Source organism: Peromyscus eremicus, chromosome 16_21 (genome assembly GCF_949786415.1).
Source record: "Peromyscus eremicus chromosome 16_21, PerEre_H2_v1, whole genome shotgun sequence".
Taxonomy (NCBI): Eukaryota; Metazoa; Chordata; class Mammalia; order Rodentia; family Cricetidae; genus Peromyscus; species Peromyscus eremicus.
Window position 1 is genome coordinate 35,170,404 of NC_081432.1, and position 288,358 is coordinate 35,458,761.

General features: G+C 41.9%; 6 protein-coding genes and 2 long non-coding RNA genes across 9 annotated transcripts in view; 5 read left to right on the forward strand and 3 right to left on the reverse strand.

Moving 5' to 3' along the window:
• Aff3 (ALF transcription elongation factor 3) overlaps positions 1-10,917 on the forward strand; it is a 478,688-nt gene extending 467,771 nt beyond the window's left edge. The window contains exons 18-22 of the mRNA XM_059281654.1: positions 1,689-1,760; positions 3,366-3,459; positions 7,271-7,320; positions 7,443-7,666; positions 10,599-10,917. Coding sequence (XP_059137637.1) covers positions 1,689-1,760; positions 3,366-3,459; positions 7,271-7,320; positions 7,443-7,666; positions 10,599-10,720 — 562 coding nt within the window. The 3' untranslated portion in view covers positions 10,721-10,917. The remainder of the gene's footprint in view (positions 1-1,688; positions 1,761-3,365; positions 3,460-7,270; positions 7,321-7,442; positions 7,667-10,598) is intronic.
• A 54,617-nt stretch (positions 10,918-65,534) lies between these two features.
• Rev1 (REV1 DNA directed polymerase) lies at positions 65,535-147,150 on the forward strand. Its single transcript, XM_059281293.1, has 24 exons — positions 65,535-65,679; positions 66,975-67,037; positions 84,964-85,027; positions 85,799-85,928; positions 100,197-100,365; positions 108,133-108,285; positions 110,973-111,679; positions 114,030-114,137; positions 115,880-115,996; positions 120,355-120,460; positions 125,382-125,510; positions 127,782-127,936; positions 131,549-131,668; positions 138,607-138,827; positions 139,833-140,005; positions 142,284-142,386; positions 143,062-143,227; positions 143,445-143,632; positions 144,290-144,523; positions 145,048-145,168; positions 145,587-145,804; positions 145,894-146,050; positions 146,274-146,376; positions 146,741-147,150. The coding sequence occupies exons 3-24, from the start codon at positions 84,974-84,976 to the stop codon at positions 146,850-146,852; spliced, it is 3,744 nt and encodes a 1,247-aa protein (XP_059137276.1). The 5' UTR covers positions 65,535-65,679; positions 66,975-67,037; positions 84,964-84,973; the 3' UTR covers positions 146,853-147,150.
• LOC131926051 (uncharacterized) lies at positions 139,649-144,625 on the reverse strand. Its single transcript, XR_009383427.1, has 2 exons — positions 144,144-144,625; positions 139,649-140,016 (listed from the first exon to the last, which is right to left on the reverse strand). It is a non-coding gene; the product is annotated as an uncharacterized LOC131926051 (long non-coding RNA).
• An 895-nt stretch (positions 147,151-148,045) lies between the features above and the next one.
• On the reverse strand, positions 148,046-198,280 carry Eif5b (eukaryotic translation initiation factor 5B). Of its 2 annotated transcripts, none has more exons than XM_059281291.1 (24): positions 197,924-198,280; positions 184,571-184,696; positions 184,390-184,474; positions 182,779-183,442; positions 180,058-180,281; positions 179,521-179,671; positions 169,216-169,314; positions 168,403-168,492; positions 167,486-167,560; positions 164,059-164,342; positions 163,516-163,623; positions 162,839-162,949; positions 161,465-161,532; positions 160,254-160,395; positions 157,189-157,320; positions 156,478-156,660; positions 156,189-156,350; positions 155,003-155,134; positions 151,689-151,820; positions 151,514-151,590; positions 151,256-151,420; positions 149,926-150,064; positions 148,729-148,890; positions 148,046-148,459 (listed from the first exon to the last, which is right to left on the reverse strand). In XM_059281291.1, exons 1-24 carry the CDS (start codon positions 197,956-197,958, stop codon positions 148,352-148,354), a joined length of 3,654 nt encoding a protein of 1,217 aa, XP_059137274.1. In that variant the 5' UTR covers positions 197,959-198,280; the 3' UTR covers positions 148,046-148,351. The 2 variants fall into 2 exon arrangements, with proteins under 2 accessions (XP_059137274.1, XP_059137273.1); XM_059281290.1 differs by having other exon boundaries at positions 164,059-164,345.
• A 76-nt stretch (positions 198,281-198,356) lies between these two features.
• Txndc9 (thioredoxin domain containing 9) lies at positions 198,357-210,709 on the forward strand. The gene is made up of 5 exons (XM_059281292.1): positions 198,357-199,137; positions 200,676-200,884; positions 202,777-202,895; positions 207,290-207,544; positions 210,388-210,709. The coding sequence occupies exons 2-5, from the start codon at positions 200,696-200,698 to the stop codon at positions 210,503-210,505; spliced, it is 681 nt and encodes a 226-aa protein (XP_059137275.1). The 5' UTR covers positions 198,357-199,137; positions 200,676-200,695; the 3' UTR covers positions 210,506-210,709.
• An 8,612-nt stretch (positions 210,710-219,321) lies between these two features.
• On the reverse strand, positions 219,322-222,966 carry LOC131926497 (uncharacterized). The gene is made up of 2 exons (XR_009383500.1): positions 222,867-222,966; positions 219,322-219,561 (listed from the first exon to the last, which is right to left on the reverse strand). It is a non-coding gene; the product is annotated as an uncharacterized LOC131926497 (long non-coding RNA).
• A 20,839-nt stretch (positions 222,967-243,805) lies between these two features.
• Positions 243,806-250,035, forward strand: Lyg1 (lysozyme g1). The gene is made up of 5 exons (XM_059281295.1): positions 243,806-243,848; positions 246,373-246,477; positions 247,187-247,380; positions 249,606-249,738; positions 249,917-250,035. The coding sequence occupies exons 1-5, from the start codon at positions 243,806-243,808 to the stop codon at positions 250,033-250,035; spliced, it is 594 nt and encodes a 197-aa protein (XP_059137278.1).
• A 32,972-nt stretch (positions 250,036-283,007) lies between these two features.
• The window catches only part of Lyg2 (lysozyme g2), an 11,130-nt gene continuing 5,779 nt past the window's right edge, over positions 283,008-288,358 (forward strand). The window contains exon 1 of the mRNA XM_059281588.1: positions 283,008-283,050. Within this exon, the coding sequence (XP_059137571.1) occupies positions 283,008-283,050 (43 nt within the window). The remainder of the gene's footprint in view (positions 283,051-288,358) is intronic.

Sequence of the window (288,358 nt, forward strand, 5' to 3'; positions counted from 1 at the left end):
TGTTCCTTCCAGTGAGTCTTGTATATTGTATTTGGTGGTTGAAACAATTTATACTACCATCTGGTACTCAAGATAGTATTCCATAAAGGAAGGGACAGTGAAGACTTCCATGCTTCAGTCAGGGTAAAATATTGATCCATCAGCCTGTAGATCACACAAGCAGGGTTTTCTCCAGGGCAAGCTCCGGGGAAACTGCACAGAGCCACACTTGGAACTTACAGACCTTCAGCAAGAGGACAGTAGTACTGTTTCAGCCGTTTTCAGAAAGGCACTTGCTGTGCCGAGAGCATCCAAACCAGCTGGGCTGACCCCTGCGTGCTGTGTGGCTGATGGGTTAGTCTCGCTTTACAGATGAGGAAACAGACACTTAGAGATGTTCATACATCTGTCTGAACTCTGAGTAGCTGAGATGGGCCTTTAACCCGGGCCCCTCTCACCACTGCACAGAGTACCTCATCGCTCAAGATTCTGAGTGGGTGAGCACCTACTTCATTGAGAGAAAGAGAGCTTGGGTGAGTGGGAGATCCCAGCTGGATCAACAACAGAGAGGGAGAACAAGGAATAGGAGACCATGGTAAATGAAGACCACATGAGAATAGGAAGAAACAAAGTACTAGAGAGGCCCACAGAAATCCACAAAGATACCCCCACAACAGACTGCTGGCAATGGTCGAGAGACAGTCCGAACCGACCTACTCTGGTGATGGGATGGCCAAACACCCTAATTGTCGTGCTAGAAACCTCATCCAACTACTGAGGGATCTGGATGCAGAGATCCATGACTAGGCCCCAGGTGGATCTCTGGGAGTCCAATTAGCGAGAAGGAGGAGGGTTTATATGAGAGAGAATTGTTGAGACCAAGGTCGGATAAAGCACAGAGACAAATAGCCAAACAAACGGAAACACATGAAATATGAACCAATGGCTGAGGGGTCACCAACTGGATCAGGCCCTCTGAGTGGGTGAGACAGTTGATTGGCCTGATCTGTTTGGGAGGCATCCAGGCAGTGGGACCGGGTCCTGTGCTCATTGCATGAGTCGGCTGTTTGAAACCTGGGGCCTATGCAGGGACACTTGGCTCGGCCTGGGAGGAGGGGACTGGACCTACCTAGACTGAGTCCACCAGGTTGATCTCAGTCTGTGGGGAAGGCTTTGCCCTGGAGGAGATTGGAATGGGGGGCAGGCTGGGGGGAAAGTGAGGGGGGCGGGAGGGGGGAGAACAAGGGAATCTGTGGCTGATATGTAGAACTTAATTGTATTGCAAAATAAAAATTAAAAAAAAAAAAAAGTCCCCTCCTTCTGGTCACCACAGTACTGCCGTCAACCAGCTTTTAACGCACCACAAACACCGATGTCTTGGGGCTGGAGAGCTGGCTCAGGGGCTAAGAACACCTGCTGCTTTTGCAGAGGACCCAAGTTCCAGGTCCAGAACTCACATTAAATGGCTCACAACCTCTTGTGACTTGAGGGGATCCAACACTCAGTTCTGGCCTCCGTGGGCATCCACACTCACACATACCCGCATGCGGACACACGCATGTGCGTAAATTCAAAAAAAGAAAAAACATGTAAGCGTGGAGTGGAGAGAGAGAGAGACCATCGTACAAGAGGTTCTGTTGATAGCCAGAAAGGGCTTCTTAATTTCTTGGCTTTTTTATTCTTTTTTTTTTTTTTTTTTTTTTTTTAAGGTACGCTATGAGACTAAAAACCCACTCAGGCCCCAACGCCACACCCGAGGACAAACAACTGGCCGCGCTTTGGTAAGTGTAACCCCAGCTCTGCAAACGGGGTGCCGAGCTGTCCTGTGCATCCTGATACCCTGATCCCAAGCCGCTCCAACAGCCGACAGGTCCAGTCCACTTTTCACTATGCCACCCTGAATTCAGAGTGACCAGAGGATCACAGGGGGCGAGTAGTATCACTAGCCAGTCAGGGCAGCCAAAAGCGGCAAGCTCAGAAATAAGGTGGAGAACAATAGACACCCAATATTGACCTCTGGCCTCCACACATGCATGGACAGGCACATGCACACACATATACACATGTGCATACACACACACACACACACACACACACACACACACACACAAGTGAAACCACATAGGTCCCGCCTCATTCATGTGAATGTGAATTGTGCTAAGTGGAATTTTTCCTGTGTTTAACATTTTAGATGCAGTCAAAATCATTGACGAGTTACTTTGCATGCCAGATCAGTATGCATGGATACTCACAATCCATTAGAGTTATCAGTACACTGAACTGAGGGGCAGCTCGCTATACTTAGATAATAAAATCATTTCTTTCGTACTGGCTAATGGGTAATCGATCTTCCTGTGCTTAGGATTACAGTAATAAGGACTATGCAGAGGTAACTCCCACAGCCTCTGCTCTAAATGCCCCATCCCAGGCCTCACGCTGCAAGGGCTCCTCTCTAGCTCTCCCCTGCCCTTACATCCATACATCCGGAGTGTTTTGCTCTCGGCAGGTTCGCTGGGCTCAAGATCTAATCTGAGAGATAGAAAATCAAATGGAGGTTCAGACAGCCTAACAGCCACAAAGACACAAGAGAGGCTCGAGCTATTTGACAGAATTTCATCTGGAGTTTGAAGTGCTAGCGAGCAGGATCGAGTTGTGCTGGGCATGTTAGGTTTCTAGCACATCAATACCTGCTCTCAGCTGGGGAAGAATTACGAGTGCAAAGCACCAGGGAAGAGAGAATTAGCCTCTGAAAGTGCTAAATATGCCCTTTTCTTTATTGGACTACCATGATGGGATTAATAAATTGATGGTGATTAATAATTAATGTTGAAATATAGGTTTGACATAAATAATTATACAAAACACTGTAGAAAATAAGCAGACGTAACTGCCCTCAGATTAGTACTTCTGTTGTTTGTAGTGCACTTTATTTGAACTCATTACAACCTAGTAAAGCGTTAACAAGCAGCGGTAATAAAAATCTGTGAAATTGGCTGTCCTGTCTGCAAAGCCCATAGCTCACCCAATAAAGCAGCGCGGCCTGTGTGCTGCTAGCACTCCCTCAGCCTCTCGTGGAGAGAGACTGCCCCCTGGTGGTGGGAGGAGAAAGCAGCCTGACCCTGTTCCCAACAAAGAGCTGTTCAGGCTGTGCTCACACATCATCCGGTGGTACATGCACGTATGGAGTGCCTCCTTGGAATTTTGAATTATGGGTGGCTGTTGTTGTTGTTGTTATTTTAATAAAAGGAATGTCAAATACTCAGGCATATACTTAATATGGGAACGTTTTAGATGTATAAGTGTGATCGAAATACTGAGTAGGAAATGACAGGGTTCGTTCTGAAGCTTCCCTGTAAAAGACACGCATTTCCCCTCTTCTACCGCAGTTACCGATGCCTGGCTCTTCTATACTGGCGGATGTTTCGACTCAAAAGGGACCACGCTGTGAAGTACTCGAAAGCACTTATCGACTATTTCAAGGTACCGGCTAGCAAATGAGCGCCATGGCTCCGTGTGCTGAGCCGTCTCCCTGACAGCCCGCTCTGAGAGGCCCCGTCCAGCCCATTGCATTGAGGCTGAACCTGTCACCTCCGTCCTCCAGAATCACCCCATCTATGACACACTGGGGCTTGGAAAGCTCGCAGAATGGGCCTTGAGAGCCCAGCTAATTCGTCCCCCTGCCTTCCTGTCCTTATTTTTACGGCCTGTAAACAAAGAGTGTCCAGTTATTCGCCCCCCAGTGACCCAGGGATTGGTCTTTGGAACAGATATAATTCCTTCTGTCCATGTAGAATTCTGGGAAGTAACTACTTAGACCCACTCCCCTTAGCTGACTTAATCTTTGATGCAAATGGTATTTTTAAAGATGGGAAATGGCTTCTTATAGCTCAGGGACCCCTGATAGCAATGTGTAATGACAGGGATTGAACTGTAACCACGGCAACTTTTTATCTCAGAGAATTAAATTGTTTTCACTGGAAGAATACAAAACAAACAAACAAAAAGTACCTTTTTTTTTTTTTTTTAATGGAGTGTTGCAGAGTGATCCTGAAGTTAATCGTTCATTCATAATTTCTGGGCCGCTTCTCTGTTCTGAAATGCCACCATCACTAACCCCACCACTCCTTATCACACACAAGCACACAGCCATCATTTTCAAGCCTTTATCGCCAGCCTGCACAGCTTAGAGACCGGCCGGCCGGATGGACGGGCTGTGTTGGAGCTCCCCTGGGCTGTGTCTAGCACACTACCAACCTTCTGGTTGTGCACACAGAATGACTGCTGAGCCCCCCGGTCATCGGGGACATGAGACCTGGCATGGAGATTTTCCTTCACAAAATCGGTCCACCCCAGAGGCAGAGGCAGGAGGATCACTGCAAGTTCCAGGCTACTTGCTCTCCATGGCAAGTTCCAAGCCAGACACACACACCACACATGTGGTGAGGCCTGTCTCAAACACACATGCACATGTTGGGGCATGATTTTCAGGAGCCAGGAGTCTAAGAGATGAGTTATTATAGCAAAGTAAAAGTGAAAATGCTTGAGTAAAGAAGTACACTGTATTTTGTGATCCCAGGGAGTTCTGACAAAATTTTAAGGGATTAAAAATAGTTTTTAATATTTGTATCCAGTCAAATCATATTCTCTTCCAGGAGTGATTGGCATTTGCTTTCTATCAATTCTCTGTTTTGAAGTGTATTTTATTTTATTTTTTATTTTTTTATTTTTTATTTTTTTGGTTTTTCGAGACAGGGTTTCTCTGTGTAGCTTTGCGCCTTTCCTGGAACTCGCTTTGGAGACCAGGCTGGCCTCGAACTCACAGAGATCCGCCTGGCTCTGCCTCCCGAGTGCTGGGATTAAAGGCGTGCGCCACCACCGCCCGGCCTGAAGTGTATTTTATTATTTGAAGTAGATTGTGTTATTAATGGTGTACAGTGTGATACTTGGATGTATTGCGCACTGTGGACCTGTTATCTGCCGCCAGCTAGAGAACACATTCATCACCCCGCCTCCTACCATCTCAGATCTGTCTCACAGTCTGGCCACGCCCTTTCAGTGGTTCTCCAGAACGGGTCCTTCATGTCGAAGCTTTGGACCTAGTAGGGACCAGACTTCAGGCACCATTTACATAGAGTTTGGGGCCTGAGGCCTTTGGGTTACAATGATGATTCAGCTGTGGAGACCATGCTTCAGCACTGCGTAGATGTCTCTGAAAGGGAGACCTTCTTCCTACCAGTGTGTTTTGGTCATGATGCTTACAGATAGGGGGAGGGCCAGCAGACTTCCATCCCATTCAGAACCCTTTCTTAAACTGTTCCTGCAACCCCAGACCTCTCTCCTCCTCTGCCTTGTGTCCTCCTATCCAGAATGTTGAGTAGAAGGAACATACGTGAGGAGTCTCACATCAGCGAGGCATGTCAGCACCGTTCTGTCAGGCAAGGGGAGGGGATCCCCTAGGATGGCATTCTTGTCCTAGCTCTCTCCGTGAGACAGGTGAAGGTGGCCGTTTGTCATTCTGTCCTGTGTCTGCCCTTCCAGAGAGCCTGAAAGGCCACTTCTTGCCGTCTTGGCAGCTCCTGCACAGAAACTAGACAGCCAGGCACTTCATGAAGCTCCTTCCGCCCGAAGCACGTTGTCTTAGGAATCGCTGAGAGGGGTCGCTTCCCCTGATAGCTGTGGAGACTGTAGGAGAAAGTAGACCAGGCTCTCAGACAGGAAACCCAACGGTACTTGGTGATGTCCCCTGCTTAAGAGAGGACTTCCCGAATGTTTTTTCTGGGCTGCGGGGCTGCCTCAGTGACAGAGGCACTTGGCATCAAGCCTGCCTGATGATTTGAGTTCAGTCCCCAGGACCCACATGGAGAAGGAGAGAACTGACTCCCACAAGTTGTCCTCTGGCCTCTACATACATGGCATGTTCATACACACACACACACACATTCAGACACACATACACATACAAAATATTAAAAATCGTTTGTATTTTCTCTTACTTGTTTTCATTCACTCATTTATTGCTAGTTTGTTTCTGTTTTGTTGTGGTGCCTGGGATTAAACCCAGGAGCTTCCCATACCAGTCAAGTACTTTGTGATTGAGCCACACACCCCAATCTGGAAAACTTTTAAATGCCTGGTGCAAATACCTAGCACATGAAATATAATAACCTAAATTGGGCTATCTAAGAACATCAAGGCTAGTGATGGAGCTGAGTGACAGAGTGCCCTCCTATAACACTTGGGTTCAGTACCCAATACCACTAAAAAAATCAGTAAAAATTGTATGTCATAATGAAACCTCTCAGAACTATTAATTGTGCTAATGTTTATGCTAATAATAAGGTATTAATAAGTGTCAGAATTTTCAAATTTTCTGTTAGGAAGTATACTTAATGCTATCGCTTTAAGAATATCCTCTTATTCCTTTTTTTTTTTTTTTTTTTTTTTTTTGGTTTTTCGAGACAGGGTTTCTCTGTGTAGCTTTGAGCCTCTCCTGGAACTCACTTGGTAGCCCAGGCTGGCCTAGAACTCACAGAAATCCGCCTGGCTCTGCCTCCCGAGTGCTGGGATTAAAGGCGTGCGCCACTACCGCCCGGCCTCTTATTCCTTTAAGAGGAATAAGTTTTGTTGTTGTTGTTGTTGTTGTTGTTGTTGTTGTTGTTGTTTGAGATAGGGTCTCTCAGTATAGCCTTGGCTGTCCTAGAACTTGTTCTGTAGACCAGGCTAGCCTCAAACTGAGAGCTCTGCCTGCCTCCACCTCCTGAGTACAGGGATTAAAGGGGTGTGCCACCGCACCCAGCATTAAGAGGGATAATCTTAAACTTCATAATTTAAAACAATAGGATTTGATGACATACTTCCTTCGAATGTCCCTGTAAATAATCCCTAAATTTAGATACAAGGTATCCTCCTCATGGAATGTGAAAGAGTTCCCACTCTTTTCAGAAGATTTAAACTAATTTTCAATGAAAAACTGTGGATTGGTTCAGCATTCAACAGACCTTTGCAGTTACGGATAATTTGGTGTCTAAAATTTGTTTGTAAAAACCTCTACTGGGTAAGGCACATGTGTACACATGTGCTCACACACAAAATGCACACTCATTCATACATACTGGCTTCCACGGAGGGAAAAATAGCTCTGTGATTGTAACTCCCCAGATCTGTTTTCTGTGAGTCCACACTGACCTACAGTATGGTAGTGGTTATTGTCACCGTCACATTAAAATACGCTGCTGTCCACTGTTAGCCTTAGCCAGTGGCACTCACTGGTCCATGTTTTTATTCCCTGCAGAATTCATCGAAAGCTGCCCAAGCCCCGTCCCCGTGGGGGTCCAGTGGCAAGTAAGTTCACTTTTCCCCAATGCAGTAAGCCATGCATTGCATGACGCACTTCCCTGAGGGGGCCGCCCGCCTCGCCTGCTCCCAACCTCTGCACTCTGGCTTTTCTACCTCTCTTCTTCCAGGAGCACTGGAAGCCCATCCCCCATGTCTCCCACCCCTTCTCCCACCAGCTCCGTGGGGTCTCAGGGCAGCCTCTCCAGCTCCAACGCCCTGTCCCCGTCAGCCATCGTCAGCATCCCTCAGCGTATTCACCAGATGGCGGCCAATCACGTCAGCATCACCAACAGCATCCTCCACAGCTATGACTACTGGGAGATGGCTGACAACCTGGCCAAGGAAAACAGAGGTGTGTGCACGACCTCTGGGGGATGGGGACCCACCTAGGTATGGGGAAATCTGCCCCGGGGGCATCAGTGATCAAATGTCATGGTTTATGAAAGAAGAAAAGAAAGAAACAAAAAACGGGCACCTGCTGCCTGAACCCGCTTTTCCCCCTCACTGTGGAAGAGCATATGGAATCAATTAGATGGCAGATGCACACAGATGCAGGTACAAATTCAGACGCAGGTGTAAATGGGCACACAGTGAGCTTCTTGCACATAGACTGCACTTCCTTTTCATTTGTTCCCCCCAAGACCTAGCCTAGCTCCTAGAACACACATGGGGCTCCAGAAATGTCGGATATGTAAAGCGAATGGCTATGAATGAGTATTACCAGCTTTTTATTGTCTAAGCTGCGGGCCAGGCTGGGTGGTACAAGCCTATCACCGTGGTACTCCGGAAACGGAGGCAGGAAGGTTTCCCAGTTCCAGTCCAGCTTGAGCTACGAAGGGAAATCCAAACTAGCCTGGGCTACATAAATAAGACCGGTCTCAGATAGATAGATAGATAGATAGATAGATAGATAGATAGATAGATAGATAGATAGATAGATAGAGACAGACATACATACATACATACACACATACATACATGAAGAGTGTTGTTTGCTTACAACAATCTCTTCTTACCGAAGAGATAATCTTAGCTGCAGTAGCAAATTACTACTTTTAAAACAATGCTTGCTTTGCTGATAGTAGAAGTAATAGGGGCCAGTGATAGCTCACAGATACAGGCCTCACAGCCTGGGTTCAGTCCCTAGAACCCACAGTGGAAGGACAAAACCAACTCCCAAAAGTTATCCTCTGACCTCCACATGTATGCATAAGCACCTCTCTCCCCCTCCTTTCTCATACATTCTCTCTGCCTCCCTCTCTTTCTCTCTTCCTCCCTCCATCCCTCTCTGTCTGTCTCTCTGTCTGTCTCTCTCTCTCTCTCTGTCTCTCTCTCTCTCTCTCTCTCACACACACACACACACACACACACACACACACACACGCACACGTACACTAATAAAACTTCAGTGTAGCAATGGGTGCTTTCTGTGGATAAATTTGTGGCATGTGGGAAAATATAGAGGGAAAAGTTTCTAGGTAGTCCGTAGGTGGCCACTCACAATTATATGCGATATTATTGTGATACAGTGCTTATAGAATCGTGAAGGAGCATGATTTCTCACTCCATCCCCCTATGGTCAGACATTTAAGTTACTTCTAGCTCTTTTTCTACTGGGACAAATAACGTTGCAGTAAATCATGGTTTTTCTGATTACATGGCGGGCCAGTGGAAGGGAACGGGTTCAAGACAGGATTTCTCTGTGTAATAGCCTTGGCTGTCTGCAACTCACTTTGTAAAACCAGGCTGGCTTCTGCCTCTCAGGTGCTGGGATTAAAGGCATGTGCCCCTACTGCCCAACTCTTACTGCATACTTAAGAGAGAGTTATAGCAGTTAAATTCAGGGGAGTGGTTAGTTAATGAAGATTCTTTTCTTGTTGTTTGGTTTGGTTTTTGAGACAGGGTCTCACTCTGTAGCCTAAACTGGCCTGGCTCTCACTAGGTAGCCAAAGCTGACTTCAGACTTACCATGTAGCCTAGGTTAGCCACAAACTCATGGCGATCCTCTTGCCTCAGCCTTTGGAGTGCTGGAATCACAGGCATGAGCCACCATACCCCCATTGTGTCTTGATCTATGAAAAACTGAATAATTCAGTCCTCTCCCTCCAGCAACAGGTGAGAACGCCCATAGAGCTCATTTTCTGACCAGGAGATTATAGTTATAATCGTGTGATAGTATAAACCCACCGGACAAGAGCAGAGTGTCCACAGAGAGATGAGGGACAGATGGCACAGAAGAACCCTGAGTACAGGAAATGGTTGATATGAGTTCCAAGGCGGTACACTTTGAAAGCCCAGTGAGAATAATAGGAAGCCTCAGGCCACCAGAAGAAGCACACTAAAGGAACTTGAATGGCAGAGGGTTTTGAAAAAGATATTAGTTCAGTGGCTGGAGTGGACCGAGGTGGGTATCTCAGGTGGGTTAAGCAAAGTAGACAAATGTATAGAGATAGTCCTCCCCGGTCCAAGAGACCATGGGCAAGCCAGACTCCAGATGGCCCTGCCCACCAGCTGCTAGGCACCTCCTACCAGAGGTCTCAGTGACATGTATAGGGTACAGACTCAGTTCTGTTCACCCACCCTAACCTGTTCTTCCTGTGTCCTGTACCTGGATTGCTTCACCTAGCTACCTTCAGTGTTCAGTCTCTCCTGAACCTCCCCTTTCCTTCTTAGGAGGACTCCACTTAGTGTGTGTGTGTGTGTGTGTGTGTGTGTGTGTGTGTGTGTATTATACATATGTATAAGCCCCTTTGAAAACATTGTCTCGGACACTTCCTTCCAGGGAGCATTATTCAGTGATTCACCTATGACAGCAGAGCAGCCATGATGATTGTCTCTGCTCACCACACACATGATTCATCTGGCCCGTCCTTCCTTCCCTCCCTCTACATGCCTTTCCCAGAAAGTACCTAGGGACAGAATAAAGGAGACAGCAAACACAGAGAATGTCCCAGTTAGAATGTGACTTCGGCAGAGGTGACTGTTTGGTCCCGACCCCTGGCTGACCCACTGCCCTGGAGCCCCACTCACTGGACCCCCTTCAGGGGCTCAGCCCATGACAGTTGAGGGTGGAAAAATGGGGGGCTGAGTGACAGTGACATCAAGTGAACGGCAGCTGGAACATACAGACCCTTTGCTCTTTGGGTACAGTCATTTATTTGGAGGTAGGGTTTTATTTTGTGCCACGCCACATAAACAATGGAGAATGCTTGAAATCATGAGTGAATTCTTCCTGAAGGCAGCCGGGCCCTGACTTTCCGCTCACATGTTGCTCTGTCTCCTAGAGTTCTTCAATGACCTGGATCTGCTCATGGGACCTGTCACCTTGCACAGCAGCATGGAACACCTGGTGCAGTACTCCCAGCAAGGCCTGCACTGGCTGCGGAGCAGCGCACACCTGTCCTAGGGACCGAGCCCTTGAGCCGGACTGCGCCTCTCCTCAGTGGCTCAATGTTTCTGGACACTGTGCTACTGACCTCCCTAGTCCACAGCATTTCCCAAACCTCGGTGAACATTTCCTCAGAATCCAACAATGATCGTTTTCTGGGGCGTGTGTGTTTAGGTGTGGGTTCGTACGAAGCTTTCTCTGTGTCTCTCTGTGTGTGTGTGTGTGTGTGTGTGTGTGAGAGAGAGAGAGATCAACAGCTCTTTGAAACACATTGTCTTTGTCTGGTTCCTATGATCCCAAGCTAGACAAGTGATTAGAGGTTCCTCGCCGGAGGAACTCCACGCAGCGCACACATGCTCACACGCTTACAGACACATCCTACCCCCAGTGCTAAGCCATTGCCTTCTTAGAACATTCCACCAAAATTTCATGTGTTGCTGAACCTGGTGCGATCCAGCACACCAAAAGCGTAACTGCAGGATGAGGTGAACCTCGCTCTTATATTATTGATTACTTTCAGTATTATGTACAATTCCCCAGTTGCTTTTGGTTGTTGTATATTAATAAGTAATTGAATACTGGAAACAAGTCAGTTATTTTTGTGCCAGAAGTTCACTAGATTGCATGTTACCAAATGCCTTGCCTCTCCTCTGATACCCTCCCCCAGTCCTCATTACCTACTGAACACATTAGAAGCCAATGGAGTCCCACAGACTCCCCTTGCCTTGTCCCCACATGGTATAAAAATGGCACCAGGATTCGCCGGAATCGATAACAACCACAAAAGCAACCGTGACCGTTTTGGTTCAGAATGACGTCCGCACCTGTGGCAATAAGCCCTCCAGGCACACACATTTCTTCTTCCTGCCACTGTGACTCTGTGGCCCTAGAGCCTCCTGGCTGTTGTCGGCCAGCACACTTCCAGTCTTTTCTCTCTACAGTAGCTTTCCTGCAGCTTTTCTCAGCCAAATGAAGACATGGTCTGGAATGTGCCATCCCTAGACGTGGCCGCTGCTTACAAGGCAGAGCAGTTTGCTCCTGTGACAGACACTCTTCAAACACAGTGCGCGGCTACAGGCCTTGAGTGCGTTTGGATTTGGGGGGGTGTTTTCAAGCTTTCGTTAACAAGCTGCTTACAGTGCAGGGCAAGTTATCCCTGGATGATCACAGCTCTGTTTGGAGTAGCGACAACCAGAGTGTCTTCCATATATCTTGAGCTCTGATGTGTTTATGTCCTGACCAGAGTTCTTTTCTGGTTTGGTTGGGGTTTTTTGTTTTGGGTTTTTGTTTTGTTTTGTTTTGAGTTTATGTTGTAGTTTTTCAGCGTCTTGTTTACAGTTTTTGTCTGAAGTTTGTTTGCTCATGTTTTGTTATACCCTAGACGTAGTCTTCTTGTTAAATATCTGTGGACCTGTAATATTAGTATAAAGAAACAAGTCCTGCAAACAAGGTGTATCTTGCCACACTTTAAAAACAAACTAACGTCCTTGGGTTACTTGACACAACTGTGCCAAGTCAGCCAGAGGGAAATGGGTAAGGCCACCTCTGCAGTCCATCGTTGAAGGTGGCAGGGCCACACGGTGTGTGTCCTGTTTTCACTGTCTCCCTGTGAGCTTGGTTATGTTCACATTACCATTTTGTCAGCCTTTTCTGTAGATGGCAAATAAGACTGCTCTCATTCCCCAGCTCCTAGGATGGACTCAGAACTGTACAAACAGCTGAACACAGTGTGGTGATTCGCACCAAACTGAACTGTGAGATTTGCGTTTGGTTTGGACCCTCAAACACTTGAAATTTTTAGCAGTACATTGACTTCAGATGTTTCGGACCAGGAATGTTTTTTTTTAAGATGTTGGAATATTTGTGACTACATGATTAGGTATCTTGGGGGAGAGGACTCAAGTCTAAACATGAAATCCATTTACGTTTCATATATACTTTGTATACATGAAGGTAATGTCTGCAGTATGGGTAGTAAGCCATCCCATGAGGTCAGGGGTGGGACTTAGCACTGACATCACATCACTGCTCAAGAAGTTGACGATTTGGGAGCAGTTTAAGTTTCAGGTTCTTGAAATGAGAGCGCTCCGCCTCCATCCCCAGGTTCTCTTTATCTGCAGTGTGTTCCTGGCGTCCTTCCCACTGTTGGCAGGTTTGTGATCCTACCCTGTGTTCAAAGTCTGAATATAAGAAATTTGGAATCACCTTTTGTGCAGGAGTGAGACTTTGTTCTAGGTGCTCTCGGTGAACTCTGGTGAAAAGTTCAAACTCGTATAGAGGGCCTCTGTGCAGCCTTGGGGTGCTTTTCTGGTCCCGCCTTTCTTTAAAGACTTAGTTGTGACACCCATGCAATCCACATCCCTGGAAAGCCCCGTGAGAGTGCAAAGGTGGCCTCTGGCTAGTTGTACCAGCACGGGTTTGATGAACACACTGGGACCTGTTTCCCAACAAAACTTGTAGAAACTGGTCTTCTGGGGACATAGTCAGAGTCCTGTCCATGTCTCGCTTCATCCATGGAGCATGTGACAAGCCGAGTATAGGTAATTTTATGAAGAAACCATCTTCCACTTGATGGGGCTCAATGTTGATAATTCTGATAAGGCGCCATCTTCTACTTGATACAATGAAAGTCCCCATAACATGTTCCTTTTCTTAAGTTGGGTTGCAAATTGAAACATCTTTATGTTTTAAAGTCCTACACGTCCATTATAGGAATTCAAATAATGCTGAAATGTAGAAGATCTAAGTCTGTGGTTGCCTCCCCTCCCCAAATGACCTCAGCTTCAGTGATCTGTATCCTTCCAGAGGGTTTTTACATTTAAACATAACATTTATTACCACTTGTTTCTATTTGAAGACATACTCTTTCCTCAGATGTTCCACCAAAGTCCAGCTGGTCTTATCTCCCATGACCTGAGTAGATGCCACCCCTTGTCACAATGTTGGACTTACCTTTGAAAGGAAGTAGCCTAAAGGTATTCTTGAACAAACTTCAGCATTAGTTAACACTCTGCACATATGGGTGTCCTGTGCAGATGTGCCTGGAGAGAGAGGTTTGCTTATAACAGGCGCTTCCGGGAACATTCAAATTGCAAATAAAAACTGGGACCCACTCTCTAAGAGGAATCTACTGGAAATATGCACTAACCAGTTGGCAAACTGTGTGCTAGACTGAACACATGGATTGCAATGCAATGAGACTTTCTGCACTAAAGCATATCCCATATATACAATGGTATATATGCTGTTTAACAGTGATGTGTCCATCTCTGACACCCAAAGTAGACACAGTCTGTATAAATGCATTCATTTAAAAACATATATGTACAGTACAGCTAACATAAGACTGTAGTACGCCTGACATGTTACTAGTGCCTAATATTGGGTATAAGTCACTGTGTGTTCACGACACCTCGGAAGTTCAGTCATTGTTATAAAGTTCATCAATGCAGTGACATTATTTATGAATCACATCTTCGAAACTGTGCAGTAGCATATGCATATATATTTTTAAATAACATTTTTCACAGTTTTCCAGAGTTACTGTTGAAATCTGTATTGCCAAAAAAAGAGAAAAAATGCAAGGTTGTTTTTTTTTTTAATGATGTAGACACTCTTCAGACCCAGTGATCTGTGTGTGATTTCCTATTTGTAGATACTCAAGAGACTTTAGCAGTCACCAGCCTTAATGCATGTACAGGATATTATTGTGACTTAATTTATCTGCAGTTTTAAATCCATTCACAATTGGAATTTATAAACATACTTGGATTAAATATGTCTGCCTTTCTAAGGTTGCAAACAGTACATTAAATGATTTATGTTGTACGTGGGAGAAATTGAGTTGTACATTTAAAAAAAAAGTTCACCAGTTTCTCTTAATATTTTACAAGGAAACTTTAGAATTGAAATATTTTCAAAGCAATATTGTGGCTCCCAGCTTGGAATTGATTTAGAGGCAACCTTGTTTCATGAATCTTCTCTCTCTCTCTCTCTCTCTCTCTCTCTCTCTCTCTCTCTCTCTCTCCTCTCTCTTTCCTTTCATTCATTCATTCATTCATTTATTTCTTGGTTCCTTTCTTTACTTTTTCTTATTGTAGGCATTGAACTCAGGACCTTGCACATGCTGTGCAGGCTCTCTACCACTGAGCTACGTCCCCAGCCCTCACTGATGCTTTCAATGTCGTTTCCATGGGTTATTGTTAAGTCTGATAGTTCTCAAGAGAACTGTAGCTTCCTGCTTCTGTTCTTCATACCCAGATATGTACATCCTCCCTCTCTCCCTCCCTCCCGCCCCCTCCACACACACATATTTTGTGTGCCAAAGACTGCTGATGAGGAAACTGGAGAGGAGAGGTTCCTGTCGCTGATGATGTGGACGGTTGCCTGCTCAAGTAGCAGTCCCAAGACAGTTCTAATCAGTACTCTTTAATGGTCAACTCCCAGACTTCTTGGGCCAGGCTTTTCCAACTTAAACAACATGATAGAATCATGTTTGCCATACTTGCTTGAGAAAATAAGAATTCTGAATCGAAGAGCCGAAATGTTAGAGCACTGGTGGCTAGGATGTGACCTAGTACCCATGTAGGTGAGGATCTGCCAACCTTGTTTTCACACTGTCTCACTCCCTCTTCCCTCTCCTCCTCCCCAAGCTGAAGAAGCAGAAATAACAGAAACACAGTGACTTCTTGACCTGATCCAGTCATGTCCTCAGGTTCAGAGGTCTTCCCCCAGTGCACCGTCTGACACAATCCACACAGCCTAGAGAGAGACCCCAGAAAAGGGTGGGCAGCTCAGGTCAGCCCTCATCAGCCAAGCAGAGGTGTCCAACCAAGGAGCATACCTGGTCCCCGAAGGGGGCCCAGGACAGGGACTTGTCTTCACTGGGGACCACTGAGAAGAATACTCCTTCTTTCGAGGTGGGCTAAGAAATACCCAGCAACCTTCCAAACAACTGCCTTTCTTTCTTTCTTTTTTTTTTTTTTTTTTTTTGGTTTTTCGAGACAGGGTTTCTCTGTGTAGCTTTGCGCCTTTCCTGGAACTCACTTGGTAGCCCAGGCTGGCCTCGAACTCACAGAGATCCGCCTGGCTCTGCCTCCCTAGTGCTGGGATTAAAGGCATGCTCCACCACCGCCCGGCTAACAACTGCCTTTCTGAAGGCTAACTTGTTGGTAACACCATCAGAGTCTATTCCTATCAGAATCCTGTTTTAAAATATACCTCATTTTCAATCAAGCCTAGGCCAACTGGAGTCCTGAAGGACAGTTTCAATGTAAGAGGGAGGAGGGGAACCTGACTACATAAACTGCGTTTTCAACTGGAGCCAACATTAGTTCCCTCGGTTTCCCAACCCCAAAGGGCACACATCCCAACAAACAACACAGAGGAGTTCCAATCTGAGAACTCTCTTCTCTTTGTCCAAATCATCTGTATCTGTCATCGGAACGGTTAACTTGTTTACTTGGCGTGAGGCACATTCTAAATCTCTATTCTCAAACTAATTACATCTGACCATGGTTTCGGTTTTTATTATTTAATTGGCACTTCCAACACCAAAGGGTCAATTTGGGGTCAGCTGCAGAGGGATTTATAGTCACAGCTCTTGGTGGTAATAGGAATTGAGGGATTAAACCTCTGTGTGTTATTTAGAAGGTTCATCTTTTAGAGCCAAAAGTTCATTTTAAAGACAGTGATCTGGAGGATGAGTTTAAGGCATTAATCCCAAATAAAAACAGAATTAAGCATCCAGGATATTGATGGGGTCCACAGAGCCTCAGAGGTATTGATGGGGGCCTGAAAAGCTGAATCATGCTCTTGTTTCCTACTTACTTTGAAAATAGGAAAGCTTGTGGAGAAATGGTTGGTACCGGACAAGATGGAAAGTATCATTCATGCTTGGGATTTCCAAACCGTAATGTTGATGAAAGTCACTATGACATTCCACTTCCTGGTCATACCTCAGTGCTTTTTCAGTTTTCCATAAAATAAATTTCTCATCAGTATTTATGAACTCTTTATTTCAAGATGAGCAAAGAGAAAATCCTCCACACAGGAGTATTTGCGACTCAATGGAACGCCTTCCGTCCACGGTAGCCAAAGGTACTCAATGTATGAAGTAATAGTCTTTGAGCGTCCTCTGTTAGCTTCGCCTGAGAGCATGGGTACCACAAAGATGGCCGTGGAGTTGGGAGGTCAGTGACTAAACAACCTGATGCTGTTTTTCAGCACACACATGCCCTTCTGACTCATTAGTGAGTCCCTTTCTAGTAGTAATGGGAATATTGATGCTGTGCGTGGTTTCAAATTGATTCCCTGGAGTTCCGGGGTTTCCAAGTCAATTCCAAAATCCCCCCGCCTTGAGAACTGGATTGATTTTGTTGTTATTCTTGGGGTGCAAATTCTGTAAGTCAGATTTAGTGTCTTGTCCCTCCAGTAGAACAGTTCCAAGAGACAATAAGGTTTAAAGAAACAAAACTGTACAGCAGAAAGTCACTGATGCTGGGGGCCACCAAAGAGCAGCACCTGGGTGCCTGGGCACTTCCCTCTACCCAGTGACACCTAGCTCTTGGAGGAAGCTGCCCTTCCTGCTTCACTGCCCTCTGTTAAGTGTGCCTCAACACATCAACTACCCCACTTAACGAGTATGAAGATCGGTGGATTGGCACACACATGTTCAGGATCTCTCGTCATTCAACAGGGTTCAAGCATTACCATATACCAGAAATGGTGACATATCCCTGTAATCCCAGCACTTGAAAAGCTAGAGCAAGAGAATTGTGAGTTCAAGGTCAGCTTGGGCGACATGGTGAATTCAGTGTCAACCTCGGATATGTAGCAAAGGCATTTTTGTAGAAGAGGAAAAGTAAATACGCTGTGTAGGTATCAGGTGTCTAATGTGGAAGATAGAACTTTCTTGTGGGATCTGGAGCTGACAGCAGGGTAGCCACAACCCCACGCTCCAGCCCGTGAGAGAATAACCAGGACACCCAGGGAAGATGGTTGCTAGGGAACCATCTAGATGTTGTCAGGATTAGGAGTTTTTCCTGATTGCAGGCAGTGCTCCATCAGAACAGTCAGGGGTGTCATAACCGCATTCCCACCCTCTTCACCACCCAGCTCTGGCCTTAGAAGTCAGTGGTACCCAGATGGAAAGGGAAAGAAATAACTTTGGGTTCACGATCTGACACGGTCCGTGAAAAGCCACCATAGCCGCTCAGCGCTACAGTTCAGGAATCGTGATGGAGCTGGAGAGCCACAGCCTCTCATTCCCTGTGCTCTCGGGCTTTTCCCCTCGAGATGGAGAGACTGAGTTCTCTTTGGGGGGTGTGGGGGGGTGGACAGCTGTTCTGGGAGGCTGGTGCCCCAGATAGAAGATCTGTCGTGGGGGACTTGGAAAAAGGAAACCTCTCACGGGAAAGGGGGCGCTTTTCTCTAGTGGGTTAAGTGGCAGCGCCACATAATCACTTAATTGCAGGTGAAACTTCAGTCAGAGCCAGGAAAGAGGAATGTCAATGCCAACATACATGAGAAGAACGCACTGCTCTTTGTGACACCCAACTAGACCCCAGACATTCCGACCCCAGCATCTGGACAAACGGTACAGATCCAACCGATACTTCACACCGCTGGGGTCAGAGCCCTGTGCATACAGGTTTTTGTCTAATATTTCTGATCTAATATTAATTAGACCCAGGGCCAGTGTGGCTTCCATGCTTCTCTAAACCAATGCTTTGAGCTTAATCAAAATAAGCATGAAATGGAAAAAAAAAAAAAAAAAAAAAAAAAAGCCCCTTCTCATACTCTCTAGAAATCCCCTGCCTGTTCTCTCCCCAGTGAGAACAATGGCCGGAGCTGCTGGGAGACCTAGTCTGATTTAAGTTCAAATAAATACTGCATTCTTTCCACAAGAGCCCAAGATGTCATCCTATGTGAATTTCAGATATTGGCTGAGGCACGGGGCATCCTGGTTATCAGCACATTCTTGGTAGGAGGATCGTACCAGCTGGACATTCGGTTGGCTGTTGCCTTTGCTGAGGCAGGATATGAGGAATATTCCTGTGAAAGAGGAGCAATTGCTTGTTTTCACAGTTCTGTAAAAAGTTTAAAGTTGCACCCTTGAAGTTGGCCTTAGTAAAGAAATTTAAAACTCAGCTCTTTCCCTTATTATGGAGGTATTCGTACTTATCTTGGAGAAACATTTATTTGTGCTATTCCTGGAACTGACAACTCAGATTCAATATTCCAAAGTCAAAGGACTACACCATCAGGCAAAAAAAACGATCTCCAATTCTGCGTCTCAGTCCTGGGGAAGCTGTCAGCTGTTGACTGTGCTTACGTCCCACCAGACTTGGCCAGTGATCAGCTTTAACAGTCACAAAAGCAAGTTACAGGGCCCTCATCTGTGCCTCCCTTGGGGACCAGCCTGAAGATGGCCTAAGGGACTGAAGAGGATTTTAATCAGGTCAGTTTCACGGCGATGAGACTTGGGAAAATGTACATGGAGCAGTGAAATGCTGTGTTTATATAGTCTAATATCTCTGTATTCTGTCCAGTTGCTCAAATTCGTCTGTGCTATGTGACATTCATCTGGCTGCTTATTAGTGTGTTTAGATATTGTTATAAAATCCAGAATCTGTGTTGATAGTCACTAATTTATCCAAGTAGTGGTTCTATTAAGCATCAACCTTTCAGCCACTACTGATGAAGTTGTGTGCAGTTTCCTGTGTGTGACAGGAATCTTAACACAAGTAATTAATAAAGACTAGTGGCTTTAATAAAGAGCACTTCCTGCACCTGACTATTTTTCCAAGGACATTCCAACAGATCCTTAGTAAGCAGTGCAAGCCTGGAAGGGGCCTCATTTTCGAAGGCTGCTTCAAAGATACCTACATGCCTAGGGCCTAATGTCTTCATTTGCTCATAGCTGCATACAACAGTGAAACATTAGACCCCCTTCGATTTCTCCTTCTCAAAGACTAAAAGCTGCTCCCAGACAGAGGAAGCAACCCCCTTCCAAATCATGAGTGACGCCATAGAGAATGGAGGAGTCGCAAGCACATCCATATAGTACCAAGACTCTTTCTAGTGGGAACTTGTATTTTGTCTGAGTCCACAATTCCCAGGTATGAAGATGATGGAGCATGGAACACATTTGTTACTGTTTTGAACTAGATATATTACTGTTCCTATAATTCACAAGAAACCCAAACAGCATGGTTTCTAGAATGGACACACCTTTTACTGTAACAGAATGGGCCTTAAGGATTTGTTTTTTAAAAGTTTTTATATTTAGAGACAAATATTAACTCATCATCAAAATGACTTTTTTAATGTCTTAATAAACCTTGAAGTTGGCATTCTGTATCAAATACATCCTGTTGTCCTGAACTTCTTTCAAGATGTTTGTTCTTATGTGGCACAGCAAGGTTTTTTGAGGTTTTGTTTGTTTTGTTTTTTGTTTTTTGGGTTTGGTTTTTGTTTTTGTTTTTGTTTTTTTGTTTTTGGAAATATAATCAACCAGCCAAATAAATTACCTTCTCACCAAAAAGAAGTATGAGTCCACATAAGCTTCTACAGCAGATTCCAGACTTTGAAAGAAACACGGACCAGCCTGAGAATGTTCTCAGTTAGGAACAGTGTCACTTCAGAGTGAAAATGAAAGGAAGCAACATTTGGAGAGCCTGGGACATTCATGCTAAGAGATGTTTTGTTTCTTTGTATGTCAAAGCTTTGCTCACACAATGCAGTACTGAAATGTAAACCATTACTATTCCATGGTGCAAACACTAGACAGACATTTAAAATATTCAATGCAGGGCTTGAGAGATGGCTCAGCTGATTAAGGGCACTGACTGCTCTTCCAGAGGACCAGGGTTCAATTCCCAGCACCTACATGGCAGCTCACAACTGTATAATATCAATTCCAGGGGATCTGATGCTCTCTTCTGTCCTCCATGAATATGAGGTATGCACATGATACACAGACATACATGAAGTCAAAACACCCAGACACATAAAAATAAATTTTAAAAAAAATGATAAAAAATATTCAGTGCAAAAGGCTCACAGGCCACTGTTAGTTTCTTTTCCTGTTGCTATGACGAAATGCCTTGACAAAAACCAACCTCAGTAAGCAAAGGTTTCCTTTGGCTCCCAGTTCCGGGGTCCAGTCCATCATGGTGGGGAAGTCACATCAGTGAGAGCTTAGACAGCCTGGTCACACTGCATCCACAGTCGGGAAGCAGCGAGAGATGAATGCTGGTGTGAGCCCCCTTCCTCCTTTCTATGCAGTCTGGAACGTCAGCCCATGGAATGGTAACACCCACAGTCAAGGTGGGTCAGCTGCCTCAACCCAAATAATCCCTGAGAGACATGCCAGAGGCTAACCTACTCTACATCATCCTCACAGGCTAGCCCAGCAGCTAACCTACACTACATCATCCTCACAGGCTAGCCCAGCAGCTAACCTACACTACATCATCCTCACAGGCTAGCCCAGCAGCTAACCTACTCTAGATCACCCTCACAGGCTAGCCCAGCAGCTAGCCTACTTAGATATCCTCACAGGCTAGCCCAGCAGCTAACCTATACTAGATCATCCCTCCCAGATGTTCTAGAGGTTTGTCTCCTGCATGGTCCTCAGCACTGTCAGGTTAATGATCAGCGTCAACCATCATTGCATTTTTCCTTTTTTGAATTATTTTAAATGAAATTGTTTTCATTTATAGGTACATAGTATAGATAGATAAGACTTCTCCCTTAATTCCCACTCAGTTTTACTGCCTTGTCAACTGGGTGGGCCTGTCCTTGTTCACTTTGTGTGTGTGTGTGTGTGTGTGTGTGTGTGTGTGTGTGTGTGTTACAAGTATTTTTAACTTTCATGAAGTCTATTTGAAGTTTTATCTGCTGTGGTTTTGTGCCATCTCTAAGAAGGATTTTTTTTAACTCAGGTAATGAGATTGCTCTTATATTTTGGATGGACTTGGAAAGTTTTGTCCCTGGGTTTTAGTCTTATCATCCATTTTAGGTTGATTGTGTGTGTGGCTATCCACCCTTTGGCATGGATGTCCACTTGTCTCAACATTATTTACTAGACATTCCTTTGCTCTATGAATTGTCCCAGTGCCCTTGTCCAAATCAGTTTCGACTTGATTTTTTTTATTTTTCATGTTTTGTTCTGAACTTCTGGGATTAAAACCCAAGACCTCACAAGCACTATGCCACTGAGATTTACCCCAAGACCTATTTTCCTTTTTCTGTTTCTGTTTTGAGGACAGGGTCTCATTAAGCTGCATAGGCTAACCTTGAACTCACTGTGGAGCCCAGGCAGGCCTCAAACTTACTATATAGCTAAGAATAACCTTGAACTTCTGAGTCCTTTTCTGGGCACTTCATACAATAAAAAGAAGTCTTCGACTCCTCTATACACAAGTGCCATCTTGTGATATTCATTAAAAGGCTGAGCCAGGATGAATGCAGACTCTCGAAGAGCTGACTCCTGGGAAATCAGCTTACGTGCAAAGTGGACAGTTCACTAAGACAGGCGTTCGACCTTTGTGGTGTTACCCTGGCTGGTGTCCTTGGGGGATTCTCAAGTCTTCCAGCCTGAGGCCGGGGCGGTAGGAGAGGCAAATGTCCTTCCTTCCCTGCCTGAATGTGCCTGAGACTGCTTCCTTCCCTTGGCTGGTCTTGTCCCTGAGGGATCTTCAGAAGAAAACTACTTTTCTTATTCTGTCTCCTCCACTCCCGCCATGAGATCTCTGACCCCTGGTTCCCCCTACTGAAAAAGGGGGTAAGCGTGATAATGTATATGAGTTGAAGTGTGCCCCTATAGTCGGACTTTCTCACTGTTGGCTCCCCAATAATGACATGGAGACTTATTAATTAATTATTAATTATGGAAACTCAGCCGATAGCTTAGACTCGTTTCTAACTAGCTCTTATAACTTGAATTAGCCCATTTCTAGTCATTTACTTTCTGCCTCTGGCTTTATTACCTCATCTCTGTATTGCCCATCCTGCTTATTCTGTGTCCCTGGTGTCTCTGCCTGGAAACCTGCCTAGCTATTGACTGCTCAGCTTTTTATTAAACCAATCAGAGTGACACATTTCATAGTGTACAAAAAGATTATTTCACAACATGCCCCCACCAAATTCAATATGGAAATCCTAATACCTAGAACCTCGGGATATGACTATATTTGGGGATAGAGCCTTTACAGGGCAAACAAAAATGAGACAGTTGAAATGGGCTCTAACCAAACTGACTGGTATTGTGGGAGTGACGATGTGTGTAAAGCAGGTGCACACACCTATGCATATGCTTGTATAGTCCGGAGGAGATCACCTGGTGCCCTTATCACTCTCCACCATATTCCCTTGAGGCAGGGTCTCTCACTGAATATTAATTTGATGTTTTAGGTTGTGCTGACTGGCTGATGAGCTCCTGAGAGCTGCCCATCTCTGCTCACCCAATACTAGAGTTACAAGCATGTTTGGCCATGTCTAGCTTTTACATGGGTTCTGGGTGTTTGAACTCCTGTCCTCAGGATTGTGAAAGCAAGCAAGTTAGCCAGTAAGTCATCTCCCCAGCATAGCATCTTTTTATATACATAAAGAAAATTCTTTCTCACAGTTCTAGAGTCTGAGAAGTCCCAGGGGAAGGGACCGACATCTGGTGAGGACCTTCTCCCTGCATGTTAACATAGGAAAGGCCCCACATGCCCGGTGTCCTTTTAAGAAAAGAAAATGGAGAGAGAGAGAGAGAGAGAGAGAGAGAGAGAGAGAGAGAGAGAGAGAGAGAGAGAGACCTGAGTAGAAATGTACAGAGGGACCAGCACGTGAAGAGCAGCAAACCAGCAAGCTGAGGAGAAGCCAGGAGCAGGCCCTTCCTTCCCTCACAGCCCTCTACAGGGAGCGATGCTGCTACCACTTTCATCTTGGTCTTACAACCTCCAGACCTGTGAGGCAACAAATTTGAGGTATTTGAGCCCCCAGTCTGTGGTCTTATGGCAGCCCTAGGAAATGGATAGGCAGTTCTTCTCAGCATCTGGGCTTCTAGGGACTCCCAGCTCCCCTCTATGGAGGCTCCTCATCCCTCCAGGTGATATCTCAGGACTAGAGATGCACGGGAGGACAAGCTCAGATCAAGTGTCTCTGGCACAGAATCCCATCTGATCCATGGGAGGACATGATGGCCTCCAAAGCGTGGCCCACACCCCTGCTGCCGTTAGCAGCTTTGACACACACTTCCTGACAAACTGGAAGTCTGAGAAACCATTGTGCTCCCCAATACAGAAACACAAGTCAAGCTTGGTTTTTGCCCCCAGCCCACACCCCCACCTTGAGCTTCAAGCTGCTACAGAAATTCCTGCGGTGGGGGCTAGAGTAACTAACTCTTCCTTGCCTAACTCCAACCTCCTCTCCAGCCTCCTCTCCAAGTCTCAGAAGATAAGCATCGCAGAATCAGAAAAAGGAGAAACCGCCCTATCTTAAACTATAATTAAGACCTTGGTGACTTTGAGCATGATGTAATTTGAACAGCGGCCAACAAGGTGGGTACCCTTCAAACAGAGAACAGGCCAAAATGGTGTAACTTCTGGGAAAATAGTTTCTCGGGGCCTCAAAAAGTTACAGTTTCCATGTAACTTTTTCCCCCAGAAATTCCACACCTATGCATATGTTCAAAAGAATTGAAAAATGATCCATATAAAGACAGCTACATGAATTTTTTCATAGCAGAATCATTCATAATAGACAAGAAGTGGAGAGTCCAGATGCCCAGCAACTGACGAATAGATAAACAAACATATATGTCTCTACTCACGGACAGAAAAAAAATGAATCCTAACTCATGCCACAGTGTAGGTGGATCTTGACAACATTGTATCCAATGCAGGAAGCCAGACACAAGGCCACACATATATTGTATAATTTCATTACATTAAATGCCCACAATGAGTAACCCCATAGAAAGAGAATACAGGTCTGGCTGCTCAGAGCTAAGATGAGGGAATGGGGAATGGCTGTTAACAGTACACATGGTTCTTTGCAGGGATGATGAAAATGTTCTGGAATTAGGAAGTTGGGCTGGAGGTGTGGTCTTGTGCTTTTCCTAAAAACCATTGATGTCTCTACTTTAGAACATGACTCTCATGAATGCAATGTTAAGTCTCAGCTCACTCTAAAAGGTAGTCAACATGTATTTAGACTCAACACAACTTCCCAGTTCTTCTGTTCTTGATGTGTGTGGTGGCTCGAAAGAAAAGGGCCCCCAAAGTGACTGGCACTGTTAGGAGGTGTGGCTTGTTGGAGGAAGTGTGTCATTGTGGAGGCAGGCTTTGAGGTCTCATTTATGCTCAAGCCATGCCCAGTGTCTCAGACCACTTCCTGTTACCTGCCAATCAAGATGTAGGATTCAGCTCCAGCACCATGTCTGCCTGCAAGCTGCCATGTCCCACCATGATTATAATGGACTAAACCTCTGAGAAGCCACCCCATAATGTTTTCCTTTATAAGAGTTGCCATGGTCATGGTGTCTCTTCACAGCAATTGAACCCCTAAGACAATGTGTAATGCTTCTTGTTAGTTTTTCTTTCAGACAAGATCTGAGGATGTAAAAACTTTGAACCCTCATGTGTGTGAAAATACATCATTTGTATATACACAAGTAGCAAGTGCTCTTGTATTATAATTGCAGTTGCTATGGATTTTTTTACATTCAAACAATAGTCTCACTAAGTTGTCCAGGCTAATCTCAAGCTCCTGAGATCAAGTGATCCTCCTGCCTTACCCTTCCAAGCACTTGGGACTATGCACACCCACTACTACACCTGGCTTGGAATTCTAATTTAGGAATGTTTTCCCCAGAGGTTGGGAGGTGCTGGGCAGTGCTGGTGCATACCTTTAATCCCAGCACTTGGGAGGCAGAGGCAGGGGGATCTCTGTGAATTCGAGGCTAGTCTGGTCACTACAGAGTGAGTTCCAAGACAGCCAGGGCTATACAGAGAAACTCTGTCTTGAAAAAAAAAAAGAGGAAGGAGGAGGAGGAGGAGGAGGAGGAGGAGGAGGAGGAGGAGGAGGAGAAGGAGAAGGAGAAGGAGGAGAAGGAGAAGAAGAAGAAGAAGGAGGAGGAGGAAGAGGAGGAGGAGGAGGAGGAGGAGGAGGAGGAGGAGGAGGAGGAGGAGAAGAAGAAGAAGAAGAAGAAGAAGAAGAAGAAGAAGAAGAAGAAGAAGAAGAAGATGTTGTTGGGAGCCACTACTTTCTCCTTGCCGTCCATGTTGTCTCTGGAGCAATGCAGTCCCTCCTCCCATCTGCCCTTTCACTTGGGGTTTTCTTCTTTTCCTTTATGGGATCTTAACTTTGACTGTCAACTTGATTAGATTAAGAAATACCTAAGAGATGAGTAAAATGTAACTGAAGTTTTCTTTGGTCCTGCCCAGCCCCACAGACCCCACAGCCGCTTATAAAATAACCATTCAGAAGCTTATATTAATGAAAACTGCTCGGCCATTAGCTCAGGCCTACCACTGACTAGTTCTTACACTTAAACTCAGCCCATTTCTGTTCATCTATACATTGCCACATGTTATGTGGCTTTATCTTGTGCCATTGCATGCTGCTCCCTGGACAGAGGGCTGGTGCCTTCTGACTCAGCCTTCCTGTTCTCAGAATTCTCCTTGTCCATTTACCCTGCCTATACTTCCTGCCTGGCTACTGGCCAATCAGCTTTTTATTTATCAACCAATCAGAGCAACACATTCACAGCATACAGAACATCCCACAGCAGTAAAGACCACTCTGAGTATGTCTGTAAGGGGGTCCCCAGTGGTGAGTAGATCCTGAAGGTTTTGCCTAACGGATGGATTCACAATATGATATTATTTCTAGTTGGTGGAAGTAGCCCTTGGGGCTCTGTCTTGTTCTTGTCCTTTCCTGTAGGTCCATTTAAGAAACTCCCCCACTATGTGCTCTGGCCACCATGATGTTCTGCCTCACCATGCACCTAGAAACAGTAGAGTTAGCTACAATGAACTAAAAACTCTGCAACCACAGGCCTAAATAAAATTCTCTTCCTTTAAGTCATCTTCTGTTTTGATCCCAGCAATGCAAAGAGTATGAAACGACATCTTTGAGGTCTGAAATATCACGTGATGTGACTGTTTAGTGCTTTGGTGAGTTGGGTTTCTCTGTGATTTTGCTCAGCTGTCTGTGGGCACTTCCTCTGTGGGGCTCAGATAGTTCCTCCCTCTGGGGCACTGTCCTCCGGAGGCTGGCAGCACACTCTCCTCTTCTTCCATTGCTGGCTGCCTATTTGTTGGACCAAGTTGGGAACCTGGGGGCTCAGTTTCAGGTTCTCTTGACTTCTGACTCTTTTGCTGACCGGGGGCTCCTTGGCTCAGCCCTTTGCCCTCACACACCTGTCTCGGCTTCAGTTCTTCTGCCCATTTATAGAGGTCTTTATTTCAATCATCAAATTTTTCATTTCTAAGCTCTCTCAAGACCTTCCTTTTTATGGGGGGTAATATCATTTTATATCTCTCCAAGGAGTCTAATTAATGTGTGCCAAATTCTTGTTGTCTGCCCTATTAACTCTGTCCCTTTGGTATAAGCTTTCCTATTAGTTGAGGTTGATGATTCTCTTATGGCTGTTGTCAAATGTTTGGGGTTATTGGCTGTGATGGCTCACCTTCATTGCCAATTTGACTGGATTTGAAATTACCCAGAGGACACATCCCTGGGCTTGTCCATGACGGTGTATTCAGAGAAGTTTCGCCAAGGAAGAATGACTCCCCTATGTGAATGGCACCATCCCATGGGCTGGGGCCCCAGAGTGGATAAAGATGAGAAAAGAAGGAAGCCAGCTGAGTGCCCATATTCTCTCTTCTCTGAGTCCTGGTCTGCCCAGACGTGAGGAGCCCCGGCCCACACTTCTGCTGCGGTGAGTTCCGCCACACCTCTCCCACCATGATGGGCTCTACTTTTCAAGCAGGAAGCCAGCATAAATCACCTCCCCCCCCCCCCCCCCCCCCCCGAGGAGTAGGCTGCTTTTTGTTCTGTATTTGGTCATGACAATGTGAAAAGTAACCAGTCCATTGCCTTTGGGTTCCCGCCGTGGCCACTGATACTCTTTGTGTTTCCTAACTCTACATCTAGCCCCCTGGATGCAGTGGGTGCACCAGCTCTTTGGATGATGCCCAGGCCTCACAGAGCCTCTCTATCCAGCCATCTGAGCTGGAGCACTCACCTCTGACATGCTTCCTGTCCCGAGGGTGAAGAGGTGGCTGTGTCTACTTGATCGCAAGAGATTCTCATTTCCCAGGTACCTCCACTGTAGCCTTGACCCTCAAACTTGTCACTTACTGGAACATCTGTCTTAGTCTCTTTTGTTTTGCTACAGCAGAGTACCACAGACTTGGTAATTATGAACATTTAGTTGGCTCATGGTTCTGGATAATGCAGAATTGAGCATCGAAGACCACCACCTCTGGCTAAGGCCTTCTCACTGCGTCATAGCATGAAGGGGAGGGTCACAAGATGAGGAGGCACTGTGAGCAGGGGCAGGGGAGAGAAAGCCAAACTCCTCGTTTTATGTGGAAAACACTCCATGATAAGAGCACTAATCTCTCCATGAGGGCAGAAGCTTCACGAAGTAATTACCTCTTAACATCCCACCTCTCAACACTGTTGCTTTGGGACTGATTCCAAAATGTGAGTTCTAGGAAGCACACTAAAATGGAAAACGTCTCCCATCTTTCTCTTTCTGCAGACCCTCTGGGCTGTGATTTCCTCCTTACAATGTTCCAGTCTTCTCCTATCTTTTAGATAGGCCTGTGCATTCCCAGATGCTTTAAGGCAAGACCCCCTTTCTTGTTGTTTATGGTAATCTTAGGTTTTATTACCGCTATTGTTATTATCTCCTTCTTGGACTTTTTTTTTTTTTTTTTTTTTTGAGACAGGTTTTCTCTGTGTAGCTTTGTGCCTTTCCTGGAACTCACTTTGTAGCCCAGGCTGGCCTCGAACTCACAGAGATCCGCCTGGCTCTGCCTCCCGAGTGCTGGGATTAAAGGCATGCGCCACCACCGCCCGGCTACTTCTTGGACTTCTTTGAAATAAGGTCTTGCCAGTATCAAACTCATAAGGTCAAGCAATCCTCCCTTCCCTGGTAGCTAAGACTATAGGTATCTTTCCTGCACGTGGCTTCCTATGACTTCCTTCATCCCTGCTCCCCTTTAAAACACAAAACAGCAACAACAAAAATACCACATCCTGATGTTTGCCTGTGGCAGAGACTTCCCATGGAAGGCTCAGTCTGGGTGTAGATGAGAGGCATTGCATCTCAAGGGCCTACACTTCCTCGAGTTCCATCAGACTCACTCTCTGAGATCTTCCACATTGCTGGAACCCTCACTGAGGCAGCTCACTGGCCGCCAGTTCTGGTTGGCCTGGCCTTCCCCCATGTACTCTGCCATCCATTCCTGCTGACTATTAGCACATCTCTCTACTGAGTATGTCCAGTGGGGACCCAGGGAGGTCCCCATTTCAGCTAGCACATTTTTTTCCCTCCCTTTGTTGGCTCAGCCATACCTGGGAGCCTAGTTATGAAGTGGTTTTGGTGCATCTATCTCTAATTTAGCTTTTAAAATACCTGCTTGGAGGGCTGGGGTGTGGCCCAGTGGGTAAAGTGCCTGTCAAACAAACATCAGAACCAGCGTTAGGATCCCCAGGATGAGCAAAAATGACAACCCCCTTGTAATCCCGGTGCTGGGGGGGGGAGTAAAGTCAGAGGACCCCTGGAGTAAACCCTAGATTAAGAGTAAGAGACTCATCAGGTGGTGGTGGCACACACCTTTAATTCCAGCACTCGGGAGGCAGAGCCAGGCGGATCTCTGTGAGTTCAAGTCCAGCCTGGTCTACAGAGTGAGATCCAGGACAGGCGCCAAAACTACACAGAGAAACCCTGTCTCGAAAAACAAAACAAAAAGAGTAAGAGACCCAGCCTCAATATATACAGTGTAGAATAAAGGCAACCACACACACACACACCCCAGGAGGCAGAAATGGCATGGATGGTAATGGCAGACCATGTCAAAGCAATTTCTATCATCGTTTTGAAAGAAAAAGTCAGCTTAGAGCAGGGGTTCTCACCCTTCCTAATGCTGCCACCCTTTAATACAGTTCCTCATGCTCTGGTGACCTCCCAACCATAAAATTATTTTCATTGCTCCTTCATCACTGCAATCTTGAATTTTATGAATTGTAACGTAAATATCTGTGTTTTCTGACAGTCTGTGAAAGGGTCACTTGACACCCCCAAGGAGTCATGATCCATAGGTTGAGAACCGCTGGTTTAGACTGTTCCAACCAGTGCTAGCAACACAGTATAACTCAGAAAACTGCCCTGGGATCCAGACAAGCAGAAGACAGCCGTCAATGCTGGGACACAGAACTGGGCCACCGCAGGGGAACGTGGACAAGGGCTGCCTGGTCCGAGCAGTGGCCTCTGACTCGGCCGAGGAGTACGGTGCAGGTGAAGGGCAATAGTCCCCTCTACCTACCTGTTGAACCCACCCAGTAGGAAGGCGATCACACTGAGTCATACTGTCCCTCCGGGAGCTGCTGTCTATCCCAAGGCATTTCAAATGTAGGACTTCGAGACACCTCAGCACTCTCCGCTGGTGACTGGAGTCACTTCAACGTAATAAGGGTTCTGTGTGGCAAATAGGGAAGACACATGGAGAGTATCCATAGTGCTGAGTGTCTGTGGGCACATGAGACTGGCTAGTGACAGGAAGTATGGTTTATGACTGCTTGGAAGACTGCTCTGTCTCCTCACACAGGAGTACCTTCCTGTCATATCCACCTCCTCCCAATGGACAGGAGGAGTGATGGAGAGGTGGGGCTGTAGGGAAGGCATAAGGGACCCATCATGGAGAGAAGGGCAAGGCCCAGTAGACAAGGAATCCTGCCATGGAATCTGACCGCCGCCTCAGCACTTGGTCCATACAGGTTGTTAATGCAAGGTTGTATGACTCTAAATTGGAACCCAGGTCCCTGGGATGGTGAACTTGATGTGCGTATTTCTTGTTCATTCTCCCTGTGCGGGTAAAGAGAGAACCAAGATGGGAACTCTCCGATGGGTAAGAATCACAGCCTCCCTGGGAGAGTTAGTTCGATATGTATACCTTGGGCTTGAGGTTGTAATTATGATTTAATGGAACGCCGCGTCGTGATGTCTTTTTCCTCATCTCATGTAAATTAAGTGGGAATGCATGTGTCTCTATTCCTAGAGGGAGTTGGTGAATTCATTAGTCATTGTCTGGAAAGAGGATTGCAATAAAAAAGATCTCCAGAAATGCAAGGTATGATTATTAGGTGGCTGCAGTTTGTAAATCATATTGAATGGGTTGTTTCGTTGTACTCTGCTTTGTCTGGGAGTGAAAATTCAACCTCAAACCCTGAATCCAGCAATGGCCAACACACACAGGACAGAAAATGGAGGCGCCACAAATGGAGCTGTTTCAAAGATTTTTATTTGTCCTCCCCTCCCCCCGCAGTTGGGAAGTGTTGAGATGTGGCACACAGGGAGACATGGTGCCGGGGAAGGAGCCGAGAGTTCCACATCTGGATCAGCAGGCAGCAGGAAGACTAGGCCTAGCTTGAGCATTTGAAACCTTATAGCCCACCCCTCGTGACACGCCTCCTCCAACAAGGCCACAGCTCCTAATAGTGCCACTCCCTGGTGGCCAAGCATTCAAATCTATGAGCCTTTGGGGGCCATTTCTATTCAATCCACCACAGAGCATCATTGGAAATGGTAAGATGAATGTCTGACATACAGAAGAAAAACTGTTTCCCACTGTGGAGAGGCCCCTCCCGTCCAGTCCTAGAGAGGACCGCGGGGAATAGTCAGGATCTTTGCTCCTCAGGCCTTTCCCACTAGACTATGAGAGACTCATTCTGAAAATGGATGAGTTTGATCTGAGAGTCTCCATGTAGCTGCTATGCCCTGAAACTGCTGCATTGAAGTTGACAGGAAGTAGAAGAGGCAAGAGTTCGAGATGTGGATGGAATATGCATAAGGCAAGAATTCAGGAGGGCTCTGGACAGGACGAGGACCAGACAGGATGCAGATTCATACTTACAGGCTTTTGCATGGAGAATATCAGTTCCCCGTTCTCCCAGACTTCGGTCTGCAAAGGTTTAAGTTTCTGTGTCATTGAGTCAACAGCCGAATGGACAAAGGAAGGAGTTGACCAGTTATTCCTGTTCTACATATTTTTAATATCTAGAAAGCTTCTTTCTTATTATAACGATCTGTTCCAGATTTATGGCTTTTAGGTCCAGCACCGAGAAAGAAGCCCTTTGCTGCTGTTTTATCTCTAGCACGGAGGCTTCACCTGAATCAACTGCTGTTTCAGGCAGCAATTGCAGCTCCACAGTTACTGGCCCGCTTCTCGGGTAGCAGCCTGGAGGGACACTGATGTCCCCCACCAGATCTGTCTCCAGCCCCTGCCACCACATGGAATTTTAACTAAATCTCTTTTGTTCTATTTTTCAATGAGACTCGGGATTCTGAGGCTGGGGTGAAAACCTGCTAGCTCAAAGAGGTTAAGGAGCAACTAGCTGACCTTCCCTCTTCCCCAGTGTCTCTGAAAAGAGAGCTTCCTTCCGCTCCACCAAGCCAAAAGTCCCTCCCTACTACTTCCTGTGTCTCTCTACCCATCTTCCAGACGCCCTCTGACTCTCAGATTAGTTTCTGTCCACTAGTTTGCTAGCTTCGACTCCTGAGCCAAGTATGATTTTATTTAATTAACGCAAACTCAGGGTTCACAGTGTTATCGTATGTCCTGCCACACTTTGTCATTTCAGAACTTAAAAGAGAGGAAATGCACACAAAGCAGATACAGAATCACTCAGCATCAGTGTACTCAGGAGCAACAGGAACCCTGGGCATGGAATGCTAAGTCAAAAGTTACCTTCAGTTCCTGGAGATCCTGATAGACATTTTTCTGTTCAAATCCTTTTCTCATGAAGATGTCATTTTTTTTTTTTTTTAAAGATTTATTTATTATGTATACAGTGTTCTGTCTGCATGCATGCATGCAGACCAGAAGAGGGCACCAGATCTCATTACAGATGGTTGTGAGCCACCATATGGTTGCTGGGAATTGAACTCAGGACCTCTGGAAGAGCAGCTAGTGCTCTTAACCACTGAGCCATCTCTCCAGCTCCCCTGAAGATGTCATTTTTAAGAGCAGTTTTAGGTTCACAGAACAGCCAAGAGGGATGTTAGGATATTTCCTATGGAGTTCTTGTCCAGTAGCTGCCAGAGCCTCCCTGTTAGCAGCAAGCTCCACCAGAGCCTGCATTGGTGTGATCCGGGAACCTATGGTGAAACATTTTCTCATACGGATCACTCTTGGTGTTGTGCAGTCTATATGCCTCTACTCTAGTGTGATATGGATGTGCCCACTGTACTGTGGTGTGGATGTCCTCACTGTACTGTGGTATGGATGTGCTCACTGTACTGTGATATGAACATGCTCACTGTACTGTGGTATGGATGTGCTCACTGTACTGTGGTATGGCTGTGCTCACTGTACTGTGATATGGATGTGCTCACTGTACTGTGGTATGGATGTCCTCACTGTACTGTGATATGAACATGCTCACTGTACTGTGGTATGGATGTGCTCACTGTACTGTGGTATGGCTGTGCTCACTGTACTGTGATATGGATGTGCTCACTGTACTGTGATATGGCTGTGCTCACTGTACTGTGATATGGATGTGCTCACTGTACTGTGATATGGCTGTGCTCATTGTACTGTGGTATGGAGCACCACGTCCATCTGTCCCAGTTCTGCTTCCTACAGTTACAGTTACCTGAGATCAACTGTACAGTTTTTACCCTGTGAACCTTCTTCTTCTACATCAGAAAGTTGATCATTGCCTAACACCACATCACAGTGCCCGTGTTACTCATCTCGCTTCCTCTGGTCAGCTAGCTATCACATGACTTCATATCCATGCAAGAAGAGAGCGGTGAGTACAGTACACTAAGGTATTTTGAGAACTGGGTGAGGGCTCCATTAGCAAAGTGCTTACTACTCAAGCATGGAGACCTGAATTCAGATTGCCAGCCCCCACATAAAAGCCAGGCGTGGCGGTGTGCATCTGTAATCCCTGTGCTGGAGAGGCAGAGACAGGAGGAGCCTTAAGTTTGCTAGCCAACTAGTCTAGCTGAATTGACAAGTCTCGGGCTCACTGAGAGCCCCTCATTCAAAAATTGAGTAGAAAGCAACTGAGAAAGACTCCCATGTTGACCTATGACCCGCTCGTGTGCAAACACACAAGCACTTGCACCCTCCCTTACACGTTTACACATAACTACACATAGCACACAGACACACACAAAGAGAGACACCATAAATTCACATAATTGTATTATAGTCTGTTGTTAAAGTAATTCTATTTTTATTAAATATTACTAAGTTCTTTCTATACTTAGATATAAAGTCGAGTATATCATAGATGTAAGGAGAAAATAATGGCATGCACAAATTTGAGATTTGTTACTATCTGCAGGTACACACACACACACACACACACACACACACACATCCCCAAGGATGAGGGAGGAACTACTATATATTCACTACCGTAAAAATGCTCTGTGCTCCGACATTTGTCTTGCATCCCAACTCCCCAGCCTAATGATACCAGCACACACCACTGGTGGTCAACTAGGAAAACAAGAAACCACACACATTTGCTTTCGGAACACTTGCTTTTCTTTGTCTTAGACAAATACTTAGCTTCAGCTGTCAACTTGACGCAAAACTGGAGTCACCTGGGAAGAGGGAGCTTCCACCAAACAAGGCTTCAGTCAGACGGCCTGTGAGCCCTTTCTTAATTGCTAATTGATGTGGGAGGGTTCACCCCACTGTGGGCGGTGCTACCCCTGGTTAGATAGTCCTGAGTTGTGTAAGAAAGCAGGCTGAGCAAGCCGTGAGGAGCAAGCCAGAAAGCAGCACCCCTCCCTGGTCTCTGCTTCAGTTCCCGCCTCCAGGCTCCTGCTCTGTTTGAGTTCCCGCCTCGACTTTCCTTTGTGATGAACTGTGACGGAGACATGTAAGCCACGGAAACCCGTTCCTCCCCAAGTTGCTTTTTTGTGCTTAGCGTAACAATAGGGAAGCTAACCACAACACCCGGCTTGTAACACTCATGACTGGCGTGGACTCTGAGGTAGAGTGGGCCGGAAGCCTTGCAGGCACACTCTGTGTGACATGACAGTCACCCTAGTGAATTTGTCTTTTTTCAGCCAGGTGAATCTAAAAAGCATAAATTGAAATATGCATTTCCGATTGAATTTACTCAGCTTCTAATGTAGTGTTTGGTCACTTAGAGGGTCACCGGGTAGCTCAGGATAATTTTTTTTCATTGACGTCTTTCTACAGGCCCCTCAGGGAGGCCCCTTTGCATATGAGGGTTATGTGTGCCTGGTAAGAAAACAGACTTCCGCAGCTTGTGGCTTTTCGCACCTGTTTCAGATTGCGCGCGGAGGAGTCCCAGAACTCGCAGAGTGAAACAAGAAGTGAAAGGTGAGGGTGATCTTCTCTTTCAAACGTGAGCAATTATCACAACCAGACAGAGTCGTAAAGACCCCTTGCTGCTTTTTTGTGTGTATAGGAGGCATCCCACCTCTCCTGAAACCATCCGTTTTAGTCTTATAAAGAAATGAGAAAGGGAATGCTAAACACGTCCTTCAACTCAAGTCATCTCCCTCTCCCACCGGGTACCACACACACACACACACACACACACACACACACACACACACACTCACTCACTCACTCACTCGTACGCATATTTGCATGTTAGGGTTCATCTACCTCCTGAGTTACTAATTAAAAACCACTTCAGGAGTTACTAGCTGACGCCTTAGTGGGCTGTATTAGTTTGCTCATCCTAGCTAATGAATTACTACAAACAGAAGAGTTTAAAATCGCACCCCTTTACCATCTCATGGTTCTGTGGGTCTGAAGTCCATATACATGACTGAGTTCTCTACTTGGGATCTGAAATCTGAGTGTCAAGCTGGCCGGGCTGGGAAAGAAGCCGCTTCTAAGTTGTTCCTGGTTGTTGGCAGGATTTCTTTCATGCAGCTATAGGGCAGAGGCCTCATCCTCGCTGGGTGTTGATCAGGTCCCCCTCAGCACGCAGAGGCTTCTCTCAGGCTCCGGTTTGAAGTTCACCATCTTCAAAGTCAGCAAGGGCACTTCCAATCCTTCTTATGCTCTGAGTCTCTCTGATGTCTCTCCATCTGCCGTCAGCCACAAAGAAATGCTCTGCTTTTAAAGGAATGTGATGCGGTCTCACCCACCTGCATAATCTCCCTTCTGATTATCTCAAAGCCAAGTCATTATTATCTTTAATTACATCTTCCAAATTTCCCTTGATAGTAACATAATATGATTATGGCTTGAAAAAGCTTATCAAAGTCCCAGACCCAAGGAAATATGACTCTCACTGGGTAGAGAATCTTGGAGCACTTGCTACCAGCTGGATGTACACAAAACGGAAACTGGAAGAAGATAACTCAAAGAGGAGAGAGGCATTCTGACTGCTCCAACTGGACCACACCCCGAGGATGCAGTGGTTCACTATGTGCAACCTTCCAGTTCAGATGCATCTTAAACACCAGAGTCCTTACTTCTCTGTGGACTAATGGGTCACTGACCCTCCAGAAGTCTTCCTCACCAGTGATGAAGTCACCTCCACATAACTTTAGTCCTTCATACATGAAGGTGGGTAAGCCATACAACCTCCCCACCCCTACACACAGTGGATGTGATTGTGACGTTATAGCTCCAGAGACGGCTGCATTGTGTATCAACTGAAAATGGCAAGCCACGCCCTTTCCTCATGTCTCATAGTGTGTTCTCTCTGTTCCTTAGCAAGACTGGCTTTCCAAACTCCTCGTGCAGTGAAGTCACTGTTTTTTAGTGAGATGACTAGAGTGGGTTGAGCATATCAGAGAGCTCAATTCAGGTGTCTGAAAACCTAGCAGAAACCATAAAGCAGCAAGAACCCCATTAGAGAGAGGGTTTAGACATAATTCTGCCTGTGGTGTGGCTCCTCCATTCAGCTGCAGTACTCCAGCTCTGCTCTGACTTCCTTCTCCTGTGTGTGTGTGTGTGTGTGTGTGTGTGTGTGTGTGTGTGTGTGTGTGTTAATGTGCAGAAATCCACTAGGCCAAAAGCGGGTGTTGGATCCCTGGAGCCAGAGTTGCAGGTGGTTACAAAGTGTCTGATGTGGGTGCTAGGAACCCAACTTGGGTCCTCTGCAAGAGCAGCAGCATTTTAACTGCTGAACCATCTCTCCAGTCCCAGGAAGGGTTTATTTTGCCTCTTGGTTTAATAAGGGGTGCAGTCCATGTTGTGGACAAAACATTTTTGGGAAGACGTGTCTACTCACCCCAGATAGGGAGTCCAGGACAGACCAAAGTATAGATACCATCCAAGTCCAACTTGGTGAACCGATGAGTTGTGTTGGGGTTACTTACAGGAACATGGGTGAAGGGTCACTTACAGGAGCAGAAATGACTCAAAGACAGCTGTATCACCAAGGTCCACCCCAGCATGGGTGACAACTCACAAAAGCTGGGAACCTGGAGCACACTGAGCAGCCTGAAGGCAGGTCAACAGGTTGGAGAGTGTCCCTTCCAAGTGACTCAGTTGGTCTAAACCTCTGCCAACCAGCTCAGCTGGTTTCTCCTTCTTCCAGGCAGCTGGTCCCAGTCTAGGAGTCCTCTTTGCAGCTTACCTTGTATGATGGTTTGAAAGAAAATGGCCCCCAAAGGGAGTGCTGCTATTAGGAGGTGTGACCTTGTTGGAGGAAGTGTGTCACTGTGGGGGCGGGCTTTGAGGTCTTTTGTTCAAGCTTCCCTCAGCATGCCTATCAGTTGACTTCCTGTTGTCTGCAAGATGTAGGATGCTCAGCTATTCCTTCAGCACCACATCTGCCTGCACGTTGATAATGGACTAATTTTTTTTTTTTTTTTTTGGTTTTTCGAGATAGGGTTTCCCTGTGTAGCTTTGTGCCTTTCCTGGGACTCACTTGGTAGCCCAGGCTGGCCTCGAACTCACAGAGATCCGCCTGGCTCTGCCTCCCGAGTGCTGGGATTAAAGGCGTGCGCCACCACCGCCCGGCTTAATGGACTAATTTTTAAATGTTTTCCTTATAAGAGTTGCCATGGTCACTGTTTTTTTTCATAGCAACAGAAAACCCTATGACAGCTTGTCTGAGAGTGACCCTAGGCCCTTCTTTATTACTTACTCTGGCAGGGAGGGGCCATGTGATTCTGGTCAGTTTCAGGGACTTCCTGAAGCTATCTTGAGTTGTTCACCTCACTGTTTAACGGGCTTCCCTGGAGCAAGGAATATTTCAATCTTGGAGGACACAGTTACACAGCAGTCCATCACAGAGGAAGTCACAGCAGCAGGACTGTGAGGTAGCCAGTCCGGTTACCTCCACAGCCATAAATCAGACAGCTACTTTGTTGCTTTTTATACAGTCTAGAACTCCAGATCATAGGGTGGTGCCACCCGCGTTCAGGGTGAGTCATTTCCCCTCAGTTAAACCCCTCACAGACATGCCCAGAGGCTGGGCGATTCCAAGTCCAGTTAGGTTGAAAAGGATTAACCATCACACTGGCAAGTGTGTTGCTCACAGCTCCGCCTGCCCTGCTCCTGCACTACCTGTGTGCAAAATCTGAATGCTACAAGGCTGAGCTAGACTTCAGGGGCGAGGACTTTCTCATCTGTTCATTTGCATTTCTACTCTAATATCTAGATGGTCAGTAAATGAATCTGAGGATAAGGAGAAGGAGGAAAGATGATGCAGAAGCAAAGGGAAGAGAGAAGAGCTGTGTAGGAGCCCAGAGGAAGCCACAGCTATTCCCTCCTCCCAAGCAACAAACCTAGAGCAGAGAGATGTAAGAGTACATGACAGCAATGACTTGGATACAGAAGGGGCCAGAGTGGATAATGACCAAAACAGCCTGAATAAAGAGGTGCTCTTAGGACCCCTAAAGTGTCTGGGCCCCAATGGTGGCCCCAAAACTAAAAAGTAAATTGGATGAGATGGAATTTCTGTTATCCCAGGGAAAAGGTGGCACAAGATAAAAAAAAATTAGCTGGGAAATTATTTTGATTGATGGGTCAGAGATGCAGAATTGCTACTGCCTACATCTAGAAAGAGATTGATTTCTCTCATGTAAATATTCAGAGGTAGCTTGGCCCAGGCCCCAGTTATCCTGCGAGCTTCTGTTTTCAGCATCTTGCCAGTCAACATAGCTGCAAAGGAAGCACATGCTCTGCCCCTTTCTCACTAAACAGGCTTAATCTGGAAGCCGTGACTACCTGCAAGGAAGGCTGGGAGATGTAGTCCTCTCAGATGTCCTGTAGATAGATCCAACACACTACTTATTTGTTTTACAGAAATCTCTAACTGTTCCTGTTGTTCGAATGTGAAACATGCCCCATAGGCTCATGGGTTTGAATACTTGGTCCCCAGCTAGTGGCACTGTTTGGGAAAGTCACCTTTAGGTGGAGCCATACTGGAGAAAGTGGGTCTTGAGGTTTCATACCTGTCTTAGTTAGGGTTATTATTGCTGTGATGAAACACCATGACCAAAAGCAACTTGGGGAGAAAAGGGTTTGTTTCTCTCATAGTTCCATATAAGAGTTCACTGTCAAAAGCAGTGAGAGCAGACACTCTAGCCTCAGGTCTAAAGCTGGAATTACAGGCCCTCTAGTCATGAAAGCCTTGGAGTCTGTTACAGTCCTGGGAGGGAGAAGGGTCACACTAATGATCAAAGAGGAATTTCCCATCAGCCCTCAAAATGGGCAGTTGGAGATAAAAGTAATTTCCTTTGGCAGACAGAACAATGGTGAGTTCTGCTCACTGGCTTGTGCACCCTCCCCAGTGCACTGCCTACTCAAATAACGTCTGACAAAGATGTAAACACTGTTCAATAGGGGAAACCTAGGTTTAACAACAAATGGCCCAGGCGTGATGGGTGGTCCACAGGAAAAGCAAAGCTGAACACCTTGAGCTCAACCTTGTTTTTGGTTTGAGACGTGACCCCAAAAAGATCAGGAGCTCAAAGGCAAAATACAAGATCTTCAGAAATAAATGCTGGAGGAAGTCTTTGGAACCTATGTATAAGGAGGTAAAGCATAGAGGGAACATGGATATGCTCTAAAAGACTGTGGGGAGAGGATTGGGGAGAGGGCTCTGTGGTTAAGAGAGCAGCTGCTCTCCTGGAGCTGATTGTGGTGCCCAGCACCCTCAGAGATGGGTCAGAATGAACCGTAACTCCAGCTCCAGGGAGATGCCAGGCCTCTGGCCTACTAAGGCCACTGCAATACTGTGCACACTAAGGCCACTGCAATCCTGTGCACACTGAGGCCACTGTATTCCTGTGCACACAGGCATGCAGACACATACATATAATTAAAAATAAACGTTAGAAAAAGACAAGTTATAGACTGGGAGAAAATATTTGTACACTCTGACAGAAGTCCACAACCTAGACACAGGCACATACCACACACACCACATATACATACACATACCACACATCACATATACACATACACACATCACATAATACAACGCACACTTCACACACACATCATACACCATACACCCCACAAGCATAAGCACATACACATGTACCACAATACACATCACATACACATAGACCACACACACACACACACACACACACACACACACACACACACACACCACTGATCCAATCAAAATATGAGCTGGCAAGCTGGCTCAGCAGTTGAAGGTGTTTGCTGCCAGCCTGAGCTGGATCCTTGGAGTGCCGATGGTGGAATGAGAGAGAATCGACTCCTGCAAGTTGTTCTCTGACCTCCAAACATACACTGTGGTGTACACATGCAGCCCCCTAAAAAATAAATGGTTTTTTTTTTTTTTTTTTTTTTTTTTTGGTTTTTCGAGACAGGGTTTCTCTGTGTAGCTTTGCGCCTTTCCTGGAACTCACTTGGTAGCCCAGGCTGGCCTCGAACTCACAGAGATCCGCCTGGCTCTGCCTCCCGAGAGTGCTGGGATTAAAGGCGTGCGCCACCACCGCCCGGCAAATGTTTTTTTTAAGTTAGCAAAAGATAGGAACAGACGTGTCATGAAGGACAATGTCAGCCTAGTAAAAACTTGAAGTTCAGCATCATTTGAAGGGCTGGGTGCTTAGCTTAGGGAAAAAGGAATGCTTAATATATGTACGACACTAGGAATCTCCAGCAGTTTCCCCGAAAACATCAAAATCACAGTGATATACAACTGCACACCTATCAGAAAACTAAAATAGACACCAAATGTGGACACAAATGTGACCCCAAATGTGAGGAAGCATTACACACGTATTGCTGATGGCAACAGAAAACACCCCAACAAATCTAGAAAATCGCTTGGTAGTTTCTTATAAAACTAGACATGTGGAGTGGAGAGAGACAGCTCCATCCCTGGAAGTCATGTCAAAGTAGGAGGCAAGAACCAGCTCCACAAGGTTGTCCTCTGACCTCCGCATGCACACTCCCAAGAGCATACACACACACACACACACACACACAAATTAGTTCACTTCAAAACTAGGCATGCAACTGACACATGATTCTACAATTGCACCCTTGGGCATTGTTCTAGTTAAGTGAAAACATGTTTACATGAGAATCTGAAGGAGATTCCCCCCTCCTCCCCCAGATTAGACACAAACCGCACCCAAACACCTGTTTTCACGGGGAAAGAGAAGTTTAAGTAGCTGCTTTCTGACTCAGGCAGAAAAACAAAAACATCATCAAATGACCTTGCAGGTGTCCTTTTTAAGAGGAGAAAAAGGGGAGGCCTGTGTTAGAATGGGCTAGGACGAGGTGGTAAAAGAGTTAGGGGACAAGGGGCAGCAGTATTTGTCCCAGGGGAACAAAGGACTGCCTTCGGATAGAGGGGAGACAGACGTGGCACATAGGCAAAAGGCAGTTTCTAAAGGTAAAAGGGGAAACCTTGTGTCAGGAGAAGGTGTTTGATTTTAATTGGGTGTGTTAATTAGGTGAACCAAAGGGGGCTTTTGATAGCTGGACCTTGGTGGTCAGCCTCAGGAGGAGGAAGTGGCCAAACAAGGGAATAGATCTTGGAGTCTAGCTTTGGGAATATAATCCAATGGTTTTTTGCAAGGCAGGGGGAATGGGGAGAAGGGCAAGGCCTGCCCGAGGCACACGCTCAAGTGGGCTAGTGTCCTTCAGAATCTGTGTATGATGATTCATATCCATTTTTCTCATGATAGCAAATAACTGGAAACAGCCTAGATACCCTTCAATAAATGAATGACTAATCAAGGAAAATCAGGTCTCAACCCTAGTCAGAACTGTAGGCAACTAAGGAAAGCTGAGAGCGGGAGAAATGGTCTTCCTCAGCATGAGCACACCAAGTGATTGTCCAACACCAAATGGTCAGCCCTAAAAACACACAAGTAACATTATACAGACGGAGCAGGTTCTATGTATGTATTTAGGAATGTATGTATGTATGTATGTATGTATGTATGTATATGATAGAGGGAGCTCATGACAGGCCAAAGTATGAACACCACCGAAGTCCAACTTGGTGAACCAATGAGTTTCATGGGGGTTACTTATGGGAATACGGGTGAAGAGTCACTTACAAGAGCGGAAATGATTCTAAGACAGCCACATCACCAAAGCCCACCAGAATGGGTGGCAGCTCACAAAGCTGGGAACCTGGAGCACCCTGTCTACAGACAGCTCGGGGCAGGTTGGAGAGTGTCCCTTCCAAGTGACTCAGTTGGTCTAAACTCTTCTGGGCCACTCTGCTTCTTCGAGGCAGCTGGTCTGGTCTCAGAGTTGTCTTTGCAGCCCTGCTCCTCTAGTCTCAGAGGGACTGTCAGCTTTTACTACTTACTCTAGCCGGGAGGTAATCTGGTCGGTTTCAGGAACTTCCTGAAGCTATTCTGAGTTGTTAATAGTTTAAACTCAGAGGAAGGAGTGGGAGGGAGTGGTGATACATGGTAAGGTTTGGAAGGAGAAAACAAAAGAAGGGAATAATGTAATTGCATTGTCATTTCAAAAAATAAAAAAATTAATTTTTAAAAACGTGGACTCATCAATAAGAAAGAACCAGTTACTGATACACGCTACAGCTGACAAGTCTCCAGAGCATTCGGCTGAATAAAGAGCCATTGATCTCATTTACACCTATATGACTCCATTTGTCATTTTTTAAAAGATTAAGTTTTAGAAATGGGGAAAAAATTGTTGCCAGAGGCTAGGAGACTGTGAACTTCCCCTTTAACACAGATATTTACTAGTACCTCCCCACTCCCTTTAATATTCAGGGAATGTGCTGGAAAAATAACTAGCTCATTCAAACTAAAATGAAAAAAGGCTGTGGTGGTATAAGACTATAATGCTGGCAACGTCAAGGGAGCTGAGGCAGGAGTGTAACACGAATCCTAAAAAGGTCTTATTAATTCAAAAAACAAAAAACTTGGAGCCAAATATTGGGGTGAAAACTGAAAGATCAGAGAAGCAGAACAAGCCACAGCCAACCTCACCTCGCCAACTCCTCAGCCGACCCTGTTTCCACGAATCCTCAGACTGAAAGCCTCTGAGTCCTCACCCCTGAGGGTCTCAATGGAACTGCTTAAAAGCCTCTAGTTCCTGTTCCTCACGCCTTATATACCTTTCTGCTTCCTGCCATCACTTCCTGGGATTAAAGGTGTGTGTGCTTCCCAAGCAAAGACATGAGATCTCAAATTCTGGGATTAAAGGTGTATGCCACCATGCCTTGCTCTGTTCCCAGTGTGGCCTTGAACTCACAGAGATCTGGATGGATCTCTGCCTCCCGAGTGATAGGATTAAGGGGGTGTGTGCCAGCACTGTCTGGCCCCTATTGTCTAATCCAGTGGCTGGCTCTGTCCTCTGATCCCCAGATGAGTTTTTTTTTTGTTTTTTTTGTTTTTTTTTTTTTTTGGTTTTTCGAGACAGGGTTTCTCTGTGTAGCTTTGCGCCTTTTCCTGGAACTCACTTGGTAGCCCAGGCTGGCCTCGAACTCACAGAGATCCGCCTGGCTCCAGATAAGTTTTATTTGTTAGAGCACAACTAAAATATCACCACACAGGAGTATCGTGAGTTTGAGGCTAGCCTAGACTATACAGTGAGACTCTATTAAAAGAAAGGGATGGAAAGAAGGACGTGGGGGAAAGGAGGAAGCCAAAGGGAAAAAAAAGAAAAGGAAAGAGAAAAGAAACCAGGCTGGTACTTCCTTCTCGGTATTCCAAAGTAAAGGAGACCCTGGGGTTAATTTCCAGTGATCCCATTAAGTCAACCAGGATAAATGGCTTCAATAACAAGGCGCCAACAGAGGCAAACCTTCTGGGAGGTGCCAGGGCTCCTGCTCTTAATCCTGCCATGATCTTCACCCACCTTCCTTGGAGCCATGAAACCGTTGAGGGATTTCAAAGAGTGCTCCGACTCTCCCTCTCCTCATCTACTGCTGTAACTCCTGACCCCTGCCGGTCCACACAAACTTCTCTATGCTACCACACCACTAAATTTCATTAGGTGGGATCCTTCTTGTAAACAGAACGGCTACATGAAATGTTCTGCAGATGAACCTTTTCTGAAAACAGCAGGGAACTCTCCCGTGCGTGGTCCTTTAGTAGTGCAAGGTATTTTCTGTCTTGCTCATTTATTTACGAATTTGTTTACGTATTTGGCAGGGCTGAGACCAAAGCCAGATGTTCACACATGCGAGGCAAGCCTTCCACACCAAGCTACACCCTCCTAGGCCCTCCAGTAACACTATTTATCACACTGAAGGGGGAATCCAGGACTTCGTGCATGCTAGTCAAGTGCTGTCCCTCTGGGCCACATCCTCACTCTCTCAATAGTGTGATTTAGATGGTTCTTTGCTAGTGAAGAAAAGTTTATCCAGTCTCAGTCTAAGGAGTTATATCAGGCCTTTGATTACCTCTCGACAAGAGTTCTACTAAATTCTAAGAACCAAACCCCTGAAGGTGTGAGCTGACTTTTCTAAATCCTTACCTGTCCCTGTTCAATACCCTTTAAAACAGTATTCAGAAAGGGCTGCAGCCCACTGTGGATTTTATAAACCAGGGACTCATTATTCCTTGCCCTTGTAATCTTCTGGTGTTGTCCAGGGGGGAAAAAAAAAAAAAGCCTCATGGGCATAGATAGTGAGTCATGCAAAACCACAGGCTACACGTAAGGTTGTGACTCCTTTTTTCCAATGGTCCTTAATCCAAATTCCATTTGGTCTTCAATACTACCGGAAGCCGCTCTCTTCACTGGGATGGGTTTATGTCTGTCCGTTAGTTCCCTATTAGATCCAGGTAGTCAATATTTATTTCCCTTCTCATAGGAAAATCAACAAGGCATCTGGCCTGTTTGGCTCAGGCATTTATTAAAGCCCCTCTCGTGTTGTGTTTTCTCAGGTTCTTAACTGGGAACTCGTGAGTCTATTCTAATATGTATAGATGATGTTTTGCTATTTTTTTTTTAAATTAGTAAAGGTTTAAGACTGTTCTGCATTTTATTAAAGATCTAAGTTCAGGAGAGACATAAAGCCTTCAAAGCGAAGTTAAAATCTGCCGCAATAACAACAAAGGCCTCCTTGTCTACGGCATGCCATACCCAAGAAGGCAAAGCTCATGACAAAAAAGGACAAGTGTTCAGAATTTTCCCAGACTGACCAAATGACTTTGAGCATTCCTAGGGTGGGGCTCTATGTCACAGAAACTTGGTACTAACCTTTTCTCACATCAATTCCCCTTTCCATGAGTTATGTCCTTAGTTCCCGGACCTCTACCCTAGGAAAATAAACATGAAGCCTTCTGGGACCTAGATACAGCTCTGCCTGGGCACCCAAACGGGGGTGCCTAATTAACATAAGCCCTTTTCCCTTGGCGTTCATGAACGATCTCAATTCAGGGAACATTGGTCAATTACATGAGACTCATCTGAGGCCCATTTGCTTTTCTTTTAGTTTATTTTAATTGGCACAATTACAAATATTAATGAGGTACCGAATGATATTTGCATGTGTGTACACATTGTGAAATATCAAGACTGAGTATTTAACAATGCAGCACCTCAGACATTTATCATTTCTTTTTTAGAAATTTTAAACAAAATTTTTAATTACATGTAGATGTGTGACAGGGAGTATATGCACCTGACTGCAGGTAGCTTGGGGAACCAGAAGAAAGTATCAGACCTCCTGCAGCTGAAGTTACAGGCAGTCAGGAGCTGCCCAGTGTGGGTGCTGGGAACCAAACTCAGGTCCTTGGTAAGAGCAGGGCTTTCAACTGTACACTCATCTCTCCAGCCCAGATTTATCATTCTCAATGATGGGAACATTTGAAATCTACTCTTCTAGTTATTTTGAAATTTGGATTACAGTACCATTATCCACTCTAGATGGCAACTGTGTTAAAACCCCAGAAGTCACTTCTCTGAACTATGACTTCGTATGCATTGGTCATTCTGTCCCCCATCCTTTTCCCCCGTGTCCTCCCCAACCCTGGATACCTCTAGTCTACAAAGTCAGCTTTTTCTCAAAGGACCATTGCAGTCTTGTTTTTTTTTTTTTTGGGGGGGGGTGTTTCGAGACAGGATTTCTCTGGGTAGCTTTGCGCCTTTCCTGGAACTCGCTTTGTAGACCAGGCTAGTCTCGAACTCACAGAGATCAGCCTGCCTCTGCCTCCCGAGTGCTGGGATTAAAGGCGTGCGCCACCACCGCCCAGCCCCATTGCAGCCTTTAGTCTTCCCTTTCAGTACCTGAGACACGGTCACCTCACTTAAGAAAGGCAACAGTGGCAGTGACAGTGGTTGGCTGAGTCCAGGGTCTCCACTCGGTTGAACGGGACCAGTGTACAGACTCTTGCTGATGGAGGCAATGAAGTATTTCTCAGCTAGCTGTCCAATGCTCCACGCAACAGTTTGGTTTTTCCATCAAATATCTCTGACCCTCTAATACATAAAACCCAGCTGTTTCTCTTCTTTACCCAAAGGGGCTGCACAGTTGCTATGTCTATGTTATAGTCACCTCTGCCCTACATCTTATGCAGATTTGTTGCCATGTCCCCAGACAAACTGACACAATTCTGTCTGTGAATGGCTTCTTTCTAAAAGTAGAAATTAGAAGTTATCAGGCAGGTTATGCAGATACAAACCTGAATTTACCTTTGTAATAAAAACTATTTCTAGAAACCAACTCAAAAAAGCTAAATTAATTTCCCATGCCTAGATGTACCAACTAGAAAAGAAGAAAAGAACAAAGAATTTAAATGACAGTAGACTTTTTGTTTGGTTGGTTTTTAAGACAGGATCTTTTATTGCAGCCCAGGCTGGCCAGGGAACTTAACAATTCTCCTGCCTTAGCCCACTGAGTGCTGGAATTATAGACATGAGCCACCACACCCAACCTTTGATATATTTCTCAGGAAGCTCATGACGTTGGAAACAAAGAGGTTTTCTTATATCCGCAGTATCCTTTATTCAGTAAACCTGAATAACAAATTAAGACTGTGTATGTGTATGTGTGTGCATATGCGTGTGCATGTATGTGTATATGTCGTTGTATGTGTATGTATGTAGGGTACAAGTATGTGTCCATGCCTGTGGAACCCAAAGACAACCTTGAATGTTACTCCTCAAATCCCATTGACATTTTTTCTGAGACAGGGTCTCTCACTGGCCTGGAATTCACCCAGTAGGTTAGGCTCAGTGGCCACTGGGCACCTCTCCGGTGCTGGGATTACAAAGCATGTACCACCATGTGGGTTCTGGAGACCAATCTCAGGTCCTTGTGTTTACAAGCCAAGCTCTTTACTGACTCCACAATCTCACCAGGCATCTTATTGCCTTGTTTTTACCAAAGGAACAACCTGCTGTAAGGGCCTGAAGATATGGCTCAGCAGTTAAGAGTACATACTGCTCTTGCAGAGGACCCAGCACCCATGCCAAGTGGCTCTCAATTGCCTATAACCCAGCTGCAGGGGTCCAACGTCTTCTTTTGAGCTCCTCAGTCACCTGCACTAGCATGTGACCCAAACACATACACATATCACTAAAAAAATAAGAAAAAGAAATCATTTTTTTTAAGTGGGGGGAACTACCACAAAAGTGGGAGATTAGGCCGAGGAGATGGCTCTGAAGGTAGAGGCAGCTTGCCACCAATCCACCGACGCGAGTTCAATCCCCAGGACCCACATGGTAGAAGAAGAGAACCAATTCCCACAAGTTGTCCTCTGACCTCTACACAACCATTATGGCACCTGCACATGCTTTCTCTCTCTCTCTCTCTCTCTCTCTCTCTCTCTCTCTCTCTCTCTCTCTCTCTCTCTCTCTTTCATACACACACACACACACATAATTATTTAAATATTTTAAGTGGAAGGGCATTCAAAATGCAAAAACCCTGAATCTCAGGAAATACTTCCGCTGACCACCTTATTAAAAAAAAAAAAAAAAAGCCACATTAACCAAGACAAGTGTCCCTATAATAACACAGAAAAAAGAACTCAAAGAAGGTATTATTAACTGTCGGAGACAAACTCCTGATTTGAAATAAAATAAAAAACAAATGGGGAAAAATAGGATGCTTATTGCAGACAAACATTTGGCTCTTTTGGAGATAATTGACATGTAATGTCAAAAAACTGAATATGGAATTTATCAAAAATGCTTCTCTTGACATTACACATAATAGCAGAAATCAACTGGCAATAGTATTAGATTAACATAAGCAGGCTAATTTTAGAGGTATTGCTGAGGATGCTTCCAAAACACGTCATACCTGTCAGGGACACAATCCCGGCAAAACCATTTAGACTAGACATGGACGAGTGTCAAACCTCAGGGGCCCTCTGAACACTCCAGATGGACTTTATATGAGTGCTCCTTCACTGGGTTATGAGTGCACTCTGGTTACTGTCCGTTTATTGTCAGAGCAGATTGAAGACTCTCTTTGCCAGAGAACTACCAGTCTCACTGTGGCAAAACAAGAGAAGATACAATGAAAGCAGATAAATTCTTGTGTGTGTGTGTGTGTGTGTGTGTGTGTGTGTGTGTGATGTGTGTGCACACACAGGTGGGTGCTTGTGTCTCTGTATACAGGGAGGCCAGAGGAGGGCATCGGCTAACCCACTGTATCACTCACTCTCTGCCTTAGTCCTCCCTTAAGACATGGCCTCTTGCTGAACCTGAAGCTGGGCTGGAGAACAGCCAACAAGTCCCAGAGATCACCCTGTCTTCTCCTCCTTCCCCAGCACTGGGGTTACAGGCAAAACTATGCCCAGCTCTTTATGTGCCTCCTAGAGATTCAGGCCCAGGTCCTCATGCTTGAGCGGCAAGTATACTTACCCTCTGAGCTATCTCCCCAGAGTCTCATTTTTGTTTTTTCAGCGTTGGAAATTCCCAAACTGAAAGGGACATTCATTTTACTAGTAATTTTAATAAAGAACTAAAAGCTTTGTTCTTTACTCAGAAATGCATCATCTACAGTCCCCAGGGAGAAAACATGAGAACTAACAGAATCCTCAGTAATAGTCGACAATGCTGTCACCGATCCTGACTCCTACACCCCAAAGTATTACCACCACCACTAATGTCTGTGAGCACCCCAAACCCCCACAGAGCATCCCTTTATTAATTAGTAACCAATTGTTCTGTGTTTGGAAATTTTATTCCTAATATTATACCCTACCTATTCCAAGTTGAATTGTTTCCCCTAAAATGATATATTCAAGCCCAAACCGGGCAATGTGACCTTATTAGAAACAGGAATTTTGCAGATGTGATCAAGTCAACATTAGGTCACACTGGGTTGTAGTGGGTCCTAAACTCAAGCACAGGTGTCCTTATAAATTTGTACACCAAGGGACACAAAGGAAGTAAGATCATGTGACTGGAAGAAGGCCAAAGAATACCAGTGACTGCCAGAAACCACCGGAAGCAGAGAGAGGCAAGGGTGGGTTCTTCTTTAGACCTTCACACATCACATGACTCTGTGGCCCTGTGATTTCAGGCTTCAGTGAAAGAAAATGACCTTCTGTTGCTTTATGTCACACAGTCTGTGGCATTTTGTTATGACAACCCTAAGAAACTAATAGCTACCTTCTTGAAAGCAGATATAATTAATTACATATAATTCACATATGAAAGAGTTGCATGGTTATTCCGTCGGAGAACATACAGACACTCTTTTTTTTTTTTTTTTTTTTTTTTGGTTTTTCAAGACAGGGTTTCTCTGTGTAGCTTTGAGCCTTTCCTAGAACTCACTCTGTAGCCCAGGCTGGCCTTGAACTCACAGAGATCTGCCTGCCTCTGCCTCCCAAGTGCTGGGATTAAAGGTGTGCGCCACCACCGCCCAGCAAACATACAGACACTCTTAAAGCCAGATGGAAAGTCGATATTGCTGGCTGGTGTCTGCATGGGGAATCTGCCCAGATCATGTAGCCCCAAGCTCCACCATTCTTTTTCTTTTATGCACAAAAACCACATCCTGATGGACACACTTTGGTTAGCAAGAACAGTTAGTTATTGAGAAACGGAACTACAGAAGCCAAAGAGCAAGGTCAGTACATTTAGGGACTTTCTTGGAACTATGGATGAGTCTTCGATGGATTAGGTGTTTGTTCCCACTTTTGCAGGTGGTGAGGCCTGTGTGCTGGGTTCTAAGGTCAGAATGGTGCCTCTAACATGGCGTCAGTGATGCTAAGGTCTTGGGGCCTGTTCCAAAAGCTCCAGATTTTATATCCATAGACAGAAGCTGCTCTTCCTAAATGGCCTCTGCATATCTGTACAAGAGGGTTAGACTTCTGAGAAAAACACCAGGAAAAAAAAATTGTCATTGCATCTCAGAAAGGATCTGATCACGTAGTTAGTATACACCACAGCAGTCCAACTCCAAGGTAATGGTCCTTACTTTCCCATTCCCCTTCTCAAAAGACAGACCTGGCCACCAGAATTCCATTCCATTTGAGGCCTAAAACTGAGGATTCTCGGGAGTCTGCCACAAATTTCCAACTTCAGGGATGGACAGCGACTTCCCAAGGTGGTGGTACAAACGGAGTCCCTCGGGGTGAATAGGTTTTATCTGTGGTGATGAAACAAGATACATTTTCAGATTCTTCAACTGTTTTCTGATTCCCCTTCTCTTTGTCATGCTCTGTCCACGTTCTCTCCGTTAACACTGAGACGTCTTAACACGTCTCTTGTTGTGGATATTGTCTGTATAAATAAAATACTGATTGGCCAGTAGCCAGGCAGGAAGTATAGGCAGGACAAGGAGAGAAGAGAATTCTGGGAAGTGGAAGGCTGAGGCGGAGAGACGCTACCAGCTGCCGCCAATGAAAAGCAAGATGTAAGGTACCGGTAAGCCACGAGCCACGTGGCAACTTATAGATTAATAGATATGGGTTAATTTAAGATATAAGAACTAAATAACAAGAAACCTGCCATGGCCATACAGTTTGTAAGCAATATAAGTCTCTGTGTGTTTACTTGGTTGGGTCTGAGCGGCTGTGGGACTGGCGGGTGAGAGAGATTTGTCCTGATCATGGGCCAGGCAGGACTGGAGAAAAACTCCAGCTACAGTCTCTCTTCATCCTTTTATTTCAGATACCCCTGGGCTCCTGTCCCAAAAGCAAAACAAACTTCTCTTCCAAGTTTTTCCCAGACTGCAGCTGCTGCTCTGACCCCAGTGGATCTGGGAATCTGTAATCCCTTCATGACAAAAACAAACAAAACTTGTTTCTTTAAATACTTCAAAAGGAAAATGCTCTTTAAAAACTCTTTCTGGTACTCAAGTTTCCTTAACTACTAAGTTCACGGACATTGGCCCTGAAATCCTTACAGTTTGGTCAGCCCAGCCTCTATGATCAGGAACTGAGGCAGCCACTGCCTGACTATGGCAATGTATTGCTGCTTTCACAGACACCTCTGCCTGCTTTGAGGGACCTGTGTGATTCCACCTGTGGCATCTGTCCATCGGTAGGACATTGGTTCTTCTCCACACTCATGGATCCTGTGTATTTGGAGCAACTGTTGAGGTCTTCGATGTCTAAACTACTATTTTTCCATGCTTCCTCCGTCAGAATACCTAGCAGCTCCCCCTACCCCCAAAGAAGGTCAGTTTAAATCAGCCGGGAGAACTTGAGGAGGACCAGAGCCCATTCCTTCTTCAGACAGATTGAGTCAGCTGTGATCCCCACCCTGGGAATGGAGCAATGAGGAAACTGAGTTGAAATCGGTCTAAATTCACTGGTTGTCACTGGACACGCATAGTCCTTGATTTTGTTTCCTTACGCAATCAAGCGGGAAACTTGATGAGCTGTAGGCGACCCTCCTGTCACCCACATAAGTACTAGAGGGTACAGAGTACGGCCTATAACAACACTACAAGAGACAGCCATCTGTCACTCTCGGGTGGATTATGGGCCATGTTTTTATTGCCTAGGTTTCACAATCTAGACCGACGGCTTCAAGCTCTGTCATAAAGACTAATGGTCATTTTGCTCTTGATAATTGTCTGCGTTGCAGTTGGCCGATGTGTCCTAACCGATCTTAAATGCTCCTTTGCAGCCATGGTTACATCAGAGTTTCAACAACTGTTGTCACAACAGGAGGAGGAGGAGGAGAAAGAAGATAAATGCTGGATCAACCATGGGCTGAAGAGGACCGTTGTCCCATGTTAATCAATAGCACTGCAACTTTTTTTTTTTTTTTTCCATTTGGGATACAGAGGCAGAAAAACTATGACATCCAGGCCAGCCTGGAGCTACATAGAAAGACGTTATGTTAAAACAATAACATCAACAAAAAACACATGAAGGTAACAACAACAACAAAACAAAACAACAACAAAAAATAGCATTTTGAGAGTAGAATAAATATGTGTATCATGATTACTTTCCAGTGGCCTGACCAAAATTGGAGACATAAGGAGGAAAAGAAATGGAGGTCAGGGAGAACCAGCCCCTGGCCGTCAGAAGGAGGCCAGGCTCTCCCAGGGAGGCACGCCATTCTTCTATTAGATATAAACCATCTCAGAGAATCCCGGTCTCAGGCAAGGCACTCTAGGACAATAATAAAACGTGAACAGTCAGGTCATTTCACAAGGCTGTGTAAGCAGAGGAAGAAAAAAAGTCACTCTGTCACTCACACAATACCAAACTCCTTCTTTACAAGCCAGAGGAGCGGGGTCGCTCTTCACCCATGAGAACTTTACCTTCGCCCTCGTCTCCTCTCCTGTGGGTGACATATAGTCACAGAAGGCCCTGTGACAACATCCAGTCTGGAGTGTAACTCAGTTCTTTAGGCTCCTCTCTGAAATTACCCAAAGACAAACTAAACAACAGGTTCTCTCTTTCTCTCTTTGGCTGAGACAACCCATAATTCTCCATGGCACGTGCTTTTCCTCACTGCAGTAAATATTAAACCCAGCTCACTCGTCTATAGGCATGTCCCCGGTGAGCTCTGAATAGTGGACATTTACAACGCCATCCAAGGGGGAACTGTAACAGAGCTCAGGAGAAGGAACCATGTGGAAATACTGTGTGGAAAGGACCAGGGAAAGAGGCAGGATCATGCTTCAGGAAACAACTGTGTTCGTCTAAGAATGAGGAGAGGGGGTGTTGTGTTAAGAATGACAATTTTCACATAGCCCAGGCTAGCCGAAGACCCACAGGCCTGCCTGGGTTCTTGGAGCCTGGACTGGCTGAAGACATCTATAGGCCGCAAGGTGCCGAGCAGGTAGGCGCCACTGTAATGAGCAAATAAATATATGGTAGAGAAATGGGAGAGAAAGAGAAGCCGACCAGTTCATGTGCTGGGAAAAGAGGTGGAACTGAAGAAGCAAGGTGGTGAGGGAAAGGTTTATGTGGGTGGCCTGCTTGCCACCTGGGGCCATGGTGACATCTGGCCTGGGCTGCTTCTGAGGGCCGTGTCTGAGTTCATGGCCCTACCCCAGACAGGGTCTGAGTTGATGTCTGTGGCTCCTGTTACCACTGAGGGCCATGCGGATACCTGGGGTTTGGTCAGCCACCTGAGACCATGTTGGCATCCAAGAGCCATGCTGCTGCTGGGGTCATACTGATCTAAGTGGTCTGAGCTGCCATCAGGGCCATGGTGACATCTGCCTGAGCTGCTGCTGAGAGCCATGTCTGGGTCTGTGGCCCTGCTGCAGCTGGGGTCTGTGTTGATCTCTGTGGCCTGTCTTACCACAGGGGGCCGTAAGAACCACGAGTGTTGAAATCCGAGGACAGTGCTGAGCCAGCACCACCCTTTGTTGACCCTGGGAGAGCTGGTCCTGCCCCTCGATGGCCAGTGCAGCACAAGAGCTGGTCCTGCCCCTCGATGGCCAGTGCAGCACAAGAGCTGGTCCTGCCCCTCGATGGCCAGTGCAGCACAAGAGCTGGTCCTGCCCCTCGATGGCCACTGCAGCACAAGAGCTGGTCCTGCCCCTCGATGGCCACTGCAGCACAAGAGCTGGTCCTGCCCCTCACGGGAAAGCTGGCCCCACGTTTGGGAGGGATGGCTCCACCCCTCAGCATGGGCATAGAAGAGCTGGCTCTGTCCCTCACCTGAGGGGAGTGGTCCCAGTGGCCCAGACCAACCAAATCAGCTACCACCCAGACCACATCCAGGACTTTGAGTTGGCCCACCCCAACATCTACCCCATCTATGACCTACAAGAGTACATGAAGGGACTGGTCCTGCGGAACCATAGCTGCAGGATTTCCATGACCTGGGGAAACAGCAGGATATCCGAGAGGAGTTTCAGTGAGGGTCCAGTATTGATGGTGTACCAGAAGCCAGAGGCCTTGAACCCGACCAAAGCTGAGTGGACAAGAGGGTGTACCATGTGACACACTGAAGCTTCCAATGCCATTCAGGCAAATGAAAAGGTGTTGGAGAGGCAGGAAATATAGAGGAGTGAAATGGTTTTTTTTTTTATTTTGTTTTTAATTAATACATTTTTAAAATTTTCTTTTGGGGGGTATTCTATGGGGGTGAGTGGCAGATATGGAGGGACTGGGAGGTGAGCAGGATTGGGGTGCAGGATGTGAAATTCCCAAAGGATCAATAAAGAAATTATGTTTGAAAAAAGAATGACAAGTTTCTCAGGGACATCACATACCAGTGAGGGACAGAGGTGAAGCCTGTATGTGTAAGTCTGAGGAGAGAGCGCCCATAACGCTGATAATGGTGTAGAAGGCGAACAAAGGGTAGCTGTAACCGTAGACAACGTGGTCAAGCGCGGTGATTTGAGTGAGGTGTCCCCCATAGGTGCGGGCATTTGAATACTTGGTCCCCAGTTGGTGGCGCTGTTTGGATAGTTTAGGAGGCGTGTGGCCTTGCTGGAGGAAGTACGTCACTAGGGGTAGGCTTTGGCAAGTTTAAAGTCTCCTGCACTTGTGGTTTGTCCTCTGGGCTTCCTGCTTGCTATTCAAGATGTGAGCCCTCAGCATTCAGCTACAGTTGCTGCTGCTGTGTCTGCCTGCTGCCACGCTGCCTCTGTCCTTATGGAACCTTCTAGAACTGTAAGCCCAAATCAACCCTTCTTTCCCTTTATAAATTGCCTTTGTGATTTATCACAGCAATAGCAAAGCGACGATGACATCAGGGAAGGTCATTCCTCATGGTGAACTATGACCCAGACCTGAAGGAGAAGCACAAACAGGCCGGGGTGAAGGTCAGGGTTATTCTTTAGGAAGTCATTGTGATTGGACAGGTACAAAGCCCTAAAACCAAGTCACAGAAAGGCACAAAGCTTGGTTGCGAGCCCAGGGCTAAGGGGAGAGGACACAGGGGATGGTGGAGTGGACACCAGGCCAGGGACCACAGGGTCTTGGATGCCAAGGTAAGCCTTTTGCTAAGGGAGAGGAACCTGATGCCACAGATTCAAGTGGTTCATTTCAAGTCTGTTCCGTTAACTCTCTTTTTGCCTTGCAGTTGTCTTTCCTCTGTCTCTTCTTGGTGTCAGGAGACTTTCTGAGCTCTAGTGTCTTCACCCCAGAGTTACTGATGAAGCCATCTTCCTCCTCCTTCCTGGATCTTGGATGGGCTCTGACATCAGCTCTTTTCAGCTCCTGGCTCAGTCTTGGAAAATAATTTCCCATGTAGTAATTTGCAAGTAATCCTTGCTTTCCCCTCTCCTTGCCCCAAATCACTGTGTGCAAAATGTCCTCTTCAGTAATCACAGCAGTGACATCTGGAAGCATGTGAAGTTTGGGATAATGCAACTAGCTCATGTCTAAAAATGAGAACAAATGATACTTCTAGAAGGTTCCACCGACATTCCTTTCTTTCTGGCCATTTTTTTTCTCCAGTCTGTCTGCATTGTTATGCTGTCTGTTGGTTCCTTTGGCATTGTTGGGGTTTTTGTTTTTCCCTCTCCAAGATAAATGTGCTTCTTCTAATTTGGAATGTTTCTTTACATTGTGTTGGTCTCCTTTTCCTGGTACCTCCTTATATCATAATTCCTTCTGCAAGTTTCACCTGTACTGCTGCTTGTGTATTGAACGCTCTTGAGACAATAACATCTGAGCTTGGCGCTGTGCTTAGCTGGAATGCCTTCTGCCTGTTAATAATCATTTCTACCACCACACTCCTTTAATTCTGCTGCCCGAATGTCAGCTATGCTTCCCAATGCAAGGCTCTTCATTTGGCTCTTCACCACCCTCTGCCTTTGTGAGTAATGAAACTGGTTTTTCAAAACCGTCCTTTCTTTATGCCTTTTGTGCTCTGAACCCTTTTCTCTCCTGTGTGATGTGTTTGATGTCTCGTGTATATGGTTAAAAAGCTTATGATTATGGATGCTGCCTGCAATATTGAGCCTCTTGATTTTTTTTTAATCTTCCCCTGATTAAATTCATATAATGATTAATTCTGCTTGTCTTTTATAATTCCCTTATCTTTATTCTTGCTAGGTTCCCTAGGTTTTTTTTTAAAGGCCAGAAACAAAAATCTCTCTTTTGTTCTATTTTTAATTAAATATATTTTCCTGTGACCATTTTGGCATTCTAAAATTGTATTAAATACATTATTTTGGCAATTTCTGGACCACATGATCTAACCATCACTTTGATTTAATTTAATTCGCTTTAAAAACTTGAAGCTCTCATAGAGTTTTGCAGCTGGAGGAGATATTGTTTATGCCAGTGCCGTCATTTTACAGAATGGGACCTCGAGGCCCAGAGAAGTCAATCAAGGTATGTGTCCCAAAGGCAAGCAGCTTCTTAGCGGCAGAGCCAGACCTGGAAGCCCGCTTCCTGACTTCCTGTCTGATGCTCTCTCTTCCTGCAACAGAGCTGCTGCACATCCATTTAAAGTCTTGTTTGTATTTGCTGGCCATCTGTATGTTATTTTCGTATTATGTGCATCCCTCCCTTCCCTCCTTTAGTATTTGAGCTTGAAATACCCACAAAAGAAAAATCTTCCAATAAAACCCAGAAATAGACTCCATCCTTCAATGTCGCTGCAGGACCCTGGAGTTATTATTGACAGCCTGGGCAGTAAAAGTCCCTGGGTTTTATTTCCACTGCTTCCTTCATCTAGTGTGTAACTTCGGGGATATTTGCCCCTTGGGCTTTTCTCCCGTGTTGGATTGCAGTTATAAGACTCTGTGAAAGACCCCTTGTATCTAAAGCAGGTATTCGGCACCATTAGGACATTCAGTGTGGGGAAATGCACTTACTTCTAATCCGCAAATTTAATCCTCATGCCTTTCATGTTAATGGTGGATTTCTAAACCTCACCAGTCACCTCCGGACTTAGAGACCTTTAGTCTTTTCCTTCCTTTTATCCTCCTCCTCTTCTCCCTCCCTCCCTCTTTCCTTCCTTCCCTCTCTCCCTCCCTTTCTATAGTTTTGATGAAGAAAAGAAAAGGAAATGCTGATAAACAGGGTCTCTAAGCTTATGTGGCTTTTCTCTATGAGGTGGGACAACCAGACTCTGAGATCCAATGAGTGGTCCAGGGCCACAGGGATGTGCTTGTCCCCAGGGAAAGCCGAGATGAGAGCTGTTGGTCTTAAACTTGGGCCTGGCTTCCTTATGTCAGTAGAGAATGAGGTGTCACGTCTGCTCTCTACATAAAGTTTGATCAGCCTTCCTGGTCGATGAAATGCTGGAATGCTCATCTCTGATCTTAGTCGGTCTTGGCTTTAAGGAGTTGAAACCAACTCGAGTCAGGCAGGAAAGGGGAGGTGGATCTACTCCACGGACTTAGGCCTGGGGTAGAGCTCAGGGTAGACACAAATCTGAACTAAGATAAGGGGCCGGCCTAGGACACTCCCTGCAAGAAGCCATGAGGGATTTCTTCCCTTTAGCTGCTTTGTTGCAAGACATTCCAAGAACAGGTTTCTTAGAGTCACCCCCCCACATCCCCGCTGCCAAACCCCAAGCCTAAAGGTTCATGAAGAGGTCCCAAGGTTACATGCCACAGAGAGATACGCTTTCTGTTTTTATTTCATATTCCCTGGAAAGAGATTCCTAAGTGAGTCAGGTGCCTATTCAACTGAGACTTAAGGTAAATGGAAGCAGAATAATGACAAATGCACATAGGTAGGTGTGTGTGTGTGTGTGTGTGTGTGTGTGTGTGTGTGTGTGTGTGTATGTGTGTGTGTGACTCTACTCTCGTCAATAACTTTTGTAAGCGTATTGGCTCAAATTCAAACATGCCCACAGACCCACAAACACACGTTTATATGTACTCATAAGGTCTAAGTAACTGCCCTTGAAGTCTCAGTCTCTCTCTCTCTCTCTCTCTCTCTCTCTCTCTCTCTCTCTCTCTCTCTCTCTCTCTCTCTGTGTGTGTGTGTTTTCTTACATGCACATGTGGAAGCCAGAAGGTTGATAGCAGGTGTTTTCCTCAATCTCTCTCCACCTAGTTTTTTTTTTTTTTAAATACTCTTTTTTTTTTTAAAGATTTATTTATTTATTATGTATACAGCATGTATGCCTGCAGGTCAGAAGAGGGCACAAGATCTCATTACGGATGGTTGTGAGCCACCATGTGGGTGCTGGGAATTGAACTCAGGACCTCTGGAAGAGCAGCCAGTGCTCTTAACCTCTAAGCCATCGCTCCAGCCCTCCACCTAGTTTTTAAGGTAGAGCCTCTAGCTTAATCTAAAGCTCCCTGATTCTGCTAGACTGGCTGGCCAGCAAGGGACCCCCTTGGCTTCTGTGCCTGGCTCTTCCATGGGTTCTAGAGACTGAGCTTAGGACTCACGTTTATGTGAAAAGTGCTTCAATGACTGAGCTCTCTCCCCGGCCCATGACCTTGTAGTTTAACATGATTAGGACATACTTTGGCTTTTCCAAGGTGGTATCCAAAGGTAGTGTTCCCAGGCGAGTAATAAATAAAATGCATTGCTTCATGCAAAGGAGGGAGAATCAGTAAGAAAAAAGGAAAGCAGGAAGAAAAACCCATCACTATCATTTCATTTCAGCCAGAAAGCAGAAATTCCAGAATACCCAATATAAGCTTTTAGAAGGACCAATTGAGCAATTGAAAGCGATCAACTATCAGTCCAAAAATGAATGCAGAAATGGATGAATGGAAGGACTTATGTATGTATGTGTGTGTTGGGGTTTTGTTTGTTGTTTTTTAATGTTATGACCAAATCCCTACAAGGAGCAAGTAAAGGGAAGAGTTTGCCTTGGCCTGTCCTGGTGGGGACGGCATGGTGGCAGGAGCTTAGAGTAGCTGGCCATGTTGAACTCACAGTCAGGAAGCAGAAAGAAGTGAATGTTGGCACTCATCTGGCTTTATCCCCCTTCCTGTTTTCATTCAGCCTAAGCCCGACCCCATGCCGACAATCAGGATGGGGCTTCCGTTTTCAGGTAGCCTTCTCTGGACATGTGCTCAAAGACAGTAGGCCCAGAGATGGGTCTCCTAGGTGATTCCAAATGCAGTCAAGTTGATCATGTCTATCAATAATCACAATTCATAAGTAAGAAACAAACAAGGGCGGCTACCTGGTGAACTCTGTGTTGAACACACATTATTTTCCATGCTTTCTAAATACCAAAAGAAATGGCTTTAAGTGGATTCCTTTGTTTTTGCTTTTTCTGTTTTTTTGTTTTTCAAGACAGGGTTTCTCTGTAGCTTTGGAGCTTGTCCTGGAACTCACTCTGTAGAACAGGCTGGCCTTGAACTCACAGAAATTGGCTTGTCTCTGCCTCCTGAGTGCTGGGTTTAAGGGTGTGTGCTACCACTGTCTGGCTTCTAAGTGGATTCTTTTTAAAAAAATATTTTATTTTTAGTTTTAATTGTGTGTCTCAGGGTGTGTGTGTGCATACGCTCTCAGGTGCCTGTGGAGGACAGAGGTATAGGATCCCCTGGAGTTGGAGTTATAGGTGGTTGTGAGTCACCCAGTATGAGTGCTGGAAACTGAACACCAATCCTCTGCAAGAGCAGTACTCCTTAACCGCTGAGCCATCTCTCCAGCCCTGAATCTTCTTAATTAAAGGAAACTGAAGCACACAGGGAAAACCAACAGAGATGAGAGAAGTTGACACAAGTCTTGAAGCTGAAGATCAGTCATCTGTAACATGACTGCCTTGTAGGAGACGCTGCCCAAGGCCTCCGGTGAGGCGGCAGGAAAAGCATCCCATGTTTCCTTAAGAACCAGACTCGGAGTCTCACGGACTGCAGGAATCAGGAGGAGATTAGAAACAGGATGTCCACTCGGTGCCCGTTCCTCTCTCTCTGCCCTGTCCCGGCCTGGCAGCCCCATTCTTCTGATTGTTTGGGGCACAAGCCCACGATCCTTTATCCACCTTAAACACTGCAAGTGGTCCATTAGCAAACCCGACTGACTCAATTCCTGAAGCCATCTTCAAAACATGTCTAGTTAACAAACCTACAAACACAAACCTACAAACAAAATACGTCTAGTCCTCTCATCCCCCTTTAACTGCTAGATAGGTACATCATTACTTCTCACCTGGGTCTACTTATTTTCTCATTATTTAAAAACATTTCCATATATTTTGGTCATGCTTCCCCCTCTGTCAATTCCTTCCCGATCTTCTCCACCTCCCCACCTACTCAATTTTATGTTCTTTCTCTCTCTTTAAAACAAACACAACAATAAAACCAAGAAACACACACACCCAAAAGGAAGTTAAAATAAGCAAGCCAAACCTCACTAGGACAGAAATGCCCAAACAAATCAAACTGAGACAGAACGTCTACGAAAGTACCATTGAGTTCGTTTCGTGTTGTCCAACTACTCCTGGGTATGTGGCCTGCCCTGAAGAGGGTTAATAGAACCCCCTGGGGTTACTTCTTTGTTCTTGTTTTCTATTGTTTCAATCCAGTCTTTGTCCTACTTTTCTGCGGAACTTATCCAGTTGGTTACCTCCATATTGTCTTGTGCGCCGCCATTTCTAGTCCCTACTTTAACGGCAGCTTGTGACTCAGGTGGTCTTTCATCCTTGAAACATTCCCTTCTTTTGGAGAACAGTGTTCCCCTTTCCTGTTTCTCTATCTCCCTAAGAGTGCATCCTACCAAGTTGGCTCAGCTGGTCCCGAATCAACTTGATGACATCAAGTTCCAGTCATCATAGGTCTTTTTTTCTCTACTCCTTCTCCAATTGACTTTACATCTACATGCCTTTAAAAATGATCTATAGGGCCGGGCGGTGGTGGCGAACACCTTTAATGCCAGCACTCTGGAGGCAGAGACAGGCTGATCTCTGAGTTCCAGGCTAGCCTGGTCTACAGAGAGAGTTCTAGGACAGCCAGGGTTACACAGAGAAACCCTGTCTTGAAAAACCAAAACCAAAACCAAATAAACAAAAAACAAGAAAAGAAAGTAAAAAAAAGAAAGAAAGAAAGAAAGAAAGAAAGAAAGAAAGAAAGAAAGAAAGAAAGAAAAGAAAAAGAGAAAGAAAGAAAATTGTCCTTTGCCAGGCAGTGGTGGTACAGGCCTTTAATGCCAGCACTCGGGAGGCAAAGGCAGGTGGATCTCTGTGAGTTCAAGGCCAGCCTGGTCTACAGAGTGAGTTCCAGGCCACACAGTGAAATCTTGTCTCTAACCAACCTTCCCCCAAATAAGAAAACCATCCTTTGCAACTCAATAAAATAGTTGATTCAGACAAGATTACCAATAGAGACTGAAACATTAGATGACAAGATATTGCAGAGGACATGAGGTTGACGAAAACATGACCAACTTACAACTTACATAGCGGGAACTACATTTTCAATAGGGAAAAATGGGGCTGTTACCACCCAACCAGGTGATTCCATTCACAGTGAGTAACTTGGCCTTTCATTACGATCGATTATCAAGTGTAGAGCAGTGTGCCGGACGTTTTCCTGCTGGTATATAATCGGAAACAATAGTGATATGTCCCAAGTCTGAGAAGTGATATATTATCCAGAGGCTACAGATGTTCCGTTAGTAAATTAAAATCTCTGCCACACTCTACTTCAGGCTTCACCGTTCCTAGAATGTTCCCTGTCCTCCATTCTCTGCCTGTGCACATGTCTCCCTCCCAGAACCAATCTCAGGCCAAGCTGTACCTTTCCCGACAGCTTCCCACTGTGCCCCACAGATTGCCCTCAGAGGGTAGCCCTGGTCCTACCCTGCAGCTGCGGCCTCTCTTACCACACTAACAACTTTCGGCAGACAGGAAATCAATGGGTTTGTCCACGGACACAAAAAACGTGGTACAGTAAGTGGCGTACAGAATGCACACCATGACAAATGGTTGGATCACAGGGAATTTTGGGAACTGTGTTGGTTAAATACGAACATGTATGCCTTTGAAAGAATTAAGTCCCAGCAACTCAACTCCGCTTCCAACATCCTCAGTGTGTGAGGGCTTGAACTAGTACCCGCTTGTTGGTCCATCTTTCAGCATAGTGGATAGAGTGTTTTGTAATAATCAGCACAACCTATGGCAACATGAGTCACTGTGAGCAGACCACTCCAGGGGCTTGAAGTTATAAAAGTTCCATGCTTTTTCATAGATATTTATATTTGAGAGGCGAGATGTGTATTTTCCAGGGAATTTACTGCCGGAGACCAAGGTGAATGAGTAGGAAAATCATGACCTTTTATCCATGACCCTTAAAGGGCCATTGGTCTGTATGCCTATGGACCTCTTAAGGTGTCAGTAATGATTGAATTTTTTCCTTAAATCTATTTAAATGAAGCTTAGAAAGGAGAGGGAAAAAAGTACAGTTCTCCAAAGGACTCCCAAGTTTGGGGGTCCAGACTGGCCATCTTAAGTGGCTGTCCCCAAAGCCCGGCTCACCTTAGAGAAGAATAGCCTTGATAAGAATAATTAAATGGGCGGGTGGATGTAGATGCCAGGATAAAGTTGATATAAGAATATTCTGAAATAGATAAAAAATAAACCCTGGGCAAACTTGTTCAGAACAAGGACTCTAGAGTTTGTCTACATTTTATTTCTGTGCGTTTCTCTTTGGATTGTTCCTTTTACAGAGAAAGACGGTTTTCTTTCCTAAGAGGCTGCAAACTAGTACTCACTAAAGTATTCCACGAAGGCACTGCCAAGGCACGTGTGCTGGTTACTTCTTGACACAAGCTAGGGTCACCTGGGAAGAGGGAACCTCCATTGAGAAACGCCTTGGTCAAATAGGCCTGTGAGCAAGTCTGTGAAACATTTCCTTGATTGACAATTGATGTGGGAGGGTCCAGCCCACTATGGGCGGTGCCATCCCCGGGCAGGTGGGCCTCATTTGTATAAAAGAGGAACATGAATGAGCCGAAAGGAGCAAGTCAGGAGGCTCCGCCCCTCTCTGATCTCCGCTTGCGTTCCTACCTCCACGTTCCTGTCCTGACTTCCCTTCATGGCGGACTGTAAGTTGTAAGATGAAATAAAACCCCCTTTTCTCCCCAAGTTGCTTTTGGTCATGTTTGTCACGGCAACAGAAAGCAAACTGGGACAGGCAGTTTATTTTTTGCTTGAGAAAATAACAGAAAAAGTAATCTTTGATTACGAAAGGATAGGAACAAAACTGAAATTGAAATACAGTGGGTCATTCCTTACAGAGTTCACAGGTTATTTTTCAGTCTCGAAAATCAAGTTTTGCCATTTTTCCTTAGTGGAAATAACTGCCGTGTAGAGACAATTAAAAAAAAAAAATCCTCATCAGCTTCATTGTTCTTTTTTTTTTTTTGTTTTGGTCTGTGTGGCATTTCAGTACACCACCTGCTGGTATTGCATCTAGGAGCTTGGTTTGAAACTCCTGAAATTACGCTGCATCTTTTCAGTTGTGGATCCAGAGATGCAGGGGTAGGGAAGAGAATACTTAAGTTGAATTTATAAAGGAGAGAGCAGAGGGAGGGAGAGAGACTGAAATTGAGACAGAGATATTGAGATTATATATATATATACACATATATGTGTATATATATATATATATATATATATATATACTCATTTTATTTGAGTATCTCCTGTCTTTCTGGGAAACTTGCAAAGTCAAGCTTCAAGAGTACTGATGTTTGCTAAGTGCTTGCAAACTCTTTTCAAATACCTAAGGTGGAGGAGCGAAGGTGTGGAACCTCGACAAGGGGCTTCATGTTTGAGCAATGCAACAATAAAGACTGTCAGAATAACCATGCAGTCTCCCATTGATCAGCCACCATAGAGGCGGGGGGGGGGGTAGAAATGATCCTTATGGTTTTTTTTTTTTTTTTGGCTAGAAAATGGAATTGTTAAATGTGTGTGTGTGTGCGCGCGTGGGTGTGTTTAACATTACACGGAAAAGCAATTTTCTTCTGGTCTGTGCTGCATGTGGGAAGGGCTACTGGCCGCAGGGGGAATGCGGGACCGGCCGTGGACAGATGAGGTGGGGTCGGTCGTCTCTGGGCTCTGGCCGGAGCTGGCTGCTAGCCCGCCGACCCCAGGGCGCGGTGCGCATTCCCGTTCAACTGTGGGGGGGCCCCGCCGAGTCTCCGCTCCGGGACGGAGCCTGTGCAGGTCTGCGTGCGTCCTTGCCGCCGCTAGGTGGCGCTGCCCATCAATTGCCAGTGCGGGGCCGCGGCGTGTTTGGCGCCTCTACGGAGCCCGAGCGGCCGTCAACCGGGTTAGTCCCGGCACCCGCGGCCCCTCCGCGGCTGGGGGGGCGGGAGGGGGAGCCCGGGTAGGGCGGGGCTGCGCGTCGCTTCATGCAAGCCGGCTTAGCCAGGCCGACCCCGGCGGGAGACGCGGAGGCAGCGTGGTGATGCGGCCGGTCCCGTGGTCCCGTGCCGCGCGCGTCCTTCTTCTCTTCCCCCCCCCCCCCCCCCGCCCCACTCCACCTCCACGCCCCCTCCGCCCAGCCAGCGACACAGTCACGTGCCGCCGAGGCGCTGCCCCCCCCTCCCCTCCCACTGCGGGCGCCGGCGCGCGAGGAGGGGCGGGGCCGGGGTCGCCTCGGGCCGGGCGCGAGCAGCGCGCGTGCGCCGCGCCGGGGTGAGTGCGAGCCAGCGAGCGAGTGAGCGAGTGAGCGAGTGAGCGAGCCAGCCGATCCCGGGCGGGCCAGCGAGCCGCCGCAGGGACGGGAGGTGGGAGGGAAGAGAAGGGGGGGACCTACTAGGAAGGAGAGGGGGGGGACGGACACGCAGAGCCGGGCGCGCGCTAGCGGGGCGGAGGGGGAGGGGCGGGAGCCGCCGCCGCCGCCGCGGAGGCCAGGCGCGAGGCGGGTGCCGTGACTGAGGGAGCGTGGGCCGCGGCGCGGCGCGGTTCGTGCGGCGCGGCTGACCGGCTGCCTTCCCCGGCGTTCCCTCCCGGCCGCGGCGAGGGTAGCGTGTACCGGCGGAGGCCCGTGGAAGCGGCTGGGCCCGGGCATGGTGGCCTGGGGCGGCGCGGAAGGTGAGCGACCCCCCCCCTCCTCTCCTCTCCCTTCCCCGGGCCGGCGGGTAGGGGGAGGGGCGCCGAGGCGCTGCCGCCTGCGCGGCCTGAGGCGCCGGGGCCGAGGCCGGGAGCCCGCGGCGCTGCCCCGAGGCCTGCTGCCCGCCGCGCCGCCCTCGCGGCTCAGGCCGCCGGGTTATGTAACGCGTGACCTCCCGTTCCCTCGCCGCCATGGCGCGGCCACCCCGCCGGCGCGGCCACCCCCGCGCTCCGTCGCCCCGCCGACCCCGGGCGCCCGCCACGGCCCTGCTTCTGAGTCCCACCACCACCACCGCCGCCGCAACTCACTCTTGGCGGATGCGCCGGCCATTCATTGACTCGCGCGTTCGAGGGTTCGCTCCAGCAGCGTCTGCAGAACCGGGCACGGGCGGGCGGGCGGGCGGGCGGGCGTCCGGGGCCGCGGTCCTCCGGCCTCGGCTCACCGCTCGGCCCCGGTGCACCGGCTTCTCCCTCTCCCTCTCGCTCTCAGGCATCCCGGAGTCAGCATCCGGAGGCAGTGGTTTCCCCACTCCTTTTTTTTTTTTTTTTTTCCTTGTTATTTAATCTGTCCCCGTCATATTCAGGACACCTGTCCCCAAGTGTCTTTGCAGGTGCTCCCTTCACACTTGTTTGTGCAGTTAAACTAACAGTCGAGGTGCAGGTGGAGAGGGCCACTTGTCTGTGTTTGGAGGCTCTTCCTTTCCTGTCCTACGTTTGGAAAGCTCCGACCTTCCTGTAGCGTTCCTTAATTGTTTACAGGTGATACACGGCTAATTAGAATTTTACTTCCAGTTCTTCTCCGGCCACGTATAAAGTGGAAGTGGTGTATAGGTAGAAGGAAACACATAAGATGGATTTGTACTATTAAGGGCTACCTAACAACTCTTAAATGATCTGTCTGGTCTCTCTGGCTTCTCTAGGCCTCCGAGCATGTCCAGTTCCTCCTTTAGGTAGAATAAGACATACTGTAACCGTGTTCCTGTGGAATGCACATTAGCTTGGCCAAATGTTACCTTCGATGGGCTTTCAAACGTAGGAGTCTCTGCTTTCCCACGTTGGCAGGGCTTTGCCCAAATGCTGCTAGAATACCCTTCCTCCCTTCCGGTATTACCTGGGCTGGACACTTGGAAGCTTACCTTAAGCTCTCCCTCCGACAGTCTACACATCAGTCTACATGTCCAGCATGACAGTCTACAAAAATGTACTTCGTTGACTGCTTAGGCTAGTTATTTGCCATTTTTCTTGAATTACTGTGATTTCTTGTTTGTGTCTTTTAGGTCCTTTGAGGTCAGTCTGTACCAATTCCTGTATCTTGTCATGAAACTTTACTCCTTTTTATGGTAAATAATGTTTATTTGTTTACTTTTTAAAATGTGGGGGTCACTTTTAAGATTATTTGTCCACTTTTTAAAATATGGCAATCACTTTTAGGATTAATTTCTATGTCATCTCAGGTAGAAAAATAAAAATTTTCAAAGTTAATATCCTTAAATGTATACCTCCATTTCCTTAACTCCAATTGAAAACTAAGATTCTAAATAAGAAAATAAAAAAATCTCTCCATAACCAGTCACTGTTAGTAAGTTCCAATGACTATGTATTACCTATACTGAAGCCATACACACAGTCTTGAATGGCTTCTGAAGTGGAGAGAGCAAAGCATTTAGATAGGGTTTGAATTTTTGTCTCTGCCAGTTGTATGACCTTGGACAAGCTTCTCATTCTTAGTTTGAAGACATCATTTTTTAGGTGGGGTAGCCGACTAATGAATTAGTGAGACTATGAGTCTGTGTGTACTTGGTGTTTTCTGTGGTATACTCTTGGTAGCAGGGTACTAACTAGGGCCTGGTGTGCTAGAGATAGAGCATGAGAAGGAAACTAACCACAGGAGACCTTAGGTACCTGTTGTCTACAGTAAACAGATTCTGAAGGTTGGTATGGTTCATTTTGCTTTGTTAGAATGTAAGGGATTGTAAATCATAGATAGCATAAGCTGGGCTTGGTGGCGCACACACCTCCAATCCCAGCGCTAGGGAGGCAGAGGCAGATGGATCTCTGAGAGTTTGAGGCCAGCCTGGTCTACATAGTGAGGTCCAGACAAGTTTGTGAGACCCCCCCCCCCCAAACAAAAACCAAAATAAATCACAGGGCAGGTTAAACAGAATATTGAAAAATGAAAAAAAGACCTACTGTGTGCTTCTTTTCTTTCTTGTAATAACGGCACCAACTGAGACATTACTGTGCATATTAATGGCTATTTTACAAATTTAATTTTCTTTGAACACAATGTGAGAGTATGATAATTCAAGTCTTTAGAGATAAGTTGCATGTTCTCTTAGTGTCTCATCTACTTGTAAACAACACACAAATTCAAACCTTAACTTTTAGTGTTACCTTTGAATTGTGGGATTGGTTCCTTCACTGGTCTCCTTACTTCACTTGCTGTTCCTCACATAATGATCAGAGTGATCTTTTGAAAAAGAACTTGAATTGATCTTTCTTGCTTACAATCCTCCAAAAGCTCTGGGTTACATACAGAATTGATTCTAAACCTTTTATCCCCGCCATCAGGGCACTGAATGATTTGGCAGCTGCCAACTTAGCCTTACCCCATGACTTCACTGCTTGGTCTCAGGATGCTGCCCAGGCAGGTAACACTGGACACCTCTTCTGGGTGATGCCAGTTGTTTGTGTCTTCCATTGCTGTCGTTTGCTTCAGAGAGCCTTCTCCTGGTCCCTAAAATAGAAGCAAGTCTCTCTCTTCCTTTTGTTTGACTATTTTGTTTGCTTTTAAATTTAAATTTTATTTTTGATTTTTGTTCTTTTTCTCCATTGTATTTATTATCAGATGCATTTTTTCACTTGTTAATTTTTTCCATTAGACTTGTTGACTCACTCTTCCTAACTACAGGCTAGAGATTTTACTAGATTTATTTATAATTTTATCCCCAGTACTTAAAACTGCCTGGTACCTAATAAGCTCTTAGTAAAAGCTGTTAAATAAATGAATGGTGTAGTTGATTTGGACATTTGACAACTTCAGTCAAGATCCTGCCTGCTACCACTTACTGATTGCATGACCCTGAACAGATGAATGACTTCTGGTGCCTCATTTTATTCATCTGTATATGATGACAACAGTATCACCTACCTTACAGTATTATAGTGAGTAATTGAGTTAATATATGTAAAGTACATAGGTCCGAGTTTTCTATACTTTGTGTGGAGACCAGAGTTCTGTGTCCAATAACTCGGATCCGGTCGCTTTCTACCTTAGCTTTTGAGTCAGAGTCTCTCACTGAACCTGGAGTTTGCTTGCTGCCATTTTGACTAGACTGGCTGGCTCCTAGGAGCTTCCTCTTAAGATCCCGAAGCTCTGGAGTTAGAAAGAAATGTGCACACTGCACCAGATTTTATGTGGCTGAGGATCTGAACTCAGGTCCTTATGCTTGCAGACTTCAGTGAGCCTTCTCCCCAACCTCTAAAAAAAAGAACAAAAAAACTTTTAAAAGTTTTACTTTACATACTGACAATCTTTTTTATTGTTGTCATGAGATTAAAATTGAATTTGTTTATATATTTTTTGAATGAAATTGTGTTGGCTACCAAAATTTATTTGACTTTTCAAAGTTTCTCTATATGTCTAGAATAAGATAAAAAAGTAAACTGCTGAGAATGGGTGACCTCTATTTAGTCTTAATGTGTATGTAAGGTTTTTTATTTTCCTATCTAAAGAAGATGGCTAGGAATTATTATCCCAACAGCCACCCACTAGAGTGGCTTTCATCGGTTTTGCTTTGAGGTTTTACTGGAATTATGATTGTGGTGATGAAAGAACTTGTTAGCGGCTTCTTGTCTTCTGACAGGAAAATCCTGGAAGACCTCATGGAAGTCTGATTTTTGTAGTGTTTAAGAAGGAGAGGTGTTTTAGTATCGTCTTTCATGTGATGGTTTTCTGCCATCTTTCACAGGTTTTCCCTACATGTTGTATTTTGGTTCTTGTAAATTGCAGCTTAAAGCAATCTAGTAAGTCTACATGCCTGCCTTTGACTTCTGTTTTTATGCGTTGTTTTTTTCCTTTAGTGTTCAGAGAAATAATGAGTCCATGACTTTGTAAGAGTAGATAATTTGAGCTAATGCATCTCGAGTTATTCTTATAAACTTAAGAGTCTGCCTATGACAGTTACACTTGCATAACACGTTATTTTTACTTAGCATTTGTCTTTGGCAAACTGGCTTTTTGTAGTTTGTTTCATATCTCAGTCTCAAATTTTAAGTCATAGGATTCTAAGCTTTGTGCCTGAAACTTAAAAAAGAATATGAAATACTGATTGTTTAACATTTGTTCCAAAATTTAATAATCATAGGTAAATTATTAAGTATGGACTATGTTCCAGGGCCCTTTGCTAAGTGGTTTCTCATTTAATATTCAAAAGTAGGCACATTTATAAAGAAACAGATTTGTAGAAATGATATTGCTTGGCTGGGTCACATGGTACAAAAGGAACCAGGATTTACCTATTTCCACCTGATTGATGACCCAGGGTCCTAACTCTTTTGTGAGCTACATTTAAAAAGGACAAAGGTTTGCATTTTTTGTCATCTGTTTTGTAAGCTTATGTTCCTCCTAATTACTGGCAGTTGTTTTTTTGTTTTCCTTCATTATTTCTGCCTAAGAAGAGGGTGTCTGATCCCTTGAAGCTATAGTTACAGGTGTCTACAGGATGCTAGGATTTGGACTGCAAACCTCATGATTGCATAGCAAGTTTTTACCCATGGGGCATCTCTCCAGCTCTCAGAACTGTAAAGAGTTTAATACAGATTTAAACACGGACATTAAGGGAAGGAAAATACAAGCATAATAGGCATGAGGGAGAGGTAGAGGGAGGATGAGCAGGCATGCAAGCGAGCTTGGGAAACCTAAGAAGTGAGTCTGGACTTTTCAAGAGAGAGTGAGCATTTAAATGTCACAGCAGTTATATGGGTGATGATTTTGTGGCTTTTAACATTACGTTGTTCTAAGAATTGTACTGTTAGAAAATTGGCACTAGGAAGTAAAAAGTTTTGACATATAATGCTCTTAAATTTTGTGCTTGCTTATCTGACCAGGTAGAGATGATTTAAGAAACCTTTTATTTATTTTTTTAAATTACATTCATTTATTTTGTGTGCAAGTGTCTATATGTGTGAGTGTACATATAAGGAAGTCAGAGGACAATTTGTGGGGAGTTGGTCCTCATGCTTGACTCCACTGAGCTGTCCCCTTCCCTCCCTCTTGATATGTGGAGGTCACGGGACAGCTGGTAGGAGTCAGATTTTCCTGTGGAGGTTCCAGGTGTTGAACTCATTTTATCATGCTTGACAGGGAGAACCATGGTCCACCGAGCTGTCTTTCTGGCTCATGGCCAGTTTGGCCCCATGACTCTGTATGTGTGCTTGCATATGTAGACGCCAGAGGACAACCTTGAGTGCTGTTCTTCAGGTACCATCCACCCACCGTTTTTATAAAACAGGGTTTTTCGTTGCCTTGGAATTGGACAAATAGGCTAGGCTGGCTGGCAAGGGAGGACATGGAGCCCTCTGTTTCCTCCCCAACCAAGTGGGTGCCACCAAACCAGGTTTTGTTATTTATTGTTGTTATTTTAAATGTGGGTTCTGGTGTTGAACTGAAGTTCACCATCTGAGCATCTAGCCCCATGGCTTTCCATGTAAGCAGGGGTGGACCAAAAAGGTCTGTGATGTTAGAGATAAACCAGAATGTTGATTTCTGACTTAATCTTTCTTGATCACACTCAAGGTGTAAGAGGAACTTCTTGAAGGTTTAATCATAAAACAGTGGTTGTATAGTCTCTAAATTCCATCATTCTTAACATCTGAGATTACTAAGAATGGGCTTAATTCCATTTTTATCTTTTAGGCACTAGACTGAATTATGTAACTGATTCTTTGGGCTCAGGATCTCTCTGTGGTGCTAGGAATTGAACTATGAACCAGACCCGCAGGCAACTGCTCTTCCACTGCGCTATATCCTAGTAAATTGTTTACTTGTGCAACCTTGGGGAAAGGTCCTATGAAACTTCAAAGTTTCAGCTTTCCTTCCTGAGTTTCAAGGGCCTCCTCTCCTCTCTCCAAAAGGGAGTGTTTCATTTCAGAGGAAATTGCTTTTCCCCTGCCTCATATAATCTAAAAGGATTGCCTTCTGTTGAGGATTATAACATTTCTATTGATGCAAGAGAGTCTAAAACCTGGGATGAAGTTCGTTTCAGTCAAACATTTTATTTGCATCATTTCTTTTGTAAGTTGGGTTTATAGATACTTTCTGATTAAAAAAATCTCAGTTGTCTGAAAATTTTGGTATTTGGAATTTCTTTAAGTCACATTTTTTGATCTAGGTAATTTCCTGCTACTGAGTGAAAAAGTGAGTTTTTTTGTGCTTGAGATGGACATGTTAATCTACTAATTAAACTTGTAAAATGTTTTGAAGATTGTCATTTGGACTTTTAGTACTTAAGAGGGAGTACTGACACTTTGAATTTGTGATAGTGGAGGCTAATATTCTTCTGCATATCCTTTATGCTTAATAGAAAGTCTTATTTCTAATTGTCTTCTAAAGATCATATTAAATTCTCTTGAAATTAACTTTCTCAGAATCTGTTAGCTAAGGTACAGTATACTGTGGCTGTTGTGATAGATACCTTATAATCCCACACTTGGGAGGTAGAGGCAGGAGGGTAATGATCAAAAATCATTCTCAGCTACTTAGTGAATATAAGGCCAGTCTGGGCTACATGGGAGCCAGTCTCAAAACCAAACAAACTCCAAAACAAGCATAGTGTACTAAACTTGAATTACACTTTGAGTATCTTGAAGAATATAGCATCTCATCTTTAAAGGCAGTGCTTTTCTTTCTATATATTAGAACTACTCAGCATGTAGGCAAGGGAAGAGTCCAGAAGTTTTGGGAACTTAAATTTTCTTTTTATGTTCATTTGCAGTTACATTGACTCTAAAGATTAGTGAGAAAAGAGACTTGCAGAAAATGGAACAGATAGGAAAGAATTTATATGTGCGTGTGTATATATATAATATATATATTATATATATATATATATAGTGTGTAGGTATGTATGTGTTTGTGTGGGTGTGTACATGTGAAGGCTAGAGGTCAATGTTTGGTGTCCTCAATTGCTCACTACCTTAATTTTTTTTAATTTTTTTTTTGTTTTGTTTTGTTTTGTTTTTCGAGACAGGGTTTCTCTGTGTAGCTTTGCGCCTTTCCTGGAACTCGCTTTGGAGACCAGGCTGGCCTCGAACTCACAGAGATCCGCCTGGCTCTGCCTCCCGAGTGCTGGGATTAAAGGCGTGCGCCACCACCGCCCGGCTTACCTTAATTTTTGAGAGAGGCAATTTCACTGAACCTGTAGCTAGCTCATCCATTCAGCTAGGCTAGGCTGGCCAGACACCCAGTGAGCTCCAGGGATTCACTTCACAGTTCTGGGATTAAAGGGGCATGCTACCATGCTTTAAAATGTGGGTGCTGGTGACCTCAACTCAGGATGTCATGCTTGAAGGACAATCACTTGGCTCCTAAGCCATCTCCCCAACACCAAGTTAGATCGTATTTTTAAACTTCAGTTTTTCCATGAGATTTATTTTTAGTTGCCTATCATTGGTGTTCATTTACCTTGTGAGTTTTAGAGATAGTAAAATGTACAGGTGGAATGCACAAGATGAAGATTTCTGTCCTTATTCTGTGCTGTTTCCCTAAAGTAAAATAAAATTTAAGCTTCTTAGGTTGATAGTTAAGGCCTTCTGTTAGATTCCTTAGCTGTCTCAGTTCATCTACATCTGGCCATGTGTCCATCTCAGTTAATTCTAGAATGTTGCCTTAAGCATCTCTGCAAATTTTTTTTGTAGTTTTATGAGTTTTTCTTTCTAATATCACTGCTTCTTCTCTTTCCCTGCTTCCTTCTACCTTTAAAAGCACATGCAAGCTGGGTGGTGGTGGTGCACGCTTTTAATCCCAGCACTTGGGAGGCAGAGGTAGGTGGATCTCTGTGATGAGTTCAAGGCCAGCCTGGGCTACAGAGTGGGTTCCAGGAAAAGTGCAAAACTGCGCAGAGAAACCCTGTCTTGAAAAACCAAAAAAAAAAAAAAGAAAAGAAAAGAAAAGAAAAAACAAACCACTGCAAAAGACTAGAATTGGCCAGGTCAACTCTGTCCATATTAAAGAATTAAGATTTAGCTGACTGATTTTTAAGGTCAGTGACTTAGGACCAAGTTGGTCCTGTCTTTGTGTTTCTACTTTTCATACATATGGACTAGTTGGTGTTAGTCTAGGTAGACCTCATATTTAGGGCCTATTTTCTTTTTTAATCCTATTAAAAATGTGACTACTAATGTGTCCACCACAGATATGTACTAAATTTTCTGATGGAAAAGCATCTGTTCTTTCTTTCCTTTAAAAAAAAAAGTTATACTTAATTTGTGTGTGTGGCTAGTGGTGGGTGTATGGAGGTTAGGAAACAAGCTGTGGAAGTCAGTTCTCTCCCTCTGCAGCAGTGGTTCTCAACCTTCCAAATGCTGCAGCCCTTTAATATAGTTCTATGTTGTAGTGATCTCCAACTATTAAATTATTTTCATTGCTACTTCATAACTAATGTTGCTGCTGTTGTGAATCGTAATGTAAATATCTGTTTTCTGATGGTCTTAGGTGACCCCTGTGAAAGGGTCGTTGGACCCCCCAAGGGGGATGGGACTCAGGTTATGAGACTTGGCATGTTTACTTACTAAACCATCTCACTGCTCCCTAAGTGTGTTTCTGTTGTGTTGTACTAAACTAGCTTAATGCAATAGAAGTGGTCCTCTATAGAAATTCATATTAATAATCATTGTTAGTTTCTCCTTTGAAAATAAGTATAACTGGGCATGATATCACACTCCTTTAATCCAACATTCAGGAAGCAGAGGTAGGTGGATCTCTGAATTTTAGGGCAGCTTGGTCTACACGGCAAGTTTCCAGGTCAGTGAGATCCTGTTTCTAAAATCAAAGTGATTTTTGTATCACAAACTAACAGTTCAACTTCATCAATAGTCTAGCTTCTCTACACTGGAAGGCAGTAGTAGTTCTTGGCTTGTCTATTCTGTAGATATACTGTAAAGATTAGTTGTAGATATAGAATCCTTAGTAAAAGGTATAGAAATAAGATACTACTAGTAGTTGGTGTAAATGGAAAGAACCTAAATGCTAATAATTTAAGGAACACTGAAAGGAAGAAACTATCAAGTTTTAGTAAAGTTAATTTTTTATAAGGTAGAAACATGGGTAATTTGCTGTGCTCCTCCCTTCTACTTTTTTCTTTTTCTTTTTCTTTTTTCTTTCTTTTTTTTTTTTTTAACAAAATATACTTTAATACACGTAAAACAAGGGGAAAAGTGTTTTTAACAAGGAATACATAGTAAAACTGAATATTTGGTCAACATGACAGTGCACTGAATGAATAACAGTCAGTAATGGGAGGAGTCTAACAATAATCCCAAGAAAGGATAGATCAGGCTCATTTTCAGAAAAAGATAAAAGGATATGAGCAAAGCCCAGATCCCATTCTCTTGCTTTAGTTTTGGTTTGGAGAGTGCTTGTAGCCACTTTTATTAATAAAGTCCTCAGAGTTTCGTGCTTTTCTGCTGTTGATCAAGATAGTTCTTTAGCTGGGTTGGTGGCACTTGTCTGCAGTCCCAGCTGCTTGGGAGGCTGGGGTAGGTTAGGAGACCCTGACCTAAACCTAAAAAAAAAGGTATATCATCTAGTATAGGAATTGCTTTATTTTAGTAGAGGAAAAAAAATCACAGAAAACTAAAGGTAGGGGGAAGAAAATCCATAATTAAAGAATGGGGGAGGTAGTTAATATAAAACTTGACTAAAACATCCCAGCATTGTACTATTTAACATTTTTCTAAAGGGTATCTTACACATAACACTCATCTTAGAATGCATGCTATCTTGGTTTAGTATTCCTAAAGACAGGTCTAGAAATGAAAGCTACTGTTTGTGGTTTTATGGAAATAGTAGGGCTTTTTACTTGGGTGTATAGTTTTCATTTTCTCTTTAAATAGCTTGATGTGTATCCCTTCAAATTAAAAAAAACCTAACATTCATAGATAGGTTGGTTCTGCTATGCTTCATGAGGTATGGAATTGAAAAATGTCTGTACTGCTCTTAAAATTTAGAAATTTGAGAACCATCACCCTGAGACACTGATGGTCTGAATGGTTGAGTCAAAACAAAATCTGAAAAAGCAGCTGTACCTTTGTATTTAAATGAATCACAGAAGGTCGTTGATCTGGTGTTAAAACCTCCACTCTTTATGGGTAAAATAGGAGTATGTTGATACAGGCACTCTGAAAACTTTTTTAGGCCTGTGGGTTTGTACTCCTTTTATTTAGCCACTCCTGAGGGAGGTACATGGTCTTTGTAAATTGCCTTTGTGTTTGGTTTCCCACTGCCCCTGGTTCCAAGAAAAAAGTCATAGGCACTATTGCACAGACTTCTTGGAGAGGTTGACTCTTTGCCCAGCTTTGTGCTCCTCACCCTCCTATTTGCCAGTCTCTGATCCTGTGATATGCTTCTAACTTCCTGCCTTAAAAAAGTTTTTAAAATTATGGTAAAATACTTAAAAAACCAAACACTTCTGATGATTCTTCTTCTTTTTTTTTTTTAATTTTAAAAATTTGATGAGTAATGTTTTGCTTGCCTGTATGTCTCTGCACTACATTTGTGCCTGGTAACTCAGAGTCCAGAAGAGAGCATAGGATACCCATGGGATTAGAGTTAAAGATTGTTGTGATCCACCATGTGGGTGCTAACAGTGGAGCCCACCACAGTCCTCTGAAAGAGCAGCTAATGTTCTTGACTGCTCAGTCATCTCTTCAGTTCCAGCCATTGTCAGATGAAGTGAAATCCATTGTTGGTGAAGTTCAGCAACGTTAGTACAGTGTGCAACAGCCATCACCACCATTCATCTCTAGTTCACTTTCATTTTGACCTAAGATACTTCCTTAGGTCACCCATCTCCAAAACACATCATTCTACTTTCAGTCTCTAAAAGTAGGGTGATAAGAGTATTTATCTTTTTTTCCCTCTAGCTTTTTTGCTTTGCTTTTTAAAAAATATACTATCTTCATTAATTTTACAAATGGTTGCATTTGCTTAGCATAATATTTTTATGACTATGTTGTATCATGTGTTAAATTTCTTGAGTCTAAATAATATTTCCTATGGGTATATGCCACTTTTTGTTTGTCATTTTAGACCAATGTACTTTAGGGTGGTTTACACCTTTTAGCTACTGTGCATGCTGCTGCCGTAATAATGGGTGTATAGGAAAATCTGTTACCCTACTCAGAAGTGCACATAGAGATAATATCATTCTGCTGTAATGCTTTGAATTCCTGCCAGTCTCATTCCCACAGCAGAAACCTCATTTTACATTCTCGCCTAGAGTGCTCAAGAGGTTCCAATGCCTTCCCATTTCAACATTTATTTTCTTTCTTGGGAGATGAAAGCAAGAGGATTAGGAGTTCTTGGCTATCTGGACTATATAGACTCTGACTCAAAAAACCAAGGGTTGAGAATATAGCTAAGTGATAGAGCACTTGCCTGGGGTTCACAGGCTCTGGATTCAATCCTCAGACTCCCCCATGTACCTTCTCTGGTAGCCATCTGTTTGAGTGTGAGGAGGCATCTCCTTGGGGTTTGTATGATTGGTAAATGTGAACATGTGTTCATGTACTTATTGGCCATCTGTACATCAAATCCTGCACCTATTTTTAATTAGATTATTTTTGTCATTAATGATAAATTAGTTTTAAATAGTCTATATCTTAATCGCTTATTGAATATATGATTTCAAATATTCTCTCATTTTGTAGGTTGTTTTTTCACTACTGTGTCCTTTGAAGCACAGTTTTAATGTAAAAAAAATTTTTTGTGTATGAGATTTGGCTACATGTATGTATGTGTACAATGTGTGTGCCTGGTGCCTGTGGAGGAGGCCAGAAGAGATTGTTGGATCCCCTGAAACTGGAGTTACAGATGGTTCTAAGTTGCCATGTAGATGCTGGGAACTGAACCTAGGTCCTGTACAAGTGTTTTTAAGTGCTGAGCCATCTCTTCAGCCCCAGTTTTTACCTTTCCCCCTAAAAAAATTTAGTTAAGATTTTTAGTTAGCATACAAAATAATAATTTTATTATGGAATTTTCAAATGTATATCATTTATTCATTTCATGATATATATCATTTGTTCATATCATCTCCCAGCTCCTCCTCCTTTGCTCCAGTTGATCTTCTGTCATAGTTTCCCTTCTGCTTTCACAGTATTAAATCTGAATATTGTCTAGTTTATCTACTTTTTTATTGCTTTGCTCTTCATATTGTATTCAAGGAGTCATTGCCAAATCTGCTGTCAAATGTTCGCCTATTTTTCTTTCTAGAGTTTCAGAATTTTTGCTCTTATGTTTAAGTCCATTTTTAAGTCTCTTTTGAATTTTTATATATGGTATAATTTGAGGGTCCACCTTCTTTCGAATGTGATATTCCAGTTTCACTAGCACTATTCCGTTTAAATGGCTGTCCTTTTTCCATTGACTGCTTATGGAGAAGTCCTTTTAAATACAGATGTCCCTGGGTTCCATTGTCCCTGAAGCCAATTAGGAGGTCTTCAGTTGTAAGTAAATGCTTAAGTACCACACTGATGGCTAAAGTAAGGAAAAAGAAAGGTATTGAGTAGAGAGATGGGAGTGAGCCCAAACCAAACTGATTTTAGCCTTTCCTAGAAGTGGGGTGGCCACAGGCGATTTTCTTTGTATTTGTGTTACATTACGAAGTATGTCATATTACTGAAATGTGCACATTCATTAATTCATTGTATATTTGTTTTAGTCAAAAAATACTTCTTATGACTGTTAAGTAAAGGTAAGGTAGCACTTTACATCTGGATATGACTATAGTAATGAGATTTATTAAAAGTCACTCAAAGACGGTTGCATTTATTTTGGTGGTTGGTTTGTTTGAGACCAAGCTAGCCTCAGTTGGCTTGAACTCACAGTCCTCATGCCCTAGCTTCCTGAGTGTTGTGATTACAGGTATGATTTACCATATCTGGCTTGCTTGCTTTTTCTTCCTTTCTCTCCCCACCCCACTACCATTACCACTACTGGTTAACCCAGACTAGCTGTCCTCCTTCAGCCTCGGTTATCCGAGTGTTGAAATTACAGATGGACACCATCAAGCTTCAGTTTCATGAATAGTCTGCATATTTAGAGTTACAAGTAATGTAACATCAGATTAATTAATGGTACATATGTATTTGGGAGAGTTTTGCCAGTGTGTGAACTATTATAATGGTGTTAGTAATTCTTTTTTAATAAATAGGTGAAATACCACTTTTGCATGAAAATTATTGTTCTTGATGAAGATCATTTCTTTGGTAAATACTAAAATTAAGAATCAAATGTGGTGACTAATGCCAGGACTTAGGCTGAGTCATGAGGATAGCTGTGAGTTTCAAGCCATCCGGGGCTATATATACTTTGTGTCAGAAAAACAAAAAAATAAGCAAAAATAAATAAAACTTAGCAGTAACCGTGGGAAGCAAGCAAAATGAACCTTTTGATGGAGTGTGAGCAGCCTCTTACCATGCACATTGAAGTCCAGAATGAGCTGTTTGTGGTGTACCCAGCAAGAGGGACATGTGTGCTGTGGGATGTTCTGTATGGCAAATGTGTTGCTCTGATTGGTCAATAAATAAATCACTGATTGGCCAGTGGCCAGGCAGGAAGTATAGGCGGGACAAGGAGGAGAATAAAGCTGGGAAGTGGAAGGCTGAGTCAGAGACACTGCCAGCCGCCATGATGACAAACAGCATGTGAAGATGCTGGTAAGCCACAAGCCACGTGGCAAGGTATAGATTTATAGAAATGGATTAATTTAAGCTGTAAGAACAGTTAGCAAGAAGCCTGCCACGGCCATACAGTTTGTAACCAATATAAGTCTCTGTGTTTACTTGGTCGAGTCTGAGTGGCTGTGGGACTGGCAGGTGAGAGAGATTTGTCCTGACTGTGGGCCAGGCAGGAAAACTCTAGCTACACATGTGCTTAAGTAATTCTGTGACAAACAGATGCAAGTAGGCTCTAGTGAGATTTTGCCTAGAACAGGGTAAGTCAGGAAGCCTTCTACTGTAAACATCTCAAATCCCAGCTGCTCCACCATTTCCTTCTGTTTGCCACACCTGGCTAGCTGTTGCTGCATGTTGACATGGGACTGGGTATAAATGTATTTGATAATCACTAATTTGGCTGGTCTTTTTTACCTGAATATTTTCTTACAGTGTCAGTTTGCAGAACCTTTCTGGGGTTGAGGCCTTTCTGGCTTCTTCTGTAGAGTCCCAGAAACAAGAAGCAAGAACTGAGAAGTCTTAGATTTATTTTAGTTGATTAGCTTAAAACAGTCCAATCTATCCGAGTTGTTGTTTTAAAATCTTTGAGGAAACTATTCAGACCCTAAATCCAAAACTTAAAAAAGAAAGAGGGGACTGCTAAAGGAGGTTTAAGTTTACCTCCAGCTCTCTTTACTCTGGTTACATCTCTACCTTATGTGCATATATGGCCCCATAAGGGAATTTTCTGAGCACTAGTCAGTTTCTGGTTTGTAGGTGAAGAGATGTCAGACTTGGTGCTCCTGTGCTCACCCTGTGTCATAACTAAGCAGCAGTTCTTGAACTGGGCTTTGAGCATAGGTCTGTCAATACTAAGTTCTTTCCATTGTTTTGTAGAGGTTGGCTGCTTGTTTTATCTTGAGTACCATACTCTATAGTTTTCAGAGGGTTTCTAAGTATGTTCTGATTTGATTTTTCACTCTGAACTGGCAGGGTAGAATACTGTAATAAATAACTAAAGTTTATTGCAGACATACCCTAAGTGCTGGGAATTTTACATTCATGAGTTCATCTCTTACCTGTTTTTGAATTTAATTTTTTGACACTGTTATTGATAGCTTCTCTGTGTTCAAGTTGCAGGATACAGAGAAGTTATAGGCTATATTAGTTTGTGTATTAAGTTTTAGAAACTGTTTCTCACTTTATCTGAAATTATCACACACTGTGGAATTAGCTTGGAAAACCCAATCTGTAAGAGTTTCACCCGAAAACAAGGTGGTTTTCATTTACAAGTCTAGCTTGATAATTGATTACTTGTCAATGCAGGACATTGCTTCTCAATGAATAGAGTAAAGAGGACATATTGTAATTCAGAACATTGCTTGGAACAGAGAGGATGAAAACAGCTTTTTTCTTTTCTTTCTTTCTTTTTTTTTTTTTTTTAGCAATATTCTGCTAGGTTATTGGTAGCCTGATCCATTGCCCCTCCTCTCTTTAGAGAATTTTTTTTTTAAAGATTTATTTATTACATATAGTGTTCTGCCTGCATGTATCCCTGCAGGCCAGATGAGGGCACCAGATGTCATTACAGATGATTGTGAGTCACCATGTGGTTCCAGAGTCACTCAGGTCACTCAGGACCTCTGGAAGAGCAGCCAGTGCTCTTAACCTCTGAGCCATCTCTCCAGCCCCCGAGAAATTCTTATTTGAATAAACAGGCTAGTTTCTTTAAGTGGAAAACCTTTCTGTAGATAAGACTGCAGAGACATTGATAAACCACTTGTCTTTTTTTTTTTTTTTTTTTGTTTTGTTTTGTTTTGTTTTTCGAGACAGGGTTTCTCTGTGTAGCTTTGCGCCTTTCCTGGAACTCTCTTGGTAGCCCAGGCTGGCCTCGAACTCACAGAGATCTGCCTGCCTCTGCCTCCTTAGTGCTGGGATTAAAGGCGTGCGCCACCACTGCCCGGCAGATAAACCACACTTCTTTGTTGATCTTTGTAGTCAGAAGGTTTTCTACGGTCCCACTCGGCCCGCTGGCCTGCAGCCACTTATAAAATAATCACTCAGAGGCTTAATATTATTTATAAACTGTATGGTCTATGGCAGGCCTCTTGCTAGCTAGCTCTTATATCTTAACCCATTTCTATTAATCTATGTTTTGCCACGTTTTCCGTGGCTTACTGGTCTGCTGGCATGTTGCTCCTTGGGCGGCAGGCAGACTCTGCCTTTCTCTTTTCTGTCTCCTTGGATTTCCTGCCTGCCTCCAAGCTGCCTTGCCATAGGCCAAAGCAACTTATTTATTAACCAATGGGAACAACATATATTCACAGTGTACAGAAAGACATCCCCTTCCCCTTTTCTATCTAATCAAAAAGGAAGGTTTTAGCTTTAATATAGTAAAATTATATATAACAAACCGTTATAAAGCAAAAATTACAGTTACAATATCTAGTCTGTATTTGACAAAATTGAATATTTTATCCTATATTTGTGAGTCTAAAGTTTCATATTTAATTTTATCTTTTATTATAACCAAGGAGAATTATAACTATTTAGTTTTCAACTACATCAAAGACTCCAGAAGTACATAATATTACCTAAGTAAACAGGAAGAGCATTGTGAGCAACTTCCAAAAATTCTGGACATGACAGACAGCTGGCTGCCTGGACAGTCACCCAAAGTTCCTCTGCAACGTTGGAGCATCCATCTTCAGCATATAGGACAGAAAAGGGGAAGTGCTGTGGGATATCTTTCTGTACACTGTGAATATGTGTTGCTCTGATTGGTTGATAAATAAAGCTGCATTGGCCTATGGTAAGACAGCTTACAAGCAGGCGGGAGATCTAAGCAGATAGGCAAGAAAAAGAAAGGCAGAGGCAGAAGAGACACCAGCTGCCACCTAAGGAACAACCAAGATGCCAGCAGACTGGTAATGCCATGTGGCAACTTATAGATTAATGGAAATGGGTTAAGTTATAAGAGCTAGCTAGCAAGAAGTTTGCCATAGGCCATACAATTGGTAAATAATATAAGCCTCTGTGTTTTTACTTGGGTCCGAGCGGTTATGGGACCCCAGGTGAGAGAGATTTGTTTGGACCTGGGGGGCTGGGTGGGACCTGAGAAATTTATGACTACAGATTATTATGGATTAGCAGAAATTTATGCTTTTAGATCATGACACATAATAGAGATTTCCTTAGCATCTTCTTTATTTAATATTATATTACCAATCTTGTAAATGATTTGTAGTTAATTCTCATCTACTGTGTGGTTCTAGTTGGTATCAAACATGGTTCAATTGCCAGTTTTGTCTATACCACTTTTAGGAGAGGAGATTTTCATGATAGTACTATTTGTTAAACTATTAGCACAGAATTTGATTGTGAATTTTTAGAATTTTTTTGTTAACAATTCAAGTTTTTATTTCAGCTATATGTGTATGTATGTGTGTGTGACATGTGCTTGGTGGTGGGGGGTGGTATGTGCACATGTGAATGCAGGTGCTGGTGGCATCCAGAGAGAGAGTGTCAGATCTCTTAGAGTTGTAGTTAGAGGTGGTGGTAGTGGTGAGCTACCAGATGTGGTTGCTTTGGCCAAACTGGTCCTCTGCAAGAGTAGTGTGTTCTCTTAGGCTCTGAGCCATCTCTCAAGTCTTGGAAAAAGACTTTGTTTTTTTGGAAATAGGCTGTCACTAGGTAGCCCTGACTGGCTTGAAACTAACTCTATGTAGACCAGGCTGGCCTTGTAGAGAATCATGCCTGCTTCTGCCTCTTAGATACTGGGATTAAAGGTGTGTGCCATCATACCTGGTGTGGAAAAATGTTCTAAAGCAAGATAAATAGATGGTATATAGGATGAAATAATCATAGTAATTTTTCCAGTATTTGGCCACAATATATTTAGATTGTATTTCTATTGTTAAACCATGTTTTACAGCTCACATGTAAATTTATTGTCTTTACTCAACGTATTATTGACTGCCCAATGTACAATATACAATTAATAGCACAATTTTATGTGTTTCCATTATAATATTTGAGTATGTGAAACAAGATTTTTGTTCTCAGTGAAATATGAAGTGTATATATGAGTGTACTGGCTAGTTTTATGTCAGCTTGACATATGTATAGTCATCAGAGAGGCGGGAACCTTGATTGAGAAAATGCCTCCATAAGATCAGGCTGTACACTAGCCTGTAGGGTATTTTCTTAGTGATTGATGCAGGAGGGCCACCCTATTGTGGGTGTGTTCATCTCTGGGCTGGTGGTCCTGGGTTCTGTAAGAGCAGGCTGAGCAAGCCATAGGGAGAGATGGCTCAGTGGTTGAGAGCACTATCTGCTCTTCTAGGTTAGTAGGATTCAATTCCCAGCACCCACATGGCAGCTCACACCTGTCTGTAACTCCAGTTCCAGGGCTTCAGACACCCTCACACAGACATACATGTAGGCAAAACACCAATGAACATTAAAAAAAAAGTATTAAAAAAAAGAATGCCAGACCTATTAATTTGTTATCAGGATAATCATTCCCCTATGATGTATTCTTTTTTTTTTTTTTTTTTTTTTTTTCTTGAGACAGGGTTTCTCTGTGTAGCTTTGCGCCTTTCCTGGAACTCGCTTTGGAGACCAGGCTGGCCTCGAACTCACAGAGATCTGGGATTAAACTGCGCCTTTAATCCCAGCACTCGGGAGGCAGAGCCAGGCGGATCTCTGTGAGTTCGAGGCCAGCCTGGGCTACCAAGTGAGTTCCAGGAAAGGCGCAAAGCTACACAGAGAAACCCTGTCTCGAAAAACCAAAAAAAAAAAAAAAAAAAAGGGCGTGCGCCACCACCACCCGGCTGATGTATTCTTTTAATGAACTTCTTGGGGGACATTTTGAAGGACAGATTTGTTATACTGTGTATGCATTCTTGAATGTCTAGTATGACACAATTTAAGAGCCATTATAGGACAGGTGATAAAGGAAATATCTTAGTAGATTGTTTAATTAGTGATAACAAGTAAGTGGAGCTGTCTTAGTTGTATTTAATTGATGTTTTATGCAAGGTGAGAGTGTTGTTATTTAGGAGTGAGATCCTTGCCCCAGCTACCTTCCATACACAGTTGAAAAGTGTTTAAATATAAAGCTTAACCTGTAAGGAGGATGTTCTATGGATAGATTTCACTTACAAAGCAATCTGAAAATGATACATTTTGAAAAAGTTTACTTGGGAGTATAATTTTGTCTTGCAAATTGGACATTTGAATTTTTAAATTTCCCATTTTCTTTGATAAAATATCAATGAAGAGTACATTACAGTATAAAATTGACTTTTTTTTTCCCCCTCTCCAATGCAGAAGCTCCACCATGAGGCGAGGTGGATGGAGGAAGCGAGCTGAAAATGATGGCTGGGAAAAATGGGTGTGTTTTAATGAATAAAGATATTTAAATGTCTAGATAATTTTTGTTTTTGGTTTATTACATGGTTTACAATATAACGTAACTTTATATACCAACTCTGTGTTTCTATAATGCATTGAAAACCTTAACACTGTTGATAAACTCTAACCTTCCAACTTTATTTTACTGTCAAGAATTTTGTCCTAAGGAAGCATACAACAACTTGATATATTTTATCTCAACCTTGCTTAGAATACTGAGAAATAGGAAAAAAACATAAGTATCCAGTAAGTAGGGTGTTGTCAGTTAATCATCTGTATATAGTAAAATACTGTGCAGTTATTACTTAGCTTTGTATGGAATAATAGCCTTGATTAAAACAGTGGATAATAAAGGAATATTACATATGATTCTAATTCAGTGTTGTGAGACTTAGAAAGACTTGAAATTAGCGTCCCAAAATGTTAACTGAATGGGGTTACAACAACTTTAATTTTCTTTGTATATCTTATTTTCTGAAAAAAAAAATATAGTGAGCATATGCAATTTTAGTAATCAGTAAAAAGTCATTTGCAGTTTGGACAAACTATGTACCATTAGTTGTCACTTGTAATTTTACTTTAAAGACATATTAACAGTCAAGCCTAATTATTTTAAGGTTAAAAAAAAGAGACTGTATTCATAAATATGTCAAGGTGTTTTTTTCTGCTTTTTATTTTTTTGAAGTTACAAGTGTGTGCCAGGAAAGTGCTTTAACTGTTGTTGATTGGTGTGTCTTTTCTTGGACTGTAGGGTGGGTACATGGCTGCCAAAGTCCAGAAACTGGAGCAGCAGTTCCGGTCAGATGCTGCTAAGCAGAAGGATGGGACGCCGCCATCTGCAATATTTAGTGGAGTTGCCATCTATGTTAATGGATACACAGGTTGAGTACTTTTTACTTTTTTGGTGTCCAATTTTATCATTAACTTTTTAAGATTGAGAATTTTTGTGTTTTTTTGTTTTGTTTCGTTTTTACTTCTATTCAGTTGTTTATTGTCTATATATTTACTTTTCTTCTGCTGTAATAAAATACCATGACCAAGACTACTTATGAAAGAAAGTTTATTTTTGCCTACGGTTCCAGAGGGATGAGACCTCATGGCAAGGAGGCATGGCAGCAGGAGCAGGGAGCTGAGATCACATTTTCAACCTCACACATGAAGCAGAGAGCTTGAACTGAAGTAAGGGTAGTCTACATACTCTCAGAGCCTGCCCCCAGCAAGTGTAACCTGTAACCTCACCACAGTGTTCAGATATTCGAGCCTAGGGGAGGCATTCTCATTCGAACAACTACATTTCACTCCCTGTCCCCAGAGGCTTAGTGGCCATTATAATAATGCAAAGTGCATTTAGTCCAACTTCAAAGCCCCCATAGTCTTCCACAGACTCAGTAAAAATAAAACCCTTTGAATTCTAAAAGCAAATCACTTTCAACATATAATGGTACAGAATATTCCTAAAAAGAGGTATGGGGGCATAGTAAGGAAATGCTAGACCATGCAAGACTGACACACAGTTGGGTAAACACCAAATCCTCTAGCTCAGCAGTTCCCAACCTGTGGGTTGAGACTCTTTCACAGGGGTCACCTAAGACCATCAAAAAAGAGATATTTACACTACAATTCATAACACTGTAGATATTACAGTTATGAAGTAGCAACAAAATTAACTTTATGATTGGGGTCATCAGTACATGAGGAACTGTATTCAAGGGTCACAACATTAGGATGGTTGAGAACTACTGCTCTGTCTTCATATCTGATACCAAAAGGCTTAGATGGCTCCACCCCTCCAGCTTTTTTGCCTGTAAAAATACCTCTCTCACAGGCTGGTTCCATTCCTTGTATGCAGCTCTCCCGGGCAGATGTCTCACAGCTTTGGCACCTCCAGCATTTTAGAGTCTGTACTGCAACTCTGGCTTCACTTTGACAGCTTCATGAAATGGCCTCTAAGGGCTTTCATGCAGGCACTCAAGGTTAGGGTTGGCCCTGAGGCCCCTTGGGGTGCATGCTTATGATTTCCCAGAGAAAGAATCTTATGTGCTTTTTTGCCTGTAAAAGGGTATACACATAGCTGAGAACATTTTAGTTGCCAAAGAAGGTCAGGAAAGGGCCATAATTGTCAGTTTGGAAATGGTATCATTCAGTTACCTTTGGTGGTGGTTGTCTCTCCTACTAGCTGTATCTGCTCTTACTGAGTGTAGTATCTGGAGTGGATGAGTAGTTTGTCCTGTTTGTGAGTTGGAGAAGATAGCTGGCCATTTCAGTTACTTTTTACACAGTTTCAGCTATGAACTTCTGTATTAAGAGTTACCTACACACACACTTTTGGACATGTAGTGTATCTGTTCTATCAGGTTTTTGGGTTTTTTTTGTTTTTTCAAATTAATTTTTTTTTTTTTTTTGGTCATCAAGTAACCTCTTCCTGGAGTTTCATTTACCCAACCTAGATTTTTTCCTTCCTGATCAGTTAGCACTTGTCTTTGGTTATTGGATATTATGCCCCAAATTTTTCTTATTCTGAGTCTTATGATAATTTTTTGTATGTTTTTCCCTTGCAGTGAATAGTTCTTAATATTTATGTCAGTATTATGATTTTTTTAACCTGCTGCTCAGCTGACTGATATCTGTTTATCGTTGAAGGTCTCTGTTCATACATCACTTTTGCTTGATTGCCTCATTGTCTTCATACTGATTGATATGATTTCACATTGTTCCTCTGGAGCTATGGCTCTTCATGTGTCTGAGTATTAGCACTCATTAGACCTTAGCATAGGTCCCTGTTATATAGACAAGCAAGAGCTATATTTTCCTTGATTGCCTCTGTGGTGACTGAACCTAACCATTTCAAGAAAGTTTTGCTGAGTTAAAATTAAGTATTAATCAGTTGACATATTTGCTTGGCTTGGTGAAGGCAGAGCATGCTGCTTGTAATTGTAAGTTTTGCTGGTCAAGTGGTAACTCAGAGTGGATGCTGGTAGGCTCTTAGCGTTTACCTGTAGAAAATGCAAAATTATTTTCTTCATTGTACATTGCAAAATTTAAGTTCTATAGACTTTGGTCATATGTATTCTGAAAGACTAAAAATGTTTGTCTTACTTAGGGTTTCTATTACTGCAGTGAAACGCCATGACCATAAAGCAAGTTGGGGAGTGAATAGTTTATTTAGCTTCTGCTTACACGGCACCATTCACCACTGAAGGAAGTCAGGACAGGAACTCAAACAGGGCAGGATTCTGGAGGCAGGGGCTGATGTAGAGGACATGGAGAGATGCTGCTTACAGGCTTGCTTCCCATGGCTTACTCAGCCTGCTTTCTTTTTTTCTTTTTTTTTTTTTTTTTTTTTTTTTTTTGGTTTTTCGAGACAGGGTTTCTCTGTGTAGCTTTGCGCCTTTCCTGGAACTCACTTGGTAGCCCAGGCTGGCCTCGAACTCACAGAGATCCGCCTGGCTCTGCCTCCCGAGTGCTGGGATTAAAGGCGTGCGCCACCACCGCCCGGCTCAGCCTGCTTTCTTATAGAACCCAGGACTAGGCTGGGCAGTGGTGGCGCATGCCTTTAATCCCAGCACTCGGGAGGCAGAGCCAGGTGGATCTTTGTGAGTTCAAGGCCAGCCTGGTCTACAGAGTGAGATCCAGGACAGGCACCAAAACTACACAGGGAAACCCTGTCTCAAAAAACAAAATAAATAAATACATAAGTAAGTAAGTAAAGTAATTAATTAAAAAAAAAACAGAACCCAGGACCAGCCCAGGAATGGCACCACCCACAATGGGCTAGACCCTCCCCCATTGATCCCTAATTGAGAAAATGCCTTACAGCTAGATCTCATGGAGGCATTTCCTCAACTGAGGCTCCTTCCTCTCTGATGACTCTAGCTTGTGTCAAGTTGACACACAAAACCAGCCAGTACGATGTTAATAAAAGCAATCACTGCTTTTTAGAATCCCTAGTTAAGAAAGTTGTAAATTCACTAGAGAACCCTTATTCACATGGGAGAAGTGAGGGAGAAAACCATTGCAGTAATTACTATTAGGTTGATGGTCTGGATGGAATTCTGATTACCTTTTTTGTTATCACTCAGTTTTGTGTGGCATATAAAACATGTTTTGTTAGGATTCACTAGTCTTTTTATTATCTTTAAGATAGTGATAGTAAATTTTTGTTCTTGTTAGTATACTATAATTCTACAGTTAGGCTGAATTTTACTGTGAATTGTGACATAAGGCAACTTTGTTTTTAAGGAAAAAATTTTAATTAAGTACTTTGTAGTTTTTCAAATAGAACAGTGAACAGAGTCTGTAATGAATTAGCCAATAAAGAATAGTATTTTAGGGGTTTATAGAGTTGGGTCAGCAGTTAACAGGTTGCAGAAGACCTAAGTTTGATTCCCACATACCTGTAGTGGCTCACAATTATCTCTAACTCTAATCCCAAAGGATCCGACAACCCCATCCTGGGCTCTGTGGGAACCAGGCAAATAACTTAGTGCACATTCACACATGCAAGCAAAATATTTATACACAAAAAAATTTAAAAAAATCTTTTAAAAAAAAACAGTGCTTTAGGCTGAATGGGGTGGTGCACACCTGTAATTCTAACAGTCCAGAGGTTGAGGTAGAGTAATCTTACAATATCTCTATCCCCTCTTTAGAGATAACAGCGGACAAGAAAGAGGTGCTTTTTTGGTTGATCTAAGTTATGCTCCCCATAGACTTTTATTAATATTCCAAGTAAAGCTTCCAGTTCAACTCTCTGTACTTTTTCATACTCTATTCTTTGATTCAGTTAGTTGAATAACGAGCTTAGAAAGATTTTCTTTGCCTTTGCTAGCCCATTTTCTCTTTTTGTTGTGTATGTGTGTGTTTGTGAAGGTATGTGTGTGTACATGTGTGACGTCAGGTGTCTTAATTACTCTTCATATTATTTGGTGAGACAGGAGTCTCACCAAACCTGAAGCACTTGCAGGAAATTACACAGAGATCTCATGAAGGGTTTCATCTAGTGGTAGCAGAGTGGAATGTAATGCCACAACCAGGACATTGACATTGATGTTGTGGAGGTACATAGCATTTCCAACAGTGATCCTGCATGGTGCTTTTTTGTAGCCAGGCCTACTTCTCTTCTCCATAACTCTGGGCAGCCACTGTCATAGTGTTCTCACTTTAATAATGTTACATGGGTAGGACACACAGTCTGTACTCTTTTGGGATGATGTTTTTTTACTCAGTTTAGTTCTTTTTTTTTTTTTTTTTAATTACAACTTGTTATTTATTTATTTATTTTTGAGTAAAACCAAACTTATTCTAAGCCACAATTCATCAAAATTGTTAAATACATCAGTAGTTTTTCCTTTGTATCATATAGTTGTATTTTATATTACAAATGTGCCACAGTTTTTAACCATTTGCCTACTTAAGAACATTGGTGTTATTCTTAATTTTTGCTATATAAGTATATGTTTTTGCATGAACACAAAAGTACTTGAATCTTTAGTTTTTGTAACAAATAGACTTTCCTAAGTTGTAGTAGTTCACACTCTCAGTATAGCAGTATGAATAATCTGGTTTGCATCCTTACCAGCATTTACTGTTTTTTATCCATTTTAGTAAGTGTGCATTAACCTCTGTGGTTTCAGTTTATATTCCAATTGTTCCATATCTTCACTGCCCTTGGTTTTTATTAATTTTGTTGATAAGTTTTTAGAACTGTGTTGTGGTGTGTCATGGCCAGAAGACAATTTCAGCTATTTCTCAAGAGCTTTTTAAGGAATTGTCTTGTTCTCTAACTTGCTAAATAACGAGGCTGGTTGGCCAGAGAGCCCATGCTACCTCCCTGGCCTCCCCAGTGCTTGGGTTGTAAGTGCATGCCACCAGGACTGACTTTTTTTTCCTCCTCCCATGGGTTCTGGAGATAGAACTTAGATCCTTATGTTCTCATGGCAAGTACATTACTAAGTGAGCTGTCTCCTCAGCTCTCATTGTGATTTTAATTTGCATTCACTTTGTGGTTAATGTGTTAAGCTTTCATTGATATGACTAAATGCCAGAAAACCGCTTTAAAGAGAAAAGATTGATGTTGGTTTATGGATTTAGAAGTGTTGGCAGAAACATGACAGTAGACTGTGGTGGGAGAGAAAGCTCTTCCCCTTATGGAGAACAGGAAACACAGGGAAGAAATAGGAAGGGCATAGTCCCTTTCCCCATTGACCATAATACATCCAGGAATACTCCCCTAGCTCATAAAGTTTCCAGTTTCCACAAGTTTCCAGCACATGGCTCTTTGGGGAGTACACTGCATATATATTCAGACTATGATAGACATCAGTATTGAACAATCTTTTATTTGTTTACTATTTTTCTTTCCTAAATTATCTTCATATTTTTTGTCAATTTTGGAGTAGTTGCATTTTTCCATTCTTTTGGTTTTTTGAGACAGGGTTTCTCTGTAGCTCTGACTGTCCTGGAACTTAACTCTAGACAAGGCTGGCCTCGAACTCATAGATCACCTGCCTCAGCCTCCTGAGTGCTGGGATTAAAGGCGTGCGCCACCATGCCCAGCATATTTTTCCATTCTTTAAAAGAGTTTTTTTTTCCTATCCCCTCGGGTGGTGTTTTTTTGTTTTTGTTTTTAATATATTCTAGGTCTTACTATTGGGCTTGTGGTTTGCTAATTTCTCAGGTTTTTTTTGTTTTGTTTTTCATCTTGACATTGTTTTGCTGGGCCAATAATATAATTTTAATGAATAGTAAGTTACAATTTAACCACTTTTTTAACTTAAAAAAGTTTTTTTCTAAATTTATATTTACTTGTTGGTTAGGGGAGAGGGTGTGCACATTCCTTAGAGGTCACAGGACAGTTTGTAGGAATCAGTTGTTCTTCATTTTGTTTTTGTAACAAATAAGGTCTGTAAGTTAGATGTGAACATAGGGGAAAATGTCATAGGAAGACTGAGAGTTAAATAGGTGTTTTCTTAGTGATGATTAAAGGCATAATGTCACTTGTATTCTTGCTCTTTAAATTTTATAATCTTGGTCAGCAAGTTTACTCATATTTTATGAATCTGTCTTTGTACTTGTAGAGTTTTGTTTTTGTTCTTTGCCTCTGATGAAAATTTCCTTCACTCCCTTTTCCTGTGAACTGGTTTTGGGAGTTATCTATGAAGACCCAGATCAGGTCAGATTTTTCCTTTCTCTAAGCCAGTCTTTGGTATTTAATTGTATGTCATCAATCCTAAAAACATTTTCTTTGAAACCTGAGTTTCATCTCTTTTTGTCGGGAAAGCCTATTTTGTGAATTGGTAGACTAGAGAGCATCCTAGAGCCTTTGGTTTTCTATTCCTTTTGCTTTCTCTCTTTATCTCCCCATTCCTTCAAAATGTTACTCTTTAAGGGATCCTTCTCTGACTGCCTTCCAGCTGCTGAGCGCCGTTCCAGCTTTCTCTCTCTCTGTTCGTTACATATATTGTGCTAGGCTTATGCTTGTTTATCTGACTTGGAGTAGAGCACAGGCTTGAGTCATTGTCTTAGAATTTCTTGGGCTGCTGTAACAGTACCTGATAGAAACAACTTCAGGAGATAGGGAAACATGTATTTTAGCTCACAGTTTCAGAGGATTCAGTTTGTGGTCTCTTAGCCTACTGTGTTTGGACTGGACATAGTGACAGCAGAGACTTGTGACAGAAGAGCTGTTTGGTTCATGGCAGAGAGGAAGCATGGAATTGGGCAAGACTTGTGGCCCCCTTCACTTCTTCCAAATAGCCCCACCTTCTACCTAATAATGACTTTCCACTGTAAATTCCAATAATTAGATTAGAGTTCTCATGTTCTAATTATCTCTGGAATGGCCATTATAGACATACCCAGAGATGTGCTTCATTAATTCCTTAGGTGCTCCTTCATCCAGTGAAGTTGTTAATCAATAGTCACATCACATTTATATTTAATTAGTATTAGTTGACAGAAAAAAATGAGTAAAAATGGTTTTGTATTTGTATATTAGAATGTTAAAATATTTTTGGTCGTATGCTTATGTAAATTGCCATTTTTTCTTATTCTCTGTTCCTTTTATTTATTGCAGTTAGCATATACTGTAAAAATTCACTAACTTTTCTGTAGTACAAAACTAACATCATTCTAGATTACCCCTTTACAAAACTACATCGTACTATGATTGTTAAAACTTGGTTTTTGACCAGGCTGTGGAGGCGCATGCCATTTATCCCAGCACTTGGGAGACAGAGCCAGACTGATCTCTGTGAGTTCAAGGTCAGCCTTGTCTTCAGAGTGAGTTTCCAGGATAGCCAGGGCTACACAGAGAAACCCTGTCTTGAAAAACCAAGGAATAACAAAACAAAACAAAAACTTGCTGTCAGTCTAAGTTATATAACAAGGGAAGAAATGTAAAACTAAGAAAAAGAAACAGCAGTTGATAACTACAGAGTGTCTCTTACGTATACATTCTCAAAAGAGATTGGAGAGGGCTCTCTTGAAGGGGAGTGAGAAGCAGTACAATAAATTCTTCATTATGGCAGTTAAGTTTTGGTATTCCTGAGGTAAGTAACATTCATGGGTTAAGGTGCATGGTGTTTACCCACCAACCCCACAGTTCCCCAGAGTTTTCTTGAGTGCGAGCAGCAGGAAATATTAGAAGGATTTAGATTGTGGAGATAAACAAGAAAATAAAGGATAGCCTCGAGAGGGCCTGGAACCTATTCCAACAGGCCCTGACTGTCTCTGCCTCAGGGTATTTATAGAGACACCAAGGGGTGGAGCAAAAGACCTCCCCCCAGCACAGCCAAGTGCAGACCATTTCAGACACCTGCACTCAGACCAGTGGTCCTAATCATCCTCTATGTGGACCTGCTGGGTAAAGCCACGAGGAACCTGAAAACGGGCTCCCACATTCATAGTGTGGAATGGCTTTTCTTTTTAGGATTTTTCTTCCTAAGATCTTGTAGAAAAGCCCATAAAGAAGTGGTAAGGGTAAAGTCAGTTCCACAATGTAAATAATACTATAATTAAGCTGGGCCTTCTGAGGGAGTAGACCCTTCATTAGTGTGCACATGGGAAAATGCCCTGGAGGATTACTTTATGACACAGTGGGAATAACCTTAAAGCCTTAAGGACATTTCAATACAAAGAGCGTTCTGGCTGGCAGCAGGGAGAGCTACAAAGCAAGACCTGAAGTTCTTGGTTATTTCAAAGTCTTTCTCAGTAAGTGTATAAAGTGCTGTGGCTGATCTTGAGTATTGTCATTTAAGGCACTTTGTCAGCTGGGCGGTGGTGGTGCACACCTTTAATCCCAGCACTTGGGAGCAGAGGCAGGCTGATCTCTGTGAGTTCAAGGCCAGCCAAGGCTACACAGAGAAACCCTGTCTCAGGGGGGAAAAAAAAGACTTTGTTGTCTTAAGGTTAAGATTTTGCATTATTTTTAAAATTTTAAAACTGAGACTTTATCATGAAAGATGGGACCAGAGTTTGACTGTAGCTTGTTAGGCTATACAATCAGGAATAGGGCTTAGGCTGTCTGCTGATTTTTTTTTTTTTTTTTTTTTTGGTTTTTCGAGACAGGGTTTCTCTGTGTAGCTTTGCGCCTCTCCTGGAACTCACTTGGAAGCCCAGGCTGGCCTCAAACTCACAGAGATCCGCCTGCCTTTGCCTCCCGAGTGCTGGGATTAAAGGCGTGTGCCACCACCGCCCGCCCAGCCTGTCTGCTAATATTTCATCCAGCTCCACTCATACCTATTTTCTTCAACCCAAGACACTCATACTCAGTGGCCACACGCATAAAAGAAAACCTATTTTCTCACAGGCATTGTAACTTAGTTTTCTTAAAAATTTAGACAAAATGGGTCCTATTATAGGCCTGCTGATATACGGTTGTCTCTGGGAAGTAGGCCCTGGGTGTGTTTATTCTTCCTATGTGAGTTTATGCTTTAATTCTGAGGGACAGTAATTGCACTCTTCTGTTGGGTAGGACAGTTCATATAGGAAGATGTGGCAAGTTACGTTTACTCTTTTCAATGTAAGGATAAAAACCAGGCCTAGTGACCTCAACACTGCTGAAGTTTGTTCAGAGGCAAGTGGTCAGGCACAGTCGAAGGGAGAGATTTTGAAACTTAAATGCTAACATTGATGTTTTCTAAGTTTGGGAATATGGTGATCAAGGATAGAAGTTCATTTAATGTTGACAAAACTAATTTTTCTAAGTAGATGCCTTCCAGCAATCATTTGGTATGATTGTATACATCTCCTTTTCTTAGGGAGGCTGACCTTGTGAATAAAAAGATGTAGGAATTCAACTCAGATGTGAAAGAGGATTTATTGTATTACCTTGTACTGTATTCTATAGTTAATGCTGGTATCTGATATGACATTTGCACCTAATAGGTACTAAAAAATTATTCTCTGGACATTTAGAACTTTATTTGGTTGCATTTTTAAAAATTTATTTATTGTGCATTGTTGTTTTGCCTGTGTAAGGGTGTCGGGTCCCCTGGAACTGTAGTTACAGTCGTGAGCTGCCATGTGGGTGCTGGGAATTGAAACTGAGTCCTCTGGAAGAACAGTCAGTGCTCTTAACCTGGGCCATCGCTCCAGCCCCTATCTCTTGGATTTTTAATTGATGGTTCTGGTCAAGAGAAGAGGAAGAATGGCTGTTAGAGTCTTGGGCAGGAGTGACAAGGAGAAGGGTGTGTTCATGCTTTTGCTTTCCCTGTGATAATGGACAAGTTACCTCAGTTGACCTGGAACAGCAGGTCGTTCTTCAGTGATAGGTTCATGAGAGAGATGACCAGGAGACCATAGGAAAGTTTGTGATCAGGAGATCTCACTCAAGTTGATGGCTCATCCAACAAGATTAATAAGGAATACAGCATCTTCTATATGGTTTTCATAAAAAGAAAAATAGGACAGTGTTAGCAGAAATTATCACACGATGGGATGAAGTAACCTGGAAGCTAATCAAGCAATGTTGTAGAAAGGGAACACAGGCCGGGTGGTGGTGGCGCAAACCTTTAATCCCAGCACTCGGGAGGCAGAGCAACCTGGAGACTGATAACAGTAGCCCCTTAGGGTGGGAGGAGTTAGGTTCTCAGGATATGAAGCTGCTGCTCCCACAATGCTCTGGCCCCAATGTGGGAGCTCATATTCAGGTTTCCTAGTGGCTTTATCCAGCAGGTCTACATAGAGAGGATGATTGGACCACGGGCCTGAGTGCAGGTGTCTGAGATGCTTGGTTGTGCCGGGGAGAGGTCTTTTGCTCCACTCCTTGGCTTTTCTATATGTACTCTAAGGCAGAGACAGTCTGGGCCCAGTGGAATAGGTTCCAGGTCCTCTCCAGGCTATCCTGTATCTTTATCTGCCCCTCCCCTCAGAACCTTCTATCTAATACTTCCTGCTGCTCCTACTCAAGAGCACTCTGGGGAAATGTGGGGGTGGCGGGTAACTGCCACCGCTTCCCCCCCACACACACCATTATCGTCCTTGCCAAGTATGTACCTGGAGCTATATTCCTTCTCCATACATCAGAGCCTGAGGGAAAAAGCCCTGGACTGACCTAACCCAACACTCATTTCTTTCAGTTTCCTCAGTGACTGCTATGTTTTTCTTTCTTTCTCTCTTCCTTTCTTTCTTTTTCTTTCTTTCCTTCCTTTCTCCCTCCCTTCCTTCCTTTTCTTCCTTTCCTTTTCTTTCCTTTTTTTGGGAAGGGGGTTTTCGAGACAGGGTTTCTCTGTGTAGTTTTGGTGCCTGTCCTGAATCTTGCTCTGTAGACTAGGCTGGCGCCTCGAACTCACAGAGATACACCTGGCTCTGCCTCCTGAGTGCTAGGATTAAAGGCGTGCACCACCACTGCCTGGCTGCTATCTTTTTTTTTATTGATAAGATTGTGAGACTCAAATTAGGAGTCCTATGGTTGGGTCAAAGTGGGAATACAGACAACTAGTTGTTCACTTTACATCTTGTCCATGCATGTGGCATAACACATTCAGAATCAAGTTCTTTGGACACAAAGGATGAAGTAGTGCATGAGGTATTTTCTATATTCATCTAGCTAGGAAACCTGTTGTACATGAAATTTTTGTTTATAGAATTGTTTTAACTAGATGAACAAAAGCTTTCATAAGCCATGCTTACATATGTCATATCATATAGCTGTTGTAGAATTAGGAGGTGGCATTTGCTGTAGTGGGATGTCAGCTTTAGGCCTAGATTAGAGCCCTATGCTGTGCTCCCTTGTATGGTCTATATCCTTTACTCTTACTGTAAATGATATGCTAATTATTTACTGTGGCTGCTATCAGTTAATCCTGAACTTTAGTTGAATATAGATGTTAAAATGTTTTGTAAAATAAAACCTATTGGGTTTAATTTAAACTTTGATTCAGAAGACACTGTTTGTATACAGTCTGTGCCACAAAGGCCAGAAGAGTGTTTGATCCCCTGGGACTGGAATTTACCCCTTGTGAGCCACATGTGGGTGCTGGGAATTGAACCCAAGAGCCAGTGCTTTTGACCATTGGGCCATCTCTCCAGCCTTAGTTGTATTAAAAGTCTTCATTGCTATTGTTGTAGTTCTTCAATCATGATTCTGTTTGTTACTACTACTGAAATTATTATCTTGGAGAAATGAAAATACTGAGGTTCAACTGAGAAAATTCTAATAGTGGTAGTCAAGCAAGTTTGTAATTATAACTTTTGCCATTTTAGGGTAAAAGCCCCAGCTCTGGGAGTTCCAACAGGCTAGGCTCAGCCACCTGTTGTGGTACACCATTTAGAGAAGAGTAATTGGTAGATCGGGAAAAGGGTATTTAAAATTCAGTGTGTACACTAAGAAGAACAGATAAAAGGGTCCAGTGACCTCAAAGTCAGTTGTGGTATTGATAAGCATTTTGGATTAGGTAGAAGTTCAGTGAGGTTCTTTAATCCTAAAGAAAAAACAAAACTATAGACTACTGCCTTGTAGCAATGCCACTTCACTATTTTTACATTTAAATCAGTGTTGCCATAGTTGATATTTTTTTTTGTGATTTTTTTTAAGTTCATTTTATTTTATTCAAAGTATATTATGTTCCCATTTTTTTCTATTGTGCATCTTACAGGTCTTCAGTTACTTGTATTAATTTGACTATTCTGAATATATATCTTAAATACAAAATTTGTACTGGATTCTAGAGTCTTAATGTAAGAAAAAATGCAAATATGCCTTTCTGTTGTTGGTGGTTTAGAGAGGGGGTCCCACTGTGTAGCCTTGCCTGCCCTGAACCTTGCTATGTAGAACAGTTAGGCCCCAAATTCAGAGAGATCATCTGCCTCTATTTCCCAAGTGTTGGGATTAAAGGCCTCTGCCACCCACATGATTTTTTTTTATATCTATTAAATTTCAAAATAATATTTGGGGCTTTTAGGATTAATAAAATAACTATATTCACCTTTCTGATTTTTCACCAAGGCTGTTAATAAGTTTTAAATTATCTGTAGCTTGCATTGTGGCTCATCTTACAGTGTTTGTCATTAATGTTACATGAGTTATGCTGTAAGAATTTCCTGCAAATTAGACAAATGTGGCGTGTGCTTTCCCTAAAGATGAGTACTTAGCCTAATTAGACAGTTGTCATAATAAAAACGTTTATTTAAAACTGAGACCTCTTGAGTAGTCCTAAAGAAAACCTGTTGCTGGAAAATAAGATGGATACAAAAGGTTCTGGAGTAAACATTCCTTCAGGGTACAGCTATTGTTGGGGGTGGGGGTGGGTGTGATCTAGAGTACTCCTTAGGATGATGGGTGAAAGAAGCAGGAGGATGTTTGAAAAGAATTAATGTGATACTCTCAAATATAAATCACAGCATAACTTTACTGGGACACACAACCTCTTTTATGGGAAAGTGTAAGTCACATTGTTTTGTCTTTAAAGATTCAGTTATTTAAGATGTTTTCTATTAAGAATAGGAAACAAAATTGAAAAAGTGGAGTTTCTGTCCTGCCAGCAGCTCCCAAATAAACACACAGAGGCTTACTATTAATTATAAACGCTCAGTCAATATTTCATCCTTGTTATTTTATTAGCCAACTCTTACATTTAAATTTATTATCTATGCTTTGCCATGTAGCGTGGTACCTATTTTCAGTACGTCATGCCCATCTTGCTTCTCTCTGTATCTGTGGCCAACTCCAGACCCTGCTCTTCTTCATCCCAGCATCCTTAGTTTGGTTTGGTTGTCTTGCCTGTACTTCTGCCTGGCTACTGGCTGGTCAGTTCTTTCTTAACCAATGAGATTTATACATATTCACAGTGTACAGAAGGATTATTCCACAGCAGAGTAGTATTTCTTGGGACCAGTGAGATGACTCAGTGGATGAAGATGCTCACCTCACTGTGTAGAAGAGCTGTTGCTTCAGATCAAGGTTCCTGGCATAGCCAATGATGAGGCTCCCCAAAACAGTCCCAGCCCTGTTAGAGCCAGCTGCCCCAACTGTAGCAGCCCCAGCCCCAATGAATTTGGTGGCTGTGTCAGTGTCCCTTGAAATGGAGCTGGTTTGAAGCTGCCGCTAGGGATGAGTGAGGTCAGAGGATTCTGGACTGCCAAGCTGCTGAGCGGCCCTAATGTGTCAGCGTTCTGTGGTTGGTTCAACTCCACTTCAGATAGCAGACAACTCAGCAGCTGAGAGGTGCAGCTGATCAAGGAGCAGGTAGAGACAAACTTGTATCAGGCACACATTTTCCGGGGTTGGGGTCAAGAGCTGCTCCCAGGGTAGAGAAGGCAGAGTGGTGTTGCTAGTTAATTTTTAAAAACATGAAATCTCAGTATAAAAAATGCTAAATGTGCTAAAAAGTTTTAAACATTTGCCTTATTAGTATTTGGTTCTTGTTTGAGGTCCTTGTTTGCTCTGCTGGATGTCACTTAGCAGTAGATGTTTTTGTTTTGGTGTCTCTTGCAGCCAGGAGAAAATAATGTGCCAAAGCATCATAGCTTTATCACTGTTATTTTATCTCTCTGCTTTGTTAAATGGCAGTATAGCTGAGGAGAAAGTGAACCAGTAATAGTCTATAAGTCATCTTATTTAAGGGATTATTTAGTTGGACATTCTGCCGCCTTGGACATTAAACTATTAATGTATTTTAATATTGATTTCTTTTTTTTTTTTTAAACAGATCCTTCTGCAGAGGAATTGAGAAATCTAATGATGTTGCATGGAGGTCAATACCATGTGTATTATTCTAGATCCAAAACAACACACATTATAGCCACAAACCTTCCTAATGCCAAAATTAAAGAATTGAAGGGAGAAAAAGTAATTCGACCAGAATGGATTGTGGAAAGGTAAGTTTAGCTTTTGGTTAAATTTTAGTTTAGCCAGTAAGTTCTGTAAAAATTGGACTGCTTTTTATTTCTGTTGTAAAACTGGCCCTACCTCTTAAAAGTTGTACCTTTGAATAGCATGTATGTGCTAAGTCTAAACACATGGCAATCCTTGGAGGCATTTCAAATACAAAAATGTGGCAAATAGTATTGCATGCAGCCTCAGCTGTCAGAAAGCAGAGGCGACAATACAAACAAGCTGCAGGAAGCAGGTAGAAGCAGGACTTGATCGGATGTGTTATCTGTTCAAATATTTGTGTACTTAGGTGCTAGGCGGAGTTCTTTGTACCTAGGAAGTACTACTAAGTAAAAATGTTTTCACTCCCTCATGGAGCTTTCATTCATTCAGTTTCATACAGAGTAAATTGCATCTTTTTTTTTAATTGTGTGTTTATGTTGGTTAATTTTTGTTAACTTGACACAAGCTAGTCATTTGAGAAGAGGGAACCTCAAAGGAGACATTCTCTCCATCTGATTGGCAATAGGCAAATCTGGAACTTTTTCTTAATGATTTGTAGGATGGCTCAGTCTAGTGTGAGCTGTGCAGCTCCTGGGAAGTGGTCCTGGCATGTGTAACAAAGCAAGCCATTAAGTAACATTTCTGCATGGCCTCTGCTTCAATTCCTTTCTCTAGGTTTGTCTTGAATTCCTGTCCTAACTTAACTTCATGATGGATTGTAAGGTGAAATAACCTCCTCCTCCTCCTTAAATTACTTCTGGTCATAGTGTTTCTTAAAGAAGTAGAAAGCAAACTAAGTAGTATGTCTTTTTAAAAACTCCTTAGTATGTTAATGTAGCAGGCTAATATGGACCTGAATTTCTGAGAGTAGGGTCAAGAGAGAACAGTTTGCAATGCTGTTACTTTGTTTTGTTTTAATAGTACTAAAAACAAAAAGTAGATTCTAGGGCATTGTATGGGCTATACACTGAACTACACCCCTTAGCTTCTTCTATTTAAAGATTATCTATTGGTTTTTGGGTTTTTGAGGCAGAGTCTTAGTGTAGCCCAGACTGGCCTTGAACTCATCTCTATCCTTCTACATCACTCTCTTGGGTGCTGGGAATTATCACATTTAGCTCCTGTTATTTTTTCACGATCATACTATCTTATCTCGGCTATTACCTTAAAAATGATGAAGTGTAATTAGTGAGGAAATTTAATTTATATCATTTTCTAATTTAAAATGTCTTCTGGAACTTTGGTAAACCAAAACTTAAAGATTTATTATCTGAAATTTGTGTGTATGTATGAGTGTGTGTGTGTGTGTGTGTGTGTGTGTGTGTGTGTGTGTAATCTGAAAATATATATAAATTTATAGGTGAATTAACACTAAAATCATGACTTTATACATGGATAAATTATAATCAGTGTTATGAAGTGCTTAAGAGATGGCTCAGATGGTAATGTGCTTGCAGCAGAAGTATGAAGACCTTCATTCATGTATCCAAAGCCCATATAAAGTCTTATTTGTAGCACACATCTGTAATTACAGTTCTCCTATAAGGAAGGTGATGAGAGGCAGAAGTTGGAGAATCATCAGAAGCTCATGGGCTGGCCAGTTTTATGTACATAGCAGCAGCACATAAAGAGACTTTGCCTTAAAGAAGATGAAAAGTGAGGACTGGGTACCCAAGGCTGCCTGCTTCTCACACAACATGAATGTTTGCATACACACACGCACAACATACACAATTTCAGTGTATAGGAACATAGTCAAATTGTATGATGGGGTGCTAATGAAGCAAACTTAGAGACTACCTAAGTCAATTTCGAGAGAGAGAGAGAGAGAGAGAGAGAGAGAGAGAGAGAGAGAGAGAGAATGAATGTGAATGTGTGTGATGCCTACATAAATTTATATAAAATTATGGAGGCCAGAAGAGGGCATAGATTCTCTGATCCTCTGCAAGAGTAGTACATGCTCTTAACCACCAAGCCATCTCCAGTTCCCAACTTCTTTTTTTCTGTAATTATAGCTTTAACTAATGCTAACATAATCCATGAACTTACTCCACGGAGCTCATTCATCATTATATAATGAAAGTAGTCACATAAATTGTTGAAAAATGAGAAGCAACTTGATAGTAGAAATGACTGTCCTTGGGCTCTGGGCATAAGTTGGGTTCATTTCCAAATTTCATAATTCTCTATCCATACAATCAGGATTTAGAAACTTTATACATTTATTGAAACCTTTGATTCCTCTTTTGTAAAAGAGTGTGGGTGCCAGAGAGTTGGCTCAGCAGATAAAGTCACCCATTGCCAAGCCTGAGGACCCAAGTTTGGTTCCCAGGATTCACATGATAGAAGGCAAGAACTGACTCCTGCAAGTTTATGTGTGTCCTATGGCATGCTTATACCTACACGCACGCACGCACGCATGCACTTATTATTCTCTAATAAATACAAACTGATGGTATCTCTGTATCTATTGTGGTTATGTGAAAACTAGAAATCATTTGTGCAGACTAAACGTCGTAATGTTGGGCATGTTGTGAGGCATACTGTACATGAAGCTATTGTCATTAACCTTTATTCTGTAAATCTTAATAACTAAATTTAAATTTTTAAAAGTTCAAAAACGCTTTTACTACTTCTAAAAGTGAGACATATCTAGCAGATTAAAAGGTCTATAAACTTTGGGGAGAGTAAATGTGAAGGCCTGTCCCTTGACCATCCCACTACTTCTCTTGTGCTGTGTTTTGTTATGTAGGATTGAAAATTGTGGCTTTTAGCCATGTCTCCTTATAAGACTTATGTCAAGTTCTCAGGGTTAGAAGTTAGCCTCACTTCGGAAAAGAAATGTCTTGTCACAGATAGTTCTGTCACTGTTCCATGGCTAGAATTTAGATCTGAGTTTGTAGTCCTTTCATTTTGAAAGATGGAGGGAAGCTTGACAGTAAGAGAAACAGGGATGAGAGGGCTCTTGCTGAGTGGGCTTTATCTGCTTAGAATGGTATTTTCATTATTAGAGCTATTTTCCTTTCACCAGCCCTTGCAGAATACACTTAAGAAGATACCACAATAGGTAAAACAGCTGAGATATTACACATTTTAAAACAGGGTTTTATTAAAGTTCGGAATTAATGTTCATTCACCTTTTTAAATGACTGTAAGTAACTTAGATGGCCTGTTGGCCTCATTTTTGAATGAGAAGATAAAAGTGAGTAAGTAATTGGTTTGCCCAAGAAGTAGAGCTAGATTTAGAATTCAGATTTTCTGTCTCCTGTATGTGTCTAATCTGTACCATTTATTTGGGCTTGGTATAGAGGAATAGACTCAGGTGTAACTGGATCATTTTTCACATGTATCTTTTATATGGGGACATAAATTTTTTTTTTTTTTGGAGGGGGTGTTTCGAGACTGGGTTTCTCTGTGTAGCTTTGGAGCCTATTCTGGAACTTGCTCTGTAGACCAGGCTGGTCTTGAACTCACAGAGATCCACCTAGCTCTGCCTCACAAGTGCTGGGATTAAAGGCATGTGCCACCGCCGCCCTGCCATAAATCTTAATATATAAAATAAATGTCAAATGTACGTTCTTATAGCATGAACTAGTTTTGGTTAAATTGCATGACTTTGTTTTTGTACACTACTTGTAGACATGTTGATCTCAGCAGCATTTAAATGAGATTTTTGTTATTTAATAGCTGGTACATACTATTCTATAATTGGTTTTTCTCTTTAACTTTGAGCAGTTTTAAAAGTGTTTAGAGTGTTGCTTTCATTAGAATCCCCTAAGTCTGCCATTAAACCTGAGCTAATGTAGGCCTGATTATAATGCCTTAACTTTCAGGAGGCAGGGGAGTCCTTTAATGAGAAGTCAGTGTACATTAAAGTATAAGATTTTTTTTCACTGAAGTATTTGTCTCGCTGTTTCCATGAGACAGACTTAATGTGAATTTTGAAATGTAGTTTAGAGATGCTCTTATGACACCATCCTACTGGCCCATCTACCCTGTCATATACCATGGGAGCACACTTTGTAATGTGGATTTTATACCTGACATGGACTAAAACTTGGGCTTCAAACTATATTCAACATAAATATACATGTGTATTCTATATTTAATCTTGATGTTTTCATTATTCTTTTACAGCACTACAACATTCTTGTGAGGTTATTTTTGCTAGACTAACTCTAGCCAACACCAGCATTTCTAGGTGTCTATCTCTCAACCATTTATTGTTATATCTTATTAGAAATTATGTTCTTAGAGCTGGAAGGTCAGCAGTTAAAGAGTACTCTTTTTAGAGACTCAGATCCAGTTGGTTTCCAGCATTCACCTGGCATCTCATAACTGTCTCTAATTCCAATTCAAGGCTTCTGGTACTCTCTTCTATCCTCCGTAGGTACCAGGAATACCTGTAATGCAGACACATGCAGGCAGAGCATTCATACACATAAAACGTGAATAAATAAAATAAAATGTTCTCTTCATAGTACAAAGAAGAAAGAAAACAATGTGGACTGCATAGGAGAAAGAGCAGGGAGCTGTAACTATATTGTTCTTTTCTGAGCTTGTGATATCTTGATGTGTGGCTGGAAAGCTTAGGGAATATAGGATGGGCAAAGTGGAGTTCAGTTTTGGATTGCTTAGTGAGCTGGATGATGGTGGCGTACTCCTTTAATCCCAGTACTACAGAGGCAGTGACAGGTGGATCTCTCTGAGTTCAAGGCCAGCCAGGGCTACACACAGAAACCCTGTTTCGAAAAACTAAAAAGAAACAAAAAAAGATTGCTTTTGGTGAGGTAATTAGTAACGAAGATCATAGTTATTTTCTTGGCACATACTTAGATCCTTTATTATCTGAAGCCCCCTTTTGGGGAAAAAAAAATTCCATACATGAATGGCTTTGCAGGTATTTAATGATAGTTTTCTGATAGATAATGACTACAACATTTGATTTGCAGAATTCTTTCATATAAAGAAAGTACTGTTTGTTACAGATGTAGGGAATATTTTTTTATAACTGCTAATTTAAAGTCATTGGTAATTGATAAGACTAGGATATGATATCAACTGACATGGAAAACTCACTGTTGTAAGGAATCATGTAGTAGCTTTTTCTGGTAAAGTGAAGAAAACATTACCTCTTCTCTGCTTTTTAATATTTAGGCTCTTCTCCCTTTTTTCTTTTTGTAAAAATAGTATATAATATAGAGTTCCTTGTGTTTAGGCTAAGCAGAAATCAACAAATTAATCTCCGAGAAAAATGTGAAAGATACTGTGTTTGGTGCATCCACATGTACATGTTCATGTGTGTTCATTCATGTATGAAAGGCTGAGGTTGATGTTAGGTGAGGAACATTAGAGGAAAGACATCCTGTATTTTTTATTTTATATTTTAAAGACAGGGTCTCTCATTGAGCTCACCATTTCAGCTAGACTGGCTGGTGTAAATTTCTGGAGTCCTCCTGTCTCTGCTTTTTTAGAGCCAGAATTACAAATGTGCACCACCATAACTGACTATGTGGTGCTTGAGATCCAAACTCAGGTCCTCATGTTCTTGTGACCAGCACTTAAGACTGGAAAATATACTTTCATATAGTGTTTCTGTCCATATACCTGAAGATTGATTAATGGATAAGCAGGGATAATTGAGCCTGTAGGTGATATTTTTTTGGCTAGCATTACTATGTACGATTGTGCTCTGGGCTTTAATTCCATTTACTGATGATCTCTAAGGATTTGTGACTTGAGACCTGCAGTATTTCAATTGACTAGTTCCTATTCTGATACTCTCTGTGGACTTACAAGACTAATTCTGCCGGGCACATGGTACTTAGGAGTTGAACGAGCTTTTAGACTTTTGAGTGCTCAGTGTTAACCCTAGAATTTGTGTCACCCTGCCTGCTATGATTAAGGTCATTAAGGTAGAGAAGTAAGCACAAGATTAGGGCATTTTATTTGTTTTTTGCCTGTTGGTTACTTAAAATGTGCAAATGCTGTACATGGGTGTGATTTTGTGCTATCCTTTCCCTGTCATCCATGCTGAAAAGGGGAAGAGTTTCAATGGATCCATTGAATATTAAGTATCTCTGCTTGAGGATGCAGGGAAAGAACATGTGAGTTGTCATAAATAAAAACTTAGCAGGCTAAATCTATAGTTTGATAGTTAAGACCATAAATTTTAGAAGGGGTAATTGATTTGATAAAGAATAAATAATAGCTGGTGGTGATTTAATCCCAGCACTTGGGAGGCAGATACAGGCAGATCTCTTACGAGTTTGAGGCCAGCCTGGTCTATAAAGTAAGTTCTAGGACAGCCAAGACTCTATATAGAGAAACACTCTTGAAATATGAAAGAAAAAAACTTAAAGTAATAAATGTCTAACTTCAGGATTTTTGGTTTTGGTAGTGTAATGTTAACTTGTAATTTTGGTATAGTTTGATAATCCATTTAGTTAAATGAAAATTAAAACATTTTATAACCTGTATTTTCTTTACTGTTGGGTAAAGTACTTTCAGTAGGATTATTAAATATATCTCAATATAATTACACAAAGGACATAGGTTGTATAATTATTTAGTTTCATTTTTAGAGTATCTCACAAGAGGGATATTTCCCTGTGTTATAATTGTTGGCTCAATTGTTTAAAAATTGGTTGTCTTTGAGACAGTTCAGTTATTTCCCACAGAGTTTGTTTCTTTCAAGCTATGCCGAAGGTAGAAGAAAAATTTTAAGAAAATAAAAATGTTGAGAATTTTTGATTCATGAGACAAAAGTTTAGGTTTCTATTATTTTCCTAAATAATTTTAAAAGCAAGTTTTTTAGTGTGTATTTTGGTTTATAAACTAGAGACTTACTGAAAAAAATACACTGAGCTGAAGCGATGTCTCATGTAATAAGGCTCTTGCCACCATGTCTGACAATCTGAGTTTGATCCCCATGACCACATGGTGGAAGAACAGAATGTGACTCAACTTAAAGCTGTCTTCTGACTTCCACTGAGTCTGTTAGTCCTAGTCTGTCTGTCTGTGTCCCTCCCTCTCTCCCCTCAAATGTGATTTTTTTTTAAAAACAAAGGAAAAGAAAAGAAAAACATTTCCTAATGTTTAAAGATCCACTTGTTTTAAATTCGGTTATTTTCCTAAACATTACTAGTCAATTATTTGAAATTTCAAAGTGAAATGATATTTTTAAAGATAGATAGTAGCCAGTGTAACTCATAACTTACTAGCAAGCAAAAATCAATTTAAGACAACCTAATGTAGATAGGTAGGGTGACACATGCCGATAATCCCGACACTTGGGAAGTCAGTTCAGGAAGATCAGGAGTTCAAGGCCAGCCTGAACTACCTGGGATTCTGTCTGCTTCAAGAAAGTCAGATTAGTTTTAGCTTTGAAGCATAAAAGGAGTGTGCCAGTACCACTCAGTATTGGAGTACTAGAGTTCACTTAGGTTGTAGTCACAGTGTTTGAGCTGTAATGAACAATTAAACATGTTTCTGCCCTCCTGAAGATCATACCAAAAAAACTTATCTCTTACAACTCTGGTACACAAAAAACTATAAATTACTCATTATTTTAATATTGAAATTATTTTGTCCTATATTCTCTAATTTTTAGTTTTTACTTTTAATCTACTAGTATATATTTAGACCACTGAAATGGGAGAAGAAGTAAACTAGGAAACAGATGACCTGTTGCTGATGAAACACTTGACTTTTCTTGAAGCTCATTTTCACCTATTCTGAAACTGATTGGTGTTGCCTTTTTGTTTCAGCATCAAAGCTGGGAGACTCTTGTCCTACATTCCATATCAGCTGTACACCAAGCCATCCAGTGCACAAAAGAGTCTCAACTTCAGTCCTGTGTGCAAACCCGAAGATCCCGTGCCAGGTCCAAGCAATATAGCCAAACATCTCAACAACAGGGTGTAAGTTTGTAGATAGCAAACCAACAAAAATGAGTTTAGCAGTGAGTATGGTCTCTATTGTACTGAAGATAGAAGAAAATATTTTAAAAGCTGGGCATTCAACCTTAATAAACATTAAAATATGTGCAGGGCTATCTTTCCTATAAATAAACCAGTTTTGTAATAAATGTTCAGAAGTACATTGTAGACAAATTTTTCTAATTATACTAGATTCTCTTCTTAGTAGATATTCTCATTTTTTTGTGAATTTTTATGAAAATAAGTATTTCCTCATAAGCAATTTTCTGTATATTGTTACTTTCTCAAAAAAAAACAACTAATTGTACCAGCTTTACTTATGCTCCATGCATAGAAAAATAATGAAAATGCAGGTTACTTTTGAATAATTAAGCATTTATAATTTTAAGTATGTAAATATATTAGCTGTTGATTCTCAGTTATAGACGTGGAGTGAATCTAGACTTTATTATGTGGTTTTAAAAATAGATACTTATTTAAGTTTTAATTGCAGTAATACTGAGTTAATTGGTTTCACAGTTAAAGTGGTGGTGTGTTGCCTTAACTTGTATATCAAGTGGTTCATTATCACTAGCCTTCTGTTTTGTTATTAAATTGCTTGCTTTGGGAGTTGGATATATTTTTTCCAAAAGATAAGTAATCTAAGCTGGGAGGATCCAGTATCACTACCTTCTGTAACTTTTTGTTCTTGTCACTTGTTATTTAACTCATATTCATTTAGAACTCTACCCCCAATTTTTTTTTAGTATACTTCAAACTATTAGTCTTCAAAATACTGTCAAAATTCCACTAATAACATGAGGAAAATCCACAAAATACATACCTTTTTTTCCCTTACACCAATACAAGTAGAAAATAGATTTCTTCTCAAATTTATTTCTGTTGACAGTTTTAGAAAGAACTTAAGATCTGACTTTTTTTTTTTTTTTTTTCTTCTTTCTTTTGGTGTTTCGAGACAGGGTTTTTCTGTGTAGTTTTGGTGCCTGTCCTGGATCTCACTCTGTAGACCAGGCTGGCCTCGAACTCAGAGATCCACCTGGCTCTGCCTCCCAAGTGCTGGGATTAAAGGCATGTGCCACTACTGCCCGGCAAGATCTGACTTATTAAATACAAGTACAAATAATTTTAGTTGCTTAAATATATGTGTTACTATATTTCTTGCACAACTGTTTTCCAAATGTGCATTTGTCTAGCCTGGGATATCAGCACAGAAATATGTATTATTAACAGTGTGTTTTCTCACCAGTAATGTATGCATTTTTGTTGCATATACTACTGTTGTGCATGTAAAGATTCATAATGTTTTGACACAGGAAGCCTAGTTGATCAGGGTTTTTGTTGTTGTTGTTTTCTTACATTACTTTAGTTAACTTCTTGGAGGGCTAGCTGTAGTTTGCATTTTAAATAAATTTAAATGACTCTTCACTTCCTGCTTTGTCCTTACGTTTAGGGGCAGGCTTCCTCTGAATAAGCTTTCTTTTGTTTCCAGTTTGTGTTCTTTCACTGAGCTTTTTATGAGAGTTGGATGTATTCAGAATTGGCTATCATAGACCATGAACGATTATAGATACTGCCAGAGCCCGAGACAAGTAGAAATGGGTGGGAGTTTGTTTTTGCATCCAACTTATATGATTTGTCAATATAGTCAGACTACCATTACTAGTAAGTCGAATTGACATTAGGGTGAGGACCTTAAGACAACATCTGGTGGTGCTGGTAATCTGACCCTTAGTATGGTGTTGTATATGTTACCCCATTATCTGGAGTCCGAACTAAAAAACGGTAAACATTTGAAAAAATGAATCACTGATGAAATCCAGTTTTATGAATACAAATGAATTTTGTCTTCATTAGTATTATTTAAAAATGTAGGGTAGCTAGGATGTGACTTTGGTACAACATATGTTATAGATCCTGCATTTGTAAAGCCTGTAATATATATTTGATCTAGATTGCTTTTGGATATCTGTGACATCTAAATACACTTTTCTTGGTTAATTGTTGTCATTATTCTTGTTAAAAATTGTACTGAGTTACTACCACACACTTGATCCTTACATCGTGTCATCTGGAATAGAAGTAAGCCCAGTGTGTGGTTGAATACAATCTTACGGGCTCTCGTGCAGACTGAAGGTAACTCTAGAGTCAGGACTTTAATCACATATGTTGTGGTGGTAGGTTTAATATGTTAGAGAATGGCTTCCATGAAAACCAAATGTAAAACCAGGAGTAGGATCTCAGGTAAAACTTGTTCATTTCAGAAAAGTAGCTGTTATTCACATAGTAAATAAATGACAACTACTGTGCTTTGGAATTTAGAGGTGATAGGTTCTAGATATTTTTTGTGGGGAAAGTTACAGAAAACCAGTGGGCCTGCCTGTGCATACCTGTAATTTCAGTACTTGATAAACTTAAGTAAAAGGCTGTTTAAGTAGTGAGCAACTTAGACCTTATTTTCAAAAAAACGTTGAATAACAAAAAAGAGAAGAAAGAAAGAAAATGTTTTTGTTTCTTTACTTTGGCCAAGAATTATCCTTTGTTCAAACAAAAATACAATGTTTATGATTTAGCTTTTCAGTATTTAAGAGGAAAACAGTAAATCACAAAGAGAATTTGTATTTCAAGCTTTCAAGTAAGATATAGTAACTTCAATTCTTCTTCTCCTTTAGAAATCACATAATGAAGAAGATAGAGACAGAAAATGAGGTGAAAGCAAATGGACTGAGCAGTTGGAATGAAGAAGATGCAAATGATGATTTTAGTTTTGTGGATCGGGAGCAGACATTTCCAGGAAGGAAACAGAATGGAATATCGCATCCCAGAGACCCCTCTGTCATTTTTAATGGACATGCTCATAGCTCTAATGGTGCCTTAAAGACGCAGGATAGCTCGGTGCCTGTGGGCAATAGTGTTGCTAGCAGGCTTTCTTTAGATTCTGCCCAGGAGGAGAAGAGGGCAGAGAAGAGCAGCACTGACTTCAGAGACTGCACAGTACAGCAGTTGCAGCAGAGCACCAGAAATACAGATGCTTTGCGGAATTCACACAGAACTAATTCTCTCTCACCATCTTTGCACAGTAACACTAAAGTCAATGGTGCTCATCACTCCACTGTTCAGGGGCCTTCAAGCACAAAAAGCACTTCTTCTGTTCTGACTCTTAGTAAGGTAGCGCCTTCAGTGCCATCCAAACCATCAGACTGCAATTTTATCTCAGATTTCTATTCTCACTCAAGACTGCATCACATCTCAACATGGAAGTGTGAATTGACTGAGTTTGTCAATACCCTACAAAGACAAAGTAATGGTATCTTTCCAGGAAGGGAAAAGTTAAAAAAAATGAAAACAGGCAGGTCTTCCCTTGTTGTAACTGACACAGGTAGATACTAAAATTGTTTTTTTCAAAACAGTTATATTTGATTTTGTTCTGATGTTTTCATTGGTGTTCTAATCATTACAAACTTCTTAATACAAAAAGCCCCCAGGAATGCCAGGTTATGTAAGTTACAGTAAGTAGAACCGAAAACTATTATTATTTTAGATTTGATTTAACTGTGGCTAACTGAAAATGTTAGGTAATTTCAATGCTGTCAGAACTGGGATTCCAAGTATTCCTTCCTCATGTAGACTTTATACATTGTTGAAGTTTTGAACTGTATAAATATAACATTTTAAATTCCATGCCTGATCTCCTGTGAGGATGAAGTTGTTTGGTAAGGGTAATTGTGAATTTTTCTCAGCTTACTTCATAATTCACTTTTGAAAATTAAACACTGATAGAACTGTTGTACTTACAGTGGTAAACTTAGACTGTTGTTACATCTACATAGATTGTTTATAATTTGTGTGTGTGTGTGTGTGTGTGTGTGTGTGTGTGTGTGTGTGTGTTTAGTATCTATCATCCAAACCAAACAGGAAGCTGTTTTGTGACAGTCATTAATTAAACTAGAGTCTAGTTTAGACCTAGTTTGAAGTTTCAGTTGTTTTTGACAAAGGGCTTGGCTTTTTTTCTTTTCTAAGATTATGTGATAATAATCTGTAACTGTGGAAAGGGAGACATAAAGAGAAAGATGCTAATGGTATTTTAGATCCATGTGAGTTTTTGTTGCTTTTATATTTGATATATTCCAAGATGCTTTTAGTCAAATGATTTTTCAGTTTTTCTGAAATATTTCAGAATAATGTCATAGTTGTTAGATTATATTATGTCTTGGTTCTTATAACCTAAAGGTCACTTACTTTTGAAAGCTTTAAAATACTGTTATGAATTAGGTCCATTGATGGGAATAAATTCTTAAATTTTTTTTTTTGTAAGAAAGCATTTGGTAGGTATTTGGTTTGTACATTCTGTTCCCCTTGAATATTTAATACTATTTTGGGTTGTTTACCTTATGTTTCATGATATTTTTGTACATTAGAATTGTGATTGTAGTTTGCCTAACATGTGCAAGGCCCTGAGTTTGATACCTAGCACTGCCAAAGAAAGAAAGATTGTGATTATTAAAATTGACTTGATAAATCTTTCTGAAGGTAGCATAGAGAACGGCAAGGAAGTGCAAGGGTTTGAATTAGATAGCTTTTCCTGAATCCAGATCTTTACTTTGCCCCTTTCTGCAGCAGAAACTGCATTGGTAGTTGCCTTTCTTGCCTGTTTCCTTTCTGCAAGAGGCATGATAGGAATCGGTGATGTCCAGCTTACGGTTTGTCTCCTTAAAGATAACATGAAGAAAGATTCAGTGCCTTGCACGTAGTGAGACGAGGTAACTGTCTCACAGGTAATATGTGAAGTAGCCCAATTGCTAGGGAGTGAGTTATTTCAAAACCTATTATAAAACTGATGATCAAGAATATTATCTGAGGTTAGAACTTCGTGCAAGCCTGCAGTTCTTAGATTTAGGGCCTGTACCATTATATTCTGGAACACCAGGAGGAGTAATAGTAATAATGTTATTATAAAGTAATAACTGTTCTCATAGTTGGGTATAATAACCCTTACAAATACATCTGAGGTTATTTAAAGCCATTAATTATTCTTATGAGATAATATTTATTTTTATCTCCATAAATGTAATAAACATGCTGCAGAACTAGTAACATGTAATGGTGTAAGAAAAATTCCATTTGTATGTAGATTTTTGTTGACTACTTTTTGAAGCATGTCTATTTAGAACAGCAGCATGATAGTTTAAGAGCTTGGAAATCAGACTGACTGGAGTTAAATTCCAGACACACACTGGTTGTGGGACTTAAATCACTAACCTGTAAAAGGTTGGGGTGAGAGTTCAGATTAACCCCTGTAAACCTCTCATGTCTTTACACCATCCAGGAGAACTGGGTAGTAGTAGCCACTGTAATTGTTGTTTCATTAAATATTGTGTGTAGAATGTGGGGAATGGAGCTTATCAAAGGTTACTTAGTTCCATGTAACTAAGTAACTGTAGATACCAAAATTGTTTAAATAATCATAGATTTATCCAATTAAAATCATAATTTTAAGATAAGATTGTTAGAAAGTAGAATGATACTGTGGTATTGTTAGACTTGATTTAAAATTAGATCAGAAAACTAAAGGAATTGAAATTTGTCTATTGAGGTGGTACAGAGGTGGTCCATAATATATTCTATTATGTTGATGCTGTTCTTCTTAAATAAGATTTCTAAAGTTAACTAGACCTGTTTTTAATGAGAAGAATTAGTTTTGGGTTTGAATGTTCTTTTTTTCCTTCTAGGCAATCTGTCAGTATTGAGCTCACCTAGACATCAGAGCTGTGTAATGCATGTTGATATGGATTGCTTCTTTGTATCAGTGGGTATACGAAATAGACCAGATCTCAAAGGTCTGTATTCTTGTTTGTTTTAAGAAAATTGATACAGTGTGTGTGTGTGTGTGTGTGTGTGTGTGTCCATCCTAATTGATAACGTGTTCTTTGAGAAGTCTTTTGATTTTCCTTGGTCAGATCAGTTCTTTCTTTCAAATTATCTGGACTTTTATCAGAGGTATAGGGAAGTTAGAAAACCTCTGCTCAGTGTAAGTTGAAATCTGCAGAGACTATCTTAAACTAAGGGTTCTTTTATCTTGCATAGATGGGGGCTTCTGGATATTTTCCATTTTTCAAATTTTTTGTATTTTTTATTGTTTGTTACCTGGAATTTTGTGGTAGTCTGTGTCTTCAGACTTGCTATTCTCCTGTTCAAATAACTCCTCCTTGATGGAGGTAAACATCCTAACTTTTGTTGTGGTAATTTTGTGTTACTGAGTTGAGTCATCTGGGCAGTCTTTTGTTCTAATAAGATTTCAGGATGACTTACATGCTGCATATTCCTATTGGAAATATTCATTCAGAATTTTTAATAGTTCATTCTGGGAGAGATAGCTACATTAACAGTTTTTTTGAAAGCAGTTTTTCTCTTATGTAAAGAAACAGTAGTTAGGACACTGAAAATTCTAGAAAATCCTATATTCTCATCAGGGCTTTATTTTTTTCCTGGGCGGTTGTTACTCCAGCTTTGAATGGGGTTTTCAGGATATGAAAGAATTGATTTTAGCCTATGGGTAGCTTACTATCTAGTATTTTGTGGGTTTTGTTTAGCTTGTGTGGAGGGGCAGGGAAGTTGTGTGTGTATATGTTTCTTTGTTCTGAGCCTCCTGCTTTTAAGCCTGTGCTCTGCAAATCAATTTCTGTCTCTTATGTTACCACTGTACAACGTTATAGCGGTCTTGTAACTTAATACACACATAAAAGGAAATGATACATTAATGTTCTTTACCAAAGCAAAAACTGGGGGACTGAAAATTCACGTTTCATTATATGTTAAATCAGATTTTGATTGCTGTGCATGAATCTCTTATTTCTCTTGCTATAAAATTAAAAAGATAAGTATAGATGCTGAGCCTATTTATGCCAAAACTATAAAAACATCTGTTTATAGTTTGTCTTTCATTGTCCACTCTATAATCTGAACTTGGGATCTTAGTTGCCTATTTTTCATTGTGAGAAATCAAGTCATGGAAAACTGACTATGCTGTTTTTAGGTTGAGTCAGTTTATCAGAAATGTCACTAGGGCCATGCTTGGTGGCATAAGCCTAGCACTCCAGAGGCATGTGGATCATTGTGAGTTCATGACCAGCATGGTCTATTTAGAAGATTCCAGAACTCCTTAAAGAGGCCTTGTCTTAAGGAAATTGTCCCTTTTGGGTGTTAACTGAAAGTCTTAGGTGATGCTAGATAGTGATGGGCATATTAGCTTCTTTTTTTTTTTTTGTTTTGTTTTGTTTTGTTTTGTTTTGAGACAAGGTTTCTCTGTGTAGCTTTGTGCCTTTCCTGGAACTCGTTTTGTATACCAGGCTGGCCTCGAACTCACAGAGATCCACCTGCCTCTGCCTCCTGAGTGCTGGGATTAAAGGCTTGTGCCACCACTGCCCGGCTCATATTAGCTTCTTTAAGACTAAGTGATTAAAAGAAAAAAAAATGTTAATGTAATAAACATCCCATGAAAAAATTTCCACGAAAAAATTTCCACTACATGTTCTTAACATCTGTTTGTACTTAGAGAAACAATTTAATCTTTTTCTCACAGGAAAACCAGTTGCTGTTACAAGTAACAGAGGCACAGGAAGGGCACCTTTACGTCCTGGTGCTAACCCCCAGCTGGAGTGGCAGTATTACCAGAATAAAATCTTGAAAGGAAAAGCAGGTACAAATGAGTTCTTTGAAGCCATAATGCTCCTTTGGATGACTCCTGGATATTACTGTTGGTATTGGTGTTTTAGAAGTAAAAGCAGAATAGAATAATTAGATCTTTTCAAGTTTGAAGGTTTTAAGGATGCTAGTGATACCTTGAATCAAACCAAAACTTGATTCTAAACAGATGATCGATTTATTCTTACGCTTTCTGAAATTAGATGATGGTGTTTTCCTGGAACTCAGTGAGGTGTGAATTTTAAAACAGTGATTAATCTGCTTTTTATAAATTTAGATTGGGAATGGAAGTCATGATCGGTTTGTAGAAACATTGACCTGGACTTGAGTTATTAGCCATTGGTCTTATGTTACAGTGAAGACACTAACATTGGTGGTCTTCAATATTCTTAGAATTCATAAAGGTAGGCACAGTGGTATCTAATACCAGCATTTGGAAGATGGTAGCAGGAGAAATGATGCTTTCAAGGGAAGCCTAGAGAACAGGGAAGCCCTGATTCAAGAAAGCAGACAAACCTCCATTGGAATCATAATCTAAATTGTAGGATTATTTCTCATTTGAGTGAACTTGTTTCTTAGAAGAAACATTTGCCTAGCTGTCTTGGAAAATTACTCTCTTCACAATAGTAAGATCTTTTTTTTTTTTTTGCCCCTGCCTTAAAGTTCCATAGAGTATTTACTTAGAAAGTCTTTCACATTGTTTCATTTCCTTGTGAAATTTCTTGTGAAAATACAATAAAAAAATTCATTCTTTTAGAAAATATTATCCTAGTCACTTCACTTCCCTGTTGTAAGACATTGGACATGTTTTAGAAAAGACCCTAATGAAGCAAGAGAGTCTGGACATTGAATTTCTTTTTTGGAACTAGTCTTTTTGTTGGTTGTGAGCATCTGCATAGTGTACATTGGAAAGGGGAATTGTAGACACACATTTATTTTTTATGTATTTCCATTTCTCAAGTTTTCTATGGCTTTATTGGTTGTTAAATGTTTTCAGAAATTTTTGAGATTCTCGTGTTTCGTGTCAGTAGATCGTGGGGTAACTTACTGAACTAGTTGAGGCTTCACTTCTTTGTGGTTAGTTTCTTATGTGTAATTTTGTATAAGGTTTTTTTCTTTCTGTATTTTCTATGTGGTATTATTAAAAAGATAAAACTTTAAGTTCTAGAAAGAAAGTAATATGTAGCTGAAGGAAATTATAGTACTTGTCACATGTGAACACTTACCGAACAGCTGTCAAAATAAGAAAACCATACCAGATGTCTATGTTTGGTGGCGTCTCTAAGTTCCTTTGTGCTCAGATTCTGGTGGGTAGAATTAAATCTGCTGCCTATTTGAGCAGTCTGCATCTAGATTCTGACTTTGGCAGGCACTTGTTCTTTGAAAGTAGCGGGGACGTGTCTTCTTTTGTCTTGCTTTCCATCACTGTCTGGCCATACGTGAGTTTGCAGCAGAATATTTTCTTTGGTTACTTATTATCTTCCTCTTTGTAGCCACTGGATTTTCATAGTATTTTAATAGCCTTTTATAATTCATATCCCCTTCACTTCTATGGATGGTGCACCAGAAGCCAAATATTAGAGGAACTGTTTAAGTTCCACTTGCGATTGAAAATTGACAAAATAGATTTTCCTTTCCTTAGAAAAGGTGACTATAATACCTTGATTTTTTGTTTTGACTTGATGACATTCATTTTTGTGTCTTAAGCCCTTTGACTCATTTGGACCTTACAAAAATATTTGCTATACATAAAAGGATTGTCTTTCATTAAGTTTATAGCCAAGTCTGTGCCCAGAACTTGTTTTCCAATGCCTTTGTTCTACTTTTCCAGATCTCTCTTTCTCTGAGTCATTATTAGACATAGCCCCAAAAGTAAAGGTACTAAGGATCAGTTTAGAGGCTAGACTCTTTGACTTCTACACTAGCTTTGTATAAATCAGTTCTAATATTTTGACTTGTGTGGTTAGGTTAGGCAGCTATTACGACAAAAAAGCATCTATAGTCTTTTGGAGCTGGTTTCTTGTTCCTTATATTCAGAAACTAAGTCAGTGTAACCAGGGCATTTCATCCATCTGTGACTTCCTCTGCCAGCTGTTTCCTGAGTCATCTCATTGATGATTTCATTCAGAACCATTTAACCTCTGCACTTTATGGTTGGGGCCTCTTACCCCTTCCTGGATTCCCAGGATGCAGATGTTTTCTATCCCTTCAACAACTTCAGTTTTCATTCTAAAGAGCAACAGTTAAAAAAATCGTATTAGTCATAGATTTATTCTCAGCGATTTCTTTTTCACAGACTTGTGTCCTGGCCTCTGATTTCTCCAACCGTTCCTCCACATTCTCCATGTGCCCGTCTAGTTTGTCAAGTTTTGATCAGCAGTTCTCTACTTTGCCCTCCAGTGAGGACAGTGTGTCCCTGCATTTCCCTGAATCTCACATGAAGCAACTCACTCCGCTGGTGGAGAGACCCACGCACTCTGCTGCACTGTGGAACAGGTCAGCCAGCCCAGTGAAGAGGAACACCATGGTGCTGCCTCTCAGGCCAGGGCATTGGGGGCGCATGGACCACACTCTGTTCTCACTTCCAACATGAACTTTCTGTAATTTCCAAATGAGACTCTTAGGTTAAATAGTCCTTCAAATATAAAAATCATGTAACTTCCTTTTAAAGCATAATTCATGGTTATAACTTTTAAATATAGCAGATTGTGGCTGTGGTCTTTGTTAAGTGGCACCCTCTGTTGGTCTGTTACTGACAATCCTTAAATTCTTACAGATTAGATAATGGACTGTTTCAGAAACACTGAACAATCTACTCACTTTCTGTCTTGAGTTTGTAAGAGTATGGCATATATTATTTACATTTTACCAGAAATCATAGCTCACATTGCATATTCTTGTTTTTATTTTTAGATGCAAGTAGCATTTAACTCCCACCAAAATACCAATTCTGTGTTTGGCTTGTATTAATGGTGTTGATGAATGGGTGCTAAAATCTGGAAATACTTGTATGGGCTGCATATTAGGTTAAAATGTTCATGGTTATTAGTCAGATAAGGAAGAGATACTGTGGCCTATAAAGCCAGATATTGTGTTGTGTTTTCTTGGTGGTGCAATAACTTGGCTGTTTTTTCATGGAACATTGAGTCTCTTAAATGGAAAAGAGGTACTGAGTTTGTTAGCTTTGTGCTGTTATGGTATAGGTTTGTTTGGAATTAACTAAAGTGATAGGATTGGGTCTTGCTTTACTAACCATGTTGTTTATAGAGTAGAGACATGGCTGAGGTTGTGTTTTAAGAATGTGTGTGTGTGTGTGTGTTTTTTTTTTTTTAATAAAAAATTCAAAAAAGCAAACTTTATCTTTAATAATATTATCCAAAGATTACGACCAAAACTTTAATCTACTTCTCAATTATTAGTAAATCTCAGTATGGTTCAGGTATCATATAGCCAGTAGGCTCTCTAGGCCGTGTACTTTTATATGGTTGGGTGAAATTGTAAATTTGGTTTGGATATTAGAAATGTTGGTGAGCTGTTGTTCTGTTGAGGATAGAATTATGTTCTGTAAAGCAGTTCCTATTTATTGTAATTGAACTCAAGTTTTTTAATTGAAGGTACAATTTTTAAATGAAAAGTAGAAAATAATGCTGTGAGGCTGTTTTTATCTGATGTGTTTAAAAGAAAAACCTTGAAGTTTAAGATGAATCATCTTTATACTATATGAAGATATATTTATGTCATATACATACATATTATTTGTGTGTGTGTCTGTATGTATACTGTATATAGATGAGGTCATCTGGTTACCCTAGCTTAGTTTCTGCATATGAGGAACAAGAAACCAAAGTTTCTAAAAAAAAAAATAGATTACTAAGTTACTGTTTAATTAAATGGCTGGCAGAAATCTGAATTCTCTTTAACATACCAGTTTTAAATTCTATAGAAAGTTCTTATAACAAAAAACATTCCAAGAATCTTGTATTTTCTGTTAACTTTTCCCTGTCACAGTTAGGTGCATAATTCTCCTAAAGCAGGCCAGGGAGTTCATCTCCTTGATGACTTTCATCCTTATCTACCCTGAGCGACTTGTGTGTTACAGGATAACAGGATGTTTTACATTTATTAAAACAGGATACTTTGAATTTATTATGATGTTTTTAATCTGTTGCTGAAGAATATGATGAAAGAAAGTAATTTTAATAGTTTTCTACTAAATATAGAAATAATACCAATTCAAATGGGTGTTTGGAACTTAAAACATTTGCAAATATTTGAAAATAATAGAAAATAGATTTAATAAAAGTTAAGGAAAATAAATTTTTAACATAATAATTAAATTTTATTTTAAAGCAGATATACCAGATTCATCAGTATGGGAGAATCAAGATTCTACACAAACAAATGGAATTGATTCTGTTTTGTCAAAAGCTGAAATTGCTTCTTGTAGTTATGAAGCCAGGTATGTAGAAGCTAAGTGAGTTCTAATTCTTAATGAATAGTTCATTATTTTTATATACTTTTAAAAAGTAAGTCTTAAGTCAAGCCTCTGATTTCAACATATCAAATACATATTATGAAAGTAATTTTTAGCCTGAGTCCCATCATTTACACTACCATGATAATAATTTTAAATAATGTAATAGTTCCTCATGATAGATCCTGCAGAAATTAGGCATTGTCATGTTTATTGTCTTTCAGGCATAAAATTGAAAGCTAGATTTTTTTTTTTCTTAATGGTGTTGGCAGGCATTTAGTTTTTTCTTCTTACAAATAGGAAAAACTTATGTTGTAAAACTGATAATTGCTGGCGAGATGGCTCAACATTGAAGAGCAGTTGTTATTGTAGAAGACTAAGATTCAGTTCCTAGCACCCACATGGTGGCTCACAACTGTCAGTAACTCCAGGTCCAGGGAAGCAAGGCAAGCACATGGTGCACAAACATACATCCGAGAAAATATATGCACATAAAATTAAGTTGAAACTTGATTGCTCTTTAAATCATAAATAGATTATTTTCTTCAAATTAGTAAGAATGTATAAACTTGTTGCCACTAACTTTAGTGTAAGCAGTTATCTTACAATAATCTGAAACCATAATTAGAACCTCCTTTTTAATATGAGAGGAATACACTTGTGTTCCTTATATGTCAGAAAATGATGAAGGGCCTGTGAGATAGCTCAGCGGTTAAAGAGGCCATGCAAGCATGATGACCTAAATTCCGTCTCTAGAAATCATATAAAGAAGAGAGAATTGACTCCACAGAATTGTCCTCTTACCTCCACTGGCATGCCAAGGGCTGTGTGCCTATGTATACACAGCACATATGTAATTGTCATAAATGAAAATTTAAAAATAATTATGTTATAAAAATAGGAGTAATAATTACTCATTAGAGAGAGAAATCTTTTTCTTTCTTTTTCTCTAATTGAACTCACTTTCACCTTTATAATATATATAGTGAGCACTCACATAGCATTGATATATGTTAAAGAATTCAATAATTATGGGAAAAGGTGTTAAATTACTTACATTTTTCAGTATATTCTATATTGTTTGTTTGTGGGGGTGGGTTTCAAGACAGGGTTTATCTGTATAGCCTTGGAGCCTGTCCTGGAACTCACTCTGTAGACCAGGCTGTCCTCAAACTCAGAGATCCACCTGCCTCTGCTTTCTGAGTGCTGGGATTAGAGGCATGTGCCACCCCACCTCCTGGCAAGTTTGGGGTTATTTAAGGAAGTCTGATCTGAACATAAAATATTTGAACTCAACATAGTGTAATCAGAAGTAGTTTGTTTAAATTCTGGTAATTTTATTAAAATGCTATTTTACTAAAATAAATTATCCAAACATGCATAAATAGAAAGTATGTTCTGTTCTTATCTATTTTATGTTAAGTCAAACTTACACTCACTAAATTTACTTTTATCATGAACAAAACTGTGTTTTACTATTGTCAGTTGATAATGTGGCCAAAAAATTGAAACATAACCTTACTAAGGATAATAAAATGAAGTAGGAATGCATTGGGATTGTTGGTAATTGTTCTTAGCATAGGCAATTCAGAGCTTAGTGTACAGTTTATCAAAAGGAAACTTGGCTACTAATACCTAGACAGTTGTGACAGAAATGCATCCTTGATAGTTGGTAAAGTGAGTACGTGGGCCTTGCCACACTTGCCTTTTAGGGTCTTGATCAACACACCAGCTACCTCAGAGATGAGTGCTGGGTGGGAGTCACAAGGTTTTTTTCCCAGGTAGGTGTGTTCTCAATCCTGGGAGCTCTGAACTTACTGGCTTCTGTGTTTGGTGGTATATTTGTATTGACACACAAGTGGTGACCACCACGCTGAAGACCAAAATAATAGGGGTTAAAGTTGATGAGCACCAAGTAGTTTGTGGCAAGACACCTAAGTGCTAGTTAAAAGGCACGTGTTTATTTCAGATTTGAAAATGAGTTTGAGAACCAAAGCCAAGTAAGCCCACATCTGTACAATCACTTTTATTGTCATTTTCTAGTTTCTAATTTATCTCCATTTTTCTAACAAAACTTAATGATTTTATCAGAGAAATGTTGAGATTGGAATGGTAGATTATGGAGATAGTCATTCTAGTCCTGTGCATTGATGAGCTTGACATAGACAAATAGTGAAGCTACAAAGAATGAAGTGTGACTAGATGGTGAACATCCTTTGACAGTGGAATATGTATACAGAGATTACTGTTTGCACTATACAGAATAAGTTATACATGGTGAGAAGGTAGATATGCTGAAGAAAATGAGGTTTTTATTCTTAACTTAAACAACAGATATGATGGTACAAGATGGTAATCCTAACACTTGGGAATTGAAGGTGGGAATTGGCGAGGAGTTCAGTGTCATTTTCTGCTACTTTCAAGGTTGTACATTCTGTAGATTCAAGAATGTACATTTTCTACATTCAAGGCTGTACCTTAAATACACCCCTCAAAAGTAAGAAATAGAATTTTTTAACCTCTTTTCACATACTTTTATGGGTTTATAATATGTAGTATCAATAGTGATTTGATGCTTTTTTCATTTTATGTTGTTTAATCCAACTTCCAAGAGTTTTGTCTTAGTCAAGCATATTGTAGTATGAATGTGTGCTATGTACTTTAAAATGGGACATTAATTCTATTTTGTACCACATATTTACAAGTACACCTTTTGGTAACTTAGTCTGCATGGATTTTAGTTAGGAGGAACACATGAATCACTCTGTCAGAGCCACTTCAGGGTTGGTTTGTTTGGTGATAGGGTGTCTTGTATAGCCTAACTGGTCTGGAGCTTTTTCTGTGTCCTGCTTCTGCCACCACTTAAAGTGATGCAATTCTACCCTGCATCATGTCACCTGGTAGACTTCTTTTGTGATTGTCCTTACTGGTTTATTTTCTCTGAAACAAATCTTAATTTTCTGAATACAGAAAGTGTATGTTTCCTTTAGTTATGGGAAAACTTCCTGGGTTTGTTTTTGTTGTTGTTGTTGAGAACTTCTTTATGATGTCCAGTGACCTCAAACTTTCCCCTATAGTGAGAGATGTAGCTTATTTGGAAGAATGCTTGCCCACCATGCACAAGGCCCTGGGTTAGATCCTTAAACACAGCAAAGACTGGGTGTAGTGGCAGTACCTGCAACACCAGCACTTGAGAGATGAAGCAAGTGGATTGGAAGTTGCATCTTCAGCTACCCATAGAATCGTTCCTCTATGGAAAGTTGCTTGAGTACCTAAGTAGAAGTAGCATATTTTTTCTAAGTAATGTCTCTGAAATTTTTTTTATATATAGAAATTTTAAAAAGGAAATGAAAAAGGGCATTTGTAGGATCATTGTAACATGCCTTTAAGACTGTGTTACTGCCTTTAATTTGAATGTTGAACTTACATATTTTATAGCTTTATTATCAAAATTTTATCCTTTTTCAAAGCTTAGCTTTAGGAAGAAAATATTTCTAATGTTTCTGTATACCTATCTAGACTATTATATTTATACTTCTCCATGTATGGATAAGCATATTGGTTTATTAAAGCCTGCTGACTAACTCACATCAATCTGAGTAGATGCAGGGACATGCTCAAAAATATCTTGGGGTCCGTCTGTTTGTGGGACACCCCCAGGTCCTTACAGAACACTTGGTGATGTAACTACACGTTGCTGTTCCAGCTGCTTTTATTGGCGGTCACTGCTGCCTTTCCTATCGTTTGTTTCTTAGTAGATACTCTGTCCATTTGACACTTGATACTGAAATAGTTTATTGCTTTTGTTTGTATGAAAAAATGCATGTAGTTTTGGATTTGCCTCTTAATAACTTGAGAGGTTTCTTAATTCTTTATAGTTCTCAGTGGTGATCTAAATGTTAGGAGAGTCCCAGACGCCTCTGAGTAGCAGACTGTTTATTTACTTGATCGCCCCTGAGTAGTAGTAGAAGACTGTTTATTTACTTGATCTTAGGCAAGAAGCCAAGAAATAATTGTATCTGTTTCTTAAGCAGTCAGACCTCTAACTAAGTCCCTACTTGGTGAATATTATTGAATGGATATATGGAATAACCACAATCATTCTATGCAGTATTGTGTAATCTGGTGAAACATTGCTTTATTTTGCTTGTGTTTTTACTGTGATCTTTTTTCTTGATTCTTTACAGAGTGATAAAATGGAATTTTACTAATTATGTATAATTTCATAATTGTAGTTTTATGCTGAATGCTCCAAATATCAAAGGTAATGTGGGGCATTGAGACACACAATAGATTTAAAATTTACCATTTTCAATTAGGTCTCTCAAAGTTCTGGAACCCTGGCTCCTGCCCAGAGTGATGTCCTACCATACAATGCTGTTGGCATCTCAACCACTGCGGAGCCACTTGAGGAGCATTGGAATTGGTCAATTGGGAATTGGGTGGTAATAGGATGAGTACATTTTGTCTGTTTGTCACATAGCACTGTTTTGTGTAGTTCTTTCGTTCATATTCTTTGTCTTTGGGGGATGAGCCCTGGCTAAACTGTGCCATGTATTAGAAGAAGAAAACCATTTGACAGCACGTTCCTGCTCTGTGGTGGTTGTGATATCACCAGCATATGGCATGCTGGCATCTCTGCAAAGGGGCCAGAGGTCAAGTTTTAGAAGTGTTTAGCTATAGACAAAAGAGATGTCATTTACTCTAGTGAGACAATTGTGTTATTTCTGTTGGGGGGACAACAGACTTGTAAATTATCCTAATGCCTATTGTTAACCCCTAACGAGAGGGGGAGTTACACGGAAATTGTACATTAGTGGCATGGGGAAGATCAAACATACTTGCTATTTGGTTGTCAGCTTAGACTTCGTGATGTAATCTCCACTGTGTTTTCTTTTCTTTTTAGACAATTTGGCATTAAGAATGGGATGTTTTTTGGGTATGCTAAACAGCTGTGTCCTAATCTGCAAGCCGTTCCATATGATTTTCATGCATACAAGGAAGTTGCCCAAGCAATGTATGAAACATTGGCAAGGTATTGTATACAATCTTCCCATGTACATTTCTTTTACTTTACTTCTTTGATTTACTATTAAAGAGTCCAGTTTTCTTTAGCATTTTGAGAGTCACTGGATTTTTCTCTCTCCTGTGATCTTTTTCTCAGCCTGCCAGTTTGATAACTGCCTTTCTTTATGTATCTTTGGTAATTGGGAGTTTAGTCTCAAGGAAAAATTTGCATTACATCATTGTTGAAGTGCTACTGATTGTGATGTAAAATCTGCCAGTATGTGGACATGTTTTTCTTCCCCATGAAACTAGATGGTTCTTGTCTTCTATTACATTTGAATTATAACTTGTTTAAAATTAGAATTCACAGAGTGAGGTGTAATATTATGCACCGTATCCCAGAATTTCAATACCAGCCGGGATAATGGAGGGAAACCCCTGTATTGTAACTGAGTAAAATTAAAACTGATGAGCCAATAGCAGAGAGGCATTTAAAACTTTTTTTCATTTTAAATTTTTTAAGCATGCCAAAAAATTAGTTTTTATAAAAGTGAGTCGCTGATGTTTGTTTTATAGTAGATGATTAGTTAGCTTGAGGAATGGAGGTAAATGATTCTTTTCCAGTATAGGTTTTTAAATATTAAGGCAGTATTTAAAAAAATTAAAATCATTTAGTAGCTTATACATGCTCTAAAGCCAGTCATGTAGTTTTTGTCTAAAGGGTTAGAAGAGGTCGTGCTCACAACTACTGAACTCTGTATATTGAAAAAGTTTCAAGTGATGTAAATTACCAACTCAGACCTGCTCTAGTAAAAATGTAAGGGTATTGGTCTAAGAGCTGTGTTGACATTCTAGGACATATGCTTGCCTCTATCTTCACTTCTGTGTCGTCCCCCCCCCCACACTTTTATTAAACATAGATTCTTTTCTCATGCTATGTATCCTGTTTACATTTTCCCCTCCCTCTGCAAGCCCAGTTCCTCCTCACCTCCACTCCCCACTGTATCCACTCCCCTTCCATTTCTCATGATCAGAATAGGCTTCTAGGAGATAACAAATATAACAAAATAAAATATAATAAGATAAAAAAAAACCATTGCATTGAAGTTGCATAAGGCAAACCAACACTAGGAAAAGAACCCAAGAGCAGGCACAAGGATCAGAGGCCTACTTGTTTATACACTCGGGAATCCCATAAAAGTACTAAGCTGGAAGATATTTATACAGAGGCCCTGGTGCAGACCTATGCAGGCCTGCCTTTTTGTTTGTTTGTTAAAAGCTTTATTCTGAACACCATTAACCAATAAGTGCACGTAGCTGCCTGATTCTACTAGTATCACCAAGAGAAACAATGTCCAGTCGCTGCTCTTGTAGAAGCTATCTTAATAGTGAAGAAAAAAGTATACAAGGAAGGATTTCAGTTATTTCAGTTACCTGTCATCAGTCACAGATGTTCTTAATGCAGATGCAGCAGTTCTGACGTTACCATGTCAGAGCTATGTTAAGTGCTGTTCAAAAGTTGAGGGCATTGATAGCATCCAAAGGAGGGCTGGAATAGGGTAATAGAGTTGCTGCTGTGTTCTCAGTTCCACATCCTGGAGGAGATGAACTAAGGAGAGCCAAGGCCTATTACACTTTCACTGTGTGAACACTTTTTAGTGGCATATTTCTTTTCTCAGGAAAAAAGTCATTGTCATTATTTTAAAAAACTACAAAATCCTTTGTTCTTAAATTTTTAGCAGAAGTATCATTTCTTTATTGAATGAGTAGATTTTGATATGGTTTATAACCTACCAAAAGGTGTGTATCAACAAGTGGATTGAGACATTACTTGATTGTGAGGCCTCTAGCTGTCTCTGGTCTGATTCTGTTTCATAGTTCCTTTGTCCTATAGCATCTCAGGGATTTAATAGATATTAGAGATGAACAGCAGTTGTTGAACTGATGTGTGTGAACTTTTGTTCATAAAGGTTTCTGATAAGCCATGTTTGAATTTTTCTTAGATATTTTGATAGTTGTGATCCATTTTCCACTTTGTAGCTATTTGTGTGTACAAGAGTATTTTCAATACAATCATTTTGGCTGTAATCATTTTGGTGTGGAATTAGAACACTAACTTTGTAGTCAAAAAGTAAATAACTAAATAATGGCACTTTGGATGGGTTATTTAAGATTAGAAGTTTGTTTTTGTTGTTGCTTTTCAGTATTTAAAAATAAATGCCCTGTCTGTTTTGTAACATTTAATGTCTCCCAGAGCAGGCCATAGGTATGATTCATTGCCTTTGCTTTGTATTGATAGCTACACACACAGCATTGAAGCTGTCAGTTGTGATGAAGCCCTGGTAGACATCACTGACATCCTTGCAGAGACTAAACTTACTCCTGATGAATTTGCAGCTGCCCTCCGAATGGAAATCAAAGACAAGACTAAATGTGCTGCCTCTGTTGGAATTGGTTAGTATCTGGCTTGCATGTACTTGTATCTACTCAAAGTTTGGAATCCATAATACCTCTAATTTAAAGGACTTGTAATAACTTACTGCATGTTGCAGAAGTGGTCTTTCCCCTTTTAGCATTGCTTACAGCTGTGCAATAAGAAAAATGTTGGAAATGCAAGTAAATTGTTAGTGGTAGAATATTGTTCCAGTAATGGAATCAGAATAATTCTTGTTCTTCAAAAACAGAGAAAGATAGATTAAATTTCAATTCTTGTTTTCCTCAAATTTGAACAGGAACTATACTTTAAAAACAAATTTACGGCGTGGAACTTGAAGTTCATAGTTTGTCGTCTTTTGCTTCCCTGGTATCACAATGTTCTTTGCGGTTCCAGCCTCTTCCTGGTCTTCTGTTTGGTTTATTCTGCTGTTGCACCGTCTGTCCTCCTTATGGTGACTTTATGCTGCAACATTTAGAATTGAAAGCATAGGCTTTCTGTGCCACCTTTTCCTCCTGTCCCAGCCTACTCAAAACTGTTTACCAGGAAACCCTTTGTCTTGCCATGCTCTCAAGTAGATAGCTTCACACTCTGTCCTGCAGGCTTGAAAGGTAGTCATAAAACTTTCTAAGCATGCTGTTCTTGTTTCCAGCCTGTTCCAACATTCTCATTCATAAACCCTCAAATTCTTGTCTTGAACCAGTGGGATTTATATTGGTAACTCAGTGGCATCATAGATAGGTTAATACTACATTCATTTGAGAGCTAGAAGCCAGGTGTGATTGACACCGTGTTATCCCAACATGTCGGAGGCTGAGGTAAGGGGAAGTACAGACCAGCCTGAATTGAGATGAGACTGTCTCAGAATGGGGCTTTGGGAGAGAAAGGACCAGCAACTTCCACTTCTGGAGATGGGGCAAACATGCTGCTGAATCAAGCACTGGGGAACTGCTGGGATGGTCACGAAGCATAAGGAAGAAAAGCTTTAGAAAACTGGGGCAGAACTCTAAGATTTCTGTGGGAAAGGCATTGAACTGAAGAGATTGTCTTTCTTACCTGGTATCCAGCACTGAGATGATTTAAGAGAGACAATGTACTAACTTGGGGTATTAGGTTTTTTGTTTTTTGTTTTTTTTTTTTTTTGTTTGTTTTTTGTTTTTTTTTATTGCTGTGGTTTTTAAAAGTAAGGCAGCTTACAGAGGAGTTTACTCTGAGCTTCTAGATGGTTAGGGGTCCGTACTGGAACAGCAGGACACCAGGCAGCAGAAATGGCAGATGGAAGCTGAGAGCTAGGGCTTACATCTAGAACCACAAACAGGAAGCAGAGAGAATGAACTAGACGTGAGACCTGGCTTTTAAAACCTCAAAGCCCCAGTGACATACTTCCTTAAACTAGGCCACAGCTCCTGTGCCACATGTTCAAATGCCTGAGACTGGTGTGCATCTCATTGAAACCATCACCCTTGGTGTGTGAGATTTTGATGAGGATGTGGTTCAGGATGCCTGTATGCGTATGAGAGACTTGCTTCCCTGTAAGTGTCTTTGAAAACAAGGTAGCCCAAAAGGTACTTTTCATCTCACTAAAGCAGTATTTTTTTAAATTAGAAATATTCTGGGTTTACTCCTTTGACAGTTTTCATACAATAATGCAGTGTATCTTGATCATACCCACAACCAGGTTCCCTCCCATCTTCATGTCCTGTTTTTCTTTGTTTTTAATGATCTACTGATTCTATTACGTGCACTCATATGCACCTGGTTGTGGGACCATCCACCTGAGTGTGGATATCCTATCGGCATCTCAAGCTCCTGGGAAAATAAAATTACTTCCCCCTAACCACCAGTAGTTTCTAAAGGGGTGGGACCGTCCATTTTGGAATTTTGACTGAGTAGGTCTTAAGAGAGTAACCATAGCCACTGTAAATTCTTGGGTGCATTGTGTCTTGTCACTTGCAAAAGATAGCATTTCTCAACACTCCTCCCTGTTCTCCAGCTCTTAAATCCCCCTTTTCCAGGATGGTCCCACAGCCTTGGGGTGGATGGTGGTGGCACTCCAGATGTCTCATGTAGGGCTAAGTACTCAGTAGTCACTTATTCTTGGTATTTTTGACTAATTAAGTCTCTTCACTCACTGCTGCACACTCTAGAAAGAAACTTCCTTAACCAAGGTTGAGAATAGCACAAATAATTCATGGGCATAAACATAAATATTTGTGACAAGTAATTTGACAGTATGACCATTTAGCAAAACAACAATTCTAGTCTCATACCACCCTGGTCTGAGGCCTACCCAGCTATGGGACTTAGATTTAGAATTCTGTCCAGTGTACCAGGCTTCACATGTGATCAGAGAGCAGTGTTTGACCCCTATAACAGTCATTCCCAATATTGCACCAAGTGAGTACATCTTCCAGCAATATTTTTAAGATGTGAAACAACATAGGATACTGAAAATTAAAAACAGATGAATACATTGGCATTGTTCATACAGGTACTGTCTGGCCTGCCTTTTCACTCCCTACTGTTGGCTTACAGGTTCCTTCCTATCAGCCTTTTTTTCCTACCAGCCTTTCTACTTCAGTGTCAGACACAGTTTTAATTTTTCATTTTTAATCATACTTACTTCTAATCTACAAGTGATAGTGTAAATATATTTTCAGTTTAAGAATGGGATTAAAACTAAAATTCTGTCTCTCTCTGTCTCTCTGTCATCAACATGGCCAGGGACCATATTGATGTCCATGGCCCAATGTTACCACCGAGGGCCATGCAGTTATCTGTGGGGGATGTCTGGTCTGTACCACTATATGAAGCCATGTTGATGTCCGTGCACCATGCTACCACCACAGTTTTCATTGCTGGCCTTCACCTGCACTTTGAAGACTTAAAAGCCCTCTCTAACATCAGTGTTCTGATTTGGGGGCTTTGTTTCCATTGTCTGTTTACTTGTTTTCTCCACATAACATGGATCCTGGGGTTGGGGAATTTAACTGGTTTTTATTTTGACTTTGGTTTTCTCTAAATCTACCACACTTTTGAATGGGAGGGGATTTGAGACAGGATCTCAGACTGTGGCTTCAGATTCATAGCCAACAGGCTACTTAAACCTCCTGAGTATTAAGATTATTTACATGAGAAACCAAACCCAGCTTAACCCCTCCCCCTGAAAGATCAGGGCTGTTTTTTCTGTTCTTCATCAGGAATAGACATTGAAATAATACTTGGTTTAAAATAAAGAAAAGAAAAAAAAAAAAAGCCGGGCGGTGGTGGCGCACGCCTTTAATCCCAGCACTCGGGAGGCAGAGCCAGGCGGATCTCTGTGAGTTTGAGGCCAGCCTGGGCTACCAAGTGAGTTCCAGGAAAGGCGCAAAGCTACACAGAGAAACTCTGTCTCGAAAAACCAAAATAAATAAATAAATAAATAAATAAATAAATAAATAAATAAATAAATAAAATAAAGAAAAACCTCTATCCAGCAACCATATTGGCCATATTCTGGGATATTAAATGAAACTGAATTAGTTTCCATCATTTTAAGATGCTGTAAATGACACAATCTACATGCGTCTCATGAAATTTTAAGAACTAGTTATGGATATTTCTTGAACATTTTTTCCCTTTCAATTTCATAGGTTCTAATATTCTTCTCGCTAGAATGGCAACTAGAAAAGCAAAGCCAGATGGGCAGTACCACCTGCAACCAGATGAAGTAGATGACTTCATCAGAGGGCAGCTCGTTACCAACCTACCAGGTGAGTACAAATGTTTGAGCATTTGCCTATGAGAGATTACAGACATTTATTTATAAGTCCTTTTCATGCCTTCGTTTTTGTTCTTATGGGGCTATTTGTTTTCAGGTGGGGTCTTAATACATGACTTGAGATTGCCTCAGACTATCTGCCTCAGCACCCAAGTGCTAGAATGACACACATATGCTACCATGCTCAACTTTCTTTGTCTCTTCTGTCTCTTTTTAAATATTATGGGTCATGAAAAAGAAAATGAAGTACTGCATTGAACATCCTATCAATTGATTTATTACGTGTTAGTTTTTCACCTAGTGGATTCTCCTTTACAGATTTCTCACTGATGTAACTAAGTTGTTAGGCGGCCACCTTAGCATGCCAGAAACCCCGGATTCCATCCCCAGCACCACATTCATAAAGCCAGTTGTTGGCACAGAGACCTAGATAGAGTCCATACATTCCAGGGGTGGAAACTGGGAGACCGAAGTACAGTATCTTGAGGCTCCCCCAGCACTTGACCACCCTGGGCAAAAGCAAACAGTCAGTGACAAGGATTTCTTAAGTTAACAACATCAAGGATTCTGCGAAATAGTTTTAGAGGAAATATGAAATTAACTTATTATGTCTGTGTTTGCTCATGTATGTGCCCTGGTGTATGGAGGTAAGAGGACAACTTCAGGAAACCAGTTCTCTCCAACTGTGGGTTCTAGGGATTAAACTCAGGTCATCGGGTGTGTCAGGCAAGGGTTGTACCCAAGTGAACCATCATCTCACTAGCCCAGCTTTCATTTTTTTAAACTCATAATCCAAATAGTATATTTCTAAGCTGAAAACCACGGTTTAGAAATGCATTCATCTATTTATGTGAGATGATGGTTCGAAAATGCAAATGGGAGTTCAGTGGTAGAGCACTCAACAGGTGTGGGATGCCTTGGCTTTAATTCTTAGCACTTATTTTAAAGATTGATTTTTATTCTCTACATTTTTAAACTGTATTTATAAATGTGTGTCTATGGGAATATGTACTTGCAAGTGCAGTTGCCCTAGGCCATAGGTCTTGGATCTCCCTGCAGCTAGAGTTACAGGTACTTGTAAGCTACCTACCTACCTTGGGTGCTGGGAACCAAACTCAGGTCTTCTCCAAGAGCAGTAAGTGCTCTTAACCTTGTGCTGTCTCTCTAGCCCCACCTAGCACTGGTTTTAAAAATGAAAAATTCCAGAAGAGAAAAGGCCACTTGGGCATAGTAACATATATTTGTAATATTAGCACCTGGGAGTTGGAGGCAGGAAGATTAGGAATTCAAATCCAGCCTGGGCTGCGTAAGCCCATGTCTCAACAAAACAAAAAAGAAGGAATGAAGAAGAACATTAAAAATATAATCTCCCTGAGCGTGATGGGCACACGCCTTCAACCCCAGCACTTGGGAAGCAGAGGCAGGTGGATCTCTGTGAGTTCAAGGCCAGCCTGGTCTACAGAGTTCCAAGACAGTTAAGACTACACAGAGAATCCTTGTCTTGAAAAATGTGTGTGTGTGTGTGTGTGTGTGTGTGTGTGTGTGTGTGTGTGTGTGTATGCTTAACTCAATTTTTGAGGTTAGTGATAGATTTCTGAGTTTATAGTCAAACAGTTTCAGAAATAGTTAAAAAATGCGCCTTATTAGGAAAAGCTAAACCTTTTTTTTTTTTTTTGGTCAAAGGTAGGGATTTGCTTTATGTTTTTTTATGTATCTAGTCTGTCACCTTTGTAAACTTTTGTATATATTTTTTTAGATTTAAAAATTTTATTTGCAGGAAGATGTTAGAGATGGAGACCAGTGATAGAGGTGTATGTATAAAAGTAGATTTAGTAGAATTTTCATGTGTATATTTTAAGCCTAATGAAAATGTATATGAACTGCCTTAGGAATTTGTTATGTCGAACTTTAAATGACGCAAATGCCACTTTATGGTGGACTAGTTTTAAAAGCTTACTATAGCCCTCATAAATAACTTAAAAAGTATGTACTACTGTTATAAGTGTGTGGTCTATTTCTGATGTTCAGTTTGAGATTAAATTTCAATAGTAATTAGCTTTATAAATCAAATAGCAAATTACCTTATTAGTACAATTTCAACAGGTGTAATAGCACTTTTTATAGTTTGAAGTTTGAGCAAGTATATTAAAAGCTGTGTATAAATTTCATGCTTATTATACTACCTAACTTAGCTTGTTCTAGTGCAGTGAGAAAGCACGAAGCGTCTTAATAGAGGCTGGAAAGTTGTCTGTCTGTTTTTGGCAGAGTCTTGCATAGCTCAGACTGGTTTAGAACTCCCTATGTAGCTAAGAATGACCTTTAATTCTGGGTTCTCCTACCTCTGCCTCCCATGTGCTGTGATTATAGGTGCGCACCACTATGGAGGCTGAAAGTCTTAAGTGTGAGGAGGATTTACTGCTTCTAAGGCCTTCTCTCTTTGTGCCTCATGGTCTTTCCTCCATGTTAAAATCTGTGTTGTCTTAATCTTTTTTTATAAGGGCATCAGTCATTGGTCCTGTGTCCTCATTTTATCTTAATTGTGTCCAAATACAGTCACAGTGAATACTTTAAAATGAAGGGTTATGACTTCAGTGTGTTTTGAGAAGACACAATTTAATATAAAATGTCTTCTAGCAACTGAATTGAATTTTATAAGGTTTTAAAAATAGAAATAATTTGTAGCTCTTCAATCTATTCCTTCAATCTAGCCTTCATTTTGTTTTCTGGGTGGCAAGACTTTTATTTTCTTTTGTTTTGTTTTTATGACTAGGTCATTGGTAGCCTTGAACTAAAAACCATATAGTTCAGGTTCAGTTAGCATCCCAGTACTCAGGTGTGCACTATCACACTTGATTAGGAAGACTTTCCTTTCTGTCTTAAGATTTATTTATGTTTAGTTTTTAATTATGTGCATGTGTTTTGGTATACATGTGAATGCAGGTTCCCACAGGGGCCTGAGGTGTCTAGTCCCCTTGAGCTAGAGTTACAAGAGATTGTGCCCCACATAGGTGCTAGAACCAAACTCTAGTCCTCTCCAAGAACAGTATGCACTCATGTCTTAATTAGGGTTTCTATTTCTGTGAAGAGACACCATGACCACAACAACCAACATTTAATTGGGTGGCTTAGTTTCAGAGGTTTAGTCCATTATCATTATGGCAGGAAACTCGGGGGCATACAGGGCAGTATGGTGCTGGGGATGGAGCTGAGAGTCCTATATCTTGACTTGTAGGCAATAGGAAGTGGTCTGGCTTGGGCATATTTGAGACTCAAAGCCTGCCTCCACAGTGACACACTTATCCAAGAAGCTACACCTCCTAATAGTGCCACTCCCTGTGAGCTTATGGGGGCCAGTTATATTCAAACTAGCACAACTCTTAACCACTGAGCCATCTCCAGCCCAAGTATTTTGTTTGTTTTGTTTTTTGGTTTTTTCGAGACAGGGTTTCTCTGTGTAGCTTTGCGCCTTTCCTGGAACTCGCTTTGGAGACCAGGCTGGCCTCGAACTCACAGAGATCCGCCTGCCTCTGCCTCCCAAGTGCTGGGATTAAAGGCGTGCGCCACCACCGCCCGGCCAGCCCAAGTATTTTATTCCTCAATGGGCATCTGTGAGGTTATATATCCTGACCTGTCCTCAGAGCATTATATTTCTTTATTGACATCCAAAAACATAGGATCATCAAGATTGGCTTCCTGTTTAGGTCCTTACCACTCAAAATGGACCATATGTTTTGACTCCTATTAAATCCTCAAATCTTGTCGGACAGTGATGCTCATGCCTTTAATCGCAACACTTGGGAGGCAGAACAGATGGATCTCCGAGTTCGAGGCCAGCTTGGTCTACATAATGAGTTCCAGGACAGCCAGGGCTATGCTGTCTTGAAAAACCAATAATAATAATAAAAATAATAATCCCCAAAATTGACTTAAATATTTTTGGTATGTATATACTCAGTCTTCTGCATGTCATTCCTGTTCTGAAGATGGCATTTTTACTCATCTTTTCCCAAAGAATGTTTGAGAGAACATAAAGCATTCTTTGGGAGGCAGAGTGTGTGAGTGCATGTGCCCAAGCATGTGGAGGCCAGAGAAATATGTGAGGTATCTTAAAACTATAGCTGTCCATCTTTTATTTTATCTTATTTTTTAAGATAGTCTCTCACTGAATCTGAAAAACCAGTTTGGCTAGGCTAGCTAGCCAGTGAGCTCCCGAGATCCATCTGTCTTCCTCCCGCCTTTCCACAGTCTGGGGTTACAGTAATGCATGTCCATGCTTAGGTCTTAAGTTTTATGTGTTAATGTCTTAAGTTTCTTGCCTGCATGTTTGTATGTACCACTTGCATAACTGTGGAGATGAGAAAAGGCATTGAGTCCCCCGGAATGGAAATTGTGGACTTGTCATCTGCCTTGTGGGTACTGGAAACCAAACCCCATTCCGATCAACAAGTACCCTTGCCTGCCGAGCCTTTGCTTCAGCCCTGTGCCCCCTTTTTAAAGAGGAATTTTATATATACATATATACATAGGAACTGGGTTTGAAGGCCTCATTAGAAGTTCTGAACATTATAATAAAGAATCCTATTTAATTTGCTGAAGGCAAGTAATTTCCCAGTGATGTTTGTTGGTGAATATAGTACCTATTTCTATCTTGTGGCTCACACTTTCAGGAAAACTTGCTCTCCAGTTGATAATTAGGATAAATTTATTGATAACACCCCGGCCTCTCTTCAGCCCTGTGCACTCATTAATTGTGTACTTAGCACATAATATGTTCTGTAGACTAGGAAACGGCTTTAGAGTAGATGGTAGCAGTAAAAGGACAACATTGATTTTAGGGACTTCACAAGATGATGATTATGTGTTATATGAACAAAATATATTACTTAATTCAAGGTTACTCAGTGAAAGAAAAGATTATCCCTAATAAGTAGTTGGATACTAAGCACTGTTGGATCTTTACAAAGCTATTAACCCTGTAGGTATAATCTTCAGTTATGGACCTTGTACACAAGGTCAGGGCTGGGGTTTGTGCGTCCAGTTTGTGACTTCCCACTCTGCACAACCATTAGCTGTTCAGAAAGATCTGCAACCTTACATTTACAGTTAACAGATTATGTTAGGTTCCTCATTTGGCTTGGCCATATTTCTTGTACACTGCAACCTTCAGCAAGTACCTACTGGATTAGACAGCATAGGTACAAGCATTTCTATCACCATTGACATTTCACTGAACACACCTAACATAGAGGACAAAGACTTTGTTCTTTGGCATTTTTTCCCCGCTATATCAAGTGGGCCACCGAGGTCTGGCTGTGTGGCTAGGGATCATTATCCATTTTTAATACGGTTCCCCTTGAGACCAGGTTCAGATCAAGACCCAGCTACTTGACCAGGAGCTTCTATAGCTTTTCTCTTTGTTAGAAAGTAGATTCTAAGCCAGCATATTGCCTTTATATCTTTTCTTCCTTTTTGGTTGGCTGTTCTGTAGTTAGGCCGTGAGCCCTGTTTACTTTCTCCATACAGGTGTCCTGTTTCCTTATGAATTCTGAGATACATTGCATTGAATCGGAAACCATTTTGTCCTGTCTTGAAGTTTCATTATTCCCTTCCCGCCTCCACTACAGGACCATTTTATTCCACCATAATAGCTTTCCATAAAGAGCAGCTTTTCTTCCTCAGACGATGATTCCTTAGATTAGATTGATTGTGCTTAATTTGGTGATGTTTTAATAATCACAGATAACTTCTGAAGCAGTGGATTTCCCACCCCATCTCGTTCAGATATGCACAGTGCAGTGCATGTAGTGTTGCCTCTTGCTTCCCCTTTGTTCTGACTTGGACTGTAAATGGCACAAGTGAGAGCCAGCATCCTTCCCACTAGGATATAGATCAGTGATCTCAACATGTGGATCGCTAACCCTTGGACGAACCTCTATTTCCAGAAGTATTTATATTACAATTCATAAGAGTAGCAAAAATCAGTTATGAAGTAGCATCGAAATAATTTTATGGGTGGGGGTCATTACAACATGAAGAACTGTATTAGGAAGGTTGAGAACCACTGATTTTCATGGTTTAAACTTGTCTGACCTACTTCATGCTGAAGATGACTTTAAAGTTTATTAACTCCTGATCTGCATCCTATTTTACTGTCTCCAAGGGTTCTCTTGGCAGAGCATGGGCTGGGGTTCTTCTTGCCACTGGAAACCACTCAGGATAGAAGAAAAAGTTACATTACTACATTGAGCAAAAGATAGTAGCAGACTTTGCTCTTTTTTGATAACATACAAAACGCACAGAGACGCGTGGTTTTCACTGCTAGTAACTGGTGTAAAGTCATTTAAGTAAGAATTATAGTTTACTTGAGTTACTCTTAACTGCTTTCTCAAATGTGTGTTTCCTTTTAACATTTTTTTTTGGATGTGGTGTAGGACAGCAGAGCTCATTGTCCTGAATAGCATTGAAACTTTGTATACATTGTATGGGAGGCCGTGGAGACTGCTGTACTCTGGCCCAGTTGTCACCTCTTTAAGGTGGTTAAGTTAGCTTTTGATAAAAGAAATGGGTCTCCTTCCTTTACTACACTACCATTCCTTGCTGAGCAGCCCTAGTCCCCATGGTTCCACTTTTGTTCCTCGTGATATATGGGCTTGTATCGTCAGTTCAATTCTAGTTCCAATCCAGAGTGAATGTGGTGAAACTGACATGGATATTGGCAATCATCACAATACAGTCCTACCATGTGCTGGATAGTATTTGTGTCTGTGCTACAGATTCAGACAATAAATCCTTAAACAAGAGTGTACTTACTCATAGATTTTTGGGTAAGATAGTAATCTTGGAATTATTCGTAAAATTATTTTTTATATAATTTATTTATATAAATTATTTTTTATATAATACCAACTGTGTATGTATTCCTTTTCCTAGGAGTTGGACGTTCAATGGAATCTAAGCTAGCATCTTTGGGAATTAAAACTTGTGGAGATTTGCAGTGTATGACCATGGCAAAACTCCAGAAAGAATTTGGCCCCAAAACAGGTCAGATGTTATATAGATTCTGCCGTGGTTTGGATGATAGACCAGTCAGAACGGAGAAGGAAAGGAAGTCTGTGTCAGCTGAGATCAACTACGGAATAAGATTCACCCAGGTAATGTCTTTACATACTCTTGTTTCTAACCGCTAAAGCTTTTGATGATTGAAATAAGTATTAAATATAAATATTAAAACTGGTATATTCCTAAATAAGAAACCCAGGTCTTTGCCTGGTGGTGGCAGTGCATGCCTAAACCCTGTCTGGAAAAACCAGGGGGTGGAAAAAAATCCAGGTTTTTTTTTTTTTTTTTTTTTTTGGTTTTTCGAGACAGGGTTTCTCTGTGTAGCTTTGCGCCTTTCCTGGAACTCACTTGGTAGCCCAGGCTGGCCTCGAACTCACAGAGATCCGCCTGGCTCTGCCTCCCGAGTGCTGGGATTAAAGGCGTGCGCCACCACCGCCCGGCAAAATCCAGGTTTTAAGGAAAGCTACAAAATACTTTTATTTTAAATTATACTTAAATATAGGTCTCATTTATCTCATTTTCCATGCCCCTAGTGCAGTGGTTCTTAACCTTCCTAATGCTGTGACCCTTTAATACAATTCCTCATGTCCCCCAACCATAGAATTATTTTTGTTGCTACTTCACTATAGTTTTGCTACTCTTAGGAATTGGAATGTAAATATCTGTGTTTTCCATTGGTCTTCCATCTACTGCTCTAGATGGTGGTAGTATAGATGGACTAGTGTTTGCTTTCCTTAAGAATACACATTTGGATTTGGGTATGTCTCTGGAATTTAGTTCTGTAAACACTGCACATCAAGAAGATTTGAAATCTGACAAGTGTTTGTTCTTCTGAACTAACTTAAGAATTGCAACAGGTCAGTGATAGCATAAAAGAGCAAGAAAGGAAACGCTGTAAAGAGTACTCAGTACATTGAAAATATGAGCATTTATATTAGCATACATCTCAAGGTGTGTGCACAATGTCTTTTAAATAAATGCTTACGATAGGGAAATAAGATATTCAATGTTCATAGCTGAGCTACTTGAGAACTATTAAGTTAAGGAAAGTAATATGGAAGTGGCTTTTTTTCCCTTCCATCTTTGTCTTTCGGTAGCCAAAAGAGGCAGAAGCTTTCCTTCTGAGTCTTTCAGAAGAAATTCAAAGACGACTTGAAGCTGCTGGCATGAAGGGCAGACGTCTTACTCTGAAAATAATGGTGCGGAAGCCAGGGGCCCCTGTAGAAACTGCAAAATTTGGAGGCCATGGAATTTGTGATAACATTGCCAGGTAAACTTTATCTTTAAAAAAAAAAAAAAGTTGGTAGTTACTGTGCAAGTTATTATAAGTCATACAAAATAAAATCAGTAGTAGTTTTAGTAAAAACTTACTAGTCCTTATGTTAAAGGTCCCTTGACTTAGGTTTAATACCTATTGCAGAATACAGAAAGCTGTGAGATGGATACTTTTTGTTGGTTTGTTTTTTCAAGACAAGTTTCTCTGTGTAGTTTTGGTGCCTGTCCTGGATCTCACTCTGTAGACCAGGCTGGCCTTGAACTCACAGAGATCTGTCTAGCTCTGCCTCCCAAGTGCTGGGATTAATGGATACATTTTAAAGAAAAGATTTAGTTCACAGTTCCTGGCGATTCAAGAGGCTGGCACTATTTTGAACCCTCTGTTAGCCAGTGGCATTACAGTGGCAGGAATGTAGGCCAGACTAGTCACAAGATGAGACAGGAAACTAGACAAGTCTCAAGGGCAAGGCTTGCTCTGTATAACAAGTTTCTCAAGTACTCATGACATGAGTTATTTCCTAGAGCAGTGGTCCTCTAAAGCATTGCCACCATACTGTGTATCAATTTTCCAACATAACTGAACAGACCACATCCAGATTACATCCATACGTAGCTGGCTCCCTTTAGGATCTCCAGGCTTTATGTGGGAAAATGCTACACATTAGCAAGCCAAGGTGACTGATGTGGTTTGTCAAAGATTGCAAATTTCCCAGACCTCTATGAGTAAATCGCTCATTTAAACAGCATTTCTCTTTGTGAAATGAGCACAGAATTATCTCTGAAAACTGGTGGAAAGCTTTTATTTAAAATCCTGACTTTTGATGTGTACATCACTTAATGCTAGGGTTCATGTGAGGTCTGTGACCAACATGAAATCACTTTTTAAAGTGCACGTTCTATTCAGCAAACGGCAGTTCACCTAACAAACCAAAGTGGTAACATTTTTAACAATGAAACTGTATGTAAGGGTTATATTATTAAAGAGTTTTCAGTAAAGATTAGCTCGTGTAAAACATAAGTTGCTTATTGTGATCTTATAAAATCTCAAATACAGAGTCAGGTCATTGAAAGCATTATGTACTGTGGAAACAGGCAAAGTCAACAACATAATTTATAAGCTGTTGAAGTATGATGTATATATATTTCATATGGAAATTAAATGCAATGATAATAGACATTTCTGTATGAAACTGGTTCTTAAGCATTGGTTTTTGTGGGCGGGCAGGCGGGATGCAATAACCAGGTCCAGTTTGGAGTCTGTTTCTCAGATGAACTGGGAGTGTTGTGATACTGTAATTTTGTTTGCAATGGGCCACTGTGCTCATGCAAAAGAATCCCCATTGGCACTAAAGATGTTAGGATGAGTTAAAACCATTGCTACCCTATAACAGACCTGCAAGGTTCCTTACAGACCTAGAGTGTTCTGGCTTTTATGCCAGACTATAATAGTGTTTGTCATAGTAGCTACATACATTTTCTTTATGCATTTATAAAAAGCTCTTAGAGAAAGTAGCATTGGAGTGTATTTAAATGCCAGAAATATTCAGTGGCTTTCCTATAATGGAGATATATAATGGAGATATATAATGGAGAGTCAAAAACTCCAGAGGCTTGGAGAGATGGTTCAGTAGTTAAGAATACGTTGGGTTTTTTGTTTTGTTTTTGTTTTATCCAAATTATGTATGTGTGTGTATATGCACACATGCCTGGCCAGAAGAGGACTGGAGTTTCATGTCATTGTGAATTGACTAATCTAGGTGCTGGGAACTGAACTCCAGTCCTTTGCAAAAGTAAGTGTTCTTAACAATTGAGCCATAATTTTTAAAAACAGTTGATTCATTTCTCCTGGGAATATTATTTGTACCTCAGTATCATTCTTTAAAGTAAATTTCCCTTGGAATCCAACTTTTCTGGCTACCTACCATGCAGTCTGTTTTAATTACAACACTTTTATTTTTATGTACATTAACTAAAGATTAAATCAAATTTTGGTTGATCAAGTCTCCATGGCATGTTTAAGGTATCATTGTTCTGTATAATATTTTCTATACTTGTTGGTTTTACTAGCTCATAGTAAGGGAGATTATTCATTCTTTGTAGCTTTTAGGCTGGCCTCGAACTCAGATATTCACCTGCCTCTGCCTCCCAAGTGCTGGGATTAAAGGTGTGCGCCACTACTACCTGGCTATTCATTCATTTTTATAAACTTAGTAACTTTCTGCAATCTTTTATTGAATGTACCTTGTTTAGGAAAGTAATTCTAATACTTACAGGACTGTAACTCTGGACCAGGCAACAGACAGTGCAAAAGTAATTGGAAAGGCTACTCTAAACATGTTTCATATGATGAAGCTAAATATATCGGATATGAGAGGGGTAAGTATGACATTGAAGCTTTCTTCCTGTAGTGTGAAGCCTGAGCTTCATCTGAGCTTGGTCATATGTGCAGATCTATAGCTTCTTGTATGCTGTACAAGGGGGGAGAGAGAGAACTTGCCATCAAGCCTGGTCATCTTAGTTTTGAGAGGTTAGCTAGGCAAGCACCTTTATCACTTATCTATTGCCCTAGCTTTATAAAGTTACTATTGTAGGGAGAGATTGAACCTTACTAAATAAGTACATTTTTGAACCACTCAGCTACACCCAGCCTGCCAACTTGAATGACAGGGGCTGCTGAGATAATTCAGCAGATACAGGAACTTTGTCACCAAGCCCAGGGGTTGTCCTGTGGTTTCCACCTCATACTGTACCTGAAAACCTGTGGAATACTGGAATCCACTTGTTGGGATATTTTATTTTTAAATGTCTTACCGTGTTAGGAAAGAATCAAATACTCTCAGGATAAAGAAAAGCTACTTAAATCGCTCATGCATAAGGTTTGGGATAACTCATAAATAAGTTGATGGTTTCTATAGTTTCATTCACTCCTTTATTCTAGAAACAGGATCTAGAGATTAATTAATCTAAAAGATTAACTAAGAATTTTTGTTTAGTTGAATTCTTATTTTCATTTTTGTTTATTTATAAACATTCTCTTTATTTTGGTTCTAGGTTGGGATTCAAGTGAATCAGTTGGTTCCTACTAATGCAAATCCTTCCACATGTTTAAGTCGCCCATCAGTTCAATCCAGCCTCTTCCCTGGTAGATCACATTCTGTCCATGATCTCTTACAAGTTCAGAAAGCTAAGAAACCCACAGCAGAGGAACACAAGGAAGGTGAGTAGACATCAGTATGCTGATGCTCATTTCATTCCCATTTTAAATCAGCATAGGTCTGTTATCCCCCTCCCCCTCTTTTTAACAAGTAAAACTAAAAAAGGTGTTTTCAAGAAACAGAGAATTCAGTGATGGGAGAAGGGTATTGGCTTGTTTGTGTTTGCCTCAGATGAGCTAAAGAGGCTATTTTTTTTTAATTTTTATTCTACAATTGTAGTGGATCTGGAAGTATCCTCTGCCTCTAGAGCCTGTACTTTGTCATCACCCTTTTCTACACATCTGTCAGCTAATGTCAGTACTGACACTAACAGAGGCGAGTGTTCAAGGAAATGGAATGGTCTGCATTCTCCTGTCAGTGGACAGTCAAGACTTAATCTAAGTATAGAAGTCCCATCACCATCCCAGGTATGTTTTCTGGTCCTAAGTACCAAACTGGCTAAAGAATGGAAACAGTATTCTTTAGTCTGTAGGTTGGCATATGAAGTCATCTTCGTGTGTGTTGTTAAGTGCTCTTACTCATTCCCCTCCCATTTCTGCAGTTCCCCTTGTTTGCTAGTTAGTCTGCCTTGTGCTTTGTCACGGGTATCCTATTGCCTTTTCTGCTTCTGTTTGCATGGAGAGAAGCTGAAATAGGTACAAATGCTGCTTCTGGATCTAGTGAAAGGGGTAGCTCTCAGGCTTGCATTAGATCTCCCTTGATGGTGACAAGAAAGGAAGGACTGGCCAAAAGAGCAAGGAATTCTGTAATGCCTTTTTATCTTGTTGCTTTAAGTATATGGTAACTACTTACACTTATTTGGGGAAAATCTCTTGCTGAAAAGTTAATTTTTCTGTTCCCTTTCTATGGGCAAGTTCTTTCTGCAAGGTATTCTGTGGACGTCCTTGTGTGTGCTCCTGGCTCCCAAAGTACACTCACCTTCAGACTCTGTCACCTCAGGCTTCAACAGCAGTGTCTGTCAAGATAGCTTGGGCAGGGGGCTTTTTGAAGGCTGGTGATCTGCACTTTTGTTGTTCCTCAAATCTTCACTTCTGAGCATCAGGTTCACGTTTGGTATTTTACAGATTGATCAGTCTGTTTTAGAAGCACTTCCACCTGATCTCCGGGAACAAATACAACAAGTTTATGCTGCTCAACAAGGAGAGCCACGTGGTACCAAGAAGAAAGAACCAGTAAATGGCTGCAGTTCAGGGGTATTGCCACATCCTGTTGGCACAGTTCTGTTACAAATACCAGAGTCTCAAGAATCTAATAGTGACACCGGAATCAACGTCATAGCCCTTCCAGCATTTTCACAAGTAAATTAATGTCATAGTTTTCTCACCTGTCCTACTTTAGCTCAGCTCTCACTTTCCTCTTTTCTATACTTACGTTATTCTTGAGAAGCTTGCACTGTATGTACCACTGTACATACACTAGGTACATACAGTGCAAGGTACATCTGCAACACTGGTTGGCCACTCGACCCTTTTCTAAAGTAGGCAAGTTAGCACCAGAGGGAAGAGAAGTGGGAGGCTGGGCATGGTGTGTGGTTGCTGAAAGTATCTAGAAGAAATAAACACATCCTTTGCCTACTTTATTGGTCCATTGAAGATCACTATATCACATAATAGGGTGGAGATGCACAAAGGAGAGTAGCATACCCTGTGTTCACATGTTCTTGGCTTCCCAATTTTAACTATCTCGTTTTGATGTTAGCATACAAACCTGATTCCTCATTTCTGCAATCTTTTGGAAGGACCTAAGGACCTGTTAAGAGTGATTTTAAAACAGTTTAGCCACTATCTCCAATTCACTTAGGTGTGACTTTTCTTCCTATCAGGTGGACCCTGATGTCTTTGCTGCCCTTCCTGCTGAGCTTCAGAAGGAGCTGAAAGCAGCATATGACCAAAGACAAAGGCAGGGAGAGGAAACTGGTCATCAGCAGCCAGCCAGTATGTCTGGTAAGACAGCTGATAAGTCACAAAAAAGACTAGAGTGATGGCATCATCGTGTTAGTTCTAACTCTTCATCCTGGAGAATCTGAAGTGATATTCCTTGCTGGTTAGTACTAGTGCTGATGAACTGACTCTTCACATTTTAGACATATCAAGCTACTTGTCCTTTGAGAGAGGTGGATTTGAAAGAATGTTGATTCAAAACATGAAATTTCAACTTCTGGGCATGAGTCATGAACCCACATTTATTAAGCCTGAGCACTAAGAAAAATTCATCTTTAGGACCATTCCATTGCACATACACAGCCTGTCCATGGTCAAAGTACTAAGTTGTATAGCTGAGCTGGGAGGAATTGTAGAGCCTAGCCTTCAGTCACTGCATTCCTGGATCTCATACCTGTTTGTTTGTTTTTTTTTTTTTAAGTGCTGAAGAATCCTTTACTTCAGCTAAAGCCACCAGCAGTGAAAGACAAGAGAAACAAGAAGAAGAACCCCATTGCTTCTCCCAGAAAGGTTCAGAGCCCTTTGAAAAATAAGCTGCTTAGCAGTCCTGCAAAAACTCTGCCAGGGGCCTATGGGAGCCCCCAGAAGTTAATGGACAGTTTTCTAAAACATGAAGGAACTGCTGCCGAGAGACCCCTGGTAACTGGAAACCACACTGGTTGACATTTATTAGATTTTGATGTACTTGACACTGTAAATACAGCATTTTTTGTTCTTTCTTTCAACAGGAAGAACTCTCTGCTTCCACGTCTGGTGCACAGAACCCCTCTAGTTTGCAGATCAACCAGTCCAGCTGTGTTAGACCAACAGCACCTAACTTAGCTGGAGCTGTTGAGTTCGGTGATGTGAAGACCCTGCTCAAAGAATGGATAACTACTATCTCAGGTTGGTGTGGCCCATCTAGTCGCTGAATATTATAGTTCTGTGATTCAGGAACATGAACCAATCACAACAGCTTTAGCCCACTTTCCTAACGCTAGTGTGTTCTCACCACTGTTGTTAAGACTTGCTTTGATAGATGTAAATTGGGGGGTAGAGGTAACTGTAGAGTTCTGACTTTCGCTCAAACTACACTGGGGTCCTCATGTGAGGTTTTCCTCTTTTCTAGATCCAATGGAAGAAGACATCCTGCAAGTTGTGAAATACTGCACTGACCTTATAGAGGAAAAAGATTTGGAAAAATTAGATCTAGTTATAAAATACATGAAAAGGTAATTTGTTAAAGTTTTTTTTTTTTGAGCTTTCTGGGTTAAATTTTTTTTGTTTTTCGGTCCCTACCGAAAATGCCACATGCTGACAGGGTAGTAAGTTAAAAATATAACAACCACTCCCAAGGTTATACACAATAGTCTTGAGTGCCTTAGATTTTTTTAATCCAAAGCCAGATTTATTATCTTGAGACTTTTATTCAGTAGCTTTCTTCTCTCATTACTGAGATTATAGGTGTGAGTCACCCTGTCCAGTACAAAATTTAAAATAATTAAAAACCCAGCAAGCATGGAGCTAGGTCTCAAGGAAAAAGGAATTGTGTGTTGGAGTTACCTTTTTAATGGTGGTCATCTTCCTCCCCTCCAGGCTGATGCAGCAGTCGGTGGAGTCAGTTTGGAACATGGCGTTTGACTTTATTCTTGACAATGTTCAGGTGGTTTTACAACAGACTTATGGAAGCACACTGAAAGTTACCTAAACGTTCCAGAGAGCCTGGTGCTCTCTGCTAGCTGTGCCAGCAGTGCTTGTGAGGTATTTGCAAAGTGCATGATAGTGATGCTGAGTTTTTATAATTTTAAATTTCTTTTTAAGCAAGTGTTTTGTACATTTCTTTTCAAAAAGTGCCAAATTTGTCAGTATTGCATGTAAATAATTGTGTTAATTCTTTTACTTGTAGCATAGATTCTATTTACAAAACATTTGTTTATAAAGTTTTATGGATTTTTACAGTGAAGTGTTTACAGTTGTTTAATAAAGAACTGTATGTATATTTTGTACAGGCTTTTTTTTTTTGTGAATCCTTAAAAACAAAACAACAACAAAAAAACCCTCAGCTCTAGGAACTAGCAACAATTTGTTATACTTAAAAGGCTGAAAAACCTCCAGGCCAGCCTGCTGCAGGCTGTGTGCAAAAGTTTTGACATTGCTGAGCCACCCCAGCCAGGATTTTAGTAGTTCTTTGAACCAGGAAAACTAGTAAAATCCTGGCCTGGAATTTATTCCTGATTTCCACAGACACAAGTCCAGATAAATTTTTTTCAAACATACATAACCTCTCTTCCATGTATGCTTGTGTCATAACACCTGATATTCCACTGTAGTATCTCCAACACTCAAATTTTCTTACAACAGGTTTCTTGAAAGGACGTTGGACCCCCATTCCTCAGGACTAAACATTTAGGTATAGTCATGAGAGTGCTGCGAATAAATCACTTGGGAGGGCTAACAATGCAGAAGAACTGACCTCCAATAACTTACTGCCACTTTTCTTTAACAGAACAATGGAATGTACTAAAACAAGATAGACCAAAATTAACTTATGAAAAATGCCCCTCCTAGGGCATGTTAGCATGTGCTGAGGGTAAGCACTATACTAACATGGAAGCCTAGCTTACTGGGCTGCAGTGTCTTGTCTTTATTGGCAGTTTGGAACTGTGATGACTACAATGAGCTCTCATGACTCGTACAAGAAATAAAAAGCAGCCAGCTATCCTTTATACCATGGTTACACACAAAAACATGTAAGGAAACAGCAGACTGCCTAAATCTAAAAAATTCCTAAGGGCATGTGCTGAGGATGGGGATAGGGGACGTCACTGTGGAAAGAATACCCATAAAGATATTTCTTACATCAAAAAAGTCCCAAGAATCACAAAATCTGTAGAAGCTTGGTTAATCAAATACTGCAGGACTGATTTAATCAGTATAAAATTGAAAGAGATTTAGATTTGTAATAAAAATCCAAATTTGAGGAAGGGCAAACTTTAAAACAGCAGCCAAGTCTTGAGGGAGGGTGAGTGCAGGCACACTGGACTGTGAGGCGGGGAACTGACCACTGTCAAACCAGTGTAAGTTGCTTGGTTTCTCATGGAAAACATTTTATACACCTAAGTCCATCAGCATCCAAGTACGTCTGTTCCGTTGGTAACATCACAGCATAATATTACTTTACTCCAAATTCTGTCCCATGTGGGAAAATTAGATGATTTCAAATACTTTCTTCAGCTCCACAATAAGCTGCCAATCACTCTTCTGCATTTCGTCTCTGAACCAGTCTTTGAGTGCATCAATGGACTGCCGGCTGATCTGCAATAGCCCAGGCACAAACAGGGTGAGCCAAAGGGTAAGGTATGCCAGTGAAAGCCACTGGCCCCAGATGTTGCATAAGCAAAAAAGAAGCAGTGCTTTGCAGCCTGCTTCAGGAGGCAGAACCCACATCTGTGAGCTGTGGCTCTGGGGTCCCTGGGATTGTCAGTTGCACTACCCTCTCAGAAGCACCGCCTGATGTTTCCAAATCCACAGATAAATGGGACCAAAATTTCAGTCAGATATGACACTTTTGCTAAAATACTTACCTTGCTCACAAGAATGTCCGTAGCTTCAAAATGTCTCCCAAACATTTTGGGAGATTCCCCAGGGATGGGTTCTATTTTGACACAGACTTCTTGTCCTTTTTTTGCAACATCCACCTGCCTGTGGTTTATTTCAATACTTGTTACTATCCCAATGTCAACAAACTACAAAAACAGAAAGATGAATATCAGATTCAGGCTCTCCATAGGCCCCACAGACAGCTAAACTTTCAACATAACCCAACAGTCTCCACAGTAGAACTCGGCAACCCCCATCTACCCTGCACCTAATGAGATGGCAGCAAAAACAGAATGATCCTTCATGCTCTGAAAATTTACAAGTCTGATGATACGGTGTCATTTTTGTGGTCCTGCTATAAACTCTCGGCTGGGATAGAAGGGGAACAGCATATACCAAGTCATAAATCAAGTCAGAAAGGTGGTCGTGCAGTTGTAAAATAAGCTCTGAACAAAGGTGGAAGGCTATAAGTGGAAAAGCATTTGATTTACAGAGCCACCTGGAAGTTTAGTGCCACCTAGGCAGGCAAAATACTCGATGAGCGTAGAAAACATTGTCACTATCCCAAAATGAAGACTTAAGAGGCCATGTGTCAACAATAGGTAACACCATGACCAGTGCCCATTGTCCACACTGGGCACGCTAAGCATAATGAGTAACTACCACATCTTCCCAAGGCCAGGGGGAGCTCTGTAGTAAAACTGGGGAGTGGAAAGAGAATACAAGTTTGTAACCATTTACATAACTCAATCAAATATTGAAATGAATACCATAACCAAGTCCACTGGGATAAAAGTCACTGCACAGTGCAAGTGTTGGGGTCCCCCCTTGTGTATTCCTTTTCAGTAAGTCTATCTAGTGAGGAAGGAACAGATAAATCTAAGTGAGTAAAGTCCATAACACATTTGAGCTGGACTCTTTACAAAGGGGTACTCTGAACTTCGATTCCAACATGATTCTGTCCAAGCCAGGCCTAGGAATGGCGTAAGCAGACACATGAGATGAATGATGATTGCAAATAAGGCATTACTTAAGCCAGGGTACCTAGGAGAGGATACTGAGAGCCAGGGCTCAGAGTAAACACACTTATAGAAGATTGGACACTTTGTTTGAAAATTCCGTTCCCTTTTTTTTTTTTTTTCCTGTTGAGATAAGAACATTGATGTAGACTTGGAACTTACATTTTTGCTTGGAACGCACATAGGTGTTCCTTGTTTGACTTGACCAGCCTCCACAGTGACCCCTATTACTATTGGATCTCGAGAATTGAAAATGTACTGAGGGAGGATTTTCATCTTGCAGGGAAATACTGCTATGTGCCTGGAAGTAAAGAGAAAGCAAAAAATCTCAAGCTCACAACATCATTAAAAAAGCAAATGTAGATGAACATGAGGTTAGATGAATGAATGCACTTTCTGCAGCTGTTGAGAAAAGCCCATTTTCTCTCAAAGCTACATCAAGAAACATTTTGTGCTCAAACTGAAGGATGGAACCTACACATGAAGATGAACATTTTTGCCAGTCATATCCTGGAGTTTAGAACATGGGCATAACTTGCTGATATATTTGTTAAAACAGTAGTCTACAGAGTGTGTAGTCAACCATCTATATGAATTTTTCCACCATATTCCAAGTGTTTTCCAAAAAGAGGTTACTTTCCTTGTCAATCATATGTTGCAAGCATATTCAGCCAATTTAAGTCCTGAGCTCCTGTCCACTAGGCAACCCTGGTACTCTCTTTCCTAGACAATGGAAGCCTCCTGACAAAGCACCTGCCACCAGCTCCCTAACCACCCAGGTCCCTGTAACTAGATAGTAACCCCCAATGGGATCATGACCACAACTTGGCAGGAAAAATAATTAAACCCAAAACTCAATCTTTCCATGACCTCTGAGGTTATTCCTGTAACATGAGGACCCTGTTACTTCTCCAACTTTCTAATTGCCATGTCCTCTGAAGTATACTCTGCCAGTGTGGCTTGGTTACCTTAAGTGCTGTTCTGCCTGTGCACACCCAAACTCGTGACTACTCATTCTGCTTCAGATTGTTACTTCCAATAAGAGGCCCAGAGGAGATGCCTGCCCCAATCACAGCCAATTCTCTGCAACTGCTTCATGCACACTTATTGATCACCTCTCAATGACAGATACCCTGAAAGGCCCGGAAGGAGGAAGCCTAGCTATGGCCTTGCAGACTCCTCAGGAAGTATGGATACAACCAACTTGGAAGGTCTACAGAGGAATTGTCTCCCTTAGAATCTTTTGGCGTATTTCCTAGTTTACACAGTTTATGAAAATTAATAAACTAAAAGGCCCCAGAGAAGATCTGAGCGCGCACGCACACACACAGAGGAATATTTGCCCCAGACACACCACTTCAGGATGCAGGATGCAGTATCTGGAACATAAACCAATGCCATTCTTTTGTTGTCTGCATTCCTTGTCAGTAGTTAGAAATCCTCCACCAGCTGCATTACCAAAGATTCAAAGTAAACAAAGACAGTAACTTACTTAAATTCTTCCTGTTTCTGTTTCTTGTAGTCTTGTCTGTATTTTGTAAAGGCATCAAACAAATGATAAATAATTTCTGCACTAAAGATTCTAACTCCCAAACTATCAGCCATCTCTTGCGCATCCCGTTCGATTCTTACATCAAAGGCCAGAATCACTGCATACCTGAAACATGGAAACATCAACGATCACTCAGTGAGTGAGAAGTAGTAAGTCACACCAAACACCCTGAAGACAATCAGAAGCAAGAATACTTACTGCGGATCATGTTCCAACATCACTGAAGCCTTCATAACATCTTTCTTATGGACTGGGCCAATGTTAATTCCCGCATACTGTGAAAGGAGAGTTTCCAGGTTTACCTGCATGCAGCAGGTAATGGTAACAACACAGCATGACTACCACATGCTTACAAAGCTGGGTAGTTACTTACTGGCACCTCTGATGTTTTCAGAAATTCAAGAAGAGCTTCTAAAGAGCCCAGTGTAGATGCCTGGACATAAACTCCTTTTTCTTCTAATTTGATAGCATTTAGTGTCTGCTTTAATTCATGGATCAATTCATCCTTGAAAAGAAATCAAACATGACAAAGCATATATCTATCTTCAGCAGCCCAGAATTAAACTGTTTCCTTCTGGTTAATGAATCATCTGAAACATGGTATTAAGGCATGGCAGTCTGTTCTAGAAGAGAGATTATATGACCACAACCTAGCCCTATCCTAACCTATTTCATCCCTCAGCCTTAAGCTGACTATAATAGGAAGTATGTTAAATCTCAACAGCACTTAATAAAGAAAGCAGATGGCTGGGAAGACTGTCATCTATTTTCAGAACCACACAGATGAGTGGCAGCCCCAAAGTTCAACTGTTTCAACTGTGAAATCACCTAACTCATTACCTCACTAAAGACAAAACCACTCTATATGCAGGCCTGGTGTATTCTCTAATGATGTGACCTGATTCTACCTATATATTAAAGGTAGCCTACAGGCCTGTGTACCTAGCAGCTATGTGCTCGCAACAGCTTTATTTTCTCTTTGGCAAGCAAATAAACTATGACTACAGCATACTTTTCGTTGAATATGGGCCAACTGATCTTCCCATCAGAAAAACAGGCTTTAAAATGACTACTGGTACCAAATTAAGATTCCCTTTAAGTTCTATGTATAAATTAAAAAAAGCCAATGGCAAATCCCCAGCACATAGAAGGTTGAAGCAAGAAAACTGCAAGTTCAAGACCAGCTTAGACAGCACAACAAGTCTGAGGCTAGCCTGAGCTACACACTAAGACTTATAACAAAAAAATGAAACAAACATACCAAAACAAAACAAAAAAAACTACTGACATCTGCTTTAAAAAAGAAAACAATGTATGTACACATGTGTGTGGATACATACATGTAAGTGCTGGTTCCCTTCAAGGCAAAAGGCAGTGGATCCCCCTAGAGCTTCCAGATGGGTTCTCAGATCCAGTCAATATGCTCCTAACTGCTGAGCCATCTCTTCAGCCCATTTTATTTTTAAAGAACTTTTGTTCCCCAGCCCCCATTTTTGAAACAGGATTTTATGAAGTCCAGGGTCACCTTGAACTACTGGTGCAACTAATGATAGCCGTGAGCTTCTGATCTAACTTCCTCCACCTGCCAGGTGCTGGGTCATTAATGCATCACTCTGCCAGTTTTTATGCAGTGCTGAGATCCAACCCAGGGCTTCATGTGTGCAAGCATACTAACAACTGAGCACCACAAATCATTGGCTTATTTTTTTTATTAGGATAAAATGCACATTTAGTATCAGGCATAGAAATTTATGCAAATTCATATGATAGTATAAACAATTAGAAAGCAACCAATTTTGTGAAAAAGAACAGAAGATGATATCCTTTACAAGGTACCCATTTTAGTGACATGTCCCACTGACACACAACAAAACTCAGAGGTTAAAGAGAAGAGCAGCATATGGGTAACATGAGAAGGCTGTAATTAAGGAAAGGGGAGGGAGGTCAATACAGAGGAAAGAACAAGAGGATGTTTGATAAAGCCTTAAGGAATATTTTATATTGACCTAAAATTATATACAATACCATGTAAGTGTACACACACACACACACACACACACCTTTTTAAAAAATCAGGTGTATTTATGAGTATGAATGCTTTGCCTGCATGTATGTATGTATACCACATGCATGCCTACTGCCCATGGAGGTCAGAAGAGGTGTCAGATATCCTGGAACTAGAGTTATAGATGGGTGTGAGCCATCACATGAGTGCTGGAAATCAAACCTGTGTCCTCTGCAAGAGTAAAGTGCTTTTAATCAATAAACTCCTACAGGCCTATAGGCCACTTTAGTGGTAGAATCAGGTCATGCTCTTGATACTTCAACAGTATAACAGAGAAGTTATATCCATGCTATCTCAACAGTATAGCTGCCTAAACAACAATACCACACAAATATGTATATATGTGCACACATGAAATCATGCCCCATGGGCTGACAATGCTCTCCATAAGAGCAATAGACTAACAGAAATTCGAGTCCCAGGCATGAGTTGTTGGTCAAGACAGTACAGAGACTCTCCAAACAGTACAAGCTGTTGCTTTTGCCCTTGGCTGTCTCCCAGAGGCTTAAAGGGAGACCCTATTGCTGAAGGTGCCACACACTTAAGACACAGGATTTGAAAAGTCGAGCTGGGTCTATCCAGAAAGCCTCCCTGAGATCTAGTTTCCATTATAGCACAAGGTGCTATGCAAGCTGCCAAGGGAAGAAGCAACCAAAAGTCCTGTCTAGCACTGATGCTGATGAACCATAACAATAACCAGCCTAACAAGATGTCCCTAAAAGTTTACAATAATGGCATTCATATGTTGGTGGTAAACAAAAGCGGTCTAGGGGACTTAAGGCCCACTCAACATAGGAAACTCATGCTTGGTACTGGAAACTAGCTGACTACCCTACATGATTCTAAAGGTTATCCTTATAGTCAAAGGTTAAGTGTAGCTCTCACCCTGCATCAAAGAAGCTTCTCTTTATAGCAAACAGAAGCCATTAAAAAGCACAATCAGTCATACTTCAGTGATCAATGGATCATGGGGAACCCAGCTGCAACAGATACGTAACTTCTGCACCCAAGCTGTGGGAACATCATGGAAGAGGGGGTGGAAAGATTGTAAGAGCCAGAGGACCAGGAAGTCTGCTGTGAAACTATGTCTCCTATAAATAACAGGGAAGGTACACCCATTATAGCTCAACAGTATGGCTGCCTAAATGAGACCTGAACAATCCTAATAACCAAAAGACTTGATAACAAGAAAGGGGGCAATCTCTGGGGTCCTACTCCTAGACAATGAACTACAGACAACTAATGACTGCTGACAGAAGGCACGGACAAATCCCAAATTGGTTATGCAATACAAATACACACACACACACACACACACACACACACACATACACACACACACGCAACATTAAGTGAATTCAGAAGGCTCTGTGCGTGTGTATAAAACAGAGGCCATCAATTTGAGAGAATAAAGGGGGAGAACTATATAGGAATAGCTGGAGGGAAGGAAGGGAAAAGGGATGTAATTATAATTAAAATAAAAATATGGTGAATAAAAAAATAGATGTTAAGGCTGAAGCAGGAAGATCGTGAATTCAAAGTTAGGCTAGGCCACTGGGAGGGGAACTGGGTAGTCCAAATAGCATTGGAGAAAAAAAAAAAATCACAATCAATGAACTTACTTTGAGAACTGGGACTTCATCATCCTTGTAAGCCACAAGGAGAGGTAGACCAGCAAGTGTTTTCTCAAGGTCTTTCCCAAGAATCTTCACTCCTTGAGCTGCTTCCACTTCTTTATGCTTTTCATACTGGTTCTAGAGACAAAAATAGTTTTCAATGAAATTTATCTGAATGGTGGCAGCACTACTGTATTTTGTGACCTTGGAAGGAGAAGTGTCCTCATACTCTGTAAAAGAAACACCTACAACATAACCAATTGATTCAACTTAAGTATTTGTTTCTCAAAATAACACAGAAAAGACAAATCAGAATAAAAGACAGTGCTACACATAAAAAGTAAAAACAGACAACTATTCTGGACTATGAAAGCTGTGAAAATCGGGGCCTTGAAAGGGAAGGGGATAAACAGTTCATAAACACAAAGCAGTGTCTATACTGACAGGTAAATGTAACCCAACAGCAATGAACATTCCCACCAGAACTCAAAGTTTGAAAGTGATGGTGTCACAAAGCAGGCACAGATGTGGAAGAGTGAAGAGCTGCAATGAAAAGTCACTCGTGCTGAGGCAGCAGTGAGCTGGGCCCACACACCCTGGGGAAAACGGGCACAAGCTCAGCAGAAGGTACAGAAAGGAAGTCCATGGCACAGCATGGAAGCCACACAGTCCACGCCCAGAAGAATGGACAGCATAACAAAGTCAGTGGAAAATCAATCTGAAATTATTTTTCAGGTCAGAAGGGCCAGGTGCAACAGCGAGCAAGAATGACTCCACTTTTATACCATGCACAGATACATTTTTAGCAAGACAAGCCCAGAAATTGACACTATTAAAAAAAAAACAAAAAAAAAAAACCAAGGCTGTGGTTTACTATCAGAAACACACTGTTATGGTTAACTATTAGGAGGAAAAATCACATAGCAAGCTTCTGGATCCAACAATGTTATTTGATCTGGTTGCCTCCTGAAATTCTGTTATTCAATACTATTCATGTAGCACCCAAGGCTGTCTATCCTTAGGAAAGTCCTAGTCTGATAAACAGATCCTGTCACCCATGTACACTTCTGTAATAAAACAAGGACAGGGACAAATGTGTGCTGTATTAAGCCTAACTGCCCTCAAAGAGAACGGCATCAGCATAAACAAACATTGTGAAGTCCCCATGTCCATGCTCACCATCTTGGCTTACCTTCACACGTAATTCCTTCATAGGAGGAGGTAAAAGGAGGCCTCGAATCTGAGTGACAATGGGCCCTTCTACTCCAGGGACAATGATTGTATCCCCTTCCTTCAAACGTCCATTGATCAATATAACATCTATTGTGGTGCCCATTCCTGGGAGAGCTTTAACCTAACAGACATGTTTCAAAGGAAACAAAACATACATGATGGTGCATCCTAAGTATAAAGCAGCACATATCCACTACCCCAGGAACTGTTAAAGGGGTACAGGGCAAGGAAAGAAGCCTGATGATTACCTCCATGACTTGTGCTCTCAGCTCTTCACAGTGTGCAAGCCTCTTGCTCAACATGGTTTGAGTTAACTCCACAAGAAGGTAGATGAGACTTCCCATGCCATCACCAGTATGTGCAGAGGTAGGTACCAAGGACACAAAAGTACGGGGATCTTTATTCTCATAAAACAAAGCAGCATTCAAACCCTAGAAGCAAAAATCAGTCCAAAATCAGTGTGAGAAGTGGCACACAGAAGAGGATGGCTAAACAGAAGGCAGAGGAACCAATGACTGATCATTCTGAAACTCCACAATGACCCAGAGAGTTGAGGTACTCTAGGTGGGTGCTAAGTGCCCAGCACTAAAAACCACCCAAAAACCCTGAACAAACACAATCTAGAAATAATCGTATAGCCAGTGCAGTTGAAATATTTCTGATGTTAAAAAGGAAGTGAGCACAACATTATACACTCACTACCCAGTTATACAGAAGGCAGAGGAGAGGAAGGTCAGGAACCCTGGAGTTTTGTATCAGCCTGGAAACAGCAAAACCCCATCTCAGAAGAAACCAAAACAGCAGTAACAACATCAACAAAACAGCAAAATGAAAGAACAACAAAAATATCCAGCTGATAGGAGAACAGATCTGTATTAATGAAAATGGTGACCTCACTAAATAGATAAAACAACAACAAAAAACATTCTGATAGGTTCTTCAGAAAGAAATTCTCCTACCTGCTGTGCAAACTCTACAATAATGGCCTTTGCACGCTCCTCAAATTCATCCTTTGTATTCTTCTTCTGCTTTTTTAAAGTAACAGCCACATCCGAATCAGGGCTCTTCTTCCAGTCATACAACCGGTCAATCTGGAAACATTTATCAGAAACACTTTAAAATCTACAATATTAAAGGGTGTAAGCTCCAGAAAATTCCTAGTGTTTCTCTCTCTCCCTCTCCCCCCCCCCCCTTCCTCTTTCTCTCTCTCAATTTCTCTTTCTCTCACACACACACAAACACACACATACACACAGTATAAAGTACTCGGACATTTTATTGTACAAAAGACCCCTTTAGAGGCTGCAACTGAACCTCTTGAATGAGAAACTGCTGAGGTGATATGTTGTCCATTTTAGCCTCCAGTGTGTTCATGGAAAACTGTTCTTTGCAAAATGGAAGGTCCTAGAATTATCCTGTGAACATTAACATGTACTGTTTTCAAAGTTCAAAATGAGTTGGTAAATCAGCAGATAGAAACAAGGACTAATTATAGCAAGCTACTGTCAGAAAGATTACATAACAATTGCTTTATTGCTCAAACTAGGAATAAGTCTGATTAATTAATATTAAGAGAATTTATTTTTCCTCAGTTGTTAACCTGTGGGATGTTTCATTTAACTGAAGTGCTAATTGCAAATGTGTCAAAATGTACTGAACCATAAATCTAAGAAATTATGCATCAATGTAAAGATATTAATTTTTTATAAACTGTATCTTCCCCCATGAGTGGTGAGAATAAGAGAGAATTAATCACCAAACAATGACAATGTGTGGCATTTGAGCTTAGCCTATGCTGACAATGTAAAGAGGCAGATTTATTTGTTACTAAGAGAAAACCCAGTTAGGAGAAAAAGACCTGAGATGATCGACAAAATCAAATTACTGCTTGAGATCTTTAAAATAATTTTTAAAAATAAACTCAACATAAAGTTCTAACCTTGAAAAAGGCAGAGAGAGAGAGAGAGAGAGGCCTAATATTTGTAGAGCTGAAGAGAAAGCCACAGGATGAACTTAAAAGCCAATCTTACCAGAAAAAAAAAAAAAAAAAGAAAGAAAGAAAAGATTAGTGATCTTGAAGACAGAACATTAAAAACTAGCAAAACTGAAGCACAGAGGAAAATACGATGGGGGGTAGGGGATGGGGGGAACACTCCACCACTTTAGCTGGCTTGCCATTGACAAGATTGAGAAAAGTAGCTGGAATACCAGGATTGTACTAGAATTATACCAAATAGCTAAAGAAACAGAACAAGAAAATTTAGTACAGAATAGCTGAATAATCACCAAAATTATAAAGATTAGATGGAGACTATACATTTAACATAATAAATTCAAGAAAACTCAAGTATGATTAAAAAAAAAAACAAAAACAAAACAAAACTAAGCTACTATGTAATCATACTGATAAAATCCTAAAAAGGAAAAAGTCTGAAAAGTAAGCAACATAAAGACATGCATACAATGCCGGGCAGTGGTGGCACACACCTTTAATCCCAGCACTTGGGAGGCAGAGGCAGGTGGATCTCTTTGAGTTCGAGGCCAGCCTGGTCTACAGAGTGAGTTCCAGGAAAGGCGCAAAACTACACAGAGAAACTCTGTCTCAATAAACCAAAAAAAAAAAAAAAAAAGACATGCATTCAGAGGAACAGAAGCAGAAAGGAACAAAAAAAAGGGAAAACTTTTTATACTTGAATGTGACTTAGAGTTTGCCTTTCTTCTTGCATGATTATAAGTTTGATCATGAGGCATGTGGCCATTTGTATCTTGGTGTTGGTTTCTCTGGGCAATTTTCTAGATACTTTAAGGAGACAAATGTAAAAGCACAATGGGAGCATCAAAGGCCCTCTGCAATAGTTTACCAAACAGTCACAAGTGTCAGTAGGAATAAAGAAGAAATGAGGAGTAACAGACACTCAGCTGAGCAGCCAGCCCAGATATTCAAGTGAAACATTATACATCAAGACTGATCACAGACGCCCACTGAAACAGACAGTAACAATGACTCCTACAGTGCATGTCCTCTGATCACAAAGCAATTCCACAGTATCTGGAAAAATTCCCGTACACTTATATCTTAAATGACATTCTTCTGAATAATGAATAGATCAAGGACAAACACAAAGAAATAAAGTATTTTTCTTCCCTCAACTGAAAATAAAAACAATGTCTAAGCAATGCTTAAAGTGGAAGCTAGGCATTGTGGCACTTGGAAGCAGAGGCAGGAGGATCAAAGGCAGTTCAAGATCATGAGGGGTACTAGGCTACACCGAGAAACCCTGTCTCGAAAAACAACAAAACAACAAAATAGAAACAAAAAAAGTTAACTCTAGAATCTATATGAGAAAAAAAATAGCATTTCTATGAGTCTGGCTTACTAACATGATAATATCTAGCTCTATCCACTTTTCTGAAAATGACATCTTTTCATTCTTTTTGTTTTTTATTATCTTTTATCTTTTCATTCTTAACATTGATTGATGGATTGGCTGTTCTGGAGATTGACTGAACTCAGCCTTGTGTATGTTACGCAAACATTCCACCACTGAGCTACATCCCTAGTTCATTCTTCCTTATTCTTACTGATTATTTTGAACATTTAAATATTCAAATTACTGAATATTTTTAACATTTTTTACATATGGCATATTTTCTTTATCCACTTGTCCACTGATGGGTATGTAGGCTGAGTCCCTAATTTGACTACAAATAATTCTGTGATAAAAACATGAGTGGGCAAGTATACAACATGAAATATTTTTTAAAATCACAAAAAAAAAAAAAATCAAGGTGCATTCGTCCTAATCAGAACATGGGGTAAAGATGGCTCACTGGTTAAAAGCTCACACAATCTTGCAAGAGGAGCTAAGTTCAGTTCCCAGCACCTGTAACTCCAGCTCCACAGGAGTCTTCTGGACCCCTTGGAAACCAGCATTCACATATGTACAAATGCACACAAGGACACACACTTTAATCAAAAATAAAGTTAAGTCTTAGAAAACAATATTTTCAAATGAGGACTTACCTTATTAAGTGCGACAATGAAGGGACATTTTTTAGATTTGAGAAGGTTGATAGATTCAATTGTCTGCGGCTCTAAACCATGCATAATGTCAACAACTAAAATGGCAATGTCACAAAGAGAGCTTCCTCTATTTCTCAGGTTACTGTCAGGGAAGAAAAAGCCATGTGAGTGAAAATCTTCTCAGTATTTCTCGTAAATTTCAATGTTTCCTTTCTTTGTAAAGCCTAAACAAATAGGAGAAACAAGCAGTCTCTGGATCTGCAGGGACTGATTGGTGGTGACCATCTCACAGATACCAAATTCACAATGATCTGGTCTCATAAAATGGCATCGTATTTGCAATATAAACAAACCATACAATCCTCTCATATACACACAGTGTCATCTCTAGGTTACACACACAGAACAGCTGTCTCTGATGAAAAAAATACAAAACCCAAAACCTTCTGAGAACAGGTATTATGCTTACTGTAAAGTTTCAAATTGGGGGCATTTTGAATTTCAGACTTTTAGAATGTTTAACTGGAAAGTGCCTGGAAATGTGAATCACGTCCACTGCCAGGCTCATCAGAGAAGGAGACTCAACTGGAACACCAGCACAGTTTGAGTGCTCTGTGAACAGTGAATAGCACACTGTTGAGGGGTGACAAGAAGAATAGAGTCTGGATATAGCTGGCATGAACGCAATCTTCCTCAGCTATTGTGGAAGCTCAATTGCTTACCCTGGAGATGTGGAGCACACAAAAGAGGCAGATCAGCCATGAATGCTTTAAGGAGGAGTTCCATCTTCTCTTAACTTACCAAACACTCTGGCAGATACAAAAACTGAGTCTAACGGGATAAGTTAATGTCAAAAGTTACTCTAAGTTGTGTATGTGCGTGCGTGCATGCATGCGTGCAAGCAATAATGTAGTGAAGTAAAAACAATATTCTTTTGTAATGGGTCTGTAGGAATTCATGAAGAACTGCTCTGCCTTCCACAGTAGGGATGTTCTTTCCAATTGTAAAAGACTTTCTTCTATAAAAACCAAGAAAGCAAAACAACAACAACAAAAAAAAAAAAACAAGAAAACACATGAAACATTAAAAACCAAAGATGACTAAAAGATTATGACACTACAGATCTGGAAGAACTATTCAAAATCACTAACTAAATCCTAATGATTAGGCTGAGGTAAGTAGTTTCCTTGATGACAATAGACTGGTCTTACCTGAAAGACTCATGTCCAGGAGTATCAATAATCAGCATTCCTGGAATGCGGACACTCTCTCTGTCAAACTAAAAATAGTAGAGAAAGATGCAGTTTAAGGCCAGTGAAACAACGAAAGCTTCATTACAATTTACCCAACCTTGAAAACATCATTACTTCCTTTGTCCAAATGAATGACCTTAAAACAGTCAAACAGCACAATGGTTAATATTCTCTTTAATATCAAAATAAGTTTTGTAGGGGCTGGAGATGTACTTGCTATCTTACAGAAGATCCAAGTTTGATTCCTAGCAGCCACATCAAGCAACTCAAAACCATCTGTTTACACCAGCTCCAGAGGATCCAATACCTACTCTTAGCCTCCTACGGGGCACTCACACAAATACAGATATACATACATAAAAGTTTGATTATTAACTTAATAATTAATAAAAATGCAGAGTGGAACAGTCATCAACATCATCTATAAAAACTGACTTAGTATCTACAGAATGATCTGGCGGACTGGATGGTTCAGTGGTAAGAGACATCTGCAGCACAGGCCTGATGAACTACTGAATCTGATCACCAGATCTCAGGAGAGTCAACTCCTCAAAGTTGGCATATGCTCACCTGCACACAGACACACAATAAATAAAAACATAAAAATATATCTGGTCTAATTTTAAGCAAATCTAAAGCACCAAAGTGATGTAAAAAATGTATTTTAATAATATTCGCCAAATGGCAGTGGTGTGCACCTTTAATCCCAGCACTCAGGAGGCAGAGCCAGGTGAACTCTGTGAGTTCGAGGCCAGCCTGGTCTACATATCGAGATCCAGGAGAGGCACCAAAACTACAGAGAAACCCTGTCTTGAAAAACAAAAAACAAAAAATGAAACAAAACAAAAAAAAGATAATCTACCTCAGCAGCTCCTTCTTAGGCCCCAAACCTGAGATGAGCTTTTAAATATGAAGATCCTGGGTAACGGTAGTAGTAAAATAAGGAAGTAACTTCAGAACAATGAAAGCCTTGAGAAAGGGGAAAATGGCATGGGATCTAGAGCAAAACAAGTGAAGATGTTAATTCCGAGTGGAGACAGAAGGGTCTGAACACCCTCCTGACTAGCCTTTGGGAATCTACCCAAAGCTATGAATGCCATCAGAAAGGAACTTTAAAGGAGAAGATTCTCATACCTGGTATGTCCACCACCATATCTGAAAAGCATATTGACTTACAACTTTGTTCTAGTACCATAAAAACTTCATAATATTGCTACCATGTTGGTTCCTCTGAGTTTGTTCCTGAGCCATACTCACTAATAACTGGTTTCAAAATAAATTTGAGGTGAGAACTGTTTATGTCAACAAAACAAGTAACATAATATAACTTACATTTTTAATCATCTTAGTTTGTTCATTAATAGCTTCAAGAGGAACATTTGTGGCACCAATCTGCTGTGTAATACCACCTGCTTCACCATCTTGGACATGTGTGTGACGGAGCTATGAGAAGAAAGCAAACTGAGATTGGTCATTTGGCATGGAAGAAGATAAAAACACAATCACTAAGAAATCGACAACTTGTTTTTTGTACACGAGTGCCTGCATTACAGTGACCCCAGACTAAAGCTCTGAGAAGAGGGACTCTTGTGCTCCTCCTTCCAACTATCAAGCTGCCCCCTTTACTCATTTACAAACTCACTGTGTATACTGGCCCTGCTAGGAAAAGGACAAAAGGCTTCATCCCACACTACACCTATCAAAAGAAGAGGCTAGAGACAAGGAAGTCTTCAAGGATAGAAAAGGTGAGAATTATAGCATCATACAAAACCCCTGGGACATTTTGCAAATGTTTCAAAAGCAGACCCCACTTTTTGCCCCATGATCCCATTTGGACAACTTGTAAATAGATCTACAATCCACTTTCTTTTACCAATTTCTATTTCCTAATTTCTTTGAAATATAAGAAAATGGAGGCAGATTTACGGACCTGCCATGCTGTGTGATATTAAAGCTTTTCAAAGGTACTATTTATTTCTCAAATAATATTAATGCACACATTTTCTTACCTTATCTAGAATTTTTGTTTTCCCTGTGTCTACATGTCCAAGCACACAGATGATAGGGGCTCTTAACTTTTCTGTATTTACATTTTTACTATGTTCAAGTCGTCGTTTCTGTAAGTGGGGTTAAAAAAAACAAAAAAACAAAAAACAGAAACAGAATTACAAATTAAGTACGGCTTCAAGTCTTCTTTATACTCCACCTTGACTTATGTAAAAAAAAAAAAAAAAAAAAAAAAAAAGGGGGGGGGGATGAAGGGGGCAGTTCCTGGTTTAGACCAGTGTCAAAACATATCATGGTCCAACATTATAAAAATTGGAGAGACACTGGTCATAATACTTTTGACAGGGTTTCTCTGTAACCCAGGCCGTCCTGGAACTCACTCTGTAGACCAGGCTGGCCTCCTCATAGATCCACCTGCCTCTGTCTCCCGAGTGCTGGGATCAAAGGTGTGTGTAGCCACCACCTGGCAATACTACTTTCTTAGAAGCACTGACTCAGACCTTTAGCTCCGAGGAAGACAACAAAGACAACAGGAACACAAATACCTCAATCCTCCGCTTTGCTTTGTCATAAGCCCGCTCTTCTTTAGTTCGGTCGTCATCAGAGTCATACTCAGAGTCTGAGCTAACTTCTTTGCTTGGCTTTTTATCTAATGTCTTCCCTGAGTCTTTCTCATCTGACATCTTCTCATCTTCCTCATCACCTTCACTGCCTTCACTTTCTCCTTCCTCTTCCTCATCTTCACTCTCTTCTTCCTCTTCCTCTTCATCTTCATCTTCCTCCTCCTCCTCTTCAGGTTTTTCTTGTACTTCTATGTGAATCGTGTTTCCTTCTTTGAGGAAAATAAATTGATTTTAAAATAAATGAAGCTAGCATCATAGATTTATATCAAAAGAACGGAGACTACAAAGTAAGGGAAAATTGTTAAAATATACAAATTACAGCAGTCGCCTTAACTTCCTAGGTCACAAATGCCAAACATTGATCTGTTCCTGTGGAGACTCCCACCAGGCACAAGACTCGAGGTGACATCACTAGCCAGGACTCCTGGTGGGACAACATGGACAACTGAGGATAATGCTGAGCACTGCTTCCCCCTTGGGGTGCTCCTTTGATGATTCTGGAAGCAGCAGTTAAATCTGAAGCTGCCTCAGCGCTAACAGCCAGACATTAGGAGTCCAGGCCTACGAAGACTAGAGCAGGGAGGGAAAGGAAGGTATGAGTGAGCAACCACTGCGTTATAATACTGTTACTGTGTCATAAAAATCCTGTAGCACATACCCTAGAAGTAACAGATGAGAAATAAACAGACTGTATCATCATCTAAAATGAAATGAGTCCATGCATTTGTTATTAAAAATGCTGGTGTGCAGACTGACAACCTTTAATTTAAAAAAATCCCCAAATCTGAAGTTCTCCAAAAATAATGATGCCATTTTTCCTCCTCTTTTTTTTTTTTTTTTTTTGGTTTTTTCGAGACAGGGTTTCTCTGTGTAGCTTTGCGCCTTTCCTGGAACTCACTTGGTAGTCCAGGCTGGCCTCGAACTCACAGAGATCCGCCTGGCTCTGCCTCCCAAGTGCTGGGATTAAAGGCATGCGCCACCACCGCCCAGCTTTTCCTCCTCTTTTGACACAGGGCCTCAAGTATTTATAGCTCAAGACAAACCAGAGATACTGAGACACTGTGTCAAATAAGAAAAAAAAGATATAAAATTAAGACTGAAGCCGAAAGAAAAATGAAGCAAAAAATGTTAAAATTTTCTATGTCCAGAGAAATATTACTATATGAAAAAGGAGGAAGAACAAACAATGGAGGTGAAAAAAAACAGAATTTGAAAGAAAAAAAAAAAAGCAATGGTATACAAATTGGGAGTTGGATAAATGCTCAAGTACTCCAAAGTTGTCTGGAAAGGTGGTGGTACTAAGCACTGTTAGTTGAAATGTGCAAGTTAAAAATCTCTAATAGCATCCTTTTAAAAATTAAGCTGGTCAGGGTGGCACATTCCTATAATCTAAGCCAGCATTCAGAGGCTGAGGCAGGAAGATCACACATTTGAGGCCAGACTAGGAACTTAGAGAGATCCAGTCCTAAAAAAATAAAATGAAAATCCTATCACTTGAGTAGAGGCAGAAAGACCGTGGCTCACAGCAAGTTCTAGGACGTCTGTGCTGGATAATGAGAGCCTATCTCAGAAACTGTGTAAAACAGAAATAAGAAAACCAAGGGGGTTAGGGAATGCAACTACTAATAAGAATAACAAAATCCAACAAACAAAAGATGGTTATAAAAGGGAAAAACAGAAAAAGATCACAATAGACTTACGAGCTTAAAAGAGAATGTACTTCATTAATCACATTGGGTGTTGAGGCACTGCTGCGAGTCCTCCAGGTGGACTGACCGACACACTGCTTGCTAGGGTTAGAGTGCACGGTAGTCCCCTCTACCATGGTGCTATTAAGAAGTAGGGGTGCACGCCTTTAGTCCCAGCACTCTGGAGGCAGAGGCAGGAGGATCTCTGTGAGTTCAATGTCAGTCTGGTCTACAAAGCAAGTTCCATGACAGCCAGAGCTATTATAGAAACCCCATCTCAAAAAACAAACCAAAGATATAGGGCCTCAGGGAAGCTAAGTCATTAGTGCTTTATACTCCTGAGATGATTAATGCTTCAAGGAGTCTTTGCAAAGAGTTTACTCAACTCTCTGTTCAATCCTTCCCACCAAGTAAGAATACTGTTCCTTCCCTCTGAAGGGGTCAGCAATAAAACGTCTCCCTGGAACAGAGAGGAGGAGTCCTCACCTGCCACCCACCAGTGTCAGTAGCTTGATCTTGGATTCCAAGTCTAGGAAACACATCTCTATTTTTGATAAGTCATACAATCGATGCTTTATTATGTCAGCAATAATATACTGACGCAAAGCCATTTATAGGTATAAGGAGAGTACTACAGACAGAAAACATTCATGTAAGTCAAGGGTAGTTTAGAAGAATATGAGATACTTAATATGATAATAGCCACTACTTGAAAAAGAGAACTATAACAGAAGGCCCAATTCATCAGAAAGATCTAAGACTGTATTCACCTGATATCACCGAATCAAAATATGTAAAGCAAAAATTAACAGAACGCTGAAAACAGACAATTTATAATCACAGTGGAAGACCTTTTCAATACATGGGCTAGTAAGAGAATGTGTATACCTATGTGTGCTCACATGTAAACACACAAACTCTCAGAATAATAAAGTCTTGAACAAAATAATCACCACACTTGGTCTCAATACAAAAACCAAGACAGCTTCTACAAACTAGTTTCTAATCACATTTGAAAACAAAATAGCTGAGCATACACTGGCTTTTAAGGCAAAAGCCACCATACTTCTTGAGAGAGAACCAAAGAATCACTGAGAAATAACTCAGTGGAGAACTCCTGCCTAGTGAATGTAAAATCCTGGGTCAAATGCCACTCAAACACACAGACATAGACACACACAGAATCATAGGTATTCCCTGGTCACCAAATTCTGTAGGCTAAAAAACACACTAAATAAATTAAAACTGCAAACTAGAAAATATTAACATCAAAAACTTGGTCTACTAAAAATGTTAGATTAAAAAAAAGGAGGAGGTCTCTCAAAAATCAAAGAGCCAAACATTCTCAAGAATATAGGAAAGAAAACTGTAAGAAATTAAATTCAAAGTAAGGTGTTTTAGTCATAAAATTCAAGTGTAATGACCAAAAGGTGAACATTTACATTTTATTCACAGTGAGCGGAACTGCGCCAATCTTTGCCTTATGCTGCTAGGCTTTGTGTAGGTGAGCTTTAGAAAAGCTACTCACCCCACACTGTCTAGATAAATGTATTCTAGGCAGCTATCACCTTAAAGATGACCTTCTGAAAACACATTCCTTTGGATTCAGGAACACACGTGATATATGATCAGTGGATTTATCAATATTTACTCACGGTTACCTTGTTCTCTCTCTTCATCACTGGCCATAGCTTCCCAGTCATCTAACCCAGCATCCTCAGTTTCTTCTTCTTCCTCTGTAAGTACAAGTTGCTATTTACGACAAGAAAGCACTGGAGGGTAAGAGGCTGCTTTCAGAAGTGCTGAATTATGCTTGGACAGAGAAAAAAAACTTGCTTCAATTATGAAAAAATGTTTATGTAGCTGTTTTCTTTGAAATTTTCTTTTCACTATACCTAGCATGCCATAAATTAAGTATAAACCAGATTTTATATTCAAATAAACTAAATTAGAAACCTAAGCAACAAAATGTTTAGATTTTAAAATGATGTATGAATGAACTCAGTTCTTTTAAAACTTTCAACTCATGCATTAGACAAAGGATTTTTATTTTGCTCTTATCAGACTTATCTTTTAGAACAGCGTTTAACTAAAAAAGAAAAAAGTCAAAAATTTTTGCCAATGCTTGCAAGGTATATGTATAAACACACATACACACAAATTAATAAGCTGAACATATATGGATTAGTAAATAGGAGCTAACCTCTAAGGTTTCAAAATATATGTTTTATGGTTCTTACAGTGTTGTAACTAAAGATGTTCCCAATTTGCTTTCATACCATAAGGTAAAAACTTCAGGCTTAGAGATTTTTGACCCATTTTTTAAAAAAAGGCATTCCAAAACCCTTCAATGTCTCCAACAGACATTTTACTAACACTACTAAAGAGAAACAAAACTGATTCAAGTATAGCTGGGATATTTTCTCAAAGTGGAAATGAAGAGAGATGGGCTAAAGAAATGAATGAAGAAAACCATCTAAGCTAGTAATTTATTTGGCTCCAAACTACTTAATGATGGTAGCTTATTGAGTCATGAACACTATGTAACAGGAACTAATGAAAACCTGATGTTACTGGCCTGGTTCAACAGAAGGAGGTGTCTCTTCTTTTTCTGGTATTCCTTGCTCCACAACTTCCACAGCAGCACTTATTTCCAAAGTTTCAGATACTAAAAAGGAGCAGAAAGTGTATTAGTCACATTTTGCAGTCTGCAATTTCTCTTCAAATATCCTATTCGGCACAGTATAAGAATTCTTGATGTAAGAACACGCGTCTTTCTAAGTCTGGGAAACATTTGATACCACTTAAGAGGAAATCACCGTTTCTGCCCAAGCAGAATATAAAATCACAGGGCAAGAACAAAAATAATTTATACTTTTGTTTTTCAGACGTAACATTATTCATATAAGATGCAGATATTTCAATCTGAAGTATTTTTTGAAGGTTTATCTTACATGTGTTTATCTTATATGTGCATACCTGTGTGTAGGCCAGAAAAGGCATTGCATCCCTGAGAGCTGGAGTTCTCACTGGTGGGATGCCCAGCTTGTTACCTGGGTGCTAGGATCCTAAGTCTGGGCCTCATGATTGAGCAGCAAGCAATCTTAGCTACTGAGCACTCTTCTCTAACAACTCAAGTACTTTCTCTTTTGCCTCTCATTTGAATCAAGTGAGAATGATTAAAATGGTAAGAAACAATGGGTAGAAAAATGCAGTGCTGGGGGCTGGGGATGTAGCCAAATAATAGAACCCCTTTGGCTCAGAAAGACCCTGGGCTCAGGCCTCAACATCCCACATACATGCATGCTTGTAGAAAGATACTTTCTGTTGAAAGCTGTGAGAAAAAGACAGGTGTAACCTTTCTAAACCAAAGGCTACTTCATAAACAAACCTTCTTTATTTTCTGGCTGTTGTGGTATTTTCTTCTTCTTTTTATCTTCATAAATGGGCCTTTTCTTTGGCAACGAGTCTTTCGATGGCACTTCGACACCTAAGGGGGGAAACGAGGAAAATTTAAGGCTTATACTGTTATACGGTTTACTTGATACTGGAGGGAAAGTATTTAAAATATGAGGCATGGTAGCCCACTTGTAATCCCAGCACCTGGGAGGGTAAAGGCAGGAGGGCCATCATCCTAGTAGGTTCAAGGTCAATGTGGGCTACATGTGAGACCCTGTTTCATCTCAACACTTCTAAAAAAGGAAAATATTTTAAAAGACAGCATTTTAAGCCAGGCAGTAGTGGCACACACCTTTAATCCCAGCGCTTGGGAGGCAGAGGCAGGCGGGTCTCCATGAGTTCGAGGCCAGCCTGGTCTACAGAGTGAGTTCCAGGACAGCCAGGGCTACACAAAGAGAAACCCTGTCTCAAGAAACCAAAAGAAGGACATTTTATCCAATTCAAAGATACGCACCCTAAAATTGAAGAACATTCAGAGAGAAACCTATGGCTTCTGTACAAGGTGTCTGTACATTCACATTCAAACACACTGAAGAGCTAACAAGTGCACACAGATCTTGCAAACACCACTGCTATGAAGAAGCAGAGCAACTCTTACCATGTACTGTCTCAAGTAGCCAAACCCCCTTAGTCTGAGCCGACTCATCTGTTCTCTAAGCATACTGTTCAGCTTTTCCTAAAATGTCCACAAATGACATCTTCACTCAGGCTTTTGTCATCGTGATGGATATGTAAATCATCTGTACTTTTATTTTAGACAGAGTCACATTGTGTAGCTCTGGCTAGCTTGGAACTCACTATGTAGACCAGGCTATCCTTCAATTCACAAGTATCTGACCACCTCTGCTTCCAGAGTGTTGGGGTTAAAAGTGAGCCCACCATGCCTGGCCCAGTACTTCATCTTTTAATTTCTGAGTTTTTGTATTACACTAGTTCATTAATTCGCTTAACAGCTGAAGGGCTTCTGATCATTCTTAGTTTAGAGTAGTTATGCGGAAAGCAGATGTGATTATTTTCACACAGCCTTCTTCATGAGTATTTCTCTTGAATGAGACAGAAGTTAAATATGTGCTTAATTTTGTTTAAAGCTGTCAGTTGTTCTTTAAAGTGGACTAAGACTGAAAATTCTTTTCATGTTTATGGTTATTGGTTAAAGTGGTCATTCAAATCTTTTGTGAGCTTATAAATGGAGTTCTTGGTTTTTCAAAAGTGCTGAATGATAAAGTTTTATATACCTTTAATAGTCTTTTTTAAAAAAAAATATTTATTTATTTATTATGTATATAGTGTTCTGTCTATGTGTATCCCTACAGGCCAGAAGGGAGCACCAGATTTCATTACAGATGGTTGTGAGCCACCATGTGGATGATGGGAATTGAACTCAGGACCTCTGGAAGAGCAGTCAGTGCTCTTAACCACTGCGCCATCTCTCCAGCCCTCACCTTCAATAGTCTTTACAAAATATTCAATAGGAAGGTGTTTGTGAATTTTCCTTCCTTTTACAGGTTACTTTTGTATTACATTTGTGTGTATTAGGCGTCCACAATGCCACAAGACACTTGTGGAAGTTGGTTCTCTCCTCCCTTGTGGCTTTCAGGAGTTGGACTCAGGTTGTAAGGTTTGGTGACAGGTACCTTTACTCACTGAGCCATCTTCCCAGCCCCTGAAATATACCTGCAAAGTCATTATCTGAAATCTCTTTGCCTAAACATTTTCTATTTTTCTCTAAAAGGTTTTGGCTTATAATCTTTAGAACTAAGATCCATTTTGAATTAATATTTAGGTATTATCAATCTAAAGTGGGGATAAAGACAAGTTTCTGTGTACAGACACTCAATTGTTTTAAGTACCATTTATTGTAAGAACTACATGTATTTCATCCCCTGAATTTCCCGATACCAGGGAAAATAACATCACTTTGTCATCTGCAGATGCTATTCTGTTAATCTACTTGTCTGCCCATTTGCCAATATAACACTATACTGATTCTTGGGGCTTTAGAGTATTTTTTAAAGATTTATTTAGAGTTAATCTTGAAATCAAATATTTTGAGACTTCCAAATTACTCTTTTTCAGAAGCATTTTTGTTAGGGCTGGAGAGATGCTCAGTGGTTATGAGCACTTGTTCTTGCAGAGAACTAGGCTCTGGTTCTAGCACCCACATGGTGGCACATAACCATCCATAACCCTAGTTCCAAAGGTCCCAATGCCCTCCTGTGGGCACCAGGCACAACACATGCCATATACATATATGCAGTCAACAACACACAATAAACAAACTTTTTTTTTAAATGTGTGTGTTTTGTTTTGTTTTGTTTTGTTTTGTTTTGAGGCAGGGTCTCACTATGTAGCTCTGGTTGCCCTGGAACTCACTAAGTAGAGCTGACTGGCTTTGAACTCAGAGATCCCCTGCTTCTGCCTCCCAAAGTGCTGGAATTAAAGGTGTCTGCCACTATACTCAGCTTAAATAAACCTAAAAAGTTTCAAAACAAGGTCGTTTGGGCTATTCTAACTCAATCTTATCATATCTGCATTTTAGAAACAGGTAACAGAGCACCATAAAGTGTCATTCTGTGACTTCAATTGAGATTCCACTGAATCAACAGACCGATTTTGAAAGCTTCACAGTTTTGAGTCTCATGGTTAATTATATGTTTCACACAGGCCTTACTTTGATTTACTCATTGCTATTTTGTAGTTTTCAGATTTAGATACTATAAATAATAGGTTTATAATTCTTTCGCTTTCTTTTTAGATTGGTTCAGAAATGTTTCTGCTCAAATTTGGTTTGGTTTTGTTAATTTTCAGCAGCTAATTGCTAGCATGAAAATACACTGACATTTACATACTGATCTGCCATTCACAGCCATGCTAACCTCACCCTCAGTGCTACAGTTGTGTATGCAGGAGATGCACAGCATTTTTCTATGCTGATAATCATAACCTGCAGAGACAGTTTCATTGCTTCTTTCCAGTCTGCCTGCCATTCATTTATTTAGCCCAATTCCACAGGTCAGGACATCACAGCACAATACTGATGACCATGGCAAGCAAAGACTGTCCGGACTTTTCCATTATGTTAGGGTTTCTTTTTATTAATTTTTATAATTACATTAGTTTTGTGTGTGCACATGCAGGCACACACCACAGTACATATATGCAATATAGGGCAATTTATGGGAATCCATTCTTTTTCTTCCATCAAGTGGTGAAGTCTCAGGGATCAAACTCAGGTTGTTAGGTTTGGCAGCAAATTGTCTTTACCTACCAGGTCATCTTTTGAGGTCTCTTTTTTAACTCTTCACCACTAACATAAGAGCAGTGCCTTTTATGGGAGGCTGGGGGATAGCAGGAGGAGACTAATGTCTTAAAACGTCAGGTTAAGAAGTTCACTGATACTGTTTGTAAATATTATATTAAATGACGATTCTGTCAAATGGTTTTTGTGAATTCACTGATATGTATCATGTAACTTTTATTCTTTAAGATTGCTGATATGAAAAAAATATAGTGATTCATTTTCAAATATTGAGTCAGCCTTGCATTCCCAGGATAATACCAAATTTATAATGAGAGATTTTTATGTATAAATATACAAAATACCCATGTAAATATATAGATATATTAAGTAGATGTCTACATATACCCACATATTTATCTATCTGGAGAGGGAGAGAGGAGAGAGAGAGAGAGAGAGAGAGAGAGAGAGAGAGAGAGAGAGAGACTTTGCTAAACTTTTGTTGAAAGCTTTTTCATGTAAATTTGTAAATGGTCAGGTATTGTAGCTCATACCTATATTCCCAATACTCAAGACGCCGAGACAGAAGGATTGGTAGGAGTTTCAGACCAGTCTGGAGCTATATATAGTCTGTATATCCTCTCCTGAAATGACTTTTTCTCAGTATGTAAAGGTGTTCTCAAAAAACACATAAGCTATTTCTGGAACATAGCACGTATAACTGGTCCAATGTACTCCTTAATCATTTTTTTAAAGTCCCTGGGAGCTTGTTTTCTTTGTTGGAAAGTAACTTAGTAAAATTTAATAGATTGTACCTTTTTAAAGTTGTTCTACTGCATCTACATTTTTGGATAGACAGGCATATAATTGTTCACAGTAGTACCTTCCATTTCACTACTGACACTGGTTTAAAATGTTTGTTGTTCTTAGTCAATGCAGCTAGTGAGCTATTTTAATTGATCATTTCCAAGAACTAGCCCTTAAGTCACAAAATTCTTAAAGCTACTCTTTCTCCCACCTCACCCTGCGCCTTTTGTAAGATGTTCTTCATCTCCAGTAAGCATTCCTCTTTGAATAGGGTAAGAAGAAATGCACTGTTTAGTTTTCAAAACTTGTAGATTTCTCCCCATATATATTTATTTTGGGAGGATATTGGTTTGCTTTTTGTTTTTTTTTTGTTTGTTTTGTTTTGTTTTGTTTTTTTTCCGGATAGGGTCCTGTAATTTAGTTCAGACAGACCTAGAACTTGCTATGGTAGCCCAGGCTGGACCCATATCATTACATCTTAGGAGACTGTTTTACTGGTCCCTCTGCTAAAAAGATTACATTCTTTTTACAGTTTTCTATTCTAAGATTACTGAGAAGTTTCATACTAGTATAGCAAGCAGCTGGAGACTCATAGGTGTGAGGCCAGTCTTATGAGTAACCTGAGGCTGTTAAGACCAGGAATTCCAAGAATGCAAAAGGCCTGAATGTTTCACATCTGTGAAATGTGAAAGCACACATCTGCAGGAAGATAGTGGCCTTCTGCCTTTAAAAGCAGCCCTCCCCCTTTAACTGGGCCTCAGCTCCAAATCTGACCATGGGACTAGGGATGGGCTAATTACAACTCCATAGAGCTTATTTAGATGGCCTCTTGGTGTCTTCTAAATCCATAACACTAGTGTGGCTATCACTCAGCAAAGCATAAGTGAATTTCCTCTAACTTTTCTATTACGAGGGATCCCTTACTCAGTAACTCTGGCCACTATTAAGCAAACAAATGTTATTATTCTAATTTCATGTACTGTTATGCAATAATGTGCTCAATTCAAAATGAAGAAAATGATTTAAAATTTTACAGCTGAAAGGAAATTCTAGGAAATTCTTTTCCTCTCATTCCCTAAAGGACCACAAAAACCTTCACCATTATGATATAGTCTATAAACTGGGGCTATCAATTACTGAAGCTTAATACAGAATTAGGGCACAGCTGACAAAAGATGAACTTAACTTGCCTCTAAAAATCTCACAGGGATGCCAGAAGAGAAAAGCAGGGCTTATTATCTACTCTTTCAAACACATCGTCAGGAATACGAAGTTTACCATCACTTGTCTCCTGACTGTACTTAAGATAAACCAGCTCTTTTCCCCAATGCTCACACTGAAGGACTAAAGTGACAAGTGACTATGACCAGAACAGCAGCATCTGGTCCTGCTGTGCTTACCAGAGTAGTATGCTAATCACTCTGTCAGCAAAAGATTGTGATCTTTGAAAGGCAGGATGAAACATGACACAAATAAAATGCTGCACTTTGAGAGAACTCACGAAGAAAATGAAAACATATTTTAACTGTGGAAGGCAGATCAAGGATCGATCCTCATGAAAGATGTTCATGTGCATCCCACAAGTGGAGACAATGAGATGGTAGAGGAGGAGGAGGAGGAGGAGGAGGATATGGACAGTGAAGACAACTACTACAACATGACTTAAGGTTAAGTACTTTGACTTGTGTGAAATGTGGAAATTATCCCCAACTTCATCCCATAATCTTTCTTGAGTAAAGAAGAGCCTTTCCCATAGAGGCTGCTGTCAGTGGGAGAGAGATGGCTGAAAAAGAAAAGTTAAGAGTGAACACTGGTGGCCTTGAAGATGGAGCAAACTCTCCAGCCATGGAATGTGGATGACCTCTACAAGCCAGAAAACCCCACAGATGGATTCTCACTTGACAGCTCTAATATATATGGTCCTGCCAACACCTCAGTCCAGTTCCAACTTTCAGTTACAGAACTCTAAGCCAGAAAATTTGTGTTGCTCCTAAGAAGTAATTTGTGGTAATTTATCACAGAAATACTGAAAACTACTACTAAGTGACTGCAAGTTTCCATTATCTTTACAGTCATAATGACGCTCTGTGCCTCCTGGCCAGCTTCGTAACTGGTGAAAAGCAAATGCAAAGGTGACTGTGTAAAAGGTCATACTCTTTTTTCTTTTTAAACTAACCATTCCATAGTACACATTTCCTTGGTTTTCTGACAGGGTTAAGGAAGCTTTTCAATGGTCCTTTATGTGTATTGGTAAATTGTTCTCCAAGAGCCAGGCGGTGGTGGCACACGCCTTTAATCCCAGTACTGGAGGCACAGGATGGTGATCTCTGTGAGTTCGAGGCTAGCCTGGGCTACAGAGTGAGTTCTAGGACAGGCGCAAAGCTACACAGAAAAACCTGGTCTCCAAAAAAAAAAAAATGTTCTCCAAAATTTGTAGAAACTGACACTGCCAGAAACCCTGGGTGGATGTCCAAATCCCACAGGCTCTTCTAACAGTGTGAACTGTCAAGTAATTCTCAGTGTTATCTTTATGTATTTTCTTTTTATCATGTTTCAAAATTATGTCTGTTTCCTGATTATGCCTCCTCCTCATTGAAATAACTTATCTACTGGACTTTTGTTTTCTTGTCAATTTATATGAATATGAGTAATAATTTGCGCATTATTTTAAAAAGCGATGCAAGTAAGATTGATTAAAGTGACTTACCAAGTAAAAAATTCTAATTTCAAGTCATTAATCTATTTCTGTGAGTTCATGGCTATCATTTTTATTATTTTAATGTTTTCTCCTCAAATAAAGGAAGTAAAGAGATATTATTAAATTCAGACAGTAGAGCAAACCAGTCAAACCTAGTCTGCAACATTACTAAGTATGAAGGAAATACACTCTTCTCAGTTTACAATTACTGGTACAGACCTACAAGTGAATGGTTCCATACGACAACCCCTCTTTTCTATTCCTATAACACACCCAAAAGACACTCAGAACCCCTTTCAGCTAACACAGACATTCAATCTGGCCAGAAGTTTTATGATACAGGCAGCAGCAGAAATTATATAGTATGGATTTTAAATAAAGTAAAAAACAAAACTAAGAATATTTTTAACTTTAAAATAAGAATATATGTATATACATGTAGGTACTGATAAAGGCTAGAATTGCAATGATCAGTGTTAAAACTATGGTAAGAGAAATGTATTAAGCCAAACAAAGAGGCTATATAAAGTATACAGTACAGCTTCCCTGACTAGCAGCCCATATCCACCAGGTAAAAAGCTTAAGCCGAATGCGGAGACTGCAGGCTGGATATCACCCCAGATTCAATCAACTGACTATTCTTCTAGACAGGGATTCTTAAAACACCACACTTGTGATCAACACCAGCACTTCTGTGCATTCAGATATTCTATTGAGGTAGCAAACCAAGACATCATAATCAAGTTCTCCAAGAGCTTTTTCCTGCAATAAACTTAGCAGCTGACTGAAAACTTGCAGCAATTTTCACAGGAATTTTCAGAAAGCTCCTGCAGATATCTAAGAACACATTCTGGATTTAATGAGCAAGGCAATGGATGTGGTAACTTATCTCTACCTAATGAGCTGCCTTTCAAAGATACAGTGAGAGAACACCAGAGGATCTTTTATTGAGATGGTTCACATGATTAGACTGCAGAGAGCCTTTCTTATCAAGCTAAGGAATTAAAACTTTCCATTTCTAGACAATGGGGAACAAGAAGTTGTCGGCACTAGGCAGCATTATAAAGACTGAGAAAAGAGACCAGGGTCAGAGATGCCTCTTAAGAAACCATCTTTTCCAAGCAGGTTCTAAAGACTGATACCAAATTAATTTAAAATCTTAACTTTCATCTAATTATATCTCTAGCTACTCCATAAAACAGCATTTCTGAGCTTGGAAAAATTATTCTCTTATGTTCCATTCCAAGCATCTCTTAAAGGCCTTTAGCTTTCTAGATAGTCACCAGTCACAGCTGATGTTTGGGTACTAACTATAAACAAATGTACCCTCTAACACCACTGGTTTTAAAGCTATATCCCCAAATAAGAATAAATTTTCTGAAATCTAAGTACAAACATAATAAAGAATTCATCACAAAAAAACATTTAAATTTCAGCTCTGAATGTTGAGCAAACTGCTTAAGCTTAGTAAATCACTACTTCCTATGTATGATAGGACTCAAATGATAAGATTTCTACGGGGGGAAAAAAGCAGTGTCAAAGATCATCACAGCATCAGTTACAAAGTACACAATAAGTGAGCTACTGATACAATTCTAACCAAGTCCTATGTGACTATAGCATAATAGCTTATGGAATATAAGGAAGAAATTAGGGAAGACCCAGAAATAAAGTCTTCTCAATGGAGTAAAGACACTATTTTAAGTCTTACTGTTAAAAACACAATTACATGACCAATTTGTCATCTTTAAACACCATTAACTGGGACAGGAACCAAAGCTCTTTGGGTAATAGCTAATTCTAGATCTACAACAAAAAACACAGGTAAACCTGGAAGGAAGAAGTTAATTAACACTGTGGTCATGCGAAAAAAATCACAAGGACTTCCACTGGATAGATGATACAATGAGTATCAAAGGCATTGATTTTGACTTCAAGAAATAAAATCAATTATGTCCACTAAATTAATATATTCACAGAAACAAAAGACAAAATTAAACTCATGGGTCACCTTTGAAGGTTGTCAGACATTGATTGATTATTTTGAAACCTTAGTAGGCAAAGAAGTAAGCACTTATTGTGACATTCCTGCATAAAAGCTGTTTCAGGAAAAGTTCTTATTTACAGATCGTGGCTAACTCAATGTAGAATAAAAGGCAAAATTACATTATTACCAATGTTGTAATTCCTAAAGAATACTGAATAAAACATCACCACCCACTGGACATCAGAACTATTACTGAGGGATTAGTTTTTGTTTTGTTTTGTTTTATAGTAAACAGGGCTACTCGTCCAACCTCACACTGCAACAAGTCAGAAAGCCCATCTCAGCACCACTGAAGTAAAGAAGTACACAGCACCACTAATAACAGACAAGCTGTGGGATCTAAGAAATTAGAAAATACAATAGCATAGTATTTACCAACACCAGGAGAATGTAATTAGACAAAATTCAGAATGTGAAAAATTCTACTAAACTCTTCAGTACTGTCAATAAATAAATGACACATCAAAATGGAGGTAGGTGGTATTACTGAGAGGCAAACCTATCAACCAAATACAATCTGTGGTTCACATCTGGATCCAGATTTAAACTATTTGTAAGACATCTGAAAGGAGGAAAATAATGAAAACAAAAAGAAAATCAGAAATAAAAAAGCTTTTTGGGGACAGAATAGATGGCTCAATTGGTAAAACGCCTACAGGGCAATCACGAGGATGTGAGTTCAGACCCCAGCACTTACACTAAAAAGCAAGCAAACAGAGAAACCCTGTCTCGAAAAACCAAAAAAAAAAAAAAAAAAAAAAAAAAAAGCAAGCAAACAAAAACTCCAGGCACAGTAGTGCACATCTGTAACCTCAGCACTGGGAGGCAATAGGCAGGCAGACTCCTGGAGCTCACTGGCCAACCACTCTAGTCAACTGGTGTGCTCCAGGTTCAGCCAAGGACCCTGTCTCAAAAATAACATGTGGAGAAGCATTTGAGACAGTGTCAACCTCTGACCTCCATGAGCACATATACGCATGCACCTACAAAAAACTTCTGAAAAAAATTATTATTGTTAGTGATAATATATATTCTAATTATGCTAAGTAAAATACTTATTTGCTACATGTACAAATAATATGGGAGAAAAAATATAAAATAAATGTTTATGAGTCACTTTAAAGAACCCTAAGGGAAAAAAAGTGCTCAGAAGGATAAGGGGTATAAAACAAAAATGGAAAGGGTTGATAATCAGTGAAACTGGTTAAAAGGTCTCACTTTCATTTTTATTTGTTTCTTGGTGAGAGGGCAAAATTCATGGAAATTTATGATCTGCACGCAAATTTCCATCATAGCACAGAAATCATTCTCTTAAACAACAGCACTATACACCTATTCCTTACATTTTTCCTCACCTTTCCCACAGCTTCAATTCCACATCCCTGAACTGATGCTCCTGCATCAGGGATCTAACTGCATGAGAAAAGCTCTGAAGATCACTACTTACCCTGAGCCTGGAGGTGTTTAAGGGTCACTTCAGCTCTGGCTCTGGCTTCTCTCTGAGACTTAGTTAACAGTTTCCCTTCTTTTTTTAAGCGTTCTTTTCTTTCTTTTTCCTTTTGCTTTTTCCTTTCTCTTTTTTCTTGTTCTAATCGTTCCTGAGCAAAAATACATGGCATATAAAAATTATACTAGCTGAATGAACCATCAAATTTAAAATAAGCAATACAAACTTCAAAGCTCTTGAGATGCAGGCAATATATTATGTTGGGAGATTATAAATTAAGATATTTAAATGTTGTACGTTATTCTTAAATAACATCAGGGTATATTATTAGCTATACACACATACAATTAAGTCTGTACATGGGAGACAAAGGTAAGATTTTCTTATACCTCTTCCATTTTATTACTTATATCCGAGCAGTTAGTATAAATGAATGCCTGCTCCACTATACATGGTTAGATGTACACTAGAGAATATTTACAGGACAGGTCTCAAGGAAAACTCACTGTCAGTGTTTGCAACTCCATGAAAACATACCTCTTCTTTTCGTTTGGCTTCTAGCTCTTCAAGCCGCTTAATCCGCTCTTCCTCTTCTCTCTTCTGTCTCTCCTCCTCCTCTTTAAGCCTAGACAGTGCTTCTTGGATAGCTTTCACAGTGGACTTGCTAGGGCCTTTCTTCTTCTCTTTCTCTTTTTCTTTTGTATCTTTCTCTGTTTTCTTTTTCTTCTTATCTTTTTTCTTTTTGTCTCCTTCATTGTCATCTACCAAAACGAAGAAATAAAGGCAAAGAACTCAAGTTGCTTTCTCTATCAATGAGTAAACAAACACTAGCCAGGGTTCAAGGACCAACTTGAGACAAAGCTTCTAGTGCCAGTGCGCTGGAGTGACATGCAGCACGGTGTCCTGAGACTGGAGTACCTCAATCCATCAGTACCAGTACAACAGACATCACAGCTGGCCCACTGGGGCACCTGCAATGCTAGCATTGGTCTGAGACATCCAGATGAACACAAAATGACACACAGACCCTGTCAACAGCAAAAAGGCGACAGACACTGCATTTCAGGTATCTCTCAGTTTGGTAATCATAGCACATGTCTGAAATTCTAAAAAAAAAAAATCAACTTAGCTTACACCCATTTAGTTGCTATAGCACTTCTGTTAAATAGGGACGATGAAAATGATAACTAGAATATGGGGATATTGGAACAAAATACAAAAATATAATTATACTTCAAAAACACTGACTGGCTCAGAGGTTAAGAGCACTGGCTCCTCTGCTAGAGGTCCTGAGTTCAATTCCCAGCAACCACATGGTGGCTCACAACCACCAACAATGAGATCTGGTGCCCTCTTCCAGCCTTCAGGGATACATGCAGGTGGAACACTGCTGTGGGATGTTCTGTATGGCTAATGTGATGCTCTGATTGGTCAATAAATAAATCACTGATTGGCCAGTGGCCAGGCAGGAAATATAGGCGGGACAAGGAGGAGAATAAAGCTGGGAAGTAGAAGGCTGAGTCAGAGACACTGCCAGCCGCCATGATGACAAACAGCATGTGAAGATGCTGGTAAGCCACAAGCCACGTGGCAAGGTATAGATTTATAGAAATGGATTAATTTAAGCTGTAAGAACAGTTAGTAAGAAGCCTGCCATGGCCATACAGTTTGTAACCAATATAAGTCTCTGTGTTTACTTGGTTGGGTCTGAGCGGCTGCGGGACTGGCAGGTGATAGAGATTTGCCCTGTGGGCCAGGCAGGAAAATTCTAGCTACAGAACACTGTACACATAATACATATTAAAAAAACAAAACACTAAAGAAATAAAGTTGGTGATATTCCTGTGTCAGTGTTTCTCCTCAAAATTCAGACAATAAAACTTTCAGTGGCTAAAAACTTAGGTCATTGTTTTTTTCACTAAAAGGTTTCTAATCTAAGAAAAAGCTATTCTTTTAAAAAAATCTAGAACACCTAATATTTAGATATATTTATTCTAAGAGAAAGCAATCAGCTAGAATGTTTAGATTTCAATTACTGATCAATTTATTTCAACTACTGAAAAAGACAAAAGAGGGGCCAGTAACATGGTTCGGCAGGTAAAGGGGATTGCTGCCAAGTCTGACAGCCTATGTCTGATCCCTGGAACTGACATGGTAATGGAGAAGTGACTTCTAAAAGTGGTCCTCTCTGACCTCTCCACATACAATGTGGCACATGTACACCCACACATTTAAAAAAAAAAAAAAAAGAATAAATGAAATAAATTTACTTTTAAAGAAACAAAAAACGTGATCATTATCACCTAAGTGAATTAACTAATTTAAGTCTCTTAATTTACTTTTTACTTTTCTATTTCACAGGTTAAACTGTTTTGTTTTGTTTTGTTTTTAATAAAAAGGAAAGAATTTAGAGATATCATCTGACATGAGTTTTGGGAAGGAAATTTTTCTTTGGCCACTTAGTCATCATTAACAGCAAAAATAGTCATAATAAATTTTTATTAAATTTCTAATGTATAAATAAATAGCCTGAAGAAATGGTTTAATGAGCAAAGTGCTTGCCATGCAAACATGAGGAATTCAGATCCTATCCCCAGCAACAACATAAAAAGCCAGGCATGGCAGCACCCATTTGTAAATCCAATATAAAGGGAAAGCAGAGAGAGACACGGACCCTGAAGCTCCACCAGCCTGGCTGAAACACTAACTCTATCATCAGTGAGCTAGCCTGTCTCAAAAAATAAGATCGAAGACTATTTATCATGATTTCAGCCTTCCGTGGTGGCTGGTAGTTCTTCGTGCAGGGATGAGGCATGAGCTTGCCCCTTCCCCTGTAGCATGTCTATTTGTTGCTGTCCTTCCTTATTCAACTCATGTTAAAGCAGTCATGCTGGTGACACTTTAAGAGTGTTGTTTCTGACACTCCTGGGAGAGACAATCACACAGCAATTAATGAAAAAAAAAAAAAATAGGCCATGAATTTGAAAGAGAGCAAACAGGTGTATATGGAAAGGTTTAGAAGGAAGAAAGGGAAGGGAGAAATGTCGTGATATTATAATCTCAAAGAATAAAAAGATAATTTCTTTAAAATGTAGGATGGATTGTGATGGCGGTAGGGACCTAAAATTGGCCCCTGGCCTCCATATCCGAATACACAGAGGAGTGTACTCACACATACATGTCACAAAATACTATCACAGCACAATGATCACAACTTAGACTAGACATGAGCCAAAGGCTTTTGTGGTTATTGCCAACCTTCTACAGCGGTAGGAATGTCTCCTTTCTCCTCAGGGGCAGCTCCTGTATCAAGCGTCTCTTTGAGTTTCAAACCTTCCTCTTCAGATTTCTGCTGAGGTTCTTTCTGTTTACTCTGGTCCTTTTTTCCTTTTTCTAGCTCTTCTTTTTCTTTCAACTTCCGCAATTTCATTTTTTCTTCATCTCTCTTTTTTTTCTCACGCTCTTTCTTTTCTGCCTTCTTCTGGGCGACTGTCTTAATTTTGAAGGAGTCATCATCTTCATTCCCACTCTCCACATTAGGAAGTGGCTTGTTTTTCTGGTTTCTTTTCTGTCCTTTTCTGGACTGCAAAAATTCATCTGACTCACCACCACTTTCACCAGAAGAGTTTACTCTAGAACGCTCTTTACTTCTTTTACTATTATCTTCATCCTCTTCTGATTCATCCCATTTTTTATTTGATTTCTGAGCTTTTTTAGCTTTTTTAGAAAGTTTATTAGAATCATCATCATCATCACTCCCAGAGAATATTTCCACTTTAGGTTTTGCAGTCTTTTTTGATTTTGAATCTTTATCTTCCAATTCTTCACTATCATTATCATCAAAACTTGTTTTTTTGCCCTTCTGTCCTTTCTTCTTTTTATCTTGTTTTGAGGCAGATTCTTCTTCATTGTTTTCTGTAGGCTAAAAAGTTTCCCTTGTTAGAAATATCAACAGATTGTCATCCCTTAAAAATAATGAGGACCTCCCCAGAGTTAAGTGCTTCCCACAGTACACATTTTTAAACGCATTTCATGGAAGCATGGTTTTGTTTGTTTGTTTTTCGAGACAGGGTTTCTCTGTGTCGCCCTGGTTATCCTGAAACCTGCTCTGTAGACCAGGCTGGCCTCAAACTCACAGAGATCTGCCTGCCTCTGCCTCCCGAGTGCTGGGATTAAAGGCGTGCACCACCATAACCACCTGGCTTAGAAGCATGATTTTTTTTGTCTTGTTTTATAAAAATATTAAAGTATGGGGCTGGAGAGACAGCTAAGGAGTTAAGAGCAATTGTTGCTCTTGCAAAGGACCCAAGTTTGGTTCCCGCACCCACATGTCAGCTCACAACCATCTGTATAACTCCTCCAAGGGATCTCAGGCCCTCTCTCTGACCTCCATGGGCACCAGACTGTACACATATGGTGCACATACATATATGCAGGCAAAACATTCATACACATAAATTAAATAAATCTAAAAAGAAAAAAATAGAAAAAAATCCAACCACACAATAGACCCTAGTGTAGGTCTGTTACACAACTCACATTCACCATACATCTCAAAATCCATGTGCCCTGAAACAGTAATGAAAAATAATGTAGAAAATGGAAGGTGGAGGTGGGAAATGTCATCACTGTCCCCGAATGTACCAATTTTATCAATAGGCAATACAACATTAAGTACTTCTAGATTCCCAAAATTTATTTCTGTCAAAGGCTCTAAGCATATTGCTTCTTTCAGAAAACTTGGTTCCTCCCTTTGACCTGTTTTGTAAAAACTATGAACCTATCTACAATCACAGGATTCCCCATGCAGCTCCTAAAACAGCACTACCAAGAAAAAAGAGTGGGAGACATGATGGTAACAGCTTTCACCTTGACTGGAGCAGCTTCTCTGTCAGCTCTGATACCTTGGGCTTCCAGAGACAATTCTTCCAGTTCTCTCAGAATATCATTCTCACTAGAAAAGGAAGAAAATACATTTTGAAGTACTGAAATCATTAGATGACTCCGATACTCAAGATATGAAAAATTGAATGTTTTTTTAAAAACATACTCAAAGTCTTGCTTCTTTTTCTCCTTTTTCTTCTTCCCCTTTGATTTCTGAGGCTCCTGTTCCTTGGCAGCACCAGCTCCTTCTATTTCTGCAGCCAAGGCGCCAAAATCAATATCATCCTTGGTACTTAAATGAAAACAAAGACCAAATGTTACTCAACAGCAAATCATCTACCAGTTCCCTTACACAGACACTTCCTTGGTATTTTTGCACCCTGTCCACTTATTAGCAGCACAGAGAAACACTCATCAAGTTCTCTCACAACAGCACAGTTACACACTTACCAAACTCTTCTGACTTTGGTATATTCCTTTATGGAGGAAGACAAAGTCAGAAGGTGGGAATAAAGAGCCTAACCCTAAAACAAATAAGCAAACAACCCACGCAATGAAGGGAAAGAGTAACTTCCATAGATAATAAACGTGTGTATCTACATGCAGGCACCTGAATGGAGTTTTCTTTATAAAACACAAAAGAACTACAGTATAAAACAGGCCTTATTCCTTGGCTATCAGTTACAATACCTAAATATTTGGACCCTTATACATTTTTCACCTGAAACAGCAAAAATTAGAGAACTCAGAAGAACTTGAGAAACCAACTAGTCTATTATCTCACTTAACTAGTTGATAAAACTGGAATGCACAAAAATTTGAATGCCTGAAGGAAAACATGACTGCACATATAAGTTTACATGAGTTAAGTATGGTTCACTAAATGAAACACTTAGCATACATACACACATACACGTGCCCAATACAGAACCAAACCCACTTTTAATCTTCCACATTTCTGACTCAGTCTACAGTGTCCCCACCTATACGATTTTGAGTAATCAAAGTCCCAGTCAGGTTAAAATCTACAGAAGACCAACGTCAGTCATTCTGAAATGTACAAGCACAAAACAGTATGTTAAATTCATTTGGATAACACATTAAGACATCGATAGACAGGAACTGGAGAGATGGTTCAGCAGTAAGAACAACACCAGCTGCTTTTCCCAACACCCATCTAGAACTCCAATTCCAAAGGATCCAACTGCCCTCTTCTGGCCTCCTCCAACACAAGGGACTCATGGGGTGTACAGGCATACATGCAAGCAAAATACCTATACATATAAAACCAAGTACAATTTTTTTAAAAAGACATTAAAAGATTCATGGAACAGAGAACGCTTTATATTGTTTAATCTGGTAAAGAAAACCTTTGAAGAAAAATAAATTAACTTCTTCCTATACAATGAAAAGATGATATAACAAAATATCAACAAAACAGAATTTAACTTCAAGAAACTTACTAGAGAGGATAGCAAACTGTAAATCAAGAAATAAAGGAACTTAATGCTTTTATGAGTAAACAGAATTAAAATATGTCCCACTGGACACTTACTGACTCTAAACTGTTTGCACATCTAAAATGGGGAAGTTAAATCCTGGTAAAGCAGCTTGAAAACCAGCAATACAGCAGGGAAAGACGTTAACACGGCAAAGCGCATGGTACAGTGGGCACAGCCCCGACTACTAGAAGCAAGAGATCCAGTGAGGGAGCTTCTGTAAGTAACTGTAGTAAGAACATAATGGGCATCTGACTTCTACCAATGCTAACAAGATTCAAATCTAATAAACATAAAGGGGACGGAATCTGTAACACTTAAAACTACATGTATACAAAAAGGAGTAGGGAAGAATTAAAGAATATGTTCATGTCAAATCAGATAATAAGAATCTAAGGGCAGCCCTAGGCAATAGAGTTGCCCTAAAGGCACCTCTGCCAATATTTCACACCACAACAGTTTCTGAAAATTAGGAGAAAAGGAAGGTTGAAGGTTGGCACTTTACCTCCAAAATATTACCAGCCCTCACATAACTATATTTGCCTCCTAAAAAGAACATGAGGGATTGTTTTTGTTTCACCACCATCCCAGAGTATTCACCAACAAAGACCCCTACAATAATAGTACACACAATTACCTATGTACAGTATCAAGTCTAAAAGACAACTTCTGGCTAAAACAAAAGAATAATAGTTTCTGAATGCTTACCAAATATCAAGCATTGTGATAACCACCTGCTACACATACTAAACATTCTCTCTTAATGCTACTAACAATTTTAAGAAGTGAAGCCTAAATATGATAAGCACAAAAGCCACATAATTAGAAAGCATCCCCCCAGCGACAAGCTCAAACTTAACTATATTGTCTTCCCCCTCCAAAAAAGAAAATAATTTAGCTTCTAATTTTTCAGTAAACTCAAACGCAATTAGATCCATCAAGTACAATATGACTAAGTCTTAACCCAAACACTTCCAAAGTATTCTTCCAATATATAATAGGGATTGAACACAATGCCATATCTTCAGCCCAATTTTCATTTTCAAAACTTTGGATTTACTGTGCATAGCTCAGGCTGCTGATTCTCCTATCTCAGTCTTCTAAATAGATGGGATTACAGGCATTACCACACTCAATGTATATATGGAATATCAAACAACTTAGAATAGTAAATACCATACTGAGAGCAAAATTGGAAAACTCATTATCTACTACTAAGACTTAAACTGAAGCTATCAAGGCAGCATGCTATCAGACAAGAGAACACATGCACAGCCAATAGAACAGTTTAGAAACAAACCAATACAAACATAATTACCTAATCCATGACAGAAAAGGAAAGGCAATTCACTAACAATTCCTTTTCAGCTGGTGTACAAAAGAGGAAAACAAAACATCAAAACACAAAATGTGTTTGTTGATCTTGAGGCTTGGCAATGAGGTTTTAGACAAAAAAAGAAAAAAAAAAAAAAAAGAAGCACAAGCCATAAAAGAAAAATAACAAGCTTTAAGAAGATACATTTTAAAAATGAAAACGCTATGTTGTTAACACTTGTATCTAAAATATACAAAGAGCACCCAAATAAATATGGGCAAAAGATATGAAGTTGTACTGCCAAAAAGATAAACACTGCAAAAGATGTAAATGAAAACAAAGCTCAGTAAAGGGAAAATCAAATTAAAACAAGGAGATGGCACTCTACATCTATTCCAAAGGCTAAAATCCAAGTGACTGAGAATTATCAGTTACTGATAAAAACACAAAAATGGCTGATTCTCTAGCTGATATAAAACACAGATAAGTTAAACCTGAAGCATCTTGGAGCACCAGAAAGTAAGAAATAGACTAAATAAAACTGAGGAAAGTCAACACATAAACACACAGAATTCTGGGTACGTGGCACCTGAGAATGTGAACAACTCAAAGAGTCCCCAATGACCAATAAAAACAGTAAATTAGTTAACTGATGTATCAAATTAAACACGGTATTAAATTACAAGCCAAGGGCTGGTAGAATAGCTCAGTGGTTGCTAGCATTCTTGCCTACACCTGTGAGATCTTAGATTTGCTCCTTAGGACTACAAAACAGCAAAAAAAATCTGACTTACAAGACAAAGTAATAAAATAGCCACTAGTTCATGCTGAGAGATAAACAAATGGGTGAATGAGCAAGAAATAAAGACTAAATAAACTACATAAAACTCCACAATCCAGGGAGGAGAACATTTACTTTCCCACTCCTAATACTGTGGGCCATGCACAATGACTTCCTTCCACAGACTAAATATGGAAAGAATAGAATAACTTCACAGAGTAGAAACCTGACAGAGCCTAGCTTGGTCAAATTACCAACATCAACGAGATAATGAAGTATGATGAACTACCATAGATAAAATGAGCCTAAAGAAAAATTTACCACAAAACATGTGGTACAGATTTAATACAGCCAGTAAAATCAAAAGAAATCTAAACAAATTCAGCACTACAGTTAGTTCATACTAGTTTCTTCATTGTAGGAAGAACATCATGCTGCTATGTTAATAGGGCATGGTAGTTTGAATGAGAATGGCCCCCCACAGGCTCACATCTTTGAAGACTTGGTCCCTAGTTAGTGGAACTGTTTGGGAAAGATTAGGCCTTATTGGAGGTGTATCAGTGGGCACAGGCTTTGAGGGTTCTCTGCCTCCTGTGAGCTCTCAGTTGTTCCAGCTGCCTTGAGTTTGCTTCACTATCATGGACTCTAACTTATGTCAGAACACCATAAGCCCAATTAATATGCTTTCTGTTGTAAGCTGCCTTGGTCATGGTGTTTTATCAACAGCAAAAGAGACGTACTACATGGGGAAAAGTCAGTATTGAATATACAGAGATTCTGCACTATCATTACCAATTTTCTCTAATTCTAAAGTTATTTTAAGATTTGTATTTTTAATTATCTGTGTAAGTGTGTGTCTACATGCAGATATGTGCAGGTATGTAAGTGCTCACAGAGACCAAAAGAGGGCACTAGATCTCTTGGAGCTGGAGTTATAGGTAGTTAAAAGATGCTCAAAATTAGTGCTGGGAACTGAACTTATTCTGGAAGAGCAATATACACTCTTTACTCCTGAGCCATCTCTCCAGCACACTAAAAGTTAACTTTTAAAAATTTACCCAGCCAGGCGGTGGTGGTGCATGCTTTTAATCCCAGCACTTGGGAGGCAGAGCCAGGCGGATCTCTGTGAGTTCGAGGCCAGCCTGGTCTACAGAGAGAGATCCAGGACAGGAACCAAAACACAGGAAAACCCTGTCTCGAGAAAAAAAAAAAAAAAAAAAAAAAATTACCTGAAGAAAGGAAAGCCACCATGCATTTACATCTTCTCCAAAGCAAATGAAAATATTAAATTTAACAAAATGTGCACATAACTAGTATGTTAAAAACTATAAAATGTTGACGAATGAAATACAAAGAGAGATTAAATAGATGAATCATATTCATTGATAGAAGACTCAACAACACTAAGAAAATTTTCTCCAAAATTATATACAGGGTTAATGAAAACTCCAGCAAGATTTTTAAGACACAGCTAGTACAGACAACTAAAAAATTTATATGTGAAGGCAAAGGACTTAGAATAGCTAAGAAAACTTTTTTTTTCTTATTTGTAAAGTGGGAGGCATCATTTTACCAAATTTCAGGGCTTACAATGTAGCTAAAATAACCAAAACTACACTGGTATACTGATAAAACACAGATCACTGGAACAGAAAAAACAAAAATGGTCTCCATAGAAGTATGGCTACCCTCTTTGTACAAGGTACAAAGCCATTTAAAGTGAAGCTCACCTTCCCCACAAATGAGCTGGTGCAAATGGACACCCTCAAATATAAATAACTGCAGTCTCAGGCTCTGTATGAGTAAGCACATTGTGAATTTAAAAAACAGAACCTCTGAGAAAAATACAGGGAAAAAGTTGAAACTCATCAAAATTAAAAACTTCTGCAGTTGGAAAGACCATAAAAGAATGAAGAAAACTGAACTGAGGGAGTGTGTATGTGCACAGCACATAATCTAAAAAAGGGCTAATTCTAGAACAAGTTTCAAAAACCCTCAAAACTCAACAGCAAAACCCCAAATAATCCAATCAGAAAGGTATAAAAAGGAAAAGGTATAAAAAGACTGCTGTGGGATGGTCTGTATGTCAAATGTGTTGCTGATTGGTCAATAAATAAATCACTGATTGGCCAGTGGCCAGGCAGGAAGTATAGGCAGGACTAACAGGGAGGAGAATTGAGAGAACAGGAAGCTAGGTGAGGGAGACACTGCCAGTTGCCACCATGACAAGCCGCATGTGAAGATGCCAGTAAGCCACGAACCATGTGGCAAGGTATAGATTAATAGAAATGGATTAATTTAAGCTGTAAGGACAGTTAGCAAGAAGCCTGCCACGGCCATACAGTTTGTAACCAATATAAGTCTCTGTGTTTACTTGGTTGGGTCTGAGTGGCTGTGGGACTGGCGGGTGAGAGAGATTTGCCCTGACCGTGGGCCAGGCAGGAAAACTCTAGCTACAAAAGACATTCTATTTAAGAGAATATGCAGGTGCCAAATTAAAGGCACTCTACAAGTCATTTGGGAAATGAAAGTTAAACCCATGTATACCAATCAGAACGTTGCACTCCCAAAGTGATAACAATGCTAATAAGAATAGAAAGAACTGGACAGTTCAGGCACAGCTGGCAGAATGCCATGGCCACTCTGAAAAAAAGTCTACCCATTGTGTGTGTGTGTGTGTGTGTGTGTGTGTGTGTCTGTTTAAAACAACACAAAAACAACTTGACAAATATAGGCTTACATAAGAACCACTAAGTAATTAAAGCTTATGTTTACAGAGAAACTTGTAGACAAATTTATATGGTAACTTCTTAACAGTGAAAAAAATGCAAATAATGTGTATGTCCTTTAGTAGGTGAAGGGTTAAACAAACCATGGTTCATTAACATTATATGAAATAATAGTCAGCAACAAAATAAAACAAACTATTGATACATGCAACAAGTTAGATGAAACTCAAAACAATCAGGATGAGTGGAAAGAAACAACTCTACTACCCAAAAATTAAATCCATCCATTGCTCCATTTATACAACATTCTTTTTTTTTTTAAAGATTTATTTATTTATTATGTATAGTGTTCTGTCTGCACATATCCCTGAAGGCCAGAAGAGGTTACCAGATCTCATTACAGATGGTTGTAAGCCACCATGTGGTTGCTGGGAATTGAACTCAGGACCTTTGGAAGAACAGCCAGTGCTCTTAACCTCTGAGCCACCTCTCCAGCCCTATACAACATTCTTTAAAGAACAAAATTTTAGAAATATAAAACAGATCTGTGGTTAGCAGAGGTTATGAACAGGCATAGGTGGGGTATGCAGGAGGAGATGGATGCTATAATACATGGAGAATATGACCAATCTCAGCAGTGATGCTCTCTTTATCTTAACTGTGGTAATAAGATATACAAATCTACATACATAAATGATAATGTATATGACAAAAAAACACACACAAGAGTATAAATGAAACCAAGCACATATGATTTTATTATCCCAATTATATTAAGAATTCTTACAATTTAAAAAAAAAAAAAAAGACAGCCTACTGAGAACTGGATAAAGCATTCCCAGAGACTTGTGTCCAAAGAGCTAATATGGCCAACACAGAGTAACTAGAGAATAACAATCAAATCCACAGTGGAACCTGGGCACAGTGATGAACACCTGTAATCCCAGCATTCAGGAAGCTGAGGCAAGAGAACCTGGAGTCTCAAGGCATTCTGAGCTATACCCTGTCACAAATAAAAACCAAAATTAATCAGCCAAACACACTGCCACCACTACACACAGCCACTAAGCTGGCTATTTAAGAAGGAGAGGAGGAAAGATACAAAGCTGTTGGCAAGTATATTAAGAAACTGGAGCTGATGTGGTACAGGTGCTTAGAAAACAATTGGAGACTCAAAGAATTATTATTATTGTAACTTATCAAGCTCATGACTGGATACATATTCAACCTGAAAAGAGGTGTTCAGGCAAGCATCTATAAATGAATGTTCATAGCAATATTATGTACATTAACCAAAAGAATGCCCACCAATGGACGGAATCTATATATACACAGAGCAATGGAATATTATTCATCCATAAATGAGGCACTGATGTAATCTACAACCTGGATGACCCAAAATCCAAAATACTACACTAAGTCAAAAAACTGAGATACAAAAGGCCACACTACATGTTATGATTCCATGAATATGAAATATCTGGAATAATCAAAAGACAGAAATCAATGGAGAGGAGAATGTCTGTGTATTGGGCAGAGGATCTCTTTTCAGGGTGACTGTTTTGGATCTACACTGAACACAACCCTGGTTAATATATTAAATGCTACAGACTACACATTGAAGACTGATACTTCTATACTAAATGAATTTCATCTCTAACATATCCACAAAATTGATTACATATTTCATACCACTTGGAGAAATGAATATAGTTTCTTCATCATTCTGACTAGTGAGCTTATAGGTTTGCACATAGAAGCACAGTTTGCATTGTGTTAAACAGTGCAGTGCACAATTGACACTGAGAAGCTTCTTTAACTATTTCCTCCATTATAACAGGCTGAGGTAAGCAAGCTTTAAAAAAAAAATCTGCCGGGCGGTGGTGGCGCACGCCTTTAATCCCAGCACTCGGGAGGCAGAGCCAGGCGGATCTCTGTGAGTTCGAGGCCAGCCTGGGCTACCAAGTGAGTTCCAGGAAAAGGCGCAAAGCTACACAGAGAAACCCTGTCTCGAAAAACCAAAAAAAAAAAAAAAAAAAAAAAAAAAAAAAAAAATCTGTGTTCACTGTACTGGATAGAGTGAGTGGACCATGTTATACAGGAAAGCATTTTAAAAGCAATCGGCTGTGGTGGCTCACAACTGTGGTTCCAGCATTAGGGAAGCTGAGGCAGGAAGACTGCTGTGAGTACAAGTGCAGCCAGAGATAAAGAATGAGACCCTGGACAGGGAGTTCATTACACTCTTTATTCGAATTTCTATGCACTTAAGTATTTTTTTTTTAAACAACAGAACACTAAATTTTTATTTCTTTAAAAAGTTGTGAGTTGTGAGCTAGGGATGTAGCTCAGTGGTAGCACACCTACCTAGCCAGTGCAAGGCCTAGGGCTCATTCTCCAGCACTGAAAATAAAAAATCCTTCTGAGCCACAAGAACAAACATTGGTCTGATACTTTTGACTCAATTTCTAGAGCTTGAGAAGGTAACAGAATCCCAATATTTCATTTTACAACTTTTGTTGGCTGTGAGTTCAAAGCCACACTGGAAACAGCCAGGCATGGTGATTCATGCCTTGAATCTCAGGAAGTGATGGCAGGAAGCAGAAAGGTATATAAGGCCCGAGGACCAGGAACTAGAGCCTGGTTAAGCTTTTAGGCTTTTGAGCAGCAGTTCAGCTGAGACCCATTCAGATGAGGACAGAGAGGCTTCCAGTCTGAGGAAACAGGATGAGCCAAGGAATTGGCAAAGTGAGGTAGCTGTAGCTTGTTCTGCTTCTCTGATCTTCCAGCATTCCCCCAATATCTGGCTCTGAGTTTGGTTTTATTAATAAGACTGCTTAAGATTCGTGCTCCAGTTGGATTAAGTTTGTCACTTGGTAAATAAAGTTGGAATAAAAAAGAATTTTGACTTCTCCAATTAAAGATGCTCAACTTCTTTTAGGGAAGGCTTTGTACTAATGATGCCCCACAATCACAGATCTTTCTGGAACAAATTCCTTAAATAGTTCCCATTTTCTGCTTTACTTTTAGTTTTATGTAGATGGGGGGGTGGTGGTGGAGTGAAGTACACTGCCTCAGGAGATCAGAAGAGGAAGGATCTGATTCCAGCAAGCTGGAGTTAAAGGTAGTGTGAGTCACCTGTTATGGGTGCTGGGAACTGAACTCAGGCTATCTGCCCGAACACTATGCTACCCCGCCCCCTTGTTCTTTTTCTAGGTAATTCTGGCTGTTCTGGAACTCGCTGTGTAGACCAGGCTGATCTCCAACTCAAAGATTTAAAGGTGTGCGCCACCACCGGCAGGCTTCACTGTGCTCTTCTTAACCACTGAGCCATCATCTCTCCAGCCCCACAAATCACACTTCCTATATTACAGACATCCTGTTAACCTGATTAGACCTGGCTGGATGAATACCTGGCACTAAAGCATCATCTAAGGTTAGGCACTGTATATGATAGGCAGAACACCCACAAGGGAGGAATTTGTCCATAATTACAGAGCAACATTGGTAGTTAAAAGCAAAGGATGGCTTTTTAACACGCCGGCTCCCAAACGCCTATATATTAAATAACATCCTGACTTCCATGATAGATGATTTCAGATAAATGAAAAAAAAAAAAATTTTTTTTTCCTTTCCCTCTGTATTTGGGAGAGGGTTGTATCTATGAGGCTTTGAGAAGAGATTGTTTTTATCCCATTAATCAAGGTAAACAGATAAGATTCCTTTTAAACTGAAAGATCTATAATACTTAGTTACCACCTTTAAATAGATGGGGGGCGGGGGATGAAGAACTGTTTTTTTTTTTTTTTTTTTTTTTAAAAAGATAATCTGGATCCTTGCTCCCCTTTACATATAATCAGTGAGAGACCATCCACTGTACTGTACACAGAAATAACAGACTATCACTAAGGAATGCACCATCCTATACACTACCTACACACTACCATGAACCCTGGGTGACAGGGAAGGTTACAAGAATAAATGGAAATAATGCCTCATCTTTTGTTTCATCGTAAATACAGAATCCTACCTTTTGTCTCATCACGTTTCCTCAGTCAATAAAAAAAGAACCAAAGAAACTTGCTAAGCACCTTCTGGGAAAGCTCATTCTCAGAATTATACAAGCCCAAATAGAATTTCAGAATTCCAAGATACAGATAGTCTAACAATCTCAGCTGCTAATCTAATAAAACATATGCCATACATGTAAAAATCAGATAAATAAGATTGAAACCCAATACTGAATGGCTAAAAAGTTAAAATAAGGATTCAACATAAGGCCATGGACAGGAACAATCAAGTAATCTATCCAGCTGCTGCTCACTTCTCACCTACTTCTACCTGGACAGAAACAGACTGGCTTAGCAGAGCCTGAGAGAAGCCTCGGGTGTGATGACAAACTCTAAACCAGGAGTCCTCAAGAAGAACCTAAGATCAGATATAGCTCATCTTATAAAAGAATACTGATCCCAGATGGGACATTTTCTTTTTAGATTTTCTTCCCAGTCTTCATTCCTGTCCCTTCAAAAACAAATCTTTGAAGATTAAAAGTACAATTAAATAGACAAAAAGAAAACTCAGAAAGCTGTGGAACTGCCTTCCCCAACCCTAACACCTCATATAAGATATAAAAGCCTTTTAAAAGCCAGGCAATTCTAGTCATAAGGGCAAAGCACCAGATTTCTTAGTACAAGCTGAGGGCACCTAAGCAAAGCACTGGTAAAGTGGCAGAACATGCAACGTGAACTCCACACTGGGACTCCACACTGGGACTCCACACTGGGACTCCACACTGGAACAGGGAAATGAATGTTTTGAAACTACACTGCTATCATTTCCCTTCAAGAGGAGCCAAAGTGAAGCACAGATCACTGGAAGAGGAGGAGACCCAGAGCCACTATTTGTTTACTAACAAACTAACCACTTGACAACAGGCTCTTGACACCACCCGTGGAAATCGGTAGCAATCAATCTTCACTAAAACCACAGACAAAAATTAGTATCTCCCATCCATATAGCTTTTCTCTATCACTAGAGAGCCTAGAAAGTAAAAATTGGGATTGAATAATATAAACTTTTATACTCCTGAACCAAACAAATTGAAAAGTATTTTTTTTCTTCAAAAAACAACAAAAGACAACCACCACCAAGAAACCAGTCCTAGGAGATAGCCCATCCCCACAATTCCAGAGCTTAAGCAGTGAAGGACAATCTGAAGGTCCAAGGTAGCCCTTGGCCTCAGAGTTGGAGCCAGACAAAGCTATGTGAGTCACCGTTTAACACCTTAGAAGAGGCTAACAGGGAAAATAGAAACTAGCTGGATATCGGTAAGAAACCAGCACCTAGCCGGGCGGTGGTGGCCCACGCCTTTAATCCCAGCACTCGGGAAGCAGCAGGCAGATCTCTGTGAGTTCGAGGCCAGCCTGAGCTAAGGAGTGAGTTCCAAGAAAGGCGCCAAAACTACACATAGAAACTCTTTCTCGAAAAATCGAAAGAAAGAAATAGAGAGAGAGAGAGAGAGAGAGAGAGGGAGGGAGGGAGGGAGGGAGGGAGGGAGGGAGGGAGGGAAGGAAGGAAGGAAGGAAGGAAGGAAGGAAGGAAGCAAGCAGCTCCTATTGCTTAGTGCTAACCGGCTGTGGTTGTATTCTGTTACATTTCTGTGGTGCCCCAGCCCTCGTGTTTATCTTTCAGATATACCTGAAGGGTTTACAAAGGAAGGGCCTCTTAGATTTAGTTCAGAGTATCCAACCAATGGGGTAATACAGAACTGGCCACAAGATAACGTTTGCATACAGGTAAAGGCCATGTGAGGCTTTAACACACAAAAAGAACTCAAAATTTTTCTCAGGAAAAAAAAAAATTAACTCACGTATCCAAAAATCCTATCAAAAGTTCAGAAATTTGTGCTTCACTACACCACTCAGAATTATTTTTTTTTTCTTTTCTCCTGATCTGATTAATAATGACTTTCAGGCAACTCTTTGAGAAGTACCTGCCTGAATTCTAGAGGAAGCACTGCTTCCCTGCTCTCCAGTCCAGCTTCCTCTGCTCTGTCAATCTTTTTTTTTTTTTTTTTGAGACGGTGTCTCTGTGTAGTTTTGGTGCCTGTCCTGGATCTCGCTCTGTGAACCAGGCTGGCCTCGAACTCGCAGAGATCCGCCTGGCTCTCCCTCTGAGTGAGTCCTGTCAATATTAATGTCAGTACTTAAATCTGTAATAGTCTGTTCTTCACAAACTCCAACTTTGCCACAAGAAACCCAAATCCTATTCCCCAAACCAGTTTACGTTTTCCAACAGACCTAAAACCGAAATACAAGGCTCATCTTAATACTATTCGTCAGCAAGGCAGCTGCGAGGTAAACTTAGCATTCTAACTTACTACTGTTAATAATTTTAATTTCAAAACCACGTCTGTGTGAGCCACGACGATGAACTGCCACAGACTTGGTTTTGTTTTCAGTGTTTAAAACCTCGAGCGTTTTAAACTAAGATGAACGGCTGCTGCGTACGGACGAAAACGAACAAACAGATGGTTGCTGACTCCTAGGAAGTGAACTCAACTGAAAAGGGTGAACGAACTTAATCAAACGTGACACCCAAGACTTGCTCCCCAAACCTCCGCCTAAGTAACTCATCAACACACACTCCCTCCCCTGAAAAGGCTTTTTAAGAGGTTGGAAAGAAGCGACCCTGATTGGTCTCCTCCCCTCCTCCTTTCTTAAGGGAAGTGGCTAGGAAGGCAAGAAACAAGACAGGGCGGAAAGTGGAAAGCCAGAAAGCATGGAGTCTGTGCAGCCGGCACTTTAAATAACCCCAGAAGTGTTTCCAAGTTGGCATACATGAGGAGGGAGCCACTGAGCTACCTCTCCGCAACTCCGAAGTTCCCGAGCAGCTCCCGGGAGGCGTTCACAGGGCCAGCGGCAGCGAGAGAGCAGCTCCAGCCCGCCCCACCCGACCCCACAGGGCCCGGCTCGCACCCACCTGGGCCGTAGGCCTGGGGCGGCAGCAGCAGCGCCCGAGCCCGGCCCTCCACCGCCCGGGACGCTCAAACGACTGCCGAGCCCCACAGCCCCGGAGACGCGGGCGATGATGGCCCGAGCCCCAGCCGCGGGGACGCGCCCCGCCGAGGCCCGCCCACTCAGGGCCCCGGGCCCCGCGCGACTCCCGGCGGACCCCCGGCCCGAGTCCCGCTGCCTACCTGTCTTCGCTCTTGTTTTTCTGTTTCTTCCCCATGGCTTGTCAGCGGCGTCCGTGGACCCGGCCTCTCGGTTCGGTGTCTCAAACACCCACTGCCTCCCGGCTGACTCCAATGCCCGCCCGACTCTGTCCACCTCGCGCCGCCGCCTCTCGCACCCGGCTCGCCACAGACCCGCGCACTGGGACAGGGCACATATGGTGTGAGCCCTCAGTACGCAAGCGCATCGCCCCGCCGCCTCGGCGTGGGGACGCAGGGCGCGGCTCATCGAGAGCGGCGCTTCGGATAGAGCGTCTTCAGTTGACCCGCCGGCCAGGTGGGAACCCGAGCGCCCCCTAGCCGCAAGTGACTGCCGCGCACCGACGCCCGGCTGCTCCGGGGTTCTAGAACCTAAGAGGACGACAATGAGGCGGTTCGTTTCTCACGTCAGCACGCTCCCCGGGACTGGCATTTGACTCGGGAGTGGTACTGAACAATTCCCTCACGCCTACCTGTCCTCAGCTGCAGGAAGTTCATTCAGTACGGAAGCACAGGGAGTCAATGATGAGCCTTCCGGAGTCCCCAAGGGACATACACCCAGAACAAAAATATATGGATCCCCATCAGTAACACTCATGTATAACACTTAGTAACACTGCGTTCATTTATTAAGGGGAAAAGACACAAGGGTACAGCAGCCAATCCCCTAATATGAATCTTCATATAAGCAAGTTCTAAAAATTCATGTGTTTAAGGAAGATCTGGAGTAGTGAACATACTCATCTAGTTTTGGGCGATGTTATTAGTGTGAGCTACGTATTAAGAGTGTACTGTAAGCTACACTTCAACTTTAGAGACTATTAAAGGAAATGAAGCCCCACTGTCGCTCAGGAACAAGCTCGGGCTCGTTTTGACATAGGGCTGACGTCTGTGCACAAGAAAAACTACAATTCCCAGCGTCCTTAGCGCCCATTCCTCCGGTCATTAGCCGACAAGCATAAGACCGGAACCTTGTAGTTCCGGGTGGCGGAGGAGAGAAGCACTCTGCGAGGCTTTCGTCACTCGCCAGCCGCCCCTTCCGCGGGTGTATCGCGAGAGGACTTTTAACCAATGAAAAGGAAGAACTGACAGAACCTTCGCCGCCCTTATCAACTGCTACGAGGCTGAAACCTGCGTGAACCTGATCGGTACTCTTGATCTGCAGCTTCCTCTTTTATTAGCCATCGCCAATAGTCCAGGTACGGCAAAGGAGGCTGTGACAGATCCTGCCCCGCGTTCCAGTGTTGAAGGACATGTCACGGCTACACATCCGGCTGGGTCGGGCGGGGTCGGGGCGAGGGCGCGGTTGGGGCGGCCTTGTCTGTGCGGGCTACTGAGGCTGAGGCGCATGCGCCCCAGGTAGTGCTAAATCGCTTCCCCAGGAACTCCTTCCCCTGCCCCTGGAGCTCAGGGAGTGGCAGAGAATCTACTGACAGGTACATAGGGTTAGCGTTTCGGGTAGGAGCTTGTAGGGGAGTTAAACAGTTAGGTGTCAGCCCTTCAGTTCATCCGTAAGAATGATTAATATTCGAGCTGGTTCAATAAATAGAAAGTTATGGGGACCACTAAGCTATTTCCTTACCCCAACACCCCCGGTCGAAAGGCAGTGACCACCCCCGCCTAACTTAGGACATCTCTTGTCGCCTGTGTTCTCGTGAAGCTCCGAATTTAAACGGAAAGTTATCCTGTAAAAGCCCCAGTAATAAGCGAATGCTATGCCCCGATAATGTCAGATTCTGACGAGCTTGTCTCGGATCCCTTCATTTAGTCCCGAGTGGAGAGTCTTAATCTTATATTTCTCTTGCGGGAGTAGAGATCATAGAAATACAGCTTCTTTTCAATCGTGAAGTATTTATAAGGCGCTGACAATTGGGGTTTAGAGGGTTGTTTAGAATTTTTTTTAAAGATAGTCTTTTATGTAGCCCAGTCTGGTGTCTGCCGTTCTGTGTATCCAAGGATGGTCTCAAATCCCTGATCCCTATGTTTCTGCCTTTGAGAACTGAGATTACAGTCATGAGCCACCATGCCCAGGCTAGTTTTGTTTGTGAGATGATTGGTTTTAGCTGTCAGCTTGACACAATCTAGAATCACCTAAGGAGAAAGACTCAGTGACAGATTGGCTAGATCAGGTTGGTCTGTGGCATGGCTGGGGGAGTGGGGATTGTCTTGATTGCTTTAATTAAAGCAAGGTGGCCTGCCCATTCGTACAGCACCATTCTCTTCCCTAAATCTGAATCCTAGAGTATAGAGAGGGGGTTGAACACAGGTAGACATGCATGTATTCATTTCTCTCTGCTCATGGTTGGATGCAGTGTCTTCTGTTTCAAGTTCCTACTTTACTTCCTTGAAGTGATGGACTGTAACCTGGACTTGCATGCAAATAAACCTATCTCTAGTAAAGCTGTTTGTGTTAGGATATTTCTGAGGAAGTATAGAAATGAAACTCCTTATGGCAGTATCCATGAAAAAAAAAAGATTTTTATAGAAGCCATAAAGCTGGTTAGTACAGTTAGGAAATTCCCGGGATCCTGGAACTATGGACCATGTCTTTGATGGATTAGGTGTTTGTTCTGGTTTTAGCAGGTGTTGGGGCCTACATGCTGGGTTCTGAGGTCAGAATGGTATCTCTAACAGGGCATCTGCTGTGTTAGAGACCTGTTACAAAGATCCTGTCTTTAAAACAACAACAGAACCCCCAAAGTGTAAACTTAATGCTTGTTTTTTGTGACCCTCCCAGCAGCAAGACTGTTTAGAAAAATGGAAGGGAATGGATCCATCGACATGTTCTCAGAAGTCCTAGAGAACCAGTTCCTCCAGGCCGCTAAGCTCGTGGAAAACCACTTGGACTCTGAAATTCAGAAACTGGATCAGATCGGTGAAGACGAGCTGGAACTCCTCAAAGAAAAGAGACTGGCGGCACTCAGGAAGGCCCAGCAGCAGAAACAAGTAACCTCCCCGCCTGCTCTCTGACATCGCCTTAACACTGTGCTCCTGACTGCACGTGTGCTGTCACGTGACCTTCCCTCCTCACTTTCAGGATGCTCTGAATTCAACTCTCTGTCACTGTTAAATATTTCCCCAGGAATAAAACTTGAGGGAAGACTTAGGCAAGATGTAGCATTTAATTGAGGAGCTGACATGTCAAAAGAGAGATTAAAACTTTTCTCTCAGACCAAGCTTAGGGTCCACATATCAAAATTGAAGACATACAGTGGTCCTGTGTGAGAAGATGTTTCTAAATGTTAGAGCATGTGTGCATTTTTATTAAAGTTTTGTCTTTTTGGGGGGTGTGGGGCGGTGGGCAGGCTCTCACTGTGCAGCCATGACTGGCCTGCTTCTGCCTCCAGAAGTGCTGGGATTGAAGGCGTGCACCACCACACCCAGTTCTGTCCTGTCGATTTCATGAAAACTCTGTGAGATGACTGGTTTATCGTACCCACGTACGAAAGAGAAAATGTGGGCTCAGAAAAGTCATCGAAATTCCAGATCAGTAAATGGTGGCAAGGGTATTGAAACTTTGCCTTCATGGTTTCTTTTTTCTTTCTTTCTTTTTTTCAGCTGGAAGGCATAGTGAGAGTCTAGTTGAGATGGCAAGCTTTCTGCCACAGGAAAGGTGGAAGGGGCTGAAAGAGTTCTCAGGCTTGGTTGATAGGGGCGCATGCCTTGGCTTGTGAAAGTTATTTATATCTGAGGTTTTCCTTGGTTCTGGACACCACATAAGTAGACTTCTCCCTCTGAGAACTCTGCTCACTGATGGCTAGTCTAGACATCCTTGCCTGTTTGAGATTGTTATCAGAAGCAGATAGGTGGGTTCCTAAGCTTCTGAACTGCAATAACCACACTGTCCCCCCAAACTGACAGGCTTTACTTCATGGAGTGGTTTATTTTGTTTGTTTTTTTAAATTATTTCTTATTTTTGAGATTATAATATAGTTACATCATTTCCCCCTTCCCTCCCTCCAAACCATTCTATATGCTCCCTTTCAAACTCATGGCCTCTGCTTTCATCAATTGTTGTTACATCTATATGTGTGTATATGTAAATGGACATTTCCTGTCCTGACTGCCTGGTCCCACATAACCTACTCAGAGGCTGATTATGAATTATAAATGCTCAACTTATAGCTCAGGCTTGTTACTAGCTGACTCTTACACTTAAATTAACCCATATTTGTATTTATGCTTTGCCATGTGGCTCATGACTTGTTACCTCATTTTTTTACACGTCTTGTTGCGTCTCTCCTGACTCTGCCCCCTCTTTATCCCAGCATTCTTTCTGTGTCTGGCTGTCTCGCCCAATCTCTTCTTGCCCTGCTATCAGCCAGTCAGTTTTTTATTAACAATGAGCATAATCCACAGCATGTATATACATACATATTTCTAAATATAGTCTGCTCAGTCTATATGATGTTATATATATGTACATTTTCAAGGCTGACAATTTGGTAGTGGATAACCAGTTGGTGTGCTCTTCCCAGGAGAAGGCTATTTCTCCCATTCTCAGCATTCTGTAGTTTGCTGTCAGAACATTATTTTTTTCTAAGTGTAGAACTGTGTGTGTCTCAGTGATAGAGCTCTTGCCTAGCCTGCTCTTGGTCCCGTGTTCAGTCCCTAACATCACAAAAATAAACAAAAAACCCTTAAAAAAACAAACAGAAAAACCCTTTTGTAATAAGACTGCCACTAGAGTCCTAGAAAAGTTAATTGCTGAAAGGAATGCTTTTCACTGTGGGATAGAATTGATTTCTTTACAAAATAATATAGTGATTAGGACACTTAAGATACCAAGTACCGCCGAAAAACATTTCAGCTGGGTCGTATGCTTCTCTTGAACTTAGGAATGGCTGTCTAAAGGACATGGGGAGTACAGAGAAGTGGCCAGCGAGAGAGACTTCTTCCAAGAAGTCAAGGAGAGTGAAAAGGTGGTCTGCCATTTCTACAGAGACACCACATTCAGGTACCTTTGCTTCCATCCTTGATGTCAGTGTTCCTGTGAGAATGGTTTATTGTTCCTCAGCTGTGTTTCCACTGTGTAACTCTAAAGACGTCTTAGCAAAACAGTAATTGGATTGCTGGGAATTGGAGGGCAACAGCTTTCATAATTGGTGTTTATCCATTCACTCTGTTCTCTTGATAAGGAGATAGCGAGTGACTTGACCAAGCCTTTCATCAGAACCTTAGTTGGAACTGCCAGGCTTGGTTAGAAGTAATTTTCCTTAGGGTACCCCAATCTGTGAATCTAAGGAATTCCTTAGAGAGGGGAAGTAGCACACATGCACCCCCAAGTTATATTTTTGAGGAGGAGCAAACTAAGGACTTTTACATGCTACGCAGCTGTTCTACAACTGAGCTGCATTCCCAGCCTAAGAGGTTATGTTTTCAAACAGAGGATTCAATCTTGGGAGTTTTGTGTGCTTTTGGATGTGTATTGGGTTTTTTGTTTTTGTCGTCTTCGTCCCCCCTCCCCCGCTTCCAAAGGGATTAGTTGCCAACCTTTAAAACTTGACAGTTTAAGAATTAGCCAGATTTTGCCGGTGGTGGTGCACGCCTTTAATCCCAGCACTCGGGAGGGAGGCAGAGCCAGACGGATCTTTGTGAGTTCGAGGCCAGCCTGGTCTACAGAGGGAGATCCAGGACAGGAGCAAAGCTACACAGAGAAACCCTGTCTCGAAAAAACAACAACAAAAAAAGAACTAGCCAGATTTCAGAATTTTTAAAAATTGAGGAAGCTGATAATAACTAGAATCATAATAGCTGTTTTCTGATGCTGCCTGTCTTAGATGGACATGCAAGGCAACTTGACTCACGTACTGTATCTCAGCCCTACCTTCTCTCTGTACTGTAGCCCATCTGGCCTTTATCTTAGCCTCAGAACCCAGTCACTTCATTATTAACACCTTTCAGAGATTGAGTGCCCTAGATTCATTCTCTGAGATAAGGAGAGCAGATATTGAGAAGAATTAGAATGGCAGAAGAGCACTGAACACTCTCCGTAAGTCCCAGCCTGCAGCAGTTATGGTAAGGTGGTCACCGACACCAGCAGATAGGATCGATGCCTGTCCACTCATTTGTCATGTCTTCCTCTGTCGATGGTTGGCTTTGTACAAGCAGAGCGTTTGCTATCAGTAGCTCTGGAGCAGAAATGCTGGCACATCAGTGGAGGCCAAGTAAATGTAGCTGATGGATGGGAAACTGAACATCCAGAGTGCTCACCCTCGGCAGGACTGGGAAACCAAAATCCACACCATTCCATTAACTTTTGTATGCAGCTCCCAAAGTCCCTAGGAGATAGTAAGATAGATACACCCACGAATGTACTTTTTTTTAATAATGTTTATAGTAGCCTTTGAGGTATGGGTTATAATTCTTTCTTGTGTAAAAAGATGAAGTGACTCAGCCACTAAGTAATGGAAGAGATTTGAATACATGTTTTCAACCTGAGACTATGCACATTACATGTACATTACTACTGCTTCTGTAGTTTATTTTTAGGTTTATTTATTCTACTTTATGTGTATAAATGTGTCTTGCCAGCATGTATATATTTGCAACATATGTGTGCCTGCTGCCTAGAGATCAGAAGACCAAATCAGATCCCCTGCAACTAGAATCATGGATGGTTGTGAACCATCTATGTTTAGAGCAACAGAACCTGGGTCCTTTGCAAGAGCAGGCAGTGCTCTTAACTGCTGAGCCATCTCTGCGGCCCTGCTTCTGGATTTTGAAGTGTTTTCTGTGGATGTTTTGTTTGTTGTTTGTTTTGTGGAGGTTTTAATTTGTTTGGTTTTTGTTGGCGGTGGTGGGTTTTTTTTTGTGGTGTTAGAGAGTGAACCCAGGGCTTCATGCATGTCAGAATTTTTATTTTTTTTTTAAGACAGGGTCTTGCTGTATAGCCCTGGCTGGCAAGGAACTCAGAGATAAATTCACCTACTTCTGCCTCCCAGGTGCTGGAATTAAAGGTGTGCTAGATTTTTTTTTTTTTTTGGTTTGGTTTTTTGAGACAGGGTTTCTCTGTGTAGTTTTGGTGCCTGTCCTGGATCTTGCTCTGTAAACCACGCTGGCCTCAAACTCACAGAGAGGCCTGGCTCTGCCTCCCAAGTGCTGGGATTAAAGGCGCGCGCCACCACCGCCAGGCTAGGTGTGCTAGATTTTTAACAATGGGTTTGTAGTTGGTTTTTCTATTACTCTTTACTCTTTGGGGGGAGGGCACCACCCAGTTCCCAAATCCTAACACAGAGGCTTATTTTCTTATAAACATTCAGCCTTATTTTGGTTTATTTCTAGCCAGCTTTTCTTAAATTATCCTGTCTACTTTTGCCTCTGGGCTTTTTCCTTTTCTTACTTCTGTATATCTTACTTTCACTGTTATTCTGTGGCTGGCTGTGTGGCTGGTCCCTTCTTTTCTTGTGCCTTGATCTCTCTTGCTTCTTTCTCTAATGTTCTTCTCCTTCTCCTTATTCTCTCTGACTGCCATCCCCACCTATTTCTCTCTCCTGCCTCACTGTTGGCCATTCACCTTTTTATTAGATCAGTCAGGTATTTTAGACAGGCACAGTAACACAGCTTCACAGAGTTAAACAAATGCAACATAAAAGGATGCAACATATCTTTGCATCATTAAACAAATGTTCCAGAGCATAAACAAATGTAACAAAAATTCCACAACATGGGTTGATCCCAGGCATTGTGGTCTATACTTGTAATTTCATTGCTTTTAAGATTCAAACAAGGAGGATCACAATTTTGAGGCCAGCCTGGTCTACATAGTAAGATCTTATCTCAAAACAACAACAAAATATGTTAATAACAAATGGTGTGCGTAGACTTAATTAAAATAGGTTCCTAGCACTCGGGAGGCAAAGGCAGGCGGATCTCTGTGAGTTTGAGGCCAGCCTGGTCAACAGAGCGAGATCCAGGACAGGCACCAAAACTACACAGAGAAACCTTGTCTCGAAAAGCGTAAATAAATAAATAAATGGTAAATAAATAAATAAGTAAATGGGTTCCTTTTACAGTTAAAATATAGGGTAGATTTATGTAAAGATTTCTTACATACAGATTTACTATTTGTTTAGAGCATTGTTTAGAACCTGTTATTTGTTCTCTTACCCTTTATCTCTAAAATCTTATTTGCTATTTCGGTTTTTCAAGACCGGGTCTCTATGTAGTCCTGGCTGTCCTGGAACTCACTGTGTAAACTAGGCTGGCCTCAAACTCAGAGATCTGCCTGCTTCTGCCTCCAATTACTGGGATTAAAGGCTCTGAAATATTATTGAAGACCCAGCCAGGGACAAGATTTGGCATCAAGGTTAAAGGAAACTTCCTGAGCCCACACTAGTTCTGGAGCAACCCTAGGTACTTCCCAGCTCCACCCCAGAGAATTTTAACTCACCTCTATGTTTTAAAAGTAATCAAGTATTAACTGGTTGTTGCGGTGCACACCCTTAATCCCAGCACTCACGAGACAGAGGCAGGCAAATCCGGAGTCCAAGGCCAGCCTGGTCTACGGAGTGAGTTCCAGGAGAGCCAGAGCTACACAGAGAAACCCTGTCTCAAAAAACCAAATAAATAAGTTAAAGTCCACTATAGTGAACACCTTGTGCTTAAGAACTACAGACCCTGCAAGATTGGTGGTCTGTTTCAAAACCACTAGGAACATGGTTTGATTAAAATAGATTTCAATTTAAAGAAAATGTCACTTCCTCTTCAGTAGATGGTTTAGTAAAAATCACTACAGAGCTGACAGTGCCGTTTATTGGGTTCAGCCTCTAGCACTGGGGAGTTGGAGGAGGTAGAGTAAGACTGATATTTCTTAGGGGCCACACTAGCCATATGTAAAGAGTGTTAATAACCTTTAATAGATAAACTTCCCTGACAGAGTTACATGAGTCATGGAGTTCTTGGTGACTCCAGTTTTGTGGGGTTGTTTGTTTGTTTGTTTTTCAATTTTTTATTTTTCTGGACGGTGTTTCTCTGTGTAGTTCTGGCTGTCCTAGAATTTGCTCTGTAGACCAGACTGGCCTCCAACTCAAAAATCAGCCAACCTTGCTTCCCGAGTGCTGGGATTAAAGTGTAAGCCACCACTGGCCAGCTCTGGTGACTCCTAAATTCCAAATGTGACACCAGCTGAATCTTTGCCTCTTGTGACTTCTGTCAGCTTCAGATCTGTCCCTCTTTATTCTTATGAAGACACCAGGAAACATTCATGCATAAGGGGACCAAGACCTTAAGTTTTTTGTTTTTATCCTAAATATGACAACTCATAAAATTGAGACTCAGACAGAAAAACTCTAAAGTGAGATGCACAGTGACGCTTCCTTGAGCTTTTCCCTTTCTGCTCTTAACTTACAGGTGTAAAATACTAGACAGACATTTGGCAATACTGGCCAAAAAACATCTTGAAACCAAGTTTTTGAAGCTGAATGTGGAAAAGGCGCCATTCCTCTGTGAAAGACTGCGGATCAAAGTCATCCCCACACTAGCACTCCTGAGAGACGGCAAGACACAAGATTATGTTGTCGGGTTCACCGACCTAGGAAATACAGATGACTTCACTACGGAAACTTTAGAATGGAGACTTGGCTGTTCTGACGTTATCAATTACAGGTAACCTTTAGCAACAACAAACTAAAAAATAGACTTATTTGAAGCCCTGCCTAGTTGGTAGTTTTTTTAGGCTTATTTATTTATTTATTTATTTATTTATTTATTTGGTATGTAACGTTTATTTTATGAAATTAAGTTCTGTTGGCTAAGATGTAGACAGTGTGGGAAAAGCTTGTTTCTTTTTTTGGTTTTTGTTTTTGTTGTTTTGTTTTGTTTGTTTTTCGGTACAAGGTTTCTCTGGGTAGCTTTGAACCTGTCCTGGAACTCACACTGTAGGCTGGCCTCGAACTCACAGAGATCTCCAGCCGGCCTCTGCTTCCTGAGTGCTGAGATTAAAGGCTTGTGCCACCACCACCTGGCAAAAAAAAAAAAAAAAAAAAAAAGCCCATTTCTTAAGGCTTTGAACAATGTGATCTTATAGCAAAACCAAATTTACAGATAAAAACTCAGGCTTGGAAGAAGCCTAGAAGTTTTCAACTTAAGAAATGTTACTGAAACTAATTTTGGAAACCCAAAGTGACAGTCCAGAATAGATTGCCTTTGGGTGTGTGGAGGGGGTGTTTTTGTTTCTTATGGTGTTAGAGATTTAGCTCAGAGCCTGCACATGCTAGGCAAGTCCTCTGTCACTAAGCCATACCCTAAGCTTACCCCTACGATTTATGACTGACTGAAGCGATTCTCTGTGATGAAATTAAAATGTAAAACACTGCTACAGAGGTCATTACACTTTTGTAGTTCCACGTTTGCAGTACTGAGGTGAAACCCAGGGCCTCACATATACTAGCTGTGTGCTCCACCACCATACCACAATAGTAATCCCTAGCCCTGAACACTGTGATGTTAAAACCATAGGCTTTTATTGTAGACCTGTATATGTCATGTGTACAATCCGAAAATACAAAAGGTTTCTATGCTTCCATAACTGAAAAATGGTCTTACTTGTAAAACGATCTAAAATCCAGCTTCCATTTTTTTGGTGCATGGCTTTGTCCTTCTCAAATTGAAAATACCACCTGTGTTTTGTGCCTCTTCTTGCTTTGAAAAGCAAAGAAAAGAGAAAGAGAGAAAAAAAGAGACAGGCAGGCAAGGAAAATTGTGCCTTTCAAAGCAGAAAATCTCACCTTTTCTCTGCCCTATTTCCCCTCACTTCTCTGAGTCTCTGATAAACATGGATGAATCATTCCTATACTATAGAAGTCCATTTCTTTTTGTTAATATTAACATAAATTAACATTTGTTCAACAAAACGTTATATTTTGAAATTATTTCAAACTTGGTTTTCTTTTGGTTTTGTGTTTTGAGACAAGGTCTTACTCTACAGTCCAGTAATGTTAATCTCTTGCCTCAGCCTCCCAAGTCCTGGGATTACAGGTGGGATCCAACATGCCCAACTTGATTTCAAATTTTAATTAATTTGAGAACTAACAGAAGGAATTATTACATAGTCTTTACCATATTCCCACATTTTAAATGTATATGCTGGATACATAACAATTTTTTTCAGAACCATTTGAGTATATTCCTTTATTTCTGAATGTATATTTCCTAAGAATAAGGATATTTCCTTATATACCCCCAGTGCCGTTACTAAAATAGCAGTGATGTAGTTTATAGAACCTATTCAAATGTACCACCATCCTTTTATTGTTCTCCATGTCTGAAAAATGTGTCACATTTAGTTACTGCGTTTAGTTTCTGTAACAGTTTCTAAATTGATTTTCCAGGCTGACAGTTTTTAGAAGTCTAAGCTAGTTAATGTCTCGGGTGTTCTTCAGTTTGGGTTCATGTGTACATCTCGGCATCAGACTCAGTTCTTACATCAGGGCTAGTTGCTCCAGGAGGATGTCCACACCCTTGCTCTCAGTGCATCCTCTGATGGTTTGTCTGTTCAGTGATACAGCACGAGGTTAAGCACTGCTCTGTCATGCCAGGCGGTAATTTGGTGAGGAACTTTTGTATCACTTGAATTTATTTACTTGTCCATTTAGTGATTAGTCTGGACTGTGAATGGTTTTATTGGGTTATCATCTGTAAGACTCCATTATCCTTTGAACACTCCCTTTATAGTCCATGCAAGATGCATTAGGAAAGCTTATAATATATTCTCTCTAAAATTAGCTGTGTTTCTAAGAAGTTCTGCTTCCTTTCAGTGGCAAATGATGGTTTTTCCTTCCTTTTTTTCATTTATTGATTAATTTATTTACTGTTTATTTAGGGCAGGCTCTCACTATATAGCCCAAATGGTCCTCAAACTTGCAGACCTTCTACCTCAACTTCCTGGCAACTAGAATTACAGGCATGTGCCACCATGCCTGCATAGCAAATGATGTTCCAAAACTAACATCTGGATGCCAGGAATACTCCCCAGATACAAACAGAAACTGTCTCATCATTTATTTCTGTAGCATCATTGAAAAGGTTTAAAAATAAATGTTTTGTTTTGTTTTTTAAGTTTTATGCCAGTTCCAGGCTGATGTTAGTGCTTTCAATGAGTTTTGCTAGTGTGTGTAGAAATGTAAACATTGGGGTGCTACCCAGCAAGAGTCACGTTGAGAGCTCCAGCACAGCAGTGTTGCCTGTCATCATTAGCACTGGTTCAGCACTTTTCCCTGCCTGCTTCGGAATGTTAATGCCCAGCGTGCAAAGGGCCAGGACTCCATCTCCATCACCTCAAAAATGTTTATAATAATAATCATGATAAACAAGAAACTCAAACATTGATCTAATAATTAGATAAGGAGTAAAACTATTAACCATTAATATTAATGCTTTTTTACACTCTAGCATCACAAGTGTATTAATCATAAAAAATAAAATGCTCTTAAACTTTGTTTCACTTTTAGTGGAAATTTAATGGAGCCACCATTTCAGAGCCAAAAGAAATTTGGGACAAACTTCACAAAGCTGGAAAAGAAAACTATCCGAGGAAAGAAATACGATTCAGATTCTGATGATGACTAGACTGTGCTGTCCTTTTAGACCATCTGTTTGTCTGTTTACTTCAGAGTTAAGTGTGTTCCTAAATTCTCCTGATTTCGGCCCATTGACCATCTATACTCATATCCCAACGTTTATACTGTGTCACTACATGGAAGGACATCATTACTATTTTGACCATCATGTGTAACTTGAAAGAAACAGATATTTTAAATTACCTGGAAAGGGTCTGCATTCTCTATTTTTGTGATTGATTTTATCATAACGTAATTCTTCTATCTTTATACCACTCACTCTTGTGTTTTAAATCTACTGAATTAGAAATAGAAATTCAGCCAATTTAATTCAGCATTTAATGAGTGCTGTCTATACAAGGGTGGGTAACATTTCCTGGTATAGCACATGCATTTGTCAGTGAATCCTCACTTCATTCATAGAATGTGTTTCAGGAGATATTAAAGCCTTGCCCATGTACTCTGGGTGCAGCATGTTGAATCTGCTGATAGCAGAAACTCAGGTTTATAAGCACATTGCCTTATTTAAAGGATCCTCATTGCTTATACGCTGAGACCTGCATTAAAAAATAATTAAGAAACAGTTTTTGTGTGGCAGCATATGGATCTCCAGTGACTGCTCAGTAAAACAGTTTTAGCATAGGTAAAAATTATTTTTTAAAAGTGTAAGTCAGGAAACTACTGTATTTGGTAAAAGTACACAGCAAACAAAAACATTAAAAAAAAAAAAGAAAGAAAAATCTTAAGGTAAGGGTGTAGTTCAGTGATAGATCATGTGCTTAGTGTGAACAAATCCTTAGGTTTGATGCCCAGAACGAAATAAGTTTTGGTAAGAACCGTGAGAGTGGCATCATCTAATGAGATGCCTCAGTGTAGAAAGGTGCTTGCCACAAAACTTGAGGACCTGAGTTCAGTCCCCAGAACCCACTTGGAAGTAGAGAAATAATTCCTGCAAATTGCCATGTCACATGCACATAGAATACAGCAACTACAAATTGAATGTAAGAAGGTGACTTGGGTTTTGGAAGCAGTCTAAAGCAGGAAAGAAGGGGAAAGTGTAGAACAAACATTAAATTATAAGTGACAACAAGGGGCGGGGACATGGCTCAGCAGTTAAGAGCACTTGGGTTCGATTCCTAGCACCCACATGGCGGTTCACAGCCATTCGCTAGCTCCAGTTCTGAGGGAATCTGATGCTCTTCCCCAGCCTCTGCAGACACTGTCTGCACTCAGACATACATAAAGGAAAACCTTTTTTTAATTTGGGCAGAACTAAAACTGATAAAGAGAATTTCTAATGGAAAAGTCCAACACCAGATGGCTATAGCGGTAAATTCAACAAAACATTTTTAAAGAATAGTTAACATCAGTTTTCACAAACTTTTAAGACTAAAACATGAGATACAACTCTCTCTTGCTGTTAGGCTAATATTAAGCTAACACCAAAGCCAGACTGCAACATCACAAAATTACAGACCAATAACTGTTCTGAATACTCAAAAATACTAGCAAACTAAAGCCAAGCAACATAAGAAAACAAGATTATATCGTATGATCACACACGTGCATATACCCAAATACAGACATAAACATACATCATTTAAGTCTTAATAAGCAAAATCTTGGGGGTGTTGTTTTGCTTTTTTGAGACGGGGGTTTCTTTGTGTAGCCCTGGCTATCCTGGAACTAGCTTGGTAGACCAGGCTGGCCTCAAACTCAGAGATCTGCCTGCCTCTGCCTCCCTAGTGCTGCGATTAAAGGCATGCGCCCCCACCACCTGACACAAAATCTTTTTTAAATCAATGCAATTCATCCTGTAGCTACAAGTGGTAACAGCTGCCCTAACAGAGCAGACCTAAAGCAGAATCAGAGACAAACTTCACAACAGGCTTCTGGAGTAGATGGTAGACCCAGAGCTGCCCTTGTGAGTCAATGAAGAAGAGAAAAGTTGTCTGTATTCGAAAGAGAGGAAGATGGGGAACGATTCAGAAACCCACAAAGGTAGTCTGAAAGCTTGGAGAAGAGGTATAGTGACACAGAAGAGCCAACCCAATCACATGCATGACTCTGGCGAGGGGTTACATCAGGTAAGCCGGGCAATCCTGGTGAAGAGGCCAGCAGCCCTACCTTCGGGGAAGCCCACAGCCCTCAGACCCAGTTGTGGGCTTTGATGAGACCATGGTTCCTCAGGCAGATGAGTCTGCAGTATTTCTGTTACTGTGTGTGACTCAGCAGGCAGGGTCCAGGCACCACCTTGAGAGGGAACTGAGCTACACTGGAAGCCTGAGGATGGAGAACAACCACACAATGGTTTAGTCAGCCATGGTTCAGTTCAATAATGACCGACAGCCCTGGGAGGGCTACATGAGACAGAAGATAGGACAGTACAGTGCACAAGAAAAAAGCCCTGCCCTGGTTGCTCGGAGCAGAACACATCAACTGAAAATCAATCTGCAGTTCTGAAGCCCTGCGCCTGTGGTCAGCAGGTGGCTCCTGATGCTCTCTAGGTAGCAGTGCCTACTCTGCTGGAGACTGGAGACTGAAGCTCCAGCAGGCAAGCTCCCACAACTGCACCCTTCCAGCAAGAACGTGGTATCTTGGTTGCTCCCACACTCCCAGGACACTTGGGAAACATCACCCTAGCCAGGGTATCAGCCGCTCCTGAAGATGGGATCCCAGAGTGAGCTTGGTGAGAGACTATCCCGATCACAGACTGCAAAGCCAAGTGTGGCCAGTAGAGGACCCTGCTACACAAAGAAGGGAAGCTACTGAAGGAGAGACAGGTCCTGTGAACAGCAGACACCTGCCTGACAGAGCTTATCCTTGGAAAAGAGCCCTCCCCGTTCAACCGCCCTCACCCCACACGTAGGAGCAGCAGGCTCCAGTTCTTAGGCTCTGAAACAAACTCCCTTGGTTCTCCATCCTTTCTTTGACCTCCAAGCCTCGTATTTACTTGTTCTTGTTTTTTTCTTTCTTTTTTTTATTATTAAGAAATTTTCTGTTCATTTTACACACCAACCACAGGTGCCCCTCTCCTCCCTCCTCCCACCCCTCAACCTTCCCCCCAACAACCCACCCCTCATCCCACCTCCTCCAAGGCAAGGACTCCCATGGGGAGTTGGCAGAGCCTGGTACATTCCGCTGAGGCAGGTTTATTTGTGCTTAAACTCATAGCAGTCCTTTTACTTTATCCTATGTTTTTTAATGATTTGGGGTTTTTTGTTTTTGTTTTTTCTTCATGGAATCATCTCATTTTGATTATGTATCTTTTCACTATTAGGCAATCTTTTTTCTTTTCTTGTTTCCTTTCTTCTTTAGTTCCTCTTAACTAGACTTTCAGCAGTATGTTGACTTGGTCTTGCTGGGGACACTCTTTAGTTTGTTGTTGTTTTAAAAACTCATGTTTTTATTTTGTACCCCCTTTTTATGAGGGGGAGGTTGGGACAAGTTGACTCTATGTAGTCCTATGTAGACCAGACTGGCCTCGAACTCAGAGATGTGTGCCTCCAGAATGCTGGAACCAAAGGTGCTACCACCAAGCCCACTGGACTCCTTAACATTTATCTCATTTTGTTTTTGAACTTTATCATTATCGCAAAACCTGGGCTTTTATTGTTGTTTCTGCTCCTCTAATCTTTCTCTTTTCCCGTCCACAACATTCTTCTCTACTTTTCTCCCCTTGCTTTTCATTCATTTAATATTACTTCCCTATCTTCCCTCTTCCCTGCCTTCTTCCTTTATTTGCTATTGCCATATTTACCCTAGGTAATTTTAACTCCATAACATTCTACATTACTTTCTCCTATTCTCCATTTAGTGTAACATGATACTTTCTTTGTTTTTTAGAGACAAGGCTCCTCTGTGTAGCTTTGGTGCCTGTCCTGGATCTCATTCTGTAGACCAGGCTGGCCTCGAACTCACAGAGATCCACTTGGCTTTGCCTCCCGAGTGCTGGGATTAAAAGCATGTGCCACCACTGCCCGGCAGGTGTATTTCTATATTTGGTACTGTTGTGTTATAATAGTTTGTTTTCTCCATACTTCGTGGTACTAGAGATTGAGCCCTGAGAGTGAGTTGCTCACTAAGATTTGCAAGTAAAACCAGAAGAGATAACCCAACCAAAGATGTACAGTTTTCATCACAGAAACACCAGGATTGTGGGGGAAAAGGGAGGAGGGGGGCAAGGCAACATGATTACCACCAAAGTTCTAACTTTGTATTCATTGTTTTTAAAAGGTGAAGGATTTGTATTTTGGTATTATTTTAACAGTGTGTGTGTGTGTGTGTGTGTGTGTGTGTGTGTGTGTGTGTGCTACAGCACATGTGTGGAGGTCAGAGGACAACTTGCAGGAGTTGGTTCTCTCCTTCCACTATGTGAGGTCATCAAGGTTGGCACAATGGGTAAAGGTGCATGCCGCCATGCCTGGCAACCTGAGCTTGACCCCCAGGACTTATATAAACACCAGTCGGAGTAGCACTGGATCAGTAATCCCCATGCACCCCTAGGGTGAGAGGCAGAGACAGGAGACTCTTCCAAAGCTTGTGGTCCAGCTAGCCTGTGCATGCTATGGTAAAGAAACCTTTCCTCAACAAGGTAGAAAAGGAAGGGCCAAAATCCAAAGGTTGTCTTCTAACCTCCACACAAGCAGGCATATGCAGATCACATCCACACATAGGAAACACACACACACACACACACACACACACACACACACACACACACACACGGTTTCTTAACCCCTGAGGCAAAAAAACAACAAAACAAAACCAGCATCCTGATACCAAAACGGGTTAAGAACACAACAAAAGAAATTATAGGTCAATTTCCTTGATGAACATAGGCAGAAAGAAATCCTCCATAAGATACGTGCAAATCATGTTCAAGAGTATATTAAGACCACATACCATGACCATGATGGTTTCATCTGAGGGTTGAAAGGTTCTTTAAACATAAAAATCTAATGGGCCTGAAGAAATGATTCAGTAGTTTTAAGAGTGCATACAGCTCTTTACAGAAGACCCTTCTTTGGCTCCCAGCATCCACATCAGATGGCTCACAACAACCACCTATAACTCTAGTTCCAGGGGATGTGACACCCTCTGGAACTCGGAGAACACTTGCGCATAAATTCACACAGTCTCACACACATGCACATAAATACTGAAAAATTAAAAATTGCTAGCCCAGCCAGGCGGTAGTGGCGCACACCTTTAATCCCAGCACTCAGGAGGCAGAGCCAGGCGGATCTCTGTGAGTTTGAGGCCAGCCTGGTCTACAGAGCGAGATCCAGAACAGGCACCAAAGCTACACAGAGAAACCCTGTCTTGAAAAACAAAACAAACAAAAAGTTGCTAGCCCACACATAAAAAGACTTAAAGATGCCGGGCGGTGGTGGCGCATACCTTTAATCCCAGCACTTGGAAGGCAGAGGCAGGCGGATCTCTGTGAGTTCAAGGCCAGCCTGGTCTACAGAGTGAGATCCAGGACAGACACCAAAACTACACAGAGAAACCCTGTCTCGAAAAAACTACAACAACAAAACCCTATTTGTAAAATCTCCCCCAAGGAGGTAGGAGAAAAAACAAGGAATAGGCCCATCCACTGCAGCAGGGTGGTGTGGGCAGCCAGAAGACCCAGCTAGAGCCCATATCTTCCACTACACACAAAATCAATTCAAAATTAATTAAAGACATTAAGACCTGAAACTGAAAATGCTATAGGAAAACATATAAAGGAAACACTTCAAGCTATAGGTATTGTAGAGAATTTTCTGGAAAAATAAAAGCATAGTAATTAGTCCCAGACACTGACAAGTGAGGTTACAAGAGGTTAGTTCTTCAAAGCAAAGAGAATAATCCTCGTAGAGAAGAGGCAGCCTACAGAATGGGAACATAGTTGTCAGCTACATGCCACTCAAGGGTATATGCAGAGTATGTAAAGAACCACAAAAAGACAAAAAAAATCATCCAAGCAAAAAGTGGGCTCTTGATAATTATAATTACAAGTCTTACAAGAATAAAAACAAATGGCTAAAAGTCTTCATCTTTAGTCATCAGGGAAATGCACACTAAAACTAATTAGAGATTTCACCTCATCCCAGTCAAAATGGCCACCATTAAGAATTTTTTTTTATTTTAAAAATTAAGCCAGATGGTGATGGCGTACACCTTTAATCCCAGCACTGGGGAGGCAGAGGCAGGCAGAGCTCCAGGCCAACCTGGTCTGCAGGTCATTCCAGGACAGCCAAGACTGTTACACAGAGAAACAAAAAAAAAAAATTAAGATTAACTAAGATGCAACAGCAGAAGAGGTAGGTACAATAGAAAGAAATTAAGGGACTCTTATAAAAAGAAAAAGTTTTAAAGCATAGAAACCAAGGACAGAGATCATAAGTATTGTATGAGTCCCCAGAGAAGAAAACCAAGGAAGAACAAATACCAAAATGATAACTCAATGAAGTTTTACTGAGACAAAACACTTGAACTTATATAACAGAAAGGCATTCCCATGTATTTGGAGAAATTGAGCCACTAGAAAAGCCAAATTGAGAAGTATTCTTCCAAATCTATTACCTTAAAAAAATAAGAAAGGGAGGTTTTGAAGTGTCAGATCATTTTAAGGGGAAGAAAATGAGTTAGCATTGAAATTTTAAACACCAGTCATCATTCTGAAAGACAGTAGCATGCCATATATAATATACTGAAATCACTTATGAATCCATGATTTAATATTCAGCCTAATGCCCTGTATGCAAAAAATACCTAGGGCTGGGAGTTCATTCAGTGGTAGAGTGCATGTATGAAGCCCCAGGACTAGTCCCCAGCACTGTCCTTCACTCCCATACAAACACTTCAACATGAATGTGCAAAGTTTTTGTTTGCTTGCATTTTTTATAAAGACATGGTCTCTTGCATCTCAGACTACCCTTAAACTCATAATGTAGTTAATCTTGAACTCTACATTCTCCTGTTTCCATTCCCTAGCACTGGGGTTATAGGCAGGCCATATCTAGGTTAAATGTGTCAAATTAGGAAATATTTTAATAATCTACTAAACAACATGTTCAAATAGGACATAACTAGAGAAATTCCAATATAACGTTTCTGGAATCATTTATTTACTTATAAAACTAAGACTGATGGTCCTTGCCAACAATGACCAGAAATAATCCATCCCTCAGTCCCCTGAAATACTGAAAATTCAAATAAAATGTCAGAATCAATGTTGGACCAGCCCAACTGTCCATCAATGGATATATGGATAAGCAAGTTGTGATGTATAATGGGCTGGTACTGATCATAAAATACTGAAATATTTTATTCATGCTCTGTGCTGGTTAGATTTTTATCACCTTAAAACAATCTAGTGTCATCTGAGAAGAGGGAACCTCAATTGAGAAAAATGCCTCCTTCAGGCTGGCCTATAGGCAAGTTTGTGGGGCTTTTTCTCAATTAATGATTGATTTGGAAGAGCCCAGCAGATTGTTGGCAGTACCATCTCCAGGCAGGTGGTCCTGGGTTGTAGAAGAAAGCAAGCTGAGTGAGCCATGGAGAGAAAGTCAGAAAGCAGCCCTCCTCCGTGGTCTCTATTTCAGTTCTTGCCTCTATGCTTCTTCATTGAGTTCCTGCCCTGACTTTTTTCCATGACAGACTATAAACTGTAAAATGAAATAAACTAAACCTCCTTATCAAATTGTTTTTGGTCGTGGTGTTTATCAGATCAGTAGAAAGCAAACTAAGACAAACTATAACACGGTGAACCCCAAAGCCCATATTCTATGGGAAAGTATAGACATAGATTACAGGCAGTGAGACCTATAGAAAATATCTATATTCCCGGAGAAACAGGAGCAGCAGAGGTGACCACAAGGTGCTGGAGGAAGAGCAGGTTGAGGTTATGGATTTCTGTTTGGAGGGAAGAAAATGTCGTGGAACTACGAAAAAGCTGCTGCTTGCACAACACTGTGAAAGTACTGGGTGCTTCGGAACTGCACCCTTGAAAATAGTTTCATGCTACGTGAATTTCAATTTAAAAAGAGCAGAAACCAGCTTGAGGGAGAGATTGAGTTCTTGCTGCTGGAACCTGGCCACCAAGCTGGGCAGGCCTCTACATTGCAGAAATCAAGCAGCAGCATGGTGAAGGCCCTGTGGACAGGAGCCAATCTACCTGGTCGGCTACTTTGACTTAGTTTGCAGCCACTGGCCAGTAATAACTTGCCAGATGTATGAGTTTTGAGTGATTTCAGAAAAGGATTCTTCAGTCTGTTGGAAAAGCCTGCACCAATGACTCATGGATCAATAAGTAGTTCCTACCAAGCCCAACTGAAATTACAGAATCAAGACTTGGGGTATAGCTCAGAGGGGGAGTGCTTGTCTAGATTGTGAGACCATGAGTTCCAGTCCCAACACTCAGCAGGATAATAAATAATAAATAACCTTTCAGACTGGGCAGATGTCTCAGCTGCAAAGCACTTGCTGTGAAAGTGTGTGGACCAGAGTTTGGATCATCAGTATGCACACAAAAGAGAGGGGCGTGCCTAGTGGCCTGCCTGTAATCCCAGTGGTTGGGAGGCAGAAATAGTAGACTCCGTCGGGCAAGCTGGCTAGCTAAACTAGTTAAATTGGCTAGCTCCAGGTTCACTGAAAGACCCTGCCCCAATGAACAAAATGGGGAGCAAATGAGAAAGATACTCGGCTTTGACCCCAGGCCTCCACACATACGTGCACACATGCATACACACTCACACATGCAAACATGCACACACATGCACACTGCACACAAAAATACAACAAATAAGTAAATTAATGAGCCGGTAAATTCGCAAGTTTGCCAGCACAATTCTTTTATGGTTTCATATTTACTTTCTTTGATTTTTTAATTTATTTACTATAATTGTATATGTTCAGGTGATGCGGGGCAGTGCACATGTGGAGATCGGAGGACAACTTGCAGGAGTCAGTTTTCTCTCCTTCCTCCATGTGGGTTCTGAAGATCGAACTCAGGTCATTGGGCAAATTCCTTTACCTGCTGTCTCTCTGGCCCAATGTTGGGGTTTTACAAGGTAGCTAAAGCAAGAACAACAAAAAAAAAAAAAAAAAAAAAAAAAAAACCAGAATGGGAGAAACAGATTGGTTAAACACCAGGTTACTTTGTTTCTAAGCTTTAAAGCAGAAGATGTCTTGTCATTAAAGTTATGGGACTTTTTGTGACTAGTTGCTACTAGTCTCCTTAGAAAACTGGTCTATGGCCGGGTGTTGGTGCCTTTAATCCCAGCACTCAGGTGTTGGTGGCACATGCCTTTAATCCCAGCACTCGGGAGGCAGAGCCAGGAGCAAATTCCAGGACAGGCACCAAAACTACACAGAGAAACCCTGTCTTGAAAAAAAACAAAAAAGAAAGAAAGAGAGAGAGAGAGAGAGAGAGAGAGAGAGAGAGAGAGAGAGAGAGGGAGGGAGGAAGGAAGGGAGGAAGGAATAAAACGTGTCTATTTGGGAATTTTCCTCTTTTCTTACTACTTAGTGTTTCTAACATTCACGACTCATTTTGGTTTGCCCTACTGGGGTCTCGTTCAGGAACTCAACCCAAAACAGTAGCTTTCTATATGTCTCAGTTAACAGTGTTTAATCTTGGCTTTCTACATAGCCATGGGGTCATAGTAGTAATCTACAACTTTGTATTTTACAAGTGCTTCCCATTTTAGACAGAAGACTTGGAGGAATTGAGCTAGAATTGACCTGGGAGCCTCCTCACTGGGGACTAGTTCTCTGCAATGCAAGGTACCGAGGGAGAAAAGCAATCAATAGTCCTACCCAGCTCTAAACCCTATGAACCACAAGAATGACCAACCCACCAAGGTATTCCCAACAGTGCAATAATGGCACTCTATTGTAAGGCAACCAGCAACTGTCTAACTGTACTTAAGGCTCACTCAGTAGGAGGGACTTCATGCCTGGCACTATAAACCTAGCCAACTGCCTGTGGCTGGTGATGTCACAGGTCCTAGAGGAGAACCTACTACTGCTATGTAGCTGAAAGTTTTCCTGGGTCCTTCCCGATACGCAACCGCTCAGACCCAAGTAAACAAAAAGAGGCTTATATTAATTAAAACTGCTCGGCCATTAGCTCAGGCTAACTACTGACTAGCTCTTACATTTAAACTCAGCCCATTTCTGTTAATCTATATGTTGCCACATGTTCCATGGCTTTACCTGTATGCCATTGTATGTTGCTCCCTGGACAGCAGGCTGGCATCTCTTGACTCAGCCTTCCTCTTCCCAGAATTCTCCTTGTCTGCTAATCCTACCTATATTACTGCCTGGCTACTGACCAAACAACATTTTATTTATCAACACACATTCGCAGCATACAGAACGACATTCCCACCACTGCTACTTTCCCAAACTGATATAATTCCTAATTTCACTTCTAATACTTATTCTTATACCCACAGATAAGTGTAACTCTAATTCATTGGCAAAGAAACCTCTTTCTGCAGCACATGGAGACCAGAAATGCACAGCTGGTCAAAATACAGAGAACATACCATGGGGGTGCCCAGCTCCAACTGATACATTTACAACACAATCCCTTATACCTAAGGTTCAGGGAACATCACAGATTGTAGGAGCCAGAGGACTGACTGTGAAGTAGTATCTTCTATATATGATGGGAAACTACACTTAAGAAATTTTGGCTGGGCCTGGTGGCATATACCTTTAATCCCAGCACTCAGGGAGGCAGAGGCAGGTGGATCTCTGTGAGTTTGAGGCCAGCCTGGTCTACATAGTGAGTTCCAGGACAGCCAAGGGTGTTACACAGAAAAACTCTGTCTCTTGAAAATCCAAAGAAGAGGAGGAGGAGGAGGAGAAAAAGAAATCTCAAGAGTATGGTCACCTAAACAAGACCTGGATAATGACAAGAGTTGACATGCCAACATGACTGGGGGAACTCTCTCAGGGCCCATCTCTAGATGAAGAGCTACAGGCAATGAATGGTTGCTAAGAAAGGAGGAATCACTCTTCTCCAGGGATGAGCTTCCTGATAGGTCAGCCAGTTGCAGGTGGTCAACCCTAAACACATGTACATCAAGTGGACTCAGCAGGATGTGTATGTGTGTGTACACATGTATGTGCACATATACATATAAATAACAAAGATGAAAAGTTCATGAATTTCAGATGTACTTGGGGGGAACACAAGAGGAGTTAGAGGGGAGAAATGAAGTGAATGCAGTACATATGCAGAAAATTCTCCAACAAACCACAATAATAAACTAGTGTTTTCCCATGAGCTTTCCCACTTGGGCCTGAGAAACAACTAGCTGATTAGGACAAAAATGTTCCTGTTTTCACTGGGCATGGCAGTGCATGCCTGCAATCCAAGCATCTGGGAGGAGGCAGAATTATGAGTTCAAGGCCAACCTTAGGTTTTATATCAAAAGACCAAAAAGCAAATAACAATAATAACACCCACTCCCCTTCTGCAGTTAGGCAAACAAATGCCATAAAATGAAATCACATCATCATGGACCCTATGGTAACTGTCTATTTCTGTTCCCAGGTTGTTCCTTTGTAAAGAGGTAGAGGTTGAGACTGAGGAGGGTGTTGCAGTCCATATGTTCCTTTCCTTTAAAAAAGAAAACCTTTTGTGATTAAAACTGCTTTTTAGAAAGGCACATTCCCTAGTGCAGTGCCTTATTTGAATGTCTTGGAGTCTCAGAAATTTGGCTACGTAATTCTCCCACAAAGTACCTTGAAAGCTTAAAACTCTAGCAGAGGAACACGGGTACTCACATACCCTTGACTGAAGAACAGTCATCCTCTGTCAGAGAAGGCTGCCCTCTTCCTCGAATACAGTTTTGGCAGGGGCATAACTGAAGCCATGACAAAGGGCAGAGACAGCCATCTAGCCAGACACATCATCCAAATGAACCCTGGTGATCAAAGAGGTGACAGACACCATGGCCAGATTGCCCTCCTACCCAGGATTTGATTTCTATGTTTCAATTTTTTTTTTTGAGACAGGATTTCTCTGTGTAGTTTTGGTGCCTGTCCTGGATCTCGCTCTGTAGACCAGGCTGGCCTCGAACTCACAGAGATCCGCCTGGCTCTGCCTCCTGAGTGCTGGGATTAAAGGCGTGCGCCACCACCACCCGGCCTATGTTTGAATTTTAAAAACTGTAATGCAGAACAAATCCTTTTTGACGTTGAAGAAATTGTAGAGAAAGTCTTCAAGCATAGTTGTGATGGTCCCCTAACTAAATTAATAAAAGGCGAGGTCTAAATTGGGAATTTGGACTGTGGGGACCTACACTGGAAAAATCTGTCTTGTCCCGACTTTTCCTTCTCCCTTCCCTAGTCCCCTGAGTGACCTGAGGTGAGCAGCCTCCTCTACCACAGGATCCTGCTGCCACGGTGTTACACCACGGTCCAAAGACAAAGGGCTGAGTGACCATGGGCGATGCTTAAGTGCTGGGGAGTTCTAGATCACTGCCACTTAGCAACACTTGTTACCTAGCCCTTAACAGTGATTTTGACCGCCAATCTACTGAGACAAGATACTTCAGAACATAGACATAGAAGGATAAAATTGAGAGTGACTGAATTTATATTATCAAATTTCTGTATCCTAAGTGTCTACGGGAAAGTGAGAAAAAAACTTGGTGGTTCCTGCTATTAATTGTATCATTTTTCTGATTACAAATAGAGTGAATATGCAAAATAATTACATAATGTAAAACATGAAAAGTAAAAATGTCCTATAACCTCATTTTCATGGGAAACATCTCTCAAGATTTGGTGAATTTCCTCAGAATTTGTTTTCTAAACACATGCTGACAGTTGTCTTTCTAAAAATGGCATCATGTGCGGAGTTGTGGTGGCGCACGCCTTTAATCCCAGCACTCGGGAAGCAGAGCCAGGTGGATCTCTGTGAGTTCGAGGCCAGCCTGGTCTACAGAGCGAGATCCAGGACAGACACCAAAGCTATGCAGGGAAACCCTGTCTCAAACAAACAAACAAATAAACAAACAAATAAATAAATAAATAAGGCACCATGCACCACACTCTATTTTGCAACTTCTTTCCTTCATTTAATTGTATAGCCTGAACTTTTTCTTGTGTCTGTACCTACCATATTCTCTCTCTCTCTCTCTCTCTCTCTCTCTCTCTCTCTCTCTCTCTCTCTCTCTCTCTCTTTCTCCTCTCATGTTCATCTCTCATGTCCATGTCGTTCTGTGGCCCCATGGAGATTAACCAGGGCCATCTGTGTAGGTTTGGAGCGGTCCATTGGAGCCTAGAGGGCTCAGCAGTGGGTGCACAAGTAAAGACAATGATTTCTCTTTTCCAGGAATCTATCAATAGCCAACAGTTCAGAGTAAAGGGTAGGACCCAGAAGCCTCTTCCTCTTCTTCATCTTCCTCTTCCCTGACCATGGATAGTGCCCAGTGCAAGTAACTAGTTGGTGATGGCAACGGTTACGTTGAGCCTAGAGAATGGTATTTCCCAGCCCTTCATGTTATCTTCCTGCTCTTACATCCTTCCTGCTCCCTCTTCCACATATTCCCTGAGCCTTACTGAGGGTGATAGTGAGTGTTTGTGGCTGGACTTATGCCTGTTGCTTATGCTCTGCATCCTGGCCAGTCATGAGGCTCTGCGTTCACTGCTCATTGCAAGAGGAGGCTTCTCTGACTACTGGGAGCCACTTTGTCTAGGGTGGACACAAAGGTATTTAGAAGCCATTATGTCGGTTTAGTTAACCATCAGAAATATGCCCACTGCCTGGGCCTACTGCTTCTCCACACCTGGACTGTTAGTCAGGCTTACAGTACCATGAAGTCAAACACTTTTAAAAGTAGGAATTGGAGTTCATTTTCTGGGATTCCTGTTATCTCACGGTCTTCATTCTTTTAGTTAGTGAAAATGTGGTACTAGCTAAAAATCCATACCTCATAGACTCCCTGCTACCATATGAGAACTTTCTCCACTCCTACTTCAGTCACTACAGGGCTCTGGGCATAGTCTTTGTCCTCTCTAGCCAGTCTATACATGCCTGTGCCCACTCTGTTCTCAGGAAACTCTGGTGTGAGTAGCAGACTTTCCCATAAATTCTCTGCTGGTGACATCATCAACTTCTACAATCCACCTATTCATCGAGAGTGGGGTTCCATCTGTTTCTACAGAGGGAATCACAGACTAATTAGCCTTGTAGACAGGATGATCTAGAATGTGGCCACACTCTTTGAAGAGCTTTTCTTTCCTGCTCTGGGTTTCCTCACTGAGAATGAACTTCTGCATAGAGTATGGATGTTTCCACAGAGTACTGTGAACTGGGCTACACTGGGCTGGACTTGATCATCCCCAAAGAGCCTCTGCCTTAGGTTTAACAAAGCTGGACTGGGGGAACTTTAAGTGCCAGAAGAAAATACCTCCATAAAGTGCCCCTGTGCTGAGTGTCTTCATCTGAACATATCTGTGTGTCTCACACTGAATGATATCTCAGTTTCAGCCTGTTATGATGGAGCTGGGCTCAGGGAAACAACTTTTACCACAGGCTACCATGGTAGATTTTATGTCTCAACCAGGAATCAGCTCCCTTTCTATGGAGTGTTTAAGGGGCATAGTGATAACTCTATACAGTATATGATCGTGACATCAATATCTAAAGGACATCAGATATCACTCCAGAAAGAAAAAGAAAAATCACCTCACAGCATGCTGAGTTCTTGACTCCTAAATGCAGAAGCCTCACTAGGACCTGGTAATGGTTAGTTGTACATGTCCACATAAAGGGTCACGGTGCCCAGATGTGTGATTGTTATAGTTTGGATCTGGAATGTCTCTCAAACATATGTTGGAGGTTAAATCCCCAGATGGTGACGGTTTGGGCAGGTGTTGGAAACTTTAAGCACTGGCATCTCTTTGAATGAAGTTAAGGTCATTGGAAATTTGTCCTTGAAGGGTACACTAGTACCCAATCCCCTCTTCCTCTTGTTTCCTTTGCTTCCTGGCTACCAAGAAGTCAGCAGCTTTGCTCCAGCATGCTCTCCCTGGCATAATATTCTATTTCACTACAGGCCTAGAGTGATGGGGCCAAGGAACCATAGACTAAAACCTCTGAAACTGTAAGCAAAAATAAGCCTTTTTTCTGTACTAGTTGATTATCTCAAGTATTTTATCACAGCCATGGAAATCTGTTACTAAAATCCCTTTACTGGGGAAGACGAAAGCGATATCTATTCCTCTTTGTAAGGCCCCAGGGACCAACAAGGCACAATTTTACCAGAATTCACTCAGGGGAACCGATGAATTTATTGGGTTTACTTATAAATCATAAGCAAGGGGCTACTTACAGGAGTGTGGATGATCCCTCACTAAAGGATGCTCAGAAAGCCTTTACCCAGCAGGGATGATGCCTTTTCCATAGACATGTAGATAGAGTCTCCCTCCTATGAGTCTTCCCTGGCCTATAAACGCTAGTCCCTCTCCAGGGCCACATGAAATAAGGGGATAATTACATATAACAGGTGGTATAGAGTGGCTGGACACTCAGGCGAGGGTCCTGTGACCTTCCTCACCCCTCCTCACCCCTCCTCCCTTGCAGTCAACAAGCCCAGCTGTGATGATCTTTTGCGAGCAGGAATACCTGAACTCCAAAAGATGAGGCTTGTTTGGCTTGAAGGAAAGTCATGTACAACAAAAACGACCTACACAATGGTCAAACATTATTATGGTTGTTTCTGGAAGGGTGTTTAGGGATAAAATTAATATTCCATCAGTAGACTGTGTAAAACATACCCCCCCACACACACACACAATGTAGGGGAAGTGTCATCTTATAAATTCAGGCCCTACTAGAAAAGACTCTTAGTCCTTCTCTGAGCAAGAAGCAACTCTACCAACAGGAAGTGTAAAACTTGAACTTGAACATTGGTTTTTCCTGGCCTCTGGTTTGTAGATTTTAAACTTATTAGCCTCCATAGTTGTGAGCAAATTCTTAAAATAAACATCTGGTCTGAATTGTATGTCTGTAATTCCAGCTACTTGGGAGGCTAAGGCATGAGGATTATGAGTTCGAGGACAACTTGGTCAACATAGTAAGATCTTATTTCCAAAGAAAAGAAGGAACAACTAGATCAAAGCAAATTAAATATTCCAATGATAATAAAATAAAGATCTCTTCCCATATACATATCCTATTGGTTCTGTTTATCTGGAGAACTCTGACTAATAATGACCTTTAGATGATTCTGCTACTGCCCTTGCCTATGTCCAGACACAGCAAAGATCCCAACCTTCAAAATTATAGGGAAAACACCCATGATGCCCTACACAGCAAACACATGAATAGTGGCCCAATTACTCTACCATGGTCCTTTATAAAAGGCTACAGGACAACACAACACTTATGGCTAATTGCAAAGCAGAACGACATCAAATGTGGGGACTGATAAGTATTGCAGACTTTAAAAAAAATACAGAAAACAAAACCGTGAGTGGTATCCATGCTCCTGGCACTCTTCAGACAACTCCCAGCCTTGTCCTGACTCCACTGGCACAATCACCTCATACAGCTATATAGGACACTGGCTTCCACGTAATAACCAAGTTTTATGTCTTTGGTTGATAGTAGTTCCCAAATCATGATGTTTCCCCCAACGATTTAGGGGAAGAGCTTTCTATGTTTTCCAAGGTGTTACAGGACATATGATTGAAGGCAAACAAGTCCACCCTACCCACCCCAACCACCATTGGCCACATGCTGTCAAGTTGGAAAAGCCATTCTACCACTGAATATCACAGTTTAGTCATCTGTATGGGCATTTATTATGTGTGCCTTACACTCATTGTGGGGTTATAACAGAGTAGGTGAAAGTGCTCTGTAGCCTGGGAAGTAGTCAACCACTGTGAGGTCTGATGGGGTAATCCCCAGAACAGGTTCCCATGTCTAAGGTCTTTTAGACAAACCACATGAGTCATGGCATCAAAGACAGCTTTATTGGTTGCTGGGTAAATCTCACAATTCCATGCCTGTGGACAAGGAAGGACTTCGCATAGTGTTTCCTCATCAGTTCTTGTTGCAAGCCAGATTCTAAGGAGTTTTATGATCTGCAATGAAGGATTGACGTTGGCTCCAGTGAGAGCCAGTGACTTAACCCTACTTAATCCAACATGAAATTGGGAAATGTCGTAAATATCCGTTCACCACTTGGCCCTGGGCTTCTTGAAGACAGAAGCTGTGTCTTATTTGATAGGTGTATCTGCTGCATGAACTCATGCTTGGCACACGGTGGGCACTAAGTCAACCATTATTTGATAAACAAGGAAATACATGGGAGAGACAAGGTTGTTGACTTGATTTCTGCAATTGCTTTTTATAGCTAGTTTAAACTCTGTTCATTATTTGCCTTATTTTGTCCTATAATCTCTTTTTATTGTTCAATCATTTCATACAGTAACACAATGTATTTTGCTAAAAAAAAAAAAAACCCACCCCCATTCTCTCTCCTCCAATTCCTTCCCTGCCCTCCCACCAACTTCCCCTGCCCCAACTTCATGAAACTCTGAAAAAAAGAAAGACTGCTGAGTCTCCTTAGTGCTACCCATATGTGTATGGATGTAGGACCATCAGCTAAAGCCTGGGCATCGCTCAGGGGCTGTATCCCAGCAGAAAGCTGACTCTTCCTTTCCTGGAAGCCATCAAGCGCTAGCTTCAGCTAGGTGTGGAGCTTCAGGAGCCTCTCCCCTACCCACGCTGGGGTTTGGGCTAGCTTGATCTCATGCCAGGCCTTGTGCATGCGCCACTGAAGTTCACATGTGCAACAGCGCTGCTATGTCCTATTTGCCTTATTTTGTATTGCATTTTGGTTCAGCGTTTTGTTTCATTTATTAGCACATAAATACGTGCAGATGATAACTTATAGGCATAAATTTAACACATACATATAGTATCAGTTTGATCATTCAGTTGCTCAATCTGTTATTCTTCCTCTACAAGTAAACTAGAAGACATCTAAGACAAAATACTAGACCAGCCTTCATGCATAGGCATTCTCCCTGATGCTTCCGGGCAAAGATAAGTTCAAGTCCATATGATTTTAGCTTCTTTAACTACTGAAAAGTATTTCCCTTGGGGAATTCATTGGATATAAGAGAAAAGCCAGAAGAAGGTCACTGTAGGCCTGGATCCATATGAGTACTCAGTGTTAACACGTGGATCTGCACAATGTAGAGCTGTTACCTAGATGCTGAAATGCAGCCAGATGTGGCAGCTCAGACCTGTAGTCGCTGCACTTGTAAGCTGAAGTAGAAAGATGGTGAGCTGGAGGCTAGCCTGAGCTACACAGTGAGACCCTGACTCAAACAGAAAGAAAAAGCAGAAACAGAGAGAATTTTTTCCCAGCAAAAGAGTAAAAACAAAACAAAACAAAAAACATTGCAGAGCCAGTTAATGAGCTAAGATTTGATTATTAAGAAAGCAACACATTTCATCAGGAGGCTTTCTTGCACAGAGCAACTGGTCTATTTTTCCCCCCAGAAACTACTCACAAGAACACAAACAAAATTCTGACTCCCTTTCCAGTAACTCATGGAAAACTGAGACACACCCTTGTTTCAGTGTGACAATTTTAAGTAATCAGACTCATCTTTAAGATTTTGGTTAAAACTTCCCTTATTGACTTTAGTGAAAACGAAGAAATGTGATATTTTGCAGTGAGAATTGCTGGTCACATTTAGACTCTTGTGTAAAAAGAATAAGAAAAAAAAAACCTCCATAAACTTGGGCTTGTGAGATGCCCCAGCATGGAAAGGTCCCGTTACAAGCTTGATGACCGGAATTCAATCTCTGGGACCGGCGTGGTAGAAGGAGAGAGCTGACTCCTAGTTTTCCTCTGACCTACATGTGTTCACTGTGGCATCCATGTGCGTGTACACACACATACACATATACACACACATCAAATAAATCCATAACTTCTGTATTTGAGGTGTGGGGAAACTGTGGATTGTATCATTCCCAATGTTTCAACAAATCGTGATAAGGCAATCTGGCCATTGAATCCTTTCCAATAGGTCCAAAGGATAAGCATGCACATTAGGTCAGATTGATTCCTTCCTTCATTCTCAGAAAACACTGACAAGGTCTTTCCAAGGTATAGGAACAGGAAAGGCCCCTAGTCTGTCTGTTAAAAGCGCTCACAGCCTGCCATGAGCGAGTGAGTGCGTACCACAGCCAAAAGCACTTGGTACAAGTTGTAAGCTAGTGAACGGGACCCCAAACCTATGTCTAGAAACAGCTTCAGGGGCGGGCAAGGAGAGAGGATGCACTTTCCCCAAGATGTTACTAGAGCATACCACCACATCTGTCCCAAGCTGCAGCCTTTTGTAAAAATACCACCAGGAACATTCCTGGACTGGGATGTGCCCAACACAAAAGGCCACAAAGGACTGGAACCACTGAAGCTTCCTATGGAGCAGTCAACCGCACATCTCAAGAAAGCACAATGAGGGCTGGAGAGAGGGCTCCTGCAAGGACCCAAGTTCAATTCCCAGAACCCACATCGGGCTGCTTACAACCACCTGTAGCCTGTAACTCCAACACCAGGGGATCTGCTGCCTCCTGGCCTCTGCTTGCACTCGGGCACAACCCACATACAAATACACATGTGAACAAATAATTAAAAATAAATCTTGGTGGTGGCGCACGCCTTTAATCCCAGCACTCGGGAGGCAGAGGCAGGCGGATCTCTGTGAGTTCGAGGCCAGCCTGGGCCAAATGAGTTCCAGGAAAGGCGCAAAGCTACACAGAGAAACCCTGTCTCGAAAAACCAAAAAATAAATAAATAAATAAATAAAATAAAAAATAAATAAATAAATCTTGAAAAAGTATTAATAGCAGCAACCCACCCTAAAACCACGACACTCAGTGATCCTATTTCACTCAAAGAAGCCTTCACTGACAGCTCTTCAGGTCAGTCTGGTGTGTTGTACAGGAAGGGGCTCTGCTTCTGCTTGCTTTATATAATTATTGGCTTGTCCCTGTTTCATCAAAAGAAAAAGTAAGTACACAAGAAGCTCAGTGGTTCCCACAAAAAAAGCAAAGCGAGCTAGTGGTGTCCAGAGGCCATACTGATGATGGATTCTCCGTTTCTCCTTCCTGGTTCCTATCCTTCAATTTTCTTCCTGGCATCTGTGGTCAGAACTGCTCAGCAGCTTGTAAAGCTAGAAATGACTGTGGAATAATGACACCTTGGTCCTTCCTTTATCTGGGAAGGACGCCACCCACGGCGTTCTTTTCTAGATAGTCAGTGTCCCCGTCAGCAGGATGGCTTTAATTGCCACCTCCAAGAACTCCACAAGGACTTTGTTGACGATTTTTTTTTTAGTAAGGAACCTGGAGCTTATTCAATGACAACCCCAACACCTCACCTAACACCCAGATGTTTGCAAGATGTTTGCCACTGGCTTAAAGGAAGTTAATAAAACTGATCTAGGTTGGGAGAAAAAAGAGAAGATGTGAAGGAAGCTATATAAAAGAAAATATCATTGAGTTGTTTACAAACATCATCTCACTTAATTCTCACAGAGTGCACTGAGATAAGAGCATCTTTCTGTTTCAAAAGCCCAGTTCAAATACATGAAATCGCCCGTGACTACCCAACCCCTCAGATTTCAAATTCAGAGCTCTGCCCCCTTCTCCAGTAAAAGGTAACCCCCTACACAATCTCAAAAGTCCACACCTTCTCATGTTCACAGACAATTTGCTCTTTTTTTGTGTGTGTCCTTGGTGTATTTTAACTTTGGCTTCTGAGTGGGTTCCTTCTTTTGGTGTTCAGAGACGATCTAGGAAAATAAATGCTAAGATGCTTGCCTCTCGGTCTCTGTTACCATCTATCTCTCCGCTTCTCAGCACAGCCATGCCTCCTCAGAGGTAGTCTCAGTTCTTCACCCCCACTGAGGATTTCACCTTCTCCCATCTGTTCCTGTTTGCTCTGTGGCTTGTCCCCAAACACCTGGCACACAGTGCAGGTGCTTCGGTGGTGTCTGATTTCATTTTAGACTCTTTTCTTTCTAGGCTCTAAACCCAGGTCTCATCTAATCACAATATCACATTCCATAGTTAGTTGTATCAGTTGTTTGTAACCAATAAGGTAGGGACATCTGATTCTACGGGAGCCAATCTGCCATGAGAAAGGTTTTGCTGGCTCTTTGTGGGAAAGAAAGATACATACTCATTCTTTCTTTCTTTCTTCTTTTTTCTTTTTGGTTTTTCAAGACAAGGTTTCTCTGTGTAGCTTTTGGAGCCTGTCCTGGAACTCACTTTGTAGACCAGGTTGGCCTCGAACTCACAGAGATTCACCTGCCTCTGCCTCCCAAGTGCTGGGACTAGAGGCGTGTGCCACCACCGCCGGGCTGCACACTCATTATTTCTGAGAATTTCTCAAATGATCATGTCTTCCTCTTTTGGATTGAAATGAGGAAGTGTGAACCGGGAAGTCACTGACAGCCATCCTGGGTGATGAGTTGAGGAAGGGAGGAGCACCATGGCATGAAGCTGACATTCAAGAAAGCTAAGTGGAGAGGCAAGATTCCAGTCCCTGATGACACTGTTGAATTACTGAGCCAAATCATCCCTGAAACTCATCCATCCTACCTCTGACTTCCTGGTGGCTGAGTTAAGAAATCTATTCTTTTTTTTTTCAGGGCTGAGGACCGAACCCAGGGCCTTGCGCTTGCTAGGCAAGCGCTCTACCACTGAGCTAAATCCCCAACCCCCAAGAAATCTATTCTTTTAAATTACTTATTTACTATGTGTATGGACATGTTAATACAGGCACACATCACAGCATGCACAAAGGGGTCAGATGACAACTTGCCAGCCCAAGAAATCTTCCTCAGTGTTGAAGTCAGATTAAGCCAAGCTTTTAGTCTCTTGTCACAAAACACATCTGGATGTTCCTGTTTCAGAACTGTTCTGGCCTATTTAAGAGTAACCTCCACCTCGCTGAATACAATGGTCTCTTTTGAGTGTCTTCCCTGCTCATCAGCGCTTGACAAATACACATTTCACTCCTTCAGTCTCTGAGGTTACCTTCCTTGATTTCAGGCTCTCTGGGGCTTCTCCTTTGTGTTCTCCCTTATTCAACATCCTTCACTAAATCCTTTAGCAAATCCTGAAATGCTGGAGTTCTCCAGGGGCTGATCACAGCACGCTTTACTTCTCTCTTGACATCCTTAGGCAATGTCTTCCCTGTCTTTAAAACCCTTTATATGGCGATGACTCTCCGATTTATAGTATCCAACCCAAGCCTCACTTCTGAGCCGTGACTGCCATGGTAATGTCTTTACTTAGAGGTCTCCCACAGAACTGCAAACCTGACTCGTTATATTGGTGTGTTATCTTTACACAGCCATGGACTATGACTGTCTTGCTCCCTGCTCTATCTCCCAACTCCAGCATCACTCCTCCTGATACAGAGTAAGACAGACATCTGTGAAATTTCTGAAGGAATAAATAAAGTATAGGTCAATAATGGGTAAGTAATAAACAGCTAATAAATAAGAGTAAATAAATATGTCCTTTCATTGCAAATAGCATTGTCCTAATACAAATTTAGTAGAAGACAACTGATTTGTCTCGACAGAGCCTGAGGATGGAGATATGGTTGGACTTCAAGAGCAGGGGTTTTTTTAATTTTGGATGCTGTCAGGATTACCCTCTCGTTTCTTCACCATGAGCAGCTACTTCATCCTCCTCTCTAGCCTCTTCTTTATTATTCCTGTTCCTCAGGCCAACTGGGGAAGGTAGATCTTGGGCTGCAAGCTTCTTAAAGCTCCAGATGGCTGGAGGGCCACATAGTTGATCTGTTGTAACTGGTCTTAGCTGCACCGGTGTAGCATCAAAGCAGACACAGGCAATGTAAACATCCGGTTAAATTTTACAAAACAGGTGGGGGCCCCCGGGGACCATAGGTTGTTCTCCGCCTCCTGCAGGTAAGATCCACATGTCAGTTCCCCAGTTTGTTGCTGTGCTATCTCCAGAGCTCAGATCATTACCTTATCCTTGATGAGTGAAACCATGACCAAGTAGGCAAGGTCATGTTGCTGTGTGGCTACTCTTGCGGCAAGAGGCTTGAGAAGAGAGGGCAATCCTAGAGACAAAAACGCACAGCAAACCTTCAGTGTCTCGAGTTCACTCCTTAATCTTCACAAATCGACTCTGTCTACAAAATTCCAGAGTAGGCCCCATTCTCCCATGTGCACATGGCCTCTTCCTTTCATCCTTGGCATCTAGTCCTACCCCTCTTTAAACTGTTTGTTTGTCTGTCTGTCTGTCTGTCTATCTACCTATTTATTTTCAAGGCAGGGTCTCACTCTGTAGACCAGGCTGGCTTCGAACTCTCGGAGATCTGTCTGCATCTGCCTCCTGAGTGCTGGGATTAAAGGCATTCACCACCAAGCCAGCCTTAGTCCTACCCTCTCAGTCCCGCCAATTCCATTTCTAAAATGAATGGCCAGCGTGTCTACTCCATGTCTTATTTTCCCAGTCCATCTCCCCTGGCCTTCTGTAAGGCCTGCCACTAGTTTATTCTCTCTGGCCCACCTCAAATCCAGCTAACACCCTGAGATCACTTTAAAAACTGTGAATAATATGACTGCTGTTTATCTGCAAAGTAACTAGCAGGCTGTATGGAGAGTATTCCCACCGGGTCACTGGGATTCTTGGGATTAAGGAACTCAGATACGGTGGGAGAGGAATTGGAGGACATCACTGGAAACAGAGTTCTCAAGAAGGAATTTCTCTTAGGCTTGAATGACAATTCTTCTCAGAAATCGTTAGATGGAGGGTCAGAGTGGGCCAGAAGACTGAAGAGTTCAGGAGTTACCTGGCCAAAAGGGATTTTCCAGAACTTGAGAGCCAAATGCCTCTGGACGTCATCCATGGGGGAAGAAGCTCTGATGGCAGCCACACCCAAGTCCCAAGCCCAGGAATCCATTTTCCTCACCCATCACCTTAGAGGAGTAAATGAATAATAACAGAGGGGCTGCCACTGGGTGTAGTACCCATGCTTATCATCCCAGCACTCAGGATGCAGAGGCAGGAGACTCTCTGTGAGTTTGAGACCAGCCTGGCCTACATAGTGAACTCTAGGCCAGCCAGAGCTACATAGAGAAACCCTCTGCACACAGTCCTCCACAAAAAAATGTATTTGTTGATTTGTTGAACGTAGCATTGATAATAGATGCTTTTAAATCTGCATCACAGCAGACTTGTGTGATGTGTACTCCATTACTGGAGTCATAGCAATGCCAAGTGTTAGGAGGTGAGAAGACCGTGAGGAGGGGCTGCTGAGACACTACAGAGGAGAAAACAGGAATGAGCAGCAGAAGACACTTCCTGATACTTTGGAGAGACAGAAAAATAACGCTCCTTTAGGAAGTTTGGTTTTTTGTGACAGCTAGAACAATTCTATTTTGGGAGCTCCTCAAACTAACTTTCTATAAAATTTTGTGTTTATTGTGGGAGGCTGTGGGCAAATGCAGGACCCAGCCAAAGGCCAGAGTAAGAAGACCCGATCCTTGGAGACACAAACTCACACAGCACACAGAGTAGAAGATCCTGGGTTCCTGAAGTAAGACAAAGACAGAGAAGGTGTGTGGGAGCCCGCCCCACCCCAATCTGGTCCTGGGCTGAGACGAGAATATCTTGGGCTGTTTCCAGCTTTCTCACCTAAGTACAGGTGAAGCATGCTTCTTTCAAGCTCCTTTTAAGGTAGTTTCTTGGTGTGTACCCCAAATGAGCCAAAACTTCCCTTCCCTTCCTTCCTCTCCCCTCCTCTCCCCTCCCCTTCCCTTCCTCAATGTGCTACCACATGGAGCCATTCCTTTATCTACCTTACCTCGCCTTCTCTTCTCTCTCCTCGCCTTTCCTCTCCTCTCCTCTCCCTTCCTCTCCTCTCTGCTCCTCCACTCTACTCTGCCCCCTCTTTCTTTCATTCACTTTTGAAATAAGGCCTCACTATGTCCCCAGACTGCCTTTGAACAGCTGGACTCAAGCCACACTCCTGCTGTCTCCTTTCCAGTAGCAGGGACTACAATGCAGGTCACTAAGCCCGGCTACGTTTTCTTTTCTATACTCACTTCCACCCCTTAGACACCTCCCTTTGTCTAGGGACAGAAGAACTGGCCAAGAACTGAGCCAACCTGGGGATACAGATGGGCATCATTTCTGTGGAGCTGTTGCCAGGCAACATGCTGGCGGCTGACCAGAGATACATTTCCAGGACGCCAGCATGCCCTGGGTGCAGATGATGTGGTGTCTTTGTAGATGGGCCAGGGAATTCCTACATTTCCCCACACTGTAATAAAAAATTTCATTGCTTGCGTGTCCCAGTTGCTGCTTCCAAACAAAACAGAGACAAGTCCCTTGGTCCTGTTTGGGAAGGCAGGGATATGGTTTTCAGTGAGGTACATGATTTTCCCTTTTGTTTTTTTTGGCCCCAAGTTTGCCAATAGCAAGTAAGAACCATGGATTCTCATACTTCATTCTCAGATTTAAGATTTCAGGAACGCCTGGGTGTTCAAGTCTATAACCTTCCTCCTAGTGGCCCAGCCGGTGGCCTTGCCATCTGTCCCCAGTAGCTTCCTCTGTTAGCCTGACATAGCCTAGTGTAATCTGAGAGACTCTCAATTGAGGGATTACCCTCAGGAGATCGGCTTGTGGCTATATCTGTGAGGGATTATCTTGGTTAATGATAACCGTGAGAGGGCCCAGGACCTAGCCCACTGTGGGCAGTGTCATCCCTAGGCAGGTGGGCTATCTAGGAACGGTTGTGCTGAGCATAGGTCGGGAGACAAGCCAGAGATCTAGCTGGTGATCATTGTTCCGCTGTAGTTTCTATTTCAGTTCCTGCTCTTTCCTTCCTTTGGTCAGAGTGTTTTGTCGCAGCAACAGAACGAAAGCCAGGAAACTAGAGGGTCTGAGATCCTACAGAACATTTTTTTTTAAAAGTCCTCTTTATTGTTATTGTTACTGTGGATTATGGGCCCAGACAATACCCTTATGGGCCTACTCTAATAAAGCAATTGTTGTCTAAAGTGGGTAGAATATAGAGAACAGGGCCATACCAATTTATGTTTAGACAACATGGCACTGATATGGATATCTAACATGGGCCAAGATGGGGGGAACATGGGGGGGTTTGAGTCAGAAAAGGCTGGCACTGGATGTCCAGGGAACCCCCACGTAAACACTAATGTAATCTGTAATATAGCTATTTCTGTGAGAATGCCACTTTTGTATCCGTATAAAAATGGCCTGAGCCAGGTGTAGTGGCACACGCCTTTAATCCCAGCATTTGGGAGGCAGAGGTAGGCAGATCTTTGAAGTTCGGGGCCAGCCTGGTCTACAAAGCACGTTCCAGGACATCCAGGACTTTTACACAGAGAAACTCTGTCTTGAAACAGTGAAACAAAAAAGAAAAGAAAAGAAAAGAAAAGAAAAGAAAAGAAAAGAAAAGAAAAGAAAAGAAAAGAAAAGAAAAGAAAAGAAAAGAAAAAGAAAAAATGGCCTTGAGGTCAGAGACCTTCCCCTTCTCCAGTCTGCCTGTTTCCACCTCCCTGTAGGCCAGTGTGCTAGACTGCATGTGATATGTGCCTGGGTGTCTGTCTGCTTAACAACCTGTGTGCTGTGGATAAAGTCTGTCTCACTTACCTATGGTTCCTCATGTTCTCTTCAATCTCTCAGCCTTCTGTGGTCCGCCTCTTGTCCTGGTATTTGATTTTAGATCTCGAACTGTCTCAGCCATGGATAGGGACTCCTCAAAATCTGATCTGGAGATGTTGACTTGTAAACGTCTCAACTCATCCCCACTACAGACTAGGAGTTTAGAAAAATCCAAATCCCCTTCCTCGTCCCTCCTTCCTCTTCCCTTCCCTCCTCCCTTCCCTTCCCTCTTCCCTTCCCTTCCCTCTTCCCTTCCTTCCTTCTTCCCTTCCTTCCTTTCTTCTTTCTTCCAGCTTTCTCTCACTCTTCTCCTTCCTCCATTTCCCCAATCTCTTTCTCCATTCCTTCCTTTCTTGTTCCCTTTCCTGACACCACACCAATAAATGGGTGTGAATAAAGACAGATGTTGGATCTGAATGTGCCATCATGAACCTGCAATTAGGATTTGTTCTTCCGAGGTGTGGTAAAGAACTAATTGGTTGATGTGTGCAGAATGCCAGGACATTCTTGAATAAATCCCTATATGAGTTCAAAGTATTTGTAATTATTATGATTATTACTATAATTTATGAGATTTAGCTGTAAATCTTATAATAAGATGAGGTCAACACTTTTAAAAAGAGGAAGCAGGATGAGACCCTATATAAAGTGCCGTGTGCTCACTGACTCTAAGAAGAGCTGACTGAAGACAGGTGAGTATGAAACCGACCCTAGACTTGTTCTGAGCTTATTTAGAATGAAAACTCCAGCATATGCTAATCGATTGATAATGATTGTGTTTCTGCTTCTGAGTAAATAATATTGAATCAAATGAAACTTGCAAGAAAACCCCAAGTTTTAGAAATGTGAGATGACAGAATAATTCTTTCCTACTCATTACCATCGTTATACCAATTTCTGTCTCTTTCCATGCATGTGCAGGGCTTCTTTTGAATATGTGCACATGCACACGACCAGGAACAGGGGGACAGAAGTAGACGTTCTTTTAACAATACCCGAAACAGTGGAGCCATATAGAAAGATGGGGAAAATTTATGGGCTGTTGATAGGGAAAGGAGCCTCTCACTTCTGAGCCTGGTTGAGGTCTCTCACCAGCTGAGGAGCAAGAACTTCAGCACAATCAACAACTTTCCTCCCTAAATTTTCTAAACCCATGGTTTTCTAGAAATCGCACCAGAAACCTCATTTCCAGGGAAAGATGTCCTGAATGCCTTGGGTAACTCTAGTGGCTCCTGGCTTCACCTCATCAAATTATAATTTCATTCAAGGCATCTCCAGAACTGCCTTATAAGCTATTTATCAGAAGAAGAGAAAAGGGGGGATTTCTAACCACCTTCTGAGATATAAGTTGAGAGCCACCAAAATGGCATATATGGCTAGCCATAAGACCCCTATTTGGAACTCTCTCTTGAGGAACCCATACCCATACCTGGATATGTCTTAATTTTTTTTCCTTTTTGGTTTTTCAAGTCAGGGTTTCTCTGTGTAGCCTTGACTATCCTAAAACTCTCTCTGTAGATCAGGCTGGCCTTAAACTCACAGATATCTATCTGCCTCTGCCTCCCGAGTGCTGGGATCAAAGGCATGTGCCACCACCATCTGGCTGTGTCTTAATTTTTGCTATTCTCTTGTGGAAGCCAATATCCACACTTAGGTATGTCTTATTTTCTTCCTACGTGCCCTTCTCTTCTAACTTTTATGTTTAGAGCCTATAGGAAAATATTTTCATTAAAATCAGCAACTCTACATCATACTGTCTAGTCCTGAAATTCTTCTCTGTCAAAGTCATTAATCCTGGGTTTGCCTGAGTTGAGGTCCCTAAAAGATTAAAGGACCTCCTCGGGGCTGCTGAGGGTGAGATAGCAGAGCTGTGTGTCTGTCCTCTCCCTGCTGACAATAGACCAAATAGAATGTCTCTTTCATTTTTTTAAAAACCAAAGAACTAAAACATTGGTGCCTGCCGGATGGTAAGCCTCTCTCCTTTCGTGCTCAATCTTGCTGATGAAACATTGACCCATACATCACAAGTGCATGTGTGGGCGAGGTCCTGCTTTTTCTGCAAACTGTGAAATAGCTAAGGCCAGTGTATCTAACACCGTGGTTCTCAACCTTCCTAATGCTGCAATCCTTTAATACAGTTCCTCATGTGTGGTGACCCCCCAACTATAAAATTATTTTCGTTGCTACTTTATAGCTGTAATTTGCTACCGTTACGAATCGTAATGTAATATCTGTGTTTTCTGATGGTCTTAGGCCAATCCCTGTGGGAGGGTCGTTCGACAACCTTGCAAAGGGGTCGTGATCCACAGTTGAGAACCGCTGGTCTAACAGTTTAAGTCTTGGTAATCAGAGTTAAAAGACGGACATAGTTTAAGAGTCTATGATGGAGGAAGCCAGGATCTTTTTGATTAGATATCCAGAAGGGAATACTCCTAAACTCACACAAGGGCGATGGTCTTCTCATCTTCTTCTTAACTCTGACAAAATGAGAAAGAGCAAGAACAGAGGTACACAGACAGAAGCCCCCTTGCAGACAGTCCTCACAGTAAAGGAAGTGTTTACGGACCTGCCAACCAGGAGGGAAGAGACTTCGCAAACCTTCTAAGCTTTCCCGGCTGGTGCTCACAGGTCATAATCCAACCTCAGCAAAACATGTGATTGCAGACCATGGAAAAATGCAATCTGTGAACAGGAACAGTTTAAAACACACATGGGCACACACTTGTTATCCCAGCACCGGGAAAGGTTGAAGCAGGAGGATGTCCAGTTCCAGGTCAGCCTGGGTTACAAGGCAAGACTCTGTCTCACAAAATCAAGGTGGACATGGGTAGCTCACATCTGTAACCTCTGTACTCAGTAGGCAGAGGTGGGAACACTGCAGATTTGAAGCCAGCCTGGGCTAGGTGGCAAGTTCTAGGCCAGGCTATGAAACCCAATCTCAAAACATGAGCAAGCAAAGATCTGTATTGTTGCCGCTTTATATTGTGGTCTAAAAAGTAGATTTTATTTCTCTAGGAATGCAACCCTGGTGGCAGAAGCACTTTATGTTTATGACTGTCATTGCTACTGTCATTTTAATTTAAGGACCATCGGGGCAAAGCAGTCTGCAAGACAGTGGGGCTTTACCATGTGTTAGAAGTGAGGAGAAGAACAGAATACCAGGAGGGGTGTGAGTGAGAAAGGATGCTGCTGGAATGGTCCATCCACCTACCTGGGGAAGGTGGATGGAGAGGTGGGTTAGCAACAAAGCAAGGGCATCAACCAAGCTTGTAGTGAGAGACCATGTCTAACGTGGTACATAGCACAGTTCTTGGTTCCTCCAGGATCAAATGGGCCACGCTCATCTCTGAGACACCAAGGTGTTGATGCAGCACATTGCCAAGCTGGCTGGAGGGCCCCAAGGTCATGACTTGCTATCTTTTGAAGGATAAGGTGAAGATCCATGGCATTCATGGAAAAGGATTGGGACTTCCTGTTGAAGGACTGTAAATACCAAAGACCTTTATTTCTACTTCTGGCCCCCAATTATTAAGAGCTGAGGAAGAAATGTCAGTCCATCACAAATCAATACAGCGCTTTGGAAATTACAGGGTGCCCAGTCGGGAAAAGACAGGTAGAAGATGTCCTGACAGAGGCCATGAAGAATGCCAACTAGCCCCCAAGGGATGCTGTGGTTGTCTTTCCAAAGGTGGCCTGTTGCTGCAGCTTGACACTCCCTTGCTGCCTTGACATTTTAGCTCTTTATATTGGGAGGACAGTGTCATAGTAGATATTGTGACTGATATCAGGGCACCATACTCACCTTGGCTGACATTTCTAAAATGGCTTTGAGTGTGGGGAGTGGTCGGGGTCATAGAAATGGACACTCCCTGAAGAGCACACCCTGAGATGCCTGGCTTTTAAATATAGAGTGCTTTTTGACACCTGGACAAACTGGACCATGAAGTCTGAGTCACTCTGCATGCTGTTTATGAATGGACTACCTTGTCTAGCCACACAAAAAGTCCATTGTCACTTTTTTGCTCTGAACCTAATACAACTGAAAATAATTGTCTTGCACATCTGACTGCAGTGGGCACCAGAAAGTGACTTCATATTGTTAAGTAGCTGGTGCACGTGTTCACATAGACTCTGCCCAGTGCTTGCTCAATGCAGATATTTTGTTCCATTCGTGGAAAATGGGGTAACTCTCATATTGCAATGAAAACTATGTCTTTCCTCTTGGGTTTCCAATAGGAAGCATCTTCCTTTCCTGGAAAATCAGCAAAAACAATTGAAATGTTCCAAGGTCAGCATTTGAGTGAGAGCAGGGCTGTTTTTCTAAAGAACCGTTCCATAAAGCTGATGAGATAGCTCTATAAAGCCGATGGCTAATCTTGGTTATCTACTTAACCCACCTAGGAAGAGAGAGCCTCTGCTAAAGAAGATGTGAGAAACTCAATCCAGCAGATTAGCCTGTGGGCGTGTCTGGGGCAGGGGCATTTTCCTGAGTAAAGATGGATGTGAGAGGTCCCGCCCATTGTGGGCACTGCCATCCCTAGGCAGGTGGTCCTGGGCTGTGTGAGAAAGGTAGCTGAATGTGAACTTGAGGGCAAGTCAGTAAGCAGTGTGCCTGCAGGGTTTCTGTTTCAAGTTTGTGCCATTCCGGAGTTCTGACCTGTTTGAGTTCCTGTCCCCAATGTCCCTTAGTGATGGACTTTAAGCTGCAACATAAAATACACCCTTTTTTTCTCCAAATCAATTTTGGTCTTGGCGTTTACCACAGCAACAGAATCAAACTAAGAGAAAAGGCATGTTTTTGTGAGACTATGAACGTTCTTTTTGTGCCTAAGCTCTTTCTCCAATTCTTTTTTTTTTAAATAATTAATTTAGTGTGCATTGGTGTGAAGGTGTCAGATCTCCTAGAATGGGAGTTACAGACAATTGTGAGCTGCCACATGGGTGCTGGGAATTGAACCCAGGTCCTCTGGGAGAACAGCCAGTGCTCCTAACCCCTGAGCCATCTCTCCAACCCCTCTTTCTCCAATTCTTTTCGGGGATTCACTTCCTCTCTTACATCCACTCCTCAGAGACCAGAAATGCTGAGTACATGGTTTCTTGTTTTGTTTTTTTTTTTTTGTTTGTTTGTTTGTTTTTGTTTTTTTCGAGACAGGGTTTCTCTGTGTAGCTTTGTGCCTTTTCTGGAACTCGCTTTGGAGACCAGGCTGGCCTCGAACTCACAAAGATCCGCATGGCTCTGCCTCCCAAGTGCTGGGATTAAAGGCGTGCGCCACCACCACCACCCGGCCAAGTACATGGTTTCTGTTGAGGGAAGAAATCTGAATACTCCTGCAGGTGCAGCTAACATTCCAAGTTTCTAAATATTTCTGGTCACTGAACACAACATTTTCTACCGAGCCAAAGGAAATCAGACAGACCGTTTCAATACTGTAGGAAAGATAAGTAGGAAGCATGGCTTGCTGTATGGCCACATGCTCTCTCAGTTTGTCAAGATGGAAATCGAGTTACTTTCTGAATGCCTCTCCATCTGAGACATCTCATCCTGGGTGTTGGGAAGAACCCATCTATAGGAATAAACCTAAAAGAGGGATTGGGATGTAACTTAGTAGAAGAGGATTTACCTAGCATGTAGGAGGGTCTGGATTCTGTTCCCACCACCAAATAAATGACTAAATGAGAGAGAGAGAGAGAGAGAGAGAGAGAGAGAGAGAGAGAGAGAGAGAGAGAGAGAGAGAGAGATTCAAAATGACAGGTCGCCAGGCTCTGCTGACCGGGGAGATGATGGGAAGCACTTGTATTGGGTGTGGTTTGTGACATTTGTATAGTGTGGTAGTCAGAGGGAACCATGACTGCTTGTACATGGTGGTAGGGAAGTTTCTGGAAGAACTGGTTGGGATGAGGAAGAGAGTCATCATGGCAGCACATGCTTGATGGTCCTCACTACTGGTTCTCTAGCTAAGTGAGCACCTCATGATTCCAACCCTGCGGCCCTGCCCATGACCTACTTCCTGGGGCCTGTCTGTCCACCCTCCCTGGGTTCTGACCCAGGAGTGCCACAAAAAGAGACTGAGGAACACGGTTCAAGGGGTCCCAGGGGACTGGGATTCCCTGGAATGGGGACCAGAGCAATAGGGCAAGTCTTCCCCCTCCTTCCTTCATCCAATGTAAAGAATCAGGGTATAGTCTACGGCACTGAGGAAGGTGTGCACTTTTCTCCAACCTGAAGAGAAAAGTGCCCAATTCATGGAAACCATCAATACAAAATTCTGCTTTTCATTTCAGGTTTGGATAATGTAAATTGCTTTTCAGCATCCCGAGTCGGGTCATGGTGTTTCTCAGTGCTGAAAATCAAAGTATCTCAGCATTCCCACGGATCAATTAAAAGGCTAAATGATGCACCTGTCCAAGTTTTGCTTCTCCATTATGATTCCGATCACTCATTTTCTACTTTGGATGTGGGGAACTCATTCCATTCACAACCCCCATAGAAATAAGGTGCTGTTATGACAATGAGTGACGTTTCATACCTTTAAACTAATTTTGATTTTAAAAGCATTTCAGGTGCCATAGAACCAGCTACTCAACATGTCTCCACTGTGGCTGCTCCTGGGCCTCCTGGCCTTGACTGGTGAGTGTGTTTCATTTTTCCCGAATAACTTGGAAATGGGCAGGAAAAAAAGCACAGAAAGGCAATGCTACATCTTCCATTTATGTAACTACAGGGAAAGCATTATTTTTCTCCTAAGATTTCTGATAAATCCTGGAGTTAGGAGTAACTGCTGAGAAGCAGCCTGCCCCAAGAGTCCCATGAAAGGATGAGGGTTCCCTCTAATTCATGTGCACTTGCAACAACGTTGCTTGAAACCAGGCTTTAAATATTCATCATTGTAACTGCTCGTTGCTGCTATAAAACCTCTTAAACCATGTTAGTTAGCGTTAGTTACTTTACTCATTGTTGGGACAGAAGAGATTTGAGGAAAAAAGGGCTAAACTTGAGATTATAGTCCATCATGGCGGGGAAGTCATGGCCGTGGGGACTTGAGGTGGTTGGTCACATAACATCTATCATCAGGGAGTGGCAAGAGATGGATACCAGTACTAAGTTCATTTTCTCCTTTTTATTCAGTCCAGGACAGCAGTCCATGAAAGGGTACCACCCACACTTAGGATAGGTCTTCGCGGCTCAATTACTCTAGATAATCCCTCACAGACCTATGAGGGATTTGCGTCCATGGTGACTGTGAATCTCCACCAACACGACAATAAAGATCAATCATCAAACACCGTAACACTGAATTTGTTTAGAGACTATGTATTTCCAAAGAGAGATGGAGGTGGTTGCCATATGACTAACATAATTCAAGGAGAAAAGCAGCTCTAAGAGAATCCAGATGTGACGGAGCCAAGGGGCACATAGTCACAGTCTTTAATTTCAGCTTTGATTCTAACATTGATTGCAGCTAGGGCAAAAAGTAGAAGTATTTGTTGTTTTTTATTTGAAATATTCATTTATTTACTATTTACTATATATGTGCCAATTCATTCAACCAATATGTGAAAGCTGCTACAAGGTGCAAAGCATTGAGAATATAAGTAACTGCAGAATGGTGTAGTGTGGTTAGGGAAAGGTCAGTGAGCGAGAGAGCAAGGACACAATCAACTGCCACACTGGGCATTTGTCAACAATCATGAAAACAGTAATGCACTGGCTGAGACACCTGCTTAATTTTTTTTTTGAGAGGAAAGGGTTTATTTCACTCACAGTTCCATGTCACTGTTCCCTGCTTAATTTTTTACTTTGAATATATTCACAAATCATCAGATCTTTCCACAAATAATATTTCTCTCAGATTAACTCATCCACATCTATGGAGTAGAAGCATCTACTCCAAAACACTAGTATTTTCAGATGTCAGTGCCATGAAGCTGTTATAAAAACAGAACCTGGTGATGGAGAGGTGATTCAGCAGCTAAAAGCACTTATTGCTCTTGCAGAGGACCTGGGTTTAGCACCCACCTGGCAGCTCACAAACACCTGTAGCTCCAGTTCCAGGGGATCCGATCCCCTCTTCTGGCTTCCTCAGGCTCCTGTTTGCATGTGTTTGACATAAACTCCTGCACATACACACATATAAAAAAAAACATAGAATCTTAAAATGCATTTATGTAAACATGCAGGACTCATATGATGACATGCCATAGATAGAATTCCCAAGAACTGACTGTCATTGAGTGAATAATATAACTTACTTTACTTAAAGAATAAAATCTACTCTGCAAGTACTGTCTCAAGCCTAGGAACATGACGCACTGGTAAACGTGCTTGCCAGGCAAGTACGAGGGTCTGAATTTGATCCTCACCTATGTGAAAATCAAGGCATAGTGGCTTGGATTACACTGGGAGGCCAAGACAAGAGGGATCCTAGACTTGGCTGCTCATTGCACACTTGCAATCCCAGTACTTGGGAGGTTGGGGCAGGAGAACCAGGAGTTCAAGACAATCCTTGCCTACACGGTGGCTAATCTAGGCTGCATGAAGCCCGTTTCGAAAAACATTAGTTAATTAGTCAAGTAATTGATGAAAGCAATGCCTCACATTCAGTGATGACTAGAATACCACAGATCTCTTGGGAGACAGACACAAGACAGAAAAGAAAGATGCAGAAAGAGGGAACCTCATATAGAGACCGGATCCTATGACTCGTCTGCATACAGTCTCTTTGCAACCTTTGCCCCTTGCCCAGAATGCTCCGGGAGAAGCTGAAGGCAATCCCAGTCCCTGTTTATAGACCATACCTTCACTTGGGGTCTGAGTGGAGATGCCAGGAACACTCTGGCCTTAAAATACATGTTTTAAAATACACGTTCTAATACATGCAAACATGAATACCTCACCATACAGTGAGCTATGAGACAGCCCTTGAGCTTTTCAGAGAAGGCACTGCTCCAGCGGTTCCTTGTGTCTGCAGGGAAGGAGGTGAGAACTGAAAATCAAAGCAGCGTTGTGATACCACTACCTACATTTCAAAAGAGGTTCAAGTGTAGAGTGGTGCTCTAGCTCCCACTGATTTTATTCCAGTTGTTTTTAATGATGGAATTCCTTCACAGCCTTCTAGCTCAGTCCCCCAGGCTGAACCTTTCTCAATCTGCAGGCTCTTCTGAAAGCAGCAGTTGGGGATGCTATGGAAACATCCGAACCCTGAACACCCCAGGAGCGTCTTGCGTGATTGGAAGACGGCATGGGCTGCCTTACTGCGGTAGTTAACAATCTCTGTGTCTACAATTTCCTCTTGACTCCTGCTGTTTCTCGTGGTCCTACACTAAGGCGTGGAAGGAAAGAGCACTCATCATGGAGTTCAAAGTCGTTGTGAGAGCTCTGACTCTGCTTCTTAAACAAGTCACATAGTTTTTCAAGTCCCTCCTGGAGTTAGATATCCACCTTTACAGAGTTTTTGCAAACTCTATTTCATGGGGTGAGAGTGCTTCTTGAACTGTAGAAGAAACTAGAACCAAGGCTATCCCGTGTAAATCGTTATCATTTTCTTATTATGTGATTTATTGGCACCACATAAGAGTAGAAAGTTGGGCAGTTGTGAGCAAAATTGTCCAGGGGTCTTACCAAAAACTTACTGAAGGGTTAGGGGGCTTTCTCCTTCACACGGTGACCTGTTGCAGTGGCATGATGCAGTTTATTGAGAAACCTTCTCTGGGGTCCTTAGGATTGGACCAGTGGTGCCTACAGAATTGTCATGGAAGGGACCGAGCTTAGCTCACGGCCACTGGTGGCCACAGAGATCTCTAACATCAGGAGATGCCTGGGGTGTTGACTCTGCTTCACAGAAAAGGTCTTAAAATATGAGGTCAGGAAATGACTACTAGGGGTTTAAATTTGGGATTTTCAGTCACAGGCCTAAGTCCAAGCCTAAATCACCCTCAGCCACATACTTCCTTTTGTGTTTGCTCTAGGAGTCCGTGCCTCTGAAAGGCTGGCTGAAATAGACAGGCCATATCTTCTGAGATATCAACCCACGATGAGAATTGTTGGCCGGAAATACTGTATGGATCCTGCAGTGATCGCTGGTGTCTTGTCAAGGGAGTCTCAGGGTGGCAATTTCGTGGTCGACATGGGCAACATGGGTAATGGAATCGGGGTGATACAGGTAATGCTCCATCAGTCAAGGTGATTTGATGCTGGGGAAATGGCTCAGCAGGCAAAGTACTTCCTGGAAAAGTGTGAAAACCTAGGTTCAGATCTCCAACACCCATTTGGAAAGCCAGCCATGGTGGTGTGTGCCTGTAATCTCAATACTGTGTTCTCAAAGTGGAGGCAGGTGGATTCCTGGAGTTCGCTAGCCAGCCAGATGAATCAGTGAGCTCCACATTCAGTAAGAGATTGAAGAAGACATTCAGTGTTGATCTCTGGCCTCTACAGGCATGCTTACACACATGCACATCCCCCCACATGCACTCCATGTGAATATGTGCATGCGTACACACATATGCATACACATACACATACATGTACATATACACACATGCATACACAGAGAGAGAGAGAGACAGAGAGACAGACAGACAGACAAACAGACAGAGAATGTGGCCCTTCTGCTTTGTGACACAGCTCCATGGTTTCACTGCAGATGGCACAGTGGTGCAGAATAGTGAGTGAACGGTACCGCCTGGGGTTTGTGAGGGCCGCAGCAATTCTGGTACCATTTCCACTGCACTTGGAGCCACAGTTTCTTGTCAGAGTGACTATTGCTTTATTGCCAGGACCCATCCCCCAGGACACACCACCCGAGATACACTACTCTGGGGTTCCCCATGAGGCACTAGTTCATGAGAAAGACCACAAATTGTATCTTTGTGCTGTTGTCTTTGTGTGACCTTGAGTGGGTCATTTTACGTCACTGGGCCTGTTGCCCTACCTGTAGAATTCCATTTGCTCTTGGCAGTGCTGGGGAGTTAAACTTTGTGTGCTCTAAGCAGGTGCTCTACTGCTGATCTCTATTCCAGCTCCTAAATGCCATTCCAATAGAATTATGAAGAGTCAATGGAATAATGTAAAAAAAAAACAAAAACAAAAAAAGTAGCTATGTCTGGTAGGTTCTTAAAAATACTACATTCTCTTTTCCTTGTCTTCTCACTATATAACTCTTAGTTCTGAGGGTTGAGTTTTATTCTTACACTGATTGGACCCAATATCACTCATCAGAGTTTTTTTGGGGGGGCTGAGCCACTGTTGGGGGCCAGGGTAAAAATGAGAATGGAGCTTCCTGTTGCTTCTCTGTTGAGAAACCTGTGTGCAGTGTGTCATTTTCAAGCTTTTAGGATAATTCACTCCTTAATGATCTTGGAATTGGCTTCTCTTGACTACGTATAATAAACTTCAATTAAAAAGTACCTTCTGGCCGGGCAGTGGTGGTGCACGCCTTTAATCCCAGCACTTAGGAGGCAGAGATAGGTGAATCTCTGTGAATGTGAGGCCAGCCTGGTCTATAGAGTGAGTTCTAGGACAGCCAGTGCTACACAGAGAAACTCTGTCTATGAAAAAACAAAAAAAACAAAAAAAAGTACCTTCTGATACCTTATCTCATTTTGACTTATGGATATATTCAGTAATCTGATGAGATGGGGCAGTGAGCCACCAATGAGGAAACAGGACCCATAGAGGAGTCCCTATTGTCAAGTTACCCTGGCAAAGAGAGCACTTGGCCCGAGGACGCCTTATGTCGTTAGGAATGGTGACATCTACTTCCCCATTTTCACTTGTTTTTCTCTTTTGTAAAATCTGTTCCTTGGGGGAAGGATCAGTCCATCTCCTTTGAGATGAAATAAGAATCCTTTAAATTCAGTCCTTTCTCCTCAAGCCGATGAGATCTCTGTGAAAATGGTGACCTACAGCATCCGAGAAGGTTTTGAGTCACCTCCAGACATTCTGATCACCTGCAAGGGGGCCTGAAGCACAGGCAGGATCCCTTCCTGCTTCGTTTGGAGTTGAGAGTTGCGGCATGGAGGAAGGGCATGGCACTGGATTCTGCATGCATCAACCGCCTTGGCCTCTGACTTGACCTGCTACAGTGGGGCAACGGAGAAATGACTGCTTGCCCCTCCTCAGCCTAAACCCTGTAGTTTATTTTTGTCCATGGTGGTGACACCATTTTGCATTCCCGTCAACAGTGCACAGGATTCCAACTTTTCCATGTCCTTGACAACATTGGCCTTAAGTGTTTCGGACAGTAATTCTTAAGTCCTAGATGCATGTAGCGTCTCCACTTAACCTCTGGGGAGATGGGGAGTGGAAGAAGAACAGAAGGGAGAGGAAAGAGTAGCTCCTTCAGCCGAGGATGCTCACCAGGCTTTTCCTCTGCCTCCCTCTCTCTAGGACTCAAGCTTCTACCCTCCCACATCTTGGAAGAGTGATTCCTGGGTTTCCCAGAAAACTGAAATCCTGACAACTAAAATCAAAGAAGTCCAGGCAAGGTTTCCTAGCTGGACCCCCGACCAGTACCTGAGAGGTATGTGTTCCACTGCTGGCCAGTTGTTTCACGGCCTGGAATTAAGAGATAAAGGTTTATCTCTTAATAAAAACCAGACTTCTCAGGCCACAGCTGCCTTGAGCTGGGAGAGGGAATCTGAGCTTACTGTTGAGTGCCCTCAAGCTGGGTGAGGACTAACCTGTCACCTGACTTTCAGGTGGACTCTGTGCCTACAGTAAGGGTCCAACCTTTGTCCGAAGCAACCAGGATCTAAACTGTGACTTCTGCAATGATGTCCTTGCGCGAGCCAAATATTTCAAGAACCACGGCTTCTAGCACCTCAGATGAAACTCAGGTTCTACTGCCATATAGGAGGCTCTCCTATTCCACCAATTTGGCTAGCAGGTGGAGACTGCAACCTCGAATCTGAGTTAGATTTGAAAGCTGTCAAAATATCATGAATCATATTAAAGGAAAAGTCATTACCTGCATTATAGACTGTGTCTTTTTAAAATGTTTCCCCAGATGTGAGCTCTAATACGTATATCTGTGAGATGAGTCCTATGTCTCAAGGAATCCAATGGCCAAGTTCAGCAAATAAAGCTCAGGAAACCTAGATTTCATGTCAATTACACTTAAGCATTGATTTTTGGGCAATGTTGGGACTTGAACACAGAGCTTCCACGTATATTGAGCACATGCTCTACCACCTAGCTATCTCCAGCCTCAATGATAAATAGTAATTTTTAACTTTTTTTTTTTTTTTTGGTTTTTCGAGACAGGGTTTCTCTGTGTAGCTTTGCGCCTTTCCTGGAACTAACTTGGTAGCCCAGGCTGGCCTCGAACTCACAGAGATCCGCCTGGCTCTGCCTCCCGAGTGCTGGGATTAAAGGCGTGCGCCACCACCGCCCGGCTAATTTTTAACTTTTGAAGATTTTTTTGTTGTTTTTTTGAGACAGGGCTTCCCTATGTAGCCTTGGCTGTCCTGGAACTCACTCTGAAGACCAGGCTGGCCTCAAACTCAGAGAGCACCCTGCCTCTGCCTCCCGAGGGCTGCGATTAAAGGAGTGCACCACCACCACCTGGCAAGATTTTTATTTATTTTTACTTTAAGTGTGTGGCTGTTTTGCCTACATGTACATCTGTGAACCACATACATGCCACTCCTGTGGAGGTCAGAAGAGAGCATCGATTCTTCTGGAACTGGAGCTAGAAGTGGTTGTGAGTCACTTCGTCAGTGCTGGGAATTGAACCTCGGTCCTCTGGAAGAGTATCAGTTGCTCTTAACCACTGAGCCAACATCCTGCCCCAATAAATGATACTTTTAGTATAAGTTTAATACTATATTTGGAAGAAAGCAAGATGGCAATGACCTCGGAGAAGTGTGTGAGCTCCTTTTAAGCCTAACTAAGGGGAGTGTCCAAGGAAGTTAGCTCATCTTAGATATGATTGGCTTATGTGAGTGGCAATCATGTTAGTAACTTTTAATTGGGTAGGGTTAGTTGGGGTTTGTCAGGGCTACAGTTATCCATTTTGGGGCAGGCCTGGACGAGCCCCAGGCTTTGTCCTTGAGCTGCCGTGGAGGTTGGCTGCTCTAGCACATACTGACTGTAGAGGCTGGCTCAGTGGCCCAGACTTGGTGCTACCTATCTCCCTAGTCCCTGTTGTCACAGACACCAGCGATTAGTTGCCCTTTGTTTGTGGCTCTTCCTCAGAAACTGTCTGTCCAGTCTCAGGAAACTGAAATTGAGGCCTGATCTCTGAGAGAAGACTGGGCAGCCTGTTATGATGTCTGTTTAGTCCTCTCAGAGAGCAGCCGCCATGAGGGATGGCTACAGGAGGCCAGAAGAGCCTCTCTAGGTTGTAGCCCTTGAAGAGTCTACCCCTACAAATCCACTGAGCTAACTTTGTATAGCCTTTTAGGGATGGCAAGCGTGGGACCCAGGGAAGCTTGGCTACACTGCTGCCATGGCAGACTTAAACCAGCCAGAGAGAGTAGGCCTTAGTTTCAGTTTACTGTAAGGCAACACCAGTTACAGGAAAAACCACAAACTGGCATCACCCAGGATGAGCCAATCAGTATCCAGGGAGAAAATAACTAAAATTTCAACCTAAGAGGAAAGTATCTGACATTCCCAAACATTTCTGACCATTATAGCTAAGATCACCAGATGTTCCTTAGCCCAGCACACACCTATACCCTTTCACCAAGATATCCCTAGATAAATGTCAGCTAATCAGGGTCTTGAACCCTGGAAATCCCCTCACTCCAACCTCTGCTATGATAAAAACCCTACCCCAACTGGGCATGGAGCTCTCTGTTCTCATCACTGTGTCGGATGGATGGAGAGCCCAAGCTCGAGCTTGAATAAAGACTCTTTGCTTTTGCATACGGATTCGGTCTTCATGGTGGTCTTTGAAGAGTCCCTGAGATCTGGGCATAACAGCAAGACGTTCCACTTCACTCAGTTTACTTCAGCATAGTAATGTGACAAAGGAAGAAGAGCCAGCTACAGATTGCTCCTTCTTCACTCTCTCAGAGAAAGCTTTAAGGAGGCATGACACGACCCAGGCTGTAGGATCTACCTAAAGGTATAGACCCATGTTCTAACACTGACTAGTCACATAGACTCAGTAAAATAGTTTGGGGAAAGTCACTTGCTAACAACTGTGTGGCAGCATCTTGACTCCAAAGCCATCTCACTGTCCTCAAGTGTTAGGTCTCAAACTCTGGACAAATGGCTAACTGAGGTGACTATATAAAATATCGAAGGGATGCCAGCTGCCAGGTTCTCAGCAATGCAAGTACTTGTTAGAGTCACCCTGACTGGCATACTCCACTCCCTACCCTAAAACTCTCCAGCCCTCGAGCTTTGGCTATGTGCCCTCTTTGGTGCTTGTGGTGGTTTGAAAGAAAATGGCCCCCAAAGGGAGTGGCACTATTAAGAGGTGTGGCCTTGTTGGAGTAGGTGTGGTCTGGTAGAGGAAGTATGTCACTGTGGAGGCAGGCTTTGAGGTCTCATATATGTTCAAGCCACACCCAGTGAGACAGTCCATTTCCTGTAGCCTGCAAGGTGTAGAATTCTCAGCTACTTCTTCAGCACCATGTCTGCCTGCATGCCACCATGTCCCACTTTGATGATAATGCATTGAACCTCTGAAACTGTAAGCCAGCTCCCACCCCCCAACTTAACTGTTTTCCTTTGTAAGAGTTGCCATGGTCATGGTGTCTCTTCACAACAGTAGAAACATTAAGACAATGATCTTGGTCTCCTGGCCTCTTAGCCCCCCTCTCCTCCCCTCTCTCCTCTCTTGCACCCCATCCCCCAAGTCTGGTTCATGTTCAGTCTGCCAGCCATGTTCAGTCTGGACCTTCCAGAGGCCTCTGGCTATGTTCTCCCTCATAGCTACAATAAACCTTCTCCTCAACCATACCTTGGAGCATCATATCCTCATTTTTTTTCATTCACTAAAATTCCCTCTACTTTACTTGCTGGACCACAAAATCTTCTTCTAACCAAAAGGATCTGAAACTCAGCTAAACTCTTCCCTTGGGCTTGGTCCTCAGCTAGTGGCACTATGGAGGTGTGATTGGATCATGAGAATACTAGCATCATAAATTGGTTAATGTATTGATGAATTCACAGTTGAATGGGCTTGGTAACTGGTGAAGGAAGTAGGTCACTGAAGGAGTGTCTCTGAAGAGTCTCAGTCTCTCTCTCCCCACCCCCCTCTGTCTGTCTGTCTCTATTCTTTGCAGAGGCTTCCATTTTTTTTTTCGTCATAATGTTTCAGCTTTGCCATAGACTGAAAAACAATGAAACCAACCAACCTTTATGGGTCTCTTTCTTCCCTGGGGATCATTGGTCACTGGTCCACAAGGGCGGAGGGAACATAAACAGCGAGCAGAGTTCAGACAGCTGTGAGTATGATGGAAATAGCCTTCCAGAAGTCAGCTATGGTGAGACAGCTCAGCTTTATTCCAGAGTAAGGGGAATATATAGGATGGGGACAGCACCTGGGCATTACCTAATTTGCATTTGGCGGCTTGGTCCTACCATACAGCTGGAACACAATACCTAATTATCATAGGGATAGTGGGCGTGGGGAGGGAGCATTTGCAGGGACCTGTGTCAAAGGTCATACTTAAGATAGGTCAGGCATCCAAGCTCAGGGACAGCTTCCGAATAAAGTCAGGCATCCAGGCCAAGAGACACTACCCAAATTAGGTAACGAGGGAATCCTGCTGCTAAAGGAGTCCTCCATATTCACTGAGCTCAGAGAACTATCTGGACATGGTGAACTGCAACCTTAAATGCAGGGTGCTCCAACAAACTTTAGCCCAAACTCTCTGAAACCATAAATCAAAGACAAAGCTTTCCTCCATTGTGTCATTGGTCACGTATTTTTATCAGAGACAAAAACTAATTACACAGAGGCACCCCAGTCATCCGTAGCCAGGCTATACGGGAGAGACCCTCAAGGACACAGACCATGTCCTATGTTGTTAAATTAGCAAATTCAAGTGTTTGGATTTGTAACAGTAATGGCCCCCATGTGCCAACTTAATATCAATGCTTCATCATCGTTCCATAACAATCATCATCATGCCAAGCACGCTTGTTCTGCCCCTAAATCTTTTTTTTTTAAAGTAATTCCTAAATGTTAAATAATGCATGAAGTACCAGAGCCTTTGCTCCCTCTGTTTAATTGGATTCAGCAGCCTAGGCAAAAGAAAAGAAGTCCAACCATACTGGCGCATAAGGCACAAACACAGGGCTTGTACATAGTGAGTATGAAGTGCTCTTTTTCTGTTAGCAGCCCCATGGTACCCCTTATGCTCTCTGGGGCCCTTGATACCCACCAACCCTGGCCTTCCTTCCTTCCTTGTCTCCCCACTCTCTGCTCAAAGTCCTATGCCCAAAGCTTGAATCCAGCTAAGAGATTCCCACCAAGAACACAACAGAGGAGACCAAATGAATGCGCTTTCCCCTTTGGAGATGTACGTTGCACTAGTATAAGGAAAACAGAATGTGAAGCTCTAGCCACGAGCCTGCAGGAAAAACATTAGGGTGAATAAAGTTCTCCTGGAGTCTTGCTATGCCTCCCTCCATGGATGTGTGTGCTCAGTAATGGACCTGGAATGTGTACATGGAGGTGGCATGTCTCACCCAAGGAAAGCATGCCAGAGACGTCACGCTGCTGAAGTGGGAGCACTGGGGAGGACGCAATGGAGTCAAAGACTATGTGAAAATACGGTATTGATTATATAGTGATCAGTAAGTGCTATTGTACATCTTCTGTCTGCCAGCCGTTCTCTTAGGAAGGATGAAACAAGGGTAAAGGGCACTGTGCTTCCTCGCTCTTTGCAGCTCACTGATGGCCAAGGATGTTGAACACTTTTTTCAAGTGTTTATTGACCATTATTTGTGCTTCTTTCTTAGAGAACTGCCTCTTCCTTTCATTAACCCATTTATCAACTGAATGATTTGGGAGCTTTGTGTTTAACTTTTGCATTTTTTTTTCCAAGACAGGGTTTCTCTGTGTAGCTTTGCGCCTTTCCTGGAACTCACTTGGTAGCCCAGGCTGGCCTCGAACTCACAGAGATCTGCCTGGCTCTGCCTCCCGAGTGCTGGGATTAAAGGCATGTGCCACCACCGCCCGGCGTCAACTTTTGCATTTCTTAAAATACACTTTTTTTTATTGTTGTTTGAATCTTAGATGGTCTTTTAATAAAAACAAACAAACAAACAAACAAACAAAAAACCAAAAAACCAAAGCCAGATATCAGGTGAAAGCTAAAAGATCAGAGAAGCAGAACAGCCAGCCACTAGTTCTTACCTCTACGAAATCCTCAGCCTCAAGAGAGCGAGTTCTTTTTTCCTCACGCATTATATACATTTCTCCACCTTGCCATATTACTTCCTGGGATTAAAGGCGTATGAGCTTCCCAAGCAAAGGCATGAGATCTCAAGTGCTGGGATTAAAGGGGTGTGCCACCACTACCTGACCTGTATGTCAAATCTAGTGGCTGGCTCTGTCCTCTGATCCTCAAGCAAGTTTATTAGGGTACACAACAAATTACCACATCTTATAAGCATTAATACTGTGATGCATAGTTGTCAAGTGTTTTCTCTCATTCTGTCTTCTGTCCCTTCACGGCTGATAGATTATTTTGCTGTGCAGAAGCTTTTCTGTTTCCTGTCATACCATCTGGCAGGTCTTTTTTTAAAAAAAAAGAAAAATAGAGGCTTATTTATTTTAATTTTTTCTTTACATTTGTTTATATATTTGTATGAGATAGGGCATGTTTGAGAGCCAAAGATATGTTTTAAGTTTTAATTACTGTGCCTAAGAAATCAAAACTAAACTAAAATGCCCCTAACCTGTAAGCCCCTTGCCCAAGGAGAGATCCTTTCTGAAATGCTGGAGGCTATTGTTTATGGGAGAGAACAAGCCACATGTTTTCACTCCCCTAAACAAGTTGGTTTGACTCAGCTGCACCGGATGTGCTCGATCACATGTGGGCAGCAGGAGTGGGGTGTGGGAGGGGTGGGAGGGGTGACAACATGGACAGGAAGTAAGTCAGGATGTGCACTTGCCCCTGACTGGATACATGTGGGAGGTCTGCAGGCAGGAAGTAAGTCAGGATATATGCTAGCCCCTGATTGGACCTGATGGTAAATAAGGCGGCCTTATGGGTTTGACTCTATAAGCCTCTGCAAAATGTGACTCATCACCATTTCCTGGGAACTCTGGAATGGTTCTGGCCAGAGCCCATCATCCTGGCCAGTATTTAATTAAACCTTGCTTCAAATTTACTCAAAAATTGCAGAACTGGTCTTTCTCTTGTGATTCTCAGGTTTGACCCATGCACCTGCCATTTTGTGTGTGTGTGTGTGTGTGTGTGTGTGTGTGTGTGTGTGTGTGTGTGCATGTGTGTATGTATGTGTGTGTGGTGTGTGGTGTGTGTGTGTGTGTGTGTGTGTGTGTGTGTGTGTGTGTGTGTGTAGGTCTCATAAGACACACTACAAGAGTCAGTTCTCTCCTTCTACCAGGTGACCCTGGATTGTGATTTAGTTTAGAGAGGGTTCCAGGGACTGTTGAGAACATGAGGACTGTATCTGTTGGATGGAATATTCCATAGACACCTGTTAAACTCATCTCATCTATAGTGTAGTGTCTTTGTTGATGTCTTGTTTGATGAGCTATCTAAGGATGAACAAAGAATACTGAATTCAGGGCTTGATTGACCTTTTGTGTCTATTTGCAGTGGTTGTTTTATGAGCTCCAACATTTGGTGTTTATTTATATTTATAATTGTTACATATTCTTGAATTGTTCATTCTATTGATATTATTTTCTTTATCTCTTCCTTTTATAAAAGTCTTTTTTATTAAGAAATTTTTTATTCATTTTACATACCAATCACAGATTCCCCCTCTCATCCCTCCTCCTGCTCTTTCCCAGCCTCCCCCCCTCAGCCTCCCCTCCCATTCCACCCCCCATCCGATCTTTCGGAAAAGGTATGGCCTCTCATGGGGAGTCAGCAAAGCCTGGTACATTCAGCTGAGGCAGGACCAAGCCCCTTCCCCCTGCGTCAAGGCTGTGCAAGGTGTCCCACCATAGGTAATGGGGTCCAAAAAGCCAGCTTGTGCACCATGAATAGATCCTGATCCCACTGCCAAGGGGCCCTTAAACAAACCAAGCTACACAACAAACCCGAGAGTCCAGTCCCATGCAGGCTCCACAGCTGTGAGTCTAAAGTTCATGAGTTCCCACTAGCTTGGTTCGGTTGTCTCTGTACATTTCCCCATCAAGATCTTGACGCCCTTTGCTCATAGAAACCTCTTCCCTCTCTTGGACTGGACTCCTGGAGCTCGGCCTGCTGCTTGGCTGTGGGTCTCTGCATCTGCTTTCGTCAATTACGGCTCTCTTTCTCTCTTCTAACTGGCTTTGGTTTGAAACCTACTTCATCTGATATCAGAAAGGCTAGCCCCATTTGCTCCAGCTTCAATTTGCTTGATAAACAGAATTTTTTTATTCTCACTCTGTGGGTGTCTTTGCCAGTGGAATGTGGTTCTTGGATATTTGTATCTTGTTCTTTCAGTCCAGTACGGTCAGCTAGCCTGTTGAGGTCATTTACACTTAAAATTATTATTGAGAGATTCACTAACTCCTGTCATTTCGTAGGCTGTTCTTCTGGTTGCTTAAACTACTGTGTGTTCTCTGCCTTGCCCGTTGTCAGGATTACTGGTTGGCTGGTTTATTGTGCTGGCTGTGATATAGTCCTTATTTGTTCTATTGTGTTCATCTTTTCCTTCTAATAAAATATATTCCGTCTATCTGGGTGGTGGTGGCGCACGCCTTTGGTCCCAGCACTCAGGAGGCAGAGGCAGGTGGATCTCTGTGAGTTCAAGGCTACCCTAATCTACAGAGTGAGTTCCAGGACAGGCTCCAGAGCTACACAGAGAAACTCTGTCTCAAAAAACTACACACACACACACACACACACACACACACACACACACACACACATGTTTTTTTCTCTCCTGTCCCTCATGATTGAGACTTTCTTCCTCCTCCATGTATAATACTCCCTGAAGTATCTTCTGTAGGGATGACTTTAGTGGTCCTAGACTGCCTTAGCTTGTAATTGTCTTGAAATGTATTTATTTGTGCATCAATTTTAAAAGATATTATTATATTATTTGTGGGGTACAGCAACATTGGTGAGCAGTTACTTCCTTTCAAGACTTGGAATACATTGTTCCATGCTTTCTTGGATTTCTGGGCTGCTGACAAGAGATCCGATATTATCCTGATATGCTTGCCTTTCCCGATGGATTGGTGTTTTCCCCTTGCAGCTTTTAATGTTGATTTCTTGCTTTGGATATTTTCATAAGTGTCATTGAGACGCTTTTCTTTGATTACATCTACTAGGAACTCTAAATGCCTCTGTGTTTGGCTGTCTACTTCCTTCTCTAGAGTTGGGGAATTTCTTCCTATGTTATTGGTTGGGTTCACAGTGCTTTCAGTTTTAAACTCAGCTCTCTCATCTGTCTTGTAGATTCTTATATTTGTTGTCTTTATTATTTTCTAGACTTCTTGAGAGGTGCTCATTTATTGTTTTTTGTTTATTGATGTAATACTTCCTGATTTCACCCTTCACTTTGCTGCTCTTTCTTCTGCTTCATTCATCTATTGGTGAGAGTTTCCATTGCGTTTTTATATTCATTGAGTCTTTCATGTCCACCATTTATATATTTTCCAATATGTCAGTTTCTTTGAGTTTCTATTCCATACAGCTGACTCTGTCATCTGTATGGATGATTTCCTGACCCAATTTTCTAATTTAATTTTCTCTTCTGTTTTGCTGACTTTCCTCCTCAAGTCCTGGGTCAATTAGTTTGCTTTATTCATGTGCCTTTTTGTGGATCTCTGAGGTTGTTGATTACCTTTATAACTAAGCATTTAAAATCATCGTCTGGCCCTTTTCCCATTTCAATATCTTTGTGGAGTTAGAATCCTTTGGGAAGATTATGGGGCCTTTGATTTTCATGTTTCTGTGTTGTGACTTGCATGTGTCTTGGGTTGAATATCTCTTGCGGTTGTATTTGGGGATCTTCTTTTTGAGCGTCCTGCTCTTGAGAGCTCAGTGTCCAGTACCACTCACGGAGTAGAAAACAAAATTACTGCAAGAGCAGCAACACTTAGTCCAACAAGACGCATAAATGCACTTAACACTGTGTAGCGCCCGCTAATACATCTCCAGTGACCATAAAACACAAATGGAAAAATAATGCAGAGTGTGCTAGGAAGTTCAAATTTATCTAGGAGCCAGGTGCTGTGGTTCACGCCTGTCATCCCAGCATTCAGGAGACTGAGGCAAGAGAACCGGGAGTTCAAAGCCAGTCTTAGCTACATAGCAAGCTCCAGTCTAACCTGGGTTATACAAAACTCCATCACAAAAATAAAAATAAAGATAAATCTGTGTCTATAATAAATGTAGAAATAGTAAGCTAATGAGATAAAGAGGGTAAGCAGGGAGAACAGAAGAGAAGAAAGACTAATTAAGAGGAATTGAAGAAGAGAATTGGAGAAGAACATTATGACGGGAAAAGAAAAGAACGAGATATTATAAAAATTACAATAAAGCAAAAAAAAAAGAGATTTCCCAACAATGAGAACATGCAGAACCAAAATTGATACATTTTGGAAAGGAATTAAAAGGCTGTAGAGATGGGTTGGTAGTTAAGAACACTTGCTGTTCTTGCAAGAACTTCAGTTTGTATCTGAGCATCCACACTGGGGGACTCACAACCACCTGTAACTGCAGCTCCAAAGGATCTGATGCCCTCTCCAGGCTTCTGTGGGCACCTGTATGTGAGTGCATGTATACACACACACACACACACACACACACACACACACACACACACTGAATAAAAATAAATAAATAAATAAATATTTTAAAGGTATAAAAATAACAGCAAAAATATTATTATTTTAGAAAAACAGTAAATTAAAATCAAAATATTAGACAGGTTGAAGCTACCTACAGGCCAGCCTGAGTCCTCAAGGCCTGGACTGGCTGAAGACATTCCTGCCTGGCACCTGGTCGTGGCAGGTGGGAGGGTGCCATTATGATGAACACATATATGGTGGAGAAATGTGAGAGAAAGAGAATCGGAAAGGTTCATGTGCTGTGGAAAGAGGTAGAACAGATGAAGGGAGAGTGGTGAGGAGCAGGGCGATATGGGTAGCCTGCTTGCCGCCTGCCCCGCCCCCTCCTCCACTGCCATGGTGATGTTGAGGCCTGGGCTGCTTCAAGGATGCCCTGGGTCTGGTTGCATCTGTGGCCATGTTGGTGTCTGAGGGCCCTGCCGCCACTGGGGCCATGCCAATCTGGGTGGCCTGCGCTGCCACTCGGGGCCATGATGACATCCAGGGCCTGAGCAGCGGTCAAGGGTCATGCCTGGGTTCATGGCCCTGCACCAGCAGCCAGGGTCTGTGTTGATGTCCATGGCTTCAGTTACCACTGAAGTCTGTGTGGATGCCTGGGGTCAGGTCAGCCACCTGAGGTGTCTGAGGTTGGTGTCTGAGGGTCATGCTGCAGCCGGGACCATCCAGATCTGAGTGGCCTGTACTGCCACCTGGTGCCATGGTGGTGTCTGAGCCAGAGCTGTAGCTGAGGCGCATGTCTGGGTCTGTGGCTTTACTGCAGCCAGGGTCTGTGTTGATGTCCATGGCTCCTGTTACCACTGAAGGCCATGCAGATGCCCGGGGGCTGGGCCGTCACCTGGGGCCATGGTGATATCTAGGCCTGGCTCTGCAGAGGACCATGTCTGGGTCCATGGTCCTACTACAGCCAAGGTCTGTGTAGAAGTCCCAGACCTGTGTTGCCACCAAAGGCCACATGGATCCCCAGAGTTTGGGCCTCAATCTGTGGCCTTGTTGGTCTCCGAGGGCTATGTTGCCACTGGAGCCACGCTGATCTAAGTGGTCTGGGCTGTCACTCGGGGCCATGGTGTAGTCCAGGCCTGAGCTGCTGCCTAGGGCCATGTCTGTGTTCATATCTCTATGGCAGCCAGAGTCGGAGTTGATGTCGATGGCTCCTGTTACCACCAAGGGCCGTGCAAATGCCTGGGGTCTGGTCAAGCACTTGAGACCACGTTGGTGTCTGAGAGCCATGTTGCTGCCAGGGCCATGCTGATCTGGGTGACCTGGGCTGCCATAGGGGCCAGGGTGACATCCGGGCCCAAGCTGCTGCCAAGGGCCATGTTTGAATCCCTGGTCCTGCTGCAGCTGGAGTCTGTGTTGATGTGTATGGCCCATGTTACCACAGGGGGCCATGAGAACCATGCATGATGAAATCCGAGGGCCAGACTGAGCTGGCCCTGCTCTTCGATTGGCCCTGGGAAAGCTGGCCGTGCCCCTCACTGGACACTGCAACAAGAGAGCTAGCCTCAACCAAATTGGGAGAGCGGGCCCCAGTGACCCAGGCACAGGAGAGCTTTTCCTGATGAGATGGGCGTAGGTAGGAGAGCTGACTCCACCCTTTGCCTGAAGGGGTTGGCCCCAGAGGCCAGGTCTGACCAGCTCAGCTACCACCCAGATCCACATCCTGGGTTTGGGGTTGGCCACCCTAACATCTACCCCATTCATGACCTACTGGAGCATGTGAGGGAACTGGTCCTGCAGAACGATCATGAGGAATGATAGCCGCACGATCCCCATGACTCAGGGATCAGAGAGGAGTTTCAGAGAGGGTCCAGTGATGATGGTGTACAAGAAACCAGAGGTCTTGAACCAGAGCAGTGACTCACTGCAATGAACATTTGCAAGTAAAACTAACTGGACGAAAGGGTCTACTGTGTGACACACTGCACAGCTCCCAGTGCCACTAAGATGAATGAAGAGGTGTTGGAGAGGTGGGGGAGAAGGAGGAGTAAAGTGGGGTTTTTGTTAGTTTGGTTTGGGTTTAATTTTTTTTTTAATTTTCTTTTGGATGGGGGTGCTGTAAGGGTGAAGGGCAGATATGGAGGGACTGGGAAATGAGTGGAATTGGAGTGCATGATGTGAAATTCCCAAAGAATCAATAAAGAAATTATGTTTTAAAAAGATCAAAATATTACTTAAAGTAGAAAAAAAGGGGGTGGGGGTCAGGAAACAGTGTAAGGGAAAAAAAAGAGAGAATAGAAAAGAAAAGAAAAAAGGAAAACAAATGATTGCCCAGTAAGGAAATAAATGTGTGGACACACTAGTCAAATACAGAAAGGGGAATAAAATAGAAAAACACAAAACTTAAATATATATGTAATAAAATATGTCACTGAAAAGAAAATCCACGCAAGGGGTGAAAGCAAGCAGAAAGATGACAGCGTGTTGGACCGGCTTCTTCCCGGGTCCTTGTAAGCCAGAGACAGGCCAGGCATGGGGGCTGGAGGGTGGTGGGGGGGAGGCGCGGGCGAACTTGTGAGCTCTGGTCTTCCCTGTGACTTGTGCTGGTCCTGGGCCTGTTTTGGACATCTGATGACTGCTAGAGCTCTTAGTTTTATTAGTTTTTCTTCGTGTGCAGGGACCTCTGCTGGGCACACATAGCTTTGCAGTGTTTCAAACCCTAGGTGTGACTCGCCTGTTGGAGGGGAGGGACTAATGGCAAGAGGCTGAAGAGACTGCCTGACTTCAGCCTCAGGGCTAGCAAACTCTCAGGACACAGAGGGTGTGTGTGTCTTTCCTTATACACATCGTGGCCTGGACCCAGCTTCCTCCGCTGTGTTTTTCCAGCGTTTTAGCCTCGGTGCCCCCTCTCCACGGTTGCTTCCAAGGACAATCTCCCACCCTGGAGTAGAATTGGTTGAACTCAGGCTCCATACTTGTGGTTGTTCCCTGTTCTCAGACCTCCAGAGTAGCTTGGATTCCTATTCTAGATGCTTCTAACCCACAAGCCTCTAGACCAATGGTTCTCAACCTTTCTAGTGCTGCGGCCCTTTAATACAGTTCCTTCTGTTGTGGTGTCTCCCCCAAACATAAATTATTTTCATTGCTGTAATTGTGCTACTGTTATGAATTGTGATGTAAATATTTTTGGAGATAGAGGATTGGCAAAGGAGTCACGACCCACAGGTTGAGAACCACCGCTCAAGGTGGAGGAAACTCCTCTTCATTTCTGACCTGTCCTGCCAGAGAAGACACTGCCTCAGGAGATTCACAGCTGGATTTGAGGCTCGCCACAGCCGTGGGCTTGTCCTGTGTGTTGGATTGCCTGGCTCTTCTCCGGGGTTGTCTGGAGTACTTTTTGGAAGAGTACTTCTGCTTCCCTCACCTCCTGGGGAGCAGCTGTGTCTGGAGTGCCTTGTTTAAGCACCCTGTCACTCCTTTTGTGAATCTCTAGAGCTTTTCTATTCTTTCTTTTTGTTTTTTAAGATTTGTTTCTGTCTATGCATATATGGGTTTGTGTCTGTGTGAGTGAAAGCCACATGTATACATTTGCCTGTACAGGTCAAAGGGGGAATCAGATCCCCTGCGGTTGGAGTCACAAGTGGTTGTGAGCTGTCTGAAGTCGGAACAGAACTCTGGTTGTTTGGTTAAGCTGACACTTTCAACCACTGACCCATCTCTCCAGCCAATCCTTTATTTTTTTGTTGTACAGTCTGTTTTTTTTCCTTAGCTTGACACCTTTCCACCAGGTCACATGGCTCACAGTGGTTCCCAGCACCGGCATAGTGGCTGACAGCTGCCAGTTATCCCAGTTCCAGGGGATCCAATGCCCTCTCTGGTCTCCATGGGCACCAGGCATGCAGGTGGTAAACAGACTTACATGCATATAAAAGACCTATACATTTAAAAAAAATAAAATAATTTTTAATTAAAAAAACATCAAACTGAGCAAGCCATGGAGAGCAAGCCAGTAGTCAGCATTCCTCTACGGTCTCTGCTTCAGTTCCTGCTTCTAGGTTCCTGCCCTGCTTGAGTTTCTACCTTGGCTCCTCTCTGTGAGGACTATGGCCTGATGTGTAAGCCAAATGAACCCTTTCCTCCTTAGACTGCTTTCCGTTAGTGTATTGTCACATCAATAGAAATCTAAGTGTGGTGGTGCGGTGGCACATGCCTTGAACCCTAGCACTCAGGAGGCAGAGGCAAGTGGGTCTCTGTGAGTTCTAGGCCTGGATACATAGTTCCAAGTAAGCCAGGGCTACACAGTGAGAACCTGTCTCACATAAAAAGAAAGTAGAAAGAAAACTAATTAAGATAGTGTGTATGTGTGTGTATGTGTGTTTGTGTGTGTGCATTTATATTTGTGTGTATTTGTGTTTGTGTATATGTGTGCATTGCATGTTTGTTACTCTGTGTTTATGTGTCTTTGTGTGTATGTGTGCATTTGTATTTTTATATGTGTTTGTGTGTGTGTGTCTGCATGTAGATGTGTGCATTTATGTGTGTGTTCCTGTATGAGTGTGTTTATATGTGTGACTTTGTGTTATGAGTGAGGATGAGCATCTGTTCATATGTTTGAGAATTTATATTTATATAAACTTATATAAATTTATATTTCATCTCTGAATGTTTTAGATTTTGCTCACGTTTTCTGTTTATCCAGCATTTGTAGGATTCTCTACATATTTAAGAATATAGCGCTCGGTAATACGAGTATTTAATGTTTTATCTTAGCTTTATTTGTCCTTGTAAAATGCTAAAATAACCTTCTCCATAGCAAAAACAAAAAAACAAAACAAAAACAAAACAAAAAAATCTGCTGCATTTCTTACACTTCTATGTTTAATCTAGTTGGAACTTAGGCTAGTTGTTGTGTTAATCTGGGCAGCTCATAACAAAATAATACCATAGTCTGGGTAATTTGGTTTGGGGTTTGCTGAGGACTGAATGATTTTACCCAGCCTGGATTAGTAATTAACAAGAAACAGAAAGTTTTTTTTCATACTTCTGGAGGCTGGGAAGTCCAAGATGGATGAGCCAAGAGGTTCAGTTGTCTAAGGAGAGCTGCTGTTCACTTCTAGCATGGTGCTCTGTTGCTGCGCCCTGTGTCCTCTGAGAGCATGAATGCCACATGGATCTTTTCTCTATGAGCCTTCACCCTATTCATGTTCAATGAGCCCTCATGACCTGATTGCATATCAAAGGCCTCACCTCTTAGAACTATCACTTTGGTAACAAAATTGGAAAGGGCTATGTGTTTTTTTTTTTTTTGGTTTTTTTTTTTTTTTTTTTTTTTGGTTTTTTCGAGACAGGGTTTCTCTGTGTAGCTTTGCGCCTTTTCCTGGAACTCACTTGGTAGCCCAGGCTGGCCTCAAACTCACAGAGATCCACCTGGCTCTGCCTCCCAAGTGCTGGGATTAAAGGCGTGCGCCACCACTGCCCAGTGGCATGTTTTAAACTAGATGCAGGCCTGGAGCTTTAGTTTGGAAACTGCTAGACACTAAAAGTGTAGTGTGGAGCAGGGTGAGGTGACATGCCTGTGATCCCCACACTTAGAGCCTGAGGCCAGATGATCATGAGTTTGAGACCAGTATAGGCTACATGGAAAACCCTGTCTAAGAAAAAAAAAAAAAAAAAAAAGAAAGAAAGAAACAGAAAACTGAGGAACTGTGGAATAATCCTCTTGTACACTGTAAATATTTGTCACTCGAAATGGTTTAATAAAACACTGATTGGCCAGTAGCCAGGCAGAAAGTATAGGTGGGGTGACCAAGCTAAGGATGATGGGAAGGAGAAGGGCAGAGTAGGGAGTCTCCAGCCAGACACAGAGGAAGCAAGATGAGAATGTCGTACTGAAAAAAGGTACCAAGCCACGTGACTAAACATAGATAAGAATTATGGGTTAATTTAAGTGTAAGAGATAGTTAGTAATAAGCCTGAGCTACCGACCGAATATTTATAATTAATGTAAGCCTCTGAGTGATTATTAGGAAATGGCTGCAGGATGGGTGAGACAGAGAAAAGCCTCCAGTTCCAATAGTGTGTTCTTTCTAACTCTCTCACTCTTGAAATCTAACTGGTCTCAAACCCAGGTGCACTAAAAAAAGTCAGAATGCCTTTGCCATAATATTTCCAAAAATAAACTAAGTGGAAGAAGGAATGTGTTCTCTATTTTCATCAGACTCCCACCTGCCTCTGTCTCCATTCTCACATGATTTTAAAAGCTAATTCTGTGATGTACTCACACATGATATTCAAAGCATATTCAACCCAGCTAAAAGCACACTTAATGAGACAGCTAAGGATATCTGATGTGACTTCAACAAACACAACTGACCTCATGAACTGAGAGAGAGGTGGTTTCTAATATGACCTTTGGAAGTAATTGCCCCTCTCTATTTGAATTCTTCCACCTGCACAATGAGGATTAAACGATATAATCTACGTGAAGAGCTGAGTGATGCACCTGACATGTGGTAGGAACCTGGTAGGTTATAAAAATAAGAATTATTATAGAAGTTAAGCACACACTCTTTCCCCTTCTGGAGATGAAATGTTGACAAAGTTCATGTGTCAGAGAGATGCCCTGCCTGGGAACAATGGTTGGTCTCTCGGTGACATCAGTGTGATTCCCCAAGGGTTCACTCATTGATAATGATGCTGGAACTCCAGGATGTGTCCTTTACCCAGACAAAGTTTTCTTCACCTAAGTTGAATGCTGACCCATGAGCATCGTTACTGGGAAGAAAACACAAAGAAGGACTATGGCACAATTCTTCTTTCCCAGATATAGTAGCAAAGAGAAAAGGGAATCAAGCTATGAAAACAGTGACAATCACTTCTGCTAGCACTCATTGATTTGATTTTCACATTGTCAGAAGAAATAAAAGCCCTAGGAATGTATGCATTTGTTGAGAAGACATAGGGCAGACCCACTCCACCCATGGGAAACCTGTTTTTCAGGGATTTCCTCCCAGTTTTCTTCCAACATTTGGATTCAGACCAGAAGCAGTGGTGTTCTCACAGAGGGTGTTGTGCCACTGATGGGCAGAAATTCTTTTATAGCACCTGAGGAAGAAGTTATTTGACCTTATTTTCTTGGAGCTTCTGTGGGCTCCTATCTGGTGGGACAAACAGACATTTCATTGTCTTGGTAAGTAGTAATTTTTTTTGTTGTTTTTTGAGATAGAGTTTCTCTGTGTAGCTTTGGAGCTTGTTCTGGAACTCGTGCTGTAGACCAGGTTGGTCTCGAACTCACAGAGATCCACCTGCCTCTGCCTCCTGCATGCTGGGATTAAAGGCGTGCGCCACCACCGCCCGGCCAAATTTTTTAACGTAAGTGTTTTTCTTGAGACTTGGCTATTTTCGTGTAAGGCAGAATAAGGTCATCAGGGGTTAAGGTCCAACTGTCAACGTAAAACACGAGTCGGGCTCCAAACGTTTGCGGCTGAAGGAAGTATAGGAATTTTGTTTTGACTTCTAGCATTTTTGTCTCTAAATTTCCTCAATCAGGTCAAATCGATTATAAGGGAGAAAAGTCTGTCTTTGGAGCTACCTTGGGCTGAGAAGGCAGGAGCACCAGAGGACACTAATTGGCATTGTTGGTCTGTTATAGGTTGTAGAACCATAAGACTTAAGTTTGAGGAGAGGAAGTGGCCAGTGTAAGAGGTCAAAAGGGCCAGACCATGACACAACATTTAGAGATAGGGGTTGGTGGTGATGGTCATGGTTGATATCTCTAAGTTAATTGCATCTGTAGCTGAAGGGCCAGCAATCCAAAAGATATCAATTACACCAGAAGGTTACATACGCAAAGGCTGAGATCACAAACCAGAACTGAAACAAGAAAGGAACTGAAGCCCATCTGGAGATGTTACCCAGGATGTCCAACTAGGACGTCTGTTGAATTCTGGAAGACACAAATGTGATTAGCCACTGCAGGAGGCAAGGACCATAGATACAGGGAAGACTAAGGGGTATGACTAGATGGGTAAGGGGGCAAACCGTCACTGTGTCTATCCAAACAGTGATATTAAGAGAAAAACTGGCAAAATTGGCAATGGGGATAAAGCACAGAAGAGCATCCCAGGCCTGGGATGAAGGAGCTGCATTCTTTAGTGAAGAGTGCAGGATGGATGGTAAGAGCCCCCTGTGTCTGTCATGGAGGCAGAGGATTTATCTTAGTTTTTCCTCTAGATGCCCATATAGGGCAGGAGAATGAAGACTGTTGATGGTGATGGCGAAAGTTAGGGGGAGGAGATCATCTTCTGAGGGTTGAGACTCTTAGGCGGACTTTAGGGATAGGCTTTGGTTTTGTTTTTCTTAAAGGTTGTATTTATTTTAATTTTAAGTGCCTGAGTGCTTTGCCTGCGTGCATGCATATGGATCACGTGCATGCCTGGTCCTCGTGGAGGTCAGGAGAAGGCACCAGGTCTCCCGAAACTACCGTTACAGACAGTTGTGAGCTGCCATGTGGTGCTGGGAACCAGACCCACCTCTTCTTCAAGAGAAGCCAGTGCTCTTAATTGATGAACCATCTCTCCAGCTCCCCAGGGATATGTTTTAAAGTTGAGTAACATGAGGGGGTACAAGTCAAACCTCTGGATGATTACGACAGACCCAGCTCTGATGGAGACTTTTTTCCTAGTGATAATGAAGGAGAGCTTAAACAGAGAGTTGAATATTTTTATTTACTCAGAACTAGACAAAATAGCATTGGCAGTAGAACATTTTTAAAAGATGTTAGAGCAATAAAAAAGGGTTTGAGCTGGGCGGTGGTGGCGCACGCCTTTAATCCCAGCACTTGGGAGGCAAAAGCAGGTGGATTTTTGTGAGTTCAAGGCCAGCCTGGGGTCTACAGAGCGAGATCCAGGAAAGACACAAAGCTACATAGGGAAACACTGTCTAGAAAAACCAAAAAAAAAAAAAAAGTTTTGCTTAATGGGGCACAGCAAGAGTGAGTGTAAGTGTTATGGGGCATCTCTCATTTGGGTAATTCCAACATCAGGATCCATAGATTTGCTTAATAAGACTTGGCAATATCTTTTTTAAAATGGCTGAAACTGAGCTGAATGAGGCCAGGAGGCTAACCCCTTCAGAGACAGTCTTGGAGATTCACAAAGGGCTCCTTTGATCATTTACCCTTTTTCTCTGCTAATTGTTCTATCAGCTGGAATGGCCTAGAATTCTGCTGACCATGTAGGTTCCTTTGGAAGCATAGGAGACACCACACACACACACACACACACACACACACACACACACACACACACACTTCATTGAAGAATGTGAACTTTTTAGAGTACAAACCACGGCCTCTCTAATGAGGACAACAGACAATTTACTATCCTTATAGGGCCTTTTCAGAGGGGTTCTGTTGTTCCCTGGGCTCTGGCTAACATGGGAAGGCAAAGGCTAAATGCTGGCTGTCCTTTCTGCTCCTTTTTATCATTGGTTTATCATAAGTTTTCACTGTTGAACACCCAGAAGGACAGCTATATCGGACTTGAGGAAATGATGGATTTCGGTTGTAACTTCTGTGTAATGCTTTGACACGGCTTTAGATGAAAGAAGATTTGGAAATGAATTGTGGAAGGGTGGTGGAGTCTGAATTCAGAAAGGAGACCGAGAGAGTGACAGCTGGCGATGAAAAAGGACGGAAGGCGGATGAAGGGCCACGTGGGTCATGAAAGAGGATACAAAGCTAATTTTTTTCCTCTCTAGATTCAATTCCGTCAAAACTCAGAGTCTAGCCTTTCAACCTCCAATTTAAACCTGAGAAGTATGAACGGTTGTGACTGGCTATTCCGCTTTCCCATCCACCAAAGAGGACAGAATTGTGGAAGATGTGCTTGGTGCCCAGGGAGGCCCTAGCTGGCTGCAGTTACCAGGTTGGTGGGGTCGGGCTTGGCCAAACTTTACAGAACAAGCAGGATTTCTTAAGCTCTAAATAATCTTAAAACAATATTTCTTTCTGACAGCAAAATGAAGTTGGTTTTTTTTTTGCAGGATATTTGAGAATTACTATGTTTTAATATTTTATCTTTTGCTACAAAATTCCTTTTTTTAAATCCTTTTCCTCATGTTTCCTTCCTTCCTTCTTCTTCCTCTGTCTTTTTTGGCATGTGGATTGTAATATATTATGAAATCTTATTTTTCAGGCCTGCAAGATGGCCCAGTGGTGTAAAGGTACTTGTGGCCTAATGATGCAAGCCTGGAGGCCAATTTTGTTGTTGTTGTTGTTTTGTTTTGTTTTGTTTTGTTTTGTTTTGTTTTTGAGACAGGGTTTCTCCGTGTAGGTTTGGAGCCTTTCCTGGAACTCACTCTGTAGACCAGGCTGGCCTCGAACTCACAGAGGTCCACCTGCCTCTGCCTCCCAAGTGTTGGGATTAAAGGCATGTGCCACCACCATCTGGCTGGAGGCCAAAGTTTGATCTCTGAAATCCAGGCGATGGTGGAAGGGGAGAATCAACCCCAGAAGTGTCCTCTGACCTCCACAGTGTGCCGTGGCTCACATGCCCACCCCCACAAATAAGAAATGAAAATGTTTAAAAATAAAATGGATGTAGTGTAAAAGGGAGTTCATAGAAGGTGAAACTTACATACACAATAAGAGAAGATGCCCAAGGGCTTAAAGATGCCTCAGGAGTTAAGAGCACTTAACTTCTCTTGTGTAGAACCGGGTTTAGGTTCCCAGCATCCACATGGCAGCTCACAACCGCCTGCAACTCCAGTTCCAGGGGACCCAAAGCCCTCTCCTGGCCTCCCTGTGCACCAGGCACACACATGTGACACACAAGCACACGTACACACAACATGCTAATAAAATAAATAAATAAAAAGATGCCCAACCTCCATCAGTCAAATGAGACATTTCCCCATTTATGTCTGCTAAAAGGAAATCTTGGTGGAGATGTGGAAAAACACTCCTGGTTCTCTTTTTAGGCTATGGAAAACAATTTTATGTTATCTGCTATAGTAGAAGATGCAATTTGACTTACTGTGTGTCTGTATATATGTACACCTAACATGTAAAACATCTAGTACCATTTAATAACCTCCTTAAGCAAAGGGCTGAACAACATATCAGGAACAGTTTTCTGCTGTTAAACAAGGAAACATTATTAAGAAGCCTCTAGCTGAGGGCCCTAACCCCTGCTTCCTCTTGGCACCCTGTGAGGGCCTTAGTCCTGATGGAAAGACATAGAGCTTTTGCACAGATAGCCTAGGATCAAGCACATTTACATACTGCTTCATTGTAACAAGAGATGTAGTGTAATCCAAGCCCTACATGTACTTTACTCTTCTTAACATTCATACCCACCCACCCCCCAAAAAAATAGTCTATCTGCCCTTAATTTTGCATATAGAAAAGGAGCTCCACAGGGTCCAGTTCTCCTAGGAATCAAGACTTCAGGGGATAGAATATAAGCGGAAACTTGGGAAAGAACCAGTGTAGTTGAAGTTTTCTCCCGTCTTGCCCAGCCCCGTGGGCCCAACAGCTGCTTATAAAATAATCACTGAGAAGCTTATATTAATTATAACTGCATGGCCATTAGCTCAGGCCTACCACTGACTAGTTCTTACACTTAAACTCAGCTCATTTCTGTTAATCTATATGTTGCCACGTATTCCGTGGCTTTATCTGTGTGCCATTACATGCTGCTCCCTGGACGATGGGCTGGCGTCGGCTGACTCTGCTCTTCCCCTTCCCAGAATTCTCTTTGTCTGCTGGCCCCGCCTATACTTCCTGCCTGGCTACTGGCCAATCAGCGTTTTATTAAACCAGTGTACAAAAGCATTATCCCACAGCAAACCAGGACACCACAGCAAACAGTTAAAATGTGCATGTTTACGCAAACATGGAAGTGACAGATGAAATCTCTCCTCCAAGAACCTTAAACTAAAAAACCTGCGCACTGGCCCCCACTTCCATTCCTTCACAGCCCACCAGCTTTGATCCCATACTCCCACCATTTCCTTGCCAATTTTTTCGGCTCACTGGTCCTTGTATCCTTGCACAGAAACTCCTGAATGATTGCTTCAGCCTTGGGTCCTTCCAGCTTTCTCCTTTTCTCTGCATATATTCAGGTTGCTGAGTCGAAGCCTGGCACTCTGATGCTCCAAGGGCTTATGGAACCCAGCTACTCTGGAGCTCGAACAACACTAGCCCGAGTGTTGTCCCCAGTCAACCCTTTGGTTCTCTTACCAGGCTCCTCTCCAGGTCACCAGTACAGCTTTTCTACTTTATCTTCATCACACACGGTTTTCATTCTCAGAATGGTTGGTCTCTTACTTCATAGGGAAGCTAGGAACTGTGATTGATGGTCCCTCTGTTTGCTTCCGTTAATTCCATGCTCTCTCTTCTTTCTCTCCATTTCTGTTAGACTGGAAGAGAAATTCCTTTTCCTCTCCGAGACCAGTCTTGAATGTTGCTTGTGAACCACTCCCTAAACCTTGGCTGACCCAGGGATCCTTCTGCTGCTCTCAGCATCTTCTACTGCCTTTGACTCTGTCCAAGTCACTTGCAGTGTAAGCCATAATAAAAGGGCCTGCCATGGCTTCTCCTCCAGATAGTGTCCTAACTCGCTTCTCCATCAAATGTGTAGGGGACAGTTATGCCACACCTCTCAGATGATCTAGATTCTTCCTTCTTCTTTTCTAACCGGAGTCCCTTCAAATAGGTCTATTTCTAGACATGTTGAATAGTTTAGAAGTGGGTACTTGATCCACCATTGCTGGGGATGCTGTAAATGTGTTTCTCTAATTGATTGATAAATAAAACACTGATTGGCCAGTAGCCAGGCAGGAAGTGTAGTGTAGGCAGGATAAGGAGAGAGGAGAATTCTGGGTGGTGGAAGGCTGAGTCAGGAGACACTGCCAGCCACCGCTGCCATGAGAAGCAAGATGTAAGGTACCAGTAAGCCACAAGCCACATGGCAACTTATAGATTAATAAAAATGGGTTAATTTAAGATATAAGAATTAGATAGCAAGAAGCCTGATCCATTAGGCCGAACAGTTTAAATAATATAAGTGTCTGTGTGTTTATTTGGGTCTGAGTGGCTGCGGGTCTGAGCGGGACTGGAGAAAACTCCAATTACACACCATATAAGTGATGTTTCCCCTGGTTTGTTTCAAAATGTTTTATTTAATTTTTTACATTCTCTTCTGTCTCTGTCTGACTCTGTCTCTCTCTGTCTCTGTCTCTCTCTCTCTCTCTCTGTAGTGTAATGTATGTGTTCAGGTGTGTATGCCTGTTTGCACACTCGTGGAGGACAGAGGGAGATCTTCGGTGCCTTGCTCTATCATTACCTTATTTCCTTGAGGCAAGGTCTCCCACTGAACCTAAAGCTCATCCTTCAGATAGACTGGCTGGCATCAAGCTCCTGGGATCTCACCCCACTCTGTCCCAAGCTCCCAGTGCTGGGATTGCATGCACATGTGACCATGCCAGCTTTAAAAACAACGAAAGCATCTATGCTAGAGATCTAACTCGAGTCCTCATGCTGGCACAGCAAACTTGCTTACCCATCAAGCCTTCTCTCCATGCCCCTTTCTCCATTTTCAAAAGCTATGTTGAAATTGTTAAATGATTCTTCCAAAGGTGCATTCTTTTTTTTTTTTTTTGAGTTGTTTCCAGTTTGAGGCTGTTCTGAATAAAGCTGTTATAAACAATATTTGTTAGCCTTTTTGGAGATCTTTCTTTTTATTCCTCTTGGATAAATAAATGGCTAAGAGTGGAATTCCTGCATTACAGGTGTGAGCTGAAAATCTCAGAAAAAGGTCACATTTAATGTTAAACATTCTATAAGGCTGTGATTATTATATTATATTATATTATATTATATTATATTATATTATATTATATTATATTATATCATTGGTAAACTGCCATATGCTGTTTGAATTCACTGAGAAGTTGGCTTTTGGAAGCAAGTTGTCTTCTACTTCAGACCCAAACATACTTATGTCAAGTGTCCTCCAAAGTGTCCTTTCCTGGGTCAGGCTGTGCCCCCACTTCCATCTCCACACACACCCCACCTCTGTTCTATAACAGGGAAAGGAGGAACAACAAGAAGCTTAGGGAATGAAAAGCATGGTGCTCCTAGAAGCATCTAGAAGACAAACTCTTTCCAATAGGCATGATGACTCTTTATTCTATGATATAAAAAGACCTTCCATGGAAATGGGAAGCCAGAAATTCAGCCATGGAAAGCTCATCCACAGGAATGAGGGAGAGGACCCACTGCTCAGGATTGACCAATCAGCAAGTCCAACTGAGTGGCTCAACTCCCCCACTCAGTTCCTGCTGGATGAGCATCAGCACCCAATGTGATGGTGTTGCCCATTTATCTGCTGCCATTTGTTCTTTTATTTGGTGGTGTTACCCACAGAAACAGTCTCCTCCACCCAAAACCCTCTCAATTGGGAAGCCAGCTGGCTGTCCCCATGGGGCTTCCCAATCTGTTTCTGCTGGATGTTTATAAACCCCAATGTTACCTTCTGTTTGCTCTCTCAGATGGGCCACTGAAGTCATTAGCCCTGAATGTTGTGAGCTCCTGATTTGAGGTGTTTGGGAATCAGCTGCTTTGTCTATCTATCTACCTATTTTGGCATACATTTTTGACTCCCTACATATTTAATAAACTTGCTCACTCAAAACTGAAAGTATGGCTATTGTAGATCAATCTTTGGACTGTACAGAGCAAAGGCTGACTTACTGATTAGGATTGTGTGGTTGTTGTGGAAAGTAGGAACACTGCAAATCCAGAGTCCAAATCATCATCTTTAGTTCCTGTAATATCCCTTTACGGTCCACCTTCTGCATCCTGCTTAGCATCCTTTCAACTATCAGGAAAGCCTTTGCAATGTATTCATTTAGCAGAGCACTAGCTTCCACTAACCCCAAAGCTACAGGTGTCCTCAGATGACATATGAAAGCTACAGTAGAGTTTTCCTCGCTTTCCTATAACCTGCCCACCCACTGCCCCATGAATGTACTTGGGAAACACATTGATTTATGACTGTCTTCTGTTCTATGACCAAAAAAGTTCATGTAACCACTTCCATGGTAGAATATGTTACTCGGGGCAACTGGAATCTGTGTTCTCAAGCCATGGGCACTCATAGTAGGTTCAGAATTAGCCCATATGCCTCTGGAGATGAGAACTGTGTTTCACATGGACAGTTTACCTTTACCGGCAGGGAGAACTGTTCATGTAAGTTCTGGGGAAAATAGCCTGGATTGGTCTGAAAGATGCCTCCAGCAGACAGACTGATTAGAATTGTGTAATTGTGGGAATTGTTGGAATGCTGAGAGCCAAAATTATCTTGGGTTGTATTTATCCCCTTAAGTAGCCAATCCTGCCTTCCATCTGCATTGGATGTAGTGTCCTTTCAGTTTATCCCTACTAGGTGAACTTTGAGAGGGCTTCAACTTAGGAGACCACTAGCTTCCACCAAGCCTGAAGTTACGACTGTCATAGAGTGTAGGACCAATAGCAGTATCCCTGCCTGCCTGCTGGCCCACCCCAGAATGTATCTGAGAAATTCACTGCTTTATGATTTTCTTTTGTTCTGTGACCACAGAGGATATGGAATAACTCCTTCAGTGGGCATGTTACTCAGGGGATTCCAAATCTGTATTCCTGGGCCATGGTCCCTTATATTTGACTCAGAGTAATCTCTCTCTCCCTCCCTCCCTTCCTTTTCGAGGAGAAAGCTGTATTTGACATTGGCATTTTCATCTTTATAAGAAACATCTAAGCAGTTCTCCAAAGCAGCCAGATGCTCAGATGCTCATACATTTTACCCAATAGTGTGTGAGAGTTCTTTACATTTTTACCAATATGTGAGATAACTAAATTTTCATTTCCCTGTGTTTGTACATATATATGTACATATATATGTGATATATATATCACAAACACACACACACACACACACACACACACACACACACATACATATATTTCCCACGAGCTTTTTTTGGATCTTTCTATATTTCTTTCCTGAAATGTTGGTCCAGCATTTGATTGACAGGTGAGTAAAACCACCATGTACACCCACTTCTCCAGAGGATACAGCACCTCATCTTTCATGTAAAGGTTTACCTAAGCCAAGTCGTGTTTCAAAAGCAACCAGCAGTTTAAAACTGGCACTCCCGGGGTTTAGATGGAATTCTCTAGTGAGATTTTCGTGAAAGAGCTCCCCTTCAGCCTTGTCTTCTGTCTCGTGACTTGGACAGCATGCTTCCATCGGTGTCTAGGCCGAGCAGCAGACGCCTTGGCTGTAGGTACCTGTATAACAATTGCGGCTGCTGTTCTTCCTCCAGTCCCACCAGGCAGGCTGCAGAGTCCCAACAATGTGTCCTGCTCTATTTCCTTTGACTCTAAAGGGAGGCTTCGCCTGCCCTATAAACCAACCCTTACTTCTTTCTCCCTGAGCCCATGGATAAATCAACAAACAAATGAATAAATCAACAAGAAGCTAAGCCTGAGAACAACTCATCATAATCACTGGCATGTGTAGGAGGCACCGCGGTTTACAACATGTCTCCACGTGTATAATTTATTTTTATCTTCAAAACGAAGTCCGGAGGCATCATTATCATCTGCATTTTACAGAAGAAGAAAATGAAGGCTCAGGGAGGTTCAGGGAGGTGCTCATGGTCATCGTGGTTGGCTGTTCTTTCTGAGAAAGGAGGTTTGTGGTTGGGATTCATAGATCACAACAAGGCACAAACAGCAGTGTAGACTCGTGCGTGGGGATGAAGGACAGTGGACGATGGGAGCTTTAGACGCTGGACTCCATACAGCCCCGAAGGGCACCAACCTAGGCCAGCTCAGGACACAAAGGGAGCTCTCCCAGTATGCTCCTTAGAGCACGAGTTGTGACCTGCTTTCATCGTTGCTTACGAACTTCTAGTTAGGACAATGCTTCTTTGTTTGATTTGGTTGTTTCTGGAACAGGGGCTAAGGTAGCCCAATCTGGTCTCAGGCTTTCTTTGCAGCCAAAGCGGTTGTTGAATTTCTGACCCCCCTCCATTGACCTCTTAGATGTCAGTGTTATAGGCATGTGCCACCATGCAAGGTGCAAACCCAACTCAACTTCTAAACCCTCCCGTACGTCCTTTCTTACTCTCTTCCAAATTCATGGTCTACTGTCGTTGTTGTTGTCACAAGCGTATATGTATATGTGTGTATACACATACACACACACATATAATCCTAAATATATAACCTGCTCAGTCTGAATAATGTTATTTGTATGTATGTTTTCAGGGTTGATCATTTGGTATCAGATAACCAGTTGGTGTTCTCTTCCCTGGAGAAGATTATTTCTCCTACACTCAGCATTCCTGTGTTGCCTGTGGTTCTTTGTGCAGGGCTGAGAGGCCCCGTGGTCTTTCCCTCATCCACTTTAGTGTGTCTATTGTTGTTGTCCTTATTCAGTCATGTTGGTGAGACTTTATGGACATAGCTTCTGATGTTACTAGGAGACAATCTCACAGTAAACTCCACAATCTTCTGGCTCTTATAATTTTTCCACCCCGTCTTCCACAATGTTCCCTGAGCCTTAGGTGTGGGAGTGTTTTGTAGATGTATCTATTGAGGCCAGGCACTGGCTGTGGTTTTCTGTAATGGTCTTCATATATTGCAAAGAGAAGTTTCCTTGATGATGAGTGAGACAAATATTTATAGACTAATTAGAGATTATGTTGGTTTGGTAAAGTGGTGGTTGTAGGTTCTCCTTCAAGATCCGTGACTTCACTAGCCTAGAGTAGCTGTACTTCTTAATCTCATCCTATCCAAGTACTAACGAGGCTTGAATGTACTTAGTTCTGAGATCAGATGATATTGGACGTGTTCAGGATGGTCGGGCCATAGACTCTAAGCTTTTCCATTGCAGCTCTCCAATGGTAGAGGCTTGTAAGGGCCATTCTGGGGGCACTAGGAGCAAAGCCTCGAGGCAAAACTGAAAGAGATGCTTTTAAATATGATGCTATTTTTTGCCTTAAGCATTCACACAGATTTCACATTCTTCTCCATAATAAGGGTGTGGATTTTTCAGATGTTTGCATATTATTATAAAAATGATGACCTTTGCAGGGATGCATGCCATCTTCATTCTCTGGTCTCAGGATCACCAGATGAATTGACTCATTCCCCACTCAGAAAAACAAGGCTCAAGGAACTACATATCCTGACTTAAAGACATCTCAATTGTACCTTAAAATGATGCCACTTCAAGTCTCTATCAGCCATTAGTGTTATGGTACCATCCAACAAACCTTAGAAAAACAGGACCAGAGGCTAGGAAGCTGGAAGAGCACCAAAAGGAAGGGTAGACATTCTATAGAAATTCCAGACGCAGCTGACTTTTTCTTGAGCACCTCTGCAATGGATCCTTGGTGCCCCAATGACTCCCCCAAGCTGTACCCCCTCCACCACCTGGCTCCAAATCACGAGCAGTAGCAACCAGGGCTGACAGCTCTGATGAAAAATGTCTTGTCTTGCAATGCAATGTATTTGTTGGTGCTTCCATGGCTGTGGAGAATTCCCAGGTAACTCTAGACGCGTGCACAGTTAAACGCTTTCAAAGGCAGGGCTTCTATCTGCCACGACCTAGACAGCCAGACAGGGAGATCTGGATTTAAGGCTGAGACCACCAATCAAGTCATCAAATAGCACCTCTCCCTGTACCTTCCTAATGCTGTGACCCTTTGATACAGTCCCTCATGTTGGGGTGACCCCCAACCATAAAATTATTTTCATTGCTTCTTCATACTGTAATTTTGATACTGTTATGAATCATAATGTAAATACCTGTGTTTTCTGATGTTTTTGGCGACCCCTGTGAAAGGGCCATTTGACCCACCCCCTAAAGGGATCGTGGCCCACATGTTGAGAACCACTGCTCTATAACATCCTTCTCCATAGGAAAAGAGGAAAAAGTAGGGTCTTCAATTTAAATTCTGGGCCTCCATGTTGTAAAGGACTTCTACTACTGGTCAATTGGATGACAGAGGAGAAAATTCACTCTGAAAGCCACCCCCAAACACACTGTGACTTAGCTGTCACTAAGGTTTGGGTGAGAATTAAATTGTAGCCCATGTTTCCAATTAACAATGTCAAAAACTGAATTATAGACCTAATTTGTATCCCTTGCTAGATGGCCCTTGTTTGGAGTCCCTCTTTGGTATGCAGAATGCGTTTGACCTGCAGAGTTTTGCTCATTGGGCATCTGCTCTTGTCCAGCTTTTTATCTCCAGATGCAGAAGAAAAACGATGCCTGGACCAACTGCTTGGCTGGTGTGTGGCAGAGCTGAGATGCCTGGACCAGGCTCCTCTTGCTATACATACCCCTGCCTCTGATGAGACTGGCCAGAGGGTCAGTTTTGTGGAAACTGCATGTGTCTTCCTCAGTCTATTTCTGAGGCCAGTTAGATGCTGGGACTACTGGATACTCACAAAGATCCACCTGCCTTTGCCTCTCGAGTGCTGAGATTAAAGGCGTGTGCCACCATCGCCTGTGGGTTTCTTTTTAAATGTCAAGATATTGTTAAGATCCTCAGGCCTAAGCCGGGCAGTGGTGGTGTACGCCTTTAATCCCAGCACTCGGGAGGCAGAGACAGGTGGATCTCTGTGAGTTTGAGGCCAGCCTGGTCTACAGAGCGAGTTCCAGGATAGGCTCCAAAGCTACAGAGAGAATCCCTGTTTTGAAAAAAAAAAAAAAAAAAAGCCTCAGGCCTTTAGTCCCAGCACTGGGTGGGGGGTGGGGCAGACACAAGTGGATCTCTGTGAGTTCAAGGCCAGCTTGGTCTACACAGTGAGTTCCAGGAAAGTCAGAGCTGTTACACAAAGAAACCCTGCCTATAAAAACAACAACAGAATCCTTATGTGTTCGAATTTAGCTATCCACTGGCTCAGTAGGCTATAGGCGTTAAAGTCTTGATGAGTGTAGCCACCCCTGCCATGTCTTTGAGAACATTCTACCAAGCTTACTTCTTGGCAGTTCAATACCTATTAACCGAATCATTGCAGAGAAAATGAAGTACTGTGGATTCGGTCCATTCACATTAATCTATGCTGTAGGACTCACAGCACCACCCACAGAGATAATGGTGTGACTCTCTGGGGCTGGTGTCATTTACTCAGACCACAGGTGAGGCTTTGGGGGCAGGCTACTTTGGACCTGTTGTAACAGTCACTCTGCAGGGTGGTTAGTTTAGAGAGTGATCCCTGTGCTCTTGTAGGAAAACATTGGTTATAGAGTCTCACGGACCTGGGTTCCAATCCTGACTCTGCCCCACAGTTACTGGGCCATCTTCGATAAGTCGCTTAGCTTCTCTGAGTCTCAGTTTCCTTATTTCTAAAATAACAATACCCACCCCTATGGGAGGATGGAATACTGTAAGTACAAAGGAGTCTGACATTTGAGGACTGTCAAATACATTTTCTTCCACCGCCCACCCTGCACAGTTTGAGCAAAGCAGAGTGATTCACATTTGAAAACAATAGTTGAAGTTGCAGAGTTGTGAGTCTCGTGAACAATAGTTGAAGTTGCAGAGTTGTGAGTCTCGTGCCTAGAAACATCAAGCCTCACCTCTGAAAGCAGGGAGAGGACCTGGGTGTGCATCATGTTCAACACTGTTCTATGAACACTGGTAATTCCAGGAGTTTCTAGGGACAGCAAGAGCCTCCACCTAGTTTCACCTTAAAGTTCTTTCTCCATCCTTTCTCATTCCTTTCTGAGCTTTTTCATGTTTGTCCTGGAAGCCTTACGACAGTAGCCCAAATCATCCCTGGCCAGCACTTGGGCAGGCCACAAACACAATGCCTCAGTGTGACCTGAAAGGTGGCATTGTTGCCAGTAATAACCTCCGAGTTTCTAAAGGCTGCCTCAGGGCAGCTAGTCTTGTGCAAAACCCCTTATTAATGAGCAGCCCTGGCTGCAGTGTTGACAGTGGAGATAGAGGAGGCCCTCTGTGAGTCATTTCCCCGAGACTCAAGGCAGGGATCACCCATCAGCTCACATCATGGCCAGCCTTGCCTTCCTGAGTACTCCTGCTTTGCAGCAAAGCACACAGGACGGAAGTGGGTGTGAGACAGAGACCAGCTTCTTCCTAGGAACATGGAAAGTGGTTTAGCTCAGTGACTTTGTCTTCGATCTCCTGGTGGATGGAAGAATTGTGTGCGGTCTCTGAAACATCTCTGGTGTACAGAGGTATCCAAGCTGGACTTTTTCCTCCACTCTGGGAAATGTGCTTTGCCTAGTATAAGAATGTTCTTTCCATTTCCTGTGTGTGCATTCTTCTCTTGTAAGCGTGAAAAAAAAAAAAAGATACTGTCTCCTTGAAGATAGATTTACCGCCAGCAAAACTCTTTTTTCCTGTTTCCTTAGAGAGTTTGGGAAACGGCAGCTAAAGAGGTAGCTCAGTCCGTAAAGGGCCGAGCACGCAAACAAGAATACCTGAGATCAGATTCTCGGCACCCAGGCAAGATGCTGGGCACAGTGCTGTGCGTTTGTACTCCTAATGTTTGGGAGGCTGAGACAAGGGTATCCCCGGCCAGCTATTCTTGCCTAATTAGTGAACTTCATCTCTCAATGAGAGATCCTGTCTCAAAAAATAATGTGGAGATCGAAAGAGGAAGATATTTGACATTGACCTGTGACCTCATGCATTGTGCACACACAGAAAATAATGGGGACAAGTGAGCACCCAGAATGCTACTCCTTGCCTTTATGTGGCTCTTCTGTAGCAGATAGCTATCTTGTTAGAGGTGACTTTGGAGCCAGAAGCCAAGTTAACCTATCACACACAGCCAAGTGACACGATGGTATAAGGTTGTGTGACATCTTTTTGTACCAGAATGTGGAAATCAACATTTCAGCTGAATTACCCATTCAGAAATGAACTAACATTTCCTGTTTATTTCTCCTTTATAGACCAATTATCAGCATCTTATTCTCAAATTTAGAAGATGCGTGCCTAATATCATTTTAGGTATCCAGAAATGGTCCACCAAATAGATGCCTCCAGTACAACCTGGGGGTTCATTAGATTCATTAATTCATCGTGGTCAATAAACACTTTGAAGTCCTTTTATGGAAGGAGCCACCTAAATCCAAAGTGCTACTATAATCAGGTCTAATGAGGCCAATGGTTTAAAGAGAGGCCTTTAAATCACATATAAAGCTCCTCTGCCAATCATTGGTACAGGACAAAAGTAGACGAGGCAGGTGAGTCTAGGTGCTCCTGTTTAAAAGCTTCCTTCTTGGTGGTGGAGCCACACTGAGGTCTGCTCAGTTGAATGAAGCCAGAGGCACTGATGGATTCTCCAACTGTTATAACTGTGTTCTAGGACATATTATTGTAAAGGCCACCACTCTGTGAAGTCTTAACCTGCAGGTTGCTGCCACTAAAGGCATCTTCAAAGACAGGAGAGTTTTCCCTGGGAGGTTGCAAAGGAGGTAAGTGTTAGCTTTCTTGTATCTTGTGAAGCATAGAAGATTCTTTATAAACAAAACCAAGGGAAGAACCTGTTTGGGAAGAGACAGAATACAGCAAACCTCTGCTAAGTGTATGTGGGGTAATGTGTGGAAGATGTGGTATCGGCGTGCTATTGGATTTGCATTAACTGGGAGTTACGCTGTAGGAGAGTGCTCTACAACTCACATGCTTGAGGCTGCAGGAATGCTGGTGTAGAAGTGGAAAACAGACTTTGAATTGGAAATGATTCTAAGCTTTTTAATTTATTTTTTTAAATCAGAGAAACTTCTTGTTAAGAAACCTTCAAGTTTAAAAATTAATCTGTTTCTATTTCAAACCAGAGCAGGTCCCAAAGGATAAGAGTCACCACCATGGTACCCTTGGCGGTGTTCTGGGGACTTGTCACCCTCATTGGTAAGTAGTTGATTGGCATTTTCCGTTATTCTCAGGGTGTCTGTTTTCTGGCATGGTCAGAAAGAACAACGATCATATAGAAGAGTGGGCTCTCCTGACTCGCTCAGGCATTAACCAACTGCTTATAATTTTCTTTGCTTTTCTTTGTGTGTGTGTCCATGTATGTGTGTAAATATGTGTACGTGTGTGTGTGTGTGTGTGTGTGTGTGTGTGTGCATGCACTGCGCGTATGCTCTCACATGCAGAGAGAAAGTTCAGAATTGACATCAAGTATCTTCCTCAATAATTAATTCTCCACCTTTTTTTTTTTCCAAGACAGAGTTTCTCTGTGTAGCCCTGGCTGTCTTGGAGCTTGCTCTGTAGACCAGGCTGGCCTCAAATTCACAGAGATCAACCTGCCTCTGCCTCCCGAGTGCTGGGATTAAAGGCGTGCACCACCAGCACCTGTCTTTTTTTTTTTTTTTTTTTTTTTTTTTTTTTTTTTTGAGACAGGGCCTCTTACTGAACCTGGAGTTTATGATTTGGCTAGGCTGGCTGTCAAGCTAGCTTAATAAGTGCAGCAACTGAGCCGCCTCCCTAACCCTGACCAACTGCTTATTTTTAAGAGTATCTTCTGCTCACTAAGATATTAATGGGAATTTAAAGTAATTAAACACTAATTGGTCTATGTATTCTCTGACAATGCACCTACTTGGCTGGGTTTCTTATAAAGAGGGGTATGGCACATGAAGAGAAAATTCTCGATGCCAGGTAGTGGATAAGAGTTATTATGGCCGGGTGGTGGTGGTGCATGCCTTTAATCCCAGTACTCGGGAGGCAGAGGCAGGCGGATCTCTGTGAGTTCGAGGCTAGCCTGGTCTACAGAGTGAGATCCAGGACAGCCAGGGCTGTTACACAGAGAAACCCTGTCTCAAAAAACCAAAAGAGAGGGCTGGAGAGATGGCTCAGAGGTTAAGAGCACTGGCTGTTCTTCCAGAGGTCCTGACTGAGTTCAGTTCCCGGCAACTATATGGTGGCTCACAACCATCTGTAATGAGATCTGGTGCCCTCTTCTGGTGGGCAGGGGTACATGCAGATAGAAGACTGTATACATAATAAATAAATAAATAAATAGATAGATAGAGAGAGAGAGAGAGAGAGAGAGAGAGAGAGAGAGAGAGAGAGAGAGAGTTATTAGATGAGTATATGGAGAGGGAAAATCCATTAGTGTGGGAGTTTAGAATGAAAAGTTCACATCTGTCTAGGAAGTTCGGACCTGAGAACCTTGAGAGCCTTTGGGGGAGGCCATGAAATGAGTGAATGATGCATGGGATTTACTATGAGAAGGGAAGAGCCTGCTGGATGGAAGCAATGATTTAGAAAAATCACAGTGTTGAGATGGAGTGTTTGGGATAAAGTGAGCTAGTTGGTAAGGTCAGAACAGAAGACTTCTTTTAATTTTTTACAAGTACTTTGTTTTATGTGTATAGGTGTTTTGTCTGCACGTATATGTCTGAGCACCATGAGCATGCCTGTGTAGGACAGAAGAGGGCATTGGATACCCCAAAACTGTAATTGCAGATGGTTAGGAACCACTGTGTGAGTGCTGGGAATCAAACCCTGGTCCTGGAGAAGGTTAGTGGGACAGTAAGGGACCTTGAACAAGAAGAGGTGAACCAGGTGTGGTGGCTCATACCTGTAATCCTAGCACTCAGGAGGCTGATGCAAAAGAATTGCCACAAGTTTGAAATTAGCCCAGGCTTCATAATGACTTCCAGGCTAGCCTGGGCTACAGAGTGAGAATTTGTGTCAAAAAAAAAAGATAGGCGGATAGATAGATACATAGATAGATAGATAGATAGATAGATAGATAGATAGATAGATAGAAAACATGGAAATAATAGCTTAAAAAAAATGAAGGCCTGGACCCACCTGGACTGAGTCTACCAGGTTGATCTCAGTCTGTGGGGAAGGCTTTGCCCTGGAGGAGGTGGGAATGGGGGGTGGGCTAGGGGGAAGGTGAGGGGGGCGGGAGGGGGGAGAACAAGGGAATCCGTGGCTGATATGTAGAACTGAATTGTATTGCAAAATTAAAAAAAAAAAAATGAAGACCAATTGTAAGCAGTGTCCCGGCTGTCATGATAGATGGAGAAGAGAGTACTTTGAAAGTCTTTATTCTAAGTTTGGAAATGGGAGCCCAATCCAAGAGCAATACTTTGCAGTTACTTTTGGTCAAAAGCAGAGCAACATGTTCTTAAATTTTTACTCATTTTTAATTGCCAGGTGGGAGCAGAGTTGTACAGCCAGTGAATTAATTATGAGCCACTGTACTATCTGTGCACAAGTGAAGGATGACCAATTTTAAAAACACTGTGTGTTGATGTTAGCACAGTCATAGAGAGCCCACGGTCATATTGCAGGTCCCTTAAAGCAAGGGTTCTTAAGCATGCAGAAAAGTCAACTAATAATGCTGCTTGAAGGGCAGGCTCTTTGGCCTCGGGGCTAAAATTTCTGATTCAGTATACCTGGTATGAGGAGCCTGGGGCAGGCATTTTTAATAAGTATCCCAGGTTGCTTTGATGTGGGATGTGGGCTACACAGTGAACAGGCAAAGGTACCTGTCTATGAATGGAAGGTGAGCCTGTCAATATATTTATAGTGATGTAAGGTATGTGAGGGCCAAGGAATGAAGTGTGAGGATGATTTTGTTTGCCTTTGTAATATAGGTGAACAAAAAAAGGTTCTCTGATAAAGGAATTGTTTTTTGGTGCTGAGGACTGAAGCTTCATTCATGATGAACACACATTCTAGCCTTGAAATAAGCCCCATTCCCTTTGATAAAGCAACTTTTGAAGGAATATTCTAAAGATATTTTTTAAAGACAGTGTCACAGTAGCTAAGGCTTCGAATATCACCTTGTAGCCTAGGCTGGCCTTTAACTCCCGATTCTCCTAATCCTACTGAGTACTGGGATTGTAGGTGAAAAAAACAGAGCTTCAGGCAAGTCAGGCCAACACTCTACTTAGTGTGTACTGAGCTACATCATTTGGCCTAAAAATTCTTTTAGCTGTAGAAAATTTCAAAACTACAAAACAGAGAGTTGTATAGTAAGCTCCCCCCTACCTTGCTTGGCTTTGATGCTTGATGTGTGTGTGTGTGTGTGTGTGTGTGTGTGTGTGTGTGTGTGTATGTGTGTGTATGTGTGGTGTGTGTGTGATGTGTCTGTGTGTGTGGTATGTGTGTGATGTGTGTGTGTGGTGTGTGTGTGTGAGGTGTGTGTGTGGTGTGTGTGTGAGGTATGTGTGTGTGGTGTGTGTGTGTGGTGTATGTGATATGTGTGTGATGTGTGTGTGTGGTGCGTGTGTGTGAGGTGTGTGTGTGGTGTGTGTGTGAGGTATGTGTGTGTGGTGTGTGTGTGATGTGTGTGTGTGGTGTGTGTGATGTGTGTGTGTGGTGTGTGTGATGTGTGTGTGATGTGTGTGTGTGGTGTATGTGATGTGTGTGTGTGGTGTATGTGTGATGTGTGTGTGTGTGAGTGTGTTCGAGCATGCACATACATATGTGTATGTGACATGCATATGTTTGGTTGGAGTCTTTTAGAGCAAATCTAAAACATCAAAACCTTTTGCCCGGGGCTGGAGAGACAGTTCAGGCGTGTTAGGAGCACTGGCTGCTCCTCAAGAGGACCCAGGTCTGACTCCCGGTATCACATGGTGGCTCACAACTGTCTGTGACTCCAGTTCCAGGGGATCCAATGCCCTCTCCTAGCCTTCTGTGACTCCAGTTCCAGGGGATCCAATGCCCTCTCCTAGCCTTCTGGCACAGATGTAAAGGCAGGCAAAACAACCATACACATAATAAAATAAAAACATCTCACTGGTAAAATGTAAGGACCTTCTCTGGCAGGAGATGCTGATCCTGGCTTGCCTTACACATTTCCTGTCCTAAGCCAGGAAGCAGGCATTTTTCTAGAAGATCTAGACCCTCTTAAAAGGGAGCAGTATTTAGAGACTACAGTTGGGAGCTAGGGGTGGGCCACTGGTTTGGGTTGCCATTTCTTCCATATCTCTGTACCTCTGCATTGTTACATAAAAATTTCTGTTTCTAATGGCATATATGTTATCATTTATGAAGAGGGGCGTCAGAATAACCAATGGTGAGCTTTTAATATAATTTATGATTGCTTTATGATCCAGTGTATTCATATATGTATGTCATATGATGTATTGGTTATAGTCACGTTGACATAAGTTCACCTGAAATAATTTTCCCTATTGTTAAGTAGCCTAACAATTTTGTGTAGAGTCAGGTTTGTTCTTCTTTTTCTGTAATTCCTTTTTCCTAGTCGATTTCATTTATTAACTATAGCGGCATTCATATGCCTCCAAAGTAAAAGCTAGTTGAAACTATACAAAATATTTAGGAACATCTAGTCTCTACCCATCTCTTTGGTCCTTTTACCTTCCCCTAACAATTCTTATTGGTCTTTGGTTTATCTTTGTATCATTTCTTTAAAAATATAAGCAGATTGTGCATGAATATATGATTATATTTTCCCTTTCCTTACATGGAGTGTGAATATGCTATTGTAGAAATGTATCAATATAACCTTCCTTTTAGTGTGTTTAAACATCTTTCATATGTTTAAAGATGCTTTCATTTTTCTCTATGCATTCTATTTATGTGCTTTACTGGTCATGTGATGTTTGAACATGATTTGCATAGGTACTCACACACTTCTTATATTTTAAATCATCTTTAGATGATGTTTAATATTTAATGCAATGTAAACTGTAACGAGTCTTTCTCTGTCCAGCCAGCTCCCAAATAATGACATGGAGACTTCTTGTTAATCATGAAATCTCAGCCTATAGCTTAGGCTTGTTCCTAATTAGCTCTTATAATTTAAATTAACCCATCTATATTAATCTATGTGCTGTCACGTGGCTTATGGTTGTTACCTCTCCTCCTGCACATCCTGCTTGCTCTGCATCTCCTGGTGTCTGCGTTTCTTCTTCCCAGAGTCCTTTTTGTTTCTGGAAGTCCTGCCTAGTCCCTTCCTGCCTAGTCATTGGCCATTCAGCTCCTTATTAAACCAATCAGAAGGCTCCTTGGCAGAGACATATCTTCACAGTATAAACAAATATTCCCTAACAGTGAATACTGTGTAAATAGTTCCAATCCTGTATTTCTTAAGGAATGATCACAAAAATTCATATGTACATTTCAGTACAGGCACAATATAGTCCATCCATGGTTGGTTTGCAGAAACCAAAGTCTGGGAAGGCCAATGATATTTACTACATGCATCCCGAGCACAAGATAGGAC

Bases quoted from the DNA above. Each gene is read 5' to 3' on its own strand.
- Txndc9 (XM_059281292.1), top strand. From the start codon at position 200,696: ATGGAAGGGAATGGATCCATCGACATGTTCTCAGAAGTCCTAGAGAAC. The intron at 200,885-202,776 runs GTAACCTCCCCG...TCTTGAACTTAG, and splicing joins AGGCCCAGCAGCAGAAACAA to GAATGGCTGTCTAAAGGACA. The intron at 202,896-207,289 runs GTACCTTTGCTT...CTTAACTTACAG, and splicing joins TACAGAGACACCACATTCAG to GTGTAAAATACTAGACAGAC.
- Rev1 (XM_059281293.1), top strand. From the start codon at position 84,974: ATGAGGCGAGGTGGATGGAGGAAGCGAGCTGAAAATGATGGCTGGGAA. The intron at 131,669-138,606 runs GTGAGTACAAAT...TCCTTTTCCTAG, and splicing joins GCTCGTTACCAACCTACCAG to GAGTTGGACGTTCAATGGAA. The intron at 145,805-145,893 runs GTAACTGGAAAC...TTCTTTCAACAG, and splicing joins CTGCTGCCGAGAGACCCCTG to GAAGAACTCTCTGCTTCCAC.
- Lyg1 (XM_059281295.1), top strand. From the start codon at position 243,806: ATGTCTCCACTGTGGCTGCTCCTGGGCCTCCTGGCCTTGACTG. The intron at 247,381-249,605 runs GTAATGCTCCAT...CCCTCTCTCTAG, and splicing joins ATGGAATCGGGGTGATACAG to GACTCAAGCTTCTACCCTCC. The intron at 249,739-249,916 runs GTATGTGTTCCA...CCTGACTTTCAG, and splicing joins CCCCGACCAGTACCTGAGAG to GTGGACTCTGTGCCTACAGT.
- Eif5b (XM_059281290.1), bottom strand. From the start codon at position 197,958: ATGGGGAAGAAACAGAAAAACAAGAGCGAAGACAG. The intron at 163,624-164,058 runs GTATTTGTGTTC...CCCCACTTACAG, and splicing joins AAGCAAAGCGGAGGATTGAG to AAACGACGACTTGAACATAG. The intron at 161,533-162,838 runs GTAAGTTATATT...TACTATTTTTAG, and splicing joins AAACTAAGATGATTAAAAAT to TTTGACAGAGAGAGTGTCCG.